At 41.8% G+C, this 288,358-nt stretch overlaps 1 protein-coding gene and 1 long non-coding RNA gene across 2 annotated transcripts; both read right to left on the reverse strand.

Moving 5' to 3' along the window:
• Positions 1–37,785: 37,785 nt before the first annotated feature.
• Positions 37,786–174,499, reverse strand: PREP (prolyl endopeptidase). The gene is made up of 15 exons (XM_022553380.3): positions 174,354–174,499; positions 169,180–169,254; positions 148,418–148,551; positions 147,158–147,288; positions 144,465–144,674; positions 140,376–140,497; positions 122,710–122,815; positions 108,097–108,288; positions 103,733–103,930; positions 98,187–98,290; positions 57,957–58,093; positions 56,702–56,796; positions 53,236–53,367; positions 42,047–42,203; positions 37,786–38,523 (listed from the first exon to the last, which is right to left on the reverse strand). The coding sequence occupies exons 1-15, from the start codon at positions 174,396–174,398 to the stop codon at positions 38,229–38,231; spliced, it is 2,133 nt and encodes a 710-aa protein (XP_022409088.1). The 5' UTR covers positions 174,399–174,499; the 3' UTR covers positions 37,786–38,228.
• Positions 174,500–199,823: 25,324 nt separating this feature from the next.
• Positions 199,824–207,648, reverse strand: LOC149747869 (uncharacterized). Its single transcript, XR_016395156.1, has 3 exons — positions 207,399–207,648; positions 206,568–206,621; positions 199,824–206,317 (listed from the first exon to the last, which is right to left on the reverse strand). It is a non-coding gene; the product is annotated as an uncharacterized LOC149747869 (long non-coding RNA).
• Between the last annotated feature and the right edge of the window lie 80,710 nt (positions 207,649–288,358).

A 288,358-nucleotide genomic window follows, 5' to 3' on the forward strand; every position in this document is an offset into this window, starting at 1 on the left:
GTAATGTTTCCTTAATCTCCTCTGGCATGTGACAGTTTCTTAGTCATTCTTTGCGTTTCATGACCTTGATAATTTTAAAGAGTACTGATCAGGTATTATTTGTAGATCGTCCCTCAATTTTTTGTTCGTCTGATACTTTTTCATCACTAGACTGGGGTTAGGGGTTTGGGGGACAAATACTACAGAAGCAAAGTGCCATTCTCATCACATCACATCAAGGAGTGTATATGATGAACTTGACTTATATCTGGTGATGTTAACCTTGATCATCTTGAGGCAGGAGATAGATGGGCTCCAGGCTAGACATTTACAACTGGCCTCCTGTTCACACTTCCTGGGGTAAGAAGAAGATGGACTCCAGGCTGGACAGTCATTACCAGCCCCCTGTTTACATTTCCTGAGGCAAGAGACAAACAGGCTCTGGACTACGTATTTATGACTGGACTCCTGTCTATATTTTGAGATCTGTACTTCGATATAAGAAACAACAACAGGAATAGGGTAGATAACCAGACACTGGACACATTTATGGCAGGGACAGAGAGGGGCTAAACCCTGTTAAAAGGTCAAGAGGTCATACATTTCCCATCCTTGGGGCAAGGGAAACATTGCACATGTGCAGAAAGGTTCCTTGGGGGTCAAAAAGGAGGGGGGCACCCCCCCATAATATGTGATGCTAAGGCCATACCACAGGCCTCTGGGCTGTAATCCATCTTGGAAAAAAAGTTGTGCACATATGCTGGGGAGGGCCCTAGGGCAGGGCAGGTGTGGAAAAGGAAACCAGATAATTGGCCAAAGGTAAACAAAGACCCGGAAGAACTGCCCTATATAAAGGACTTCACCGCTTCTTTACTGCACTCCTCCTCATTAGGGGGGATGCCCACACCCTTTCTCTCCGTGTGCATCTCTGCCTTGCTTCTGTCGTAACTAAACAAACTGTTTCTCTGTGTGCTCTCCCACTTGTTGTTGTGCTATGTCTCTAATAATAAACTTTGTACCTCTTTTTACAGTTCTTGCCTCCCTGAGAAATGCATTTTTCACTGGGGGCCAGAGCCAGGGGGTGTGGTGGTTAGGATTCCTGGTTTTCATCCAGGCTACCCAGGTTCAATGCCTGGGCAGAGAATTAAGATCTCGCTGTAAAGTAACTCTCCCCACCTTGCCCTAGTCTATCCTTTGGAAGCAGGCTGCTAAATCAGGGAGGAAAGAACACCTGCTTGAGGATGGAATATCTACATAAATTATTTGTAATTATTTGTAAGGGGGATTTGTCTCTTCTCCCACATTTATTCCTTCAATCATTTATTTATACCAGTAGGGACTTGTGGATTATAATCCACAATGCTGTATCATTTCTTTCATTGCTCAAATTGTTCCAGCTTTGTCCATTGGGAGCTGTCAGGTTTACTCTTGAATCCCTTTGACATTCCCTGTCTTTTTTACTTTTATTTATTTATTTTTTTTGAGCAACTCCATCTTTTCTGGCACTAAAAGAATCATCCCAGCTTATCTTGTATTTTCACATGCCCTACAACCAGCCATTTATTCAAGAAGCTCTGCTGTCTTTTACTGGAGGATCATATCTTGCATTTAATACTAGTCTGGAAGTTTTAGCAGTGTTCTCTGTGCAGAAAACTTTGGCACAAAGTGGACCGACCTTGGGCCCAGACTGAAAATTAAAGTACAGTATTATCGGGACTTCTCTGGTGGTCCAGTGGTTAAGAATCCACCTTCCAATGCAGGGGACGCAGGTTCGATCCCTGGTCGGGGAACTAAGATCCCATATGCTGCGGTGTAACTAAGCCCGCGTGCTCCAACTACTGAGCTCGCGTGCCTCAATGAGAGAGAGAAAACCTGCAAGCCACAACTAGAGAGAAGCCTGCACGCAGCAAAGAAAGATCCTGCATGCCTCAACGAAGATCCTGTGTGCTGCAACTAAGGCCCGATGCAGCCAAAAAATAAACAAAATAACTAAATAATAAATAAATCTTTAAAATAAAGAAAAAATAAAGTACAGTACTATCAAGTGGCCCTACAAGGGACTTCTGAACATGGATCCAGAAGATTGGATATCATGGGTGAGGTGACAGGGATACCTGTTCTTGGCCTTTCAGATTTAATGCAGAGAAAATTGAATCCTTTTGCCCAGTCTCTCAACAGGAATTGGGATGCCTAAGTCAAATATATCTATATGCCTTTGTCGTTGTGATCTATGATTGTTAGTCTTCCAGAATTCATCTTAATGCCTCTATTGCCAACAGTTGTTTCACTTAGAAATCTCTTTGCTCAGTCGTAAATAGTTGTTGGAAGTTGTTGTCTATGGATGTTATAAACAAAAAATAGACTGGAGATGTCCTTTGCAGATTGTGTATTAGAGAAAAGTTGAGTAATAGTGAATTGTCTTTTAGTAGCAGAGAGATGATACTGAAGAAAAATTGCTGACTGGTATTAATAAGTAAAAGACTTTGGTCAGAATATTCCTTAAAAAAAGCCAAACTTACCACTTTTGTAGCAGGATAACCTACTGATATACTATTTTTATGCTTTATTCATACTGTTGTAGAAGATTCAAAGAATAAGAGACTAATTCCCACTCACCCTCCCCTGATATTGTGATATGACAAGAAATATACATTAGGTCTTTGTGCTCAGTCCCAGGCACAGAGCTCCTAAAACCCTTGGAATTTCCTGAGTGATACGGTGAGAAGAGTGTCTTTTGTTATTTATAATAAGCCCCTTTCAACCACACCAGAGTTTATGCTAATGAGGTGACTCCTGGAGGGTGACAGCTGGTCGTCAGAGATGCCAAGCAGGCTGTTAGAGAGATAGAACTTTCCGTCCCATCCCCTGACCGCTCAGGAGGGGAGAGGAGCCAGAGACTGACTGAATCACCAATGGCCAAGGATTTAATCAATCATGCCTATGTGATGAGACTCCCACTGAAAACCTAAAGGACGGGGTTTGGAGAGCGTGCAGCTCAATGAACACATCCATGTGCTGAGAGGTTGACACAACGCACCTTCACAAGGATGGAGGCTCCTGAGCTCAGGACCCCTTCTGGAGCTCACCTTGTGTACCTCTTATTTTAGCTGTTCATCCATATATCCTTTATAATAAACTAGTAATAGTAAGCAGAGTGTGAGTTCTGTGAGCCATTATATTAAATTATTGAGCCTGAGGAGGAGGCTGTGGGAACCCCTGACTTGTAGCCAAGGTGATCAGAAGTACCAGAGGACTAAGACTGGTGATTGGCATCTGAACTGGGGCCACTCTTGTGGGACTGAGCCCCCGACATGTAGGGTCTGATGCTAACTCCAGACGGTTGGTGTCAGAATTTAGTTACACTGTAGGACATCCAGTTGGTGTCCAGAGAGTTGGAGAATTGGTTGGTGTGGGTAAGACAAAACAAAAACAAAACTCACACATTCGGTATCAGAGTGTTGTGAGTAAAGAAACAGTTTTTCTTTAATCCCCCATTCTTCTCTCTACTTATTTAACACATACACATGCACATGTACACACACACACACACACACACACACACACACACATTCTCACCCCCATTTATTAGATATTAGATCTTTGCTCTTGTTCTCTGGCATCCGTAGCCCCTGGAAGGGATGAACGGTTATTAGGGACTCAGGACCAAACTCTGAGGAGCAAGGATTTCATCTAATTGTCTGAAATGGGGAGGGAGGGTATTCCCTTCAAGAAAGAAGAGGCTGGGATGGAATCTCTAGAAACGATATTTTTCTGGAGTTGTCTGAACTTTGGCACAGGGAGTGGGAGGGAGGGAGTGGAATGTCCATCTCTCATCTTGTGGACGGCAGGAAGCACCAGTGAGAGGGACACCACCGAAAAGTGCCTGGGCCACAGGACAAGAAGCAGTAGTGAAATCGCAGCCGCCACAGAATGAGAGCTTCTTTCAGGGCTCTTTCATAATTCTAGGGAGAGCAAGGAAGCTCAAAAATGACAACATATATCAGCCTTGGTGAATGATGGATGTGGACCAGAATTGCTTTGATAAGAAAAGTAAGGAAAAATTATGTCATCTGAACTGTCAGAATGGCTATCATGACTCACAGGGTTCAGCCCATAGTTGTGCTCACGACTGTGATTTGCTACAGCAAAAGGATATCAAGCACAATCCGCAAAGTGAAAAAGCGCATGAGGCAAATCCTGGGAGACCAGGTGCGAGCTTCCAAGGGTCCTCTCCGGTGGCGCCAAATAGCATGTGCTTAATTCTCCCAGGAGTGAGTTGAGACAGCACATGGGAAATGCTGCAAACCAGGGAAGCTCACTAGAGACTCGGTGTCCAGGGTTTTTAATGGGGACACTCTCTGCCTGGCAGATACTCAAATCCAGACTCCCAGAAGGAAAGTGTGTGTGCATCATAGACCACATTGTTTGTACAAATAGTTTAGACACAGTGAGACACTCACTGTTATTAACTGATAAAGTTAATGGTGGGAACCCTCCTGAAATCTAACTTCCCAAACAGCAGCCAAGGGTCAGCTTTGTAAGCAGACCTTTCAAAAGATATCATCAGGTCTGCTACATGAACTCTTTTCTGCACAGCATACTTTTAGATTCTGTTTAGGTAGGACAAGTTGACAGAAGACCCTTCCTTCAAAATGTATGGATACCACTGGTGGTTTTGACTGGCCCTTTGTCTCACTTGTACCCACAGGATTTTTAATTTATGGAGGTCACTGAGTGACAACACAGAGAGGCTAATGCCATTGAAAGAAGAATTTTTAGGGAATTCTCTGGTGGTCCAGCGGTTAGGACTCAGTGCTTTCACTGCCTTGGGCCCGGGGTCTATCCCTGGTCGGGGAACTAAGATTCTGCAAGCCACGTGGTGCAGCCTAAATAAATAAATAAATTTAAAAAAAGAAAGAAGGAAGAACTTTTACAGTTCCCAAGAGAAGGGGGCAGAGGGGCATGCCATTCCATGCAGGGCCACATGGAGAAGTACCAGGTCTGGTCAGGAGGCAGGAAGAGTGAAAAGAAAGCATGGCCCAGAGCTTTTTTTGTGTTTCCTACAGGAAAGGCATGGCAGGGTGGGCAAAACAGCTTAGGATTAGCTAGTTTGGGTAATGTCAGTGGGCTCTGGGCTCTGGGTTGGTCTCCGGTTTTCTGGTACCTGGTCCTGGATTGATTTAAAGAAGGGGAAATCTTGGCTTGGTGTATCAGTTAGATAAAGGTGGTTGTTGGGGATATGGACTTGGGATTGGTTGGTTTGTATATGAAAGGCATGTTTGCAGGTGAGTTATTCATTATCTCTAGGAATTAGCTAACCCTAGGAGGGAATATTCTCTCCCCAGCCAGCAAGCCCCCTAAGATGTCAAAACATCATAAAATTAAAAAAAAAAAACATGATTAACTACACCCTTATTCCAAGTTCTTACTCACACAACAACCATGAGATCATTTACAGTTAGCCCCATCTATCTCTATTGATCAAGTTTCCACAAATAGGCAGACCAAAAGCATTGTTGGTACAGTTTGTGACAACTGGGACTTGTCACAGACTCTTAAGGAAAATGATTTATGAACATTCAAGGAAATGTTTTAGGAACATTTGAGAAGATTGTTGGCAAGAGAGAAACAGAGGCATTCTAACTGGGTAGAAGATCTATTTTATGAGAATGGGAAAGTCATATGTGAATACTGGTTAACTGTTTGGTGTGCATGAACCAGAGTATAGATTGAGATAAATCCAGATGAGTTGGGGCTGGGGGGAGGGGGTTGTCACTGGTTGTTCTTAGATGTGTGAATTGAGAAGCAACTGGAAATTACCTTTTGAGTTGGAAGATGAAGTGTTCAAAATCGTATGTGAGAAAGAGGAGTCTGAAGGTGAGGTATTGAGAATGATTAAAGAAGCCTAGGGGTAGCTTGTAGGTGGGAAGGTCAGTAACGAGGCTTATGGGGAAACAAGCCAGGAACAAATAGGGGCTGGATGTTAAGAATAAAGAAAAGGTAGACAAATCCTCCAGTCTTGGCAATGTAAAGGATGGATGACAAAAAGATGGAAACAACCCAAGTGTCCATCAGCAGATGAATGAATAAACAAAATGTGGTATATACATACAGTGGAATATTATTCAGCCATAAAAAGAAAGAAAGTCTGATAAATACTACAACATGAATAAAACTTGAAGACATCATGCTAAGAAATAAACCAGACACACAAAGGACAATTGGTGTATGATACCACTTCCATGAGGTAACTAGAATAGGCAAATTCCTAGAGACAGAAAGCAGAATAGTGGTTACCATGGGGCTGGTGGAGCGGAGGGAAAGGGGAGTTATTTTTAATGGATACAGAGTTTCTGTTGGGATGATTAAAAAGTTCTGGAGAGAGATAGTGGTAATGGTTATACAACATGTGAATATACTTAATGACACTGAATTGTACACTTAAAAATGCTTAAAATGGTAAATTTTAGGTTATGTATATTTTACCACGATTAAAAAAAAGAAAAGAAAAAAAAGAAGCACAATGGAATGAATGGCATTTGAAGAGTGACTCTTGAGATGAGAAGCACAGGGAACAAAATGGGTCATGGTAACTCTGAGAGACTTGGGAATTTGATGGTTGGTAGAGCTGATACCCAGGTCATAGACTCTGTATCCATATGGATCTATCAGCTTTCTCTAGTGCCTGGGCACTGAATGCCCCATTACGCCTGTGTGAATGAGTACTGTGTGAATGAGTGGTTTGGGTCCAACGAAGATGGGAGGGAGTACTGATAGAACAATGTAACTTTATCAGAGCTACTGAAAAATAAAATAAATGCCTTATGACGGTGAATCAGGAGATTGGTCTGTGTGTGTGTGTGTGTGTGTGTGTGTGTGTGTGTGTGTGTGCGTGTGTCTAACATAGAAATACTACCATTTATGGTAGTAATAAAACCACAGGGTGTCACTCGAAGAACAATAAATCAAAGGACTGGCTGTTTTTTTGGAAAGAGCTCTAGATCAGCCATCCAGATCTGTGAGTGCTAGTTTCTCTCTCTGTCTTAACTGCTTGACCTTGGACAAGTCACTTGCCCTCTCTGAATCTCAGTTTCCTAAATTGTCCTTCATTTCCATCCAAAATAAGGAAGTTATTCACTTTATTTATATTTTTTAGTAGTTATTATTAAAATTTTTCATTTATACTGTTAATTCTGTCTAAAACTAATCAGAATCTCCACCTTTGGGGTTGGCACTGTTGATAGCCAACCCAAAGGCTTATTTTCATATCTTACTTGTCATACAGTTTGGCTCCCACTAAGCTGTTGAAAATACTAGATGCTTACTCTGCCAGCCTACCTCCCATCAAGAACATGAGCACGTGACCGAATTCTTGCCATGGGACTGAAGGGAATCCTGATGTGTGGGAAAGGTTTCCTACCTGGAAACAAGAGACATGTGAAGAGCAATGTTGCTATCCCTCATCCATGCCACTCTTCTTCAGTCAGATGCTGTTACCTCTGCAGCAGCCATCCTACAATCCTGAAGAGACAAGTTGAAGCAAGTCAATACCCTGAGGACTGCAAATGGAAATTTGGAAAGAGTCTGGATCCTTGGAGTCACCCTTGAGCTACTGAAAATAACCTGGGACTGTCTTCCTTGGAACTTCTTGTAATGATCCCCTTTATTTAAGCCACTTTTGGTTGGATATTATGCTTTTTCCAGAAAGTATTCTACATGATACAATCTACTTCCTGAAAAATATAAGAACCTTATAAAATGGAAGCTGTTCAAATAACGACTTCAGTACAGCCCCATTAAGTCTACCAATCTGCTCCTCTGTGTGCCCACTCCCTGCTTCCCATCTGTTACAGTGGATGAGCTGTCCTTGCTCCTGTAGAAAGACTACCCCTTCATCTGTATATGGATCCCATCCTCTTCTGCTTACTCAAGGACATCAGTCTCTTTCCTCATTGTCAATTTTTTCCTCTCTTCTAGGTTATTCCTGTCGACATACAAATATCTCCCATTCAAAACAAAACAGAACAAAAACGAAACAAAACACAACCACAACCTGCTTGACTCTGTCTCCCAGGACAGTCACTACTCCATTTCCTTACTTACCATTACGCCAACATTCTTTGAAATATTTCTCTATACTACACATTCTCCACTTACGCTCCTCTCTTGAGACCACTCCATTCAGACTTTTGTCTCTGCCACTCTTCAGAGGGACTTACCAAAGTCACCAAAGACCTCTGTGTTACCAAATCCAATGGCCAATTTCTCAGTTCACATGTTTTTTCACCCAGCAGGAGCATTTGATACAATTGTCTCTCTTTGAAAGATTTTATTCACTTTTGGCTTTCATGGTTTTCTTCTCTTTTGTTTGTCTTCCTACATCCTGGGACTCCTCCTCAATCTCCTTTGAGGGTTCTTTTCAACTTCACGACCACTAAATGTTGGAGGGCTCAGGGCTCAGTCTTCAAAACTCTTCTGCTTCTATCTATATCCCCCAAGCGATTTTATTTAATTACACATATACTACAACTACATATCTCAACTCAGAAAGACAGCTCAGTATACCCAACTGTCTAGTAGACATTTAGGTTTGGTTGTCTAAAGGTCATTTCAAATTTAACATTGTTTAATACTATACTCTTTATTTTCCTCTTAAAAATGCTTTTTTCCATTCCTTTTCCATTTCAGTAAATGGTCTGGCCGAAATCTGAGAGTCATCCTTGACGCTTTTTAAATTATTTATTTATTTATTTATTTATTTGTGGTATGCGGGCCTCTCACTGTTGTGGCCTCTCCTGTTGCAGAACACAGGCTCCGGATGTGCAGGCTCAGCGGCCATGGCTCACGGGCCCAGCGGCTCCGCGGCGTGTGGGATCTTCCCGGACCGGGGCACGAACCCGTGCCCCCTGCATCGGCAGGCGGACTCTCAACCACTGCACCACCAGGGAATCCCTTGACGCTTTTTTTAAAAAAAAAAGCAATATCCAATCAATCAGCAAATGCCTCTTGGTTCCACTTCTTCTGCTACCATCTTTGTCCAATCTACTATCAATTCTCACCCATATTATTGCAACAGATTCTAAGTCAGTTAAGATTGAATCTGACTGTGAGCAAGTTGTTCACAAAAGTACTCTTTTCTTGGACTAGGGTTGTTCAGGTAGTAAAGGGTACTTAATGCCGAATCAGCTGGATGTAAGATCTCTTTCCCAGCATAATCACAATAAGGATTTTTTTTAAGCCTGTCACTAGGAAAGTTTTCTTTTTCTTTTCTTTTGTTATTGAAGTGCAGTTGACCTACAGTGTTGTGTTAGACAACAAGGATTTTTTTTTGGCGGGGGCGGCCGCGCTGTGAGGCTTGTGGGTTCTTACTTCCCCAACCAGGGATTGAACCCAGGCCAAGGCGGTGAAAGCGTGGAGTCCGAACCGCTGGACCGCCAGGGAATTCCCCAACAAGGATTTTTGATTGCTTCTCTTTCCTAACTCTATTCTTCTTTCTCACCTTTGTGAAATAAGGGAAAGAAATGCTAGGCCTACTCCTCATTTTTCCTGAAGGACTGTGCCTAATTCTTAACCTTGCTTCACCAGGACAGGACTGTGACCTCCCATTTTTCTTTCCACGTATACAGTGCTACAAAGGGTGCTGCTGAAAAAGGTCTTGGTTTGACCCTGCTATTTCCTACCTTTAATAAACCCTAGGGGAGCTGAAATTGCAGGGAGCAGCAGGCAGTCATAGCCTGACCCTTGCTTGTCCCCTCTCAGAGCTGAATACTGTGGCACTCATTAAATATTCAGCAATCTATTCCCAGTTTAAAACAAAAAGAGGTGATGTTTTCAAACCATCTAGTGGGTCTGCATTACAATTGACGAATGACTTTCCTGCTCATTAAACATTTAGGCTCTTCCTTGGCTTGGTGCGTCTGCCTGTAATCCTGACAGCAGATAGAGTACAGCCATGTAGACTCCTTCTTAATGCAGGAAAACTCCTGTCATATTCTTATTGATGATTTTTGGCAAAGATGACAGGAAGGAGGATGGAAACATCAGGAAGATAAATAAGTCCTCTAGGGCTTCCCTGGTGGTGCAGTGGTTGAGAGTCCGCCTGCCGATGCAGGGGACATGGGTTCCTGCCCCGGTCCGGGAAGATCCCACATGCCACGGAGCGGCTGGGCCCGTGAGCCATGGCCGCTGAGCCTGCGCGTCCGGAGCCTGTGCTCCGCAACGGGAGAGGCCACAACAGTGAGAGGCCCGCGTACCGCAAGAAAAAAAGAAAAAAATGTCCTCTAAATCCCAGAAAGTTGGCACGTGTTCTCAAGAAACAGGTGTTAGAGCTATTTAATATGTAGGTCATTTGATAATCGCATTATTACCATTTATTTCACTTTTAAAAGGCATCTTCTCTCTCTGTAATCTTGATGAAAGCATGAGGGATTTCTAAGAGCTTCGATAAAACCATTCATATACTTACGCTAATACTCATAATGATGACCTAAAAGACACTGAAAATTTAAGCTCTTCTGGTACCTTCAACTTGCTCCTTTGCATTTGGAGCTGTTTGGCCCTCCTAAATTTTACCATCATTCTTTGAAGATTATTATTTTGTCGTATAATTATTTTAAGAGCCCATCTGTGATATTAGTTGTAAACTGTTGCTTTTGTAGCATGTATTCAACGTCCCCAAAGAAATGCTAGGTGCGCTGGGATTTCAAAGAGCCTGTATTCCCTCTGAACTAGTTATATAATAATGAAAATAGTAACTGCTGTATATTTGTGAATTGCTTTAAAATTGTGCTCACAACTCTTTTTTTTAATTTATGAGACAACTTTGCATTTCTTCTTCCACCCCTAAAACCAATGAAAATTTAAAAGATGTTAAGTATGAAGGAACTCATGTTAAATGTAAGGTCTCAAATTATTTTGTTTCTTTTTCACTTTCTTTCCCTTCCATCAACTTTTTCTTGCACTATAGCCTCTTCCTCACGATCCCATAGAGCCAGCTTCAAAAAGGCTTTGTGCGTAGATCAAACTCAAATGGAGTTTGAGCTCCATTGTTTGCTCAAACTCTACCTTGGAGAGGGGGTTTCTTTATTGGTTTAATGCAGTTTGTTATAGAAGGCATTTCATGGGATAACTCAGCTTTGGCCTAATTTTTCTGCTTTCTGCTGATTCTTTTTTTTTTTTTTTTTTTTTTGCGGTACGCGGGCCTCTCACTGTTGTGGCCTCTCCCGTTGCGGAGCACAGGCTCCGGACGCGCAGGCTCAGCGGCCACGGCTCACGGGCCCAGCTGCTCCGCGGCATGTGGGATCTTCCCAGACCGGGGCACGAACCCGTGTCCCCTGCATCGGCAGGCGGACTCTCAACCACTGCACCACCAGGGAAGCCCTCTGCTGATTCTTAAATATCATTTAGTAATGACATTTTCAGGCTGAACCTGATCTCAGAGGTTTTCTAATCTAACTTCCCTATTTTATAGATGTGCATCTGAGGTCTAAATAGGCGACATGCACTGCCTGAGGATTGTTTCAAGTACTTCTTAATTTTCTCAATCTATTCTCTGTCCCATGGGATAAGAGTTTCTTATTTGTCCTCAGCTCCCTGGCCTTTATGAAGCTCCGCTTTACTCCACTTACCATGACCTTTTCAAGGGCATGCCTTTCTGCGTTGTACATATCTTTCTCCCCTTCCATGCTTTCTCTCCACCTCCATCCCTTTGTGTCTGGTGTGGGCCGGTGGGGGATGGAAGTTTGACCCTTGACAACCAGATCTTGTCATCTGCCTTAAACAAATTTATTAAACCGAGAAGAAATCATGTATAAACAATTCCCCACTTCCTCTGATGGTAGAGTAAAGAAATGTTTTCTGAGTCTCTGTCCTTATTTCGCTGAGCTGGTGACGATTTTCCATCCATCAAATCTCCATACCTTGTTCCAGTGAGCCACATATAACTAACACACAGAAATTTGACGCTAAGAAATTGCCTAGTTTGTTTTGTTCTGCTTCCTTCAGTTAATGTCCAAAGTCACCATTTAGATGCTATCCTTTCTACTTCAGTTTTATGCCACAGATTTTATTTTTCATGTTCTTTCTATTTAAAGCCTGTGGCAAGAATTTTCACTGGCCCAGCTCCCATGCATACATCTTCAATGAAGTTCCATTTCTCCACTTTCTTTCATGGTCTTTTATTCTGCTTTGTTGACTCTTGCTTTACATTCTCTGGGTTATAGGATCCGAATGGCAAACAAGAACACCAAAGTATTCTTTTGCATGGAGACATAAAACACCCAGAATCAGCATCCTCTTCCCTGGACAGGGCTGGCTAACCCTCTTGGCGTGCCTTTTCTAGACTTTGGGCCGAACAACAGTTTCCTAAGCACGGTACTCCTCACTGTCAGATTATGGTTCAGTGGAGTAAAGTACATTGGCCACATTCCAGGCCCAGAATTGTGCCCTGGTCACTGTGATAGGGCATTGCCAGCTCCCAGCACATGATGTGAAACAAGAGACCCTTAGGTATTTGTTTAAGTGGATCTATTTTAATTTCCAAGGACTCAGAAAAAAATTTCCCAATGATATTAGGGTTGCTTATTCTATCTTTTGCTTGATTTCTCCTATTTTTTTTTATTAGCTTCCCTCTGAAGGGGCCTTTTCTGGTCCTTGACTCCCTCGTCTCCTTCTTTAAAGAATTTACCCCAAGCTTATCAAATACAACAGCGATTTCTGGATCTAATATTTACGAATGTCAGTGGTCTTTGGTGCTTAATATCCTCCTTATTTACTTTTACAGCTAACTCTTGCCAGCTCTCCTCGCTCCATTGTGCTCGTCTTTTGGTCACTGCTTTGTGGGGACCCCTCTCTGCCTTCCATCTGGATGACTTCTGGGGAGAAGGAGTGTGGTCTCAAGTTTCACAGCATAACAGTAACCCTACCTGCCGCTCATCTGGTTTCCAAAGCACGTGTCCTCTCTCAGTCAGCAACGTAGAATAACACAGAGAACGTCAGCAGATTCCAATGCTAGCCATTGCCGTCTCTTCCTGGCCCCTGTCCACCATCCAGCTTCTAACAGAGCTTGGCGTAGAGAAGGGCCGTTTAGTCTGAGGGCCTTGCTAGCACTTTAGCCTCCTCCACTTGATCAGAAGCCAGTGGACTTGAACCATGATGGTTTGGTTCGAGGTGGTTTTATTAGTGGTCATAAGGAGAACTCAGTTTCATGGAGGCCACTTCTGCCTTGGCTGTAAGACTTTAAGGGCTTTTTCCAGCACATGACTCACTGTCACCTAGATGAGGTCCATGTGAGGAGTATCCTTTAGGATCCACTATTAGCACTTCCATGGCATTTAGTTTTCCATTGTTTCACAGCTAGTTATGTAGTTGCTCAGCTCCCCTCTCTGCTCCCTCACTAGACTGTAAATTCCTGGCATGCGCCCCTGAATTACTCATCTCTACATTGCCTACAGCCTTGTGCCTAGAAGGAGTTGAATAAAGTATCTGTATAGGGCGTTTCACAAAATATTTCCTAGAGCTGTGATTGAGAATGTGCAGAATCTTTTAGGGGTGGTGATGAATTGTTAGGGTAGCAAAAGACCTTCCTGCAGCTGTCAGAGGTTTGAAAATCTGTTCTGAAGTTCTTACAGCAAGGGATGCATCATCATTTGAAATAGTATTTAAAGGAAAGGAGCCTATGTGCTTTGATCCAGTTGTCTTGGGGTGTACACATGACCAAAGAGCAGGGGTTGATGTGGTAAAACAAAAAGCCACATGGCTTTCTTTACCCTCGACTCACCCTTTTCCCTCTGTGTTTTCCCCCAAGTTCCCAGTTTAAGCTAGTCTTCTTAGGGAGGCTTTTCAGCCCTGTTTAATCAGGAGAAAGGAAATGTGAAATGGAGAGAGAAACTGTCACAGGGAGAGGTGTGGCTTTCTGAGGAAAGTGTATGTTCTCTGAAAAAATTAAAGTGCAGATTTGCATTTTCTGACCAGAAATATCTGGTTTGCCTTGAGGGAGGATTAGGAGTGCACAGCAGGGATACAAAGAGGAAGATTCAATACCCAGCCTTTGACATCTAGAACAGGACTTCTGGGTCTGCAGAATAACATTTGTTTTGAAAGGCAATCTTTGTGGTGAATTTCTTTAGCACCTACCAAGAGCCGTCTTGTGGACTAGATCATAAGAAAAGGCAGGGGTGGAGAGAAGTCAATGTGTGACATAGGGTAGGAGGCACGAGTAAAAGAGGAAGGGGAGGGCTTCCCTGGTGGCGCAGTGGTTGGGAGTCCGCCTGCCGATGCAGGGGTTCGTCTGGGACGATCCCACGTGCCGCGGAGCGGCTGGGCCCGTGAGCCATGGCCGCTGAGCCTGCGCGTCCGGAGCCTGTGCTCCGCAACGGGAGAGGCCACAATAGTGAGAGGCCCGCGTACTGCAAAAAAAAAAAAAAGAGGAAGGGGAAGATAGAGGGAGAGGAAGCAGGCAGTGAGACACATGCGTCCCAACCACCCCCTCTTCGAGCTGATGTCCAGGAGCCACGGTAAATAGGTGGACACAAAAGCAAAGACAAAACAAAGGGCTTTGTGCTCTGCACCCCTCTGGGTCCCCAGGAGGCTGGCAAGATCCCCTGGTTGGCACTTCCTCCACGGTGCAGCCCTGAAGGAGAAGTTGGCTTGATGGATGGGCCCAGGGCAGCTCCCAGCTCTTCATGGCCTGCAAGAGGTGTGCAGGGAGCCTGAGGTCCTAAGTGGCCCACTGAAGAAATTCAGAGATTCTGGGAGGACAGAGCCTAGGGTCAGGATGAAGAAGCTGCAGAGTAAGGGGAAGTGGCCAGCATGCTGAAGCCAGGGGGTGGGTGACATAATGCTGTCCCCAGTTGTCCTGCTGAGCCTCAGCTGTCACCAGTGGAGGGCACGAGCGGGACATTACTGTGTCACAGAGGCCCAGACCCCAGGAGGAGGCTGGAGAGAGACCAGCTAGAGGAAGACCGTCATTAGTCAGGGAAGGCATTCGCCTGTTGAATCCATGTGTATATTGAGCTAAACAGTATTTTTATTTTATGGCTGAAGAAGCCGTAGCTCCTGAAGTTTAGGGTCATTTCCCCCAGTTCATCCAGGGCCCGGCAGGCTCAGGACTAAACTCAGGGCTCAGCTCCCGCAGTTCATGCAGGTGCTCAACATCGCTTTCTCTGCTCCTTGGAAGTGTTTTATGTTTTCTGGTTTCTCCTCTTAGATGCCTTATTTAATTTTGAAAGATGCCCAGAGTTCTTCCAAGATCCACACTCCAAACAAATAAAATGCAGTGTGGTTTGGTGCTGTGGTAATGACTCAGTCCATTACCTTTTCATAAAAATGCTGTCATCATCCCAAGTGAAAAATTCCACACAGGATAAAAGTGGCTATTGGAGAAACTTCTGATTAATTCTCCCAGTTGATTTTATGACTTGCCCATTTGAAGCTTATTGGGTTTACATTTTAGACTGCAAACTCAAAAGGAGATAGTTAAACATAGCAGAATACTGAATTTTCAAGGCATCACACTTCATGCATTTTCCATTTTTCTGTGTTTCGCGTACGGCCAGAGTCTGATAAAGCTGTATCTCAGTACCTATATTTTCCTCATTAACCAAAAGAGAAAATATTACCCAAAGATACTCCATTCCTTAATCAAGGTTTTGTCATAGTTTACATCAAGTTTTTCTTGCACGTTAAAAGATGTATACTTTTGTCACAAGAAAAAACTAACAAAGGAAGAGTTGGTGAAGGAATTAGCACTCTGCCTGGAAGGAGGCACATTCTGTGTGGTTCTGACTCAACTTAGGGAACTGGGAGGTTACAGCCCATCACAGGCCGATACAGACCACCTCTTGGCTTCCTGTCTCCTCTCTCTCTGCCAGCATTTCCCCCCCCCCACCAAGTTCAACTGCAAAACCCTTCCAGAAGTGGAGGGAGGTACATGTAGACTATAAAAACAGTCCAACTAAATGCCACTCCTCTTATTTTGTTATGAGATAAAATATGTGCTCACATTATATATTTAATCGGACTTTGTCCCATTGGTATAATATGTATTTTGCTTAAAAATGAGGTTAGGGATTACTGTTGGGAATGATGCTGGGGCTTACATAAGTCTGATATAGGGTTTTGGAATGTCTCAATCCGTTTAAAATATAGTAAACTTGATATAAATAATTACTTGCTTGGGTTTTTGAAATTGCTCAATTTTTATTTAAATTAGAAAATCTTTGGAATGACTAAAAAGACATTATTTAGTACTGGAACTGACCGTATTTGTCTTTCAAACCTCAGGTGCCAACATGACACATAGTTGGCACCTAGGGTGCCACAGCCAGGCACTCTGCCCAGCCAAAGTTTTAAAATATGGGGACCAAAGCTTGGTACATGCCTTTGCTGGACACTAGCAGTGGTTGGGATCTTTAAAATAGGACAATAAGACTTCATATCATGACCTCAAAAGGGTTATATCTATACCGCTAGGGAGTTCAATTTAATGAGTCTTAGGAAATAAATTGATCACCTTTTAAAGTAAGAATTACAACATCCTTGTAATATGTGCAAATTTGACAGAAGTTGGACTACGCCAGAACTTCTTATTTGGCAGACTTTTAAATTTAGAGTTATTTAAAATAAATTTAGGTGCATTTAATAATTACAGCAGGATTGCAAGAGCCTTACAGAAATTTAGAAATTAGAGAAAATTTTTCTTGTAGCTCCCCCTAAGAACGAATGTCATTTTGGTCCTCAGCTGACCTCCTATCTGGATCACCTGGGAAGTTTGTTACAGTGCAAATCCCAGGTTCCTCCTCTGAGTCAGAATCTCTGTGGGTAGGAGCCTGTGGATTTGTATTTTTAACAAGCTCCCCACTGGATTCTGATCTGCAGCTAGGAGATTAACTTGTTCAGCTACCCAGGGGATCATTTTATCTGCAGTTCATCCAGAGGACCCATTCCAGGCTTTGCTACTCAGATCATCTCTGCTTTAGGGCAGTGGGAAGCCACTAAAGGCCCAAAGCAGGAGGTGACCTGATCTTATTTGCTTTTGAAAGCTCACTCTGGAGTTAGTGAGTAGATAGAATTTGAGAGGATCAAGACTTGGAGTCAGGGAGACAAATTAGGAAACATGGTGAGAATGGAGAGAAGCAGACACAGCTGAGGCCGTATTTAGAAGATAGAATTGGTAGAACCTGGAGATGACTGGATTTATGAAGGTAATATCAAGACCTCTTGCAGGTTTAGGAAACAGAAAAGAGCTGTTCTTTGAGATAGGACACGCAAGAATCTTATTTGTATATATCTTTTATTATAATTTGTCTCAAATACTTTTCTGAAAGGTGGCATTTAAATATGTATTTTAATTTAGGTAAAATATAACTGTCATTAAATTATAAGGTAATCTTCAAGATGGAGAAGTGGTTAACTTTACAATGGAGAAACCAGGTAGACACCATCTTAACCAAGCCATCCAAATGAATGTCACCAGGAATAAGACATATCCACACCATGTACCCCCGATATCATGCACTGAGAAGTTACAGCATCATATCTGGGGCATTCTTGCCAAAAATGCATAACTTCACTCTATGAGAAAAGATCAGACAAACTAAAAATGAGGGACATTCTACAAATAACTGGCCAGTCCTTTTCCAAGGTGTCAAGGTGATTGAAAGGCAAGGAAAAACTGAGGCACTCTCAGGCCAAAGGAGACTAAGGGACATGACAACTAAATACAATGTGAGACTGGGGCGGAAAAAAAGACATTTAGTGGAAACACTGACGAAATTTAAATAGGGTGTGTAGGTTGGTTAATAGTACTATAATAGTGATTGTTTCCAGGTTTTCATAATTGTACTGATTATGGAAGATGATACATTAGGAAAATCTGGAGGAAGGGCATATGGGTTCTCCCTGTACCATTTTAGCAATTTTTCTGTGCATCTAAATTACAAACAGAAAAAAATTACAGGCAACATTTATTTTTGCAATAATTTAAAAATATTAGTAAAATATACTTTTTCTCAAAGTTATACAGCTTCTGGGATAAAAGGCACTGGTGCTTGAGACTGTATATAAGGTGGCCAGTATCTATGTGAATTAATTCTGGTTCCTGTGTGTCTAATAATTTTCCTTCACCAGTTTGGACCGGTTCAGGCTGCAAAACCTCTGTACAGTTGACCCTTGAACAACGTTGGGGTGAAGGGCATCGACAATCCGCCCAGTTGAAAATCCATGTATAACTTGTAGTTGCCCTGCCGGATACATTGTTCCTTGGTTTCCAAGGTGCCACACCTGTGGATTCAACAGGTTGTTGTAGTACTGTAGTATTTATTGAAAAAATATCTGGGTACAAGTGGACCCATGCACTTCAAACCTATTTTGTTCAAGGATCAATTGTATTTTTACCTCCTTGATCATTGCTCTCAGCTGGGCCTCTACACCTCGTGGGAATGGGGCGGGGATAAACTCCATGACAGGTGAGGCTGAGTAGCAGCACTCCTGGGCTGAGACCCAGGAGCAAGAGTGAGAGGTAGGCAAACTCTGCAATATCTGTTCCCTAATTTCCCTTCTGGAATCGTCCCTTCCCAGAACCTACCACCGTATTCTGACCATTCTCTCCCTTGCCAAGTAAACCTGAAACCCACTTCCACCCACATGCAGGCACAGCCTTGCTGTTCACTAGGAAATAGCAAAATCAACTCAGAAGTTCAGGTGTTAACAACTGACGAAGCCCCTCCCACTCACCTTCCCTCCCCAAGACATCCCCATTTAACAGTTCTCTCGGAGGAGTTAGACGGAATTTTACACTGAGGCAAAACCAGAGCGGTGGCAGAGCTGGGGAGTTCCCGGTGTCCCTGGAGTTATCAGGTATGTGCGACTTCTGGGGATTGAGGTTGAGGGTAAACCCAGCGCTCTGGAAAACACCATTTGCGGGCGTAGCACCTGAATGTCCTGGGAGAGGTAACATGGTGTTACTTGTGTAAACTTCCATCATTTCCCCCAGAATTTTGGGTTATGTTTTGACGCTGATCTTGCTTTCAGGTTAACCTCAGTTTGACTCCCTCTTCAAAGTGACTGTAAGCTCTTGCCGTTGATACTTATCAAACCCTTTAATACTTTGGAACCAGAGAACAGTAATGTATTTTCATTGTCCACTAAATGTAAATCACTTTCTAAATCACATATGACCACCTAGGTGGTTTGTTTACAATTCGTAAGGTTGGTTGGCATTATTAACTCCCATAAATGGCCACCAAGACACTTTCTCTTAAACAGTAGAGAAAACGATAGCTTTCTCAGGCGTTCACCCAGCATTAAACAGGGCCTGCGTGCCTTTGTGTCTGTCTGTCTTCAGCTGCTGCAGAAATGAGTCTGCAGGAGGCCCTGAGTTCCTGAGGGAAGTGGATTCAGGGCATGATTCGCAAGACATGGTGTCAGCAGTCTGATCTACAGAACCAGACTCAGTAGAGGGGAGAGGGCAGCTCTGCCTTGGGGGGTGAACTCTGCCATAAGGACCCTGCTCAAAACAGTCTTCATCCTCCTCGGCCAAACCTGATGAACAAGCTTTAATTTCAATTGCTCCCATCACCTGCCTTTCCTACGTGACCTTGCAGTCCTCCAGGTGGCTATCCCTGATAGTGCTCATCCAGAGGTTGATTTGTTCCTTTTTTTTTTTTTTTTTGCGTTACGCGGGCCTCTCACTGTTGCGGCCTCTCCCGTTGCGGAGTACAGGCTCCGGACGCGCATGCTCAGCGGCCATGGCTCACGGGCCCAGCCGCTCCGCGGCATGTGGGATCTTCCCGGACCGGGGCACGAACCCGTGTCCCCTGCATCGGCAGGCGGATTCTCAACCACTGCGCCACCAGGGAAGCCCTCATTTGTTCCTTTTTATTTCATTATCACAGTCTATTTTGACAACTTCATTCAAGTATTACGCACATACCATGAAATTCATCCATTTCAAGTGTGCAATTCAATGACATCTTTGTACGTTTACTGGGTTGTGCAACCATTACTGTAATACAGTTTTAGAACATTTTCATCACCCCAATAAGATCCTTCATGCCCAATTAGTTATGCCCCATTTCCACTCCCAACTAGAGGCAACCTCTTACCTATGTTCTCCTGTCTTTATAGTTTTGCCTAGTCTGGACACACCATGCAGGACGTGGTCGTCTATGTCTGGCTTCTTTCACTTAGCATAATGTTTCTGAGGTTCATCCATGAGGTCGCAGGTCAGAGTTATTTTTGTGATGGTGGGTTCCCGCTGCCCCAACCCCCAAATTCCTTAAAGATGCTAAGACCACCTGTCCTTCTATGGTCCTCCTGCTTCTGTTCACGCCCCCTGCAGTCAGCATTCCACGTGGTTGTTGGATCTGACCCTGTTCTTTCCCTGCTCAGCACCTCGGATGGCCTCACCTGCGCTGAACCATCTAGTCTACTCCAGTCAGTCCTGCCAGGTTCAGGCCTTTGTTCAAATGCTAATTCCCTTAAGTCCTTGCTGAACTCCTTGACTAAAATGGCATCCTTTGTCATGGCCTGTTCACTTGCCCCGCTCTGTTTCTTCAGTTTATTCTTGAAATATATTTTCTGCTTGGTATCTTTATTTTAATTAAAACATTATTTTATGTTGGAGTATACTTGATTTACAGTGTTGTGTTAGTTTCAGGTGTACAGCAAAGTGATTCAGTTATATATATATCCATTCTTTTTCAGATTCTTTTTCCACATAAGTTATTACAGAGTATTGAGTAGGTCCTTGTTGATTATCTATTTTATATATAACAGTGTGTACATGTTACTTCCAACTCCTAACTTATCCACCCTGCACGTTTCTGTTTTGGTAACCATAAGTTTGTTTTGTAAGTGCGAATCAGTTTCTGTTTTGTAAATAAGTTTGTTTGTATCATTCTTTCAGATTCCACATAGACGTGATATCATATGATGTTTGTCTTTCTCTGACTTACTGCACTTAATATGATAATCTCCATGTTGTTGCAAATGGCATTATTTCATTCTTTTTTATGGCTGAGTAATATTCCATTGTATATATGTACCACTTCTTTATCCATTCATCTGTCGATGGACACTTAGGTTGCTTCTATGTCTTGGCTATTGTAAACAGTGCTGCAGTGAATATTGGAGTGCATGTATCTTTTTGAATTATGGTTTTTTTCTGGGTATATGCGCAGGAGTGCGATTGCTGGTCCATACAGTAGTTCTGTTTTTAGTTTTCTAAGGAGCCTCCATACTGTTCTGCATAATGGTTGTACCAGTTTACATTCCCACCAACAGTACAGGAGGGATCCCTTTCTCCACACCCTCTCCAGCATTTATTTGTAGACTTTTTTTTCTAACATCTTTATTGGAGTATAATTGCTTTACAATGGTGTGTGAGTTTCTGCTTCATAACAAAGTGAATCAGCTATACATATACATATATCCCCATATCTCCTCCCTCTTGCGTCTCCCTCCCACCCTCCCTATCCCACCCCTCTAGGGGGGTCACAAAGCACTGAGCTTATCTCCCTATGTTATGCACCTGCATCCCACTAGCTGTCTATTTCACATTTGGTTGTGTATGTATATGCATGCCACTCTCTCACTTCGTCCCAGCTTATCCTTCCCCCTCCCAGTATCCTCAAGTCCATTCTCTACGTCTGTGTCTTTATTCCTGTCCTGCCCCCAGGTTCTTCAGAACAATTTTTTTTTTAGATTCCATATATATGTGTTAGCATACGGTATTTGTTTTTCTCTTTCTGACTACACTCTGTATGACAGACTCTATGTCCATCCACCTCACTACAAATAACTCAATTTCATTTCTTTTTATGGCTGAATAATATTCCATTGTATATATGTGCCACATCTTCTTTATCCATTCATCTGTCAATGTACACTTAGGTTGCTTCCATGTCCTGGCTATTGTAAATAGAGCTGCAGTGAACATTGTGGTACATGACTCTTTTTGAATTATGGTTTTCTCAGGGTATATGCCCAGTAGTGGGATTGCTGGGTTGTATGGTAGTTCTATTTTTAGTTTATTAATGAACCTCCATACTGTTCTCCATAGTGGCTGTATCAATTTACATTCCCACCAACAGTGCAAGAGGGTTCCCTTTTCTCCACACCCTCTCCAGCATTTATTGTTTCTAGGTTTTTTGAAGATGGCCATTCTGATTGGTGTGAGATGATATATCATTGTAGTTTTGATTTGCATTTCTCTAATGATTAGTGATGTTGAGCATCCTTGTATGTGTTTGTTGGCAGTCTGTATATCTTCTTTGGAGAAATGTCTGTTTAGGTCTTCTGCCCATTTTTGGATTGGGTTGTTTGTTTTTTTGATATTGAGTTGCATGAGCTGCTTGTAACTTTCGGATATTAATCCTGTCAGTTGCGTCATTTGCAAATATTTTCTCCCATTCTGAGGGTTGTCTTTTCATCTTGTTTATGGTTTCCTTTGCTTTGCAAAAGCTTTTAAGTTTCATTAGGTCCCATTTATTTGTTTTTATTTCCATTTCTCTAGGAGGTGGGTCAAAAAGGATCTTGCTGTAATTTATATCATAGGGTGTTCTGCCTATGTTTTCCTCTGAGAGTTTGATAGTGTCTGGCCTTACATTTAGGTTTTTAATCCATTTTGAGTTTATTTTCGTGTTTGCTGTTAGGGAGTGTTCTAATTTCATTCTTTTACATGTAGCTGTCCAGTTTTCCCAGCACCACTTATTGAAGAGGCTGTTTTTTCTCCATTGTATATTCTAGCCTCCATTATCAAAAATAAGGTGATCAAAAATAATATATGTGTGTGGGTTTATCTCTGGGCTTTCTATCCTGTTCCATTGATCTATCTTTCTGTTTTTGTGCCAGTACCATACTGTCTTGATTACTGTAGCTTTGTAGTAACCAGGAGCCTGCTTACTCCAGCTCCGTTTTTCTTTCTCAAGATTGCTTTGGCTATTCAGGGTCTTTTGTGTTTCCATACAAATTGTGAAATTTTTTTTCTAGTTCTGGGAAAAATGCCATTGGTGGTTTGATAGGGGTGGCATTGAATGTGTAGATTGCTTTGGGTAGTATAGTCATTTTCACAGTGTTGATTCTTCCAATCCAAGAACATGGTATATCTCTACATGTGTTTGTATCATGTTTAATTTCTTTCATCAGCGTCTTACAGTTTTCTGCATACAGGTCTTTTGTCTCCTTAGGTAGGTTTATTCCTAGGTATTTTATTCTTTTTGTTGCAATGGTAAATGGGAGTGTTTCCTTAATTTCTCTTTCAGATTTTTCATCATTAGTGTATAGGAATGCAAGAGATTTCTGTGCATTAATTTTATATCCTGCTACTTTACCAAATTCATTGATTAGCTCTAGTAGTTTTCTGGTAGCATCTTTGGGTTCTCTAGGTATAGTATTATGTCATCTGCAAACAGTGACAGCTGTACTTCTTCTTTTCCAATTTGGATTCCTTTTATTTCTTTTTCTTCTCTGATTGCTGTGACTAAAACTTCCAAAACGATGTTGAATAATAGTGTTGAGAGTGGACACCGTTGTTTTTTTTCCTGATCTGAGTGGAAATGGTTTCAGAGTTTCACCATTGAGAACGATGTTGTCTGTGGGTTTCTCATATATGGCCTTTGTTATGTTGAGGTAATTTCCCTCTATGCCTGCTTTCTGGAGGGTTTTTATTATAAATAGGTGTTGAATTTTGTCAAAAGCTTTTTCTGCATCTTTTGAGATGATTATATGGTTTTTCTTCTTTAATTATTTAATGTGGTGTATCACATTGATTGATTTGCATATGTTGAAGAATCCTTGCATTCCTGGGATAAACCCCACTTGATCATGGTGTATGATCCTTTTAGTGTGCTGTTGGATTCTGTTTGCTAGTATTCTGTTGAGGATTTTTGCATCTATGTTCATCAGTGATATTGGCCTGTAGTTTTCTTTCTTTGTGACATCCTTGTCTGGTTTTGCTATCAGGGTGATGGTGGCCTTGTAGAATGAGTTTGGGAGTGTTCCTCCCTCTGCTATATTTTGGAAGAGTTTGAGAAGGATAGGTGTTAGCTCTTCTCTAAATGTTTGATAGAATTCGCCTGTGAAGCCATATGGTCCTGGGCTCTTTTTTTGGTGGAAGATTTTTAATCACAGTCTCAATTTCAGTGCTTGTGATTGGTCTGTTTATATTTTCTATTTATTCTTGGTGCAGTTTCAGAAGACTGTGCTTTTCTAAGAATTTGTCCATTTCTTCCAGGTTGTCCATTTTATTGGCATAGAGTTGCTTGTAGTAATCTCTCATGATCCTTTGTACTTCTGCAGTGTCAGTTGTTACTTCTCCTTTTTCATTTCTAATTCTATTGATTTGAGTCTTCTCCCTTTTTTTCTTGATGAGTCTGGCTAATGGTTTATTAATTTTGTTTATTTTTTCAAAGAACCAGTGTTTAGTTTTATTGATCTTTGCTATTGTTTCCTTCATTTCTTTTTCATTTACTTCTGATCTGGTCTTTATGATTTCTTTCCTTCTGCTAACTTTGGGGTTTTTTTGTTCTTTTTTGTCTAATTGCTTTAGGTGTAAGGTTAGGTTGTTTATTTGAGATGTTTCTTGTTTCCTGAGGTAGGATTGTATTGCTATAAACTTCCCACTTAGAACCGCTGTTGCTGCATCCCATAGGTTTTGGGTCCTCGTGTTTTCATTGTCATTTGTTTCTAGGTATTTGATTTCCTCTTTGATTTCTTCAGTGATCTCTTGGTTATTTAGTAGTGTATTGTTTAGCCTCCATGTGTTTGTATTTTTTACAGATTTTTTTCCGTAATTGATACCTAGGCTAGTATTGTAGTGGTTGGAAAAGATACTTGATACGATTTCAGTTTTCTTAAGTTTACCAAGGCTTGATTTGTAACTCAAGATATGATCTATCCTGGAGGATGTTCCATGAGCACTTGAAAAAAAGTGTATTCTGTTGTTTTTGGATGGAATGTCCTATAGATATCAGTTAAGTTCATCTTGTTTAGTGTGTCATTCAAAGCTTGTGTTTCCTTATTTATTTTCATTTTGGATGATCTGTCCATTGGTGAAAGTGGGGTATTAAAGTCCCCTACTATGATTGTGTTACTGTCCATTTCCCCTTTTATGGCTGTTAGCATTTGCCTTATGTATTGAGGTGCTGCTATGTTGGGTGCATAAATATTTACAATTGTTGTATCTTCTTGGATTCACCTTTGATCATTAGGTAGTGTCCTTCTTTGTCTCTTGGAATAGTCTTTATTTTAAAGTCTATTTTGTGTGATATGAGAATTGCTACTCCAGCTTTCTTTTGATTTCCATTTTCATGGAATATCTTTTTCCATCCCCTCACTTTCAGTCTGTATGTGTCCCTAGGTCTGAAGTGGGTCTCTTGTAGACAGCATATATATGGGTCTTGTTTTTATATCCATTCAGCCAGTCTATGTCTTTTGGTTGGAGCAATTAATCCATTTACATTTAAGGTAATTATTGATATGTATGTCCCTATTACCATTTTCTTAATTCTTTTGGGTTTGTTATCATAGGTCTTTTCCTTTTCTTGTGTATCCTGCCTAGAGATTTCCTTTAGCATTTGTTGTAAAGCTGTTTTGGTGGTGCTGATTTCTCTTAGCTTTTGCTTGTCTGTAAAGCTTTTCATTTCTCCATCAAATCTGAATGAGATCCTTGCTGGGTAGAGTAATCTTGGTTGTAGGTTCTGCCCTTTCATCCCTTTAAATATGTCCTGCTACACCCTTCTGGCTTGCAGAGTTTCTGCTGAAAGATCAGCTCTTACCTTATGGGGATTCCCTTGTATGTTATTTGTTGCTTTTCCCTTGCTGCTTTTAATATTTTTTTCTTTGTGTTTAATTTTTGATAGTTTGATTAATATATGTCTTGGCATGTTTCTCCTTGGATTTCTCCTGTATGGGACTCTCTGCACTTCCTGGACTTGATTGACTATTTCCTTTCCCATGTTAGGGAAGTTTTCAACTATAATCTCTTCAAATATTTTCTCAGTCCCTTTCTTTTTCTCTTCTTCTTCTGGGACCCCTACAATTCGAATGTTGGTGCATTTAATGTTGTCCCAGAGGTCTCTGAGACTGTCCTTAATTCTTTTCATTCTTTTTTCTTTATTCTGCTCCTTAGTAATTATTTCCACTGTTTTATCTTCCAGGTCACTTGTCTGTTCTTCTGCCTCAGTTATTCTGCTATTGATTCCTAGAGAACTTTTAATTTCATTTATTGTGTTGTTCATCATTGTTTGTTTGCTCTTCAGTTCTTCTAGGTCCTTGTTAAATGTTTCTTGTAGTTTCTCCGTTCTATTTCCAAGATTTTGGATCATCTTTACTATCATTACTCTGAATTCTTTTTCAGGTAGACTGCCTATTTCCTCTTCATTTGTTTGGTCTGCTGGGTTTTTATCTTGCTCCTTCATCTGCTGTGTTTCTCTGTCTTCTCATTTTGCTTATCTTACTGTGTTTGGGGTCTCCTTTTCGCAGGTTGCAGGTTCATAATTCCTGTTGTTTTTGGTGTCTGCCCCCAGTGGCTAAAGTTGGTTCAGTGGGTTTTGTAGGTGGAGGGGACCGGTGCCTGTGTTCTGGAGGATGAGGCTGGATCTTGTCTTTCTGGTGGGCAGGACCATGTCCGGTGGTGTGTTTTGGGGTGTCTGCAACCTTATTATGATTTTAGGCAGTCTCTCTGCTAATGGGTGGGGCTGTGTTCCTGACTTGCTAGTTGTTTGGCATAGGGTGTCCAGCATGTAGCTTGCTGGTCATTGAGTGGAGCTTGTTCTTAGCACTGAGATGGAGATCTCTTGGAGAGCTTACACTGTTTGATACTACGTGGAGCCGGGAGGTCTCTGGTGGACCAATTTCTTGAACTCGGCTCTCCCACCTCTGAGGCACAGGCCTGACACCTGGCCGGAGCACCAAGACCCTGTCAGCCACACGGTTCAGAAGAAAAGGGAGAAAAAAAAAAAAAAAAGAAAGAAAAAGTTATTAAAATAAAAAAAATTATTAAAAATAAAAAGATTAAAACGTAATAAAAAAGAAAAAGAAAGAAATAAGAGAGCAACCAAATCAAAAAACAAATCCACCAACAATAGCAAGCACTAAAAACTATACAGAAAACAAATAAACAAACATAAAATGGACAGACAGAACCCTAGGAGAAATGGTAAAGCAGTGCTATACAGACAAAAATCATACAAAGAAGCGTACACATACACACTCAAAAAAAGAGAAAAAAATATATCTATACATAAAAAAAAAGAAAAAGGAAGAGAGCAACCAAATTAATAAAGAAATCTACCAATGATAATAAACTCTAAATACTAAACTAAGATAAATATAAGACCAGAAACAAATTAGATGCAGAAAGCAGACCCCAAGTCTACAGTTGCTCCCAAAGTCCACTGCCTCAATTTTGGGATGATTTGTTGTCTATTCAGGTATTCCACAGATGCAGGGCACATCAAGTTGATTGTGGAGCTTTAATCCGCTGCTCCTGAGGCTGCTGGGTGGGTTTTCCCTTTCTCTTCTTTGTTCGCACAGCTCCTGGGGTTCAGCTTTGGATTGGCCCCACCTCTATGTGTAGGTTGCCTGAGGGCGTCTGTTCTTCGCTCAGACAGGACGGGATTAAAGGAGCAGCTGATTCGGGGGCTCTGGCTCACTCAGGCCGAGGGGCGGGAGGGGTACGGAATGCGGGGTGAGCCTGCAGCGGCAGAGGCCGGCGTGACGTTGCACCAGCGTGAGGCACGCCGTGTGTTCTCCCGGGGAAGTTTTCCCTGGATCACGGGACCCTGGCAGTGGTGGGCTGCACAGGCTCCCGGGAGGGGATGTGTGGATAGTGACCTGTGCTTGCACACAGGCTTCTTGGGGGCTGCAGCAGCAGCCTTAGTGTTTCATGCCCGTCTCTGGGGCCTGAGCTCATAGCTGCGGTTCGCGCCTGTCTCTGGAGCTTGTTTAGGCAGTGCTCTGAATCCTCTCATGCACCCCGAAACAATGTTGTCTTGCCTCTTAGGCAGGTCCAGATTTTTTCCCTGACTCCCTCCCGGCTAGCTGTGGTGGACTAGCCCCCTTCAGGCTGTGTTCACGCAGCCAACCCCAGTCCTCTTCCTGGGCTCTGACCTCCCAAGCCTGAGCCTCAGCTCCCAGCCCCCACCCACCGCAGCGGGTGAGCAGACAGGCCTCTCGGGCTGGTGAGTGCTGGTCGGCACCGATCCTCTGTGCAGGAATCTCTCTGCTTTGCCCTCTGCACCCCTATTGCTGTGCTCTCCTCTGTGGCTCTGAAGCTTCTCGCCCGCCCCGTCTCCTCCAGTGAAGGGGCTTCCTAGTGTGTGGAAACTTTTCCTCCTTCACAGCTCCCTCTCAGAGGTGCAGGTCCTGTCCCTATTTTTTTGTCTCTGTCTTTTCTTTTTTCTTTAGCCCTACCCAGCTACATGGGGAGTTTCTTGCCTTTTGGGAAGTCTGAGGTCTTCTGCCAGCATTCAGTAGGTGTTCTGTAGGAGTTGTTACACATGTAGATGTATTTCTGATGTATTTGTGGGGAGGAAGGTGATCTCCACGTCTTACTCCTCCGCCATCTTGAAGGTCTCCCTGTTTGTACACTTTTTGATGATGGCCATTCTGACCGGTGTGAGGTGATAACCTCATTGTAGTTTTGATTTACATTTCTGATAATTAGTGATGTTGAGCAATTTTCATATGCTTTTTGGCCATCTGTATGTCTTCTTTGGAGAAGTGTCTATTTAGATCTTCCGCCCATTTTTTGATTGAGTTGTTTGGTTTTTTGATATTGAATTGCATGAGTTGTTTGTACATTTTGGAAATCAGGCCGTTGTCAGTTGCATCATTTGCAAATATTGTCTCCCATTCTGTAGGTTGACTTTTCGTTTTGTTTATGGTTTCCTTTGATGTGCAAAAGCTTTTAAGTTTCATTAGGTCCCATTTATTTATTTTTGTTTTTATTTTCATTAGGAGGTGGCTCCAAAGAGATAATGCTGCTATTTATGTCAGAGAGTGTTCTGCCTATGTTTTCCTCTAACAGTTTTATAATATTCAGTCTTACATTTAGATCTTTAATCTTTTTTGAGTTTATTTTTGTGTATGGTGTTAGGTAGTGTTCTAATTTCATTCTTTTACATGCAGCTGTCCAGTTTTCCCAGCACCACTTATTGAAGAGACTGTCTTTTCTCCACTGTATATTCTTGCCTTCTTTGTCATAGATCAGTTGACCATAGGTGCGTGAGTTTATCTCTGGAGTTTCTATCCTGTTCCATTGATCTATATTTCTGTTTTTGTGCCACTACCATACTGTTTTGATTACTGTAGATTTGTAATATAGTGTGAAGTCAGGGAGCCTGATTACTCCAGCTGCATTTTTCTTTCTCAAGATTGGTTGACTATTCGGGGTCTTTTGTGTTCCCATATAAATGGTAAAATTTTTTTGTTCTAGTGTGTGAAAAATGCCATTGGTAGTTTGATAGGGATTGCATTGAACCTATATATTGCTTTGGGTAGTATAGTTATTTTCACAATATTGAGTATTCTGATCCAAGAACATGGTATATCTCTCCATCTGTTTGTGTCATCTTCCATTTCTTTCATCAGGGTCTTATAGTTTTCTGAGTCCAGGTCTTTTGCTTCCTTAGGTATGTTTATTCCTAGGTATTTTATTCTCTTTGATGCAATGGTAAATGGGATTGTTTCCTTAATTTCTCTTTCTGATCTTTCATTTTTATGGTATAGGAATGCAAGAGATTTTCTGTGTATTAATTTTGTATATTGCAACTTTACTGAATTCATTGATGAGCTCTAGTAGTTTTCTGGTAGCATCTTGAGGATTTTGTATGTATAGTATCATATCATCTGTAAAAGGTGATAGTTTTACTTCTTCCTTTCCAATTTGGATTCCTTTTATTTCTTTTTCTTCCCTGATTACTGTGGCTAGGACTTCCAAAACTATGTTGAATGAAAGTGGTGATGGGACTTCCCTGGTGGGTCAGTGGTTAAGAACCCACCTGCCAATACAGGGATCACGGGTTTGCGCCCTGGTCCAGGAAGATTCCACATGCCATGGAGCAGCTAAGCCCATGAACCACAACTACTGAACCTGTGCTCTAGCGCCTGTGAGCCACAACTACTGAGCCTGCACCACAACTACTGAAGCCCGCATGCCTAGAGCCTGTGCTGTGCAACAAGAGAAACCGCCACAATGAGCCTGCGCACCACAACAAAGAGTAGTCCCCGCTTGCCACAACTGGAGAAAGTCTGCGTGCAGTAACAAAGACCCAACGCAGCCAAAAAAAAAAAAAGAAAAAAGATGGTGAGAGTGGACACCCTTGTCTTGTTCCTGATCTTTAGAGGAAATACTTTCAGCTTTTCACCATTGAGAATGATGTTTGCTGTGGGTTTGTCGTATATGGCCTTTATTATGTTGAGGTATGTTCCCTCTATGCCCACTTTCTGGAGAGTTTTTATCATAAATTGGTGTTGAACTTTGTCAAAAGCTTTTCCTGCATCTATTGAGATGATCATATGGTTTTTATTCTTCAATTTGCTAATGTGTATCACACTGATTGGTTTACGGATATTGAAAAATCCTTGCATCCCTGGGGTAAATCTCACTTGATCATGGTGTATGGTCCTTTTAATGTATTGTTGGATTTGGTTTGCTAGTAGTTTTTGAGGATTTTTGCATCTATGTTCCTCAGTGATATTGGCCTGTAATTTTCTTTTTTTTGTGGTATCTTTGTCTACTTTTGGTATCAGGGTGATGGTGGCCTCATAGAATGAGTTTGGGAGTGTTCCTTCCTCTGCAGTTGTTTTTTTTTTTTAATAAATTTATTTATTTACTTATTTTTGGCTGCATTGGGTCTTCGTTGCTACGTGCAGGCTTTCTCTAGTTGCGGCGAGCACGGGCTACTCTTTGTTGCAGTGCACAGGCTTCTCACTGTGGTGGCTTCTCTTGTTGCAGAGCATGGGCTCTAGTTGTGCAGGCTTCAGTAATGTAGACTCGGTAGTTGTGGCTCATGGGCTCTAGAGTGCAGGCTCAGATATTTGTGGCACACGGGCTTAGTTGCTTCGCAGCGTGTGGGATCTTCCTGGACAAGGGCTTGAACCCGTGTACCCTGAATTGGCCGGTGGATTGTTAACCACTGCACCACCAGGGAAGTCCCTGTTGGAAGTTTTTAAATCACAGTTTCAATTTCAGTACTTGTGATTGGTCTCTTCATGTTTTCTATTTCTTCCTGGTTTAGTCTTGGAAGGATGTATGTTTCTAAGAATTTGTCCAGGGTTGCTTGTAGTAGTCTCTTATGATCCTTTTTATTTCTGTGGTGTCAGTTGTAACTTCTCCTTTTTCATCTCTGACTTTATTGATTTGAGCCCTCTCCCTTTTTTTCTTGATGAGCCTGGATAAAGGTTTGTGAATTTTGTTTATCTTTTCAAAGAACCAGCTTTTAGTTTCACTTATCTTTTCTATTGTTTTCTGCATCTCTATTTCATTTATTTCCACTCTGATCTTTATGATTTCTTTCCTTCTACTAACTTTGGGTTTTGTTTGCTCTTCTTTCTCTAGTTTCTTTAGGTATAAGGTTAGCTTGTTTCTTTGAGATTTTTCTTGTTTCCTGAGATAATATTGTATTGCTATAAACTTCCTTACTAGAACTGCTTTTGCTGTGTCCCGTAGATTTTGGATCATCATGTTTCATTTTCATTTGTCTCTAGGTATTTTTTGATTTTCTCTTTGATTTTTTTGGTGATCCGTTGGTTGTTTAGTAATATTATTGTTTTAGTCTCCACGTGTTTGTGTTTTTTACATTCTTTTTCCTGTAATTTATTTCTAATCTCATAGTGTTTTGGTCCGAAAAGATCCTTGATATGATTTCAGTTTTCTTAAATTTACTGAGGCTTGATTTGTGACCCAATATTTGATTTGTCCTGGAGAATGTTCCGTGTCCACTTAAGAAGAATATGTATTCTGCTGCTTTTGGAATGTATGCTCTATAAATATCAATTAAGTCCATCTGGCTTAATATGTCATTTAAGGCCTGTGTTTCCTTATTGGTTTTTCTGTCTGATGTGTCCATTGGTGAAAGCAGGTTGTTAAAGTGCCCCACTATCATTGTGTTACTGTCAGTTTCCCCTTTTATGGCTGTTAGGAGCACCTCAATACATAAGGCAAACACTATGTTGGGTGCATATATATTTGGTGAGCATCTTTATGATTGTATCTTTGAACTCTTTACTAGGTAAATTTTCACTTATCTCTGTTTCATTAAGGGTTTTTCTGAGGTTTTATCTTGTTCTTTTGTTTGGAACATATTCCTTTTGTTTATTCATTTTCCTTGACAGTCTGTGTTATTTTTCTATGCATTAGCTGAAACAGTCACCTCTCCCAGTCTTAAAGAAGCAGCCTTGTGTAGGAGGTGAACCTTACTGTTCCACCCTGCTCTAGCTCTTGGTTGTCTCAAATCTTTGTGATTGTTCAAGCAGCCTGCTTTATTCTTAGTGGCTTCTGGTAGCTGAGGGTGTGCAAAGACCTGTTGGTGTCCCAAAAAGGGTGGATCTCAGTCAGCACCTAGGTGCAGGCTAATTGAAAGCTAGGCCCTCAGGCAGCAGCTTTTCAAATGTGCAAATATAGCTCTTTCAGGGGCAGATGGGCATTTCTGTCTGCTCTCTTTGCACTGAGCCCTGAGGTAACAGCTAGTTAAGTTTCTTTGTTTGCAGCTGTCCCATTAACACAAGAACACAAGCCCCATGAACACAGGCCTTGCTGGCCACCAGACTCAGGCTATCAAGGGATGTAGCACAGCCACAAAAGTTGGGGCACCACACGTATACACAAGCTCTTTTCCTGGAGATGCTGGTGATGTCGGGCAGGACAGAGGGAGAGTGTGAGGATGACACCCACTGGCCTCCGTGATCTCTGGAGAGGGTTATAAACAGCCCTTAGATGTGTTTAGTTAGGAGTCTGCTTCTCAGGCCACAGCTATGAAGATAAGCTAATAGGTCTCTTTCACAGGAAGCCTGGGGGTGCATTTCAGTCTGCTGTCTCTGTGCTGTGCCCTGGGGTGGTTAACCAGTTAAGAACTGTTTGTCCATTTGCTACAGCCCTACAGGACCCACTGGCCACTAGAGCCACGTGATCAGTGGGTGTCACAGAAACCAGGGCACTAGGTGTGTGCACTAGGTGTGTGAGGTGGAGGGAGAGTGCGAATATGGCCCCACCAGCCTCTGTGGACTTTGGAGGGTGTTTCCGTAGGCTTCTAGATGTGTGTTCAGTTAGAATCTTGCCCCTCGGGCCAAAGCTTTAAGATGAGCAGGTAGGTGTCTTTCACAGAAAGACTGGGCACTTTTCAGGCAGAGGACTCTCTGCTGGACCCTGGGGGGTAGCCAGATGAGTCTGCGTGAGCCCTTTTAAGAACTGTTTTTTGGGTGGTTAAATTGACTGAAGGTGGTCAAAGGTACAGACTTCCAGTTATAAATAAGTTCTGGGGGTGTAATGTACAGTATGGTGACTATAGTTAATAATACTGTATTGTATATTTGAAACTTACTAAGTAGATCTTTTTTATTTTTTAAATTTTAAAAAATATTTATTTTATTTTTTTGGCTGAGTTGGGTCTTTGTTGAGGCACGCAGGCTTCACTCTAGTTGTGGCATGCAGGTTTTCTCTCTAGTTGTGGTGTGTGGGCTCCAGGGAGCGTGGGCTCTGTAGTTTGTGGCACATGGGCTCTCTCGTTGAGGCGCAAGAGCTCAGTAGTTGTGGCCCCAGGGCTTAGTTGCCCCGCGGCATGTGGGATCTTAGTTCCCCGACCAGGGATTGAACCTGTGTCCCCTAAATTGGAAGGTGGATTCTTTACCACTAGACCACCAGGGAAGTCCCTATGTAGATCTCTAAAATTTTTTTTAATTATTTAATTGAAGTATCGTTGATTTACAATGTCATGTTAGTTTCAGGTGTACAGAACAGTGATTCAGTTATACATACATACATACATATACATGTTCCTTTTCAGATTCTTTTCCCTTATAGCTTATTGAAAAATATTGAGTAGAGTTCCCTGTGCTATACAGTAGGTCCTTGTTGTTTATCTATTTTATATATAGTAGTGTGCATATGTTAATCCCAACCTCCTAATTTATCCCTCTCTCCCCTCCCCTCCTTCCCCTTTGATAACAGTAAGTTTGTTTTCCATGTCTGGAAATCTCTTTCTGTTTTGTAAATAAGTTCATCTGTATCTTTTTTTCCTTTCTAAGTTTCCATGTTTAAGTGATATTATGTGGTATTTATCTCTGTCTGGCTTACTTCACTGTCTGGCTTATGGTAATCTCTAGGTCAATCCATGTTGCTGCAAATGGCATTCTTTATGGTTTAGTAACATTCCTGTGTGTGTGTGTATACACAACACATCTTTATCCATTCATCTGTCAGACATTTAGGTTGCTTCCATGTCTTGGCTATTGTAAATAGTGCTTCTATGAACATTGGGGTGCATGTGTCTTTTCAAATTAGAGTTTTTGTCTTTTCTGGATATATGCCCAGGAGTGGGATTGTAGGATCATATGGTAGCTCTGTTTTTGGTTTAAGGAACCTCCATACTGTTTTCCATAGTAGCTGCACCAATTTACATTCCCACCAACAGTGTAGGAGGGTTCCCTTTTCTCCACACCCTCTCCAGCATTTATTATTTGTAGACTTTTTGATGATGGCCATTCTGACTGGTGTGAGGTATTTTATAATGTATTAAACTTTTCTTTAAATTAAAAATGTGACTAGAGAGAAAAAAACAAAACAAATTAAAAAAAATGTTTCTTTGCTATATCTTGGTGGGTCTCATGGATGCAAGCTAAATATTTTGGAGGCTTGTCTCTTAGATGCAAGTCTTAAAAGCTGGGGTGCCAGATGTGAAGTCCAAACCCTTTGCTCCTCATGGAGAAGCTCGGAGTTGTGGGTTCCCGCCTGACTGTGGGTGGCTGTGTCAGGGGTGGGGTGTATCGTGAGATTGTGTCTCAGCCTCTTCTACCCGGTTCCATGTGGGTTTCTTCTCTTTCACCTCATGTGTAGGAGTTGCTCATCTAGTTTTTGGGTTTCTTTCAAAGTGCATTGCTCTGTATGCAGCTGTCAATTAGCTGTGTCCATGAGAGGAGGTAAGTTCAGGACCCTCCTAGTCGCCATCTTGAATGGGAAGCCACTTGCTTTTTTGTCTTACTAGACTAGTGGGTAAGAGTGCCGTCTCCAGGGTCCTGCTGCCAGGGTTAACTGCCCTGCCTGCTTACTTCCCAGCTGGTGAACTTGGGCCTTTGCCAAATGGGGATAAGGGTAGCACATGGTTTATAAGGTTGCTTGAGGACAAACATATCCACACACACAGAAAGCTTAGAGCACAGGGGACCAAGGACATAGTTTATCGCCTGTTTCCTCCCCCTGGAGTCTCAACTTCATCAGGGCAGGACTTTTTCTCTTTGCACTCCCAGCCCCTAGAATATGAATGGATGCAAAATACAGCTAAATGGTCCTTATTCATTGGCCTCAGCCCTCATCCCACTGGCCTTCCTGACTACCCCCTTATAGTCTGACCTTCTCTTTTTTTTACAGCCCCCCTTACACCTTTCTAGTCTGGCCTTAACTCATCTTTGAGGCTCTGTAAGCCTTCTGGGCACTGGCTATGCAACCTGCCCAGGGAAATCCCTGAGGCTGGTAAAATTATCTGATAAATATGGAGAATTTGGTGACAGACTTTCTTAGCTGAAATGTAACCTTTCATACTGGCGGCACCATTTGGGTGTAACTGCCTAAGCTTTAGTGGGAGTATTAGGAAACATGACTAATTGCAAAGTTTTACAATATTCCAGGTGTGTACATATTAAACATCATAAATGTGACTTTATCTTACTAAGGTAGCAAATGCTCTGTGGCGTGTTTGCAAGGCCCTGTGACAAGGCAGACCACCTGGCCACCATATGCAGCTTTTTTCCTCAGAACACCAGAGAGCAACGTGAGACAGAGCACAGAGGGGCAGAGCACAGGATACAGACGAGGGTGGCATCTAGTAAGAAAGACACTCTGAGATCTGGGGAGGAGCCCAACCTCTAAGTCATCCAATGATTAAGGTGTAAAAAAGCTACCTTCAGTCTGTGCGCTCAGTTGTCCAGCTAAAATCTCGATATGAAAATTAGCTTGGGAAAGAAAACTCCCAATTGGAGTCCAATTATATGCTAGGTGCGTGTAAGTATATTAGCTTGTTTATTCCTCATAATCACCAGTTACTAATTGACAGTTGGGATTTGAACCTGGTCCTGATTTCTGTTGTAGCTGAGACTCTACACACTATACTTCCACTTTCTGCTGCTAAGTAGAAAACCTCAGTGGGAAAGTGTAGCCGGATTCTGTGCAAACTTGCAAATGCTCTGGACTGAATGGGTACAACTCAGCTGTCTGCACCTCAAATGACCCAGCTGGTCTAGGATAAAGGCTGCCTTTGCCTTATCTATACAAATACATTTTTTTCTTCCTGTCATGCTGGTCAGCAGTTACATGGCAGTTAGCTAGTGTTAGCGTCTCTCCAGGTAGATGGTGATGATGTCAACCCCTGCATGCACTGCTAGCTAGTGGCATACTTTTTCTCCAGGGATTGGGTGGAGGGGCTCATAATGAATCCTACGTTCAATGACAGCTGCATTATATACAGTGCTTATTTAAACAGTGATAGAAAACATAACTGTAGAAGAGAAAAGCCAAACCATGTATCCACCTTTCAACTAAGCTTGTATGTAGTGATGAGCTGGACAGAAAATAGTGTGTCTAACTTTAGACCACAATTTGAGAGGTAGAGATCTCAAGAGAAGCACAAATATGTATGATTTGGAAAATAGCACTTACCTGGAAAAGAACAAGCTATTAGATTAATGAAGTAACCTTTTAATTTTTTTTTTTTTTTTTTTTTTTGCGGTACGCGGGCCTCTCACTGTTGTGGCCTCTCCCGTTGTGGAGCACAGGCTCTGGATGCGCAGGCTCAGCGGCCATGGCTCACGGGCCCAGCCGCTCTGCGGCATGTGGGATCTTTCCTGACTGCTGTGCCACCAGGGAAGCCCTTAAACTAATTTTTTAAGGTTAAAATACTTTATACAGAATAGTAATTTTTGTGATATCTTATGAAGCAAGACAAAGAAGCAGCTGTTTTTTTCTCATAAATTAGATCACCACCTCCCAAACTGATACCCAAAGGAATAGTATTTCATGAAATGTTAAACCAAATGCCTTAATTTTTTTTTTTTCTTATGGACAAGTTTGAGGAATGATATATTTTCCTCTTAAAGATTTCAGGCTGGGGAGACACACTTTTTAAAGTATGACTATTTTTATTTCCAGGAAGTGGTCTATGGGGGGGAAGAACTGCTTGGCAAATGCTGAAATTTCTAATTGTAAGATAAATTTGGAGAGTTCACTCATGTGGTCTCTTAGTTTTAGAATCCCAGGTACTCTGATTTCCACAAACACTTTGTAACCAAATGGACAGACAGACAAATAGGTGAATAATCTGAAGCTTCCGGTCCACTGATTTTTAGGAGGCATCCAAACCGAAAGAGCCCCGGACGATATGACCAGCTGGCTGAGTGGCTAGTATGTAAGACAGTAAGCCACCCCTAATAGCTTCCTCACCACAAACAAGGGAGCTAGATGGACGCACTCCGCCTCCGTGCAGCGCTTTCAGTCTATGACTTCATTGCTTATTCCCACAGACAAGTGCCAGGACGCAGTGCAGAATGCGCTTCTGGGGTTGCTCCTCAACACAAAGGAACCAGAAATAGAGCCTCTCATTCTTAAATAACATTTATTATTGTGGCAAAGAAGTCTCTTTCAGGAGAACAAGTCTCACATTTATGTAAAGGTGTATTGGTTATAGTTATAGAAGCAAATTTCACTGAGGTGCTCTATATGAAGTATGCCTGACCATGACTCTGAATTCAGCAATCTAATATTCACAATGTGTTGGCTGCCATGAGCTATTTATCTGAACATGCCTTTTGTTCCCTTTAAAATGTGTGTCTGCGCAGGGTGGGAAAAAGAAACGCCAAGGGCCTGCTAAAAAGGAGAAGCCTAGAAAAGATAAAATTCCCACGGCAGTTCTGTTCAGCTGCAGTCCGCGAGTGCAGGAACAGTGTTCGTGTGGGGAGGCATTACGCCCAGTGGTTTCTCGGTTTTAATGGTGTGGGAGCCCTTGAGGTTTTCCGCAGCGGTCGGAGGCAGTGGGAAATGCCATTTACTGAATCCAGTCGATGTTCAGGCAGCGCGCTATGAATGCAAACATGTCTGACACTTCTTCTATTACTTTGGCCGTGGGCTTCCCAGCCCCGTGGCCCGCCTTGGTGTCCACGTGGATAAGCAGGGGATTGTTCTGCTTCCGACTGCGGCCCACCAGGTACTGAAGGGTGGCAATGAACTTCAGGGAATGAAGCGGGACCACGCGGTCGTCATGGTCCGCAGTGAGGAGAAGCATGGACGGGTACTGGATGTCGTCTGCCTCTGGCAGCTTCACGTTGTGCAGTGGAGAATATCTGAAAGGCAAAGGCACTTTCATGAGGCCGGATATCAAAATGAGAGTGTGTGTCCACTAGGATAATCACGGGGACCGGTGGGCATAGTGACTTGCGTCGTCTACCCGCCTACCGTCACCAGCAGTGAGGACTGCAGCCAACTGGTCCATGGGTGACCACTGCAGACTAAGTTACATCACCTCACCGTTTGGGCTGTGACTGGCCAGGGCTATTGGAAGCTGGGGAGCTGTGTCGTTTATTTCGCTCCCACTTTGGAAGCCTGTGTAAGAAAGAAACAGGGCTGTTGAAACAACCCAAAGTATGTGCCTACTGACTGTCTTGAGGTGAATATTTTCATATTCTTCAGACTGACTTTTTCACTGCTACAAAGTGGACTGATTGTCCCTTTGTATTCTACATGAAAAGATTTTGAGGTATAGTTGATTTACAATATTAGTTTCAGGTGATTCAATATTTTTATAGATTATACTCCATTTAAAATTATTATAAAATATTGGCTATATTCCCTGTGCTGTACAATATATCCTTGTAGCTTCTTTTTTTTTTTTTTTTTTTTTTTTGCGGTACGCGGGCCTCTCACTGCTGTGGCTTCTCCCATTGCGGCGCACAGGCTCCGGACGCGCAGGCTCAGTGGCCATGGCTCACGGGCCCAGCCACTCCGCGGCATGTGGGATCTTCCCGGACCGGGGCACGAACCCGTGTCCCCTGCATCGGCAGGCGGACTCTCAACCACTGCACCACCAGGGAAGTCCTGATTGTTCTTTTAAATCACTGATTGTGAATAGAATGGGTGCAAGCCTTTCTTTTGTTGAAGAACTTGAAATCCAGTGTACAGCAGCTTTTTGCCTGTTTAGTATCTATAAAACCTTTATTCTGAGCTCAGCTTGGCAGTCTTAGGAAGACCACGGGTCCCCTCTGGGCCTAGCTTCCTGTGTGAAACCAGGGAACCTAAGCCGCTGACCCCCTGCTGGCTCACAGTCCAGCAGAAAGAAACTGACTTTGGCCAATGGTGAGAAAGTTAGTGGAGGAGACACCTTCTGAAGCACAAGATAAGTTTCCAGTTAACAAAAAGGTTTTTAAGAACATAAGGACAATCAAATTAAACAGCGATTGATAATAGTTAAGTGAAGGACATCTCTGGATACTTTTTCTTTACGTTTTAGTCCATATGGGTGTCATGTTTTCCAAAGTGTTCAGTATTAATGAATTAAACTATTTTAGTAGAGTTTTATTTTGGAGGGTAAATAGGCAAAAATAGTAAAATTTCTACTCAGTTAACCAAGCTAAGACTAAAACCTTCTGGGGTTTAGTCTCCTAATAGATAAGATGGGGGTACCAATGGGTCTGTTTTCTGCTCTCATTGCAGAGTATTTCTGGATCAACCCCAGTCCTCCAGATAAGGGTTAGTTCTATGGGAAAACATGTCTGGAAACTCTCCCTACTAATAATGCCTCTCCCCACCTCAAGATTCACGTGCCGCATTTATACATTCAAGACTGAGAAGTTCTGTAGAAAAAAAGTCTGTTAGGCTTTATTTTTCCCAGCCATTCACAAACTTGGAAATTTAAATTTTGGGGGGCGTGGGGGGACCCCTTCAATATATTGGATTGAGCTCTCAGTTCATTGGGAGTAGCAAGTAAGAGGAAAATACAGCTCTGTGGGTGCTAGGTTAAAAAATTAAAGTCTGAAATAGGAATATCACAGACATCTTGAGAGAAAAAATATTTAGAACTCTTTTTTTGCTTTCAAATTAATTTTAGAAGTATCAGGTTCCAGCAAATATTTTGTTGCCTTCAATATACAATTAACTCAGTATTTTCAACTGAGTTTAAATGGGACTTATCCCCCCCTAAGTGCATATTTTCTTAAAGGTAATTGGAACTATGGCTTCTTCAAATATTCAGCTTTCACCAGGATGTGTCAGTGAGGCTACCTGTGCATTTTAAAAGCTAAACTTTCCCCCTCCTACAGAACAGAATTGAGTAGTTTAAAAGTATTCAATTAAAAAAATTCAAGTCATTTTAGCTGAATTTCTAAGTGGAGAGCTAACCATACAAAGCACATCAAATGAAGGAAAAAACCTGACTTGAGAAATTACTGTATCAAAATTTATAACTGACTGAGGAGACTGGGGAGAGGGGACATAGGCTGCTGGTGCTATTCCAAGAGTAATTCCTAAATACTGCTGGTAAAAATCCAAAAACCCCTACATGTGGGAAGCAAAGAGAGTGAAGAGCCAAAAAAGAACGTAGCTTGCAGTCTGGAGAATCTAAATGTTTGCCATTTTCTCACTGTTTTCGCCGAAGTGTTGAGGGATACGAATATTTCAGTAATGCAACTTGTAGTTTCAAATATATGTGGTAATACTGAGAGCACAAAAAAAGTTTAACTGTTCTTGCATATATTCCTTTTCATTTCCTTATTTTTCTTTTTTTTTTTTGTGGTACGCGAGCCTCTCACTGTTATGGTCTCTCCCGTTGTGGAGCACAGGCTCTGGACGCGCAGGCTCAGCGGCCATGGCTCACGGGCCCAGCCGCTCCGCGGCATGTGGGAGCTTCCCGGACCGGGGCACGAACCCGTGTCCCCTGCATCGGCAGGCGGACTCTCAACCACTGTGCCACCAGGGAAGCCCTTTATTTCTTAATTTAGAAAAAGAAATCCCATATATATGTAAGTTATAATGACTTTTTTAAAAAAATTATTTTTTAATTGCTGCATTAACAAATTACCACAAATTTAGCAGCTTTTAAAAACAACATGGATTTCTTATCTCACAGTTCTATAAGTCAGAAGTCTAGCTTGGCTCAACTGGGTTCTCTGGCTCTCTCAAGGCTGAAATCAAAGTGTTGGCTAACTGGGTACTTATCAAGAAGTTCTAGAAAAAAATCTACTTCCAGACTCATTCCAGCTGTTGGCAGAATGCATTCAGTTCCATGTGGCTGTAGGACTGAGGTCCTTGTTTCTTTGATGGCTGTTGGTTGGCGTTGATCTCAGGTCGAACAGCCCCCCTTCCTTCAGTTTCAAAGCCAGCAATGGTGGCTTTAGTCCTCCTGTCCTCCTCATGCGTCCAATCTCTCTCATCTCCCTTTCTGTTGCATCCCCAACTCCCACCAGAGAAAACGCTCTGCCTTTCAGGGTTTGTCATTAGATTGGGCCCACTCGATAATCCAGGATAATCTCCTTATCCTGGTCAGCTGATCAGTAACCTTAATTTAATCCGCAAAGTCCCTTCACAGAAGTACCTTGATTAGTGGTTGACTGAAGAACCAGGGGACAGGAATCCTGGAGGACCACCTTTAAAATTTTGCCCATCCCATCTTTGTAGTTTGTTGTTTTTGTTAAAGACCAGATCAAAACCAGGAAGACAGGTATTCCCACCACTTGCCCTACTTTTGCAGTAAATTACACGCAAATATGAGATATTGAAGGGCATGGAGTCAAACGTTTATCCTTTTGACTATGTTCAGTATTCTGGTATCAAATTGTTAGCAACACAAATATGTCATATGAATTAAAACCTTACTTGATGAGCCATTCAAAGTGTTGTTTGTTGTCTGAGCACCCATAATCAGTGGTCCAGGCGTGACCAATAGTGTATTTATGGAACTTCAGCATGTCCATTACTCCAACTTGGGCAATAACACAACCAAAGAGGTCAGGACGCTGATTTGCACATGCAGCTAAAAATCAAGATAGAAAAGGGAGGTGGTCCATCATTAAACATCTATGTAATAAGCAAAACCAAAACAGAACAAAACAACACTTAAATGCTTTCAGAACCCTGGTTGTCTTTTTTCCAAGAGCACAGAAAGAAACCATCAGAAATCACTTGCCCAACAGCCCACAAGCTTTTCCCCCTCCTTCCAACATATCAGAGGGGTGGGTATTGTCATCAGTAGTAGAGATTTACTCCTCAAACTGAATCTCAATGGGAGAACATATGAAAACCTCTAGGGCTTTCTGTAAAACCTGTGTCCCCTCCTCCCATCCCCAGCTGCTTTCACAGGTAATGCAGGAGGTTAACGAACTTGTTCAGGATCTGAAAACTAGCCTGTGATATCGTGACACAATAAGAAATACCTGTTTATTCTTTGTCCCCAGTTCCTAGAACAGAGCTCCTAAAACTCTTGGAATTTCCTGAGTGACAGGGTGAGAGGAGTGTCTCTCATAATTCATAACAAACCCCTTTCAACCATCTCTGAGTCCATGCTAATGAGATGGGTCTTGGTGGGTCCCCAGATAGCTTCAGGATGGGGGCTGGCTGCCCAAGGAACCAACCATGTGATTAGAGGATTGGATCTTCTGGTCCCACCCCTGACCTCTGGGCAGAGGAGAGGGGGTGGAGATCAAGTTAGTGATTAACGGCTACTGATTTAATCAATCTTGCCTGCATAATAGAACTTCCATAAAATCCACCAAACAATGAAATTTGAAGCTTCTAGGGTGGTGAACACAGGGAGGTGCTGGGATGGTGGTGCGCTAACAGGGAGTATGGAGGCTCTGCATGCACCGCCCATACCTTATCCTATACATCTCTTCCATCTGACTGTTGCCGAGTTCTATCCCTTATAACAAACTGGTAAACGTAAGGAAAGAGGAGGGGGACATGGGAACCCCCAATTTATAGCTGTGAGTCAGAAGTACGGGAGGTCCAGAACTTGTGATCGGTGTCTGCAGTGAGGGACTGAGCCCTCACCCTTTTGGGTCTGTGCTAACACTGGGTAGTGTCAGAACTGAACTGAATTGTAAGACACCCAGTTGGTGTATGGAGAGTTGGAGAATTGGTTGGCGTGGTATGACCCCCTTCCCACATTTGGCATCAGAAATGTTGTGAGCAGAAATGGCTCATACAGCCCAAAGCAGAATAGCGCCTAAAACCCAGCTCAGAGCTCTGATGTTGACACACCTCCTTGTCCTGTTTTAAGAATACTCTTCTCTGTACACTTAAAAACTTATTTTTTAGAAAATTCAATAAATGTTTATTGAACACCTGCCATGTGCCTGGCACTACGCCTGGGGACATGTCAGTGAATAATTTAGTGGGAAAGATAAAGAAGTGAACAGGCAATTATAATGTGGCAATCACTACTGCTGAGAAAATACGGGTGCTATGGAAGTAGGGCGTAGGCCAGAGTACGGAAGTTGGGGAGGCTTTGGGAGGAAGTAAGATCAAAGCTGGCACGACTAGGAGTTAGTCAAGGGATGTGAACTTTTGCTGCCTCTGACAAAAAACTGTTCCCACCCCAGTTCTGATTTCAGTGCTTATTCATGATACTGAAACCTGAGTCCTACCCCTGCAGATCCTTTTCTCCCACTCAGAGGTGGGAGGCGCAGGAATCTGGAAACTGTTCTTTTTAATAAGCATCTCAGCATCCTGATGGAGGAACTCCATCTCTGAAGGTCCCTTAAAGGACCTAGTTTGTTAAAAGGCATAAATGAATTCCTGAAGATAAAACTCCAAAAATAAAATGGAGTTTTATTGGATGAACCAGTAAGTTACAACACAATTCTCCCACTACTGAAATCAGATGGTATTTTCAACGTCCCTTCCCATTAAAAATTTTAGATCCACCCTTAGTTCTTCTTTTCTTAACACTTCATATTTAATTCATATGCAAATTCAGTTGGCTCAAATTCAAAATATGCCCAGAATCAGACTTCTCACTACTTCCATCGCCACACCCAGGTCCAAGCCACCATTTTCTCTCCCTGGGACAGAAGCCACCTACCTGGGCTCCTGCTTTTCTGCCCTTGCCTCCCCTTCTGTCTACCCTAACACAGTAACGGGATCAACGCGTGATTCCGATTTAAAAAAAACATGTCAAATCATGACACTCCTCTGCTCAAAACTCCCCCAAAGACTTATTTCACAGAGTAAACCATGCTCTCTGCATGGGCCACGAGGACCTGCCTGCTCTGGCCTCCCGCCACCCCTAACCTCTGCCATCTCTCTCCGCTGCTCTCTGTGCCCAGCCACAGACATGGGCCTCCGGGGCCCATTGCTGGCCCCGGGCATATCGTCTGCCTCCTCTGACTGGAACAAAAGCTCCAAGAAGGCAGAGCTGTTGTCTCTTTCGTTTGCTGACATATGCCCAGTATCTGGAAAAACGCCCAGCACTTCTTGGTGCTCTATAAATATGTGTCAAGTGAACAAATCAAATTTGTAGTTATTCGGCATTTAAGAATATTATCCATCTCCTTTCTCAATTTCTTTCCACAAGCCACACGACTTGTGGGATCTTAGTTCCCCGACCAGAGCAGGGATGGAACCCAGGCCCCTGGCAGTGGAAGTGCAGAGTCCTAACCACTGGACCGCCAGGTTAGTCCCTCCATTTCTTTCTTCTTTTTTTAAATTGAAGTATACCTGACTTAAAACATATTAGTCTCAGGTGCAAATCAGTGATTCGGTATTTTTATACATCACAAAGTGATCACCATGATAAGTCTATTTACCATCTGTCATCACACAAAATTATTAAATATTATTGACTATATTCCCTATGTTATCTGTACATTATATCTCTGTGATATATATATATATATTATATATATATATATATTTTTCTTTTGTGTGTGTGTGTGGTACGCAGGCCTCTCACTGCTGTGGCCTCTCCCGTTGCAGAGCACAGGCTCTGGACACACAGGCTCAGTGGCCATGGCTCAAGGGCCTAGCAGCTCCGTGGCATGTGGGATCTTCCCAGACCGGGGCACGAACCCGTGTCCCCTGCATCGGCAGGCGGACTCTCAACCACTGCGCCACCAGGGAAGCCCTGTGATATTTTTATAACAAAGTTTGGACCTCTCAATCACCCTCATCTGTTTCACTCATCTCCCCACCCCACTCCCCTCTGGCAACCACTAGTTTGTTTTCTGTATCTATGAGTCTGTTTATTTTATGTTTGTTCAATTGTTTTGTTTCTTAGATTCCTCATATAAGTGAAATCATATGGTATCTGTCTTTCTCTGTCTGACTTACTTCACTTAGCAAAACACCCTCTAGGTCCATTCGTGTTCTTGCAAATGGCAAGATTTCATTCTTTTTTTATATGGCTGAGTAATATTCTACTGTATGTATTATTATACACCTCCTTTATCCATTAATTTATCAATGGACACTTAGGTTGCTTTCATATCTTAGCAACTGTGAATAATGCTGCAGTGAACATAGGGGTACATACCTTTTTGAATTAGTGGTTTTGATTTCTTTGGGAAAAAACTCAGAAGTTGAATTGATGAATAATACAGTAGTTCTATTTTTAACTTTTAAGGAAACTTCATACTGCTTTCCATAGTGGCTGTAACCAATTTATATTCCCACCAGTGCATGAGGGTTCCCTTTCATCTGCATCCTTGTCAACACTTGTTATTTGATGTCCTTTTGATACTAGTCATACTGACAGGTGTGAGGTGGTACCATTGTGGTTTTGATTTGCATTTCCTTGATGATTAGTGATGTTCAGCATATTTTCATGTGTCTATTGGCCTATGTGTATGTCCCCTCTGGAAAAATGTCTATTCAGGTCCTCTGCTCATTTTTCTTTTTTGGGGGGGGTATGTGGGCCTCTCACTGTTGTGGCCTCTCCCGTTGCAGAGCACAGGCTCTGGAGGCACAGGCTCAGCGGCCATGGCTCACGGGCCCAGCCGCTCCGTGGCATGTGGGATCCTCCCGGACCAGGGCACGAACCCGTGTCCCCTGCAATGGCAGGCGGACTCTCAACCACTGCGCCACCAGCGAAGCCCTCATTTTTTAATTGAGTTTGTTTTTGATGTTGAGTTGTATGGGTTCTTTGGATACTTTGGACATTAACCTCTTATCAGATAGATTGTTTGTAAATACCTTCTCACATTCAGTAGGTTGTCTTTTTAATTTTGTTGATAGTTTTCTTCACTGTGCAGAAGCTTTTTAGGTTGTTATAGTCCCATTTGTTTTTTGCTTTTGTTTCCCTTGCCTGAGGAGACATACCCAAAAGAAGTTTGTGAAGACCAATGTCAAAGAGTGTACTGTGTTTTCTCAGGGTTTTATGGTTTCAGTTCTTACAGTTAAATATTTTTTTGAGTTTATTTTCACATATGATGTGAGAAAGCAGTACAGTTTGACTCTTTTACATGGAGCTGTCCAGGTTTCCCAACACCATTTACTGAAGAGGCTGTCTTTTCCCCACTGTATATTCTTCCTTCCTCTGTTTTAGACTGACCATGTATGTGTGGGTTTATTTTTGGGTTCTCTATTCTGTTGCATTGATCTATATGTCTGTTTTTGTGCCAGTACCATACTATTTCGGTCACTAGAGTTTGTAGTATAGTTTGAAATCAATGAGCATGATACCTCCAGCTTTGTTCTTCTTTCTCAAGACCGTTTTGGCTATTTGGGGTCTTTTGTGTTTCCAAATAAATTTTAGAATTATTTGTTCTAGTTCTGTGAAAAATGCCATTGGTATTTTGATAGGGACTGCACTGAATCTTGTACATTGCCTTGGGTAGTAGGGTGATTTTAACAATATTAATTCTTCAAATCCATGAGCATGGCACATCTTTTAATTTGTGTCATCTTCAATTTCATCAGTGTCTTACAGTTTCCAGTGTACAGGTCTTCCACCTCCTTGGTGAGATTTATTCCTAGGTTATTTTATTCTTTTTGATACAATTTTAAATGGGATTGTTTTCTTAATTTTTCCTTCTGATAGTTTAAGGTACAGAAATCCAGATTTCTGTATATTAATTTTGTATGCTGCAACTTTACTGAATTCATTTATTCGTTCTTTGGTGGCATCTTTAGGATTTTCTATACATAGTATGTCATCTGCAAACAGTGGCAGTTTTACTTCTTTTCCAATTTGAATTCCTTTTATTTCTTTTTCTTGTCTGATTGCTGGGGCTAAGACTCCCAATACAATGTTAATAGAAGTGGTGACAGTGAGCATCCTTGTCTTGTTCCTCACCTTAGAGGAAATGCTTTTGGCTTTTCACTGTTGAGTATGATGTTAGTGGTGGGCTTGTCATACATGGCCTTTATTATGTTGAGGTATGTCCCTCTATACCCACTTTGCTAGGAGTTTTTAATCACAAATGGATGTTGAATTTTGTCAAAAGCTTTTTCCACATCTATTGATATGACCATATGGTTTTTATTCTTCAATTTGTTAATGTGGCTTATCACACTGATTGATTTACAGATATTGAACCATCCTTATATCCCTGGGATAAATCCTACTTGATTGTAGTGTATGATCCTTTTAATGTGTTGTTGAATTTGGTTTGCTAATACTTTGAAGATTTTTACATCTGTGTTCACCAGTGATAATGGCCTGTAATTTCCTTTTTTTGTGATGTCTTTGTCTGGTTTTTGTATCAGGGTGATGCTGCTGGCCTTGTAAAGTGAGTTCAAATGTGCTCCTTTCTCTTCAGTTTTCCAGAAGAGTTTGAGAAGATATGTGTTAGCTCTTCTCTAAATGTTCCGTAGAATTCATCTGTGAAGACATCTGGTCCTGGACTTTTCGTTTGCTGGGAGTTTTTTTTTTTTTTTTTTTTTTTTTTTAATATTACTGATTCAACTTCATTACTGGTAATTGGTCTGTTCATACATTCTATTTCTGCCTGATTCAGTCTTGGGAGATTGTAAGTTTCTAGGAATTTATCCATTTCTTCTAGATTGTCCACTTTATTGTGTATAATTAGTCACAGTAATCTCGTATGATCCTTTGCATTTTTGTGGTGTTTGATGTAACTTCTTCTTTTTCATTTCTGATTTTCTTTGGGCCCTCTCTCTGTTTTTCTTGATGAGTCTGGTAAAAGGTTTATCTTTTTATCTTCTCAAACAACCAGCTCTTAGTTTTATCGATCTTTTCTATTGTTTTTTAGTCTCTATTATTGCTCTGATCTTTATTATTTTAATTACTTTAGGTGTTAGGTTAGATTGAGATTTTTCTTGTTTCCTGAGGCAGGCTTATAATGCTATAAACTTCCCTCTTAGAACTCGTTTGGCTGCATCCCATTGATTTTGGATCATTTTTTCCATTTTCATTTGTCTCCAGGTATTTTTAAATTTCCTCTTTAACAGTGACCCCCCCCACCCCGTTGTTTAGTAGCATATTGTTTAGCCTCCATGTGTTTGTTTTTTGCAGTTTTTTTCTTGTAGTTGCTGTCTAATCTCATATTGTTGTGGTTGGAAAAGATGCTTGATGTGATTTTAATCTTCTTAAATTTAGTCAGACGTGTTTTGTGGCTTAGCATGATCCTGGAGAATGTTCCATGTGCACCTGAAAAGGATGTGTATTCTGCTGCTTTTGGGTGGAATGTTCTTAAAGTCCATCTGATCTAATGTGTCATTTAAAGCCAGTATCTCCTTAATGATTTTCTGTCTGGAATATCTATCCACTAATGTAAGTAGAGTATTAAAGTTCCCTGTTATTGTTTTACTCTCGACTTCTCCCTTATGTCTGTCAATATTTGCCGTGTACATTTAGGTGCTCCTATGTTGGGTGCATAAATAACTTTAAAAATTTTATTTTATATGATAGTTGATTTACAGTGTTAGTCCCAGGTGTACAGCAAAGTGATTCATTTATACATATACATATATCCATTCTTTTTCAGATTCTTTTCCCATATAAGTTATTACAGAATATGAGGAGAGTTTCCTGTGCTATACATTAGGTCCTTGTTGATTATCTATTTTATATATAGTAGTGTGTATTTGTTAATCCCAAACTTCTAATTTATCCCTGCCACCACACACCTTTCCCCTCTGGTAACCATAAGTTTGATTTTGAGATCTGTGAATCTGCTTCTGTTTTGTAAACAAGTTCATTTGTATCATTTTTTGGGGGTTCCACATATGAGTGATATCATATTGATATTTGTCTGTCTGACTTACTGCACTGACAATCTGTAGGTCCATCCATGTTGCTGCAAATGGCATTATTTCATTCTTTTTTATGGATGAGTAATATTCCATTGTATATATGTACCACATCGTCTTTATCCATTCCTCTGTGGATGGACAACTAGGTTGCTTCTGTGTTTTGGCTATTGTAAGTAGTGCCACAGTGAACACTGGGGTGCATGTATCTCTTCGAATTATGGTTCTCTCCAGACATATGCCCAGGAGTGTAATTGCTGGATCATATCATAGTTCTATTTTAGTTTTTTAAGGAACCTCCATACTGATCTCCATGGTGGTTGTACAATTTATATTCCCACCAACAGTGTAGGAGGGTTCCCTTTTCTCCTGGGTGCATAAATATTTATGAATGTTATATCCTCTTCTTGTATTGACCCCTTTATCATATGTAATGCTCTTCTTTGTCTTTTGTTACAAACTTTGTCTAAATCTATTTTGTCTGAGTATTGCTACCCCAGCTTCCTTTTTGTTTCCATTTGCATAGAATATCTTTTTCCATCCCCTTACTTTCAGTCTGTGTCTGTCTTTGGATCTGAAGTGAGTCTCTTGTAGGCAGCATATAGTTGGGTCTTATTTTATTATCCATTTCAGCCATTCTATCTTTTGATTGGACCATTTGGTCCATTTACGTTTAAATTAATTGTTGATAGGTATGTACTTACTGCCATTTAAAAAACTGTTTTATGTAGTTTTTGTAGTTCTTTTTTGCTCTCTTCCCTTGTGATGTAATGACTATACTTAGTGTTATGTTTGGATTACTTTCTCATTTTTGCTTGTGTATCTACTATTGATTTTTGGTTTTGGTTATCAGGAGGCTCATACATAACCACCTATATATCTTTGCGATTAAGATGATGATCTCTTAAGTTTGAACGCTTTCTAATAATCTTGCATTTATATTCCCCCTGCCATATTTAATGTTTTGATGTCACATCTTAAAACTTTTTGTTTTGTGTATCAACTTAACTACTGTTGTGAATATAGATGATTTTACTACTTTGTCTTTTAAACTTCTTACTGACTTTGTAAGTAGCTGATCTACTATCTTTAGGTTTACCTTTACTAATGAGTTTTTTTTCCTTTCGTAATTTTCATATTTCTAGTTGTGGTCTTTTTTTTTCCACTTAGAGAAGGCCTTTTAACATTGCTTCTGGAGCCAGGGAAGTTCCCTTATAAGTAACTAGTTGCTTTTCTCTTGCTCCTTCTAAGAGTCTCTGTGTCTGGGTGTGGACCTCTTTGGGTTCATCTTATTTGGGACTCTCTGTGTTTCCTCAACCTAGATGTTTGTTTCCTTTCCCAGGTTAGGGAAGTTTTCAGCTGTTTATTCAGATAAGTTCTCTGCCCCTCTCTCTGTTCTCCTTCTTGGTCCCCTAAAATGTGAATATTAGTTTGCTTGATGTTGTCTCAGAGGTCTCTTAAGCTATCCTCATTTTTTAGAATTGTTTTTTCTGTTCAGCTTGGATGATTTTCACTATTCTGTTTTCCAGGTCTCTGATCCATTCCTCTGTATCATCTAATCTATTGTTGATTCCTACTAGTACATTTCTTATTTCAGTTATTGTATTCTTCACCTCTTTTTGGCTCTTCTTTATATTTTCTAACTTTCTGTTAAATGTCTCATTGTCTTCATCTATTCTTCTCCTGAGTTTGTTGAGCATCTTTGTAATCATTACCTGAACTCTTTATTGGATAAGATTACTTATCTCCACTTTGCTTAGTTCTTTTTCTGGGGTTTTATCTTGCTCCTTAGTTTAAGAACATAGTTCTGTCTTCTAATTTTGCCTAATTCTCTGTGTTTATTTCTGTGTATTAGGTAGGTTGGTTATGTTTTCTGAGCTTGGATAAGTATCCTTAATATAGGTGATATCCTGTAGGGCCCAGCAGCAGACTTCCCTCTGGTGACAAGAGTTACATGCTCTAGGGGTGCCTCCTATGTAGGCTGCACGGGCCCTTCTGTTGTGGCAGGGCCAACTACTTTGGGCATGCTGATAGGCAAGGTCTGATCTCTGCATGACCAGAGCTGGTGCCAGTCTGCTGGTGGTGGAGTACTAACAGCCAGAGAGAGGATCCAGAATGGTGCTTGTCAGCACCAGTGTCCCTGTGGTAGAAAGAGTTCCCCAAAATGTCTGCCACCAGCACCTGTGTCCCCAGTAGGAGTCCCAGTTGCCTCCTGCCCCTCTGGGAGGCTCTTCAAGGTTAGCAAGGGAATCTGACCAGGCTCCTTTCAAATGACTGCCTCTGTGCCAGGACTCAGAGCATGTGAGATTTTGTGTGCACCCTTTGAGAGTGGAGTCTCTGTTTCCCACAGCCCTCTGGCTCTCATCAAAGTAAGCCCCGCTGGCCTTCAGAGCCAGAATGTTCTAGGGGCTCATTTTCCTGGTGTAGGACCTCTGGACTGGGGAGCCTGATGTGGGTCTCAAACCCCTCTCTCCTTGGGAAGGAACTCAGCAATTGTGATTATCCTCCCATTTGTGGTTTGCTTGCCCGAGGTTGTGGGTCTTGACTATACTGTGCATCTGTCCCTCCTTACCCATCTCATTGTGGTTCCTTCTTTATATCTTTGGTTGTGGAAAATCTTTTCTATTAGTCTTCAGGTTGTTCTCATACATAGCTGTTCTGTAAATAGTTGTAATTTGGGTGTGCCCGTGGAAGGAAGTGAGCTCAGGGTTTTTCCTACTTTGCCATCTCGGCCACATCTCTACCCTTTCCAAATTTAAACAAATTATTTGGACATATATATATTTTACCTCCCTGGGAAAATGTTTTTTCCAAGACTATATTCCATTGGGGTAAAGAAGTAATAAGGACAGGAATTCAGGTTTTGACACAAGTCAGTAAATTTCAAAGACAAGGAAACGGAGTGAATGTGACAAGATCCCCTGACAACAGTGGACTGAAAGCTAAAAATGGTCACATGTGCTTTTTAGGTTGAGTCTATTTGTGCTCTTCTCCATTTGTACAATGGCCCCTCGTATCCTAATGACACTGGATGGTAGGACCCAGCAAGCAAAGTTCAGGACCACTATAAATGTTCATTACAATGTTAAGTACTGTTGAGAGACGAAAAGAAAAGTAAAAATTCATTAACTACCAAAAATGAGGAAAATCCACTTAGAGGCAGTGCCACATAGAGATTAAAAGAGCAGAATCTAAAGCCACGGTGCTAAGCATCAACCCCAGCACTACCATCGCACTAGCAAGCTACTCAACCTCTCAGTGCCCCAGTGTCCTCCTCTGTAAAATGGGGATAATACCTGCCCCCAACTCCCAGGCCATGTGCATGTCAAGGGCTCAGCGCTGAGCCTGGCAAGGTGCTCAGCAAGGGTGAACTATTTCATGACTATGAAGCTGTGGATCCATCTTTGCATGTACCTCATTTTCCTTCATGACTTATTTCTCTGAACCCACAGCATCTAGCATCCCATGGCATAGGTATTCAACAAATGTTTAGTGGTGATCACAGCTTACAAGTTCTGGGTAACACAGTCAGAGGTGTGTTATTAGGCTCAGTCATGTGCTGACTGAACCCTAGAGACCTGTGGGTCCAGTCTGTGGGGAGCGGGAGAGGGAAGGGTAAGAATTGCGGTCCAGTCCGGTAGAGCTCAGAACAGGGAGGAGGAAGGGCTTTTCAGGCTATGATGAGTTGAGTCAGTAGTTGTGTCTTCAAATGTCATTAATTAGATGCCCAAATACAAATGGGTTTTGCTTTTTCTGTACCACTGCTCCTATCCATGAGCCAAAGTAAATCAGAGTATCTGAAAACTCCAAGAGTTAACTAGTAAAGTACAATGAATAAAAAACCCAGTTCTCACCTACTAAGAGGCCCCCATTTGAACCTCCATTAATAGTCAGCCTCTTGGGAGATGTGTACCCTTCCTTGATAAGATATTCAGCAGCACACTGGAAGTCATCAAAGCAGTTTTGTTTGTTGGCCAAGATACCACCTACAATGTGCCAAAGTGAAAGATAGTTAATTAAGAAAACAGAAAAAAAAAAAATCACATTTTAACCTAAGGGGAATTTCAAATGATGATAGGGCATTGTTTCAACTACTGATCAACTTAAACACAATGGACTACCACTACATTTAGAAAAATGCCTCAATTTAAATTTTGTTACGCATTGTGGAGATCCATCATCAGTGCCACAACTGCTAATCCATATGGTGCCTTTGTATTTTTCTAAAAAGGCAAGTGCCCCAAAGGGAAGAGATGATCTGTTATGATGTCAGACAACCATGAGAATGAAAATGTGAAAGCATGTCAACAAAAAGAACCTGTGTCTTGGGAGGAGCTGGACTCAAAACTGACCCAAGACCCAGAGCAGAGTCCAGTCCTCGAGTTCCACACAGCACGTTCCAATGGGGATGAGTGCACTGCCCCCTCCCTGGGAAGATGAAAGTGCTCTGCGCGGACTTCCCTGGTGGTGCAGTGGTTAAGAATCTGCCTGCCAGTTCAGGGGACACGGGTTCGATCCCTGGCCCAGGAAGATCCCACATGCCGCAGAGCAACTAAGCCCGTGCGCCACAGCTACTGAGCTTGCGCTCTAGAGCCCAAGCCACAACTACTGAAGTCTGCACTCCGCAACAAGAGAAGCCACCGCAATGAGCAGCCTGCACACCGCAATGAGCAGCCTGCACACCGCAATGAAGGGTAGCCCCTGCTCACCAGAACTAGAGAAAAGCCCGTGCGCAGCAACGAAGACTCAACGCAGCCAAAAATAAAATTAATTAATTAATTAAAAAAAAAAAAAGAAAGTGCTCTGTGCAGAGAGGTGCACTTCTCACCCCTCCTCTCTGCCGGAGTCTGAGGTGGGGACGTGATTACGAGAAGGGAGCTCTCTGACTTTGCCCACGGGCACTTAAAGAACTTAGGTAAATTAGGTGGGGACGTGGTGCTGCACAGAGCAGCCCATTAGTTTCTCTAAGCTTGAATGAAGAGGATCTCAAGCATCTCCTCAGAGAATCTGGGCTTTCTCATCTAGAAGCCATTCCAGTGTAGAGCCAAACAAAGAAACTACTTAAAGAGGGGAACATTTGTAAGGCCTTGTAATATCCAAAAGTAAAGGCCAAAAGTCAAAGTCATGCCCGCAAAGGAACGGATGTCTGAAATAACTGCCGATGAAATGAACAAAAAGCAGACATAGATCTAATTAGATATTTGAGATTAACCATTTTTGCAGAAATTCAATTAAAGATGAAGCAGCGCTACTGAAGAAATTTTTTCAGAAGAAATTTTTTCATATCAAAACATATTATTAAGATTTTAATAAGAAAGTATTGGTGAATTAAGATGGCTAGGATTACTTCGTTTCCAGGAATAATAATATTTTGAAGAGCATTAAATTCTAAACTCAATTAACAGAATGAAATCTAGATTTATCGAGGTTCAGTATGCTAGGGTCTAACTAGAAAAGTTCCATTTCAGGCCCTTTCACTGCCTAAATTAGGAGAAAGTTTAATGATCAGTCTAAACAGAGGTAATCAACTTTTAGCTTCAGTAAAGCTACAAATTCCCCCACCCCCCAAGACTTCTGGATAATAACTTGGTTATAATTAATACAGAGATGAGAGAGTTGACCAAGACCAAGGGCACTCTTCCCTACCAAAGCATGGTGGACACCTGAGGACCAGAGGAATTCTATGGCGAAGAACTTGGGTTCTTTGAAGAGAAGGCCGCTGGGTCAGGAGTCCGTGCAGGTGGGTGTTTAAGTGTGTACATTAAACATTTTTAACCAGGAAATTGGGTGAGTCAAGGGGTCCAGACTTAGCATATGGATTTGGGATGTACATCCAACATAAGGTGTGTAGAGAGTTTACTTTTATTCCCCCTTTCTTAGTCATCTCTTACTATCACAGTAAGATATCACTATGATTTTAGTGTAATTAAACTCTAATATCAGGTCCAAGTCAAAATTATACAATGAATTCTATGCTGTTTCAAATACAGTGACAATCAATAAAGCCTTCAAGGATGACACCTGGCAGCAGCTGGCCCAACGACGGCTGGCAGGCTGGGGGCCCATGTGTTCATTAGGGACACTCACTCTTGCTAAGATGCTCAAATAGTTTGCTGTCTGACATCAGTCCTTGGGGTCCATGCTGAAGACCGAGGATTTAGGCTTGGGCCTTTCCTGCCTCCCGACATCTAACAGGTACTTATGAAAAAAGCTCTTTACAGATCTACCCTCATCTTTGCTGATCTGATCGATGCAGAAAACCAGAGCCTTGGCCTTAGGAGGTAGAGAAGAACAAGTGGGTGTACGGATCCAAAGGGTGGTCTCGGATGCTCCTGCTGCGGGAGAAGAGCCTCCTCGCCATGTGCTGCTGGCCAAGCCTGAGCCCTGGGGGCTGCCCTCGTGCCTGCAGACTGTCTTACACAGGACGCCTGATGTTGAGAGGGGAGAAGCAGGGAGCCGGTGGGAGTGAAGGGGCTTCCCACACCCTCCTCCCACAAACACAGGAATAAGGTAAGGGAAGAATATCTTCTTCAAGTTATTGGTTATGCATTCCAGATACACAAACGCCTGGGAGACGGGGTGTGCTCCGTATAGAGAGAAAAGGAAGAGATGGGGCTTTAAAAATAAAGATTGCCGTAATTTTTTTTTTAAAGAATGATAATCTGGGGAATAAAGTTGAATATAGGAGCAGTTTCCTCAATCAACTAGAATACATGCTTCAGGAGGCCAGAGAACAGGGACTGAACCGTTAAAACCAGAAAAGAAAAATGACTGTGTTCTTGTGTTTATCTAGCACGTGCAGGTTTTATTAGAGTCCCAGCAGCAACACTAGGAGGATGCTATTTCTTAGCAACGTTGGGAAGATCAGAGAAAACAAGCAAAAGATGCCCGAACTGGGACTAGGAAAGCTCTGTTTTAGAGTGCTCTTTTCTTTTAAGAGAAAATGGCCTGTTTTTGCAGTCTGTTTTGAGATAGCCAATAATGCTAAACAGTAAAAGCCAGGCTAACAGGAGGAGACACAATAAATACCAAAAGTATCCCCCAGACTCACTTCTGACAGTGATAGATAAAAATGTACCCTATACATTGCTAAAAAAACAAAACAAAAAAACAAACTGATTATGGTATGTAGGAGATGCTTCTGAAAAAGGTGTCCTTCATTAAAATAGACTGCAAAGGAAAATAAACTGAAAAGACTGAGCTGTTTAAATTGAAAGGGGGAATGGTGTCTGCAATGTGTTTGGAAGCATCCTTTTCTGCCCCTAATCCCCTCGGCTTGGGCTATGCCATATTTGCGTTTCTGCAGAGAAAATACTTCACCTTTATGCCACGTCTCTCCGTACTCCCCACCTCCTCTGATGTTGGCCACTGCAAGGACACCACCCATGTGTCTCACAAAGATGAGCCTGGACACACTGAGAAATGGTAAAAACAGTTAACCTGCCACTACCTGTGCCCAGTGAGGGCTGCTGTCCTCCTCCACCACACCTGCACCTGCACCCGCCCACATAGCCCTGAAGATGCTCCGCACGTGCTGTCATCTACATGGAAGCCCAGTACTTTTACATTGCTCGGTTTAAGTGAAATGTTATAACTTCTGACTAGTGATTAACTGCAAAGCTCATACATTTTCAGGAGCATTCAGTATACCTCATTTTAAACAACTGTCTTGGCAACCAAAATACTGCCACCCACGTGACACAGCCCTGGTATGAATGGTGCTGTGCTTGTTACACACCCGGTAAAAGCCCCTGCTACCATCTCTCCCAGTATCTCTCTCCAAATTGTTCAAGTTGGAAAAAAGAAAGTTCCTTCTGAAATATGAATTTTAAACAGATTTTACAGAAATTTAGACGTCAAAACTACGTGTGAGAGAGGCAGAGGAGATCAGGCACACGGACCAGAAAATAAGAACGGAGTGCCCAGGGCTAGAGAATGTTTTCTAGAAATAAACAGAAGAAACTATAGCACAAAGCTTCTTTAGAGAGTTTGGATTTTATGTTTCTTCCTTCTCGTTCCACTCTGACCCTAACAGTACTGAGTGAGGTTATTTTTCTGTTTGCTGTTAACTAAAATTAATTTTGCTTTGAGAACTATGTCTGAAATTTATTCACTCTTCCTTTTAGTAACTGGGGAAGCTGTGGGCTTCTGCAACCTGAGGCTCAAGATGGTCTGGCTGCTAATTTCCTGGATGTTGAAGGTCAGAGGAAAGGAGAGTTTGAGGTAGGTAATCAGACCATACACCCATGTGGTCCTCTCGTCAACATTTTTCCTATACCTCGGATGGTCTCTACTGAAACTACCAGCATATCCTCTGGTTCAGGGAAGAAAATGGTGTAAGGACACTTCCTTACTCGTCTCACTTCTCAACACAGAGCAAGGCTTAACGAATACTCGTTGCACAAATGAACAAAGGTAAGATCTGCTCAGGAATCAGTGTTGTTTTGATCCAGGTTCCCCCGTGGGGACCAAGGGGATGGGGCTCCGGTGCAGAGGCAGTAGACCAGTCTCTGGTTTCTCCTCACTGTCCGGAGAAGATCAGATGCACGCTGAAGTTCCGAGGTGCCACGCTTACCTGTAGTTGGGTGTGATAGATATGTTGAAGCCGCCGTAGCCGTATAGGAAAGCGGGATGAGAGGCATCCAGTTTTATGCCCTTTTTATGCACGATGAACATTGGAATCTTTGTACCATCCTTGCTAGGGTAGAAAATCTAGAACAAAAGAAAGCAGAACAGCTAGATGTAGCATTCCTGAGTAAACACTTGCATGCTTCTACATGGGGAACGGTCAGGTAGTAAATGCTTCAAGCTGTTGAGCAGCACAGTGAAAACCCAGCACCACTAAGGGGCTAGTTGATGGTGAAGCATATTTCAGTTTTTATGGAGACAGTGTGGAGTAGTGAATACAGGGAGACTTGACTTTGAATACTTCTTCCACTCTCAGAAGCTAGGTGACCCCTGGCAAGTCTGTCCTCACTCAGCTTTAGTTGTTTTTTTTTTTTGCGGTACACGGGCCTCTCACTGCTGTGGCCTCTCCCGTTGGGGAGCACAGGCTCCGGACGTGCAGGCCCAGCGGCCATGGCTCACGGGCCCAGCCGCTCCGCGGCATGTGGTATCTTCCCGGACCGGGGCACGAACCCGTGTCCCCTGCATCGGCAGGCGGACTCTCAACCACTGCGCCACCAGGGGAAGCCCCTCAGCTTTAGTTCTTTATCCCTAAAATGTGGCCACCGTGCCCACCTCTTAGGGTCTCCACGAGGCCCATATAAGAGAACAGGCATTCAGCTCTCTGCTCCCGAGCACCCCTCCCAGCAGCGGAAACTCAGATTTGGCTCTTCTGCCAAACAATCCAATCTAGGAAGACTGTTTTTCTAGGAAAGACATTTCATATTCAACTTCCTCTCTAAATGTTAAGACACTCAACCCCTCTTCATTTTCCTAGGTTCAACTATTAATTAAATGTTAGCAACAGCAAAACGTATGTTAGCTTTAGAGAGTAGATAAGGAGCAACATAGAAATCCTATTGTTTCTGATTAAACAAAGACATTTTCTCCAGGATTGATAATTAAGGCTCATCAAACCTTCCTGAATCTGGTAAGTTCAGTTCACATTTCTAGATTCAGTACTTTTTGGATAAAAGGAATAAGAGAAAAAGGATTAGAAAGAGAACATGAAATGTTATTCAAACGGTAAGCCACAGAATAAGCACCAAGTCACCCAAACCTGATAATGGCTTCTTCCAGACAGACAATCTGTAAATAGCTTTCTCTGGTCAAATGTGGTATCTTTATCCCAAATGACACCTGGAAAGTGCCCCAGCTTAGAAATGTCTTGCTGACCTCACACGTCACAGCCAGGGACATAAACCTCTACAGGTAGTGTGACTCGGAGCCATATTCTATCCAAAGCTTTTTAAGGTAGCAGTTCTATCGTGGAAAGTGTCCACAAAGTCCTTGGGAATAAACAGTGGGGGGCGGGCAGGGGAGAGGGGGGGAGGCGAGGCAGATTTGGAGAAAGGCACTACATGGCCATCATTAATGCCTGCGAGTCTGGTCGTTTTTTGAAACCTACCAAGGAACAGTATAACAAGCATTGGCTTCTGACTCTGGAGAGAAACACTGAGATATATGTAAAGTTGACTGTTTAGGAATTATGAGAATACATGGCAGAGTTCAAAGTTATCAGAGGAGACAGGGTTTTAGTTAGAGTTATTTAGTGCCGGTTAGGAGCCACTAATAGAGAGTTTACTGTGCGGGCGGTACAAGCAAATGCAGAGTAAGGGGTACAGGCGACGGCTGGGGCTAATGAGCTAAAACCCAGGCCCTCAGGTAGGCGCGTTCTAACCACAGAGGAGACTGTGGGGGCGGCTGGGCAGGGGAGCAAACTGTCTCACACGATTCTGCCCTAACTGAATCATCTGCTTAAAAAATAGCGTCGTCGTCCCCCCCCCCCCGCCCCCGCTACCTCCCGACTTCCCACCTATCCTCAAATCCCAGCCCCGGCACCTAATCCCTCTCCAGCCTGGCTGAGCCCTCCTCAGGCAACTCCCCTTCTGCGTCCTACTCTTCACCCGGTCAGCTGGACTGGTGCACTTCTGTCCCTACTAAGCTGACCCTCAGAGCCTCCTGTTTGCAAAGTGCTCTGTCTTCTTGCTTCGGGGCAACGTGGCTTCCTCCTCTGGCACTGCTTTGCTTGCTACCACCACCTGTAGGATTTCCAGTGCCTGCACCTTGGTCTGCAATGCTCCCATCTGGCTCCAGGACAGAGAGGTATCCTTGTGGAATACAGTCAAAAGCACAAAGGCCCCCTTATGCCCATAGCTGCAAAAATACACCCAAGTTTTAAGTTGGTATAGTTGAGGTGTTAAAATAACACCACCGTGAACGCTGTCCAGAAGTGAAAGGGCACTGTGAGCGTGACTACAATAGAATCATCTTCAGGACAACTCCTTAAAAGAAGGCTATTGCAGACTTGAAATAAACATACACACTTAACATATATAAAGACTTTATCAAATCTCCATATATACGCACAGAGCAATGTTTACGCCACTTCCACTGATCGAGTGGCAACTGATGGCAATAAACCTTAACCTGCCCGCAACAGACGGGCAGACTGGCTCCTGGGTCTTTTGATACCTATGGAAGGAATCCATGTGGACAGTTTGGAAACAGACATTAAAAATAGCCCAGCTAGTTCCCATTATGCTCTTTCCATTCCTTTGACTTTACTGAAACTTGATTTCCTCTTGAAGCCACTTCTTCAAGACTTTTCTTTGAGAGGCTTTGTGGGTAAGTAAGTTTCTTTCTAGATTTGCCTGGTAAGGAAGAAAAGTCAGCACACTCCTTGTTTCCACTTGCTTCCCAAACGTGGCCAAACCAAAAAGCTCCACTTCATAATCTACACTAGTGGTTCTTGAACCTTATGGGTTGGGCCTAAGCATCTGTGATAAACATGTTAACGATGCAGTTTCCTAGGCTTCATTCCCAGAAATTCTGATCCCACAAGTATGAGGTGGATGACCAAACCTTCAGATTTAGCACATCTCCTAGCTGTTTCCATTGTTTTCTATTTTCTTCCATTCCCAACACCACCCATTTGCATCCCCTACTTTTTGTATCTGGCCTTTCCTATCTGCATGGGGGCCACCTGCTTGGAGTTCTGGAAAAACCTTCTGCCAACTTCACTCAACCCTCTGAACCCCAGAGAAAGAAGGAGCATTCATTGCTTACTAAGTCCACTACTACCACACTCTTCTGATTACCACAACGTTTTCTTTTTGTATTGTCTCCCTTTCCTTGGCGTACAAACAGACTCAAATTTCTCCTATCCTACATAACAACAACAACAACGCCCCCAATCTCTTGTACCGCCATGCCTGTCCCTCAAACTAAATTTCCACCTCCTGCTTCCTTCCCGATCAAACATATCGACAGTAACCTACACCCACAGCTCACACTTGCCTGCCTCGTTCAGTCCTATCCTCACCACTGCCCTTTCAAAGGGCAGTGATGAATTTTCTTGTCTTTGCCCCTCCATCCCTACCTCTACCCTGGTGGTATAGATCCTTCCAAACTTTTCCGCATGCTTATAGAGACACATCTGTTTACACGTATTCACATACACAGGTTATTATTAAAAGGCAATACACAGAATCAGGCCAGTATTGGGATAAAACTTAGTCGGCTTCTCCCCACTCAGCTACCTAATGTGGAATTCCTTCCAGGTAAAGATACCCAGATTTACCTCATTTAACAAAGTGGCTGCCTCGTACTTCATCGTATGAAAGTACACAAACTTTTTTTTTTTTTTTTTCTTTTTTGCGGTACGCCGGCCTCTCACTGTTGTGGCCTCTCCCGCCGTGGAGCACAGGCTCCGGATGCGCAGGCCCAGCGGCCATGGCTCACGGGCCCAGCCGCTCCGCGGCACGTGGGATCCTTCTGGACCGGGGCACGAACCCATGTCCCCTGCATCGGCAGGCGGACTCTCAACCACTGCGCCACCAAGGAAGCCTGAAAGTACACAAACTTATTTAACTATTTGCTCACCAAAGGCTATTCAGACTACTCTTTTTCTGTTATCAACAATGATTGATGGAATAAATCCCTTTTACACAAATCTTATATACTCATGCCATGATTTCTATAGGGTATGTTCTTAGACATGAGATTGCTAAATCAAAGTGTATGTGCATTTAAAAATTCAACAGAGGCGTTAGAGCCAAGATGGCAAATAGGAGGATGTGGAGTTCACCTCTCCCCACAAGTACATCAAGAACACATCTACAAATGAAACGATTCTCACAGAGCACCTGCTGAACACTAGCAGAGGACCTCAGACACCTAAAAGGACAAGAAAAATCCCCACACAACTGGGTAGGATGAAAGAAAGAGAAAAAAGAGGAAACGGGATGTGACCTGCACCCCTGGCGGGGGGCAGCTATAGGAGAGGAAAGGTTCCTGCACTCAGGGAAGCCCCCTCACCGGTGGCAGGGGGATCAGCTGGGACAGAGAGGGAGCTTCTGGGATTCGGAGGAGTGCAGGAAGCAGTCTGTGGCAGGCAAGACAGAGTAAGACCCACGTGGATGGTCCGTACTGTACAGATGGCCAAAAAGCACATGAAAAGATGCTCAACATCACTAATTATTAGAGAACTGCAAATCAGAACTACAATGAGGTATCCACCTCATTGGTAGGAATGTAAATTGGTACAACCATCATGGAGAACAGTATGGAGGTTCCTTAAAAAACTAAAAACAGAGCTACCATATGACCCAGTAATCGCACTCCTGGGCATATTATCTGGAGAAAACCATAATTCGAAAAGATACGTGCACCCCAAAGTTCACTGCAACACTATTTACAATAGCTAGGACATGGAAGCAACTTAAGTGCCCATCGACAGAGGAATGGATAAAGAAGATGTGCCACATATATACAATGAAATATTACTCAGCCATAAAAACGAATGAAATAATGCCATCTGCAGCAACACGGATGGACCAAGAGATTGTCACACTGAGTGAAAGCAGAGAGAGAAGGACAAATATACTATGGCTTGTATGTGAAATCTAAAGAAATGGTACAAATGAACTTATTTATAAATAAAAATAGAGTTACAGATGTAGAAAACAATCTTATGGTTACGGGGGGAAACAGGGAGGAGGGATCAATGGGGAGATTGGGAATGACGTATGCACACTACGATATATAAAATAGATAATGAATAAGGACCTACTGTCTAGCACAGGGAACTACTCAATACTATGTAATGACATATGGGAAAATCTAAAAAAGGGTGGTTATGTGTATAACTGATTGACTGTGCTACACAGCAGAAAGTAACATTGTAAATCAACTCCACTCCAATAAAAACACTCAGTAGATTCTGACAAATAATTCTCTAAGAATGGTGTATCAACTTAAGCTCCTAATGACAATATTACCCAAGTGTCAATTTCTTATTAGCAGTGGGCATTAAGATGGATTTTAATTTCTGCTAGTGTAATAGGCAAACATTACCATCTCACCAGTTTTAAGACTCAGTTTTTAAATTAGCAAAGATTTTCATCTGTTAATTGGTCATTTTGTATCTCTTCCTCAGAAAACAAAGTGTGCCCACGCTTTCAGTGTGTTTTACCTTTCTGATTAGTTAACAGAAACTCTTCTTACATTAAGGACATTTACCTTTCTTTCTGTCATATATTTTGTTTGTATTTCCTCCCAGCCTGTTTTTAAACTTTCTTTGTGGTATCTTGAATATATTTACATAGCACATATACAGATAGGACTCCCTCACCCCAAGTTGTAAAAATATTTGTCTATATTTTCCTTTTGAATTTTTACATTTATGGTTATCCAAATGAAGTTTCTTTTTACATATGATCTGGTATCTAACTACTTTTCCCCAAATAGCCAACTATTATACACCATTTACTAAAGAATCATTCTTTTTCCCATTTTTCAGAAATGCCATTTTTGAATTGGTTTCTTCCCAGGCCTCATCTGTTTCGATCCCTATCTCGCAGCTGCTTCTTTGGCTTCCTGGGTGCAGTATTTCTCTAATTCTCTTTCAACCTTCCTAACTGATCCCATTACTAGCTCTTCTTCCTGCTGCCAAATGCTACTGTTTTGCAGTTTTCTATACTTGGTCTTCTCTTTTCTCTCTGCAAATGCCCCATTTGCCATCTCAGAGAGTTCCAATAAACTACTCCTTGCTAAGGACCTTCACGCCCACATTTGCAGGTCCCTGTTGAGGGGCTGGTTAGAAAGGCCCTCAGGTTGCTCCACTCTGAGGGCTGTGATGTCACACGGTGGGTGGCCCGTCTACATCTGCAAGCCAACGTGCTCTAGGTGTACCTTGTACAGGCTCCCTTACTTCACTCTCTCCTCAGCCACCCAACTGCCAACTCTCAGAATCACATCTTGTGCCAAGGACCCCACGCCCAGGCATCACTCGGCCACTTCAATTCTCAGGCCTCTCCTCACGCATGTGTGCTGGTGACCCTGCTCAGGACTCTCTGCCACACTAGCCTCAAACCCACCTGGTCTCCCTGACTCCTCTCACTGGCTAAAGTGAAGCGGTGGTAGGAGCAGTGGCGCCTCAAACTATTATTAGTAACACACAACAACCATAATATATTTTATCTATTTATATGATACAGAAGCCGTTACTGCTTGATGAGGAGGTGACTGCTGAAGCTTGAACCCATGGGCTGTTTTCAATAGTTTATTGCTACACCGCCACCCAGGTTCAAGCTAAAAAGCAAAAAGACTTTTCGCCCTCGTAATTGTGACCAATTGAGAGCGAGCTGACAATACACATCCGTTCATTTTGAGTGTCCACTGTGGGCACAGACCTTTGATGGGATGCCAAAGCCTTTATTGGGACCCTTAACGGACAGGACAACAAAGTGCTCCCACGGGATCCAGCAGGCACCCACTTGAGTAACAGAAAAAGTCTGTCCGTCATCTAGGTCCAACAGCTCATCATGTGAGGCTGACGGGCCCCGTCTACCCCATTCCTGTCAGCAGCAGAGCAAACGGTCCGTGCGATAGGTCCAGTCCAACCAGGAGCCTGTGACACCAGTGTCAGCACCAGGTCTTTCCCCCGGCACGCCCGTCCACCTTCACCGACACAAGCACCACCGAAGAATTTAAGACAGCGCGTCTTTGGAAGCACCCGTGAGACCACATGAGAGGGACTATTTTATCGTGTTTTGATATGCAACCTTCATCAGGGACACCACAGATGAAAAATAAACATCACGACGGCGATTCAAAGCCTCAGTTAGTTCTAGACATTAGTAAGCCAACCAGATTGATCAAACACTGACTTTAGAATGTTTCCTGCCTTAATTCCGTGTTCCTCCCCTTTAAAACTTAGGTACTTCATTTTGTAGACTCTCACAGCAGCATAACAATGTTAGTCCACATTCAGCACAACAAGGCGATCAGGAAGCACACCCTCTGGGAAGCCCACGCTGTATCTCCATAGAGGACAGAGATGGGTATTTTCAAGTAGTTGTGTGACTGTTCCACCTGGGAAAGAAAGCTGGTGTCAGCTCTTCCTCAGCCCTGGGGAATCAAGATGATCATCCCAAATTCTGGGTATTTAAAATGTTTCAGGGATTTCCCTGGTGGCCCAGTGGTTAAGAATCTGCCTGCCAATGCAGGGGACATGGGTTCGAGTCCTGGTCTGGGAAGAACCCACATGCCGTGGAGCAACTAAGCCCGTGTGCCACAACTACTGAGCATGTGCTCTAGAGCCTGCAAGCCACGACTACAGAGCCCACATGCCACAAATACTGAAGCCCACGCACCTAGAGACCATGCTCTGCAAGAAGACAAGCCACTGCAATGAGAAGCCTGCGAACCGCAACAGAATAGCCCCCGCTCGCTGCAACTAGAGAAAGCCCGTGTGCAGCAATGAAGACCCAATGCACAAAAAATAAAAATAAAGATACAAGGAGAGAATGTCACTCTGGGACAGATACAAGGAGAGAATGTCACTCTGGGACCTCACCTAGCTGGTCACCCTCTCTTATTTTAGAAACGAGAAACCCAAGATCCATAAAGGTAACTGCCAGGTAACACTGCTAGCTTACATAAAATTAACACCAAGCCCCTGGTCCAGAGTTTTTTCTACCCTATTAGAAAGTAATTCACTTCAAGCTATTACTTCCTTGTAAGCATCTTTACTGGGTGTAATTATGCAAAATTTTGCAAACGTTAGAAACTTTGACATAGAGTTAATATATTCTCCCCACCCCCACCCCAAGACAATGATCACTGGCCTCTAGGGCATCCAGGGGACAAGTATTCTGGCCAAGATACTACGCTTTCTTCGCTTTTTTGTTTTCGTTACCCTCTTGAAAAGGAGACTCATTCAAGCATGTCAAAAGCCATATTCCGGATACAGGAGTTATTACTTATCGTTATTTCTTAAAGCAGAATGGGTCTGCTTAGAAAGACGATCCTTCTCTAAACAGTCATCAGTGTTTCCACCTCGAGGACAGAGTATTAAAAGAATAATAAAAATCCCACTATATCCTGCCATGCCATTCTACTAAAAAAATTCAGTTTCAATAGTATTCTTAAAAGGCACCATTCACTTCAGAAATGAAACAAAAAATGCTTGAGAGAATCATAAGAAAAACTAACCCCAACTTGATAAGTAATCAGTTTAAAGCATCTTCTAATTTTGCACATTTAAAACCATTATCCTAACGAATGACTGACCGATCCCTGATCTGCATCCTTTAAATTAAAACTCTTGAGGAAAAGAGAGAAAAGGTTTATATAAGTCCAAAATGTCAGAAATGACCATCCCTATTGTCCGCATGACTGTGCCGAGGCATCACCAAATATCAAGTGGTCTTTCTCTGGATATGCATGTATATCTGTATGCATGTCCAGCTGATCTGTATGCATGTCCAGCTGTCATGTGAATCTGGCTTCATACAGATGAAATAAAAACATCTTCCTTTATGGGCTTCCCTGGTGGCGCAGTGGTTGAGAGTCCGCCTGCCGATGCAGGGGACACGGGTTCGTGCCCCGGTCCGGGAAGATCCCACATGCCGCGGAGCGGCTGGGCCCGTGAGCCATGGCCACTGAGACTGCGCGTCCGGAGCCTGTGCTCCGCAACGGGAGAGGCCACAACAGTGAGAGGCCCGTGTACCGCTAAAAAAAAAAAAATCTTCCTTTAAAGGAAAAAGAGGAGCAAGTGAACATAACAAACCAAGGGAACATTACTGTCCTTCGAGAGAATGACATCAGTTATGAAAAGATCAGCTCTCTCTGCTGAAATGATTACTTTTCTGGAGATAATAATACATTTAGTAATAAAATCAGTTTTGCTAACACATTTGAACATGTGAGACCATTTAAGTTCCCCAAACAATCTTCAGCCCCACAGTTAATCTGATTCAGACTTGGTCCTCTCTGAGGCAAATGCCAGGACTCTCGTTATCACGGGTAACAGGATGTGCTCGTCCACGCAAGGTGAAGGAAAACGGTAAAGGGCAAGCCCTTTGCAGAGAGGAATGTCTGGTGAGGGCGACTCCTGCCTAATTTTAGAGCCTGACGGGTTGAAAGGAGAATGTTCATAAAGGGCGCTGAGCTTCCCTTCCCATCAGACTTGACAGAGCCCCTTGTGTGGCCTGTGCTAAGGATGGCAGACACATGTGATGAGGAGCAGAGCTGCTCAGAAATTCCGTGCTCAATGCAAACAGGGAACAGGACATTCCATCACCCACAGAACTGGGCAGAAGGCAACCTCTGTGCCCCCATTAGCTCGTAAAACAAGTATACGAAGAACTTCGGGAGGCGCTGCACATTTCTGAGCTGTGCTTACGTTAAAAATACTAGCCTGTTTCAGATACAAGGAAGGTTGTAACCCTATCTCTTTTCTAGACTTTTAACTTTGGAGGAGTGGGGGAGAGTTTAAGGGTCACCTTTGGGCAGAAAATATAAAGGGAAGTGTTTATTTCAGATTGTTTTAGTCTGCTTTCCAAAGGATGGCTGGACATTTTTGTAACACTGGAGATTTAAAAAAACTCCTGTGGGGCACCTCAATGACAGCGAAGTCGGTCTATTTAAAAAATCTGTTTTAATTTTTGGGACATTTCTTGAGCACCAACGATGTGCTAAGTGCTATATGCATAGTCTCTGCAGAAATGCACCGGCTCTCAAAGGCTCAGCCATCTGTTCTTTGGAATAATAAACCTATTCCCAGTCTCAAACTGTGCAGCAAGAAGTGAAATAGAAAGTGGAAGGTTCTGAACATGAGGAAAGAAAGCCAGTGGTACAGACACAAGTGGAACATGGCACTTTCATGAGTTTTTAGAGTTTAGAGGTATTCATGTATTTTAAGGTAGAAAGACATAAGGGGCTATGATGAATAAATATGACTTGATTGTGAAACATAAAAGCCACCGTCAGTTCCACTGCCCCGATTTCCTTGTGGTCAAGGCAAACACACAATCAGACATTTTCATAAAAGTGAAGGACCTACTTACTATATGCAGAGGTTCAGAGAAAGCAGCTTTTGTTTATTAACAGGCACTGTTTCTGAGGTGCTCTCTAAGAATGCATACATTGCCCTGTAATGAGGCTCACCACAGTGGGCTTTTAGGCTGCACGTGGAATGCACGTGTGTCTGTTTTGTTCTTCATGAAAACAGCATGATGAGTCCAACCTCAGGTCGCTATGAGCCCTGCACTGTGTGCATTCAGTAAACATTTGTTTATGAATTTTTGTTGACTGAATAAATGAGTTAGAATTACATATTAAACACTCTCTTTCCGATCCCACAAATTCCTATACACCACCCAGCCTCAGTTCCTGAGGCTCAGAGTCATCTTGGATGCCTCTCACATGTCATCTTATCTAGCCCTGCCTATCCACATGGTGGCCTTGTCTCCTAACAGGACTCTTGCTTCCAATCTTTGGATACTTGTTACCAGATTAATCTCCCCGCAATCAAAAAAAATCTTCCTTTTAATCTAGGTCATTCCCCTACTGAAAACATGCAATGCCTCCCCATTTTCTACAAAATGAAGTCCACGTTTGAGACCAGCAATGGAGACTCTACTCTCCGCCTTCAACATCTGTGAATCCTTCCCAACTACCTTCTCCAGTGAAACTGCCATTTCACATCTCCAGACCCTGGTTCCCACGTCACATGCCTGAATAAAGTATGACTGAAAAGAAACAAATCATCGGCCCTTAGGAATGCACTTATTTGACTCCCATCTACTCCTACCCAATGCAGGCATCCCCAGAGCTACATCTCAGGCAGGTTCAACCTTTGCTTGGATATTTCTAGTAATGAGAAAGAAATTTACAACAAGACAAATGGCAGGTCATTTCATTTTGGAACTTCCTTAATTGTTACAAAGTTCTTCTCTACCTGAAAAAGTCAAAGTAACTGAAAATACAGGGAACAAAAGTTATCCAAGGCTCTGGAGACAGAACCTAGTAATAGTAAATTCCTATATAAGTTAACTATCGACTAAAGTTTCCATACATTTAAAAACAAATATTAAAATGCCTGCCACTTAGTTTCTATATTTTTCACAATAGAGTTTTCCTCAGTCCTTACTTTGGTCACAATATACAGTATTTATTTTACTTGATTTGTTTAAAACACTTACATAGTTTTTCCCATGTACCAAATACTACTCTAAGAGCGTTATAAATATTCCCTCATTTTAATTCACACTTTATACCATGAATACTGCCATTTTTTAGGGAAGTCACTTTGACACAGAAAAGTAACTAGTCCAAAACATATATCTCATAAGTGATAGAGTCAGGATTTGAACCTGGGCTGTCTGACTCCAGACTCCATGCTGTTAGCCCCTGTAAACAAGGGATCAGCAAATCCTCTGGCCCCTCCCCCAGGGGATCCTCTTGAACCCTCAATGGCACAACTATTGCACCATCATGCATCCCCCTCTTGGGGCCGTGCATCAATTTACATCTATACCTAATACAGTGCCCAGAGGACAGTAGGCACTTAGAAAATGAATGCTGGACAAATGCGTTAGTGAATGCTCAAACTGGACCCCATGCTTCAATCAAACATAAGAAAAAGTATTTTAAGTGGCAGTTCATTAAAAGAAATCCTCAACAAAATATTACCAAACCAAATCCAACAATATATTGAATTGGAATTTATTCTAGGGATGCAAGGATGGTTCAACACCCACAAATCAGTCAATGCGATATACCACATTAACAAAATGAAGGGTTAAAAATCTTATGCAGAAAAAGCACTTGACAAAATTCAACATGTATTTATGATAAAAACTCTCAACAAAGCAGGTATAGAGGGAACATACCTCAACATAATAAAGGCTATATACGATAAGCCTAGAGCTAACAACATACTCAATGGGGAAAAGCTGAAAGCCCTTCTCTAAGGTCAGGAACAAGACAAGGATATCCTCTCTTGCCACTAATTACTCACCACAGTATTGCAAGTCCTAGCCTGAGCAACTAGGCAAGAAAAAGGAGTAAGTATCCATATTGGAAAGGAAGAAGTAAAACTGTCACTATTTGCAGAAGACACGATATCATATATATAAAAACCCTAAAGACTCCACCAAAACATTGTTAGAACTAATCCACAAGTTCAGTAAAGTGGCAGGATACAAAATCAGTATGCAAAAATCTGTTGCATTTCTTTACACTAATAATGAACTATGAGAAAGAGAAATTAAAATAGTCCCATTTATAATTGCATCAAAAAGAATACAAGACATAGGAATAAATTTAACCAAGGAGATGAAAGACCTATATATTGAAAACTACAGGACATTAATGAAAGAAACTGAAGAAGACACAAATAAATGGAAAGACATCCCATGCTCATGGATTGGAAGAATTAATATTGTTAAAATATCCATATTTCCCAAAGCAATATCGAGATTCAATGCAATCCTTATCAAAATTGCAATGGTATTTTTCACAGAAATAGAAAAAGAAATCCTAAAATTTGTATGGATCCACAAAAGACCCTGAACAGCCAAAGCAACCTTGTGAAAGAACAAAGCTGGAGGCAATCATGTGTCCAGATTTCAAACTATATTATAAACCAAGAGTAATCAAAACACTATGGTACTGGCACGAAAACAGACACATAGATCAGTGTAACAGGATAGGGAACCCGGAAATAAACTCATGCTCATATGGTCAACTAATTTACAACAAAGGAACCAAGAATATACAATAGGGAAAGGACAGTCTCTTCAATAAATGGTGTTGGGAGAACTGGACAGCCACATGCAGAAAAATGAAAATGGACCACTATCTTCCACTATACACCAGAATTAACTCAAAATAGATTAAAGACTTGACCATAACACCTGAAACCATAAGACTCCTAGAAGAAAACATAGATGGTAAGTTTCTTGACATGGGTCTTGATGATTTTTTGAATCTGACACCAAGAGCAAAAGGAACAAAAGCAAAAATAAATAAGTGGGACTACATCAAACCAAAAAACTTCTGCAGAGCAAAGGAAACCTTCAATAAAGTGAAAAGGCAACCTACTGAATAGGGGAAAATAATCGCAAATCATGCATCTGGTAAGGGGCTACTCTCCAAAATATATAAAGAACTCATACAACTCAATAGCAAGGACCAAATAATCCAATTAAAAAATGGGCAAAAGACCTGGATAGATATTTTTTCAGAGAAGACATACAGATGGCCAACAGGTACATGAAAAGATGCTCAACACCATTAATCACCAGGGAAATGAAAATCAAAACAATGAGACAGGGCTTCCCTGGTGGTGCAGTGGCTGAGAATCTGCCTGCCAATGCAGGGGACACGGGTTCGAGCCCTAGTCTGGGAAGATCCCACATGCCGCGGAGCAACTAGGCCCGTGAGCCACAACTACTGAGCCTGCGCGTCTGGAGCCTGTGCTCCGCAACAAGAGAGGCCGCAACAGTGAGAGGCCCGCGCACTGCGATGAAGAGTAGCCCCCGCTCGCCGCAACTAGAGAAAGCCCTCGCACAGAAACGAAGACCCAACACACCCAAAAATAAATAAATAAATTTATAAAACAAAAAACAATGAGATATCACTTTACCTGTTAAAATGGCTATTATCAAAAAGACATGAAGTAACAAGTGTTGGCAAGAATGTGGAGAAAAGGGAACTCTTGTGCACTGTTGGTGGGAGTGTAAATTGGTGCAGCCACTATGGAAAATGGTGATGGAGGTTCCTCAAAAGATATTAAAAATAGAACTACCACATGATCTAGCAATTCCACTTCTGGGTATTTATCTGAAGAAAGTGAAAACACTAATTTAAAAAGATGTATGTACCCCTATGTTTACTGCAGCATTATTTAAAATAGCCAAGATATGGAAACAACTAAGTGTCCATCAATAGACAAATGGATCAAGAAAATTGTGATACACACACACACACACACACACACACACACACAGGAATATTACTCAGCAATAAAAAGGAATGAATCCTGCCATTTGCCACAACGTGGATGGACCTGGAGGGCATTATGCTGAGTGAAATTAAGTCAGACAGAGAAAGGCACATACCATATGCTCTCTCTTATATGCGGAATCTAAGAAAACGAAACAAAAACTAAGCTCATAGATTCAGAGGACAGAGTGGTGGTTGCCAGAGGTGGGGGGTGGGAGAAATGGGTGAACTATTTTGTTTTTAGTTTAAATAAACTGAATAAAATTTTTTTAAAATCCATACAAACACAGCCATCTAGAGTCTGGCAACACAGTGCTTGTAAGCTGAAAAGTAAAAAAAATATAAATTAACTCTGGTTGAGGTACTTAAGAGGCTGTATAAGCATGGATAAGGGATCCCAAACTTCCAACTTATTACTAATGAAAAATATTTAACATCTGACATTTTCCTGTGTGTAGCTGTTAATCTATTAATTTAGCAGTGCCACGGTGGATGAGCTTTATGGCTCTTGCACTGTTTGGTTCTGGTAATTGACTCATGAGATTGCAACTGCATCATAAACACCCAATAAGAATGCTTGAAGGGCTTCCCTGGTGGCACAGTGGTTGAGAGTCCGCCTGCCGATGCAGGGGACACGGGTTCGTGCCCTAGGCCAGGAGGATCCCACGTGCCGCGGAGCGGCTAGGCCCATGAGCCCTGGCCGCTGGGCCTGCGCATCCGGAGCCTGTGCTCCGCAGCGGGAGAGGCCACAGCAGTGAGAGGCCCGCGTACCGCAAAAAAATAAAAAGAATGCTTGAAATCCATTTCAAATCCTCATTAACTCACACCTACATCAGACCACTTATTTATTTTATTGCACTAGAAAAATAAAATAACCAATGTTGAAAAAACAAACTCTAGCCAGACTGTTCAGTAACAGAACAGAAGAGAACTTTGCAGCTTAACCATTTGTGGCTGGCCGTTGTGCATTCTTAAGAGTGTGAACTATTAAAGAGAGACAGATGTTAAAAGAGGAGAAAGGGGAGCGGTGTTTCTGCAGTCAAGCAGTTTGCAGCCGTGGGGTGGGGGATGGAATAACCTGCACAAAGCCAAGGGTGGCCCCGAATCAAGGACAGCATTGGCAAAAGCCCCCGAACCAGGAAGCTGGCACAACTGTCCAAGTACCACTTTTCATTTGTACCTCCAAGGGGAAACTGAGATGCAGCAAAACACTGCGAGAAGCAAATGCACACAAAATAATTTTGCTATAGAAAAATGAATGCCTGGAATACCGAAAAGGTGAATTTGCAAGTAAAATTCACAGGCACAAAGACATTCATGTGGGTTTCTGTTGGACACATCCAACGCTGCCTATTACCCTCTGATCTACTTCTACCTAGAGTCTCTCAGACAATACAAATGCAAACCATCAAAATAGACCCCTCAGGTGAGTAAGAGGCAAAACAAGAAACCCACCATAGATGATTTCATGTTGCTTAAAAAACAATCATCAGGAAGCTCATGAGCACACAGTGCATTTCACTCCCCCACTGGGACGCATGGGGCCAGAAGTAGACTCCTGCTGGCGAGGGCAGGCTGCAAAGAGATAGTCCGTTAGAAGGGACAGAACAGAGGCTTAGAGGAGCATCCCAAACAGCTACTGGGAGGCAACTCACCGCGGGGCGGAAAAGAGAGCGGGGAGGGGGGGGGATGAAGGCAAATCACAAAGTTCAGAAATCCTACCGTGATTCTTCTTTGCTTCCTGTTCTAAGCTTGGCTGTGTGAATGTTTTGTGTTTGTGCAGTAGAATAACAGTAGCAAAAATCTCATCAATGAAACCATATATAATTTTTTTTGATGGCTACGAAATGCCTCCCACTACCTTGTCTACCCCAGCACTATCATGGACGGACGATCTTGTCTATTCATTTAAAAATGTTTTAAAATGTGGAAATAATATACTTTTGATTACACACACACACACCTTTTTATTAGCACCTGTAATCAAGACAGCGTTAAGGCAGGGAAGATCAAAGTCTAAGAAAAATGAAAGCTTAAGATGAATAATCGCATCATGTTCATGGAAGATCTAGAGAAGAACATGTGCTGTAGTGATGATAGACGGCATTCAGGATGGTGGACGGAGAACAGCTGATGCTTATGAAGCCTCAAGGCTGTGTGTGCAGAAAAGCTGGCTACAAAGCCAGCATGCTGAGTTCCAAAGGTTTTATTTAGCGAGTTTTGTGTAATACCTCTACTGCCTAGGAATTAACACACAAAGCCCAGGACTGTAAGGAGACCCCCCACCTCACTCCATTAAAGCGGCCAGGCTCACAGGCTCCACTCACAGCCTTTTCAGTCCACTGCTGCCAGACTTTGGCTGGCTGCTCTCACCACCAAATGCTCACGGGCAATCCCAACACTGCCCAACCCACAGCCACTGTGACTTCCCTGCAAGACCATGGAATTTCTTGGAACAAGAGGTTCCAAGTCCTTGGAACTTCTCCCCCGCTGATGCAAGCTTTCCTGGTTCCTCTTCCCCACCTCTTCAACCCTCCTGTCCCTTAAACCTTGAAGCTCCCTTGAGGCTTTGTTCCTCTTGCCCCTTCTATGCACACCACTGAGGTGCTCAAGCTGTGCCCGTGGGTTCATTCACCACCGCCCCTGCCACTCCTCATGACTCTGCCTGACTCCTGACCCTAATTCTCTGAGTACCTGGCAGATGCCCCATGTATATCTGGCACAGGTCCTTTCAAGGGCTCCCCACTGTATACAGGATAAAAACCTCACCCCGTTTGGGTGCACACCAGAACCTTAGGGTTTGGACCCATCTCCCTTTCCAGGCCCATCTCTTGCCACTAGGCTCCGGCTGTGGTGCTGAGGACACCTTTGCTGTATAGGAGCTCTCCTCCCTCCAGCGCCCTTCCCCGTCTGCCCAGAGCTCCTTTCCAGGAAGCCCTTCTTCCCAGGAACAGTCTTAGATGCTCCTCTTCCTCTGGGGTCCCATAAGACCTGTGATCAACTGAAAGCAAACTGCTAAAAATCTTTGATTATATCCCCGTTTCCCTAGTAAACTCTATCCTCCCTTATATTCCCAGCACTGCCAGATACAAGGTAGTTGCTTAATCAATGTTTGTGAAACAATTATTTTTATTTACTTAAGCAATCTTTTCACCCAGTCATTCCTAGATACTCACTGGAATTCCTCACTTGAAAATTCCATTTTATTTAAATCAGTATTAATTAGTAAAACTGTCTTAGGCATCCTTTGGCTTCTCTCTTAGGCACAGGGTCTTCTGGGGCCTCACATAGACTAACACAGTGTGGAAAGACCTTATAAAAACCATATACACAAATCAATAAAGATGTTGAAAAGTGAAGAAGGAAACTGAAACTGAATGCATGAAATAAGAGGCTGCTTTAGAAAACAAGTTAGATTTCCAAAATCTGGGAAAAGTAATAAAAAAAATCCAAAGTAATGGTCACAGACTCTCATAACACACAACAAGGAATGAATGGGTCAATTGAATTTACATGTCAGTGGAACTGCTTTTTTCATTGCTCAACTTGTCTAAAAGATTTGCAAACATTTGTAAGCAGGTAACAACAACAATAAATGTGTGCAAGGAAAATATAAAGAAAAATTTACTTTGATGCTCTAAAAGGGAGAAGTAGTGCTATTTCCTACTTTTGTCAGACTACGACCCAAAATAGTCTTAAAGATTAGATCACGCAGAAAATTTCACAGCAGTTCAAGTGGTGGTAAACATTCATTTTCTGACATTATTTGTTGGTTTTGAATGGACAGAACCAATTACCAGAACAGAGGGAGATGGTCTGACACAGAAATTTTACAGAAAGGAAACGTTCCACTTGTATAGGTTTCTGGCAATGATAACTAGACAATGTAACACTGCTTCATCTATTGTGGCCTCTCTCATTCATTTGTTAAGTATTTATATGTATCTACTCTGGGCTCTGGGGACATAGCGGTGGGCAAAAACCACTCTCTAAAGGGAAGAGGAATGAACACATAAACAGATGAGAAGATAATGTCAGCTAGGGATAAGTGCAGTGGGGAAGCAATAAAGCTGGATGTGGGACTGGGATGCAGAGGGCTGCTCTCACACAGGATGGAGAGAGACAGGGTCTCTCATCCGTGCAGTGACAGTGAGTGAAGGGGTGGGCGAGGGGGGGCAGACATTCCAGGCAGAGTGGGGAGAGGAGGGCGTGCTGGGGGGCGGCAGACATTCCAGGCAGAGTGGGGAGAGGAGGGCGTGCTGGGGGGCGGCAGACATTCCAGGCAGAGTGGGGAGAGGAGGGCGTGCTGGGGGGCGGCAACGACATTCCAGGCAGAGTGGGGAGAGGAGGGCGTGCTGGGGGGCGGGGAGTGTTGAGTGCGTACATGCAAACAAAGTGGGGCGGCCGCTCTGCAGCTGAGTGGACCCTCGAGGGGGAGAGGGCAGGGGCCAGACCATGCGGGTCCGTGGGCATTTCTCAAGGCTGGTCAAATAAGGGATGTGCTATTTAATAAGAAGCCACACTAGCCTATGAAACAACGGCAAATAGTCACTGCCTTTTGACCACCCATCTCAGAACTGGCTGCCCTGCCTGCTCACACTGACCCCAGCCAGGAGCCTGCCCGCCACTGTATCAATAACAACATCAATCGTTCACCCAAGCTGACATCACCCCAAACCCTCAATACTGTGGGGTACAGAGGACTGTAACTCACCAACATCACCCCAAGGCAAGACTCTGGCTAGATCACACGTGTATTCTCCCATTGATGAAAGAGTGCCACATTAGGGGCAGTCGAGCAGAGCGTGCCAGTTTCATCTCCCAGAGACTCACCCTGCTGTTGGCCAGCCCTGTGGCCGTGGAGGACAGAGCAGCCACGGAGGGGATCCAGCTCTTGGAGGGGTTGGGGAGAGAGGGAGGAGGCCTGAGGGGTAAGACAAAAAGCAGGGGGCAAGGAGGGGCTGGAGCGGACGGATGGAAAAATTAAGGAGAATGCGGACAGGCCAGCGGCCGGCTAGGCTGCGATGCAGCTGAGGGGGTCACGAGTGGCTGCAAGCCCCTGGTCTGCTTCCCTGCCTCTAGCATCATCCTGCCCTCCTCTCGCAGACCCGTGGCATCCGAGAACCGTGGGCCCAATCCCAGCTCCTGGATCCAGATGGGTCCACAGAGGAGTAATGGAGGTCCGAGAGCTATGGGCAGAATTTGGAGAAGCCCAATGGGAAGCAGACCTGTAAGACGAGGCTGCACAGATCAGACTGCAGTTATCAGCAACTCGGGCTGTGCAGCTGCTCGGCAGTTCTATGTGTTCTTTATTAAGTAAAGTAGGAAAATAAACATTACTTTAAAAACACTGCGTTCAGGATACAAACTCTCCTACAGCTTCGAGTTCACCAGAGAAAATAATAAAGGTCCTTGATGAAAAAAGAAACGTTGACTATTCACTAGGTTTTCCAGAGCGGTTTGTATTTCTGAAGAAAATACTTGGAAAAATGAAAGCTTAGAACTAACAGAATGGATTTGTAGTGACAGAATTTTAGATGCTGTGGTCAAAGGATGAGGCTGGGTGCAGAGGCAACCCTACACTCCACGGAGGCCCTCTCTGGGGAGGGATGTGCGGTCGTCTGCAGGGCGAGCCCCCCAGCGCTGTTCTCTCTCCTCCCGGCACATGGAGGGCTGCCCACTCCAAGGCTGGTCTGTCCCCAGGACATGGTGTTGGCCAACGACGTGTGGCTGGGTTGGGAGGTGACACTTGTACAGAAAAGGGATTCATCACAGCAAGTGTGTGATACACTTTCCCTCTGCAGCACAGGGACAGGCCATGCTTGGGTGGAGGGGCTCCTTGGGCAGGGCCTGGAGGGAGCCCAGGCTGATGGCCCACAGACAGCATGAGATACAAGCTTTCCTGAGATTTTAGAGGTGCCTGTTAACTGCAATGGCCTAGCCTATCCTGACTGATAGAAAAGAGCAATTAGGAAGGAACCCATTCGTAGTGAGTAGAAAATCCTAACACTCGATATTTGAGTCTTCCCACTCCTAAACTGAGTACATAACAAAATGTATGTATTTCAAAATTTCAAAACTACGTGTTTTTTTAACGTTTTTATTGGAGTATAACTGCTTTACAATGGTGTGCTAGTTTCTGCTTTATAACAAAGTGAATCAGTTATACATATACATATGTTCCCATATCTCTTCCCTCTTGCGTCTCCCTCCCTCTCACCCTCCCTATCCCTCCCTTCTAGGTGGTCACAAAGCACCGAGCTGATCTCCCTGTGCTACGCGGCTGCTTCCCACTAGCTATCTATTTTACATTTGGTGGTGTATATATGTCCATGCCACTCTCTCACTTCATCCCAGGTTACCCTTCCCCCTCCCCATATCCTCAAGTCCATTCTCTAGTAGGTCTGTGTCTTTATTCCCATCTTGCCCCTAGGTTCTTCATGACCTTTTTTTTTTTTTTTTTTTCCAAACTACTTTTTGATTTTGAGTTGAAACTCAAAAATTGTTTGGGAAAAAAAAAAAAAAGGTGAGAAGACAGAGAATTCAGGGCCTAGGGAGTTTCACAGAAGGAAAGTGGGGAGCCGGTACTTGGAGATGCCACTCTGAGGCCCCCAGGCGCTCTCGCACACACATTCTCTTCCTTCCCTCCTGGTGGAGTGGAGGAGACGTCCCTCCTTATCTGAAGGCCAGTCCCTCCACCGGGGCTTGAGATCCCCTCACCTTCTCGAGAACTCGGCTACTATGTGGTTCCCTTCCTTCTGGAACCAACCCATCGACACACCAAAACAATCTGGTTTCTCCCACCTTAGTAACATGCCACTGGACTTCTCAAAAGCCTGTGTACACATGGTTCTCCATTTCCTCTTCTCTCAGACCTTCTCCCTGAACTCACGGCCATGAAAGCTATGGAAGGCTCCATTTGTAAATGTCTTATAAAATTAAAACCTATTTTTTGGGATTGATTTGCTTTTTTAGCACAGCTATACAAGTTATTCTACAGGAAGAAAATGACAAATTTGAAAAGGAGTCTGGAGAAGGAGGAAGAGAGTGTGAAGTATAAACCACAGCTGTTAAAAGTCAGAGATGTTCAGTTAACCTATGGGGGATTATTTTTTCTAAAAAAACTTTTCAAACAATGAAAATGTAAGCCTTTCAGATTACAGCATTAATAGAAGATTGTTGCAATTAGGAAAATAAGGCAATACAAAATAATATGAGAGCAAAGCTAATCCCCCAATCCCTCAATAACACCCACCCATAAGAAAACAATACTTAAGTCTTTTTCCACTTACAATGGGGCTACATCCTGATAAACCCATCATAAGTTGAAAATATCTAAGTCGAAATGCATTTAATACACCTAACCCACCGAACATCATAGCTTAGCCTGACCTACCTTAAATGTGCTCAGAGCACTTACATTAGCCTACACTTGGGCAAAATCGTCCAACACAAAGCCTATTTTATAATAAAGTATTGAATAGCTCATGTAATTTATTGAATACTGTACTGAAAGTGGAAAACAGAATGGTTGTATGGGAAGAGAATGGTTGTAAGTGTATCAGTCGTTTACCCCCTTGATCACACGGCTGCCTGGGAGCTGAGGCTCAATGCCACTGCCCAGCATCACGAGAAAGTATCTTACTGCATGTTGCTAGCCCCAGGAAAAGCTCAAAATTCAAAATTCGAAGTACAGTTTTTACGGAATGTGTATCTCTTTCACATCATCATATAGTTGAACCATCACAAGTCAAACCTTCGTAAGCCGGGAACCGTCTATATATGAACCCCATCTACACCCTCCCTCCTCTTTCTCAGTATACCCTGTTCAGCCACCACTCTGCCCCCACTGCTCACTGCAAGTGTCCTTGTCAAGATCATCAATGACCCCACCTTGTCAAATCCAAGAACTCCTCTTTCTTCCTTATTGACCAACCAAACACGGAGTGTCATCTGCCACTCCCTCCTTTTCATACACCGTTCTTGGCTTCCTGGTCTACCCGGCCTCCGGTTTGCTGGTTTTCCTTGCATCTCTCTGGCTGCTTCTTCTCCAGCTCTTTGCTGACTCTTCCTCTTCCAACTAACCCCTAGATGTGGGGCTCCTCAGAGCTCAGGCTTGAGCCTTCTCCACTCTTACGTGTTCCTCCATGTGACTCTGTTCCTGCCCCTGGATGTAAATAGCACACTAATGCTGAAGGTGCCCACATTTATCACTCCAACCCTTAGACCATAAGACCCAAATGTCTAACTCCATACTTGACATCATTGCCTGGATGAAAATGTAACAGGCACCACAAACTTGACAGGTCCAAAACATTTTTCCTCTCAAACCCATCCTCCCCAACCCACTGCTGACAACTTGATACATGCTGACAACTTGATACATGATTACCAGCTACTCAGATTCAAAATCTCCGAGTCATCCTTGATGTGTCCCTTCCCCTGTCCCCTGCACGTTCAATCCCTTACTCTATCCTGCTTACTCTACCTCCCAGGTGTATTCCAAACACACTTTTCCCCAGGTCCAAAGGCTACACTTTAGTCCAGGCCACCCTATCTCTTATCTGGTCTGTTGTTACAGATGTATATCAGCTCTCTCCACGTCCATACCTGCCCTTTAAATCTATTCTCCACAAAACGGACGATGGTTTTCTTAAATCAGAACATGTCACTTTCCAGTAAAGACCCTGTATGGACTCCCACCACACTTGGGATCCTGAACAAACTCCTAACATGGCCACAAAACCCTGCCATCCCCCCCACCCAGCCCCCACTCTCCTCCACTCACCATTTCCCTGTCTTCTCTCCGATCCTCTCTGAAGCCAAGCACTTTATACTCGGGGCCTTTGCTCTAACATGCTGGGCTCTTCTTCCCTCATTTTCACGTGGTTCGTTCCCTCTTAGCTTTTAAGTTTCCGCTTAAATGAAATCTCAAGGGAACTTTTGTTGACGACTGGCCCAGTTCACACTGGGCCCCTCTGTCATTCCCAGCAACAGTCATTGTTTTCTTCATTCACAGCCCTTGTTCCAACTTGCAATGTTCACATTTATTTTCTGTTCACTTGCTTTTGCCCATATTCCTCATAAGAGCAAAGACCACGTCTCTCTAGGTCACTGCTACATTCCCAGTGTTTAGCCCAACGCTTGGCACAAAGTACATTTTTAATACGTACAGGGACTGCATAAATGCAGTGGTTCTTCCCCATCCCACCTCCACCAATCAATGCAGACCAGGAATTTCTGATGCAAGGTGAGGAGGAGAAGGGGACCAGCTGGCAGTCATAAATGAACTTGAACAAGGTGTCAAAGTCTAGATGGGTGAGTGGAGGCAGCTCTGGCAATGCCCCGTAACACTCGCCTGTCCTTCCTATCTCCGAAGATTCTGAGCAACGTATCAAAGTCAGTGCTTCCGACACAGCCAGACCTGCACATTCTCAAACACACCAGCCACAGTTTAGAGCATTTATACTTTTCTCTAATCTCTTCCAAATATTTACATTAGCTATATTCACATTGAATTTTAGAGTTGAACTAGACATATCCTTTGCAAAACACAGAGAAGCGGACGGTCCAGATGTAGGCAGCATAAAATGATTTTTATATAATGATTTTTACTTGCACCCTCGACGGTTTTCTGTTCGAGATTCAGTTTCAGAATTACCCACTACTTTAACTGGGATCAAAGAGTATACTCTGTTAAAAACATGTCTGTATGCATATTAATACTTATGTTTATATACATATGTATACAAACGAAGGCAGCTGGAGGCAAGGAGGACACAAGGCATCATCCATTACTTAGCAGACTTGACTAGTAGATGATTTTAAATGCACAAGAATCTGGGCTGCATTTATCAATACAGCCTGAGTAGAATGACTTACAGTTCTTTCTTTTGAGACACTGACCAAGGTCAATGGTGAAGCTTTCTCTACAGTCTTAATAAAACCACAATGTCTTATGTTGATTTCTACACGGAGACCTAGAACTACCGACCTCAGGGCACTTACTTGACCGCTGAGTTGTGGCAGCCCGATCAGGGAGGTGGGCACAGCTGCTCAGCTGCTCAAGCGCACTGCAGAATCAGAGATCTGGCTTACGCACCGGTTATGCCACGGTGTGACTTGGGGCAACTCATCTAACTTCCCTACACCGCAGGCTCCTCATCCAGAAAACTGAGATCACAAGAGTATAGATCTCCAGGGATGGTTCTTCTCTAAAGCAATGAGATAATGCAGAGAACCCTGGCATGGAGGCTGGCATATTATGTGTACACACCCATGCTATGTTTTCAAGCACCAGCTGAATATCCCCTCTCCCTGTGTTTTGCTTTTGACTGAGTTCCCAAGGGCAGGAACAAGAAGAGGCATCTATGCAGGAGCTGGGACTTGGCTGAATACTGAAAGACGTGCGGCGTTTCAGAGAACGAAGTAAAGAAGACAAGCAGTGCCAGCACGGAGCACAGAGGAAGGAGAGCCAGGCAGAGGCGAGTCTGGGCATGGTGGTCAAGGGCCGTTTAGGAGCTGAGCCTGGGTCGTGTGCAGTGTTTGGGGTGGGGACTCAGGGTGGTGAGGCGGTACCTCTGTGAGGTGGATGAAGCATGGCACCAAGAGTTGGTAGAGGAGCTCACACTTGACACTGACAGTGACCAGGAGCCTGCGTGTGTCCCTGCTTAATACCCTCGTGATGCCTTCCACTTCGCGATACTGTACCATCACGCTTATCATTGTTACAACATTTCTAATCTACTCTGTACATTGAGTCAGCAATGGGAGTGCACAGAGAAGGATCAAGTCGGCTTCGCTAAACCCATGTCAGGGCACACCTGATCCACATCAAAAGATTATACTTAGGGAAAGAATTTCCTCCCTTCTTCACAGACCAGTGACAGGCCAGAAATGGCTTTTCCTCCAGGGAGGTAACGGACTACCCACAGGGCTTGGTATTCCTGCCATCATCCACTGACCATACGTGCAGCTCCAGGCAAAGGCAGAAGGCAGGGAGGAAACTGTGTGGCAAGTAAAGAGCCCACACTATGGTCTCTTCTCTCCTCTTGCCCTAAAGGTCGAGCAGAGCAGGAAGCCAGAGAACACTTGTCTAGCTGGCAACCTACATAAAATGTACCCTGGGGCTAGGAGTGATATTGTCACAGAAAAGCCGGAGAAAGATAAGCCCCAACTCTCTCCTGCTGAGCCTTCTCAATGCAGAGGAAATCTGAACAATTATCAGATTTCTAGACACCCTCCCAGTTCTATTAATTCTTTGTCTAACTTCACCGATGGAGAAGGCAGAAATCTGCAGACAGACACTGGAATGGATGCCCCTCTCTAAGGAAAAGCCATAAAGAAGGTCTCCTGCTCCGGCCATTGAAGTTGCTTTCCAGGCTCACTGCATAAGAAGCAAACATCTCAGGCTAGAGTTTCCAAAATAAATCTGTGAATATTCTTCTGATTTTGAATCAGAGGCAACCGAGTGCCAGAATTAGCATTACTGCCAACCTTCCCCCAATAATAGCTTGGGGGAAGTCCAGCAAAGGTGACAAAAGCAAAAACATAAATACTTACAAGTTTTTTACTTCTGAACATACTTTACAACGGAGTTTCAAGTTGCCACGTGGTGACCAACATTTAAGACTTAAAGCCCCTCTGTATATTTTAATACATTAAAACATAAATGTATAAATGTTTATGTGTATAATATATATGACATAAATAAATGGATAATGCAATGAGGACCTCCATTAAAATGCAACAAGGAGACTGGAAGTGAATATTTAAATAAATCATAACAGTATTTATAAGTCATTAAAAAATGAACTTATGGGCCCTTCTTGCCTCTCCTTTCACACAGGGAGTATTTTTTATTATTTAATAGGTCCCATAAAATTCTACAAAGTACTCACTAGATCTTTACATGATGCAGAAACATACTTGTAGAGGTAAGTAAGGAAGCTTAGGGATTTAGAGGCTTTTAGGCTAATTTGTTTATTTTAAAGGTGGACAAAACAAAAACGAAAACCAAATCCCCACCGAGTATAGAGAGAGCAAATAACTTGTCCTCATAACAAAACGCCCAGGGTTAGCACAGCTCTGGAGCCCTGTGTTCTAGTCTTGGCTATGTCAATTACTGATGGTGTGACCTTTGTTAAAAACACTGAGCAGATTGAGCCTTAGTTTCCTCATCTTTAAAATGAGAGGGTTCAAACAGACGAACCCTAATGTCTGTGCAATTTGTCCAGAGCCCCAAACCATTAGTGGAAAAACATACCATCTGGAAAAAAGCAGGAGGCGGCTATGAAATTCGGGACCTAACACCTGCCCGAAGGCTGATTCGTGCCATGCTTCCATTCCAAGGAGCAGGCTCTTGAGGATGGCCTGTGTCCACATCCTCTGCAGGGGCAGGGCAGGGGGTGTGGTTGGGAGTTGCTACCCCAGGCAGGAAGATGACGCTAGCACAGAACAAAACACCTGCACAGCCATCGGGACACTGCTTACCTGGCCTCCTCATCATGTCAGAGATAGCCTCTCAGTTCATCTTGATTTTAACGCTCAAATAGTCTCATATACTCTTGCATCACTCCTGCTAAAGTCAGGACAAGTGTTCGGGAAGAGCGAATACTCATGTCCTAGAGGAAATATTAAATGCCTTTCTTCTTGGGACAGGAGAGCCTCTTTAAAGGGTGCTTCTGTCTTTGTAGTGTGTGACTTCTACTGTTCACAATGATAATATTTGAAAATTCAGCTCTTTCGGAGTCTTAGTTTTTCCAGTGGGAAACCGAGATTTAGAAACCTGGCCACCAGGTGGCGTCTGGATTCCTTGGTTTCAGGGTCCCCACCAAGTTTTTGCTGAAGGCCTGTTTTGCTTTCTGCGGCCGATTGCTAGCTGTCCGCCGATATCCATTCCCATTTCCTTGATAATAAGGCCCTAATTTTTAGCTGGTACATTTTTTCTGGGAATAAAACTACATCTAATTTGTAGTTGCTAGTATACGGGTTGTGCCATTCAGAGGACATGTTCTCAGAACATTAATTCGTGTTTTGATACTCATTAACTTCTGTGCTGAGCGCATGGCATCAGCACTACATCTCTAAACCTCCTTCTGCCAAGCGTGGCCACGTGAGTACGTTTTTGCCAATAAGGTGAAAGCAGACATAATACATGTCACCTCTGGCAAACAGGGCAAACACCTGCCCTTCCCTCTTCTTCCCTATTGCTGCCTTCATGCTGGCTGGAAGGTGGATATAAAATGGCTGGAACCCCTGCAGCCTTCTAGGACCGTGAAGTGATGGCGGGAATGGAAGCCACGTATGGATAAAGCAGCAAGAGAGAAGAAGCTTGGATTCCTTACACCTTAGACACCAAGTTGTTCCTGGACTGATGTCCCCTGCACTTCTTTTATGTGAGAGGGAAAAATAAACATCTCTTTCCTTTAAGCCATGGTTATTTTTGACTTTTTCTTCTGTTGCTCACAGGAGAAATCTAATCTAATCTGAATAACACACCTTGAGATTCAGGCTCATTTCTAAAACCAGAAATAATTATTAAAATGGCAAAAGATAAGCACCATTAGCACATACTATTCATAGATGACAACTACACTACTGATTCAGTACTAATAAGAGGGAAGTGAGTTTCTACTTTGTTTTTATAGGATAATGAAATAGAACTTTCTTTTTCCCAGGATAGTTTTCTAGCAAGGAGCTAGAGCTAGTTGTTAGCTGTGAGTAATCTGAAATCTACTGACCTCAGTATCAGCAAAGCTCAGCAACCCGCAGCTTTTATGGATTTCAACAGCCATGACTCTTGGAAAAATTTAAACAAAAACTGAATATACTTAAGTGGGCACTATTTAAGTGCCTCAAGCTGTTTTCCACCTTCCAACAAGGAAACCCACAGGAGACTCAAGGAATCTCCCCAGGCCTATCATTCCGGGGACTTGGTTGCTCAATTCTCAAGGCAACCTTGTGATTTTTACTCTAAGTGGGTTACTTATTCTCAGGTTGCTGCAAAGCAATGTCCTTTTTCAAAACATGGAAGAGGATTTCTTTATGGTATGGAAACTGCACCAACCACGCACTTGGGCCCCATAACCTATTTCTCTGTTATAAGATAGCAAGAAAACCAAGACTCTTTCTTATCATCTTTTTTTTTTTTTTTTTTTTTTTTTGCAGTACGTGGGCCTCTCACTGTTGTGGCCTCTCCCGTTGCGGAGCACAGGCTCCGGATGCGCAGGCTCAGCGGCCATGGCTCACGGGCCCAGCCGCTCCGCGGCATGTGGGATGTTCCCGGACCGGGGCACGAACCCATGTCCCCTGCATCGGCAGGCGGACTCTCAACCACTGCGCCACCAGGGAAGCCCTCTTATCATCTTTTACAGTCAAATTATTTTAACACAGTTGTTATCTGAAGAGGAAACAGCTACAAACATATGCCCTCTGAGTATGAATATTATGCTGTCAATCTAGAATGGCTGGGCGACAAGGAGAATTCTAAAGAAAGGCAGGAATCTGCTTATGCAAGAATATGTCACTGCGACGCGTACTATAAAAAATAACATGAACGCTTAGGCACAAATCGTCAAGAACAACTGATTCAGTTTAAGGCCATTTCCTAATCATATGTAAGCACTGTATCCTCTCAAAACGTTCTTTTTGAAAACATTCCCCCATTCACTCTTCACTAACATTTTCTGAAGATTTCTGACCTATTCCTAACTGTGAGGACACAGCGCTACAGAAAAACATTATCGTTAGTTCAATAGTCAGCTCACAAAGGATGTGGATGAGTCAAAAATTGCATATGCCATGCACTCAGCACAGAAGTTATTGAGTATCAAAACACTAATTAGTGTTCTGAGAGCACGTCCTCTGAATGGCAAAACCCGTATGCTAGCAACTACAAATTAGATATCGCCAAGGTTAGAAAAAAATCTAAAGAAAGAAAATGCCACTCTGTCTATGCCAAGGCATCTTGGTAAACCCAAAGAATCATCTAATTTTAGCATTTCTGGTCGGCTACAGTGCAAACTGCCTTTGGGATGTTCTTGATGTCTCACATGCATTACTGCAGGTAAACCTCAGAAGGTAACATTCCTCAGTTCAAGGGGACAGGAATCAAGATACTATAATCTGTGTTAAATACATATAATTCTTACTATTTCTATACTCTATTGCCTTAGGTTTGCTATCGCCCCATAAAACTGAATCTTCCTTCTAATGTATTCTTTTATAAAATGTGGAAACTGTTGTTAAGGGAGTTGATTCAGAGTACACTGTTCTTTTTCAGGTCTATAAATTTTGTCTTTCATTTTGGGAGGAGAAAATCCAATCTCTCAGCTGGCTGAACAAAAATGAGACAATGAGAAACCAAAAACTGCATTTCTGCTACACTACATCCTTTGTCATGCCACGTTCAACCACAGTGCAAACACTATTCCATCCGCAAAAGACAGCTGCCCAAGGCAACCCTACCTGCTTCGGATGTTGAGGGCATGATTCCTTTCTTCTCGAACTTCCTGTGAAATTATGAAAATCCTGCTACAAAAAGGCAGAGGCAGTCTCTGAATGAAGGGTTGTGGTAAAATTCTTCAGGAGTCCCAGTAAGGACCTGGGAATTATGGAAGCAGCCATCCCTCAAAGCCCTGCCCAGTTTCCACCTCTCCTGGGAAGACTCCCTCCACGACCCTGACCAGGACATGGCCTTGCTGATGGAAGCTTTCCCCTTTCCCTTGATCACTGGGATAACATCCTTGGGGGTGTCTGACCTTTCAGATCTCTGTGTCTCAACTTTCCAGACCGACTATAAATTTCCCAGGGACAGTGCCTCTGTCTGGAGCTCCTCTGTCTTCAAACAGTACCACCTGGCATTGCATGTCACATCATAAATATTTGTTGACAGACTACATTTCTCTATTCCTTCGCTTCTGTTTAAAATGAAACATATTACTGATTATAAATGTAGACAGATCTTTCAGGTAAATCACTCATCACCAAACCTGTGTTATTAATGTAATTTCTAATGCTCAGTATTTCAACTTCTCTTTAAAGACACGGGCACAGATGTTCTAACCAATATTACGTGGTCATGTCATTCACAATAAAAGGAAAAAAACGATCAGTCAATTGCAGATTTGATAAACCTATCCAAAACGAAATTCTTATGTGTACCCCAGATCGGAAGAGAAACAGTTTTTCCAGGATCAGATTTTCAAAATTGTATTTCCGATACAGATCAATTTTCTACCCACAGCTGTAGTCAGGATTGGATAAAGATTACACAGACAGTAGCTCTGCTCTGTGTCCAACAGCAATCTAGAACACTCCCACCCCCTATCCCACCACCATTCAAGATGCTCTGGGTCCTAAATGAAAGAACAGCCCTCTGTGGCTTCTTTAGCCATGTGTTTCTTCGAGCCTCCTCTTTTTCTCTCCTTGGCTTGGTCCACCTGACCAGCTATACCCCCAGGTAGATGTGCATGGCTGTGACCACCATTAATTGTACTGTCTAACCATGCAGGGTAATCTGTTCTGCAGTATTTGCTTCAAAACGATAATGTGCCTCACAGAATGTAAGAAGGAATGACGACTAGCCCAGGGGATTTTATTTTAAAATCACTTACAGAATAAATATAAACACCAGAGTCGAGCGGAATCAAAAGCATCATTACCCTGAAGTAACTGAAAACAAAAAGAGTATCTTTTTTCCCCCCCAAAAAATGCTGTGGTTTCTATTACATACTATAAGGAATTTTTTCCATTCATGCACAGATTCCTCTCTAGGGTCTGCTTTTACAGTTTGGTCATTGTTGGCAACACCACTGACAGCCTGATCAAATTGTGAGCACATCTGTCACGCTCCCATTTCCTGTCAAAGCTCTGCTGTGTACACCTGAGCTAAACCACTGCAAAGTGGATTTTAAGTCGACGGTGTTGTGACATCACGGTACATTCCAAAGGCACCTTTACACAAAGAAAGAATTCTATTTAAATAACTCAGTGCAATATGTGTGCTGTATATAACCAACCGATTAAAATCTTCTATTGACATTATACTAGAGAGGCTATGCTCTGCCCCAGGCATACCTCCTTAAGATCTATAAAACCAGTGTGTTCTGTCCAGTTACTCAGTTACTATCTCCTTAAATATTTACCATGAATCTTTTAATCTTTTTGTCCTCCTATTGCAGCAGTACAAATAAAAGGTTGTAAGCATTTCAGTAGCTCAACGTCAGAGAAGTAGAGAGCCAGACACAGAGGAGTTCAGTGAGTTTTCCAACGGCATAGCAATTGGCATCACCCAAGCACGCCTCCTCCCCAGTTTAATCTGGAAATTTCAGGCTGCTATGCACACGGCTGAGGGGTTTCTACTCCATACAAGCACGTGCTCAGCTGTAAAGTTTTATCTTTTCATTTATAAATGAAAACAATACATATTAGGTTGTAAGTAGTTTCTTGGTGTATCATCTGTGAAGAACAGAAAAAAACAGCTACCTGATAGGAAAAACAACTCCACCATCCTCCCTGAGAAATAAAGGTCACTTCCCTAGAAGAGGCTGCCTCGCTGGAAGCTGTCATGATTACAGGTCCCCCTCCCTGCCCCAAACTCCAAAGGTAATTGCTCACTTTGGCAGGAATTGTGGGAAGCAGAAAAAAATGAGAATAATGTTTTTTGAAAATATACACCAGAGGGGCTGCACAGTAGAGATGAGAAGAAGACGGGGGTTGGGATGGGGGGTGTCTCTCATGGGCAACTCTGCCCAATCCTAGGGCAGCCAAGGCTGTACCCTTGAGGGCAGAAGGCAGGGACAGTCACTGGTTGCTGGGCGTCCTTTGCATTACTGATGGGAGAGGCAGTGGCATGCATCACACGCACACACGCGTGCGCGCACGCCTGAGGATGCCCAGGCAAGGACTAGAAGTAGTTCCTGAGAAGGTCAAATGTTACAGTTGATAGGGACATATTTTTTACACATGGAGAAAACGGAAAACAGCAAAGAATGACAGCCTACAAGTGATTTTAAAAGTCTAATGCAGGACTATGGTGAATTAACGAACCATATAAGCACCAGACAGGGGCTACTGCCCCTGTAGATACCTCTACAGGCAATGGCTCACCCTGAAAATGAAAGAAGCCAAAATAGCTATGGAAAACTAAAAGTCTGCTGAATTTATTTCTAACACTGATTATATTCTATGTGCCAGACACTTAATATTGGGCATACCTTGGAGGTATTGCAGGTTCAGTTCCAGACCACCACAATAAACCAAGTATCAGAAAAAAGCCAGTCACATGAATTTTCTGGTTTCCCAGTGCAAAGAAAAGTTACATTTGCGCTATACTGTAGTCTATTCAGTGTGCAATAGCATGAAGTCTAAAAAACAATGTACATATCTTTTTTTTTTTTTTTTTTTTTGCGGTACGCGGGCCTCTCACTGTTGTGGCCTCGCCCGTGGCGGAGCACAGGCTCCAGACGCGCAGGCTCAGCGGCCATGGCTCATGGGCCTAGCCGCTCCGCAGCATGTGGGATCTTCCCGGACCGGGGCACGAACCCGTGTCCCCTGCATCGGCAGGCGGACTCTCAACCACTGCGCCACCAGGGAAGCCCAACAATGTACATATCTTAAAGAAAACTTTATTGCTGGAAAATGCTAACCATCACCTGAGCCTTCAGTGAGTCATAATCTTTTTTGCAATAGTAACATCAAAGATCACTGATCACAGATCACAACAAATATAATAATAAAAATGAAAAAGTTTGAAATTCTGCAAGAATTACCAAAATACGACACAGAGACACGAAGTGGACAAACGCTGTCGGAAAAATGGCACCAACACAGATTTGCTCGACACACGGTTGCCACAAACCTTCAATCTGTAAAAAAATACAGTATCTGCAAAGTGCAATAAAGCGAAGCACAATAAAACGAGGTATGCCTGTATATATCATCTCATAGAATCCTGCAGGAATGCTGCAAAATACGCACTAACTCTGTTTTACAGCTGAAAAAACTGTGGCAGGAAAGTTAAATGATTCACCCCAATGTCACCCAAGAAGTACATGTAGATTTCAGGCCTGACAGAGCTTCAAGACAAAGGCTCTGTATGTCTACTGAGAACACTCTGATTTTATAAATACTATTTCTACAGACTAAGGATCAGAAAACTTTGTCTTAGAGGGCCAAATACTAAGTGCTTTAGCCTTTGTGGGCCAGGCAGTCTCTGTTGCACAGTTAAAGCACTAAGGCAGCCACAGACACTGTGTGAACGAACAGGTGTGGTTGCTCTCCAATAAAACCGGAGGCCAGTATGTTCACCTCTGATATAGAAGAGGGGTTGGCAAACTGCAGCCCGCGGCCAGATCCAGTCCGCCATTGGTTTTGTAAACAGTTTTATTTACCGGGAAAAAGCCTGGATCTGCCTAAGAGGCAAGAGACCATTGTTTTGGGGTGCGTGAGGAGAGGGGATTCAGAGCACCGCCTAAACAAACTCCAGACACCGGCGCGAGCCGCGGCTATCACTGTGGACCCAGAGATGGGCATGAGATGCTAAGGCTGCTGCTGCAGCCACCAAGAAGCCTGTGTGCAAGCACAGGTCACTCTCCACACCTCCCCTCCCGGGAGCTTCTGCAGCCCGCCACTGCCAGGGTCCCGGGATCCAGGGACAACTTCCCCCGGAGAACGCACGGCGCGCCTCAGGCTGTTGCAATGTCATGCTGGCCTCTGCCGCGCAGGCTCACCACGCATCCATACCCCTCCCTCCCCCCGGCCTGAGTGAGCCAGAGCCCCCGAATCAGCTGCTCCTTTAACCCCATCCTAGCTGAGCGAAGAACAGACGCCCTCAGGCGACCTACATGCAGAGGCAGGGCCAATCCAAAGCTGAACCCCAGGAGCTGTGGGAACAGAGAAGAGAAAGGGAAATCTCTCCCAGCAGCCTCAGGAGCAGCGGATTAAATCTCCACAATCAACCTGATGTAGCCTGCATCTGTGGAATACCTGAATAGACAACGAGTCATCCCAAACCGAGAAGGTGGATATTGGGAGCAATGATATATATATATTTTTCCCTTTTCTCGTTTTGTGAGTGCATATGTATATGCTTCTGTGTGTGATTTTGTCTCTATAGCTTGGCTTTTACCATTTGTCCTAGGGTTCTGTTTTGTTTTTTTTAGTATAGTTTTTAGCGCTTGTTATCATTGGTGGATTTGTTTTTTGGTTTGGTTCCTCTCTTCTTTCTTTCTTTTTTTATTTAAAATTTTTTTATTTTTAATAATTACTTTTTATTGTTTATTTTAATAACATTATTTTATTTTTTTCTATATTCCTTTCTTTTTTCTCCCTTTTCTTCTGAGCTGTGTGGCTGCCAGGGTCTTGGTGCTCTGGCTGAGTCTCAGGCCTGAGCCTCTGAGGTGGGAGAGCCGAGTTCAAGACATTGGTCCACCAGAGACCTCCTGGCTCCACGTAATACCAAACGGCAAAAGCTCTCCCAGGGATCACCATCTCAACCCTAAGACCCAGCTCCACTCAATGACCAGCAAGCTACAGTGCAGGACACCCTATGCCCAACAACTACCAAGACAGGAACACAACGCCACCCATTAGCAGAGAGGCTGCCTAAAATCATAAGGTCACAGACACCCCAAAACATACCACTGGACACGGTCCTGCCCACCAGAAAGATGAAATCCAGCCTCATCCACCAGAACACAGGCACCAGTCCCCTCCATCAGGAAGCCTACACAACCCACTGAACCAACCTTACCCACTGGGGGCAGACACCAAAAACAACGGGAAATGAGAACCTGCAGCCTGCAAAAACGAGACCCCAAACACAGTAAGTTAAGCAAAAGGAGAAGACAGAGAAACACACAGCAGATGAAGGAGCAAGGTAAAAACCCAGCAGACCAAACAAATGAAGAAGAAATAGGCAGTCTACCTGCAAAAGAATTCAGAGTAATGATAGTAAAGATGATCCAAAATCTTGGAAATAGAATGCAGAAAATATAAGAAACGTTTAACAAGGAACTAGAAGAACTAAAGAACAAACAAACAATGAGGAACAACACAATAAATGAAATTAAAAATTCTCTAGAAGGGATCAATCTAAGAAGAAGATATAACAACTGTAAATATTTATGCACCCAACATAGGAGCACCTCAATACATAAGGCGAATGCTAACAGCCATAAAAAGGGAAATTGACAGTAACACAATCAGAGTAGGGGACTTTAACACCCCACTTTCACCAATGGACAGATCATCCAAAATGAAAATAAATAAGGAAACACAAGCTTTAAATGACACATTAAAAAAGATGGACTTAATTGATATTTATAGGACATTCCATCCAAAAACAATAGAATACACTTTTTTCTCAAGTGCTCATGGAACATTCTCCAGGATAGATCATATCTTGGGTCACAAATCAAGCCTTGGTAAATTTACGAAAACTGAAATCACATCAAGTATCGTTTCTGACCACAACACGATGAGACTAGATATCAATTACAGGAATAAATCTGTAAGAAATACAAACACATGGAGACTAAACAATACACTACTAAATAACCAAGAGATCACTGAAGAAATCAAAGAGGAAATCAAAAAATACCTAGAAACAAATGACAATGAAAACACAATGACCCAAAACCTATGGGATGCAGCAAGAGCAGTTCTAAGAGGGAAGTTTATAGCAATACAATCCTACCGCAAGAAACAAGAAATATCTCAAATAAACAACCGGAACTTACACCTAAAGCAATTAGAGAAAGAAGAACAAAGAAAACCCCAAAGTTAGCAGAAGGAAAGAAATCATAAAGATCAGATCAGAAACAAGTGAAAAAGAAATGAAGGAAACAATAGCAAAGATCAATAAAACTAAAAGCTGGTTCTTTGAGAAAATAAACAAAATTGATAAATCATTAGCCAGACTCATCAAGAAAAAAGGGAGAAGACGCAAATCAATAGAATTAGAAATGAAAAAGGAGAAGTAACAACTGACACTACAGAAATACAAAGGATCATGAGAGATTACTACAAGCAACTCTATGCCAATAAAATGGACAACCTGGAAGAAATGGACAAATTCTTAGAAAAGCACAGTCTTCTGAAACTGCACCAAGAATAAATAGAAAATATAAACAGACCAATCACAAGCAGTGATATTGAAACTGTGATGAAAAATCTTCCAACAAACAAAAGCCCAGGACCAAATGGATTCTCAGGTGAATTCTATCAAACATTTAGAGAAGAGCTAACACCTACCCTTCTCAAACTCTTCCAAAATATAGCAGAGGGAGGAACACTCCCAAACTCATTCTATGAGGCCACCATCACCCTGATGCCAAAACCAGACAAAGATGTCACAAAGAAAGAAAACTACAGGCCATTACCACTGATGAACATAGATGCAAAAATCCTCAACAAAATACTGGGAAACAGTATCCAACAACACATTAAAAGGACCATACATCAAGATCAAGTAGGGTTTATCCCAGTAATGCAAGGATTCTTCAATATACGCAAATCAAACAATGTGATACACCATATTAACAAATTCAAGGAGAAAATCCATATGATCATCTCAATAGATGCAGAAAAAGCTTTTGACAAAATTCAACACGCATTTATGATAAAAACCCTCCAGAAAGTAGGCATAGAGGGAAATTTCCTCAACATAATAAAGGCCATAGAAGACAAACCCACAGACAACATCGTTCTCAATGGTGAAACTCTGAAACCATTTCCACTAAGATCAGGAACAAGACATGGTCAGCATTATTATTCAACAAAGTTTTGGAAGTTTTAGTCACAGCAATCAGAGAAGAAAAAGAAATAAAAGGAATCCAAATGAGAAAAGAAGAAGTAAAGCTGTCACTGTTTGCAGATGACATGATAGTATACATAGAGAATCTTAAAGATGCTACCAGAAAACTACTAGAGCTAATCAATGAATTTGGTAAAGTAGCAGGATACAAAATTAATGCACAGAAATCTCTTGCATTCCTATATAATAATGATGAAAAATCTGAAAGAGAAATTAAGGAAACACTCCCATTTACCAGTGCGAGAAAAAGAATAAAATACCTAGGAATAAACCTACCTAAGGAGACAAAAGACGTGTATGCAGAAAACTATAAGACACTGATGAAAGAAATCAAAGATGATACAAACAGATGGATTGGATTGGATTGCCATGTTCTTGGATTGGAAGAATCAACATTGTGAAAATGACTATAGTACCCAAAGCAGTCTACAGATTCAATGCAATCCCTATCAAACTACCACTGGCATTTTTCACAGAACTATATCAAAAAATTGCACAATTTGTATGGAAACACAAAAGACCCCGAATAGCCAAAGGAATCTTAAAAAGAAAAACGGAGCTGGAGGAATCAGGCTCCCTGACTTCAGACTATACTACAAAGCTACAGTAATCAAGACAGTATGGTACTGGCACAGAAACAGAAATATAGATCAATGGAACAGGATAGAAAGCCCAGAGATAAACCCATGCACATATGTCACCTTATTTTTGATAACAGAGGCAAGAATATACAATGGAGAAAAGACAGCATCTTCAGTAAGTGGTGCTGGGAAAACTGGACAGCTACTTGTAAAAGAATGAAATTAGAACACTCCCTAACACCATACACAAAAATAAACTCAAAATGGATTAAAGACCTAAACGTAAAGCCAGACAATACCAAATTCTTAGAGGAAAACAGAGGCAGAACACTCTATGACATAAATCACAGCAAGATCCTTTTTGACCCACCTCCTAGAGAAATGGAAATAAAACCAAAAATAAACAAATGGGACCTAATGAAACTTAAAAGCTTTTGCACAGCAAAGGAAACCATAAAGAAGACCAAAAGACAACCCTCAGAATGGGAGAAAATATTTGCAAATGAAGCAACTGACAAAGGATTAATCTCCAAAATTTACAAGCAGCTCATGCAGCTCATCAAAAAAACAAACAGCCCAATCCAAAAATGGGCAGACGTAAACAGACATTTCTCCAAAGAATATATACAGATTGAGAACAAACACATGAAAGAATGCTCAACATCACTCATCATTACAGAAATACAAATCAAAACTACAGTGAGGTATCACCTCACACCAGTCAGAATGGCCATCATCAAAAAATCTACAAACAATAAATGCTGGAGAGGGTGTTGAGGAAAGGGAACCCTCTTGCACTGTTGGTGGGAATGCAAATTGATACAGCCACTATGGAGGCTCATTAATAAACGAAAAATAGAACTACCATACGACCCAGCAGTCCCACTACTGGGCATATACCCCGAGAAAACCATAATTCAAAAAGAGTCATGGACCATAATGTTCATTGCAGTTCTATTTACAATAGCCAGGACATGGAAGCAACCTAGGTGTCCATCGGCAGATGAATGGATAAAGAAGACGTGGCACATATATACAATGGAATATTACTCAGCCGTAAAAAGAAACAAAACTGAGTTATTTGTAGTGAGGTGGATGGACCTAGAGTCTGTCATACAGAGTGAAATAAGTCAGAAAGAGAAAAACAAACAACGTGTGCTAACACATATATACGGAATCAAAAAAAAGAAAAAAAAAGGTTCTGAAGAACCTCGGGGTAGGACAGGAATAAAGACACAGACGTAGAGAATGAACTTGAGGACATGGGGAGGGGGAAAGGTAAGCTGGGATGAAGTGAGAGAGTGGCACGGACTTACATATACTACCAAATGTAAAATAGACAGCTAGTGGGAAGCAGCTGCACTACACAGGGAGATCAGCTTGGTGCTTTGTCACCACCTAGAGGGGTGGGATAGGGAGGGTGGGAGGGAGATGCAAGAGGGAGGAGATATGGGGATATATGTATATGTATAGCTGATTCACTATGTTATAAAGCAGAAACTAACACACCATTGTAAAGCAATTATGCTCCAATAAGGATGTTAAAAAAATAAACAAAAATGAATAAATAAAAAGCATAATTCATAAAAAGAAAAAAAAAGGTTTTGTTTATTTTTGAACTAGATCTAGCCCATCATCTAGACTACTCCTAGACAGGTGAAGCGCAATTCGCTGAGGCAAAATGATGCCCTAGTTTCACAGAAACATCTCGGGGGCATCAGTGCTCTTTTTTCTAACTTTCCTTCACAAACAACAGTCTGATTCTTAATCTGTGGTCTCTGTGGTCCAGCCCCCTAGTGGGAGAGCCCTGACAAACACCTGGTACCTGACAGGTGACCTCTCACTGCAAAGGAACAGAGTCATCCTGCATCATCGATTAGTAAGTGATTCCGTTTCTGGGAAACTCAGTACAGTTGGGGCGCTAAGAAAACAAAACTGGAGATTCTTAACCTGAAAGGATGGTGACCAGAGACTGAACTGGTGGTGCCATGACAATTAAACAGTTAATTCATCCATTCTAATATTTTATGGCGTGCTCACCCTGTGCCAGCCAGACATACAGACGAATTTCAGACTGAAAAGGCTGGATCTTAGCACTTGAGTATTTTATGTAGAGCAGATCTATGTTGTTATTTATGACACCACGAGACCTGAGCCAGAAAACAACCCACTTTCAAGCAAGCAGACCAACTGTGTTGCCTTGAGCACCCAGACAAGGGGCTCTGGCTTTGTGTCAAGAGTAGCAGTGCCGGGAGCAGAACCTTTAAACTCTAGGAGGACAGGGACCACGCCTGGTTCAATGCCCAGAAACAGCAGGAGTTCCCCCAATATCTGTTGCCCGTATTGTTGTGGATTACCTCCACGGTTCCTGACAAAGTGGGGTGTGCAGGGCCCGAAAGTCAGATTTTTCTGACTCACATTGTCAGGATCAAATGCTCCATACCTGGACTGTCTGGTAATCGGAAGCATCGATTCCTTTCACAGTCACCTCTCGGAAGACTCTGGGCTCCAGTTCCTCTTTGGTCAGATCACAGTGATAAATGATACCTAGAAGGAAGTGGAAGTCTTAAGTTCAGTCCACAAACTCACTAGATACAAGGGGGGCAAAGATCACAAAGCACAGTCAGCAGTGCCACGTAAGGTCACTGTAGCAAGAGAGCCCACAACGGTCAGGCGTGTGGAGTGCCTGGCTTCTTCATCACCATGTCATCATCACCAGTTCACACTTCATCATCACCATCGTGTTCGGCCTTCCTTTTTACAACAGTTACCTGGGTATTCATTTTAGAAGATTCTAATGCATTCTGTGACCGTGAGAATAGTTAAACCTAACTGCAGAAACTTAACAGGTCTTCCCCACGCCAGGTCACTTAGGAGGACAGGTCAAAGAAGATGGGAAACTTCATGTAGGGCCGTTTTACCTGAGAAGTGATTAAGATGGAAAACTCAAATGACTTGCCCAAAGTCAACAGCCATTCAGGGGTCTCTTGATGGGAACTCTGGGGCGCCTGTTACCTGCTACCCACTCATCTGTGGACACACATGTGGATAGCAATCAAGGACCAAAGATAGCCTTTTAGGGTAGCCTTTTGGAGTTGCCTTTAAAATTCTGATTATCCCAGTAATTGTGCACAACACAGATTGATGAACACACACCACAACATTTTAGCTTATTTTAACCACTAATGAAAATTCCATTTCCTTAATTTAACGCTACTACACTCTAACATTCAAGAACTAAACCAAAGAAACAGTAACTAAGACGAATCGTTACTGTTTGAAAACAACAACATTGCCATAGTTTAGGAAACAGAATTAGTCATCTGGAGTGGCTGGTGTGGAAACAGCCCTCCCACAGAATACTTTAAACATATGCTGTCAAGTATATGAAAAATCAATTTAGAGATCCTGATACTTGCTGGAAAACCAGAAACTAAGCGGTACTCCCACAGGGCACATTCAAATTGATAGATCATGTGTTAAAATGGCAGCTTGCTTTCTTTTCAACTCCTCTGTGTACGTATGAACTTCACCAGCAGCTGAGAAACAGCACTCTGCCCCCCACTGGCAAAGAGTAATACATTCAGATTCCTTAACAGCAGGACTGCTAATCCCTATGAATGTTATCTCACTTCTCATGCTTACAAATTATTTTAAGGTTTATAATAGGGAATATGATTAACACTGACAGTGGGGAGATGTGTAACATGACCGAAGTCCTGGCTTTCTTAGTTTAAGTTATAGTTGGATGTTTGTTGGAATATGACTTTATATACAAAATACTTCCAGACTACACTCTGGGCATACATTCTAAATTACCAGATACACTGAATACTGTACTTGCCCAGATAAATGTAATCTTGAGGGCAAACTGCTATCTTCACGGCAAACTGCTATCTTCACATGTATGTTAATTTTTGAAGAGCTTCTTCATTAGTACCTGCCCCACTCCATCCAAACACAAAAAGCATCTGAATCCTTGGAAAAAAAACTCCAGACCAAACAACGACGACAACAAGAGATTGCAGAACAAGCATGTGCCATTCGAGCATCGGACTCACCCCGGCATCACTGTTACCTGTACTACAGTGAACGACGAAGGACCCTGGAGCCAGGATTCCCAGCTCTGACCAGTTACTGGGGCAGTGACCCCAGTGAAAGACAGTGAGTGGGAAACACACTCTAAATGCCTGTTTATCTAGAATAATTGAGACATCAAAGCCTCCAACAGCAGAATGAAATAAGTATAGGACACGGGCTGGCTACTGTTGGGAGAAAGGGTGCCGAGTGCCTGACTTTAACTCTTCTGTTTGGGGCAGAAGTGGCACCTTGGGGGAGGTTGGGTTAAACCTAAAGGTACTGGTACTTAATATATTTGATGGATACTTTCTATTTATAGATCCATCGGGGTCAGTCCAGGTTAGCCCACTGCATATTCACACTGTAACATGAATTCCTATAGTCTAATGATGCTTTGTGTCCTGTCTGAATTGGTTTGCTTAAGTACAAGGAGCGGGGAAGGGATTGGAGAAACCATCCTAGAGTCATGAATCAGAGAGGACTGGTCAGATGATCTCTGGGGAATAATTTCAAAGTTTAAGGGCAAAAGAGAACTGAATTATGGAACTCCCTTAAGACCACACGAGGTGTCTGCACTTGAGATGGGTCTCCTGATGAAACAGTGTTTTAACAAGGCTATTCTAGCAATAGGAAAGAGGCAGGGACGATCAGCTCGAATATTCCTGCTATATATAATCTGAATAAATGTAAGGAGGCGAAAGAAATGGGAGTTAGGAGGAAGGGGCAACCCTAGAGGTTGCTAAAGAATCATCAGAGGAATCTGGAAAATCGGATATGCAAAAAGAAGGCAAAAGAAATTTGTGAAGATGACCCATGTAGATACTGTTTCATCCGATTATAGGTTGGGTTTTAAGGTTATTAAAAGAAAAAAACCCCACAAACTAAAACAAGTCTCTCAAAAATTGTTTGCACTCCTTGGTTATTTACCCAATGGAGTCGAAAACATGTCCACACAAGAACCTGTACACAGATGTTTATAGCAGCTTTATTAATGATTGCCAAAAGTTGGAAGCAACCAAGATGTCCTTCAGTAGGTGAATGGGTAAATAAACTGTGGGACATCCAAGCAATGGAATATTACTCAGTGCTAAAAAGAAATAAGCCATCAAGCCATGGAACAACCTTAAACTCATATTACTAAGTGAAGGAGCCAACCTGAAAAGGCTGCATAATCTATGAGTCCACTACATGACATTCTGGAAAAGGCAAAGCTATGGAGATAGTGAAAAGATCAGTGGTTGTTAGGGGCTTGGCGGGGGGAAGGGATGAAAAGGGCCGAGCACAGAGGCTTTTAAGGGCACTGAAAATACTCTGCATGGTATCATAATGATGGATACACGTGATCATACATTTCTCCAAACTTAGAATGTACAGCACCAAGAGTGACTCCTAAGGTAAGTCATGGACTTCAGGCAACTATGATGTGTGTCCATGCAGGTTCATCAGCTGTCACAGGGGATGTACCCTGTAGCAGGGATGCTGATGACGGCAAAGGTAGTGCATGTGTGGGGCAGAGAGTGCATAGGAAATCTCTGTACCAGCCCTTCAGGTTTGCTGTGGACCTAAAACTGCTCTAAAAAAATAAAGCCTTGAAACATTTTTATGCCTTTCCCAAAGGGCCTGGGAAAGGTTCTTTGGTTTCTTCTCCCTGTCTCTCAGAGCCATGCAACTGGGACGCGTATACTGGATTATTACAACACACGCAAGTCTGGAGTGAGCCTTAGAAAACCCTCCAAGGTTCCATGAGTACAGAATCAGTCGGCTCGACCACTAAGTGGTTTGAGCCACAGGGAATAAGTGTATCGTGCTCCAAACTGCCCTGGCTGCCTCTTTTCTTCCAAGTGCGACTCAAGGTACAAATGGCTTGGCTCAAGACGTGTCTTCACTATGTACCTCCATGGGAAACAGTCAGCTGGTGTTCACCTGCCAGACGTACCACGTGTCCACAGCAGCTGGCATTGCAGGTATTTTTGGCCCCAGGGCTTTATTTATAATTCAGTGTCTCTGCTGTTTACTGCAGTAGTGGACAGCCAATCTTCAGAGATCAGCGCCAGACAGCCTTTGAGCGGACATGCATGTATGTGGGAGTGTATATGTACACACTGCCATTCCTGCTTTCAAGGAATCTAGTTTAATTGTCTGATGGCCATTTTTACATTTGGATAAGAAGGCCTGAGTCTGGAAGCCCCGTTCTCTGGTTTTAGATATCAAATTACATGAAGGAGAGAAAAGAAAAAGCAGGAGGCAAAATGAATAAGAAAAGACAAAGGAGAAGAACAAAGCACTGCAGCAGAAAATTAAAGCTTGCTCAGGAGCTGCCTGTCCATACAGCACGAACACACTTCTCTTCCCAAACTGCACAGCCACGGTCACGGATAGTATTTCACTGCTTGGTACAGAACTCATCATTTTATGCTGGGACAGTGAGCCCTTTCATCCCTGGGTAATGATGAACTTGTTCCTGAAATAAATGGCCACATGGGGTCACTGAAGGTGGTTTACAGGCCTTTGGGGACTCTGGCTTTTATGAAGAGCAGGTGAGTCAGCGCTGCTCTGTTCTCCTCATTGCCCTTTATCCACTATCACCGTTTAAAGGCTATGAGGTTTTCCAAAGTAAAATTTCTGGAACCAGTGTAAGTTGAGGAAATAAAGTGTGGATCCCACGTCAGTGGTTGAGAATGGCTCTCTGGAGGAAAGCTACTTCTCTTGGTTCCTGTCCACTGGCTGCCACTGTCCCCCAAGTCCCAGGGGAGGAGGGGTGAGGCTCGAGACACCCTGATGTGAGGTTCTTGACCTGTCAGTTCCAGACTCCTGGCCCTGGGCATGGTTTCCACATCTCTTTGAGATCCTCTGAAAGGCACATGGGCAAGTAAAGCTTGCTAGGTGTTCCAGATGTACCATCAGCCCTACGTACAGAGCATCATTCTTTTGGTTTTAATAACCCTGACGGCAACCTGTCACGACGATAAGATTCCTTAAAGACTGCCTGCTCTGTGACTCAGAGGCACGAAAAGAAAAAGTGGATCAGGCATCACTGTCATCTGCCAAACCCCAGGAGGAGGACAAGGCCACTTCTGCACCTGCTGGGCTCTCCCCTACGTCTGCTTTATTTGCTGAGGACCAAACTATTGCAACAAAACTGGGGAGGACAAAAAGGACGATGAAGGAGCTCAAAAAACAAACAAGGAAAGTGCAGACATCTTTTCAGCCAGATTGCTTTCAGGATAGGGTCTACCCAGTCAACTGTACACTGCCAACTGAGCCAGGCTCCTGGGATAAATCAGGGTACGTGTTATGGCTTCAGCTGTAACAGAAACACTGCAGCCAAGTGGAGAAACGGGAAAAAACCAAAACAAGCAAAATGAGTGTGACCAACTTGAAAAAAACAACTTATACAGAAAGCTATGTTTAGTTTGGGGAAAATTAACTGATACCGTAAAATTGCAATTTACAAGCGTTTCCTTTTCTACTAGAACCAAGTAACAAATTCCGCCCCCCCATATGATGTAAGACTAAACTTTCACAATTATATTTTAATCCAGTTTAACAAGAGCAGAATTTCTTCTCAGTTTTAAAACTATTTATTAATGTCAGATGTGACTACAGATTTTTATATAACACTTTTAGTTATTTGCACTGTGTGTGTTTTGTAGACCAAAGGCTGACTCTAAGGTTATACTTGTTCATACTAATTTTTCACATCAGCCTAGAACAACAGATGGTCCTGTCCCTGGAAGAGAGAATCAGGATATACGATTAATGAGAGTGCGGTTTTAGGTGTTCGTGTTTCCCTTTGTTCTGAGCATCTGTTTTACTGTTTTATTCCCACTAAGTACTTTTGGCTGTAATACAGCATATGTGATTTTCAATAACACAGCATTGTAGTTCGATTTCTCAAAAGCAACCCACCTGGAGATAAAAAGGAAGTAAACTGATAGAAGATTTCGGTGTCCTTCTTCTGACCGCTGTACCCCACGACGCTGCCGACCTCAAGCGGGAAGGTCTTGAGGAGAGCACCGGTGGCTAGGTCGTGAAGCTGCAGACTGTTCTTCACGTTATGGAGGTAGCATAACACCAAAAAGTTGGACCTGACGCAAGCTACCCACTCTGAAAAGATAACAACAGATAAAGCATAATGTGGTTTTGAAAATTAGCCCAAAACCTACTCATTTCACCGAACAACAGTTCTTGAGTTCCACTCCGTGCTCTGCGGCAGTGAGACTCGCAAGTGATTTTATAAGTGGTGTTAATCATGCATCATGTTTTCAGCGTATCCCTTTAATAAATCACTGCCACTGTCATCTCCAGAGGTAACAAGATAGTCCCCACCTGGGGCCAGGAGCTTTTGATGATCTAGATAACGTGTGTAATACAAATAACCCTGCTTACCTATTTTGTGTCCAATATCATGCTACAGGAGGTATAAGAAGGAAAACAACAAAGCCCGAATCACGATCCACATCTGTCAGGATCGTTTATTCAACAAACTGTATTAAATGTAAATGTATGTGCCAGATACCCTACAGGGTGCTGGACGGACCAGCAAGAAGATGAGGTCATTTCTGTCCTTGAGACACAATCGCGTAAAAATACAAGTAGTAACTTGTAAACAAGGGTGAGTGAGTGGTTGGTTGGGACCCCAAATAAGAGAGCGCCCTTGAGCAAATGCTGAATTATGTCTGGAGGGCAGGGGTGTGAAGGCGGGGGGCCTGGTGGTGTCGGGAACAGGACAGCTCTCTGGGGGACGAGAAGGTGGGAAAACATGACTCAAGGAATGAAGGCCAGAGCTGGGGATGAGGAGAGAGAAAAGGAACATGAATGAACCAACAGCAGGAAGGAAGGGAGCGAGGGAAGGAGACTGGGAGAAAGAACGAGGTAGAGATCCATTTTCAAGAAGAAGAAAACCGGGCTTCCCTGGTGGCGCAGTGGTTGGGAGTCCGCCTGCAGATGCAGGGGACACGGGTTCGTGCCCCGATCGGGGAAGATCCCACTCCGCGGCTGGGCCCGTGAGCCATGGCCGCTGAGCCTGCACGTCCGAAGCCTGTGCTCCGCAACGGGAGAGGCCACAGCAGTGAGAGGCCCACACACTGCAAAAAAAGAAGAAGAAGAAAACCCGCTGTTCCATTCGGGGGTGGGCAGGGGCAGTAGTGGTGGTTTGATGGGGGACTGGGTGAGCCAGGTAGGAGCGAGTTTAGGCCTTTCTGACTCAGCCGTTACTGAGGAGCTACTGTTGGAGAGAAGGGTGACACACATAAAGATGGCATCAGATGTATGCATCCGACGACTGACCAGAGAACAACAGAGGTGCACAGAGGGTGGAGGGGAGGCCCGAACACACAAGTGTAAGAAGCCGGGCAGAACACCATATCAAGCTGGGGATAAAGTCTGGAGGAGGGGGCAAAGAAACAAAAGGCATCTCCCAGGAAGACTCACCAGGACGTGGCAAGTGTGGGGACAGGAAAGTGAGGCAGAGACAGGAGGCCCCTCGGTGTCCAGGGCTGCAGCTTCAGTGATGCTACCGTCCGAGACGGAGCTGGGAGAGCGGAGGTGAGTGAGCAGAGGAGGAAAGGAGAAAGCAGGGGGGCAGGCACCAAGCACAATCCGTCGTGCTCTGGATGAGACGGGCCAGCGCTAAGGACAGGCCATCCAGAGGGAGAGACGCTTTAGTAAATGGAAGCAAGGACAGGGCTGCAGGGAACAGCTCTAGCGCGTGGAAAAGAAAAGCCTTTCTTGGGTCTCATGGTGGGATGCAGGGCAAGGGGCTCTTGACACTGCTTATTTTTAAACCCAAGAAACTAGCAGTTCACGCATATAACGTTATGAATGATCAACAAGACACAGGCCAGAGGGAGCTCCGAGGATTCCCAGGGGCCTCAGTCTCGTCGGGTGGTTTAGATTACTACCGCAAACCTTTCCTCAAGTCGGGATATAAGGAAGAACTCTTACACCTGAAAGTAATTTGCTCATCCAATACGACTTTTTAAGTGCTTCAATCAAGCAATATATTTCATGTGGCTTTAATGTTTTAAGGAAAGTAAGGGGAAAAAACTGAAGTAAATTATTTCTGTCCAAAAATAATCAATCTGTGTTAACTACGAGTACATCAGAATTCTAAAACAGACAAAGTGAATAAGAAAAGGACAAGGTGATTTGTAGACTGTCGTTAATAAAAGCTCTGACTTTACAGCTGTACATTATGACTCATCTCTAGTTTTTATTCTCAATAGGGCATTCTGTGCTAATGACACACTGCAAATTCAACTGTGCTTCTCTTTGAATTGATGAGTTCTGTGAATATTCAAGGTTTCCCCTTTCCAGTCTAAAGAACTTATAACCTTTTAGAGGAAAGGCTATAAAAATATAACCTTGATTTGCATTTCATTAGTTCTGCAAGTGAGATAGGATGTCACCTTAAGGTACAGTTAAAACTGCTTTAGGGGGGCTTTAAAAGGCAGAAAATTCACACGCCTTGGGAAATATTTGTATCTCTGATGCTTCCCTACATGAGAATCGCTGTTCCAACCTGACTCGAACCTGAAAAACACCCAGGGCACTCACTCTTCAGGAAGACGTGTGCCACCAAGTCTCCCTTGGACCCACCAAGGCCTGAGGGCCCCTCCTGTGGCACTGAGGAAGCACTCACTAAATGCTGGCTCTTACCACCCTTGAGGGGGGACATTCTGTCTCAGTTTGGACAGAAGTCATCAGGTTACCAAAGTCGCATGAAGGTGTTCATGGAAAAGGCAGAAAACCTGTTCTAGGATTCGTGGGTCCCTCAACCAAATATACGAGGGTCAGAGACTGAATGGAAGGTTTTGAGGACACAGGTGAAGCGATTTCCTTGGAAAGAGCCCCTGTCATGCTGTAAGTCCCCCTCCCCGCTGGGGAAAACCCCAGCCTGAGAGAGACAGAGCACCGGTGCCTAATCCAAAGCTGAGAAGCGCGTACGGACGGTGGGCGTACGGACGGTGGACCGTGGAGGAGCCCGGGATGGGCTGCTGCCCTGGGGCTGCAAATGGGGGTTGTGTAGGAAAGAGCATGGGTGGGGCTGCCTTGGGTCCTGCCTGACAGAACTGCCTGAGGTGTTGCAGACCTCTTTACAGAAGCAGGCGGAGGGATGAGCCAGAAGCCCAGGGGTGAAGGGGATCCCAGGCAAACACCCGGAGCAGCGCTTCCTCCAGGGCCAAGGGAACTGCCCAAGCAGGGCCCGGCGGGAGCGCCCTCGGGAAGCGATCAGAGACTCAGCTGTAATTATCTGGCCGCCTTCCGCTCTACCCGCTAAGCAAGGCCAGGCTGAAATAACTGCAGGCACAGAGCACACTGCCTTGAGCCAGTGCGGAAGACGTCCTTACTTTTCCAGGATGTGCACCTGGATCTGACTCCAATACCTGTGCCTTAATTCACTGAAAAACCCACGTCAGGACTGCTTTATGTGACAATGGGCCACTCTGCAGCTCTCAAAAGGAATTATTTTCCTAATTATACGCACCTTATACCTTCCCATTTGGGGATGGCCCTAGATTTTTATCCCCATTCAACCCATCAGCAGAAGTTCACCTCCACAAGCAAACTCTTCACTGGCTTGAACGTACTCGACTCTCCTTTTGTGTCAAAAAGTGTAACAAAATTAGAGTCTCATTTTAAATCCAGCTTTCAGGCAAGAAGTAACTTATAAAGCAGTATATTATTTTTGGAAAATCACTGAGAAAATCAGTAATGGGAACTTGAAGGAACTCTGAAACATGACAGATAAAGAATTGAGGCTCTCAAGAGGTTACTGTAGCGCAGTGCACACAGCATCAAGTGCAATGTATCTCAATTAACTCTGACAAAAGTCTCTTCTCTTTTCCGGTAAGAGGACTGTAAATCCACCCTAAGATCTACAATAGGTGTACTATGAACAGCCAAAGGTTATTCAGAAGCTAAAAGCTAAGGATTCTGAATCCAACTGATTTAAAAAAAACTAAACATTAGTGATTATCAGACAATAACTACACAAAGACAGCCGATATTTTTTTTTTAATAAAAGAAAAGCACTACCTTTGAAGGTCTGGATTCACACCTTCACAATTTTTTGAAGACCCCACACAGTATTGTACTAACTACAAAGATGTCACACAGTAAACACCTAGTTGCGCTATTGAGACATTTCACAATTAGAGGTTGAAGGTTCTTCACCTTGTAACCGGTCACCGGAGAATGAGAGATGCACCAACTTCCTGACGTTCTTACCAGAAACAAAAGCACAACTTCCAAGCGGCACGTACTCTTACCTAAGACGTCTTTCTCGTGCTCGGGAACAAGCACCTTCCACCTGGACTCCTCGGGATCTGTGAAGTCAATGTTGATCAGGCGGTAGTTGGGAGAATGGCGATTTGTCTTGAACGTGAACACTGTGCCCTCGTTGGTTACATAGTCATATTCCCCTTCGAAGTTGTCGATCAGTTTCACCCACTTCAGGATTCCTGGTGAGAGACCAAGCACCTCTGTCACCTCTCAGGGTTTGAAATGGTGTGGTTTGTATGTAGGGGGGGGGGATGGATCTTTTCTGTCTACAGAACACAAAGCAGACACAATATTTGGAAGACCTAAGGCATGAGAAAGAGCAAGAGCGAATGTGGGTGAATTTTAAGGTTTCCAAATAACGCAAAGGAAGTTTTTCCAGAAAAACCTGGCAATGAAGGAGAGTGGAGAATTCTCTCAGCCCATTACCCCACATAATCCGGCACATCCCCTTCTACCTGAGAGGGTCTCAAATCCGAGCACGTCTTTCTACCTCTACTGCCATCACTCCACCCCAAGTCTTTATTTCCCTCTGGTTATGAGCAGTGGCTCACAATTGGGGATGATCTCACCCCCACCAGCGGACTTCTGGAAATGTCTGCAGACCTTTTGGTTGTTACAACTTGGCAAGTGAGAGGAGGGCTACTACGAGCATCTAGTGGGAAGACGCCAGAGATGCTGCTTCAAGGCACAGGATACCCCTCTGACAAAGAGTCAGCTAGCCCCAGATGTCAGTACGTGGCTGGGAAACCCTGGTGTGCAGCATCAGCTTCCCACCTGCTCTGCCCACTGCCACTCTTGTTCTTCTCGGTAGCAGCCACCACCATGTCTTAATATCCTAAACTGGTCCCTGTTGGTCCCCTTCCTAGAAATTTCCCCACTGCTCTTTGAATCAAATCCAAATTCCTTCTTTCGGTCTCCATGGTCCTGCATGTTACAGTCCTTGCCCACTTAGCTAACCTCAGATGTTCCAACTTTTGCCTCACTCCCTGTCCTCTGGCAACAGTGGCCTTTGTTAGGTTCCTTAAGACATGCTTCACTTCAGGGCCTTGTCACAAGCTGTTTCCCTTGCCTACCCCACTCTCAAATGGCTAGGTACCTCTCACCTGCACCCAGATCATTTCTTCACAGCACTTCTCTCAAGATATATACACCTGAGCCTTGAACAACATGGGTTTGAATTGCGTGGGTTCCCTTATAGGGGGTTATTTTCAATAGTAAATACCGCAGTACTACCTGATCTGCAGTTGGTTGAATCCATGGATGCAGAGGGACCATGTATCCAGGGGGCCAACTGTAACCTCCAAGTGGTTCAAGGGTCAACTGTACCTAATTTGCTTGTTTATAATTTGTCTTTTTTATTCACTATTTAATACTCAGCACCCAGACAGAGTGGCACCTTCAAAGGTGCAAAATAAAATTGGTGTTGAATGCAAGGACGAACACTTTCCAGTCCTTCTGTTCTAAGAACTATTCTGGAGAAGGTCAACACTACAAAGAGATCTTAAATGTGTCCCCCATCATCATCATTTAAACGGCTCACTAAATGTCACTGTTAATATTAAAAAAAAAAAAATCCACTGGGAAGACATCTGGTTCATAACGAATCAGACATAAATGTTTAGAGGACATCTCAAAAATCTTATAAACGAAAAAGCTCTATGACTTCTAAACTGCTCAAAGGCAATGCCAGATCTCAGCTATTCTCCAATTAATCTCCTACCTTCGATTTCACAATGAAATTGCTACATTAATTTAGATCGTTCATTTATATTCCTGGCGAGTTTACATTCATTGTCTCATTCATCTCTATAACATAATATCTTTATATAATTTGTTGTTGAATTAATCAGGGAAAATATAATCCCATGGTAGAGAGTTTTTCAGTTAGATATAACTAAATTAAAACCCCAGCTCCAACGACAATTTAGCTGTGTGACCTTGAACAATCTCTTTATACCCTGCTGAGCCTCATTTTCTCAACTGTAGATGAGAAACAGCAAGTAAATGTGAAAATTATAAAGTGACTAATACCTACCCTACAACAAAAACCTCAACAAATATTATTTTAAAATAAACGGCTGGAATTAAAACTAATAATAAGATAGGCAGTTAAAAAAATCTACAGCTTTTCCACATGTTAGCAATACCAGTTGGAAAACATGGTGGGGACAGGGGACCTCATTTATATTAGCAGTAAAATTAATGAATACTTAAGAATGTGCTTAACAAGAAATGTGGACTCTATGAGAAAAGCTCTAAAATTTTTCTAAGGAATCTTAAAAAACAACAACAAACAAAACCTGGATAACTGGAAACACATACCATATCCCTAGATAGGAAGACTCAGTATTTCAAAGGTGCAAGTAATTCCAGAAGAAATCTACAAATTTAACACAATTCCAATTCCAAAATCCAAATGAGCTTTTTAGGGAATCTGACAACATCATTCTGAAGTTCATCTGGAAGAATAAGCACTTAAGGACATTTGATATATTTTTGATGACAGAACAAGAAGGAACTTCTTGTGCTGTGATGCTCTGAACAAGCCCCCTCCCTCCTGAAGGAAATTATCACCCTTTTATGATAATCATTTTCTTATTTTTCTTTGTTCGTTTTCTGCCTTAACATGCAGCCACACACACTATAGTCTAATTTTGCCTCATTTTTGAACTTCTAATAGAATAAAACCATACCACATTATTCTTTTGTGTCTGATTTCTTTCTGTTCTTGATATCTGACCTTACATTATGTTTGTGAGATTATTCATCCTCTGGTTATTGTTACTGACTTCTGGTTAAATCTTACTGTATACAAAGAGCATACTCTGTATGATTTCAATCTTTTAAAATCTGTTGAGAAAAGCTTTGTGGCCTAATTTTTTTTTTCTTAAATGCTTTTAAAATGTTCCTGTATGTGACCAAAAAGAACATGTATTTTGCAGACCTTCCCTGTGATATGCTAAGAATGTCTACTAAGTAATTTGTTAATCTTTTGTTCAAATCTATATATTTACTGATTAAGAGGGCCATTTTTTCTATCAGTCAAAGAAAAGGTCTGTTAAAATGTTTCTCTATGATTGTAGATTTGTCCATTATTATTTGTATTTCTGTTAACTTTTACTCTCTGTATTTTGAAATCATGCTCTTAGATACATACAGTTAGAATTATTATATCTAAATAAAACTGAATTGAACCTTTTATGATTATAGAGTTTTACCTCTAGTAATGCATTTTGCTCTGAAGTCTACTTGGATATTAAGACAGCTACATCATTTTCATTTTTACATCTTTGGCCAGTTGTCTTCTGCAGACTGGATGGCCCCAATTTGCTCTTCTCTGTGTCTCTTAACCACTCATATGCTTTCCACCATAGAATGGGCTGCATTCTATGTAATTTCTTTTAATATTCATTTCACTAATTCTCTCTTCAGCTATGTCTAATCTCTTCTTTAATCTAATAACTTAATTTTTAATGTTAATCATTTTTCTATTTTTAGAAGTTCTACTTCATCCTCTTCCAAATAGGTTTGGTCATTATTGACAATATCTTGTTTCTTGCTTATGTTTCCAAGCTTCTCATTTATTTTTTTTAAAAAGCAGCATCACTATTTTAAAAAGTGTATTTACACACTTATTTTACATTAGAAATCTGATAATTCCACTCTGGTGTGACTCTGCTGGCTCTTCTTCTCATGCTGGTGAATTTCTTCATCTGATCTGTGATTTCTGATTGTGAGCTGACTTCCCTTGGAACACTATCTGTGAGAATTCTTGAAGGCCTGGGTTGAAGTGACACTATTTCAGACAAGATTTGTATATGGCTTCTGTTTGCGTCTTGGGAGGCAACCAACCTGGGAGAACTTTAAATTCTTGGCATGAGGATTTTTGGACCTCATCGAGACAATCAATTCAACTTGCACCCACGTGAAGGTCAGCCCTTCTCATGTTTTAGGAGAATTCACATCCTGCCTCCAAGGTAGAGACAAACCTCCAAGGCAGGTTTCCTTACTATACCCTGCCTCCCCCCTCCTCCCTGGCTCCAACACTGGCAGGTTTATTTCTCAATAATCCTCACACCACCACCAAAGGGAAGCTCAGCCTCAAGGCCCAGCAGAAACATTCTGGGACAATCCAGCTTACATCCCAGGACTCCTGCTTTCATTTTGTCTTTGGTCTTTACGATTTCTCTTCCTTTGTGCCAACTAGCAATATACTTAGTAAGATGCTTTATTAACTTTTTACAACATTTCAGTTGTTTCAATTGGGAGATTATTCAGAGTGTATCATCTGCTACACTCCTACAAACAGAAATCCTTACAATTAATTTCCATAAACAATTAAGTTCTGCATCTGAGCCAAACATTTTCTTTTCCAGTGACAAACTGCTAACCTCAAAAGCAGGTGATCCATTCAAAGAAAACTGCATCTTAGTTTACATAAAACAATACTTTAAAAGGAAAAGAAACCCAAAGACTATTCCTTATAAGAATAAGCTAAAAAATTAGTTGGTAATGCAAAATTTGCAGATAGAGAGCTACATTTGTTTATAATAAGAATGATGAAACGCAATTTTCTGGACTGTGACATTTGTAGACACAGAGTCTTGGTTCAGGGAAATGTCAGATTCTTTAAGTGTTCCCCTGACAATAAAACACCTTCTGATGTGAAACCTTTATTCCTCAAAGTAACCATCTTATGGCTTCTGCCGAAAAGGTCTTTCAGCCATTGCAGTGGTATTTATTATGACCCTACCTCCCCCTGCCTGCAAAAAAGTCACTGAAACATGCACCAAAGGCAAAACACAGCAGAAATTTCCTTCAGTACCTCTGTATAGTCAGGTGAGCCTGAAGATGTGGTGCACTTGTTTTAAATAACCCAGCTCCAAAGAGCACCAAAACAATAAAAAAGTTTGTGGCCATTACCTGCCACCAATTTCTGAAGCATTAGCTTTAGTCATAAATACACACAAGTCATATATTCATGCAGACTTAGGAATGTGGCTGGATTTTTACAAATCCATTAAAATCTGAAAAGCTGTTCAAAGTACAGGCTCACAGGGCAGCGTGTTTAAAATGAGGACTCATGAAATCCTTTGGCTCTCCGGAAACTCTTGCTCCTCAGGCTTTGGCCACAAGATAATTTAAGAGAAAAGGTATTCCAGTTGAACAATGGGGCTCATTCAGTTTTGCTATCCACACATTAAAATACTGTTGATTTAATGGGAAACAGGAAAGGTACTTAAAAAAAAGAGATGTGGCTAGACTCTCCAACCATCTCACTTTTTGCCCACTTTTTCAGAGGTCTTTTTGTCTGTAAGTGGTATTCTTCCCTCTGAAGCCAACAGAATTCGATTCCCAAACTTCTCCACATTCAAGTTAAGTTAAAATTACTTTTTCTTTGGCGGTACGCGGGCCTCTCACTGTTGTGGCCTCTCCCGCTGCGGAGCACAGGCTCCGGACGCGCAGGCTCAGCGGCCATGGCTCACGGACGCAGCCGCTCCGCGGCATGTGGGATCTTCCGGGACCGGGGCACGAACCCGTGTTCCCTGCATCGGCAGGACTCTCAACCACTGCGCCACCAGGGAAGCCCTAAAATTACTTTTTATAAACCTGCTTCTTGGTGGGGGAATGATTTGTTTACTGAGTGAAGGTGAGCTTAAAATAAGTAATCTAAAGCTTTCCATAGAGCAAAGTCGTTACTTGTATTGCTTTCTTTGAAAATCAATGGTATTAACTACATCGCTTAGAAAACGTTTTGTAAGCTCTCTTGTGATAGGAGCTAAAAAGTGCGCTTACATTTGACAAAACAGAGGGTCTGGCCTCTAACAACAGTAATTGATGCAGAGCATGCACAGCTCATGCTCTAGGGCTGAGGAGAGCAGAAGTCTGCTGTCCTCTCTGGCCTGATGCCTTCATTCTGCCACAACGGCCACATGGTGATGGTTAGAGCACGGGCATGGAATTCAACTGACCTGGGTCTGAATCTTACAATGGCATCAGGAAAGCTAACTGGCCCCACCAGCCTCAGTTTCCTTGGGATAACAACATGTGCTCCTCAGAGGTTGTTAAGAAGACAGTGAAATATCTACACGCATAGCTCAGAACACACAGGAAATGCTAAATAAACAATACTTACTACCATCCCAAATAACCCCAGCATTCTTCAAGTGACAAAAATAAGCTGAACGTGGCTTCTGATCAGCACTGTTTGCTAACGGCGGACTAATAAAATCTAGCTTCCATCTCTCAGGGCACATAGCCATTTTCCTAGAAAAAGCCTTTATAATCACTAACTTAAAAATTAGTAAAATTATTACTTTTATCACTAGTACTTCATATTTTACTTCAAAATTCATGTTTTGCTTCTTATTTTTATACTGTCTTTCGACGTTCCAATTCTTTTGGGTTGTTGGCATTCCCACTCTGAAACACAGACTTATTTTCTGATAATTCCCTGCCTTTCACAGAAGCCCTCCTCCCCTGTTGGTCTGACTTTTAACACCCCGATGACTTTGCTAAACTTTAGACAACTCATCTGTTTCAAGCTTCTGAAATGTTTATCTCCTCCTTTCCTCTCCATCTCCAAAAGATGTCCAGCCCCACCAGGCATGAACATGGGAGTCACAATTGTCCCAGCTACCTAGAAACAAGAGGTCATCTGCCTCGTAATGCCAGAGATGGCTGAGTGAACAATTTAAGTGTCTGATAAACCCTGAGCTTCCTTTTGTAGTTCTATGTTAGCATGTAAGGTAGATCGATTTCTCATGCAGGAGAAAGCCAGTTTTCTTTAAAGACATGAAAGCATTAAAATGAACACATGGTGAGTGCTGAAAATGATCAAACTTTCAGCAAAAAAGGAAAAAGCTGAGAGACAGGTTAGTGAAAGTCTGGGTGAAGTATAGGATAAACTGCTATTTCCTTACAAAAATCAGTATGTCAGCATCACCCATCTTTTCCCCCTAAACCCTTCATAAATGCTGTGACATGAGCAAAGACCATTTCAGGTCCATTTTAAGGATAGCTACACTGGAAAAGAAGGGTGTTAAATTACCAACAACAAGGATTTTAGACATTTATAGTTCTTTGCACATAACAATTACTTCCTACGGATTCTATTTAAAAACCTCTGATATAGTTGTACGTTAATTCAGAATAGGGCCAAATGGTCAGTGTCTCTTGCTGCTGACTATCCTATAAAATAGAGAATAAAGCATCTGACCTTCTACAGAAAAATGAAAGAACCCAAAAGAAAAGAGAATGAACAAGAGACAACAGAGGGACTTTCACGGTGGTCCAGTGGTTAAGAATCCGCCTACCAATGCAGGGGAGGCAGGTTCAATCCCTGGTCAGGGAACTAAGATCCCACATGCTGCGGGGCAACTGAGCCTGCATGCCGCAACTACTGAGCCTGTGCGCCACAACTAGAGAGAAGCCCGTGTACTGAAACAAAAGATCCCGCATGCCGCAACAAAAATCCCATGTGCCTCAACTAAGACCTGATGCAGCCAAATAAATAAATAAATATTAAAAAGAAAAAAAGACAACAGAGAGAAGTGAGTCTAGAGTTTCCAAACTCCAGAGAGGTCCTAACTCTGAGCCTGGGCATGTATGCTTGATGACAGCACAACTGATAAGACCTGATGCTGTGCACTGGCCGTCTCATGGCCTCCGTCCAGCCGACGGGGAGCACACACCCGGCAGGGATGGCTGTCATCACTGCCATCACCCAACACAGCGCCTGGCACAAAGTGGGCACCAATTAATGTCTGCTTCATGACTAAATATAACATTCACACAATCCTACATTTCAGACTGAACCTTACATACACTTCTTGATAATGTAAAGACAACAGAAGTAACCAAATTTAAAAGAAGTTAGTAGTGTCTTCCACTTTTTCAATAACAATAGTTAGAAATTAATACACTAAGTTAAATATGTGTAAGTGTTGAAAACCATCTTTTATATTTTTAGGGTATAAATTAACTTTTCTTTTCATTTTTTTAAAAATGAAACTTTATTAGGTACATTGATTTGGAACTCAGAAACTTTTAAACTGTAGCTCTTCCTCAAAGTATTTATTTATTTATTTAATATATATATTTGTGGGCTGCACTGTGTAGCATGTGGGATCTCAGTTCCTTGACCCACGCCCCCTGCATTAGAAGTATGGAGTGTTAACCACTGGACCGCCAGGAAGTCCCTAAATTAAGTTTTCATTAAAAATTTTAGAAGCCCACATATTGGAGTGAAAACAGACAACTCTGAGGCCTGATATTTAACTGTAATGTAAAAAATACGTGAAAATTTATTCTAAATTTAGTCTACATGAAGCAACTCTATGTATTCAAAATATTTATAAGAAATTTAGGAAACAAAGTGTGTATGTATGTGTATGTGTGTGTGTGTGTGTATATATGTGTGTATATATATATATCTCAAAAGAAATAGTAGTCTTGATTTAGAAAGGTACAGAAAATATAACTAAGAAAATCCAGACAAAATCATTTTCTTGCAAGGTTCAGGATGATTAATTTCAACTAATCTGCATGCGTGAATCACATTAAGAATCACAGGAGTCAAGACACAGCTGCCTTTTCCATTGCAGAACTAATAAAATGTCATGCCTCCCCGGTGTCCTAAGTGATACCTTGATACCTTTTTACTTTCAATTTTAAATAAGAGAAGCAGAAATCTTCTGCTCATATAATACACAGGACTGGAGAAACATGGTCTGTACTTTTTGATTGTTCTCAGGGTTAAATAAAGGACAAAAGTTTAATTTAAAACAGCGTGGAGGCCAGAAGGGTAAAGATTCAAAATACAAGTAAATTAACAGTTACAGATGGAGGATGGCTTCTCAAGCAGGGCCACCTGAGCACGGGATCCTCATGGGGTGAGGGAAGTTGCTGGAGACAAGCTGGTGCCCACTTACTATGAGTCTGTGTTAAAGAAAAGTTACTCTGACGCTTGTAAAAAGGTAAAGAAGACTTTATTCAGGACTATTGTGATAGGTGTCAAGACCACTGCAATTAGGGACAGAGGTCAGGCTGAACTCAAATACAGAAAAGACAGCTGGAGATTATAGCCAATGTGCAGAATGAGGGGATTGGTGATCAAAATTTACTAAGAGAAGATATCAGGGTAGGGGGATTCTTGTTGAAGGCAGGTCAAGCATGTGGGGAATGGACAGGGGAACGAGGAATTTGATCAGATATCAGGGGTAAGGGACTGTCTTTAAACTGATTTAGCAGGATTCTCACAACAACTGGGCTATGTAGGCCAAGCAAGGAGGGTGGGGGGCAAGGAACTAAGGCTGAGACCTAACTGAGAAGAGGCTCAGAGGAGCCTGACTAAAGTCTGGTCAAGGAGAGAATCTTTGTTGTCATCAGGCACTGTTCTAGGTGCTGGGGACTCCAAGAAGCCAAGACAGACAAGATCCCTGATCTCATGCAGCTCAAAAATACTCACACGGTGTTTTTATATGGAGAGAAAAAGAAATCAGAATAGGGGAAAGGGGAAGAAGGGCCAACTACAGAGGGAAAAGTATCAACCAAAAGCACGAGGAAGCATGGTAACTTCTAGGGCAGAAGTCCCTCTTCTCCCAGAGAAAGCTGATGGTGACTTGGAACACGTCTCTGGCAGCCAGCGCAAAAGAGGGTGCGATATTCTTTGGAGGAGGCCTGCTTAGCCGTTTTGAACACGTGGAAAATTATGCAGATTTCTAATGCCCAGATGATGGGCCTAGTGCCATTTCCATACAGTGGCGAGTGAAGTGAGTCAGGGGAGTTACCTGTTCAGACAGGTAAGGACAGGAGCAGCTACAGGAACTGCAGTTCCTGTGGAAAGGCTACGGCCCATTGTTTGCAAGAAATGTGTTCGTATTACTACTAAGTAAAAATACTGCAAATGTAAATGGCAGAAATGAGGTTCTCCGAAGAGAGGCAAAGGGTAACAGGAGAGAGATTAAGCTCACAGAGCAGCACGTAGTAAGAAGGTCAGTCCTTGAACAGAAAATCAAATTGACATGATGAATGTAAATCATAATCAGAGAGAACACTTTTAATTCTCAACATTCTAAGATTTTTTTTCCATTCTGAATTTGTGTATTTTGTTTTCCTTTTATCTTTTTCTATGATATTAAGTAGCCATTGGCCACTTTTTTGCGCTTCTTATTTTAAACTGCACACAGGCAGAAAGGTTTCCTGGGAGACAAAGATGATGGAAATGTTATAAAAGAGCTTAAGTGAAATTATTTAGTTCTCCAGACAGGCAATTTAGCGGTCTCCTAATAAATAAAAAATTAATGTACAGTAAAATACTGATAAATCTCCCTGACTTTAAGGTAAAAATGATTAAAATTATAACAGAAAGACCTGAGGTTATCAAAAGGGATATCAATTTCAGCAATATAACATTAACGATTTTGTAACACTGGATTTAGTTTTCAGTCGCCAGCTATTCAGGTTTAACTCACCTACTATTTCAGTTAACTAGTGTCTTTAGCATTTAACTTGAATGTTAATTATTCTTCTCCTTAGTTTAAACAGGGAAACAAAAATGGGGGAGCAGTAAGGAAACAGCAAGAAAAAGATCCTAGGTGGCAGTCACAGTCACCAACTGAGCATATGCCCCCTGGAATTTTCAGTCATCAACCTGCAAAATTAAACACATCTCCCGTGAGAGGCACACCTCTTCATGTTTTCTTTGATGTAAGGCCTCTTTTCTGATTATGAATCGGGTTTTACAGAAAACAAGTCAAAATCAAGATCTGTGTTTGGAGCAACTTCGATACTGAAGATAAATTATTTTTAGGGCATCTTCAATCTATTTTAATCCACTACCTAAAACCATTGTGTAGTGATTCCAAATATTCCCCTTTCAGTCAAAAAACAAAAGGATAAAGAAGGCATACTTGAGAGCCCACCATATGCCAGGAACCCTGCTAGGCCCTTTTCTATGCATTTTCATTATTCCTCACAATTCCTCATGAAGTAGGTATCACTGCCTCATTTGTAGTTGTGGAAATATTAAGAGAAAAGGATAACTTTCCCAAGGTCACCAATTATTTAGAGGTAGAGCTGAGATTAAAATTCACATCTGATTTGAAAGTCTTAAGGTTACTGTCTCAATGTACTCAACTGTAATTAATAAGAACTATTTAAAAAATTTTAATGATTATGATATCCATCTGCTATGTCTCCCGTTATAAACCAAATATACTTAGTGTCTTCAACAGTTAAACTCACACACAGTACTTGTTTTTTTAATCAGTTATAATCATATTATTAACTCATAATGAAGCAGCAATCAATTAAAAAAACAAAAAGACCCAAGATCTCTCTAATCTTGACCTACACAATTGACTTTTGAACCCATGGATGGAAACTGATTTCCAGTTCATCTTCCTAGTACTGGTCAGTCATTGCAACTGTTGAGAGCTTTCAGAATCCCACGACCACCATTCAAAAGAAGAACTCCTCTGAGGTTTATGTTACCCACGAGTTTAATACTAATAAAGCAATAATTTAAAAAAGATTACAGGCCCAGCGTTACACCCAGAATTTAGCAGCTATCACTGGGAACACTCTCCAAACTGATCCTAACCCATCTGTGTGCAACTCAACAGCTTAAATTCACCTACCTTACTCACTTAAATTCTGCTTTCTTGTCAACAGTATATTATGTATTTTTCTGAATGACACAATGAACTCCACATACTGGTCAGTTTAGTAACCTTCTTATAAAATGACATCAGGTTAGTATCATAAGACTTATTTGCTCTATTGTCTTCCATGTGGTTTTCCACGAGCTCACTGGGATGGTCTTTTTGTTACTTCAACTTGTCTAGGCTGATGTCCTGAGTTAATCGATCAAACTTTAATCTAGGTGTTACCGCGAAGGTATTTTATGGATAGGATTAAAGACCATAATCAGTTGACTTTAACTAAAGGAGATTATCCTAGATAATCTAGGTAGGCCTGAGCCTTCCAGCAGAGCTGAGGCTTCCATGAATAAGAAGGAATTCCACTTGTGGACGGCAGCCTGCCCTTCCTAATGGCCTGCCCTACTGGTTTCGGACTTACTTAGCCAGCCCCATAATCATGTAAGCCAATTCCTTGCAATAAATCTCTTAATATGTATATCCTACAGGTTCTGCTTCTCTGGTTAAACCTTGAAGATACTTTCACAAACCATCAATATTTCACAAACGTAAACCACCCAGAAATACCTTTAGTAAGAAAGATGTAGTTCCTATGCAACTCAGAGATACAGTCCCAAATAAATTTATAGATTTACACATAGCTCTAGTCAAACATAGCTGGATTTTGTTCAGATCATGGCAAAATAATCTTAAAGTTCCTCTGTAAGAATTTTTAAAGAAAGAGAGAAAAGGAGAACAATTTGGACAAGAAGAACTGCTAACGTTTACTGAGTGCTTACTCTGTGCTGGGCTCTTCATCTAAGCTACACAAAACCATCTAAGAAACAGAAAAGACAATGGTCACATAAGCTAAGGAAAGACCAAGTCAGGAAGGGAGGCCAGGACCTGGCTTATGTGGTAAATAATGCCTTCCAATTTGAATGCGTCATAGCCAGTGGGTTTCCTGATGTACTTGGGAGGAGCAGCGGATTCTGCGTCCTCTTATCCCACCATCTGGACTCCTTCCCGGCCACTAGGACTTCTTAGATGCTTCCCTGTTTTTCTCTCATGCACCTCTAGTGCACCTGTGCACCTCTGTACTGCCTTCCTTCTGGAATCCCAATCTCTGGGTATCACACCCTCTTCTCTAATTCCTCACGAGTGCTGAAAAAGTGGTGGGCGGGAGAGGTAGTGAAAAAAAAAAAAGGTAAGGACCAAGAGGTGAGGGAGAAAACAGAGGCGCCAGCACTTGCTAAGTCTCATTCAAAGTAATACCATCTATTATTAAAGTGGACGGAGCAATAGCAGTTCAGTATATGAATACGTGGATGAAACTGTTTAATTTCCTCCAGCTGCAGAGAAGACAATTTGTGCACCTTTTAAAAACTAGCTTACCTAATAATTTAAAGATATAATGAAGTAATAAAGACAAAATGAAAGCGGCACTCTCTGGAGGACGAACACTGTAACTGAAATTTTTAATAAACTGGAGAAAGGCCAAGTCCCTTCCACCATCCCAGACCCACAGAGGAACACTGGGCAGGACAGCAGCACAGTAACTGCTGTTCGCTTTTTCGGATTTGACCTTCCACGCTCAGCTCTATGCAGACCTAGACTTGCAACTCAAGTGAGCGATTCTCGGGCGGTGGTGTGCTCCTCTCAGAGAATGTGAAAACTGATGCGGTGGATCCAATTTTCTTGAGATCAAAATGGGTGTATCTTTTTTTTTTTTCCAAACAGAAAAAAAAAAATGTAGCTTTATTCAATGGATATATATTTAATATTAGAAGAGAGATGCCTTCATCCTGCTGTATGTGTGAATGGTGCTCTGTAACAGCTAAGAATGTTAGGATACAGACCTTGCTCAGAGAAGTTTAAAAATGATGCAGTGTCCAATCAATAATAAAAAAAAGGTAGGGCTTCCCTGGTGGCACAGTGGTTGAGAGTCCGCCTGCCGATGCAGGGGACACGGGTTTGTGCCCCGGTCCGGGAGGATCCCACATGCCGTGGAGCGGCTGGGCCCGTGAGCCATGGCCGCTGAGCCTGCGCGTCCGGAGCCTGTGCTCCGCAACAGGAGAGGCCACAACAGTGAGAGGCCCGCGTACCGCAAAAAAAAAAAAAAAAAAAAAAAAAAAAAAGGTATATATTTTCTGATCATAATGTAATATAGATTAGATACTAATAATGAGGTAATCTAATCAACAATTAGAAATTTGCTCAATATTGTATATTTTGAAAATTTGTGTCAACTATCTCTAAAATATATTTATTTTACATTAAGCAGACCATGGGGTAATTGTATCCTTGTCTGAGTGTTAGTGTATCCCTGAGAGAGTTTTGGCGTCTGAGAATTTTCAGCATAGTAAATAGTGCAGCTGAAAAGCTTTAATGCTTGATGATGGTGCTAGTATGATAATAAATGTTGGAAGAAAACAACATTTAAGATGAGCCACGTCTAGAACTTGTAACTGGCTGGCCCTATGCTTACTATCTTGATACATAGGGTTTCAGGAAGCAAAATCAGGCTGACATTGTACGTGTGTTCAGTACTGAGCAGTTGTCCTGTGATCGTCTTTTAACCCAATAAATTGTCACTGGTGTCCTCTTTCCTGTGACAGTTTGCACCATTACATCTAGACAGTCATAATGCTTTACAGACCAAAGGGTCAGTTTCTCCCAAACACTCTTCATGTGCAATGTGGACAGGAAACTTTCACACTCATAAGCATGCAAAAAATATGGTTAGCCTCAATCTACAGAGAAAATGCTAAAGCCAACGAAGAGCTTCATTCAATTTCTTTTCATTTTAAGGAATAATATCGAAAGAAAAAATCATACGAACTGAGATGACGTGGTTAAATGGAAGAAGGTTTCTTGGGAAATCAATTAGAAGACCAACATAATTGCTTTTTAATGGAGCTTCCTGGAGTAAGCATCCATGTTTGAAAGACAGCCTACCGGTGATGCCACTGGGTTCCCGCTGGAGGTCACAATACCAGAGTCGGTTTACGGGATCACACCCCTCCCTTATCGACAATAAGACGTAGCGACCGTCGTCAGATAACTATGAAGGGAACAAAAACAGCACACGGGGCTGATTAGAATATATTTTTTTGTGAGAACACTGTCAAATATTAAGTAAAAAAGAAAGGTTCACCGCAAATGCAGTATCTTTACCCCAAACAGTTGGATTGGATAAGAAAGTTATTGGAAGAAAAGGTGAACATCAATTTTTTAACTTATTTCACTGTTAATCACAGTTTAACAAAACACAGTGAAATATTTAAGTTGAAAATATTTATATATAACTGAATGTCATGACTCAGTGTGACTTTTACTTAAAGTCTATTCTTTATAGTCAATAATATTGTAATAATTTTGTATGGTGACAGATGGTTACTGGACTTGTCACGGTGATCGTTTGTAACGTATTTGTTGGATCGCTATGTTGTACACCTGAAACTAACACAATATTCTATGTCAATTACACTTAAATTTTTTTAAAGTTAAAAAAAATAAAGTCTTTTCTTTAACTGAAAAATACACGCAATCTGTCATTTTGAATATAAATGTCCCTGAATTTGAAATTTTGTCACAGGTTACACATTTTAAAAGCTGTTCTAAATGAGTAAGAATTAGCAAAATGGGCACAGATGCACAAACGTTCAGTTGTGGTTCATACTGGTCACATTAGCAAGTTTCTACTGAACAACTAAACAATTTTTGATGCGTATCTTTAGTCCCCTATATATCACAAGGCAGCAGAGATAAAAGACCTGTGCTTCAGTGGATTTCTTTTAAAATATTAAACAGGAGAACCTTAGGTAGTAAAAAGAATCTTGATAAAAAACGAATGCAACAAATAATACATTATGGTTTTGAGTTGTCAAAATTGATATAAGTAGTATCAGACTATATATATCCTTTTGCAACTTTTTTCATTCAATTTAAAAAATTAATCCATGTTGATACATGTATATTTGCTTCACTTATTTTAACTGCTGTAAAATATTCCAATCTAGGAATACATCACAACTAATTGATCCATTTTCCTACCACATAATTAGATTATTTCCATTTTCTTCCTTTGTGGTTTTTGTCCTTATTACAAGCAATACTTTAAAAGATTTCTGAACATGTTCATCGTGGCCTCGTATACATGTTTCCCAGGGTACATAACTACAAGTAAAATTGCTCAGTGGTATGATACGCACATACTCAACTTTACTAGATGTTGCCAAATTATTTTCCTAACTGGTTGTATTGACTTACACTCACATATCAGCTGTCCTGTTTTCCACATCCTACACTGAAGGTGAATTTTATGTGTCATCTTGGCTAGGCCACAGGACCTATATATTTGGTTTATTCTAGATGTTTCTGTGAAGGTGTTTTTTTTGGATGAGGTTAACGTTTAAATTGGTGGACTCTGAGTAAAGCTGACTACTCTCCATAATGTGGGTCAATCTCAACCAATCAGTTGAAGGCCTTCATAGAAAAAGACTGACCTCCCCTGGCCAGAAGGAATTCTGCCAGCAGATGGCCCTCGGACTCAAGCTGAAACTCCTCCCTGGGTTTCCAGCCTGTCAGCCTACCCTGTAGATTTTGGAAGTGTCAAGCCCCTACAATCATGTTAGCCAATTCCTTTAAACAAGTTTCTCTCTCTATATATATATTATATATACATATATTCCATTGGTTCTGTTTCTCTGGAGAACCCTGACGAATGCACTTACCAACAACCGCTATTCCTTCATTTATTCATTCAATAAATAGCTGCTAAGCAGCTAATATGTGCAAGACATTTTCCTAGATGCTAAAGATAAATCAGTGAATAAATCAAGGGGGAAAAGTTACACCCTAGTGGAGGAGACATGTCCATAAATATGGAGTAACGTAGTCTATTATAAAATGCTAAATGCCGTACAGAACAGGAACAGGTCTGGGTAAGGGAGGCAGGATGTGTGGGGAGGGACTGCAGTTTTAAATATGGCAGTCAAGGAAGGCTTCATAAGAAGGTGTCTTGCCAACTGATGGGAACATGCTGTGCAGCACAGGGAACTCTACCTAAATGGGAGGGAAGTCCAAAAGGGAGGGGATATCTGTATGTGTATGGCTGATTCATTTTGTTGCGCAGTGGAGGCCAATACAACATTGTAAAGCAACCATACTCCAATAAAAACTTTAAAAAAAAAAAAGGTGTCTTTCCACTGTCTTCTGACTTGCATTGTTTCCGATGAGAAGTCATTCATGTTTTTCTCCCTATGTACAATGTAATGTGTTTTCCTACCCGGCTGCTTTTAAATTTTTCTTATTATCTTTGGTCTTCTATGAATTGATTATAATGGGCTTTGCTGTAGTAGCCTCTCTCAGATTTGTTGAGCTTCTTGAATCTGTAGGTTTGTCTATTTTACCGAATTCATCACATTTTTGGCTGTTTTTTTCCTCGTATGATTTTTGTGTCCCCTCACCCCTACCCTAAGACTTCAAATACATAATGTTAGATCACTTAGTATTGTTCTACAGTTCGGTGAGACTGTGTTCATTTTTGTTTCAGTTTTTTTCTGTGACTTAGTTTCAACTTGCTGTCTTCAAATTCAGGTATTTTCTTTTATAGTATCTAAACTGCTATTAAACACATGCAGAGAATTTTTCGATTCAGATAGTTTATTTTTCATCTCCAGAAGAATATTTGGTTATTTTTATGTTTCCTGTTTCTTTGTTCATTTATAATTCATTAACATTTCCTAAAATCCTTTAAAAATTATTTTCATAATTGCTTTCAAAAAGTCTATGTCTGCTAATTGTACTTACCTGTAATTTCTAGATCTGTTTTATTGACTAGTTTTTCTCCTGGTTATAAGTCATATTTTCCTGCTTCTTTACATATTGAGGACTTTTTTAAATTGGATTTTGAACATTTTTAATGCTATTTGGGTTTGCTATTTTTTTTTTTTTTGGTCTTTCTTTAAAATGTTTGAGGCAGTTAATTTGGTGGATCAGCATGATCCATCTAAGATTTATTTTCAAACTTTGCTGGGGAAGGTCTACAGCGCTCCTGCAAAGGCATGGATGGCCTTTCTGGGGTCTCTGCTGAATACCCTGGGTGTTCACAAGGCCTTTCTACTTTAATGGTTAGAATGTGAAGGTCTCCCAGACTTGTTAAACCTCTGGTAGTTAACAGCTTGCAAGTCGCTGGTGGTTGTTCTCAGCTTGAATCATGGGGCCTCATCCTATGCATGCACCACCGCTCAATAGTCAGCCTAAGATGCAGGGGAATGCCAAGAAGATTTCTGGGACCCTTAGGGGATGGTCCCCCCTTCGGGCACTGTGCCTGCAAATTCCAGTGGCTTCAGTCTTCCTGAATTCCAATCTTTGGAGCCTTAGTTCAGTGAGACTGTAATATTCTGGGGGCTCCTCCTTCTTGTGCCAGAGTTCAGAAAACTCCTCCAGGCAGAAAGCTGGGGCAATCATATGACATCTCTTTCACACACCACAGTCGTATGACATCTGCAGGCCAATATCGGCAAATGGATGCTCTGTCTACTTTGGATAGTTTTCTAGCTGTTTACGGCAGCAGGGTTAGTCCAGGATCAGTTACACATCATGGCCAGAAGCAAAAACTTGTCGTTATACTTTTATTTGTTTAACTCATTTTTAATTCTTTATTGGATAATTACAATTTTAGGGTATAGTATTATGTGTGTTTAAAATACAGAGATGTAAGAATTAAGAATGTAATATAAAACTAATTAAAAAGATAATATTTATGGTTAATAAAAAACGTAACAACGATATAGTTTCTTTTGTCATATTACATAGTAGGCTATTTTTAGGGTTTTACTTACTAGCAGCATCGAGTTTTTAGGCTTGGAGGAATTAGATTCCAGCTCTTCAGAAATGCCCATCCACTTTCTATCAGCAGATTTGTTTTGGTAAACCAGCTGTCTGTCAATCGGGCTCTCTGCATTTGTAAATTCGTCACAATAGCTGTGTGTGTCTACGACATCCAGTATGTTTAAGAACTTGGCAGCACACTGGATGTGAAACATCTCTTTCTCAGAACAATTATTTGAAAGCACAGAGGTAATCTGTATTTGTGAAATAGAAGTGGGATTCCAACTAAGTACAGTTTTATAAAAGATTCTAGAAAAGTCCCGTTTAATTTGGCTGTTCTTTCTTTCATTTTTTTTTTTTTTTTGCGGTATGCGGGGCTCTCACTGTTGTGGCCTCTCCCGTTGCGGAGCACAGGCTCCGGACGCGCAGGCTCAGCGGCCATGGCTCACGGGCCCAGCCGCTCTGCGGCATGTGGGATCTTCACGGACCGGGGCACGAACCCGTGTCCCCTGCATTGGCAGGTGGACTCTCAACCACTGCACCACCAGGGAAGCCCTGGCTGTTCTTTCTTGGTGACATTTTTTCTGAGTTCTGAAGTTGTCTCCTTTCCAAAAAATGAATATTTTGCTGTATGAGTTCTGGTCACAAACTACACGTGACACTGAACTACTCAGGTGTACTCTCTTCATCTCTTTCCAGGCTTCTAGTCTTTTCAAAGACTGTCAAATGGTTTTGGAGAAACTGCATATACATTTATGATTTCCACGTATTATTTTCTCCATTCTCATCCTCAATGTATTTCCGAAGATTACCTATCATTACATTTTAAGTGGGTTTCTTAAAAATGAACATCTGGCTTGACGGAGTTTAAAAATTCAGTCTAAGAATCCATATTTCGTCTTTATTAACTGTTACTGCTTCCACATCTTAATTTTGAACATTCTAGTCACCTTGCTTTTCCCTTCTCCTTTTCTCTTTACACTGTATTAATATAAATTTCCTTATAAACTTTTTCCCTTCATTGACTGCACTGGGAGTTATATACTCTATTTCTAGTCTTTTATACATTTTCCTTAAGCTTTTCATATACATAGCTAATAAACCAGTGTCCAGAAATTCAGTTCCACCTCATTTTTAAACCATCCTATACTAAGAATATCATTAGCAACCTCACAATTATAACTTTATTAAATGTAATGGAAAGCAGCCTCATTAGTAATACTTCATACTTTTGTCCTTTAAATAAAGACAGACTCTTTATAGCTTAGTGCTTAGAGTCATGCTACATCAATCATAAATGATGGCTAATTCAGTTGCAGTGATTCAGCCAACAGGATAGGGCAGTAAAACACTGCAAGAACCACACCAAACCTTCGACGACAGCTGTCTCGAGCACATCTAATGAGTTTTTCTCAGTATTTCTGCCTGCACCAAATGGCTGCAGTTTATATTTAATCTAAGGCAGGAAGTCCCAAGGGAATTGCTGTTGGCATGCCAATTAAGTCAGTCTTTTTCTCTGTAACTCTCTTCATCACAGCCCAGAGATATTCCATAGCCACTGTACAAATCTGCTAACCTGCAAACAACTCTGAATTTCAAATGCTCAAGGTCTCAAATTTCAAAATCATTTATAAGTCACTGTTGCCCTAAAATACATAGTTCAGAAATATACCTTTGTCCACTAAAATGTAATCAGTAACAATGTATATTCAACCACGGCCTCACATTCAGACTATTTCAAGACAATTTAAAAAACGAATTTTGGGAATCACTGGGGGGGGGGGAGACAAAAATGATGATGGGGAGACTTAAATCTTAACAAAAGAAAGTGACTTTCCTGAAATCCAGATAAAAGGAAGATAGAAAAGCAGGAGAGCCAAGGGTCCCTTCAGGCCTTCATGAACAGTATAAATTCCAGTTCACAAAACATTGTTCTTCTTTAAACAATAAGACATGGGCTAGAAAAACCGTGTTCTCTAGAAGCAATCTCATTCAAAAGCACTGACTTTTCACAGCAGGGTTGCAATAATGCTAGACTGACCAATTATGAAATTTGTAATTCTTAAATCACAGCTTCCTTTTACTTTATGTCTGTATTAAACAGATCTTCCTTAAGTCAAAATGATTTTATTTCATGAAATCTCCCTTTTATGTAAATAAATATTAACAAAAACAAAATTCTAAGAACTACTGTAAATAGAATATTGACACTTGCTGATATTAAGTCCATTGATTGCATTTCAAACAATACCAACAGGATGAAAGTTAAAACTCTACCATTCTTACTACTGACATTTTTTTTAAAAAGTATTTCCCTTTAGACACAAGTTACTTTGACAATCTAATTGTGTGAAGTCATTTGCTGAATTACATTTAGAGTACTGCTTAAATATCTTTAGAAAATGTTAATTAAGGGAGACAGGAATAACATCTGTATTGATAAAAGTATCTGGAAAGAGAAAAAATTCAAATGTACGAAGAATGTGGTATTCACTGATAGGCTACATAACATTTGGAAATCTGCTGGTACTTAGCTATTCATTATCCATAACCAGATAAAAAACAAAGCCAAAAGCCATCCTCCCTTGCTCCTGGGGTAGATGAAGTTGGAGATAAAACTGTCACAAAAGGTGGCTGATTTTATACAGGAGAATCTGCCGCCAGCCAACTTTCCATCTCCTTTACCAGAGACACAATTTAACATGTGCCACCAAACACAGCCGTCCACTATCTGGGGGAGTCAGAGCTGAGGCTGTTTATTCGACCAACATTTACTGAGAATCTGCTGCAGCTGAACCAGGTTCTGGAACACACAGATCAACAGGACAGGGCATTCAAGACCTTATGCTGAGGTGGGAGAGTTAGACACTCAGACACACACACGAAGTTATACTGTAAACATTCATAGTGAGAAATACAAAGAATTGACGCGAGTGCCAGAGAGGAGCATCTAACAGGGAAGCGAGTTGGGAGGAAGAGTGAGATCTGAGAAGGCTCTTCCCTGGCGGTTCAGAGGTTCACACTCCGCGCTTCCACTGCAGGGGGCGTGGGTTGGATCCCTGGTTGGGGGACTAGGATCCTGCGTGCTGTCCTGCACAGCCAAAATAAATAACTAAATTTAAAAAATTCATTTGAGAAGGCTCTTGGGAATGGATGGTCCCTAACTGATTTTTAAAAGGGAAGCAGAATTCCTCTGAAAGTGATTGCTTGACTCTTTCCATTCTTATAGCTGCTATGCTGGCGTAGGTATCTGGTTCAGAGGGCTATGTCTAACACACACTCAAGCTACACAGACACTCATTCTCAAGTATACATCTCACCGACAAGACAGCGCGAGTAGCGGACACTGGGGTCTGCTGAAGCGCGCGCTCCCCCAGCTGCCGGGCACCGGGAGCAGGCAGCTCTCAGCTGAGCACCTTGGGGCCTTGTCCTCCCCGGTAAAGAGAGCCACCCCTCCCAAGGTCACACATTCTTTTTGGTTCATCCCACGTGCAATGACTGATTAATGCATAAAGGTATAAAGGCCCAGGCCCCTCACCCCTAGTTAGGAAAAGGTTGAAGGGCTAACCCAGCTCAAGAGCTCCCTGGAGGACCGGCTGAGGCCCTTGTCATGATTTCATTCAACTTGTCCCCCTTCTGCCTTCTCTCCCCAGCACAGGCGAAGGTTTTGAAAGCGCCCCCGTTGAACTTCTGGAGGCTGCTCCCCAGGGAACCTGACCTGTGCCGGCATGCAAGGCATCATGCCACCTGGTTTCTCATCTTGGCGTATTTTACGCTAACTGAAGGAAACCTTTTTAAGTGGTGGTTTCTAGTTTTGAAGAGGGGCACCCAAAAACGGCTGCCATGTGCATTTACAGTTATCAAAAGGTAGGGCATAAGGTATGGGGTTATCAGACTTTATACTTTCATTAAAGAAGCCACATTAGTTCACTGAGAAATTTTACCTGTGCGTATTGTGGTATTAAGCCTCCCTGGGACAGTAATGTTTACCAGGGAAAACTTTGACAGACATGCAAACTATTCGACTTCGACAGTGTATATATTTTATACTTTATTCTGTTAAGATTCACACGTGCTGCTCCAACACACACATGACTCAGCACGTTCAGGAATATAACCCTCACAAACCCAGAAACCATCAAACACGAAATTTAGAGATAAGAAGCAACCAGAGCAAATCTCTGGGGAATCTACTCCCAAATAATATGCTTTTATGAAATTTCTTCTGTTAATGCCTCATGTAGGTGTGACCATGATCCATTCAGACCAGAGTCTGGGTCCAGCTGCACCGTGTTCACAAGAGGTCACTGGCTCCACCATCAGCTCATTGGAGGCTTTTTAAAAAAATATGAATTGACAAATAAGTGTGAAATAGAACATACGTTCTATGTTGATAGAACATAAATAATAAATATGTTGATAACAGTAATTTCTCTAGAGAATGGGATCTTTGTATGTGATTCTGTTTATTTATTTTTTTTAATTTAATTTATTTATTTATTATTATGATTATTATTTTTTGGCTGCGTTGGGTCTTTGTTGCTGCACTCGGGCTTTCTCTAGTTGCGGTGAGCAGGGGCTACTCTTCATTGCAGTGTGCAGGCTTCTCATTGCGGTGGCTTCTCTTGTGGAGCACAGGCTCTAGGCTCACGGGCTTCAGTAGTTGTGGCACATGGGCTCAGTAGTTGTGGCTCACGGGCTCTAGAGCACACGCTCAGTAGTTGTGGCGCACAGGCTTAGTTGCCCTGCGGCATGTGGGATCTTCCCGGACTAGGGCTTGAACCCATGTCCCCTGCATTGGCAGGTGGATTCTTAACCACTGCGCCACCAGGGAAGTCCCTTGTATGTTATTTTAAACAATAAATGTATTTATTATTACTAGCATAAAAATTTTAAAGTAGATGAATCTGGCTATTTTTAGTCTCAACGCTATGTAGTAAAAACAGGTGGGCTTTCCAGCTGACCTGAATAAGCTAGCTTTTCTTCATGCATCTCATATTGAGAAAATTAACAGAAGATCACTTTATTAAAGTTTTAAATTCTCAACCATTTAACTATCTAAAAAGTTGTCTTTCAAAACGCTGCGACCCATAACTAATATTTACATATACATAGAATACGTGGACTTTCATCAAACTTATCCTTTTCAAAAGAAAAGCTCATAAGCTGTTTTATGCTAGAGCTACTAGACTCCATGGTTACATGGTCTTGTGTTAACAACCAAAGCTTCACGAACATGAAATTTCTTTAATATATATAATTTTTTCCACTTAGAATCCAACAAGAAGAGGGTGGATAAAGTCTTTTCGTAATTTGAAAGTACATGCACTTCTTCAAATCGAGGAAACTACTTTCTTTTATATATTATGACAAAATAATTCATTGTGTGTATAAAATAGTATACTAAAAAGCAGTGAGACTTAAAGTTGCCTGGGAAATTAACAAAAGGTGTGAAAATGGATTTTAATAGCTTTGAGAGTTAATCATTTTCCTCTCAGAGCAGGAAACTCTCATCAGTTTTATCTCACAGGCTCTTGTGGATTCCTTTCATAATAGTTGTGAATCATGACAACATCTCTTTATTAAGTATGTTTCCAAAACATAATCTAGGAAAACTTTTAAATGTCAAACTAATCACCTACAGTGATGGCTTTTCATTTATGGGGCTCATTATGGATTTGCAATAAAAACAGGAGACTGTCAGCAGCAGAAGCACGGGATGGTCTAAGCAATACGATGTGCACTGACATAAACATTTCTAATAGGTAGTCCTTAAATCAGCTTTCCCAATACTGTGTGCTACTACAGCAATGCGAGAGAAAGGACATCAACCCCAGTACTCTATGATGTGTTGCTTGGTATGCCAGAAACAGATATACCAGAAAATTCTAGGAAAAGAAAACCCATTCAAAGTAAAAGTAGTAACGGCGGTCTCGACATGCTATAGCCACTCTTGTTTCTCATCTACCTGATTGTTTCTCTGGCACATAGGCTCGGTTATTTCAGAATCGACTGTTTGTTTTCTTTTTTCCCCCACTGAGCAGTTAAGAGGGGTAGCTGAGAAAAGTGACTGACCAGCAAATCCAACTTCTACCACAAAACCAACCCTCTCCTATCAGGAGCTGTTTTATGAATTCAGAGCAGCGCTACCCGCAGCCTTGCTCACATCCAGGTCTTTAGTTTGGCTTCCTGACTTTTGCCTTCCCCACCAGGCTCTGAGATGTCCCTGCGTGCCCATCAGCCTGATGGAGATTATCACTTCATGCAGTGCTGGTGAAAGAGAGGATGTGGGCCGTTAGCCTCGGACACACACAGTCCAGGGAGGAGTCCCCCTGGGACTGATATAAGGACTGCCACTCCTGTGATGAACAGAAGGAATCAGCCTCCAGGAGCCAGTGAAAGTGCAGGACCCCCTGGGACAGCACGGTGAAGGGTCACCAATCAGAACACATGCTGGCAGCCTCAGGTTCAAGTACCGAAGTTAAGGTCAAGAGGACAACGGTGTCTTTAGAATGAAACACAAACTGAACGTGGTGGGAATTCTGTCATGGGCCCCCAAGCCTCTATGTATGACTTAAAAATGTTTATATAGGGCTTCCCTGGTGGCGCGGTGGTTGAGAGTCCGCCTGCTGATGCAGGGGACCCGGGTTCGTGCCCCGAGCTTGTGCTCCGCAACGGGAGAGGCCACAACAGTGACAGGCCCGCGTACCACACACACACACAAAAATGTTTATATAAAATAGTTTACTACAGCCAAAACATCAGGGCCAGAGCCTGCCCATCTCTGCTCCTGAGTACCACCTGGCCCCGGCACAGTGGTGGACCCAAGGTAATAAGGGCTTCCAGGTATTTGGGGAGTAAACGCATGAACTGTGCTGACCAGGAAGAGGGCTGCCGAACAGTACTGCTCAAGCGGAAACCATCCAACAAGAAAGGGGCAGGTGAGGCAGAGTTTCCTGAGGAACATCTGACTTTACTATGTATGCTCTGTAAGGCAACGCTGGGTGCGCCAGCGTCTGTCTACAGGGTCTTTGTGTGTGTGACCTCAGCAGGGGAAGGGGGAGTACAGATATTTACATTCTGAGTGCCCACCATGAGTCAAGCATTAGGTAATGTTCATATATATGAAATACACATAAATGTGTACAAGTTCATATATATATGTAATATACGTAAATGTGTACACACAGTTGACCCTTGAACAACTTGGGTCCACTTACACACAGATTTTTTTTCAGTAGGAAATGCTACAGGTCCAGAATTGGTTGAACCTGTGGATGTGGAATAGTGGACACGGAGGAACCGCATATATAAAGGGATGATAAGTTATAAGCACCCCTAACCCCTGCATTGTTCAAGAGTCAGCTGTATATACATATTTTAATTACTAGGGAACACAGTGAACATATAAAGATGGTTTATGGGGATATGCGATACCTGTTAAGATCAAGATTACCTTTGTACAATAAAATTAGGTTCTCAATGTAGGATTCAGCTAGATAATCACAAAGAGGCCGGGCATTTTCTTCTTAAGCCTTTCTCAAGGGACTTGATACATTTTCAGAATCTACACTCTAGAGCACCCTCTGCTGGGAAAAGTGCCTCAACATGCTTGCTTTGTGGGGGTTTTTTTCCTCCAAATGCTCTACAAGTCACCCGTGTCCCCTGCATCGGCAGGCGGACTATTAACCACTGCGCCAACCAGGGAAGCCCTACGAGTCACTTTAAAATAGACTGTTTTTTGTCCAAAAGAACCTTCTAAAACATGATTATTTCTATCCTCCCACAATCCTGCCCTCCATCTGAAACCTCACAGTCTATCTTACATAATAAGTGACATCACTGTGCCTCCAAGCCAAATGCCAGGTATGTGTTTCATGTTACCCCCAGGGGCACAGCAGCTGGAGGTGCAGGAGGGACCAAGGGCAGGAGGCCCTGGGCTGGCAGGTGAGGAGGGCAGTGGTGAACACTGCCTGCACGTCCAGGATGGAGCGACCCATGGACGTGGCTTCCCCTGGAACAAGAGGCACCAGGAAGGTAGCTGGACTCCAGTCATCTGGAAAGGAGCCTGCTGAAAAAGGATGGAAAAGGGGGTGCCAGAGAGGCATGAACCTCAAGGGAATCCTGCTGGGAGCAGAAGCTGTGAGCGGAAGGGAGGACGATGCAAAAGGTCAGCCAGAGAGTTTACTGTCCACACGAGGGAACGACAAAGTACACAGGTTCCCAGAATCGAGGGGATCTCACTGCAAAAGGATCACAAAGAGCTGGTACCTAGAAACCCCTCATGACCGCAAGCTGCCAGGAGACATATGGACAAACAGCTCCGGATGAGCAAAAACCCTGTTCCCCTTCTCCAACTCCTCCCCCTGCACGGCCACTGTAGAAACTAAAACACGATGAATGGCTGAGGGGAGGGAACAGGCAATCTTGTCATTGCTCAGAATGGCCACTCCCCTGCTCCCACCCCCCCGCCCCCCCACCCCGTAAAACTTAAATTCTGACGTTTCAGTCTGACCATCCGCCAGTTGCCTCCTGCCCCTTTATATTCCCTCCTTCCTGTTCCCATCCCCCAATTCTCAAGCAACCACTGATCTGCTTTGTGCCATTATAGACTACTTTGCATTTTCTAGAGTGTTATATAAATGGAATCAAATACTGTGTACTCTTTCCTTTCTAGCTTCTTTCACAGAGCATAATTACTCTGAGATTCATCCCTCTTGTTCAGTGTATCAATAGTTCATTCCCATAGTGGTGCAGCCACTATGGAAAACAGTATGAAAGTTCCTCAAAAAAACTAAAAACAGAATTGCCTTATGATCCAGCAATCACACTCCTGGCCATACAGTCAGACAAAACTAGAATTTGAAAAGATACACACACCCCAATGTTCACAGCAGCACTATTTACAATAGCCAAGACATGGAAGCAACCTAAATGTCTGACAGATGAATGGATAAAGATGTGGTGTATATATACAATGTAATATTATTCAACCATAACAAAGAATGAAATAATGCCATTTGCAGCTACATGGATGGACCTAGTGATTATCCTACTAAGTGAAGTCAAAAAGAGAAAGACAAATACCATATGATATCACTTATATGTGGAATCTAAAACACGACACAAATGAAATTTTCTACAAAACAGAAACAGATTATAGACCTAGAGAACAGACTTGTGGCTGCCAAGGGGAAGGGAGGGTAGGGGAGGAATGGATTGGGAGTTTGGGATTAGCATATGCAAACTATTATATATGTACATATAACTGAATCATTTTTGCTGTACACCAGAAACTAACACAACATTGTAAATCAACTATACTTCAATAAAATAAACTTAAAAAAAAAATAGTTCATTCCTTTTTATTGCTGACTAGTATTCCATCATAGGGATGCACCACAGTTTATTCACTCATGCACTTGTTAATGGATACTTGGGGTGTGTCCAGTTTGGGGCTATCATGAACAAAGCCACTATGGCTACTCATGTCCAAGTCTAGGGAACAAACATTACCTACCCCACCTGCTAGTCCCCCACGTGCTCACGAAACCTGAGCTGGGGAGAGGGAAGAAGCAAGTAAATTGGAGAGTTGATATTTTGTTTTGAGCTGCAATGGACCTTTAGTAACAGTTCAAATACTCTAAAGTGTCCAGAAAGCTATGGGTTCTGCCGGGTGGATGCTGTCCTAGGCCACAGTGGGGAAACTAAAGCTGCTTCGTGATAGTAACTTGACGGGCGGCTCAAGGCAAGAAGGACCTGTCCATGTAGGAAGGCAGAGGAGGTATCTGTGAAGGAAGGAGATGAGTCACGAGGAGATAGCATCTAGGATATAAAGCGAAGTCCTCGGTGAACCTGGACTGCAGCAGCCAAAAGGGAGGAGGAGGGCAGCGCACCAAAGAAATTCAGAGACATCCACTCACTCAGCCACACCTACAAAGCCCAACCCTCCAGGGTCTATGAAATGCTGTGATAAATCCTCCATCCACAGACTGAAAAAGGCGCTGAAGGAAACTTAGGTAAACAGACTTGGAGAGATGATGTGACTTGCCCAAGGTCACACAGACAGGACTAGAATTAAAATCTCCTGATTCGTGCTCCAGTACATCCCCATCATGATGGTGCTGGCCCTCCATTCAGAGACACTGTTGAGTGAGTGTATTCACGAAATACCAGATTCAAAATGACGATCCTAAAAGCAACCACTTGAAAAATAAAAGCAACAACCGCAGCACGTGCATTTGCTGTGCGGTTATGATCAGGACTACTGCTTTTCTCTAAGGTGTGGGTCACTAAATAAAGCCTGTTAGGAAACCGTCTGCTTCACTTCCAGTGAATGCCCTGAGCGCTCATTCGTACACCAGGCATGGGCGCTTCTGGTCCAGCCAGCTGACAGCCCACCAGCTTCTTGGACCCCCATGGGCTTTATCACACTTCCTTGACAGGTACAAGAAACTCGTACATCACGACTTTTTGCATGACCTAGGTTTTTCTGACTTGGAAGTGAATCAATTTCAGGGCATACCTGAGGCTTCTGAAGGCTCAGAACTATAGCACCCGTGTTTAAGTGACAAAGTTGCTCTTCCACATAGCAAGAAGGTCCTCTCAACAGAACCTGCCCAACTAACCCTGGGCACTGGAAGGGTGACGTCTAACAAGACCCCCTAAGCAGCTGGAATACAGCTTAATGAAATCTATACCCAGTTTGTGTCTACTAAGCCTACTGGTTTGCTTAGACTTCTTCTGCATAATTTGCTCATCAGGGCCCTGATCTAGTATAAAGTTCCTTAGGACTCACTGTACACATCCCATTAGCTTTTTTTTTTTTTAACAACTTCATTTGTTGCTTCTGTGCAATACAGATGCATCTCTTCATTTACTGCCATTCCTTAAACGGTCATTCCTGCTGTTTTTGTACAACTTCTTACCTTTTGACAAGGGAGGCAGAGTGCTGGAGGTTAAGAAGATACAGGCTGTGGGTCTAACATACCCAGCAGGCAGTTCCAGCCATGGACCTGCAAGTTAATCACCCTCACAGGTACTTTACTTTGTCCATGCAATGGAATGATCACCGCCCTCCCATGGTTATGGTAAAGATATTAGACAAGTCACATAGAGTGAATATCTACTGAGTGAATGGTAAAAGGATCATCCAAGCTATTTAAATTTGCTTTTCTTTTCAGTTGCCTAGTAGCAGAATTGAGTATACATATATATATATATATATATATATATATATATATATTTTTTTTTTTTTTTTTTTTTTTTTTTGCGGTACGCGGGCCTCTCGCTGTTGGGGCCTCTCCCGTAGCGGAGCACAGGCTCCGGATGCGCAGGCTCAGCGGCCATGGCTCACGGGCCCAGCCGCTCCGCAGCACGTGGGATCTTCCCGGACCGGGGCACGAACCCGTGTCCCCTGCATCAGCAGGCGGACTCTCAACCACTGCGCCACCAGGGAAGCCCAGAATATACATATATTTTAAATGCATATAACGTATGTTTCCACTGTATTTTAAAAAACTGGCGGCTCATAGCAGCATTATTCACAATAATGCTGTGGAAACACCCCAAGTGTCCATTGACGGATGACTGGATAAACAAAATGTATATGCACACAATGGAATATTATTCAATTTTTAAAAGGAAGGGAATTCTGACACATGGTACAACGTGGAAATAAACCTTGAAGATGTTATGCTAAGTGAAATAGTCACAAAAGGACAAATACTATATAATGACATTTACATGAGGTACCTAGAACAGTCAAATACATAGAGACAGAAAGTAGAATGTGGTTACCAGGAACTGGGTGGAAGAGGAGATGCAGAGTTATCACTTAATGGGTTCAGAGCTTCAGTTTCTCAAGATGAAAAAAGTTCTGGAGACAGATGGGGGTGATGCTCGTACAATAATGTGAACGTGCTTAATGCCACTGAACTCTATAAATGATTAAACTCATAAACTTTATGTTGACGATTAAAGGGATAAGTTTTATGTTAGCTATATTTTACCATGATTTTAAGAAGTAAAAAGAGAAAAAAGAAACTAGCTGTTTCAACCAAATGCTAATGAAGAGATGTGAGCAACTAGTTACGTGTGTATTCTACTGTGAAGCTTGCTTCCTTCTGGGCTAATATGCTAAAATACATCAGTTATTCTAGCACTTATTTTCAGTTGTATTTCATTTTAGCAACCATATAATTTTACCTTGATTAAAACAGGTCTGCTGTAATGTTTCCCCATCAACATCTCTCCCCCCAAAAAGGTGAAAAGAAACACATGACCTAACATTACAAAATGTTTTTGGTAGCATATTTACCTCCCTAATTGCTTCACTCAGATGAAGGTAAAAATGTGTATTATTTCATAAATAAATACCTACTATCTACAGAATGCAGAAGCCTCAGGTATGAGAAGTTGGACCAAGAAGAAAACTTAGTAGAAACAATCTACAGATAAAGTCAGAAAAGCCATTAAAAACAAATGTGAGAAAATTGGCAACAGTAACTACACAAGAAATGCTTGTAGGGTGGGGAAGAAGTATGAAAAAAGGGCACAGTTTCAAACAGGCAATAATATGCAAGTCTTATAAATTCACTTTTAACATACTGCATTAAAGTCTGGCAAACCTCTTCTATTAAGGGCCAGAAAGTAAATATTTTCAGCTTTCAGGGCCTCCTTCTGTGGCAACTAGTCAAGTCTGCTCTGGCAACTTGAAAGCGGCCACAGACAAGTAAACAAATGGGCGTGACTGTGCTCCAGCAAAACCCAATCTACAAAAGCAGGCAGCTGGCCAGATTTCGGCTGAGGGCAGTAGGCTGCCAACTATGGTTCCAGAGAATCAAAATAAATAAAAGGACAATTTGGAATAAGGTGTATTAACGCACGTGAACTGAAAAACCGTGGATTCATATTCTATCCCCCAATGAATCAGACCCGTGCACAGAAGTTCAAATCTAAAGTACCCCTTTCTTACCAAAGTTCTAATTGTATCCCCGAGAAGGGGTAAGAGGCTCAATGGGCTACAAAGTTTCTAGTGGATTCCTCATTCCCACTAAAATGGGATGAGAGCCCACCTATATGAAAACATTCAGAATGCTTTTCTTTCTTAAAAAAAAAAAAATATATATATATATATATATCTTTGTACCCAGAAATGAGCTAACAAGCGTCCAATTCTTTCTCTAAGCACCTCTAAGTTATTTCACAGGCGATTCGCAAGATACAGAATAAAATCTGGGACAGTAACTACAAAGACTTATCACTTCAACAGAGGTTGGTTATTATCAAGACCCCTAAGGAATGTATGAACCACCTATGAGATGCATAAATATCCAAAGGATACATATTTTAACGTAAAAACAAGAGAACAAGAGGCATGAAGAGCACAGTTGTGTAAAAAAGAAACACACACACACTCTCTCTCCCCCTACATTCTCACCTGTGTATACAAAGAAAAGTTTGGGAAGGAAACTCTCCTCACCTCTGAGAATCAGGATTCCAAGTTCTGAGATGTTCATGCTTTACTTTATGTTATTTTGTACTTTTACAATTTTACCATAAGCATGTATTACTTTTAGTATTAAGATTTTTATGTTGAGATTACAGTTAAAAAGATTTTTCACCTTCATTATTAAGAGTCCATTTGAGTACTAATATTTTTAACAAAAGAATATTCACTCAAAGGACTTCCACCATCTGTAAAGATCGCCACATAAGAAGAATATTTATATACACAATCCAAGAGAGATGGTGTTTGGGGGTAAAATCTCACGGGAGAACAATACCTCAGCTCCACCCATCCACTTAGGCTCATCAGGAAACTCAGCACACAAGATATCTTCTGACTGATCAGTCCCCAAGACGTGGTAGCAGAGCTTTTGGTGGAGATTGGTGGATGTTTCTGTGCCTAAAGGAATTAAAAACGTACACTGAAATGCAGCTGACAATTTTAAGAAAATCTATTCCTCCCATACTGTACAATGCTAGAAATATTTAAAAAGCTAAGTATCTGGTTGCGGGACTGTAGGATACAAGGTTCATATACAAAAGTTAATCACTTTCCTATATACTAACAAGGAACAAGTGGAATTTGAAATTAAAAACACAGTACCATTTACGTTAGCAGCCCCCAAAATGAAATACTTAGGTATAAATCTAATAAAATATGTATAAGGTCTATAGGAGAACTACAAAACTGATGAAAGAAATCAAAGAATAACTAAATAAATGGAAAGATATACTCAATATATTATGGACAGAAATACTCAATATTGTCAGGATGACAGTTCTTTTCAACTTAGTCTACAGATGCAACGCAATCCCAATCAAAATCCCAGCAAGTTATTTTGTGGATATGGACAAACTGACCCTAAAGTTTATGTGGAGAGGCAAAAAACCCAGAAGAGCCAACACGATACTGAAGGAAGAAAACAAAGGTGGACAACTGATACTACCTGACTTGAAGATTTATTATAAATAATCAAGACAGTGTGGTATTAGCAAAATAGACAAATAGATCAAGGGAACAGAGCAGAGAGCCCAGAAACAGACCCACATAAATACAGTCAACTGATCTTTGATAAAGGAACAAAGGCAATACGACGTAGAAAAGACAGTCTTTTCAACAAGTGGTTCTGGAACAACCGGGCAACCCCATGCAAAAGATGAATCAAGACACAGACCTTATACACTTCACAAAAATTAACCCAAAATGGATCACAGACCTAAAAATGTAAATGCAATTATAAGATAACACAGGAGAAAATCTAGATGACCTTGGATTTGGTGATGACTTTTTAGATACAACACCGAAAGCATAATCCATGAAAGAAATAACGGATAAGCCAAACTTCATTACAATTAAACCCTTCGGCTCCACGAAAAGACACTGTCAAGAGAATGAAAAGACAAGCAAATATTTGATAAAGGACTGTTATCCAAAATATACAAAGAACTTTTAAAACTCAACAATAAGAAAATGAAGAACCCAATTAAAAACATGGGCCAGAGACCTTAACAGATCTTAACCTCACCGAAGAAGAAATACGAATGGAAAATAAGCAGGTGAAAAGATGCCCCTCAGCATATGTCATCAAGGAACTGCAAATTAAAACAATGAGATACCACTACACATTTATTAGAATGGCCGAAACCCAGAACACTCAAAACACCAAATGCTGGCCAAGATGTGGAACAACAGGAACTCTCATTCATTGCTGGTGGGAGTGCAAATGGTACAGCCACTCTGGAAGACAGTTTGGCAGGTTCTTACAAAACTAAACATACCGTTATGATATAGGAACTGTGCTCCTTGGTAGTATTTACCCAAATGAGTTGAAAACTGACATCCACACAAAAACCTGTACACGGATGTTAACAGCAGCTTTATTCATAATTGCCAAAACTTGGAAGCAACCAAGATGTCCTTCAGAGGTGAATGGACAAACAAACTATAGTACATCTAGACAATGGATTATTATTTAATGCTGAAATAATGCTTTTTAGTGTTTTTATCAAGCCATAAAAACACATGGAAAAAACTTAAATGCACATCACTAAGTGAAAGAAGCCAATCTGAAAGGCTATATACCGTATGATTCCAACTAACATGCCATTCTGGAAAAGGCAAAACTATAGAGACAGTAAAAAAGATCAGTGGTTGCCAGGGGCTGGCGGGGGGGGAAGGATGTATAGGTGGAACACAGGATTATTAAGGCAGTGAAAACACTCTTTGATACTACAATGGTAGATATATATCATTATATGTTTGCCCAAACCCACAGAATGTACACCACCACGAGTGAACTCTAACGTAAACTGTGGATTTGGGGTGATTATGATGTGTCCGTGCAGGCTCATCTACTGTACCCTCTGATGGGGATGCTGATAATGGGGGAGGCCATGCATGTGTGAGGGGCAGAGGGTAGATGGGAAATCTTGGTACCTTATGCTCAGTTTTGCTGTGAACCTGAAACTGCTCTAAAAGATTAAATCTATTAAAAAGAAAAAAGAGAGTTAAGTATCAGTTGGGTATCACCCTGGAAATAATCACATATATTTGCTGATTTTGGAGGCTGATTTTCTTCAGGACAACGAAGAAAAAAAAGGAAGGTAATACCATAACATTAAAAAAAAAAAAAAAAGCTTAACTTGGTGATTTTCCATGGGTTTTCCAGGAACACTGGTAACAAGCACATAGCCAGAATTGCTTAGCCTCATTCGTAAGTCCCCCACCACACAACCTGAAAGGCTGTTGAGGTCTTCCGAACAAAAGGACAGCAAAATTACAGCTGGGAGAAGATGCTGGCTCTCTTAAATCAACCACAATTACTAATTATTACTATTTCTGCCAATGGAAATTAAGGCTAAATAATAATTTCCATGTTTTTCACAAGTTAACTTAATAACACTGTTCTCTAACAAGAAATGGCCAGTTATATACTTTTTTGGTCTCCTAGAACTTGGAAACAGCCAACACTTTCTAACTCAGCAGCACTCTTCATACAGGCAGCTAATTCAGTGTACAGAGCACAGAGGTCTTTCTTTAGCCAACATCCCTGAATAAAAAGCCTACTCTTAGCTCCTCTTGTAGCTCATTGGTGAACGAAGAAAAAGGTACTACAGTAACCTAATCAAAGGCAGCAAAAGCTATTGATAAATGCAGCTGAAAGAGATGAAAAGTATTATAGCCTTATTCCCAATTCAACTGGGGGGAAAAGAGAATAGAAAGCCTATCTAAAGATGACAAAGATACAGCAATTCATGATAAGGGGACGGCATGTGCAGGAGAAAGCACTGGACTAGCCGTGCTTCCTGCCAGCTCTAGGCCCGGCAACAAGTAACTGAGACTCTGCACCCCAGCTCCAAAACTCCAGCAAAGGGATGGTAACCCACCTGTAAAGATCAACCAAGACAGCATGAAAATGCTGTACACCACATGGAAATATGGAGTAGCGTAAAGAAGGTGATGTCGACAGCTTGTACCAGCAAGGTACAAGCTACAGGGCCCTTCCTGCCTGGGAAGGTGAGAGGTGAAGGAAGAAAGAGGGACCACTTGCACACAATAGGATCTTTGTGCAATTGAAGCGGAGAACAAAGGTGTGTCCTGGTAGTTAACGAGGACAAAAGTGTCAAGACAAGTGCGACCGACAGGTGACCTGTAACTTCTGAGCAGAGAAAGAGATGTGATTCCTGCAAAATTTTATCATCACTCAACATCATTAAATAAGTTGGTTTCGTTAAAAAAAAAAAAAATCCATCTTCTCCATGATCCCCTTGGGAGAAAGAATGCATATGTGAAGAACGCACGGCAGCAAAAGTGGCCCCAATTTTTCACAGTTCCCTGTATCTCTCTCCCAACCCCTTGAATAGCAGTTGGTCCTGTGACTTGCTTTGCCCCAAGGAATGCAGTGAAGTGATGTTCCAGTAGCAAGCCCAGGCATCAAAGAGGTCGTGCCTTTCAGCTCTCCCCCTTGGAATCCTGCTGAGCTGCCTTGTGAACAAGCCTGGACTGGCCGGCTAGAGAATGAGAGACCACATGGAGCAGAAGTGACGCCCCAGACATGTGAAAACATCACGCTAAGATCAGTCAACTGACCAGCAGCTCATCTCACATACATGATAGAATTCAGCTAAGCCCAGAAGAACTACCTGGCCAAGCTGCAGGCTCACGGCGCAAATGAATGGTCGTTATTCTGAACCACAAAGTTTTGGCAGGAACTGTTACACAACTATGCTAACAGATACAACGTCCTTCGAGGAAACATGATTCTAGACCAAGCAACCTCTATGTGGGGTTTAGCTTCTTTCTTTAAGTCATGTGAAGTCACACTTCATTTCATGAAAAAGGTGCTTCATCCGAAGTCTCAACCTACCATCACTTTTCCCATCCTGTTGTGGGTATGCGTTGTAGAACATTCCCTTCCCATCGTGGGTCCAGGCCATACAGCTGAACTTGACTCTTTCGAGCACATCTGGAAGCTCTTTGGCACCATCGACTCTCATGAACTTGATCGTCACCCAATCTGAGCCACTGGCACTCAGACCATAGGCAAAATATTCACCATCTTCACTGAATGCGTAGCCTAAGGGACACATGAGAAATTGTCAAATGGTGAACATGCGGACACCACTCCCAGCCTTGCCCGCTGCCCACTGTGCTGTCTGACAAAGCTCTCTGTCACACATGGAAGCAGAATGTGGCAACAGGAGGAGCAGGCAACTGGTTGTGAGGAATTCTGGGGGCTCACCCCGGTCTCCCAGGAATTTGCCTTAGGACCTTGGACAAGTTTCTTAACCTTTCCAGGCCTTATTTTCTTCATCTGTAAAATGAAGTAATAGATTATATGACCACTAAGATGCTTCCATTTAAAAATTTTCTATAATTCAATAAGCAGTTCATTTAAAAGCAGAGCTCATCTGGGTTTATACTTGGAAGGAGGGGGGAAAGGAGTAAGGAAACTGCTTTTAGAGTAATGACTGAATGTAACAGAACTAAACCGGAGCCATTACATAATTTTTGGAATGGACTCTAAACTACTTGAAATCCCTCTTTACAACCTCGTTTTCTGAGCATTGCTGGCACTCCAGGATTAATGTCCACACCATCCGACAACTAAAAGCCCAGGTAAATGAAGCCTGAGGGTTTGCAATGAAGACTCATGCAGTGCACATTCCAAAAGTGACCGTGAAAAAATAAGGAAAGCAACACCACTGATGGACTAATGCACTGTCCCCCATTCTTTGGGGCCATCACAGACAGAATGTTCTAACCACTGTGGAATGTTTCTTGACAAATATTTATATGTTTCTATTAGCTTTATGATTATTAGGAATGTGTAGTGTTTGGTACCAGATACTGACACCAGAGATTTCCTCTTATCATGTCTGTTAAACTTCACTGGGGGTTAAAAATTATCCTAAGAAACACAACTATTTTCACGGGTTTCCTACTATTTTACATGAACTTCTACTAGTGAAAAATAAGGTTAAAATTTCATAAAACCTTCTTATTAATCACTTATAATTCCTATAAAATATCCAGGCTCAAACGTATATAAATGCAGAAAAGAGTCAAGAATGTGATGAGGGGTAAATATTCACTTTTTATTCTACATAAATTATATATAATTTAAAAATTTTCAGGAAAATAAAACACTTGGACTTGAAATATATGTTTAAAAAATCATACACTATCAAAAGAATCTGAATGTCTACCTATACTGTGACTTCCCTATAATATCATTTTCAGAAAACTCAAAGACTGAGACCAAGTCCCATGTCTAATTTACCTTGTCACCCATCAGGGTCCATACATGACAAGCATTACATAAAAATGTTACTGGAATGAATTATCAGAGTGAGAGGTGAGACCCTGTTATAATGAAGTCCTCTGGATGAGCTGCAAGATAGACCTTGGTTAAAATGAAATGAACTTCTATTTAGGGTATATTACCGCACAGAATCAGTGTATTAAATTCACTCACAACTGGTCTTCATTTCCAAGACCAAATTCATGGAAGAATACTGACAATGAGCTGGCTGGCATCTTATTTCCAATACTGATTACTCTCAATACTAATGAGATTAAAGATCATCGTGTACATAAACGGCCTATTGGGGGAGAGGAGGAGGGAAGTGCTAAATGACTCAATGCCTTTATAAAAGGGTCTTCTCACACAGATCTGCTGGAACAGGCCTCTTTAATTCCAACCTAATCAGTTACAGGACTTCAGCGTTCCAACTGCTCAATTCTGTAGGGCTGAACCTACACTTGTGCTTTTTCTACAAAAGAGAAGATGCTACGGAGGAAATGCTGAGCCAACTTACCTGAAAACATCTAGAATACTAGCCAGAGATGATTCTCAGAGTGTACAATTTTTAAACCACAGAACCAGAGTGTAGACAACTTCCTTACCCTAGAAGTGGTGCTTATGGCACAAACCTGGGGTAATCTCATGGCCCGTAGAGGAGGTTATCTCGGGGGAAGTTATTTAGGAGACATACGGCAAGTGCATACATATTTTTGCATACAGCAAAACATACTTATTCAGCTTTTAAACTTGCATCCTCTGGGGACAAGGTACCAAGTTGTCTAATTTCTACAAGACTGTGTTTTATACTTTTAATTCTAACACACTAACAATTAACTAAATCTGAAAACATCACTTTTTCCCCTCAAGGAAGCAGATTTCATAAATATTCTTTCCTGTTTTATATTTATAGTTAAAACATTCTTTGTACAACTTACATTTCTTACAGAAGAGAATTAATTTTTTTCCAAACATAGACAGGTCTCAGAGAAGCTACAGGAAGTGATGATGATACTTCAAGATCCCAGAAGCCCTAGAAGCTAATTTAGGTCCAGTGTGAATTATTCTCTGGTCCTGCTTCATGCCATCAGAAGGAGATGTGACTACCCAGGTGTTCTGAATTTACCGTGCATAAATCAGCTTTCCTGACACTGCCTGTGCGTCTGTTCTACAATACGGTCCACACTCTGTCTGGTCTTTCAGAGCTGCGAGCGAGGGCCCCGGGACTCCCGTGGGCCTGGCTGTGTAGCCCTCACCTCGGAGCGCCACCGTGCCGTCATCGGAGAGTATGTTGGGGTCAAGGAACACTCTGGCTTCACCCTCTAAGGAATCCTGTACATATAATACTCGTTGGTTCTGCAAACCTGTATTGTAAAAATAGAAATACCTGGGGGACAGAGATGGTCTTTATTCAGCTACGGAGTTTTCTATTTGCGGAGAAAAACCAAATACACACAAACAAATAGAAAAAGGAAAACAACATACAAAGGTACAACTGCAAACAGGCCGTGCCAGGGACATGGGGACTAGGGTGGAAGGTCCCACCATCTCCCTGTAGCTAGAGTTTGTTCCCTGAATTGCTTTAGGAATTCAAACAATATATTGTAATTCTACGCATTAGCTAAATAAAGCCTGCTTTATTTCCTAAAATGAAAACTGATATTCAAATAAAGCAGTAACTTTTTCTTTTCAACGGAGAAGACAGCAGGTTTGCTAAGATGAAGTGCTGGTTCCCATCCCTAGCCAGGGTGCTAGGGTAGGGGGTGGGCAAACCTTTTCTGTAACGGGCAAGACTGCAAATTAATTAAGCTTTGTGCACCATACAGACTCTGATGCTACTGCTCAATTCTGCAGTTGTTGTACAAAAGCAGCCGTGAATAACACACCAACAGTGGGCATGGCTGTGTGCCATTTAAACTTTATTTACAAAACAGGGGGTAGGCAGGGCTTGGCATGCAGATCATACTTTGCTGATCCCTATGTATGTGAAGTCTAACAAACTCTAAAGTAAATTTGTGGTCGTGGTTCCAAAGAGAGTTAAAAAGCAAACAAGAGACTTATGTTTTAAGTGGGTGTCAGAGGGCAAGGAACAAGAGAGGTGAATTAATGGGTGCTGCATCTTGGCCCATTTCCATTCCTGGATGGAAGAAATGCATATAATAAGGTCTTTTCAAGTAGTATAAGCTAAAGAGAATTAATTTCAGAGGCAAACAAATTCCATTGCTGTCTATGAATCCTGCTATCTCACCAATTACTAGCCACGAGACAACAATCATTTCCTACGATCTAGATTTCGTCCTAGGACACATCTCTGCTAAATTTCTTGGTCCTTCTTTTAAGAAAGTGGTCAACAGACCAAAAAATATTATTCTCATATTCCAGCATAGAAGTGAATTGATTTTATAATGAATTACGTTTATAAACTGATAAGTTATTCCGAATTTGTACTGTAAAATTTAAGAACGTATTAGATCAGAAAAGTAAAAAGAAAATTAAATGAAAGCAACTTCACATACCTTTTCCCTTTCTTGAAGTGGCAACTATACTTGGGATAGTCATACAATTCAGTCATTCTCTCTTTGTATAAACCTCTGATAGGACACTGCTCAAGAAATGGTACAGTAATCTTGTTCTGGGCCTCCACAAAAGCCTGGAGAGAAAATTTAAATGAACAAAGCAAGTCAGATATAAAGTTTTCCATGGGGAGTGTTATCCATTAATATGTATCAGCAAGATTCAGCAGTTTTACTCCTGGGAATATATCCTAAGGAAACAAAAACACTACGTCGAAGAGATATCTGCACCCCCATGCTCACGGCAGCATTATTTACAATAGTCATGACATGGAAACAACCGAAGTGTCCACTGGTGGATGAATGAGTAAAGAAAAGGTGTGGAATATATATAGACAATCAAATATTATCCAGTCATAAAAAAGTAGGAAATTCTGCCATTCGGGACAATATGGATGGACCTTGAGGACATTACGTTAAGTTGAACGGAGAAAGACGAATACTGTATGATCTCACTCGTATGTGGATTCTTAAAATACAAAACAAAACAAAAGCCCCAAACTCACAGAAAAATCCGATCTGTGGTTATCAGAGGCAGGGGATAAAGGGAGTAGAACTGGATGAAGGCGGTCAAAGGACACAAACTTCCAGTTATGAGATAAATAAGTACTAGAGACGCAATGCACAGCGTGATGACTACAATTAACACTGCGGTATGATATATGTGAAAGCTGTTAAAAGAGGATAAATCCTAAGAGTTCTAATCACAAGGAAAAAAATAGTTTTCTTCTTTCTTTTGATATCGGTAGGAGATGACGGATGTCGACTAAACTTGTCCTGGTAATCATTTCATGACACACGTAAGTCAAATCATTATGTTCAACACCTTAAACTTATACAGTGTTGTACCTCAATCATATCTCAATGAAACCTGGAAAAAAAAGGATTTAAAGAATGTATCAGTGAAAGCATATTTTCCCTCAATAAATAACAACAACTAATACTTCCATGGCACTAAGTATGCACCAAGCAGGTATTAACTCATTTGGGACTCATAATCCTATACAGAAGGTTCTGTTTTAGCCCAGCTTTCTGGATGGGGAGACTGAGTCTTAGAGTGGTCAAAAAGGTGCCGAACATCACGCGGCTGCGAGTGGCAGAGCTGGCTCCCAAATCCACGCTCTAACCAAACACAGTATCAGCTACTCAGATCACGCACTGTCAAGACACTACACTCACCCGGTGCAAGGCTCCACGCCCCTCAGCAGCTGGTGAGCCCCAAACATCAGAGTTAAAGAAACCAAGTTAGAGATACCTAGGTACTGCTTTATCAACTTTTGTTTTTGGCCGCGTTGGGTCTTTGTTGCTGTGCACGGGCTTTCTCTAGTTGCGGCGAGCAGGGGCTACTCTTCGTTGCGGTGCACGGGCTTCTTCTCATTGCGGTGGCTTCTCTTGTTGCGGAGCACGGGCCCTAGGCGCGTGGGCTTCAGTAGTTGTGGCACCCGGGCTCAGTGGTCGTGGCTCACGGGCTCTAGAGCGCAGGCTCAGTAGTTGTGGCACACGGGCCCAGTGGCTCCGCGGCATGTGGGATCTTCCTAGACTAGGGCTCGAACCCGGGTCCCCTGCATTGGCAGGCGGATTCCTAACCACTGCACTGCCAGGGAAGTCCCATATCAATTTTGTTTTTGACAATCTTTCTAAGACCTTCTACCCTTGTCAACTCCAGAGAACTTTGCTAAATGCTGAAACTAAAGAATATTTAAAACAAAATTGGAAAGTGAATTGAATAAGTATGTCAACAATAATGGTTTATAAGATGAGCAAGAGATGGCCTGCAGGCCATCAGGAGACCCTGGCAGCAAAAGCAGGGGAAGGAGCAGTTTTTACAACAGATCAGTTGTATCCAAGCCTAACCTATCTATAACTAAGCAGTTAGAAAATTTACAATACTATAATAATACTATAAAAACCTGGCTTCATAATGATTCACATCTGGCTATTAGAAATGAAACAAGAATAAATGTATCAGCTCTAAATTCAATCGAAGGTTTAATTAGATGTCTATACAAAGGTAAAACCCTTTTGATAGGAGAAAACTTCAGGAAATTAACAACTTGCTATATTTGGAATGGCGGGCAAAAATGCGTTATTATCAGAGTTCATCCAGACCTAAGGGCCGACCCCAGCTCCAAACGGTTTCTAAACGGGCTCTCCTACACAAACCACTGACCCCACCCTGGAGAACCACGATTGTATGCTGAGAGAAAGCTGTTCTAAAACTCGAAGTTTACAATGCACTTGAAAACAAGTGAGAAAGAGTGTGAGGTGTGAGTACAATGATGAATAACAGCTTTGCAAGAGGATAAGTTCAAGAGAAATGAAACTGTTATGGGTCACATTTCTTATTTCATTCAAACAGAAAATAACATTGACTGAGTCCCACAGAAATACAACTCCAACTGCTTATCGCGAGGGACTGGCAAACCTCGCCCTGGCCTGCTTTCCTATGGCACTCAGCTTAGAATAGTTTTTATATTTTTAACTGTTGGGCAGGTGGGGGTGGGGGGAGGGGCGGGCTGCAAACCCAGCAGTGGCCTAGGTGGCTCACATCTCCAATATTTCCTGTGTGGCCCTTCACAGGAAAAGTTTGCTGACCCCACTCTATCTCATTAAAAAGTGCCAACAAGGAGATTAACTCTTGTTTTTTAGTTACAAAGTCAATGCACAGCTGCGAAGCCACGCGGGGGCAGCGTTCTGGAGATCGCTCAGCGTGTGCAAGAGCATCACCTGATTTCATGGGCGAAGGAAATGCCAGGCCTCCTTTACAGACGTGGAAAGGGAGGCAGGTGGCACGGAAGGCACTCGGCCAGCACCACACAGCGAGGGACCGATACTGCTGCAGCGGAATCATGTTCTTCCAGTCACTGTAACAGTGACCGCGGCCGACTCCTTGCCTGATACTGGATGTGGAGACAAAGCAGACCCACTGGGGAGAAGGCAGGCAGCCTGGGCTTCCTCTGATCTCCTCCCGCTTGGGCTGGGCAGCCCCATCAGCGTGCTGGAGTGTCGACAAGGATTTAACGTGAACCTAGTGTGCGTCAGTACCGATCCCGCCATGGTGGGTGGAGGGGTGAGAAGTCCAAGACAAGATCCCTGCCATTGTGGAGCGAACGTTCTACCGGGGGAGACAAGACACAAGCCAAGGGTTGTAGAGAACAGTCAGTCCTAAGGACGCACGCAGGGTAGCCGTGGAGCGAAGCTGCTACACGAAGTAGCATCCACGAGGCGCGCAGCTCCTGAACCGCTACTGCCAGCCTCGGCGAGCGCAGGGACCGGGAGGGGGCGCCACAGCAATGTGACGCTGCTGGGACATCTCCGTTACATTTCACAAAAATATAAAGCTCCCACGGAAATTTGAAAACCATCTTTCACCACCAATCCTGGGCAACACTGGGATGGGGGTGTCCTTACTTCTAGCAGGATGGCCAGGGAGGCTCTTCTGAGGCTCTGAATTGAGATCTGATAGGCAAGAGGGAGCAGCTCTTTAAAACGGGAAGAGCATTCCAGGCCAAGGAAACTGCAGGTGCCGGGCCCTGGGCGGAGAAGCTTGGCAGGTGAGAAGAGTAGGGAGGTCTGGGAGGCTGGGGATGAGTGAGAGAGACTGAGACCCAGGCAGGAGCTAGATCCCGTGGGCCCTGGTGGGCAGATGTGAAGTTTGAGTCTTCGTTCCAAATGCAAACAAGCTATGACTGGGTGAGCAGACAGTTACATAGTCTGCTTTACCTTTTCAAAGGACTACTCTTGCTCTGGGTGGAAAACAGACTATAGGGGAGCAAAAGCAGAAATAGCGAAGCCGGTTAGGAAGCCGGGGCAGTGGTCCAGTGAGAGACAAGGCCAAGTGGAATGGCTGGTCTCTAAAGGAGCAGGAACGACCGCTGTAATGGGAGTAGGGACAGAGAAGATGGGCACAGCTCATGCTCACATCTAGATTTGATGGCTATTTCCCAGAAGGGCCTCGCCAGAACATTCTAGCTGCTTAGGGCTCCCACCCTGAGGCCCCAGCAGACTGAGGGTCTTGGCTGGCCCCTTCCCCTTCCACTGGGGGTCCTCTGAGGAGGGAGCCCTGCAGACTTCGTTTCCCTAATCCGTCTGATTTGTGTTTGTACGAGGCTGCATCTAGGCCTTATACCCCGGATCTTGGAGGACCACGGCGGGTGCATGAGTCATAGATCCTCAGTTCATTTTCCCTGGAAAGGCGGAACTGCACCCTCCCACGGTTTCTCTATCTTGCTTTGCTTCTCAGGTACAGTTACAACTGCTGCAACAGAACCCATCTCACCCCAAAGCAGGCACACTGGCTTTTCTCACTTAAAATGTTCAGAAAACCATTAAGCCAGCCGTCGGAATGCTACTAAATAACTAGGCTCATTATATACAATCTTGCTACCTCTCACCCACAAATGTTAGTCAATTACTTTAACTAGAGCAATATTTAAAGACTGCACCCTTCCCAGTCCAGTATCTAGATGCAAACAGTGTTCAAGTTCTTAAAAGTCTAAGTTCCGTCATAGTGTACATATTTATAATTTGGGCAAGTCCTTTTCATGAAGGTGGGTACAAATTTTCTGTAAAGGGGCTTTGTGAAATGCGGGGTTCCAAAGAATGCCAGTAATGCCTTCTTGGTCATTTATGGATTTAACAGTCTGGCTTCTGGGTCTGAAAATTAGAACAAATTTGGGGGAAAGGGAAAAGAGGTATAAGGATAAAGAAAAGAAAAACTGGAGGAATTGCAGAACGGTAAAGAAGCAGGGTGAGGGGAATGAAATTCTCCTTGTCCCTCACGAGTCTCAGCATCGAAAGTCACACTCCAGGATATTATTAAAATCACTGAAACCTGAAAGCCCATGAAATGACACCAGCAGCTGAGCCTTTAAAGGGGATCACCAGTTTAGAGTTCATAGCTACGGGTGAGTCTGAAAATATTGTTCTAAGAACGGCTGCTCAACGCTAAGAAATCCAATTCACATTTCATTTTGCCTTGACTATCAGAAATCTTCAAAGCAAAGTTCCAGTTACGCAAGACGATGAAATCTGAGAGCTCTGCTGTGTAACACTCTGCCTGTAGTTAACGATGTCATACCGCACACGTTAACGCCTTAAACGCTGTTCAGAGGGCAGATCTCACGTTGAACGTTCCTACCATAACCTACAAAAAACAACAACAAAACAAAGCTACCTGGCAAAGGGTGGCTCGGTTTGGGAGCTGGAGGTGCCTTTACCTTCACTGTCTTCAGAAAGAATTTTTTTCAAGTTGTCCTCATATGTACTATGCTTTAATCCACAAAATATCTCAAGTCCTTCTACAAGCACAATTCTTACATATAGGAATAAAAAGGATGCGTACAGCTCCTCATTAAATAGATATGTATACAGAACATCACGACGGGCAACACAGGACTAAACAGACGAATCACATGGATGAGATAAGAGCTACAGGAGAACAAATGAAGGGGAAACTACTGCTGGGATAGGGTGGTGTAGGCCTTGGGGAGTGGGGCAGGCAGGCAGTCCAATGCCCAGGAGGGACTTCCAGGTGGGAGACCCACTCCATCATGGGTACCACCCAGGTGAAACCAGGGATGGTGCTATCTACAACCCACAAACTTAGAGGAGTTTCTGTTGCAAATTATATGTAGGTGTGTGTAAATATATTACTTATTTAAATATATAGATACACACACACACACACAAAGACACGCACATATGAATGAGCTGGTTAAAGCAAGTGGTTGGTGCCACAGCACGGCCTGGCAGAAAACCCCGATCGTAGTCATGTGTGAAGGGCTGAGAGCATCCTGGAGGCCAGAGGAGGAAGCACACCTGGACCCCCTCTCCCTGCTGGGAGCGTAGCAGAATTCGGAAATGACTCTCCAAGTGCAGGGATATGCCCATAAATGAGAAGGCAAGAGGTGGCAAAGCTCATCCCGGAGGCTGCAGGAGGACCCAGGGCCAGGAGGGCTGGACGGTCACATGGAAAACCAGAGGCATGCCAAACAGAGAGTGAGAGGCAGCTGCAGGAGACAGCTTTAGAAACGGAGACTATGGAGGAATGGGGTAATGTACAGGACAGATTTAGGAACCTACACCCAAAAGAGAGAAGAGTGTCCCTTATTTTCCAGTGTGCTCCGAACTTTCAAACATTAGCAGTCCATCAGATGACAAAGAAAAGCTTGCTCGGGTCACGGTGGTAACTACAATGCCATTACCTCAACCCAGAGAGGGGCCTTTCTCTTCCTGGTCCCACAAACCCCTCTAAACCCCAAGGACGAGTCACGTCAAATCCAACGGGCGAGAGCCCAAAACCCACGGGGCTTGTCCTTGAACATTAAAAGCCCAGAGTGGGTCCCTCTCTTCTCTCTGGGACCATCTGCTCTCAGGTCAGGAAGGCTCCCACTAAGCTTCCCGCTGCATGTGGGTAACAGACCAGGTGGGGCCTTCCAGAAGCCCTGCCAGGACTCTTTCCACCTTCTCTGCCTGTCCCGCTGAAGGCAAATCAACTTGTTCCCTCACTGGGCTAGTTACTGTCAATCAAGGGGGAAGGAAACAGAAAGTCTCATTTTGACCTTAGATTCAAGCCTTGTTCTCAGATCTCGCCATCACCAGGGCACCCCTTCAAAGTCGGAACACTAACCCTTTTTGGCTCCGTTCTTCGGTGTACGCACTACTGACCAGAAGCCTGGCAAGGGCAGACGTGATCTGCACGTCAAATCCAAACCTAACTAAAAATCCAACCGGGAGGAAGTTAAACACGTACAAATCCTCTCTTGAATAATTCTTGGATCAATGAGGGAATCCAAACTATAACAAGAGTATTTGAAAAATAAGAAAAACTAAAACATTAAGAATTAAAGTTCTTAATGCAAATCACAACTACAATGAGGTATCACCTCACACCAGTCAGAATGACCATCACCAAAAAATCTCCAAACGATGAATGCTGGAGGGCTTCCCTGGTGGCGCAGTGGTTGAGAATCTGCCTGCTAATGCAGGGGCAACGCGTTCGAGCCCTGGTCTGGGAGGATCCCACATGCCGCGGAGCAACTAGGCCCGTGAGACACAACTACGGAGCCTGCGCGTCTGGAGACTGTGCTCCACAACAAGAGAGGCCGCGATAGTGAGAGGCCCGCGCACCGCGATGAAGAGTGGCCCCCGCTTGCCACAACTAGAGAAAGCCCTCGCACAGAAACGAAGACCCAACACAGCCAAAAATAAATAAATTAATTAATAAACTCCTACCCCCAACATCTTCTAAAATAAAGAAAGAAAGAAAGAAAGAAATGCTGGAGAGGGTGTGGAGAAAAGGGAACCCTCTTTCACTGTTGGTGGGAATGTAAACTGATATAGCCACTATGGAGAACAGTATGGAGGTTCCTTAAAAAAGCTAAAAATAAGAGTCACCATACGACTCAGCAATCCCACTACTGGGCATATACCCTGAGAAAACCATAATTCAAAAAGAGTCATGTACCATAATGTTCATTGCAGCTCTGTTTACAATAGCCAGGACGTGGAAGCAACCTAAGTGTCCATCGACAGATGAACGGATAAAGAAGATGTGGCACATATATACAATGGAATATTACTCAGCCATGAAATGAAACGAAATTGAGTAATTTGCAGTGAGGTGGATGGACCTAGAGTCTGTCATACAGAGTGAAGTAAGTCAGAAAGAGAAAAACAAATACCGTATGCTAACACATATATATGGAATCTAAAAAAAAAAATGGTTCTGAAGAATTTAGGGGCAGGACGGGAATAAAGACACAGACGTAGAGAATGGACTTGAGGACACGGTTAGGAGGAAGGGTAAGCTGGGATGAAGTGAGAGAGTGGCATGGGCATATGTACACTACCAAATGTAAAATAGATAGCTAGTGGGAAGCAGCCCCATAGCACAGGGAGATCAGCTCGGTGCTTTGTGACCCCCTAGAGGGGTGGGATATGGAGGGTGGGAGGGAGACGCAAGAGGGAGGAGATATGGGGATATATGTATACATATAGCTGATTCACTTTGTTATACTGCAGAAACTAACACACCACTGTAAAGCAATTATACTCCAAAAAAGATGTTAAAAAAAGAAAGAATTAAAGTTCTTAGAATGTGGTAAAAACACTTCGAGTTGAGATCTGTTTCTTTTCGGTACCTTTAGGAAGCCCCACTGATAGACTGGGGGTGGAGTGGCTGAGGTGTGACCTCTGCTAACCATCAGAGTACCTCTCCCCAAGATCCAGAGCCAGGCAGGACATCCATGCAGGATGAGGCTCGAGGCTGATCTAAGGGCTTTGTTTCATGAATCCCACACACACTGGGGCAGCTGACCTGATCTAGTCCACAGTACGGATTCAGGAGTGTACCTGGAACAGGCTCGGGGGATGGTGTTGGTGCCTGGGTGTGCCATATGCTGAAGGACAGCGCCCACACTGTGATTGATGAGGTACACCTGGCCCAGGGGAGGTGCTCTGTACCCAAATAAAAAGGCTGGGCCTGGAAAATGAGTTGCGACTTCGGGAAGCTTGGGGTTTACCCTCTCTCTTGATCAGATTTGATCATTTCTGGGTGCCGGCAGCTTACGCTGAATGTCATAGAAAATGTTAGCGATACCTCTGTGTTCTAACTATGCTAACTCCTTTCTACATTCTTCACATAAGTAAACCCTGTTCATTTTCATAAGCAGAGTCTTTCACCAATTCTTCTCCACATGTAACAGTCAATAACGTAGCCATGAACCCAGGCCAAGTAACCAGAATCCTTTTTCAGGGACTGGGGTGAACACTGGAAGGAGAAGTAATCTTATGAGATTTGGGGTTGTCAGGACTGTGTAAAGCCTGAAGGGGCAAGGCCCGTCTTTCCCTACCATGCGGGAGAGGCTGCTAGAAAACAAAACAACCAGAGAAAAGCAGATGACCTAAGAGACAAAGAGAGACAGGTTTCCAGAAATGTCATGTGCAGTCCCGGCTCAGGCTGTGCCTAAAGGCATGTACTGATCTTCAATTACGTGAGCCACTCAGCTCCTTTTTTTTTTTTATATGAGCTAGAGCGAGCTGGCTTTCAGGTGCTGCTCGTCAAGAGTCCTGACTGATACAGCTCTTCCAGGAGCCGCTCAGCTGGCCAAGCATGGGCAGGCTAGGAGGGGAGGAATCCACCAGAAGCTTGCCCAAGGGCTGGATAGGGAAGCCTGGAAAAGGTGATCCACCAATGAGAAAGAGTGAAATTTAACTAAACGTTCAAACCAAAAAGTTTTAAAGTAACAAAGCGAAATAAAAAGAAATTAATGAGCTAGAAAATTAAAGAGTACAACTTACAAGGCCTAGAACCATTTCTTTCTAAAAAGACAAACAGCAACCAAAAAACTCCCATGCATTCAACCAAAGTGCTGGCTAAACCGATCAAAAAAGGGAGAGAACTTACAGATGCTGGAAATTTGAAATAATAAAGAAAGAGAGACAGGGACTTCCCTGGTGGCGCAGTGGTTAAGAATCCGCCTGCCAATGCAGGGGACACGGGTTTGATCCCTGGTCCGGGAAGATCCCACATGCCGCGGAGCAACTAAGCCCGTGCGCCACAACTACTGAGCCTGCGCTCTAGAGCCCACGAGCCACAACTACCAAGCCTGCAGGCCACAACTACCGAAGCCCACGTGCCTAGAGCCCGTGCTCTGCAACAAGAGAAGCCACCTTCTCTGCAACAATGAGAACCCTGTGCACCGCTACGAAGAGTACCCCTGCTGGCTGGAACTAGAGAAGGCCTGCACGCATCAATAAAGACCCAGCACAGCCAAAAAAAACCCAAGAAACAAATAGAGACACAAACAAGGAGAGTAAAGTCATTATAAGAACTATTTCACATAATCCCCTGTTAGTAAATTTTAAAATCTCAATGACATGGACAATTTTCTAGGAAATACAGATGACTAAAATTGATCCAAAAAGAAAGGAGATCTAAACAGAGCCCAAGAAATAATTGCAGTAAAAGAATTTGTCCCAAATAGCTCTAAAGATGAGGCCTTTTAAATTATCAAGCAGCTGGTTCCTGTGCTATTTAAACTATTTAATAATAAATGCAATGGCAAGCATTTATTAAGCACTTACTTGTGTCGACCACTCTGCTCCACGGTTCAAAAACATTATCACTTAATTTTACCCACAACAACACACAGTAGTTTTCTCCAGATTATAAATCAGGAAATTGAAGCTTAGGGGCTTCCCTGGTGGCACAGTGGTTAGGAGTCTGCCTGCCAATGCAGGGGACGTGGGTTATAGCCCTGGTCTGGGAAGATCCCACATGCCGCGGAGCAACTAAGCCTGTGTGCCACAACTACTGAGCTTGCGCTCTAGAGCCCGAGAACCACAACTACTGAAGCCCGCGCACCTAGAGCCCACGCTCCACAACGGGAGAGGCCACCGCAATGAGAAGCCCACGCACCGCAACGAAGAGTAGCCCCTGCTCGACGCAACTAGAGAAAGGCCATGCACAGCAATGAAGACCCAATGCAGCCAAAAATAAATTAAAAAAAATTTTTTTTAAAAATTGAAGCTCAGAGAGGTTAATAAGCATGACCAATGTCACAACTCTGATAAAATTGTGGAGTTAAGATTCAAACCTGTCTTTCTACCTCTAAAGCTGTTCATTAAATGAATATAAACAGGTTCCAAGATTTTGAAGGGTTCTCATCAGCGCTGGGGAGAACAGGGCAGAAAAAAATTCTGGAAGAAGGGAGACAAGTTAGGAAGCTACTGAATGCCTAGCTCGGTGGCAATGCATGCCTGAACCAGGCAGTGCCAGCAGGGATAAAAACAAGAAGGGTATGAGATTTTACACAGGCAGAACTGGAGCTCCAGAGAATGCTGTGCATGATTAAATAGAGAGCTGACCCAAATGGCCAGAGTGCCATCCAATGTTATACAGGAGAGACCCAGAAGTCTTTATTGTGACACATGCCTTGTTTTCCCCCAGTGAGAAAATTAGAATCACAAACACTGTCCCTCTAATTTACAAAGACGCTATGAACAAGTGAGGCATCTATGAGAACCTTAACTCCTTGAAAGTGCGCTATATAAATCAAAGGTGTTATTACTGTTCTCTAATCATGTCTAAGCTTTCTCTAGGGCAGTTTTCCCAAGCCTTCTGGGTCTTAAGAATTACCTGGTGAGGTGATTGGGAAACAGATTTCTACCCAAATCAGATGCTACAGAAGTAGAGCTTGGGCATGTCTATTTTTAACAAATACCCAGGTGATTTTTATGACTGAATGCTTTCCCCCTGGACATGGCAGCATGGGCTGGTGAATGGATTCCAGATACCTAAGAGAAAAGAAAGAGGCTCAGAAAAGTCAGTTATCTTTGTTCTTTAGTTGTTAGTTCTTTAATAACTGTTTTCCCAAAGATACCATGTCTGATATCAGCATTTCTCATAGAGGACATGTAGATTATTGGAACCAAAGCCGAGGAGCTGCCTACGGGGAAAATATTAATGTTAAATGTACACAAGCACCTTAAGAATTTCATCAATGGTTTGGGGTCTGCTTTTCTAAAACGGAGCTTTCCCTGGTGGTGAACAAATGGGGCAAGACTCCCAGCCTCTACTCAAGATGTGGCTCAGCCTCCTTTCGGCACTGACCTCTAGCAGCTCAAAGGTTAAGTGGTTCGCCCAGCTCCAATCTCTGGTCTCCTAGGCTGATGTGTGAGTCCAGGCCAGCATGGGCCACATCTGTCTTGCTCATGACAACACATCCCTCTCCTCACCCCCATTTAACCCAATGCTTGGTGCAGTGGGCACACTGGTAAACCCAGGACAGGGGAAGAAGGGGAGGGCATGAGCACATATGGAGAAGGAAGGGGAATGAAACCAGTGGACCTATGGCATTAGGGCCAGCCAGCATCCATTCTCCTCCCCAGGGCTCTACCCTGCGTAGTGAGATACTAACTTCACATAGCTGTCCTGCCACTACAGAAGCCGAAGAGGGTCCCTAAGGCTTTTACCAAATCTTTTTTCATTGTCACAGTACAGCCAAGGAGTGAGCACACATCTGGAGCTTGGCCAATCAAAACTCCCTCTCCTGGGATGCAGTCACTTGAACAAGTGACAGAGGGCCAAATCACTGTAATCACTGATGCCATCAGCAGTGCTGGGTGAAAAGTGGAAATTCCCACCATGGAGTCCCACAACTGGCTGGTTCCTGCCTGCTCTAAGCCTGGCCCTCAGTGCATCCCAGGAGCTGGCCTCATATCCTTGCTATGAATTCCTTATTTGCCTAACATGGCCAGAATTCATTTCTACTGCTTGCCTCAAAAACCTCATTACAGAAAGCAAGAGAAAGAAGACAGAAAAAGACAAGAGAAAGCACTGCTTAGAAAAGAGGATGGCCCAGGACCAGCAAATTCTATCATACTTTTGACAATTACCCCATGCACAGATCAAAAGGATGTCATTCTCTAAATACATATTTCAACTGTGGATTTATCAGAAGTATGTTTGCGAACATACATAAGGCTAGACATTTCTGTAGGAGGTGGTGAGACCTTTAAGACCTGAGACGCCTTGCAGATTGAGATGATATGTGGTAACGGACTTACCTAGAGCATTTCCTGTTTCCCCTAGAGGAGGAACAACACAGTAGTAATTCTCAATCCAGGTCCTTACATGAAACATTAATGAATGGATGGCAGGGCGTTTCACAGGCCAGCTTTGCCAGTGGGTTCAGAAAACACCAATTAAAAGAGGCACTACCAAATAGCTTTAAGGTAATGTTTGGCCTAGTTCAGTCGTCGTCCTTTAGAACAACTAAGCCATACTTAGATGCCACAGTTCCGTTGGCGGAGGTGTGGGGAATTCAATGCTTAGAATTTAAGTATCTTTTTCTAAAAAACTAGAATTCAAAAGGAAAATCCTGCTTCGTTTTGTGGATGAAAATAAAAAGACAGAGGCGTCTTTAAAGTTCAACATTCTGAGTAAGCAAATAAGAGGACTAGAGGCTGAAGGTCTGCATCTCAAAACACTGAAGCAGCAGTGCCCAGGATGTATCATCTTTGTACAGAGCTCTGCTGTGTGGGGAAAATGAATTTTTACATGCATTTTCTCAGTTGGGTGTCATTAAAACCTTGGAGCTAGATGAATTGAGCGTGACTATATTCATTTTATAGATGAAGAAAAGGAATCCCAGGTAAGGTAGCTGGCTGTGCTCAAAGGCCAAGAAAATGAAAGACCAAGGGCTATGACTTCTATTCCCATCTGGCAAATATTGTTTCTCCACCCTGCCTCCCAACAGAGGTGGCATGGGAAACGCCTGGAAACTCACAGGATGAAGGAACTACTTAAAAAGAGGATATTCACAGTTTGTCCTGAAGTCTTCGAAAGAACACCATAAACCAAACCCAAAACCTAAAGTCTCCTATGCTGTTAATTATATGCAGTATTCCTCAGTTCCCAGTCAGCTTCATCTGCTGTCTGTTGGCTTAGAGACACTGAAATGGCCCTTCATGTTAGTGGAAGTCCTGGGAGCAAGCTTCCACGGTTGCCTCTGCGGCCTGACAGCCTGAGGGGGAAATGCAAGTGGACAAAAGGATCGTGGCTCACCCAGCTCCCCACCAGTTCTTGCCCACGCTGGCTCTGCCCCACTTTAGGAAAGCACACCGCCCAGGGAGATCTAGGCCAGACTGATACCAGCACAGAGCAGCAACTCCTCACGCTACCTGCTTTTAGGGTTAACCTCAAAGAACAAAAACAAAAGCAAGCAAGCAAAGAAGAAAACCACATATTAGGATAGGCAGAAAGGATCCCAGGGAAAGGTGTTGACTGCCCTCAACTTTGTTCTCCACCGACCTCTGTGACATTAAAATACCTACACAGAAATCCTAGGCTATTTAAATACCCTAGAGATGATCAGAAGTCCTTTGACATTTAAATCTTTCCTGCCAAGGAAGGGAACAGTGCGGGCAGAAAGGGGACGTTTCCAGCTTCTTTACCTGTAAGACTGAGGGACTGTTCTGTTCATTACCTTCACAGCCCCTTCTCAGCAGGTGTAATGGGCGACCCCCAACTACTCAGACAAATGGGGTGTGGGGGAAAAGACCTACATTCTGTATTCCTTTGATCCTCTCTGAAACAAATGGTGATGTAAGTTTTTAGAAGGACTGAACATAAAAACAATTTTTTTTCTTTTTTTTTTTGCTGGTTCTTATTAAGAGTTCTTCTCTCACGATCCACAGGGATGGAGCTGTTGTTACTGTCCTTTTGCCTGAGGCAGCTCTCAGAGAGGGAAAAATAAATTAGTCATTTGATATCTGCAGCCGGTATTCTACATTTGCTTACCTCCTGTACCAAAGCCCCAGGACAGAGCTTCTGTGGAAGCCGGACTTGACGACTAGTTACAATGACAGCAGCTATCCCGTGAAAGGTGTAAATTTTTCCTTTCTGTATCTCCCCCTTCACTAACTCAGTAACAAGTTCTGGAATATTCAACCAAGAGGCCTGAAGCCACAATACGATGGAGTAAAATGGGGAGACTCTTCAAAAGGCTACAAGGACATTGCTTCTATCTGGACTTTAGGGCTGCAAAACCAAGCCCAGGGATGCAGAGAATTTCTCACTATAAAAAAGGGGCGCAGATGGTGCCACGTGGACTGACTGCACCACGATGGACGGGGAGGCCAGGGGAAAGAAATACGCATTCGGTACTCTCACAGGGACCTGACAGCGAGACGGCTGCTTCCGTAAACTGCAAGGGATTGAGAGGCAATGCAAAGCTGAGGGGGCACAGCAGTCCCCTTGCTGGTGACATAAAAGTCTCTACTATTCCCCAGGGCGTGTGGTCCACCTGCACAGTGAAGAACACAGGACCATGGTAAGGTCACTGGATTTGGCAATGGGGCTGCTGCTGATCACGAAGAGAATGGTTTATATTGATGGGAGACAGGACAAAGGAAGAAGGGCTATCAGCTGCATGGAGGGGCATGCAGGGTGGCTTATCGACAGGAAAAGAGGAGATGGCCCGTGATAGTATCTGAAATGAGATCTGAACAGGGCACACCCAAAGGGGCCAGGACACCAACTGACAGGAAGAAAGAGGCTGCAAAGAGCTAAGGCCGAGTGTGGGGTTTGGGGTTCACTTGTTTGTGTCCCACAGGAAACTTAGGAAGTTAAAGATTAGGAAGTGAATCACATGCACATTACTGTCAGTGGGTGGGGGATGGGTGTCTTGCTATTAGTAGTCTGGAGGCTCAAGTTACCTCGGTGTCAAAATATCGGTGTGCATCAAGGCTGCTACACACTTCCTTCCATGACCTGCAAAGGACAAGCTTTTTTTTTTTTTTTTTTTTTTTTTTAAATAGATTGATTTATTTTTATTTTTGGCTGCGTTGGCTCTTCCTTGCTATGCGTGGGCTTTCTCTAGTTGCGGTGCGCGGGCTTCTCATTGTGATGGCTTCTCTTTGTTGCTGAGCACGGGGTCTAGGTGTGTAGGCTTCAGTAGTTGTGGCTCGTGGGCTCTAGAGCGCAGGCTCAGTAGTTGTGGCGCATGGTCTTAGTTGCTCCGCGGCATGTGGAATCTTCCCGGACCGGGGCTCAAACCCGTGTCCCCTGCACTGGCAGGCAGATTCTTAACCACTGCTCCACCAGGGAAGAGCCTGCTGAATGGGAAGTATGGACTGACCACCTGTTGGGACCTGCTTATCTGTCTTCAAATCCTTTTTAATGACTGCAAACCTCCCTCTCTGCCATCTCACACTGAAAACTTTCAAGGTTACCCTGGTGTCCCATTTACCCCAGTGAGATTTCACTATGGTTCAGACACCTCAAGAGTATATCACACTTACGAGATGTCTAAAGGGCTTTTAACCCAGAGCCTTCCCTTTATCTTATTACTGTTTAGGTTGTATTTCCATACAGATGCTCCTAGAATCACACACATACTTTATAAAGTTGTAATCAGTGGGAGCACTACAATCTTGCATCCTTCTCCCACTTCATATTCTACCTTAAGCACTTTTTCACTTAGAAAGCAATCTTTACAGCCCAACATTTTAATAGAGGCATGTACTATTTCGTTAAGCAGATCCACCAGATTTGACTTAAACACTAAACTATTGTTGGAAATGGCGATTTCCAATTTTTCACTATTAAAAATAATGCCCCAGGAGCTTCCCTGGTGGCGCATTGGTTGAGAGTCCGCCTGCCGATGCAGGGGACGCGGGTTCGTGCCCTGGTCCGGGAAGATCCCACATGGCGCGGAGCGGCTGGGCCCATGAGCCGTGGCCACTGAGCCTGCGCGTCCGGAGCTCTGCAACGGGAGAGGCAACAACAGTGAGAGGCCCGCGTACTGCAAAAAATAAAATAAAAAAAATAATGCCCCAAACTGGCCCTTTTCTAGATCTCCCTATTTCTGAAGTGACACTATTACTCTCCCAGTAGGCCTGAAAACTCTTCTTCCTTAGGTATTTGCTTTTTGCTATCAGATGGGTTGATTTCTCATCATTGCTATTGATTTTACGTTTATTTGGTACATACTCACGTCACTTGAACGCATGAATTCTAAAAAGTTTTCAGTTGTTTCCCTGAGGTTTTCTAGACACATAATCACAGAATCTATAATTAATGATAATTTTATTTTCGCCTGTACAAATTTCAGTTCATGTTTTATCGCACTGGTCAAAGCTTTGCAAACATACAAAAATAGTAGTGACAGAGATATTCCAGCCTAGCGCTTAGGTTGTTTTGAATATTTATCTTATTAAAGTTATTTCTATTTTTAGCTTTGGATTTTCTTTAATTCTTAAAATATTAACTAGGTTAATTATAGAATATAGGTTTACTTAATCTATGAATGTAATAATATTAAATTGTTCTTGAATTCCTGTGACAAATTCTGCCTTTTTTTTTTTTAACCTGCTAACATTATTTATAGTCTTTACATCTATATTCACAAGAAAGGTTGGTCCCTATCTTCACTGTCCAAAATGGTAGCCACTAGCCACATGTAGCAAATGAGCAACTGATCACGTGGCTGGTCTGAACTGATATATGCTATAAGTATAAAATATACACTGGATTTTGAAACCTTACTTTAAAAAAAAAGAATGTAAAATGTCTTAACAGTATTTTATATTCATTACATGTTGAGATGTTAATATTTTGAGTATACTAGATTAAATTATTACAATTAATTTCATCTGTTTCTTTTTACGTAATGTGGCTACTAGAAAACTTTGAATCACCTACGTGGCTTACATTATATCATCCACTGGGCAGTGCTGAAAACGCTGTTTCCTCTTTACAAAGGCTGAATTGACCTCAAAGAAACAACTGAGCTGTGTAGGATCTTCTACAAACTGGAACATTTGCTATAAAATAGGGTTACGTGGGCCTTCACAGCTTGAAAGAATTCACCCAGATTCAAGTCCCCACCACCACTGTCTTTGAGAATTTTCTAAGTTACGAGTCTGCTCTGAGATTCTTTTATAAAGGATAAAGCCTCAAATGCCAGGAACTCTCAGAGTTGGATAACCTATATTAAATACTAGATTAAATCAAAGACTTAACGACAGCATTTCAGATCTTAGTATAAATGAGCTATCAATGTTCCTCACTTCCGGGCTGGTTTTTTATTGAAAATGTAACAAGCAGTTTTTCTTTGATTTAGAGGTTACGTGAAGATTTTCCTTTACACCAAGGTATGGCTAATACACCTGTGTGTACGTGCCTCTCACTGTGAGTAGAAAATGTTCCTGCTGCTCTTCTGAGCGTTAGAAAAACACACTCTGTCCTTTCAGTCTGAGACCGAAATTTCACTCATCAGATCTCAGATGACAACTAGCTCGCGTCAATGACGAGGCTGTTTAGGGGGGACTGGGCAAGGTGTGTATGGAGAATGCAGGGGGAAGGCACGAGCTGCAAAGCCCTCTGACACCTGAGGTACACCGTCTGAAAAGGTCAGTGTGGGAGGGGGGTGGGGGGAAGCCAAGGGTACCTGCAGGAGGACATAGAGAGTCCCACAGCAAGCACAGACATGAATATATCCCTATAGCTTGCATTTCCAAAGCTATTACACCCAGAGTCTTTGATCTTTTATCATTTCTTTAATGTGGACTGCCTGGGTTCCACTGGACTGCTTGGGTTCCACTCTTACTAGCTACGTGAACTTGGACATGTTACTTAATCACTCTAACTCAATTTCTTCATCGGTGAAATGGGAAAAATAAAAAGGCCTATGTCAGAGTTTGAGAACTGAATGCGATAGGGTATGCAAAACTACCAGTGAAGTGCCCTGCACATAGTAAACAACCAATCAATGTATACCACAAAAATAACAGTGTATACGTCAGTGTCATTAGCGTCTATCCAGTATTGACTGCAAGATCATCAATTAGCAAAGTTTCATCTACTAGTAAGTGGCTCGTCAACCACAGGACCAGCCATCATCAATTAAGGAACAGCAAAGTATGCATCCATTAACACGTAAACAAAAACTGAGTCGTTCCAACACAGCTGCATCACTCAATCACCATCAAAGGCTGAAGGAATCCAGGTTGTACCCAATACCTCAGACAAAGTAATCGTCATAGAGACAGTCCTTGGGGACAGTTTTCCAGCGATGCACAGGAAGTTCGTCTCCTTCCCTCCATTACAGGCTGTGAAGCTGCCTGTGACTCTCCATTCCCAGGCTCAATCCCTGTCTCAGCTCAGCCCAAAGCTGGATGGTCAAGGTCATCTGTGGCAGAGTGGAGGCGAGGAGGCGGCCCACACCTGCTCCCTGCTCCGCTTAGCCTACCTGCGGAGCTGGAGCCTTTGCCTGCCCCTCAAGTGACCCATTTGTTTCTCACCTGGGGATGGCTACCCATCAACCTCTATAACCCACTGCTTCACCAAAGGAAAATGAAAACCCAAATACCAATCATTCTCACCCAGGAGACCTCTGTCTTTCTTGAAGGGAATCAGGAAAGGGTGAGAATGAGGGAGTATAGACAGAAGTAAAAACCATTAGAAAATCTCAAAATGGTGGTGTGCTTACTTCAAGGGAAAGGACAGGGAAGAAGTTTTAAGAGTTTCTGCAGTGGGCAGAGGAGGAGAAAAATGCTAGCCACGAAGAACAGCTGAGAGCGGCAGAAAGGAAAGCAGGCAGGCCAGTGCTTCGGAAATGAAGAAAGACTTGATTCCTGCCTCTACTTTCTCCTCTTCCATGTATCATCGTGCCTGGCTAAGCCCTTCCCTCCACTCCGTTCCTGGTGAAGCTTTTCCCTAAGGACATGAAGGAGGTGGAGTCTGCAACCCCACTGACCAGGGAGTGTGAAAGGGTTGGGGATGGGGGAATGGGCAAGGAGAGAATCCCGATTCCACTAGCCAGGTCCACATCAGAAGGGAATGCCTTCCTGGAAATTCTGAACTGCCTTGGAAATCTGAGTTCAGTTCTCCAGAGAACACTGGTATATACGGTGGCAAGGGACCACAAGATATAAGAGCAGCTAAGACATAGGCTTTTAGAAGCTGGCCTAGAGAACTACTCAGCATGCATTAACATTTTTTTTTTTAATGGGAAATGTACTCTGGGATTCTAAAGAAGCTCAAATAAACTTCTGGAATGCTGAGCACATTAGAAATTGTATACATATTTTTACATACTAAGTTAGCATGGCTATAAATAAAAGAGTCAAGGAACTCAGAGTGGACTAGAGAAACACTATTCCCTCAACCAAGCAAACTTAACCACATAGAGTATATGTAAATAATGAATCTCAAATGACAAGTCTTGGGCACTCCAAGGAGGAAAAAATATCCATGGGACATGGCACTTAGAGGTAAGCTTCATTAACGAAATGAGACTTCAGCTCAAAATACTACGTTTCTCCAAAAGAATAGGAAAGCTTCATACTTTTACACAGAGTAGAAAATTCTCCCCCCACCCCCTTATAAAATATAAGAAGATGCTTAGAATTTAGTTCTCTTATAATTTTATTGTTGTTGCATTAAAATCAATAAGTAATCTATATGACCAGCATTCAGTTTTCAGGACCTGGTACTTCTTAAATATATACGATTTTCTTTCCTTTGGAGAAGATGTATTAGGCAATTTTTTCCTTCACATAATTTTTCTGTAGGTTTTCATTTTCCTTTGGGAAAATTCTGTTTTCCTTCTTTCAAATATTTTCATTTCAAATAGTTGGTTCATTAGTGTCCCTATAAACCATGAACATTATTCAAAAGAGTTACGTGATCTTCTATGGGACTAAAAATGCTTTCACCTCTTTCCCATGAATCATTTCACAGAAAAGTGGTAGTATCAACATGTCTATTCACCCTCTCACTGCAGACAACACAGGGTGATAGCAGAAGGGAAACGCCACGGTTATTGATGTCTAGGGTTTGGTCTGAGCTACAAAGGCCGCCTTGTGTTTATTATTATTGTTTTTTACATCTTTATTGGAGTATAATTGCTTTACAGTGGTGTGTTAGTTTCTGCTTTATAACAAAGTGAATCAGTTATACATATACATATGTTCCCGTATCTCTTCCCTCTTGCGTCTCCCTCCCTCCCACCCTCCCTATCCCACCCCTCTAGGCGGTCACAAAGCACCCAGCTGATCTCCCTATGCTATGCGGCTGCTTCCCACTAGCTATCTACCTTACGTTTCGTAGTGTATATATGTCCATGCCTCTCTCTCGCTTTGTCACAGCTTACCCTTCCCCGCCTTATCTTTAATGATAAACCCTAATTTACCTTTGTCTGCTCGCTGTCTGGGTCTTCAAGCCAAGCGTAAGGGTCACAGATTTTATGCCCATGATAATCCTGTACCTGCAAAAGACAAAATATGGTATTAGATAACTAGTGTCTAATCCCAAGTAAGTTACTACTTTCCGAATGTGGTACAGAGATAGGAAAGGGGCAGTCAGAAACAGCCCAATTGGCTCACTGGCAACGTGTCTGCCCAAATTACCACATGAACCAAAGCTGGCAGGTTCTCAAAGGTGTCAAGCCACCCTTCATGAAAAGAACGTTTTAGCTAGAGAGGGAAGAAAGATGAAAGGTCAGAATAGGAACCGCTCCATCTGTACAACACAAAACAAAGGCCTGCCGCTGTGCTAAAGAAACTTGAAAACGTGTTGTCGTAGCAAAGCACAGAATTACACAATGCAGTGGGGATGCCGGAAGGGCACGCTTGGGAGGGAGCCACCACACACGAGTGCATTGCCCTGTTCTTGCTAAGCTGACTGATGATTAGAAAATCTCCCTACAATGTACAATATGACCCGTTGTGCCTTTAAGTCTGAACTGCCAAAAAGCAAGTTAACTAATGTGCAATGATACTAAGTGACGTCAGCTGAGAAAGCTGACTTACATGCCATAAAAGAACGTTTCTAAAACTGAAGCTTTTCTTCCGTTTAGTGCACTGTTATGAAATGCTTTCTTTCACTGTGTAGAAAAGGAGGCACAAAGGCCTCACGCATTGGGACTACCCTGATATTTGATGAATAAAATTGCCGAGTGCAAGAAGGGCCTGACTGAGGGGACACTTCCAGGAGCGCTCACAGGAGCTGATCTTCAGAACCACGTGGGAACTTCTGAAAAACCAAATTCCTGGGCCTGCCCTCAGAGATGGAACGAGACCAGAAGAATGACAGGGAGTCGCCACTCCCCAGGTGATGATGCCTAAAGAAACCATCCACAGGTAAATGTCACTGCAGAACCTCTCCATTTCACACTCACGTGATTAATCTAATCAAATGAAACCACATGGACAACGTCTTTCCAGTCAAGTCTCTCTCAACAACTCATTAACATTCCGGCTAAGGCTTCTTATATGAGGTTGTCCAGAAGACTACCAGTGCCTCCAATGAGTTTTGCATCTGTCTCCTTGTTTTGTTCTATAATACCAAAATGTAAGGGCTATTTCCGAAGGAAAGAGAACACTCTCCTGGAAAAGGAAAACCTGCTGTTTCTACTGCTGGTCAAAGTTTCAGCGTGACTGCTGGCCAACTGAGAAGAATCTCCCCCAAGCCTCAAACCTCAGGCTTTCTGCAAGGGGTCAGCATCTGTCCTCATCTGGTGCCAGAGGAGAGCGCCTGGGGAAATGCACACCTGGAAGAACGGGCAGTTCAGGTGGAACACAGGAACTGTTCTCAGCAAACAATGACTGACAAGTGCAACTGACAAAATCAGACGAAAGCCTTCCAGATGAGTCTTCCTAAAATTACCAATTTTCAATCCTTACCAAAAGCCTCTCTAAATTTTAGCTGATTATCATCGCTGAAGAAAAGCTTTGTCTTTTCTTCTCATCCGCAAGTGTCTTACATTTTACACACCTTGGAATGGTTACAAAATATGCTTACAGTAACAACCATCTTTTTCTCTGTCAATAAGGAATCAAAAAAATTTAAAGTTGTGAAAGATCTTCCAATCCAGTATTTTTAGGAGCGATGTCAGGCACAAGATGGCAACACGCCCAGGGCCATACCGAGTTCAGAATCAGCGCTGTGACTCCAAACAAGCTGCCAACAGCTTTTCCCCAAATATTCCTTGGAGGGGACAGACCGGACACTTAAAAAATGTTCCTCGATTATGATGCCGTTAGAACACAGACATATCCAAAGACTTAACTTTTCATAAAGAAGGGGAGAAGATGAACTGCAAGTCATCTTAGTATTATGGCTAACTGAAGGTGTTGCCAAGTGCTAGACCCAAAGCAATGAACATTTGCTGAATATCCATATTGTTGTACCTGATGCGTTAAAGCAACCCTGTAAGAGAGATGATGATATTCCTATTTTCCAGACTACAGAATGCAATTCACAGAGACTGGAAGGCCACAGATTTACCGTGAGCTAAACACTGCGCCATAGCCACGTTATCTGATTTGGTCCTCACTGGGAGGTTATTAACCAACTCATTTTTCCAGATGAGGAAACTGAAGCTGGAGAGAATTAAAGCAATTGACAAGGGTCAGACTGTTAATAAGTGGGAGGGAGGACTGTGACCCACCCTGAGCCGACCTCAAAGCCTGTGGACTCAACCTTTGGCTAATGAAGCAGGCCAGTCCTGAACTGGCAGGTGCACAGCTGGACCTTGACTCAGAACCCAGTGTATCCTACACTGGACTGCCTCCTGAATGGTGTTTACCTCTGAGCAAACAGCCCCATCGCCATCTAAAGCAGACTGAAGTTAGTTATCAAGCCGACATTTTTAACCAGGACAAGAAACTGATTCTCTCCAGGAGAATCCCAGGAGCCAAGTGCCCTCCCTCCATCCCGCCCACTCCCTACATTTTTCTTTTACAAGATGATACCCTACAAATGGGGTGATCTCATAGCTACATCCCCTGAACTCAAGTTGTGCAGTATCTGATTCTCCCATCTGATTTAAGTTTGCAAACCATGCCTTATTTTCCCGAGAGGCTTTAAAAATAGAGTCCTGATAAGACACTGTTACTGTTCAATATTTCACTTGTATTGTTCAACAGCTCACCTGCTGCCTTCAGGATGAAGTGCAGACTTGTACACACAGCACGCAGAGCCCATCAAACCTGGCCCCGTTTTCTTTTTTTTCCCTTTCCAGCCCCCTTCCAAGCTCATCCACCCACGGATATTCTGGCCTTCCTGCCATCCTAAAACAAATGCAATTCCATGACTGTACAGCCCTACATAACGATGACTTTAAGTCACACGCCAGAAATGTCCTTTCTACCTTAACCAAATTAATCTCATCCTCCTCTGTGTTCTCCACTCACCCTATACCTTCTTCTAAGTGCTGTAGCAGGCCCGAATTCCCTGAGGGCAACACTCTCGGGGGGGATGGGCAACGGCATTACAGTGGAATGGCAAGGTTTCCAAAACTCTGCTCACTAAAGCAGAAATCCACCACAAAGGGTTGCATGCTCCAACCCCACAGTTCAGCAGGAGACTGTGCAGTACGTAGCTGGAAGATGCTCAAGGGAGAGAGACAGAGAGCTACAGCAATCTCTAGCACCTGCTGGAGAGAAACGAACCCATCCTAGAAATCAAGACTACAATTTGAGCAAATGCATAAGTCAAGCCTAGGGTTAGTAATCAGGACTCTGTCACAGGAAAAAGATACTCCATGCAGGCTATCAGGGCTGGGATAAATACACTGGGATCCACAGAGCAGGGTCCAGGCTGGACCAGAACCACATTTCCTTGGCCTTGAGGTCGATCATGAGTGCTCTGATGAAAAGGAACCGGAGAGTATTAAAATCCACGGTATACTCTTTCAAGTTAATTCTTCATACGCTTTCTGATGTCTTCAAAAAATCCTCACTTAACCCTTTCCAGAACTGTAAAACACAGAGAAGTGAACTGTAGGATTTTGGTAACCCGAAAAGGGAAAAAACTAAGCAAGAAGCAACCCCACCTTTAAAAATAAAACAAAACAAATCTAAAACAGCACTTATCAAGCCACATAATAGTTCTTTATAATTTTAATCTCTCCTGAAAACTCAAGGATTCTCAAGAACCAAACTGAGATATTCATGTCTTCCCATTACTAAAGTCCGTTACACTGCAGGGCTGGACCATCATGTGAATGAATGAATGAATGATGATATTCTTACTACAGCAGCAAGTAAGCTCTGTGATTAGCCAAGCCGGCCCTAATAGTTCACATATGGGAGATAAGGCCTGTAACAGGTAAGTGATCTGCCAAAGAGCATCCAGCGAGTGAGTGACAGAACCAGAACTAGCGCTCAGTTCTTCTTACTTGGTCTTTCCTCTTTTCCATTCTGGCTGGATCACTTTACTCCCAGACACAAAGGAAACAACTCTCTGAACCACAGGGATAGAGCTTCTTGGGCGTCAGAGTAAATTTAATAAGCAAGCAGCTGAACCGGCTGAGAAAACATGGTTACCAGATGACCACAGGTCAAAGAAACCATGGATGCATCAGTGTCACTTGGGAATCTTAATTTAAAACAATACGTCCTTTACTCTAAAGCCCCAGTACCCTTTATCCCCAAATGAGACTGCTTTAAAGTACAGACTTTCTGGCATAAATCGGGTCAAAGCAAACAGAAAAAAACCTAGAACTGTATCATACAAAAATCTTTTTTATTTGGATTCCATTTTAAGTAATCTGAAGAATTTGGCTATTCCTACCAGAATCATGCCCACAACACTTGGATTTACTCCAGTTCTTAAAATGCCAAACTGATTTTTACACACACAAAAAGTGTTTGCCCAGAATTCCACCCTGGGGACCTCAACAGTGACCCTGAGGTCATCTACAGCTGAAGGAAACGGTGGCTAACCCCTGCACTAGGCAAAACTTCATTCTTTAAAAGGCCATCCTCTCCCCTTCGAAGACCTCGTCTCGCGCCCACCAACTCCTGTTCTAGTTTAGGAACACTCGGATCAACACTGCCACAGCTCGGGGCCCTGCTCCACCTTCCCCAGGACTCTACCTCGGCCCGGCCCTGCATCCCCAGCGCCCGTCGCCCAGCGCTCGGCCAAGAGCAGGGGAAGCGCTCGATACACGTTTTAAAATCGAATGAATGAACTTCAACTCTAAGTATTTTTAATTTGTGAGTTGAAAAAGTTTGCTTTTGTTTTATAATTGGACATCACCTACACGCATACACACTTTTTCCTACCACCATATTTAAGCCAGAGCCTCCTCCGGTCAAAAAGCAGTGACACGTTCTGTCTTCCCGCTCCCTTAAGATGCCCATTACCACCTGGGCGTCTGCCCTTGACCCCGCTGATCTCCTTAGGAAGCGGCCCAGCGGCGGCTGACCACCGACTCCGCCGCCAGCAGGCGGAGGGGGGCCGCCACCAGGGCCCCCTCGGCTAGGGAGGAGCCCGGCGCCCCCCGCCCGGCCTTGCAAACAAAGGCCGAGGGGGAGGGGAGGGCAGGAGGGGAGGGCAGGGGGCGGCGGGGGTACTCACGGCGGTCTCATCGCGGTACACGTCGGGGTACTGGAAGGACAGCATGGCCGGGGGCGCGGGGGCGGCGCGGGCTCCGGAGCGGTCGCGAGGTGGCCGGGCGGGCCGCGGGGAGAGGCGGGGGCGCGGGCCGGGCGGCGGCGGCGGCGGCGGCGGCGGCGGCGGCGGCGGCGGCGGCGTGCAGCTCTTAGCCGGGACTCACGACCGGACCTGCTGCGCGGCGGCGAGGACTTGCGGGAAGCAGGAAGGAGCTGTCGGCGAGGCCGGCAGCCCCTCCCCGGCGGGCGGGCCCAGCGGCAGCGGCGGCGACAAGAGGAAGGGGGCGGCGCCGTGCGTGAGCCAGGCCGGGCGCACAGCTCCCTCTGCTGGAGCGCCGGCCGCGCCCGCGCCGCCCGGGCCCAAGGACTAGTGTTCCCGGCGCGTGGCGCACCCACGCTGGGACCACCGCCCCAGGCATCCCCGCCACACCCACAATGCCACGGAGCCGGCCACACGCCCCACACGCTGGCCCCGGCCACCGCGCCGGGCACACGTGCGGTCACGCCGGCGGGGCCACCACGCCTCCTGCCCCCTCCCGCCCTCCCCGAAGTCCCCCCCGCTGGCCGCTTCGCCATTGCCGCGCTCGCGGGGCCTCCCTCGAGCAGAATGAACCAAAGGGTTTGCGTATTGATTCCCCCATCTTCCTGTTCCCGGACTGGGTAGGGGCGGCGAGGAGAGACCGGGCCTCTCCCCAGCCTTGAGAGCGAAGGGCTTGAGGTGACCTAATTTACACTGCCTGTGACCCTAGACTTGGGAAGGAAGGAATAATGGATCATGAGGACCATAAAGGAAACACACCTCTTTTCTCAACCCCCCTGGTGGACGCTGTGTGGCTGGGCAGCTGGATTATTTAGGTGCGATGAGGTGTGAGTAAGACAATGGATGAGCCCTTGAGATTTACCAGTTGAGAGGGGACCAAGGTGGGAGGACTGGAAATCATCTAGGGTCTTTTCTTCATCCTGCCGGTTCCTTTATTGGCATCTCTTTTCTGCCAGTGTGTTTGTTTATTGAGCATCTTTTATGGGGGGGGTGCGGGGGGGTATTAGATGCTTGACCTCAAACCCATGAAATTTTAATACTTATATTTATTCGTCCTCGGGCTAGTGATAACGTGTTCTGGCCTTGCTTTCCGGACCATCAGGAAGAAGCTTTATAGCCCCAGTTATCAGAGCTATGGTGTGTGCCCAATGTGTTTTGTACTCCTGGCTTCTTAAAAGTACTGGGTGGAGGGCATGGGTGTGACCAGAAAGTCCTTCACGTCCTGAATTCCAGGAGGGCACGGTAACTATTGTAAACTTGTGTCTTCTGTTTCATTTTTATTACCATCCCAATTCCGTGCCTCACCCACAGTTCAGCGTTTCTGTTAGTGGTGGGATGTTTGATAATCATGTTTTGCATCTGTTTCCAGACCCATCCTCCTTGGGCAACCTGAGGGCCCTCAGTTCTGGTAGAGCTCACGCTACTGATGCCAACTTTGTGCAAACAAACACAGAGGCTTAGCACTCTGCAGCCCAGTCATCACCTCCTGCCTTGCCTGCCTGTCACCTGGCCCAGGGGCCACCAGGCATTACCTTATGCTTCTGCCGCTTGTGGTTGTTTTTTGAGGGCAACCTAGGAACACCTGTCCCAGCAGATTCCCTAACAACAACAACAACAATAGTTAATGCTTATTAACTGCTTCTGATATGCCAGGAAATTACCTTATTTAAACTTTATGAGATAAGAACTAATAATATCCGAATTTTGCAATTGAGGAAAACGGGCTGTCTTTAGCCCGGGACTTCACAAATAATGGAAAAAAAAAAAAGATTCAAAATTCCCAGATTGCTCTGATGCCAACACTCATTCTTAACCACTCTGATGGTCTCCCTCTTCACAAATAAGTAGCATTCTGTGGTCTAACGCACACCTGTTAATAGGTGGAACTTCCCTAGGACTTCATTTTATCAGGACCTGAGGTAGAAATTATAGGAATTGTGGTACCCAAAGGACAAATCACAACTCAAGTAACATCCTCTGTTTCCCTCCAGGCAGTTATCCTGGTGCCCAGCTCCTCTGGTCCCTGAAAGCCAAAGGTTTGTACGTGGCCCAGGCAGTGCAGTGAGCTGCCAGCAATAGATAGTCTGCACCTGCAGTGAGGTGGCAAGGAGAGGAAGACTGGATAGCCCTATCCCGCCCCCTGCTGGCCTGGCTGATCGTACACTACCTACATTTGCCATGTACTTGATATGTGTTGTCTGCTTTCACCTCCTAACAAAGACATTTTGCAGATGAGGAAAAGGAATCTCAGTAGCTTTAAAGGAAATTGTCCGATGTCATCACACAGCTAAGACAGAGCCAAGATTCAAATTCAAATCCGTCACTTGACTGCAAAGTCCCTGCTCTACCTTGACCATAGAAAATGGAGAGAAGGGAAGTATTTGGGCCATCTCAGAAATGGAAGTGCTACCTCCAGAATAAACCTCAGAGTGCCGTTTGACACCCGTCACTGCACACCATTTGCAGGGGAATTACAGAATTCACACTGTGACAACTCATGCTCTAACCTAGAACTCATTCCCGCAGCACAAGGCCTTTTGGGGATGGGCACTAGCAGAGATACAGAAAGACCTCCAGGGAAGCCGGCAGCCCCTTTCCTAGTGCCTGACCTCAAACTTTGCAACCCACTCAGTTAACCAGAGTCACCCTCCTAGGGAGGCAGGCTAGTGATCATTTACTGCTGCTTGGCTATTTCAACCCCACTCCAAGTTCTTGTCAAAGTATTCCTCCCCACCAACCAGAGTTGATTTCTGGTAAATGCACAAGGATGCTTAGTCAATGGGGTAAGTGTAGGCTGAAATCCACCTCACCCTCCACTTGCCACTCTGCGTACACAGGCTGCATTCACCTGGAGGAAGGGCTGTCTTTATCATCTCATAAAGGTCCGCCAGCAAGGGGCTGCACCTGCCCCGGGGGAAGCCTATTTCTCTGATACACACTAAGAGTGCCGTCTTGTTAGCTAGCACCCCTTAAAGCCTGATACCTCGTGTGCTTGCCCCGATGAGCCATCCTTTAATTTGACTTCTGGTTTCCAGGTAAGTAGCTAATTACCCTGACTGATTGGTGGAGTGCAGTCATTTACGACTGCTTTCCCCCGAAGATTTATATTACGTTTTCCAGTGTGACTCAATGGAAGTTCGTGTATATTCCTAGATGCAAAGCATCATGCAGCGTGAAATAGCACCTGGAATAAGAGTGAGGTTCTCTTTTTGGCCCTGCCGCTGTTTCACTGGCTTTGAATGAGTCCTTACATCATCACTGTTTTTAATCTACAACAGGAGAGAATTGGATCAGGTGGTTTCAAAGAATTCTTTTTTTTTTTTTTTGCGGTACGCAGGCCTCTCACTGTTGTGGCCTCTCCCATCACGGAGCACAGGCTCCGGACGCGCAGGCTCAGCGGCCATGGCTCATGGGCCCAGCTGCTCCATGGCATGTGGGATCTTCCCAAACTGGGGCACGAACCCGTGTCCCCTGCATCGGCAGGTGGACTCTCAACCACTGCTGCCACCAGGGAAGCCCTCAAAGAATTCTAAGATTCTTTAGTTCTAATTAAGAACCCAAATGAAGATGTAGGAGCCTCACAACTAACTCAGGAATTAAGAATGAATTTGCCCTGGGGGAGTGCTGGCCATACCTTGTGGACAGATGAACGTAATTGTCTATCTACTGAAAGGGCTTTCTCTGTAGTTTTCTCCTGTTTTCAAACCATCCACAACTGCAGATTTGGCTCAGAGGCCATTGCTGGGCCTGTGGTTCTTACTAAATTCACAGATCTGATCTTTTTAGGAACTGTAGCTGTTCCCTTCGAATACTCTTCTCTCAATGTAGCCATGTGGTTAAAAGGTTATGTGAGGTGTCTGGAATTACAGCTGTGAAGTCTCCACTCCCTCCTCCCCTTCTCAACTTAATGCCTAACTGAATTAAATACCAGAATGAGAGGAGAGGGCTGAATTAAATCCAGATAAAATTGGATGGAGAACGTGGATCAAGAATGAATCTGGAGTATTTTTCCACTTCAGCTTATGGAACTTATTTATACCATTTCTAATGAGGTTCCCAAGTTAGGTGTGCTTCCAAATCGGGAGAGAGAAATCTTTTTTCCTATTCTGTTATTAGGAGAAAAATCAGGTGTGGCCCCTACATGTAAAATGAACTTGTTTCATTTAAGCAAAGAAAGATGATCTATTCATCTGTTTTAAATTTAGAACTTAATACCTTTCAGCAAATACAACATGCAATACAAAAATGTGCCTGTTCAAAATTCTTGGCTATAAAAGTAGAGATAGGGGATTAGGAAAGAACAGAGAGGAAAAGAAAATGAGATAGACAAAGCAAGATGGAGAGACAGCATCCCAGATATGATATGAAGGTAAAAATAAGCACAAAAAGATAATATGGAGACACAATAAACACAGGATAACACATGCAGAAAACCAGAGCTGGACACACAGAGAGCCTTTCACAGAACAACACCTCATTATATGACATTTAGAAAATTAACGTTAAAAATTTTAAGTTCTGTTGGAACTTTTACAACTCTGGATAGCAATGATGGAGCTGTTGGTGTTTTTCCTCATTAATCGACACTAAGCAGTGTATCTAACCTGTGCACTAGAGGTTCTCCTAGTGCAGTTCAGTACCTCTGAGTCTCTCTGGGCTTACTGAGTAGCAATCAGACTGTTTTCCCATATACTACTGCTTCTCTCATGCAGTTCTTACAGGTATCATCTTGAATTAGCTAATTCTGAAGAATTAAATCTACATTCAAGTTCACTGTGCATTGTATTATGGCCTCTAATATATAATTAGCACTGGGAAACATTGGTCTTCAGCCCATTACTCTCTGCACCTCTGGAGTTTCAGGGTCCTATAAAACCGGAAGAGTTTGGCACCCAGCTGGTTTAGAGGTTGCCTCCTTCCCTAGGGCACTCTAAGTTCTCGAAGCCCTGTCTTGCTGATAGCTCACGTTCCATGAAAAGGTAGCTGACAGATTTCCCGACTGTGTACTGGCCTTACCATTTCCCTCCTTATCTGTGGGGGAACGGGGAAAGAAAATCTCTTGTCTTTATAAAAGTACTACATGGAGACTTCTAGTTTGGGCGATAGGGTACACTAGATAGTTTCTGCTAAAGAAAGGATTGTTAATGTATCTCCAGGCTCCCAGGGACACCTTGCTCACTCCCTCCAAACAGACTGGCCATTAAAAAAATATGAGCAAAAACAGAAGAGTGTGAAGCAATAGAGTCACCAGGATAAAGAATTGCAAGGGGCATCATTTGCACTACATTCTATGTATACGTTACTCTCTGGAATTGTGCAATTTAGTTTCCATGTACAGACTCCAGAAAGATTGCCCTCAAAACAAATGACTATCTGAATTGTCTGTTAAAAGGGGTCATCTTTGAAGGAAAGCATGCTAATGTAGGCCCAGAGGTTTTCTACTCATTAACTCAACCACGATTTAACTCACAATCACAGATCATGCAAGGAAACGATATTGGCTTTAGTCTGTTAGCATTCAGCAACATTTTCACATTCCTTTAAAATCCTTTGCATTGTTAGAGGCTGTGAACCTGAAAACTGCATTTCCTACATGCCCTCGTCAGGTGGTTCCTGGCTAGGTTCTATCAATGGAAGAAAACAGAGATGAGAAGGGGTAGGAGGAGAGACACTACTTTTCTCTTTTCTCTTAGGTGCTGGTAATGGCAGGCACCTGCAGGTCACTGAAGGTTGCTGGAGCTGCAGCACAGTTGGATCTGTCGTAGGGAACCTTCAGCGCCTAAGGGGTCAGCAGCAAATTCATTAATATCAAAGGCACTGTGGACTCCCAGGCTCTTGCAGCATCCGTGGGAGTGCAGGCTGTGGCTTCCTATGGAGAAGTGGCAGTAACCAGTGACGGTGTGGTTGGTGTAGCACCACAGGGTCTGCATGACACCACTTCACCCTTTGCTCTCCCAACCTTAGGAGAAAGAGTGGCTTGTGACAGTTATTAATCTCCAGGTAACATCACCTTTCCTTTTTCAATTCTCCAGGCCTATCCTACTTGTATAACAAATTACTTGTATTAAATTCCCCATTGGAATTATCTAGCGTGATTATTTTTTTTCTATCTAGACATTTTTTAAACCATAAATAAGAGTAAGAACAAGTAACAAGCAACATGTTTAGACTCTCTGAGGGTTTTAGGTATTGGAAAGATCAAATACATAATGTAGAATGCCAAGATATGAAATGTTTCAAGAAAAAAATGTCATCCCCTGAATAGTAAGTTGTAAGAAAGTATTAAAATGACCACCTGGATTTGGAAAAAACAACATATAGCTTTTAGAAATGAAAAATAAGTTGGTGAAATAAAAAAGTCATGGATAGATTAAATATCAAATTAGAAAGTTAATTAGTGAACTGAAAGGTAGCTCTGAGGAAATGACACTAAATGCAATACAGAGAGACAAAGAGATGGAAAATATGAAAGAAAAGGACAAGTATTAAATATGATAGAAAGTAGAAAAACCATTTGATCATCTCTGTATGTTAAGAGAACAAAATTCCATACTCATTCATGAATAAAATCTCAAGGTAAAGTAGGAATAGAAGAGAATGGCCTTAACCTGATTTAGGTAACTATAAAAAACAAAAGTAAAGACCAAAAAACCTAACCCCTAAAACCACAATCATTTAAAATATGGAAACATTAGAAGTATTCCATGTATAATCTCAAAAGAAGAATAAGTATGCTGCAATACCCACTTCTACTCTACATTGCACTGAAGGATTAGAAAAGAGAAAATAAAACTGTCATTATCTTTATACGGTATAATTGTGTACTTAGAGAACAAAAATACTGCCAAAAAATTATTCAAGATAAGAGAGTGGCTCACTGTGGCTGAATATATGATCAATGTGCTAAAGTCAACTGTGTTTCTGGGTACATTAACAAACAAATAGAAAAATTAATTTTCAAAAGACCTACTTAGCAACAGAAAGTATAAAGGAGCCGCGAATAAATCTGAAAAAAGATGTGCAAGATCGGACCATAGAGAAACAGAATACCTTCTTAAAAGACATGAAAGAAAACCTAAATAAATGGAGAAATAGCCCATGTTCATGGCTTGCTATATTTAATATTGAAAAGGTGTCAATTGTCCACAAGTTGATTTGTAGATACAATGCAACTGTAGTTAAAATCTCAATACTTCTACTTTTTTTTTTTGGTGGAACTTGACAAGCTGATTCTATAATTTATACAGAAGAGTAAAAGTGTAAGAACTGTCAAAACACTTTTGAGGAAGGAATGGAAGCTTTTCCTATCAAGAATTAATATAAAGCTACATTAATTGAGATAGGATGCTATATGAACAGGGATAGAAAAATGGAATAGGCTAGAATAGCCACAAACAATCGCACAAATACAGGGAACTTTGATATGTGACCCTGGTGCTATTGTATATTAGTGGAGAATGGAGGAACCACAGATGATCCTTGAACAACATGGGTGTGAACTACACTAGTCCACTTATTATGTGAATATTTTTCAATAAATATATTGGAAAATATTTTTGAGATTTGTGCTAATTAAAAAAAACAGATGAACCAAGTAGCCTAAAAATATCAAAAAAATTAAGAAAAAGTATGTCATGAATGCATAAAATATATGTAGATAGTGGTCTATCCTTACATAGGCATAAGGTATGTAATATTTAATAAAACATTAATCATGTGTTAGCTTTCTTACTGTTTTATAACTTTGCTTTCAAAGAATCACATTACTGTAGGGTATACATCTCTCATAGTTGGACAAACTGCATATCAGTCTATTATCACAGGTAAGTGGTTTTAAAAAAAGGTAACAATGTTTCTAACTCATAATCATATGACTGCAATACTGTATGTCAAAAATTTTATAATGACTCACTCATTAATGAGTAGCCTGCTGTGAAGCAATCACACTGCTTACACTAGGCTATCACATTGAAGCTTTTTCATTATCAGTGCATGAATTGTGAACCTGTAAATAAATATGAATTTCTTTTCATATTATCTCTTCATTTTTGATGCCTAGTGTTTGTAATATGTATAACATCTACAGTATTTTGTGTCATATAAGACAATATTGATGTAGGTACTGACAAACAGATGATTCATCTTGCAAACAAATGATGTAAACTTATGGTATCGATAAATACACTACAGTACTGTAAAGGTATTTTCTCTTCCTTATGATTTTCTTAATAACATTTTCTTTTTCTCTAGCTAACTTTATTGTAAGAATACACTATATATAATACATATAACATACGAAATATGTGTTAATTGACTGTTTATGTTATTGGTAAGGCTTCCAGTCAACAGTAGGCTATTAGTAAACTTTTGGGGGAGTCAAAAGTTATACACGGATTTTTTTATTGCATGGGGGTCAGTGTCCCTAGCCCCTACGTTGTTCAAGGGTCAACTGTATTTAATAAACAGAGTCAGAATAAATGTTTATCTATGAGGAAAAAATAAAATTATTTTTCTACCTCATATCATACTGAAATAAACTCCAAAAATAAACCAAACAATAAAAATACCCCAAAATAAACTCCAAAAGGATTAAAGCCTAAATTTCAAAAACAAGATGTTAAGACTTTTAAACAAAAACACCGAGAAATTTCCTTCTTAACTGGGGCCAGAAAAAATTTTCTTAAATATGGCACACAAAAAGATCACCATAAAGGACATATTGATTGATTTGACTGCATTAAAATAAAGAACTTCTAGACATCAAAAGACGCTTTGAAGAGAGTGAAAAGGCAAGACACAAACAGAGAAAAGATATTTGCTACACATAAAAATAACTTCCTCTTGGATTGAAAAATGAACAAACAGTAGAAAAATGGATAAAAGATACAAATCAGATACAAATTCTGATACAAATCAGAAGGTTAGGGACAGAATGGTAACACATATGGTCAATAAACACTCAGAGCTGAACAATAGTATTAATAATCAGAGAAACAGAAATCATGATCACAACGAAGTCTCATTTTATACCCATTCAATTATCAAAATATAACAAATGTGACAGTACTAAATATAGAAGAGGATGTAGATTCTTAAACAATGCTGGTGGTATGAGCATACAGTAAAAACCTCATACCACCCTAAAATATAAAGCAAATATTAACAGAACAATAAACAGGAACAAATTCACAATCAAAACAGGAGTTTTAAAATATTTCTTAGTAATTAAAGAGCAAGTAGAGTCAGTAAAAACACAGAAGAATTGAACATAATGATTGACAAATCTGATGTACTGTTTTTTTTTCTTTTCCCCAGAATGTAAAATTTATACTCAGTGAAAATTAATCAGCAATGCTGAATTTTCTCTCCTTTGAGAGCCTATTAGCACTGGGGGATTACCTACCTGCCCAACCAGCCAGTCAGCACCAGTCCTGGGATGCCCAATGTTGAGCAGCCAGCTGTGTGGGGACCCAGCCCCACCCACCAGTGGGCCAGCACCAGCACTGGGCCTCCCCCCCCCCCCGCCCCATCCCCAAGCAATGCCCAAGGACTCAGCTCTGCCCACCAGCATGCTAGCAGACTTTGCATGAGGCAGAGCCTGGCAGCCAAGTGGCCAGGGGCCAGTCCCACCTTCCAGCACACCCACAGTAGTCAGCCCCAGCACAACAGAAGAGCCCATGCAGCCCATGTAGAGGAAACCCCTATAGCATGTAGCTCTGGTGGCCAGAGCAGGGTGAGCTGCTGGGCCCCATAGGACATCTCCTATGTGAGGCCACTTCTCCAAGATCAGGAAACATAACGAACCTACCTAATACACAGAAATAAAAACTCAGAGTTAGGCAAAATGAGGAGACAGAGGAATATATTCCAAATTAAGGAACAAGATAAAACCAGGTGAAGAACTAAGTGAAGTGGAGATTAGCAATCTACTCGATAAAGAGTTCAAGATAGTGATCATAAAGCTACTCAATGAACTTGGGAGAAGAATGGATGAATACAATGAGAAGTTTAACAAAGAGTTAGAAAATACAAAAAAGAACCAAAAAGAGCTGAAGAATATGAAATTAAAAATATACCAGAAGGAATCAACAGTAGACTATATGATATAGAGGAAAAGATAGGTGAACAGATTTCAAACTATACTACAAAGCTACAGTAATCAAAATAGTATAGTACTGGCCCAAAAACAGACACACAGATTAATGGAAGAGAACTGGGCTATTTGCTAACACCATACACAAAAATCAACTCAAAATGGATTAAAGACTCAAATGTAAAACCAGAAACCATAAAACTTCTAGAAAAAAACAGACACAGAATGTTCTTTGACACTGGTTTTAGCAATATTTTTTTGGATATGTCTCCTCAGGCAAGGGAAATAAAACCAAAAATGAACAAATGGGACTACATCAAACTACAAAGCTTTTGCACAGTGAAGGAAACAACTAACAAAATGAAGAGGCAGCCTACTGAATAGAAGATATTTGCAAGCAATATATCTGATAAGGGGTTAATATCCAAAATATACAAAGAATTCATATAACTCAACATCAAAACAAATAACATAAATAAAAACATCAAAACAAAATAACATCAAAACCAGCAGCAACCCAATTAAAAAGAAGGGCAGAGGATCTAAATAGACATTTCTCCAAAGAAGATATACAACTGGCAACAGACACATGAAAAGATGCTCAACATTATTAATCATCAGGGAAATGCAAATCAAAACCACAGTCAGATACCACCTCACACCTGTAAGAATGACTATTATCATAAAGGCAACAAATAACAAGAGTCGTCAAGGCTGTGGAGAAGGGAAACCTCGTGCACTGTTGGTGGGAATGTAAGTTGGTGCAGCCACCACAGAAAAAAGTATGGAGGTTCCTAAAAAAATTAAAAATATCAGTACTATACAATCCAGTAATTTCACTTCTGGGTATTTTTCCAAAGAAAACAAAAACGCTAATTTGAAAAGATATATGCTCCCCTATGTTCACTGCAGCATTATTTATAATAGCCATGAGATGGAAGCAACTTAAGTGTCCATACATATTACAATGTAATATTCTTCACTCATAAAAAAGAATAAAATCTTTCCATTTGCGACAACATGGATAAACCTAGAGGTTATTATGGTAAGTGAAATAAATAAGACAAATACCATATGATTTCACTTATATGTGGAATCTAAAAAACAAAACCAATGAACAAGCATAACAAAACAGAAACAGAGTCATAGATACAGAGAACAAACAGGTGGTTGCCAGAGGACAGGGGAATTTGGTGATAGTGAAATGGATGAGGGAGATTAAGAGGTACAAACTTCCAGTTACAAAATAGATAAGTCATGGAGATGAGATATATGGTGTGGGGAATATAGCTAATAATATTGTAATAACTTTGTATGATGACAGTTGGTAACTAGATTTATCATGGCGATCTTTTTGCAATGCATAAAAATGTAGAATCACTATTGTGTACCTGGAACTAATAGAATTTTTTTGGTCAATTATACTTCAATTAAAAAAATAAATAATTAAAATTAAAACCACTAAACTGTACACCCCCCAAAAAATTCAAAAAAGTCGCTTAATAAAATTTGCCACATTAGAATAACAAATAAGAAAAGTCATGTGATTATATTAAGTTTATAGAAACATATTTATTGAAATTCAACATCCATTCATGAGTTATAAATATAGTATGACTACATATATATAATTTTTAATAAATCTATGCATAAATTATTAGAATTGATAGAATTTAGGGAACTGCAGGTTACAAAATGGATATATAAAAACCAATTGTATTCTTAGAATACAATTGGTTTTTATATAATAAATGATGCTAAAACATGAAATATAATAAACGATGCTAAAACAATCATCTTAATATAGAAATTTTAAATTTGGACTTATAGCTCATATTATACATAAAAATAAATTCCAGGTAGATTAAAGACCTACCACGAAAGAAAGAGCAATAATCTTTTTAAGACAGAACAGGGAAAAAAATCCCCTTAGTTTTAGGATAGGGAAGGATTTCTTAAACAGAAGCGCTAACCGTAAAGGAAAAGAATGATAATTCTAATTACATTAAAATTAAGAACCTCATTCATCAAAATACACCATAAAGAGAGTGAAAGGAAATGTCTACATTAAAGACAATCATATCTATAGCATGCATAGCTATCAAAATCTAGTATGCAGAATATATTTTAAATGTTCTGAGAAATCAACAAGAAGGCATTTATCAGGTCAGTAGAAAACGGACAAAATGTTTAAACAGGCTCTTCATAAAGGAAGAAGTCCAAATCACCAATTAACACACAGAATGGTGCTTAACTTCACTAGTAATCGGGGAAATGCAGATTAAAACCACAGTGAGGTACCATGACAAACCCAATATATTAGAAAAATTAATTCTGAAAATATCAAGTGAAAGAGAGGATGCAGAGCAAGGGGAACTCTGCTCATGTACTACTTGAGGGGGTCAGAGGGGGCTGGTGGCAGGGGTGAAGCACAGATTTGTAAAACCATTTTGGAAAACAATTTGGCTTCACCTGGTAAGGTTGAACTTGCACATACACTACAACTGGCAATTCCATTAAAATTCCAGTAACGTTCTCCGTTCTTTAGAGAAATGTTTACATGCGCACCAGGATACATGTACAATCATGTTTATAGCTGTATTTGAGCATAATAGCACCAACCTATTAGAAACAAAACATGTCCATTAACAGTAGATTGAATAAACTTTGGTGTATGCACACAATAGATTATACAATACATATTGCTTTAAAATAAATTTTAAAAATTAATATTTGCTTGACTTTAACAGAAGCAAGAGAAATTGAAGTAAAACTGATGGTATTGCTGAAACGCAGGTAGACATTTCTTTAAAACTGGAGATAGTTCTCAAAAGAGCCCTTTGAAGTTAAGGGGGTAATATGAAAAAATGAACAGACCTGCATCTCCTCCCCCCCCCAACTTTTTGCAGAGGCAGCAGTTGAATAAATAATTCATTACAGTTTGAAAAATCAAGATGTCATAGTCTTTATGGAGTGTGCTTGTGTGTGTGTGTGTGTGTGTGTGTGTGTTCTTAACTACAAGAGTAAATCTCAGACAGTATTTACTGATTTCTTATTCTCCATCCATTCAGTTGAAGTCATTGTGGAAACTGATGGTTTTAAATTCATGTTTAACCGATCTTGAATTTCCCGGCATAACCCTGGTATCAAAGACACTAGTGGCCTAAGACTACTCTTTGGGCTTGTTTTGTCAACTTACTTGTCAGATTATGGAGGGAATCTCTTCACCAGATAGCCCGCGAAGCTGGTGCCAACTCACAGTTTCCTTTGTGAGCTTTGGGGACCAGAGACTGACCGGATTGTCACATAAGCACAGGGAAGGAGCGGAGCCCTCCTCTGGGCCAATGGGTGCCCCTCAGGTAGGATAAAGTGGTGGACAAACCGCAAAGCCACTCTATGGGATCAAGATCCAAGAATGGGGTTAAGAGTTTGAAGTCTGCCGAATCTGAGCCATCCAAAGGCAGACATCAAAGTGAAGGCATGAGACCCAGAGTTTGGGGCCAGGGAAATCAGAGCTTGTGTGAGTCTGAGCTGTTAGGATACAGAGAGGGGTGGGAGGGCCTTGGAGAAGGTCTTGCCTGATTGATTACTGCTCACAGTAGCCAGGGAACTCACTATGTGGTTTATTTAAGGGCCAGCAAGAAAGCAGGGCCTGGGTGTTTCCACAAGATGTAAAAGCCCAGGGGTGAAACACTAGTAAGCACACTGATCCCAGTGTAATGTCAGGAAGTCTCCATTTTTATAACCAGTATTCAATAAGCTGCCGGTAGGAAAGCTATGGAGCAGTGGCTCAGAGCCGCAGGATGTCTTTCTGCATGCATTTCTTCTTAAGAGCTCGTTGCTCTCCAGGGAGGCTTCTGGGTTTATACTGGAGTACCTGCGTCCCCTCTCAACCCTTTCTATCCACCGAGTCCAAGGACAGCAACTCTGGCTGCTCCTAGGACCTCTTTTCACATTTTAGACAGGGTACTGGGCTCAAAAATAAACTTTCATAGTAAATATATCTCACTTGTCCTCTCTTTCCAACCCACCTATGGGGGCTCAAACCAAACTGATCTCTGATAACACATGAACTTCTTTTTAAGGTAGAAGCCTAATGATTTGGAATCCAGTAGGTAAAGAAGGAAGCAGTATCTTCATACTCTTCGCACCTTGGGGCAAGGTAGGATATCCTCCCATCCAGGTGGCTGGCAGGAGATGGGGAGTAAGGGTTTTTTGAGGTCCGAGGTGCCACTGTGCAGGCCTCCTGCCTATCCTATGTCAAGAGGGAGTGTGCAAGAGAGAGCAGAGTGGCAGGATCTCCCCCGGGCCAGAAGGACCTGGGGTGCCAGTTGCAGATTCCTGGAAGAGTGTCTGGGGCACAGTTTGCTGTGGTCCTTTTCTCCTGTCTCTGGCGTTAGAAACAGGAGCCAACCGCTTACTGGTCCATATTCTTTGAAGTGAAGTAGAGACTAATTCGTAACTGCACACTTCTAAAGTCTACTCCTCAGAAGTCTGGGCTCAGTCCTTATGGTTTCTTTATGTTGCCAAGGCAGCCCCAATTCCACAGGCAATCCCCTACCCCTTATTCACTCTGAGGCTCCCGTTCACGCTCGCATCTGCCTAACTCTAAGCCCAGGTCACCGGGTTTCAAGGTTCACTGCTCTGCCCTCTGCTGGCCTGACTCAGAGTTGGCAGCTCTGCTTTTAATTCAAGCAGGGGCAGCTCTTGCAGTTAAGTATTAGACTTCTTATCTGGGGAAGTTTCCAATTTATAGAGAACTTGGAAATGCTTATGCTCTGGTACAGTTTCTGCGAATGTTGCATGAGGCTCTCGGGAGACTTCCCTTAAGTCTTCTCACCGGCTAATGGCTTAATGCTTCTGGGGAACGTTTTCTTCCAAGGCCAACTTCTGAGACTACTTTCTAAGCTACTGATCCTCTCTTAGTTCTCAAGTACATTGTCCAATACTTCACCTAGCTCCTTAGAGTTAGATATCCCTTCCCTGAGGTACTAAACCCAGGAGGTTTGCAGTGATACCGATTGCTTCCATCTATTCTGGTTAAGACCATTCCCATGAAAACACATGTGCATGTCACCTACAACTCCCAAGAACACTCAGCCTGTGTGTACAGCCCAGGACTGCCTGCCTTTAATCTGCTCTAGAAAGAATGTACAAATATTAAAAATATATTATCTACTATAGTGTACAAAAATTAAAAAGATATTATCTACTATAAGGCAATCTCTCATCACGATCAGAAGAAACACAAAGTGTGTTATTGAGAATTTACCTGGAAAATCAAAATTTGCCATAATAATTCAAAACTTTAACAAGGATAGGAAGCAAAAAAAAAAAAAATCCTATCCATTCTCTTAGAATACTTGAATGTGTGGGTGCATTCCATCATTGAAATCAGCTTCTCTTCAACAGACTTTCACAAGTCTAAGAGTTCCTGATTCGATTTTTATTTGTTGGCCTAGAGGATTTGACAAGCCACTAAAATCTTCTATCCTTCAGATTAACACCTTAGCCTCAATTCTAAACTTGACCTGACGTGTTGCTCTATTTACCTAAAGTATTTCTTTTGCATTTGTGTCAGTTATTAGGGACATCCATTCCTCACATATACTTCATTGTTTCAATTGTTATACTGATCCTTCCGGAATTTTTCCAGTTATCATTTAGGAAACATTTTACTTCTTATGCATACGGAAGTACAACTAGGAAAATGGATAAAAGTCATTTATAGGATAAAATGCAAATATTGGGTCAGGCACCAACATTTTGCCCAGTTTTCCCTTAAATAAAAAATACAGGTCTTCCTCCGAGAAGATAATCACTTAGGTATGTACAGGCAACATCCATGTACAAGGGATTGAATTAAGCAATGGAATTATAAAAAGATGTCATATATATTGTCTCATTCTCAAACATTATCTCAGATTATTATATCAGGATTTTGATGGCCACTTCAGGAGTAAGTTTTTCATTTAATAAATATTTATTGAGTGTGTACCACATTCCAGGCGCCATGCTAAGATCCGAAGGTTCAGTTATGAATATGACGCAGTTCATGTTCTCATGGAGCCTAGATTCTGGAAGGGAGATGAGTGCAGTGGGACCTATAGGATAGGGGGCTGTGAGAATGCAGAGGGCACCTAACTCAGTCTTGGAGGGAACAAGGAGGGTTCCCCAAGGTAGTAATGGTCAAGTTGCAATCGGAAGATTGAGTAGGAATTAACCAGGTACAGATCAGGAGGGAGGAGGTGGGGTGGGAGGGGTAGGTGAAGAGTGTTTCAGGGAGCATCCTGTGGAAATGCTGAGAGCTGAGGAACAGAGATGCATGTGAGGGAGCATGGGAGTTCAGTAAGGTTGGAGCACATATGACAATGTGGGGCATGAGGAGAGATGAAGCTGGAGAAGAAAACTGGTCAAACCAGGCAGGTCTCCTATATTCATGGTTCATAGGGAACTAGGAGAATCGTGCACTGGATTGATAGTAAATAATAGTGTGTGAGTCAGGTCATATCATGGATGTGATAAAAATGATAAGAGCCAGCTGCAGCAACAAAGAAGTCCTAAAAAATCAGTGGCTTAGAGAACGACTTAGTGTTTCTTTCTTTCTCACTTTACAGGACTGAGTAGTTTCAAGTTAGCGGGTAGAGGTAGGAAAGGGAGAAGGTGGGCTCTACTCCTGGCAGAGATCCAGGCTGATCGCAGAGATGCTGTTGTGAACGCATGGCTTCCAATGTCACCACCACAGGCAGCTAGAAGGGGAGAAGGGGACTGTGAGTAGGCGGGCCAGGCCTGACAGTAGCACATGGCGCTTCCTCTCACATTCCATTAGTCAGAGCCCAGTCACATGGCTACACCAACTGCAAGGAACCAGGAAGATGGAGCTCAGCTACATGCCGGGAAGAGGAGGATTCGTGGGGAACAGCTGGCGGTCTCTGCCACAGTGATGGGGGGAAGAGCTGGTGGACGGTGAATCGGAACTATGGCTCACGTCTTCCCTCAAAGCCCTTTGTCTGCTTGCCTCTGACCATCTCACAGTCCTTGTCTTCTTTCATTTCCTAATTCCCTCCTGCAGATGTACCTTGGTCCCCTTGGATTATTTATCTCAACTCTAACCACCAGTCTTTCCTCAACTACATCCCATACTTTGATCAATCCCCTCCGACTCTCAGCATGACAGGTCGTTTGCTTGCCCAGCTCACCCTGTTTGAAGGAAAGAGTCCAGCCCTGCTGGTCACTTGGAGTAACCAGAAATGCTGGTTGGTGAATCAGTAGGTGGCACTATGGGTCAGCAAGACACAAATTCCAAGGCAACACACACATAATGAGGGCAAGGATGTAGCCACGCTCAGGGGAGCACGACAACAGTGGCTCACTTGACCTACTTCCTCAAGACTCAACTTTCAAAAGGAGCGACCACACCCAGACTGACCAGTGGATTGTTACAAACAGGGATGTCAACACGCTCTGGACTGACAGCCAACAAAAATATTTCTTTTGTGTGGGTGCTTTCTTCCTCTTGCGCTCAGGAAGGGCAGAGAAGTTCGACCTGTCTGGGCTGGAGAGCGCTGTGAGCTGCTCTCCTCGAGGCTTCTTAGGAAGGCAGAGAAAGGGGCGTGTGTGTTGTTTTAAGGGGAGCTGCAGCAGCTGTTTTCATAGCCACCGATTCGTCCCATTTGCTATTAGGAAATCCTCAGGCTCCGCATCAAAGGCCTCACTGTTGGGTTATTTCTTTCTTTCACTTGTGTCACCCTGGTAGGTATCCTTTCACTCAGCAATGTCTTCTGGGTCATTTTTCATAACACTGTGAAGGTGTGGACAGAAGTGGTATAATAGAGATTTGGAGATACCTTTCCCCACTGAGAGTTTAAAATTGACATTCAGCAGAGATAAGCAGGGATGGAAATTTTGTTTGTGAAGAATTTGTTGTGATCTGTTTATGTCTCTTGGATCTGTCTCCTTTTCGTCCAGATTCAGATATTTAAAGATCATGTATCTGTGCTCCTATTCATAGAGACCGCCACTGGCATGATAGATAAAAAAGGTGCTACCTAGAAAAAAGACATCTGTGTGTCAGGCTTTTAATTTTTCTCTTCATTTAATAGACAAGCCTCAAAGAAATGCAGGCAAAGAATTAATTTTCCTTAAAGCCAGTTCAGGTATTATAGTGTATGAGCGATTAGTATTGGATACTGTCTGAAAACATCACAGTTATTATCGACCATCCGATTCTTAGCCATATTTCTAATTAAGCTAGCCATATGCACATAATTCTTTCATTAGTAATGCTTCTCTCTTATTCTGTTAGACTTTTTAAAAAAACCTCTCCCTAAAATATCTCTTCCAAGAAGCCCTCCTTCAGTCACCTCCACTTGACTCATACTGTTTCTTTATATTTTACATTTGTATCCCAGATATGGCATAGGCCCAGGGATCAGTCAGGATAGACCAGGTAGTGTTGAGGTAGTAATCCCCAAATCTCAGTGACTTAAATCAACAAAAGTTTCTTGCTCACACGCCATGTCCAGTATGGACCAGTAGGGGGCTTTGTTCATGTGTAGTACTCATGGACCCCAGCCAGACTGACAGAGGCTCCATCCTAATGGGTGTTCCATAATCATCATGTTAGGGTGACAAGAATATAGTGAAATACACACTGGCTTTTAAAGCTTCTGTCTGGAAGTGGTGGGTCACTTCAGTTTATATTTTATTGGCCAAAGGAAGTCACATGGTCACAGTTAATGCAAATCAATAAGAAGCAAGGATAGGTTAAATTAACAAACACTGCCTTCCATTTGAGTACGTCTTACAACTTTAAAGCACTTTCTCAGACATCTCAGGCAAGTAGAAAGGGTTGGTTAATAACTTTCTCATTTTACATACGAGGAAACCAAGGCTTAGAGAGATTAAATAATTTATTTTAGGGTCAAACGCCTTTCCTTTAGATTAGGTTAGCGTGACTGCTAGGGTTTTTTGTGTTTTTTTAAATTAACTCCCCACAACTTCATATTTATAACGTTTGAGTGAACAAGTGTCAGTGCTGTGGCACTAGCCTGGTGCTCAGAGTAAAATAAATCAAACAGCATCTCTCTAGCTATGCTGCCGATAGTAATCAAGAGAACTCCAAGTCCTTAAAAGTCTCCCCTCTCAACTAATTATAGGAGTTGCAGGGGATATTTACTCTGTGCTCATAAATCTGGTCAGACAGGGGCCATGTGGTCCTCTGCCCTTGCCCTGACTCTCCACGGTGACAGTTCCTGCAAGCACGGGATGCCTGTGTTGAAGAATGCACTCCCCTCCCCTAGAGATGATGGTGCCTGTGAAATGGGCTGAAGACCCAGAGGAGCCGTCTCCTTCCACGAGGAAGCCAGCGCCCACAGTGTGAAGAACTCTTTCAGGTTTTACTCTTTTGTTTCAGCTCTTTCTCTTTCAGACTCACACACGAGCCTTTAGCCACTTTGGGACACACCCAGGATCTCATGTCCTCTTGGGTCAGACTCTCAGCTCTCTTCTCTCAGAAAGAAGGACTCTTTCCCAGAAGGCCCTTCGGTCACTCCTGCAGACAGCTGGTGAGTCCACCTTACCACCCCATCCACACATGCCCATCCTGGGTTGAATGTCAGGTCCAGTGGACCTACTTGCTACAATATATATATTTTTAAATTTATTTATTTTATTTATTTACTTTTGGCTGCTTTGGTTCTTTGTTGTTGTGCACAGGCTTTCTCTAGTTGCGGCGAGCGGGGGCTACTCTTCGGTGCAGCGCACGGGCTTCTCATTGCGGTGGCTTCTCTCGTTGCAGAGCACGGGCTCTAGGTGCACGGGCTTCAGTAGTTGTCGCTTGCGGGCTCAGTAGTTGTGGCTCACGGGCTTAGTTGTACCGCGTCATGTGGGATCTTCCCAGACCAGGGCTCGAACCCGTGTCCCCTGCATTGGCAGGCAGATTCTTAACCACTGCGCCACCAGGGAAGCCCTTGCTACAATATTTTAAAGAGACATAGACTTGTTCCTCCATATGGCAAAAAATATTACTAGTTAATGTAACGGATTGAAGCACATCAGTATTTCAGGAAGCGTGCAGAGGACCATGCATTTCAGGTGCTCTGTTACCTCAACAAGTGAGAATAAATGGTACAGGAAAATCAACACGGAACTCCAAGGCCCAAACCTACAGTCTACTCTCAGGTCTGCCCCCTTGGAGTGACCTTGGGAAAATCACTTAACCCTTCTGAGCCCTTTCATTGTTCATAAAATGAAGTAGTGGAGATGGATTTCTAAGGACTTTTTCAACTATGGAATTTCGTGATTTGTGGAGACGAGATTTATTATTTGCAATTATCGTCAACAGGTGGCAGCAAAAATTCAATCTTTAGTGACTTGAAACGCAAGCTAGCTGCCTTTGACTTAGCCTCAGAATTTCACAGAACATTTACTTGATTTTTTTCATTTTCAACATGACGAGAAAATTAAAGCTCCACATTTTACGACTCTGGGATAGAAAGAAAATATGGACAATATCTGTCGTAAAATGAATGGAAAAGTAGGGCTTTAGAAATGAATATGTCTTGTAAACAACTGAATTTAGTAATTTCTTCCAGTCACTTTGAATGTGGCCGTGGCTAAAGGTTTTAGGATACTAAAACTGCCATATAAAGTAAAATTCAGACGGGTCTTTTATATCTTTATTTTTAACATAGATATAGAAGGATGGACTAACATCTGTAAGAGTTTCTTTTTGCATGTTGTATAAGTTTGGCATTTTTGTATTAGGTGTGTTGGAAAATTAATATATATGACAACATACAATGTCATTACATTTTACATTTTACCATAGCTCAGATCTCATCAAAATGAATCCCAAATAATTATTAAAAATGTAAAGCCTTTTTCATTTATTAAAATTTTGCCGATTTTAACAGCTTGAAGTGAATGGATCAGGGTAAACACTAGTCTAAGTCTAACAAAATAAACGTGAAGTTTGAAGAGTACGGGGCTTTGTGCCATCGTATCACCATTAAACTCTTCAGCTGTAAACTAGGAGCTTATGGCTCATCAGAGAAGGATGTACTTCAACAGAAGTTTGAGCATCTTTCAGAATTTTATATGAATCATGTATTCCTAATCCTAACAAGGATTATACTTTGCATTTTTTTTCGGTCTTCCTCTGTCTATTGGGTGCTCTGTAATCTTGATGGTCAACATGATGATGGCTGATTTAAACTAATGTGTTTTTTTAATACAAAGAATTTTATAAAGATTCAAACACTGCTGATACATAATGTCATCAAATCTCCCAATGAAGGTACCTGATTATCTAAGTCACTTGAAGTTACATGTTCACATTAAATTCTCTTTTGTCCATCCTCAGCCTAAGTAGAGATGTCAAGTGGGCAGCTGAATGTACAAGTCTACAATTCAGGAAGAGCTCAAGACTATAGTTTGTATACCCTCTCTTCAATTTTCAGAGTAACATACTATCGAAATATTCACATTATTAAAATTATAAATTCCTTTGAGAGACTGTCTACGAAAGAGCTCCTATTTTCAAGAGTTTTTTCCATAGCATTTTACCCAGTTCCATATATCATTGTTTTCTTAACAATATTAAATGAAATGGAATCAAGTGGCATAAATACATACATTCATAGGATTAGGAATACATGATTCATATAAAATTCTGAAAAATACTCAGACTTCTATTGAAGTTCATCCTTCTCTGTTGAGCCATAAGTTCCTATTTCACAGCTGAAGAGATTTAATGATGAAATGATGGGCACAAAGCCCCATATTCTCCAAACACGACTGTTTACCCTGATCCATCTGCCATAATACTTTTACTTCTTCCAGAGAGGATATAATGTAGTGTCTGTAGCTACACTGCCCAATGAGGTACGCACTAGGTACATGTGGCTACTTAATGTAAATTAAACACAATTAAAATTTAGTTCCTCAGTCACACCCGCCACATTTCAAGTACTCAGTATCCACATCTGGCTATTGGACAATATAGCACAAATAGAGAATATTTCCATCATTACAGAAAGTTCTGCTGGATCGCACTGGTCTAGGACGGGGAACACTGTGGTCCTTTACATGTGTAGGTGTCATTTTTCCTGCATATAATGCCCAACTTTTACAACTGGCAAAATACAAAATACACCTTGGAAGGAGATCACACACTTGCTTTGAAATTACTCTCCTCAAAAAATGATTTCTCTCTGTTTGGTGAAGTTGACGTTAATTATTGCTCGGCTGGAGTGTGTCACAAGAAATAAAATATCATAACATCTTTAAAAGTTAATGTCTCAATGAAATCCTCTTCTAAGGTAACTTTATATTATCTAATATAGGAGAATTTTTTCTTCTGTCTAGAAGGTCTTCTCTTTCGGACCTGATAAACTGTATCTTATCTAGCTGTTACTGGACAGTTGTGCCACCAAATAGAAAAGTTAGACAGTAGTTGAATAGGTTGCCCTTTGACCCAGTTCATCTGGGACTGTCTTGACTGTCTGCATTTCAGAAGTGCAGGCCCAGGACATTTAATTATAGCAGATGCTGTGATACCTCCTTCTCGATCTATGAGTGAATCTTATCAATGTGACAACTGATTCTACTTGAGAACAGTTGTGTTATAGAGAATAGACTTGTGGTTGCCAAGGGGAAGCAGGTGGGCGAGGGATGGATTGAGAGTTTGGGACTAGCAGATGCAAACTATTATATATAGGATGGGTAAACAACAAGGTCCTACTGTAGAGCACAGGGAACCATATTCAATATCCTGCGATAACCCATAATGGAAAAGAATGTGAAAAAGAATGTATACATATGTACAACTGAATCACTTTGCCGTACAGCAGAAATTAGCACAGCGTTGTAAATCAACTATACCTCAGTAAAATAAATGTAAAAAAAAGAATAGTTGTGTTGAATCAGGCAACTCAAACAGCTCCTTATTCTCCTCTGGGACCTGGAGTTGTGGAAACAGTTAAATTGAAGTGTTTTCTCCACTGGAAATATCTACCACATTATTTTGGGTTGGCATGATATTTTAGAATAATACTTCACAACACTATTGTCCCCGTTTCCCAGGTGAAAATAACTCCGAGAGAGGCTCTTAGTAAGGATGAATACATCTTTGCTGGATGGCAGAATAGTTCTACTATTTCAGATGTAGTGCATGGTGAACATATTCACAGAAAATCAGACTGGTCTCTAGCATGGATTCACTGGGCTCTTGAGCTGAGGTGCTATAAAATCTAGTAACCTTGCCTAAGCACCGGGATGTCTATGCCTCTTTGTCTGGGAGAGTAGGAGGGGTTTAAAAAGCTTTCTGGACATACAAAATTACGAAGGAATATCAGAGGCAACCTCCTGCATGTATTTTTTTTAAAAAAAATAATAAACTTATCAGAGCAATCACTATCTAACAGAGTGTTACCTGCATGTTGGAAAAGGTAGATAGCAAAGAGCTTTAGCGATCATAAGAGTTAAAGGAAATATAAACACCTGGGCCTCTTCTCATTTTAAACATCAACTCAGATTCACGACTGGCTTGGTGTCAATCCAAAGCAGGGCAGTTGTGTGTGGCTGTGCTCATTGTACAAGGGACAGTCTACACAATCATAACAGATGGCCTCGATGAATGCACTTTAGTTACATCCTCAGAGATCCTAGGCCACTCCAAGAGGTAATGGGAAAAGAAAGAAGAAGGTTCTTTCCCTGAAGCTAGTGTCTCACATCCCTTTGGGGTCACCGAGGTGGGACACACATGGCTGAAAGGTACGGTAAGCCCCTTCTCGCTCGGGGATGTTCCTGGATATAAGTTGAAAACTTGCTCAAACTTTGAGCAGTAGCAGTCTGAAAACACCGGCTGTGATACTCCAGGGCTATAGAGCAGCTTTAAAGCAAATCAAGAAATATCAGTGATTTTTAAAGTACTCTATTCAGCTATGCCACTATCTGGATCACTTTAAATTCTAAGTTACTGGGAAACATTGGGAAATTATACCAAATTTCAGCCTGCGAGACTGAAATTCCTAGTCTCTTCTTAGGAACTAACTGATCAACAGCAGGGGCAGATTGCGAGCTGACTGCTAGATACCCGAGAGATAGACTAATTGTGTTCAGTTGGCATTTTGTTGGGTTGGGGTTCTCCATAGTTTGGGGGCTTGGAGTTCGGGGACTTGCCCTCTGGCTCTGCCTCTCAGTCCTGTACTCGCTCACTCATAAAAGGGTTTGGGTGAGAATACTTCCAACGTCTCTTCCAACCTTCCGATATGACTCTTTTTTTGTTTTATTCAAATGCATTGAAAGGGTGAGTCATAAAAGAACATTTTTAGATTAACACTAACCCACAAAGACTGGCTTACATTTCTCAGACAATCAGAACGTTCATGCTTGAAGAAGTCTTTAATTTCTAACATGGGTATATTAAATTGCTTCTCCCTTTTCCCTACTTTATTTATTTTTTAAAATTAAAGCTTTTATTTTAGAATAGTTTTAGATTTACAGAAAAGTTGTAAAGATGGTACAGAGAGAGCCCATGTACTTTGCTCCCGGGTTCCCCTATCGTTACCATATTACATTACTATGGTTCACTTGTTATTGTTATTTAATACACAGACCTTCACTAAAACTCTTACTATATTCAGATTTCCTTAGTTTTTACCTAATATCTTTTTCTATTACAGGAAAGATCCCATCCAGGGTAATACATTACAGTTAGTTGTCATGTCTCCCTAGGCAACTCTTGGTTGTTTCTTAGAGTTTCCTTGCTTTTAATGACCTTGACAAATTTGTGGAATACTGGTGAAGTATTTTATGTTGATAGAATGTTCCTCAATTGGGATTTGTCTGATGTTTTTCTCATGATTATATTGGAATTAGGGGTTGGGGGAAGAGGGACCACAGAAGTAAAGTGCCCGCCTCATCACACTATCTCAAGGGTACATGCTATCAGCAAGACTTCTCATAGTTGCTGTTGATCTTGATCACCTGCGTGAGGTAATGGTTGCCAGACGTCTCCTCTATGAAGTTACTCTTCCTCCCCCTGTCTTTGGAAGAAAATCACTTTGCCCAGCCCACTCGTAAGGGGATTTAACTCAGTTTCAAGTTGCCATAAATTGAATATTAGAGTAAAATCTCCTCAGTGTTGAGCCACAGTTCTGAGACCATTAGGTAACTTTGGCAGCCAACAGTCTTGTAAGTTCTTACTAACCCTGAACAAAATTGCTGGGGGGAAGAGAAGGGCTGTGACTTGTCCTTTAATATTTTTTTCCTCCCTTCTCCTGAGGGGAGTTGCACTCACTCTCAAGAAGTGCAAAACAACATGGTTCCCTGCCCCTGTCCCCACCCAAGGTCTAGTGATAATAAACTACTACTTTATTTATTTAATTTATTTTTGGCTGCGTTGGGTCTTCGTTGCTGCGCGCGGGCTTTCTCTAGTTGTAGCGAGACGGGTCTACTCTTTGTTGTGGTGTGCAGGCTTCTCATTGCAGTGGCCTCTCTTATCGCAGAGCACAGGCTCTTGGTGCACAGCTTTCAGTAGCTGCAGCACGCGGGCCCAGTATTTGCGGCATGCGGGCCCTAGAGCACGCGGGCTTTGGTAGTTGTGGCGCATGGGCTCAGTAGTTGAGGTGTGTGGGCTCTAGGGCACACAACCTCCAGTAGTTGTGGCACGTGGGCTTCAGTAGTTGTGACACGTGGGCTCAGTGGTTGTGGCTCACGGGCTCTAGAGTGCAGGCTCAGTAGTTGTGGCACACGGGCTTAGTTGCCCCGCGGCATGTGGGATCTTCCCAGACCAGGGCTTGAACCCGTGTCCTCTGCATTGGCAGGCGGATTCTTAACCACTGAGCCACCAGGGAAGTCCCTAAACTATTACTTTAAAGGTGGAGGAAAATGTGCTTCTTTTTCATTGCTTTAGCAAAGGATTGGGGAGATCTGGGTCAGCAGCATTTTTCTAAGGTCTAGCTATGTGAATCTTAACATTTACATTAAACAGTTTCTGTGCTTCAGCACCCTTGACACTTCCTTTTGTTTCCACCCCTGCAGGAACAACAAATTCCTAAAGTGTGAATGTTCTTGCCCAAACCAAACATTTTCAGCCTACCATTTTATCCTATTTTTTTATGTTACAGAAGTAATATATGTTTTTAATAATAAAAAATTAAAACAATCCAGAAGTATACAACATATAAAAGTAGAAGTCTCTGGCTCTGCATATGGTAGAATTTACTCTATTAATAAACGATGAATTCTTTTTGGCTTTTAATCAAAGATGCTGGTGCTGTTTTATTAAACAGTATACAGACAATTAAAAGAGGAAAAAGATCTAAAATTTGGCTTGGCCTGTTCGTTCGTTACTTATTTAAGCAAGTTTTTTTTTTTTGCAGTACGCGGGCCTCTCACTGTTGTGGCCTCTCCCGTTGCGGAGCACGGGCTCCGGACGGGCAAGCTCAGCGGCCAAGGCTCACGGGCCCAGCCGCTCCGCGGCATGTGGGATCCTCCCGGACCGGGGCACAAACCCGTGTCCCCTGCATCGGCAGGCGGACTCTCAACCACTGCGCCACCAGGGCAGCCCCTAAGCAAGTATTTTTTGAACAGCAATCATGTGCTAGATGTGCTGGCACATCTGGGGGGGTATAAATGATGCGAAAGGAAATTATCTGTCCTTAAAGGAGCTTCCAACCAAGAGTGAGAGGCAGACTTCCGTAGCCGACAAGGAAGTCAATAAACATCTTCATGCAAGCACATCTGTCACCCAGAGAACTTTAAGAAACTAAGTTTTGCTTTGTTAATAAGATCATGCTCTATTCACAATATATTTATTAGTTTATTTAGTTTGGTGAATATGGAACACTATTAAAGGCTCTTGAGCTGATTTAAAAAATGAGTGAGAACTGATTCTGTTCAACTATATGAGGCACTTTCACTGTTTTTCTGAAACTGCATGGAGTAATTCTGTGTTGGGTTTTTATTTCAAGATGATGAAAAAAGATATTTTCCGCTGATCATGCCATGAAGGGAGGATGGTGAATCTAACATTTTAATCTTTTCAAGTATATCGAGTATACCACACTTAAAACCTTTGATGATGAAAGTATTTCTCTGGCATTCTAGGGTAACTAACCTCCTAACAGCCCTTTGTCTATAATGATATAAGAAAATGTACCCGTGGCAAGAGTGAAACTCACTAAACATGAATTAATCTTATTTTATTAAAATATTATATTAAAGTTTATTGTGATAAAAAATATTTTGCTGATTAAATCAGCTTTGAACTATTTTATCAAGAAATTCTATAAGATATAAAAAAGAATCCCATAGAAGTAATTTCCATTTATTTACAGACCCTTTCAATGTACATAAAAATTATTTCATGATTGTAGTCTTTCATACATAATTTTACATTAGTTTTTACTTTATGTTTCATAAGTATTGTTCCCTGTCTGCCCATGATACTTACTATTTTCATAGTTGCCTAATATTCACAGTATTGACATTTTATTATTTGATTAGCCTCTTTTGTCAGAAAGTTAAAGTCTTTCCAGTTTTGGGTAGTATAGGTAATGCTGCTCTAAGCATATTTCTTTATTTAGGGATACTTTCCAATAATATGCTTTTCTCCTCTTAGATGGTTTTCTTAACATATATTTCCAGAAATAGGATATTATATTGTCTGGTATTTGATATGCATTTGTCAAGTTGTTCTCCAAAAGAAACGTTACCTATTCACAAAGTCTAGAGCAATAAATGGACAAAATTATTTTTCTGTAGCCCTGGCAATACTATAACGATGAAATTCCATTAGTGCTATGCAACAAAACTCAGATTTATTTCTTATTTTACTGGTAAATCTTGGAGTTATTTGGAAATCACTCTTTGCTAATGTAAGACACGTGACATCAATGCATAGATCATGCTCCTACCTATAGGGCTGTCCACAGGGAGCAGGACCCACCGCAGGCCACCTGGGAACCTCCACTGAGACTAGCCCTAGTATCTCCTTCCCGCCCTACCCCCCACCTCTCTTGCTTTCTTCCTAAATTAGATTCTGAACTGCTGACAGGAGAACAGGACCAACACAAGTGAAATAGAATAGTGAGCACCAAAGTCACATGACCTCAAAGGGCCTCTGAGTCCCTGAGACTAGCCTGTAGTTTTTGGTTTTCTACAGGGAAGCGGAGAGGATGGCACCATCTTCCAACCCTGGAAACCTTGGCTAATGAGAAGAGTGAATGATCCTTTTCTGGGGGAAATCTTGTACGGTCATTTGTGTCTCTCATAAAGAGAATCAAACTAATACAAAGGGAAAAAGAGTTCCAGGATATATGGTGAGCAAAACAAATTGCTTAATAAAGTATCAGCAGTATCAGCTCAGATAGCCAGGGACATTCCATTGCTACTCAAATCCAAGAAGGCTTCCTTTTCAGATTTAGCTTTCCGAAGAGAGCTCCGAAGCGAGCACTAGGTCCCACAGTCTGAACTTTGACAATTATGTGAAATAAAGAACAAAGAAAGGGTTATCGATAATAATAATTTATCAATGGGAGTGTGTTCTCTACCTTTCAATGTGTCTTGAACCCTTCAAATGGCACCATTGTTTCCCTGGATGAAGTGAGCCAGGCAGCCCCCCCACCCCATCACCGGGGAGTCTTTGTTGCCTTCCTTGAAAAACATTTAAAACAAACAAGCCCCTTTCTCTTGCCATAGACAGTACAAGCAATATTAATGGTTATCTACCTGTGATAAGCACAACAGTCTCATTTTACCTGACTTGAAAGGGTCATCTGTACTGTCAAGCCCAATTAACTTGTCTTACTCTCACACAAAGAAGGAAGGTTACCGAAAGGCCACATCTTGCCCTGTATCTTGGCTGCTCTGGTACAATGGCCTGATCAAAGGCCATCAAAGCATCAGGTCAATAAAGGCAGACCCTGCTTTTTGAGGATACTGGCATAGTGCCACATGGAAGCCTGTGGGTTCTTACTGGAAGGCCCAGACACCAAGACAGGATTTTATACGTACAGGGCCTCCCAGAGGTTGAGAGAGGCCCTGGGCCACTACTCAATTTTATAACAGGATTATAAATAATTGTGGTACATTTTAAATGTTTATGGTTAATAAATTAATGTTTTTCATACAAAAGCAGTACAATACAATTTGGCTTTTCATAAGATGATTACAGGATTTATAAAAAATACTTAATTTTAAGTGTACTATAGGTGGCATACCTGTAATGGGACAGAAGCTTAAATTTGAATGATGAACATCTTCTGTAAATCAAAGACCTCCTTTAGGGAAAAAGAACCCAAAGTCCACATTTGAAGCCCTGGGTGAATGAAAAGTCTGAGTCAATTGCATGTCAAGGGCTCCCTTGGCTCCCCCGAGACCTGTGTGTGCATAATTCAAGCAGGTCCCAAGACTCACATTACTTGTCTGGTTGACAAAGCCTATGTCAGGTCTGAAAATCTATTGGACACTCAAATATCTGTTGGTATATGTGGTTCTGTTTCATAGATTTCTACTGCTAATAGGAAATAGATAAAAAACTCACTTATTTATTCTCTGCTTCTAGGAAAGCTTGGCTTTATGTCGTCCTAGCTGTTCAGCTACAGTGTGGTTCTTACTTCCTTTAATGGCTCTTTTCAGTGTTTATACATTTGAATTTCTGAAGAAAAATTAAATGGAACTGAGATTATTTGATCTGGAAAAAAGGGGAATTTGGTAGGGTTTCCAGATGTCCATATGACTGGAACAAACGCGCACACACACACACACACACACGCCCCCCCACACACGTGCCCACACACACACAGTCACTCACATGCACTTACACACACAATGTCTGAGTCCAGATTAGACAGTGCAGGATTAGCATAATTCTTGTCAAAATATGTACCACATTCTCCAACTTTAGATCTGGCAAAACTAGCGAGGATGAACATCGATAAGAGTCTTTAAGTATCTAAATATTTTCTGTATAAAATTGAAAACCAGATTTTTTTACACTTCAACTAAGAATATAAAAGAATAAGTTGATTTAAATTAGTCTGGACCAGGAACACATTCTGGATAGGAGAACTGTTAAACTTCAGAATATATTGACAAGAAAATTTGTGGAGTTGTGTCCTCCTCTGGTGGAATGAAGATCTTAAAAACACAACAAGATAATTTCCTTTGGTGTAAGTGGTTCGATCCTTACTCTGGTACAGAAGAGGAATGAATGAAGAGAAAGCATTCACAGTCTCTCAGAACTTTAAAAATATTTTAAGGTACAATTTAAAAATTAAATTTAATTGTCCTGAAATATCTCTAATACCTTCTTTTGGCTACTCCTTTCTGATGATCGCAACTCAGTTGGAGAGACTGAGTCATGACTTGAACTTTAAAAATATAACTGAATGTATGACTTTTAATCAGATCAGAGTTGGAGTTCTGTTGTCCTGAGGCATTTTGGAAATGAAGTTCAATACCTAGGAAGGATGGAAGGCCAACAAGAGATGAACCTGGGATTATTATGACCCACTTTTAGCTGAAGTTAGGAGATGGTAGGTGGGCACGGTAGAGCTTCAACAGAACTTTGTATAGAAGCTCCTGGTGTGTGACCCTTGGAGTGTGAGATGATGGTCCATTTGAGCAAGGGAGGCTCTCAGTGCGTGTAATAAAGACGAACAAAAGGTTGGGTGACAGGAACTGAGCTTAGGACATAGCGCCTTGACTCTCTTTGTCTTCCTTCCTTGTCTCTCTCCAAGTTAGCAGGCAGAGCGGCTGTTCCAGATAAGTGCCGACACCAAGGTGTCCACGTCTAGTAGGCTTAACAATTTTAGTAGATATTTTTGGACAAAAGAGAGGCTTATAACCTAACTACTCAGTGGATCTGTTGAACAAATCGTTTTGAGGATGTCTTTTGGCACCAGTGTCTACTCTGGTAGGCAGGTGGTTTATGGTTCCCCAAAGATGTCCATGTCCTAATCACTAAAACCTATGAATATGTTACCTTACATGGAAAAACGAAATGAAGGTTGCAGATGAAATTAAGGTTGCTAATCTACTGACCTTAAAAATAGAGATTATCCAGGTGGGCCCAATGTAATCACAAGGGTCCTTATAAATGGAAGAGAGAGGCAGTAGAATAGGTCAGAGTGATGTGGTATGAGACCAACTAAACCTACTTTTGCTGGCTTTGGGGAGAGAGACAGAGGACCGAAGCCAAGGAGTTTGGGCAGCCTTTAGACACTGAAAAGGCAAGGAACCGAGTTTTGCCCTTGAGCTTTCAGAAAGGGATGCAGCCCTGTCAACATCTTGATTTTAGCCCAATGAGACCCACGTTGGACTTCTGCTCTATACAACAGCAAAATAATTAAATCTGCATCGTTTCAAACCACTAAGTTAGTGGTAATTTGTTACTGGAGCCAGAGAAAACTAATACACCTATGCTGAAATTCCCAATGACATTCCCCCACCACACTAAGCAGTCCTTCGAGGAAGAAAAGCAGAACCATGATTATTGAGTGACCTGTACGCAGGTGCCACTCACTCAGCGCAATGAAGACGATTTGTGATGCTCCATTCTCCCACCCCAAAATAGAGACACTGATCAACCTCAGAGCAAGATATACTCACCTCTCCCATCTCTCCAACAAAAGTCCTCCTCACTGGCCCCTAAATCATGATTTCATTTTTCTTTTTGTCCAGAGCACACTTGATAGAAAGCTTTCACACACATTTTGCTGGGGACGCTCAAGGTTAAGATCAAGTCCTTGTGAGTATGTGGTGACTCCAGCCATACCCCTTACGCCTAATTCAGGAATGGGGACACAGTGAGAGCTGAGTTTGATAGAAACAGCCGTTCTAATCTAAACAAAATGCAAATCATGCACAACAAATACCCCAAACTTGCATTTTAAGATGGAAAGTAAATGGCAGTTGAGGCCAGTTAAGAAGTTGATATATTTTCCTCTCCTACTGTTTTTTTGTGTGTGTGTGTGTGTGTGGGCAGTTTAGGTTCCTTGAACTCACTAATATTCAACAGTGAGAATTAAAATTACCTCTGTGGAAGGGATAAGGGGTTTATCCACCAGATGGTTCCTCAGTTTCCTTTCCTGTAAAACGAGAGTGAAATTAGAATCATCTTGTGCTTTATCACAAGGAACTGGTGGCAAAGGCTAAGAACGCTTTTTGTTTGTTTGTTTTTTTCGGTACGCGGGCCTCTCACTGTTGCGGCCTCTCCCGTTGCGGAGCACAGGCTCCGGACGCGCGTGCTCAGCGGCCATGGCTCACGGACCCAGCCGCTCCGCGGCATGTGGGATCTTCCCGGACCGGGGCACGAACCCACGTCCCCTGCATCGGCAGGCGGACTCTCAACCACCGCGCCACCAGGGAAGCCCTAAGAATGCTTATGAATCATGTCCTTGGGAAATAGAAAACTGAGATATGAGTTAGGAATACCCCCATCCACTCTTTATTCTAACTAAAGGCATTTTTGGTGCTATGATAACTAATGTTTATGGTGTGTTTACATGAATAGTTACGTTTAATCCTCTCATGTTACAGATGAGAAAATGAAGCAAAAAGAGATGAAGGAAATTGCCCAGGAGGGTACAGTTAGTGCGTGGTGAATCCAGGATTTAAATCTAGACTTCAGGAACTTCATAGCCCTAGTTCTTAACCATGGAACTTCATCATGCCTCCAAGGATGGATGCCCTCTACCGTGAGAAGATACAGGCTTAACATGTGACGATTTTGCACAACATACATCCACATAGGCAGGTCCCCTCACACCAGGAATGTTTCTAACTTTCTTCTCCACCTGCCCAAACCCCACTTAACAATCAGAGCCCAAATCTTTCCATTTCCTCCCCAAGACCTTTCTCCTTACCGCGTAAGCAGGTCTTTGGGAGTGGAGTACCCATCCTAGTATCCTTTGCAACACTCGGCACAGGGCTTTGCATGTAGTAGGCAGCTGCTGGGGAGTGGAGGTGCCCCTGGTCTTTGTCTCAGAAGCGCCAGACTTGAATCTGCTTTCCCACTTATTGGTAGTGTGGCTGGAGATTGTGACCTCATCTGTAACGAAAAAAAGGAAAGAAAAGAAAAATAAGAAATATTTATCTCACAGGTTTGTGATCCAGATAAAATGAGCTCTTGTTCATAGAAGTATTTTGTAAATTAAAGGACCATTCCAGTAAGAGGGATAATAGGATTATCAAGTAGGATTGTCAAATAAATTTTGTGTTGCATTCCTTGCACTAGTCCTGAGACTGCAGAACTGTGACCAATTTTAAACATGAGCACATTGTCACGAATGCATTATACTGCCATTGAGGAAGGCTGTGAGATCAGGATTATTTACCCTGGGAAAGAGACGCAAGTTTTCAAAACAAACTCCAAGTGTTTGTCTATTCAATAGACAATTGTGAGCATCTCCACAGAGTCTCTGGCCTCAAGTTAGAGCAAAAAGGGATTTGGTCCAGACATAAGGAAATGCTTCATGAATATAGAGACTGTGAAACCTACTATTAAGGGAAATTGTGGAGACAAATAGCCACAAATAAGTGACTTCATGCTGCCAAATTGACCAAGGAGAAAAAGAAACATGTTTATTTTTCAAAATGTGCATGTTCTGAAGCAATTAAATCTCTTCCCTCACTAAATTGACATATTTTTGGTCTTAACGGCACTATAAAATTAAATCCTTTAAAAGAGATTTAAAATATAAGAGATGTCATCTCTTCTGGAGAAGAAGGGAAAACAAAATGAAGAAACTCTTAAAAACAAAATTTTTCAAGAATACATATCGCAGACTACCATAAAAACTTACTTAAAGATAATAAAGCCTCCAAGAAATGGTCTCAATGAAATTAAAACCATCCCACATAGATCCCGTCTCTTTCCCCCCTCAGATTGTCTCCCCTACCTCCTGCCACAATCACTCTTTCTACTTGAGCACCCACCACTATTATGCTCAGATTGGGGACCACAGCACCCTACTTGGCTTGGTAAGTGGTCAGTGTTGAGAAGGTAGAGTGGCTTTCAATACCTATACGGATGTTACACAAAACAGGTGAAAACCTAATGCCACTAAAGACGTGGTTCCTATCTAGTTCTACTTCGTATGTGTCTTTCAAAAGGATGGGACCATTTCTGTGACGACTGAACACTGACAGCAAATGTAATCTGAGTCCAGTTAAAGGTCACTGACCGTGCTCCATGCTCTGCAATAAGCTTATCAGGATATCTCTTGAAATAATAGTCACTTCCCGGTCTCCTTCATCTTCTTTGCTCTTTGCCTTCCTCCCTCCTCCCCCAGCAGTGCCCACCCTTCCCTTTCAGGCATGTATCCTTCAGCAAGGTTCTCTCTTTTCTTGGGCTTTTCCTGTTGCCATCACAAAGCCCTCAATGTCCTGTACGGGGTATCTTCATCTAACCTGGAGTCAAAGGCCATTCTTGCCTCAGGAAAAAAAAGAAAAAAGAAAATCCCATAATTTAAATGTCTTCCTTAAAAAAGAAGGGTATGTAGTTTTAAAATAAACACTAAATGAATATATACTGAAGAAAACTTCTACGCGAAGCAATGCCATTTCATAATTTTCTTAGAGAATCTGAGAGTGAAAAGTGTTTCTATCAACACGTGGAATCTGTCATGCAGGCAGCATTCCTTTGCATTTCCTGGGTCATTGACTCAAGACTCAATTTTCCTAAAACACAGAAGTAGATTATTTAACAAATGCTTCGAAGGAGTCTGCCAAAGTGATTACTAAAATAGACATGTGCCATCGCTGCACCAGGTCTCAGGACATTTCAGGCACTTATTATCTTGAGCGGTTGCCTGCCAAGTTCCAAGATCAGCGATTATGTGGAAATAAGAATGATTAGTCTTTTATTGTAGCAAATGTAAGTAGCTGATTGACAAAGATAAGCTCATTTGTGCAGAGAATTGCCCAAATCTCTAAGTAAACCTGACACAGGTATTTTGCATGGCTGGGGATACCTAATGTGCCTGTCTAGAGTTTATTCCAGGGTAGTTTATTCGCAGATATGAACCAGTTTCTTTGCATAGTGTCTACGGTGTGAAAGTGCCACAGGGGCCTTGGCGTGAGTGAGACCCAAGCCCTGGGCTCAGTGACCGGGAACTATTCTGAGAGCACTGAAACTGGGTCCTTCACTATAAAGTACAAAGCCATTGTCATCCAGTGCCCGACCCTGTCTCTGCCCACATCTCCACTGACTTTCCTCCTGCCTTGCTACACTCCCGCCACACCAGCTTCCTTTCTGTTCCTGAAACTTTCCAAGTAAGCCCCTGCTCAGTGCCAGGCAGGTGGAGCCTCAGTCCTAGATGCTCCGCCTGCCTGTCACTCCCAGATATATATCCACAGGGTTCCCTCCTCACTTCATTCAGGTTTCCTGTTCAGATATCCCCTCCTCAGAGAGCCTCCCTTATCATCCTACCTGAGAACACGCCTGTCACTCATCATCTCCTATCCTTGCTTTAATTTTCTTTTTTTTTTTTGAATGAATTCAACCATTTAAAGAAAATTTTATTTTAGTTTTTTTATACAGCAGTTTCTTATTAGTCATTTATTTTATACATATTAGTGTATACATGTCAATCCCAATCTCCCAATTCATCCCACCACCACCAGCAACCTGCCTTCCCCCCTTGGTGTCAATACATTTGTTCTCTACATCTGTGTCTCTCTTTCCGCCTTGCAAACTGGTTCATCTGCACCATTTTTCTAGATTCCACATATATGCGTTAATATACAATATTTGTTTTTCTCTTTCTGACTTACTTCACTCTATATGACAGTCTCTAGGTCTATCCACGTCTCTACAATGACCCAATTTCGTTCCTTTTTATGGCTGAGTAATGTTCCATTGTATATATGTGCCACATCTTCTTTATCCATTCATCTGTCAGTGGCCACTTAGGTTGCTTCCATGTCCTGGCTATTGTAAATAGTGCTGCAATGAACACTGGGGTCCATATGTCTTTTTGAATTACGGTTTTCTCTGGGTATATGTCTAGTAGTGGGATTGCTGGGTCATATGGTAATTCTATTTTTAGTTTTTTAGGGAACCTCCATACCGTTCTCCATAGTGGCTGTATCAATTTACATTCCCACTGACAGCGCAAGAGGGTTCCCTTTTCTCCACACCCTCTCTAGCATTTGTTGTTTGTAGATTTTCTGATGCTGCCCCTTCGAAACGGTGTGAGGTGATACCTCATTGTAGTTTTGATTTGCATTTCTCTAATGATTAATGATGTTGAGCATTCTTTCATGTGTTTGTTGGCAATCTGTATACCTTCTTTGGAGAAATGTCTATTTAGGTCTTCTGCCCATTTTTTGATTGAGTTGTTTGTTTTCTTAATATTGAGCTGCAGGAGCTACTTATATATTTTGGAGATTAATCCTTTGTCCATTGTTTCGTTTGCAAATATTTTCTCCCATTCTGAGGATTGTCTTTTCATCCTGTTTATGGTTTCCTTTGCTGTGCAAAAGCTTTTAAGTTTCATTAGGTCCCATTTGTTTATTTTTGTTTTTATTTCATTTACTCTAGGAGGTGGGTCAAAAAAGATCTTGCTGTGATTTATGTCAAAGAGTATTCTTCCTATGTTTTCCTCTAAGAGTTTTACAGTGTCTGGTCTTACATTTAAGTCTTTAATCCATTTTGAGTTTATTTTTGTGTATGGTGTTAGGGAGTGTTCTAATTTCATTCTTTTACATGTAGCTATCCAGTTTTCCCAGCACCACTTATTGAAGAGACTGTCTTTTCTCCATTGCATATCCTTGCCTCCTTTGTCATAGATTAGTTGACCATGGGTACGTGGGTTTATCTCTGGGCTTTCTATCCTGTTCCATTGATCTATATTTCTGTTTTTGTGCCAGTACCATATTGTCTTGATTATTGTAGCTTTGTAGTATAGTCTGAAGTCAGGGAGTCTGATTCCTCCAGCTCCATTTTTTATCCCTTAAGATTACTTTGGCTATTCAGGGTCTTTTGTGTCTCCAAACAAATTTTAAGATTTTTTGTTCTAGTTCTGTAAAAACTGCCATTGGTAGTTTGATAGGGATTGCATTGAATCTGTAGATTGTCTTGGGTAGTATAGTCATTTTCACAATATTGATTCTTCTAATCCAAGAACATGGTATCTCTCTCCATCTGTTTGTGTCATCTTTGATTTCTTTCATCAGTGTCTTATAGTTTTCTGAGTACAGGTCTTTGACCTCCTTAGGTAGGTTTATTCCTAGGTATTTTATTCTTTTTATTGCAATGGTGAATAGAATTTTTCCCTTAATTTCTCTTTCTGATCTTTTATTGTATAGGAATGCAAGAGATTTCTGTGCATTAATTTTGTATCCTGAAACTTTACCAAATTCATTGAATAGCTCTAATAGTTTTCTGGTGCCATCTTCAGGGTTATCTATGTATAGTAGCATGTCATCTGCAAACAGTGACAGCTTTACTTCTTTTCCAATTTGTATTCCTTTTACTTCTTTTTCTTTTCTGATTGCCATGGCTAGGACTTCCAAAACTATGTTGAATAATAGTGGTGAGAGTGGACGTCCTTGTCTTGTTCGTGATCTTAGAGGAAATGCTTTCAGTTTTTCACCATTGAGAACGATGTGGGCTGTGGGTTTGTCTTATCTGGCCTTCATTATGTTGAGGTAGGTTCCTTCTATGCCCACTTTCTGGAGAGTTTTTATCATAAACGGTATTGAATTTTGTCAAAAGCTTTTTCGGCATCTATTGAGATGATCATATGGTTTTTATTCTTCAATTTGTTAATATGGTGTATCACATTGATTTGCATATATTGAAGAATCCCTGCATTCTTGGGATAAATCCCACTTGATTATGGTTTATGATCCTTTTAATGTGTTGTTGGATTCTGTTTGCTAGTATTTTGTTGAGGATTTTTGCATCTATATTCATCAGTGATATTGGTCTATAATTTTCTTTTTTTGTAGTATCTCTGTCTGGTTTTGGCATCAGGGTGACGATGGCCTCATAGAATGAGTTTGGGAGTGTCCCTTCCTCTGCAAAGTTTGGAAGAGTTTGAGAAGGATGGGTGTTAGCTCTTCTCTAAATGTTTGATAGAATTCACCTGTGAAGACATCTGGTCCTGGACTTTTGTTTGTTGGAAGATTTTTAATCACAGTTTCAATTCCATTACTTGTGATTGGTCTGTTCATATTTTCTATTTCTTCCTGGTTCGGTCTTGGAAGCTTATACCTTTCTAAGAATTTGTCCATTTTTTCCAGGTTGTCCATTTTATTGGCATAGAGTTGTTTGTAGTAGTCTTTTATGATGCTTTCTATTTCTGTGGTGTCCGTTGTCACTTCTCCTTTTTCATTTCTAATTTTATTGATTTGAGTCCTCTCCCTCTTTTTCTTGATGAGTCTAGCTAAAGGTTTATCAATTATGTTTATCTTCTCAAAGAAACAGCTTTTAGTTTTATTGATCTTTGCTATTGTTTTCTTTGTTTCTATTTCATTTATTTCTGCTCTGATCTTTATGATTTCTTTCCTTCTACTAACTTTGGGTTTTCTTTGTTCTTCTTTCTCTAGTTCCTTTGGATTATTTGAGATTTTTTTTTTTCTTGAGGTAGGATTGTACTGCTATAAACTTCCCTCCTAGAAGTGCTTTTGCTGCATCCCATAGGTTTTGGATCATTGTATTTTCATTGCCATTTTTCTCTAGGTATTTTTTGATTTCCTCTTTGATTTCTTCAGTGATCTCTTGGTTATTTAGTAACATATTGTTTAGCCTCCATGTGTTTGTGTTTTTATGTTTTTTTCCCTGTAATTGATTTCTAATCTCATAACATTCTGGTCAGAAAGATGCTTGATACGATTTCAATTTTCTTAAACTTACTGAGGCTTGATTTGTGACCCAATATGTTATCTATCCTGGAGAATGTTCTGTGTGCTCTTGAGAAGAAAGTGTAATCTGCTGTTTTCGGACAGAATGTCCTATAAATATCAATTAAGTCCATTATGTTTAATGTATCATTTAAAGCTTGTGTTCCCTTATTAATTTTCTGTCTGGATGATCTGTCTGTTGGTGTAAGTGAGGTGTTAAAGCCCCCAACTATTATTGTGTTACTGTGGATTTCCTCTTTTAGAGCTGTTAGCATCTGCCTTATGTATTGAGGTGCTCCTATGTTGGGTGCATATGTATTTACAATTGCTCTATATTTCCTTGGATTGATCCCGTGATCTTTATGTAGTGTCCTTCCTTGTCTCTTGTAACATTCCTTATTTTAAAGTCTATTTTATCTGATATGAGTATTGCTACTCCAGCCTTTCTTTTGATTTGGATTTGCATGGAATATCTTTTTCCATCCCCTCACTTTCAGTCTGTATGTGTCCCTAGGTCTGAAGTGGATCTCTGGTAGACAGCATATATATGGGTCTTGTTTTTGTATCCATTCAGCAAGCCTGTACCTTTTGGTTGGAGCATTTAATCCATTCACATTTAAGGTAATTATCGATATGTATGTTCTGATTACCATATTCTTAAATGTTTTCGGTTTGTTTTTGTAGGTCCTTTTCTTCTCTTGTGTTTCCCACTGAGAGAAGTTCCTTTAGCATTTGTTGTAAAGCTGGTTTGGTGGGGCTGAATTCTCTTAGCTTTTGCTTGTCTGTAAAGCTTTTGATTTTTCAGTCGAATCTGAATGAGATCCTTGCTGGGTAGAGTAATCCTGGTTGTAGGTTCTTCCCTTTCATCACTTTAAGTATATCAGGCCACTCCCTTCTGGCCTGTAGAGTTTCTGCTGAGAAATCAGCTGTTAACCTTATGGGAGTTCCCTTGTATGTTATTTGTCATTTTTCCCTTGCTGCTTTTAATAATTTTTGTCTTTAATTTTTGTCAGTTTGATTATTATGTGTCTCTGTGTGTTTCTCCTTGGGTTTATCCTTCCTGGTACTCTCTGCACTTCCTGGACTTGGGTGGCTATTTTCTTTCCCATGTTAGGGAAATTTTTAACTATAATCTCTTCAAATATTTCCTCGGATCCTTTCTCTCTCTCTTCTCCTTCTGGGACCCCTATAATGTGAATATTGTTGTGTTTAATTGTTGTCCCAGAGGTCTCTTAGGCTGTCTTCATTTCTTTTCATTCTTTTTTCTTTATTTGTTACACAGTAGTGAATTCCACCATTCTGTCTTCCAGGTCACTTATCTGTTCTTCTGCCTCAGTTATTCTGCTATTGATTCCTTCTAGTGTATTTTTCATTTCAGTTATTGTATTGTTCATCTCTGTTTGTTTGTTCTTTAATTCTTCTAGGTGTTTGTTCTTTAATTCTTCTAGGTATTTGTTAAACGTTTCTTGTATCTTCTTGATCTTTGCCTCTATTCTTTTTCCGAGGTCCTGCATCATCTTCACTCTCATTATTCTGAATTCTTTTTCTGGAATGTTGCCTATCTCCAATCCATTTAATTGTTTTTCTGGGGTTTTATCTTGTTCCTTCACCTAGTACATAGTCCTCTGCCTTTTCATCTTGTCTATCTTTCTGTGAATGTGTTTTTCGTTCCACAGGCTGCAGGATTGTAGTTCTTCTTGCTTCTGCTATCTGCCCTCTGGTGGATGAGGCTATCTAAAAGGCTTGTGCAAGTTTCCTTATGGGAGCGGCTGGTGATGTGTAGAGATAGGTGTTGTCCTGGTGGGCAGAGCTCAGTAAAACTTTAATTTGCTTGTCTGCTGATGGGTGTGGCTGAGTTCCCTCCTGTTGGTTGTTTGGCCTAAGGTGACCCAGCACTGGAGGCTACAGGCTCTTTGGTGGGCTAATGGCAGACTCCAAGAGGGCTCATGCCAAGGAGTACTTCCCAGAACTTCTGCTGCCAGTGTCCTTGTCCCCGCATTGAGCCACAGCCACCCCCTGCCTCTGCAGGATGCCCTCCAACACTAGCAGGTAGGTCTGGTTCAGTCTCCCCTGGGGTCACTGCTCCTTCCCCCTGGGTCCTGGTGCGCACACTACTTTGTGTGTGCCCTCCAAGAGTGGAGTCTCTGTTTCCCTCAGTCCTGTCACAGTCCTGCAATCATACCCCGCTAGCCTTCAAAGTCTGATTCTCTAGGAATTCCTCCTCTGTTGCCGGACCCCCAGGTTGGGAAGCCTGACGTGGAGCTCAGAACCTTTACTCCAGTGGGTGGACTTCTGTGGTATAATTGTTCTCCAGTTTGTGAGTCACCCACTCAGTGGCTATGGGATTTGATTTTATTGTGATTGCGCCCCTTGTACCGTCTCATTGTGGCTTCTCCTCTGTCTTTGGATGTGGGGTATCTTTTTTGGTGAGTACCAGTGTCCTCCTGTCGATGATCGTTCAGCAGTTAGTTGTGATTCCAGTGCTCTCACAAGAGGGAGTGAACGCATGCCCTCCTGCTCTGCTATCTTGAACCAATCTCCCGCTTTAATTTTCTTTATACACCTTTTTTTGTTTCATTCACAGATATGTCTTCATTGCTTCCTACAGTATCTGGTAAATTGTTGGTGCTCAGTAAACGTCACTAATCTAATGAATGAATGGATGGATGTTCAACCTAATGAGGGGACTGGACAGATTCATAGATAATTACAGTACAGTCATTGCTTGAAGCCACATCTTCTGTCCTTTGCTAGTTCCTTTTTATTCCCACTCTCTTTAACCTCCAAACTCCCCACTCCCCCATTCGTGCAACATTATATGCTCCCTGTGATGTTGTGAAACCTCCTTTTGCCACTAGCTTTATCTAAGCAAGGTGGGGTTTTTTCTCCCCTATGGATGGAAAACTCAGCAGTTTTCTTGGCTAGGGTCCATTGAAAGATCGCAGAAAGATTTCTTTCCAAAAAGGATTCAAATGTAAACCAGGACCCCATCTTTGCAAGCATACCACCTAAACAAGTTATATATTTTGGGAATATGTACAGTATATAATTGAACATTACATAGATATGTATATATATATGTGTGTGTATATATATATATATATATATACACACACACACTCATATGGGGCAGGAGAGAAAGGGAGAGAGAGAGAGATGCAAGCGTAGTTCTCTGCTTTTACCTAAATTCTTATCTGAGTAAATTTAAGCTGGAACCTAGCTGTGACAACAATTTGGTAAATTTTCTTTGTGAGTATTTTTTAAAACATTCCCAAGGTCCACGTAAGGCCAATAATATTCCTTCAGGACACTCAGCTACCATGATTCCTGAGAAAGAAGGGTCAGAGAACTACCTAGCATTTATTAAGTGCTTACTATATTCCATGTACTGACCTGGAGTTTTACAACTTTGCTTAGGCCCACGGCAGGGTTCCTGTTTGTTATGCATTACTTGCTAAGGCAATCAGAACACCAGTAGCTTACGAGCCTACCTCTAGTACTTCAGGCATCTTAAGAGTTCCAGAAGCATATGTGATGTCTCTTGAATGACTAAGCTTATTAGATAGTGTGGCGCCTAAGCTGCTGTAACAGAAGGCCCATAAAATACATCACCTTAATAAGAGAAAAGTTATTTCTTTTCCATGTAACAGTCCAAAGGTGTTCTAATAGGGCTGAAAAGGCAGCACTGCCCTGCAAGTTCACCTAGGAACCACGCATGTGGGTTGGTTCTGACAACATCAACATATGCCTCTATATCTAGATTCAAAGTAGCTTGTCCAGTTGTTGCCATTTCTAAGCCAGAAGGAAGAAGAAAAGAGGAAGTGTAGACTGAGCACTTTCATCTTTAAGGAAAAGATGGAGGAGTTGCAAATGCTACCTCTTCCTTACATCCCATTGGTGAGAATCTAGTCACATGGTCATACTTGCAAAGGAGGCTGGGAAAGGTAGTCTTTAGCTGGGTGGCCATGTGCCCAGGTAGACTTGGAGAGAGTTATATTACTAAGAAGAAGGGGAGTGAATGGTCCTGGGGGATGGTTGACAGTCTTTTACCAAACTAGGTTATTAACTGGTTGAATTTTAGGCCTGAGGAATAAACCCTCTGGGTGATATAATGAACACTGGCATATTCTGCCTGACTAGAACCTTTGAACAACTTTCCTGAGTTTGGGGAATTTCCTGATGTCTCCCCATGAGCAAAGGCAATAGCTTATTCTTCCACCATCTCTGGCAGGTAGGGCCCAAGCATGTGCCCCAGGCTCTGCTGACCAGATACACTGTATGAGACTTCAGTTCAGAGGCAAGCAGCATAAGGAGACTTTCAGAATCCATTCTCTAGTGGGGGGTAGCAACAGAGACATTTGATTTGGGGACAGCAGTAGCACTGGTTCTGGTGTCAGTTATTTAAGCACAGATCACTCAGAAGAGGAAATTTGGCTGCTCTGGCCAATGAAACGAGTTTCCTTCCCAATTCTGGACTTGGTTTGGGTTTCCTTTGCTTTGGACCTTGCAGTTGGAACACATATAGAAACTGTTTGTGTGTTTATTATTCCTCTGAGGCTCTTCCTAGAGGTAAGAGTTCTAACTTGGGATAGAGATTTTGGTTAGCTTTTTAATCAGTTGTGTCCTGGTAATGGTTTTTGTGGGATAAAAGCTCTACTTGTATCTCAGTCATTATGGATAGTGAGTCAATTCAAGACTTTAAAGGCTTATTATCTTCAGAGATTAAGGCAGTAGTTTCTGAAGAAATTTTTAAAAAATTCTTGTTAATTAGAGAGCGTCACTGGATTGTGTTTGTCATCATCAGAGAGCCCTGCTGCTGGCTGCTATTTCCTGTGTCAAACTTCCTCTCATCCCTCAGGTTTGCACTTATGACAATTAGAAGGGCTGTGTCTCAGCCGCTGCCACCCACACCTCTTTCCCACCAGCACTGATTGGACGGAATGTCAAAGACAACTCAGAACACGTGACCTGGGTGGGAAGAACTAAGGGGTCTCGTTATGTTCTGTCTTGTTTCATTTATTTATGTCTCATCATAATCTATGCCAGCTATTCCCTTTGAATCTTCCATAGATTCCAGTCACAGGCCAGGCTCATAACTGGACCCAAATTAGTGGACATAAGAAGCATAAAAAGGCATTTAATAAATATCGGTTGAATTGAAGTAAATGAGATTGAAAAATGCCCCCACCGAGGTACAGGTCTCTTAGGGATTGTTTGGTTGAAAAAGCCAGGAACCCAGATGACCAGCTAAAGCCAAAAAGGGAAATTTATTGGAAGGATACATGGATTTCTTTATGAGAGAATGCACGAGAAGTGGAAACTCATCAGGGATGAAGGAGAATGCTCTTTAGGGTGGTGAGTTCCCTCATTTCTGAGAAATTGGTCTATTCTCTCTCTCTTATTTTCCCTTTTTCTCTGTCTCATTCTCTTTCTCTCTTTTTTCCAGACTGACTTAAAATTTTTTAAAAAATTTTATTGAAGTAGAATTGACCTACAACGCTATGTTACAGACTGACTTTTTTTTGACTTTTCAGAGTGTATGACAGAAAACTGCATCTCCAACCCCACATGAAGTCCACTTTGAAGTGCTCAGTATATGCCACTAGAGCCATTCTGTTCCCAACACGTGTAACACCTGGGCACTGGCTTTCTTTCATGTGTTGGACTGACATCATTGTCAAGCAGAATTCCTTCCCACTGACCTAGGATGTTACCTGACATTCTTTTTAATACAGAACTCCAGACAGCCATTACCAGTTGTTTGAAAATGCTCATCTCTGTTCTAATTCCTCTTTCACTGTACAATCCTCCAAACATTTTAAGGTAGCTATGGAGTCTTCAGTGAGTGTGTTGCTCTAAGACTGAGAACCATTAATTTCTTGAGTTATATGACATGGTTTTGAGCCTCCCTTACTCTCCTGGTAACAGCAGAGTTGCATCAAAAGCTCATTTAACATCCAGAGATTCAGTGATATCTGTGTTATACCAAACCACAACAACAAAAGCGTTGGCGGGAAATCCCTTTATGCTACTCTTCCTATTTCACTCACCATTCCCACAGGAGTCACAGTGAACCCAGGAAGGGGAGCCTTAGAAAACATACATAGGGAAAGAAAAGGAGATCATTCATGGCTTTTGACCTTTCTGTGACCCAGGTGCTGGCAATATAAAATCTACTTAAGGAATTTCCAAAGATAAAGTTGACTCCACATGATTTATAGTGTGGTGACTTTAGAACTTATACCCCAACTAGAATGTGACCTCCCTCTATTCTTTGCTGAAGGTGGTCCTCTTTGCCCTCCTTTCACTTTAGATTTGGAAGCAGGACTCTCCATGTGGTCTCAGCAGAAGAAGTCATCATCTTATCAGTTCTAGATGCCACAGTTCTACATATGCAGCACCTTAGCAGCACAGGGCTTACTGAAACCCAAAGTCCTGCATCTCCAAACGTGTACAATAAAACTCAAGGATGATGCGCCCACCCATAGTGTGAATGCAAATAGAATAGCCAGCTCCCACCCAGCCCCATTGTCATTTACCTTGCATTATCTTACCCCACTAGGTAAAATCATACTCCAAGTGTGTGATTTAACTATCATTTACAAGATGGCTCAAGCGAAAAGCACACTGAAGAGGATGCAGTACCAAGAAGATACTCGGTAAATGTTAGCCTCTTCTGACCTCAGCAGCTGCTCTATCCTGCACAGGTGCAGGCCTTTACCTGAATCGTTATTATTCTCACCTCATCACCTCATCAAGCCTGTCATGATGTTTCTAGTCCAGGGTCCCATTGCCCAGCGTATTTGCTGGTGTTCCCAAGTTTGCACGCTTCTGATTTGTCGACTGACTTTTGGACAGCATTTTCCTTTTTATGTGTTCAAACTGGGTGGGAGACAGTTGGCTCTGTATAACAGAGCGCCACCTGGTTAAAAATAATCTAAAACGTTATTTAATGATTTTCTAAAAATTACATATGTTGAAATAACTTTCTAGGCCCCAGATGGAGCTACTCCTGACTGGGGTGTCAGGTCAGCAAACCGAAAGTTAGGTGGCTTTCCTGCCCCTGTAAATGCTCCACTTGACTATAAACACAGCCTATCCAGTCAGCCAATCCCCAAATGCCAATCCCCAAGGCCCACCTCTGGGCCTTCTCACCCCAAACAAAGGTAACTATGTGGCCCTAGCAAATCCGATATTTTCTATTTTTCTCTTCCTTGTTCTTGGTGCTTCCTGCCTTCTGTGGTTGTCTGCTTCGTTTGTAACACCTAAATTGTCTTCTTTAATCATTTTTTTCTTACAATTTTATTTATTTATTATGATTCATTTAATTAATTTATTTATGGGAATATAATTGCTTTACAATGTTGTGTTAGTTTCTGCTGTACGACAAAGTGAATCAGCTATATGCATACGTATATCCCCTCCCTCTTGGACCTCCCTCCCATCCTCCCCCCCTACCCCCCCATCCCGCCCATCTAGGTCATCACAGAGCACTGAGCTGAGCTTCCTGTGCTATACAGCAGGTTCCAACTAGCTATCTCTTTTACACGTGGTAGTGTATATATGTCAATCCCAATCTCCCAACTCATCCCACCCTCCCCTTTCCCGCCCTGTGAAACACATGTAGCAAGTTGAAACAATAGAGGGCAATCCCCAAGGCTGGTCTCCTGTTACATAGTAAAGATTCTCAAGTAGCAGAAGAGAAATAAAGGAACAAGAGATTTAATATTTTGTTGTTGTTCATCCACTTTGTCTCAAGTTTAAGGTGCACTGAATTTAAGAATCTGCCCCCTCATGCTCCACCTTTGGCTCAGCTGCCAGCAGCTTTGGTTGTAGTCATGCCTGTACTAAGCCTGCAAATACAATAAAACAGGAAAGTACAAAAAATTCACCAAAGGCTGTCAGGAGATCCTCCAAATGATTAAGGATGATGATACTATACAGAAAATGAAGCCATGTGAGAGATTTGAGATATCCTGAAGGAAGAGAAAGTTTACCTGTATTATTTCAGGAAGGCCTCTGATACCGTGTGATACCAAAGAACAATGCCCAAGTGCAGGACAGACAAGAAATGAAAGAGAAGAAACCGGTTTCTCAAAGAGGAGAGAAAGCTATAAAGAGAACCACGAACCTCTACAAACATCAGGCTTAAAGGGGTTAGATTTACATATAGATCATCCAAAAAGAGAAAATAGGATTGGCATACGAAGCTCCAATATGCCCCTCCCTCCTTGCAATTTCTAAAGGTGAAGGTGAGTATCTAACAAAACCACAGAGGTTAATAAAACACACACACACACATGCAGATGCATAAATAATGTTTTATATATAAATAAAACATTATATACTTATAATGTTACAATTAATAATAACATTATAAATAAACATATATAAAACATTATAAAGGATCAAGATTAAAATATATCCTGATACTGTAAAAAAAAATTATAGTAAGAAATATGGCTGAAAAACTAAGGACCCTGTATGATTAGGGATGAGTTTTGTGTCACTTGCTATATATACATACACACACATACACACACACACACACACACACACATACATACATACATACATAATACAGCTTAAAATTCTTAGGCCTGATCTGTAATGTACAGGGGAGCAGTGTGCGATAGAAAACTGCTCTAGGATAGAGCATGGTGTCTGGAACTAGAATATCCCAGGTTTGAGTCCTGGCTTGGCCACTTGCTGTTTACTTTAACTAAAATTTTCTGATTCCCAGTTTTCTCATACTTAAAACTGACATAATAAGAGAGAAGTGACAACATGTTGTATTCTGTAACGTCTAGATGACATAATATCTTCTCCTTTCAAGTACTGAGTAGACAAGAAAATAAGCATAAAGAAAAATTCCATTTTATTGAGCCAAGACTTCCTGGTTGTGCTGTTTGTGTTTATTCCACTGATTTTTCAATAATTAGGAGAACAGGAATAATGGAAGCACCAATAAAAATAACTCAACTTAGAAAAAGTAATGCGGCCAGAAAAACCCATTCTATTGTGTATTTTTATACATCAGAAAAAAAATTCACTTTGTAATGCTATATTGGGACCATCCCTAGAGGTCATCTGTCCTTGACAAATTGTATTAATTATCAGTCCAAGTTCAGAGCTGGAAATAGAAATACCTCCAGGTATTTTATGAAGAAAGAGATTTAATACAGAGAAATAGCACTTCAAGGAAAACAAATACCGCATGCTAACACAAATATATGGAATCTAAAAAAAAAAAAAAAAAAAAAAAAAGAAAGAAAATGGTCAGAAGAACCTAGGGGCAAGACAGGAATACAGATGCAGATCTACTAGAGAATGGACTTGAGGATATGGGGAAGGGGAAGGGGAAGCTGGGACAAAGTGAGAGAGTGCCATGGACGTATATACACTACCAAACGTAAAATAGCTAGCTAGTGGGAAGCAGCCTCATAGCACAGGGAGATCAGCTCGGTGCTTTGTGACCACCTAGAGGGGTGGGATAGGGAGGGTGGGAGGGAGAAGACGGAAGAGGGAAGAGATATGGGAACATATGTATATGTATAACTGATTCACTTTGTTATAAAGCAGAAACTAACACACCATTGTAAAGCAATTATACTCCAATAAAGATGTTGAAAAAAAAAAAAGAAATAGCACTTCAAAAACTGCTTGAAGGGCTGGAGGTCACCACTGACATGGCTGAGCTCGAGAACAAACTGCTCCTACATCAGCAGCCTCTCTAACACCTCACCTCCTCTCGACAGCTTTGCTTGTCAGCAGGAAAGAAAACAATCACAGCTACAGATCATCTCTACTAACATTTGTAGAGAAAAAGATAGCCAATAAGAAATTTCAATGTGTTAGTTACTAAGAGCAAGTGTTCAGGGTCCACAGGGGCCATGCTTGTGATGGTTGGGTTTTCATTCCCAAGCCTGACAGTGGGATTTAGTGTTCTGGGTGGTCGGGAAGACACAGAGTCACTTTTTTCATTTATGAACTTTTTTTTTTTTTTTTTTGCGGTACGCGGGCCTCTCACTGCTGTGGCCTCTCCCGTTGCGGAGCACAGGCTCCGCGCGCACAGGCTCCGCGGCATGTGGGATTTTCCAGGCTGGGGCTCGAACCCGTGTCCCCTGCATCGGCAGGCAGACTCTCAACCACCGCGCCACCAGGGAAGACCCATTTATGAACCTTTTTCATGAGAGACACTCAAGTGTGATACAACCACTCTGCCTGTTTAGTGCCTAATTTTAAGAACAATAAAACCAATTTTAGAAACAGAGATAAAACAAAAATAATCTTTGCCGCTAGGAAGAGAAACAAAGAAAGAATTATTTAACTAGCATTTCTCCCTTACATTATAAATTTCCAAACTAGCAATTTTGGTGGTCTTTAAAGTGAAGCTGAGGGAACTTCAGCTTCAGGGAACATAATTACCCGCACCTGAGACTGGAAAGTACCCTTAAGTCCTGTTCTGGGTAACAGCTTATAGTGTCTGATGTGTGCAGCTTCAAGTAAGTTGAAATGGAAAGTTGGCTCTGAAATAACAAATTTTACAAAATGCAGAAGATTGAATCTTAAATGAAAGTAACAAAATTTTCTCTGCATTTTAAAAATTTAGGTGTCTTCTATGATTTTAATATCAAGGCATATGTACCAATACTGTTTTCTCACTGGTACCTTCTCCTCCAAAACTTGACCCTCTTGTACTCGATTTTCCTCCTGCAGTCCTAGGCAAATTGTAACTTTTTTTTTTTTCTTTTTCAGTTGACAGGCATTATTTGAACTGCCATCCTTATAGCAAGATTCAGGTGAGGGTAAGCTTGGGCAGGGAGGGAATCAGCGGGTATGTATAAATTCGCCATCCCCCCCTGTTCTTACTTCATACGCTCCTGAGACCTGGAAGGTCAGGCACACTCTCTCCATCTGCTGCATGGGTACCCGGTGTTCTCAGGGTGGTTTCTTTCTGACGGTTACAGCTGTCAGATCAACACTTATTTTTTTCTCAATGACTCAGATCTTTATGTTCTCTTGCTTTAGGGTAATACCTATGACAAATATTAGGACATGACTGTGCAGGACCAGAAAGAGTGGACGTGACAACTAGCATTCACTTTAGGAAGTAGCATCTGAAGGTTATAACTCTTCAAGTCTGATGACTCAGCCGCCCAAGTCCCAGGTACTTACGTGTCATATTCCTATAAATACCCAATACTTCCCTCCATAACATATTACTAGGTTAGAGACATAATAAAAGTCAAATTTGATGACAAAAGTCTTGGTGTCCAGAGACAGTGCTGGGACCAAGAGCAATAGCTGTGATCAATTCTAAGTATGGATGGCACAGTTATTAATTTCACAGCTCTGTTGAGACATTATATGCCAGGCACTTCCCCTCAGGTTTATGTGGGATGGCTCTGTGATTTAGGCACTATTATTATTCCCATTTTTACAACGGAAACTGACGCACAGAGGGGTTAAGTAATTTGTTCAAGGTCACACAACAGTGGTAGCCTCAGAATCTAAATCCTAGCCTTCTGGATGAAATTCCTCCCTGGGATCTCTGTTCATATTACTGTTATTATTCTGGTCACCCAGCCTCAAAATATCAGATCTGGGAGGGATCTTAGAAGTTATAGCAACCCATTCATTGTAGGGATGAGAAAAACAAAGCCATGAGAACTTTAAATGACTGTCTTGAGGATCCATATCTGGATGGTGGCAAAACCAAGAGTATAACCAATGTTGTTTTTCTCTATTACATCACACCTTGGCTTTTCTCTGCCATTGTTCTTTATTGCTAATGAATCACCAGGTCTTATCCACTTCCTTCCTAGCTTTTATGATCTCTGTCCCTTCATTCCTGTCCCCACTGCTGTCACCCAAATCCAGGCACTGGTTACCCTTTGCCTAGAAGAGTGTGGTTAACTCTGACCGGCCTCAGGACTGCCTGCCTCTCTTCCTTCAACTGGGTAGAAATGAGAACAGAATTAATTAGTAATTATACAATTGACCTTTCAAAAAATGTTGTGTCTATTCCATTCAGTCATTTTCTAAATGTTGCCAAATTTCTCCTTTGTGATTGCTAATTGTTATTTTTAAACATCTTTAAACATTATTAATGCTCAATTTCCCCTTGTCATTAGATGCAATTATTAATTTTTCAAAATTGAAGTATAGTTGATTTACAACATTGTATTAGTTTCTGGTGTACAGCAAAGTGATTGATATATATACATATACAGTAGGACCTTGTTGTTTATCTGTTTTATGTATAGTAGTTTGTATCTGCTAATCCCAAACTCCTCATTTATTCCCCTCCTTTCCCCTTTGGTAACCATAAGTTTGTTTTCTATGTTTGTGAGTCTGTTTCTGTTTCGTAAATAAGTTCATTTGTGAGATATTTTAGATTCCACATATAAGTGATATCATATGGTATTTGTCTTTCTCTTTCTGACTTACTTCACTTAGTATGATAATCTCTAGTTCCATCCATGTTGCTGCAAATGACATTATTTCATTCTTTTTTATGGCTGAGTAGTATTTCATTGTATGTATATGTGCGTATGTATGTATATATGTATACGTGTATATATATGTATATATGTGTATGTTTATATACCATATCTTCCTTTTATTTTTCTTGGCCATGCCATGCAACTTCTGGCATCTTAGGATCTTAGTTCCCCGACCAGGGATTGAACCTGGGCCCTTAGCAGTGACAGTGTGGAGTCCTAACTACTGGACCACCAGGAAATTCCCTATACCACATCTTCTTTATCCATCTGTCAATGGACATTTAGGTTGCTTCCATGTCTTAGCTATTGTAAATGGTGCTGCCGTGAACACTGGGGTGCATGTGTCTTTTCAAATTATTGTTTTCTCTGGTTATATGCCCAGGAGTGGGATTGCTGGATCATATGGCACCTCTATTTTTAGTTTTTTGAGGAAACTCCATACTGTTTTCCATAGTGGCTGCCCCAATTTACATTTCCACCAGCAGTGTAAGAGGGTTCCCTTTTCTTCACACCCTCTCCAGCATTTATTATTTGTAGACTTTTTAATGATGGCCATTCTGACTGGTGTGAGGTGATACCTCACTGTTGTTTTGAAATATACATTTGAGGTCAACAGCAGCATATAGATTTTTTTTTTAAAGCTTTAATCTCTCCTCTAAAGTCCAAACTCATATCTGCTTACTCAACAACAAGCATCTCAAACCTAACATGTCTAAAGTGAGCTCCTGTCCTTCTCCCGCATACCACAACCAATTTCTCTCTTTTTTCCTAGACTCAACTATGTACTTCCAATAACTCAGACCAGAAACCTTAGAGTCATCCTTAACTCTTTTCTTTCTCTCACATAACACAGTCAATCAGCAAACGTTGTTGACTTTACCTTTAAAGCATGTTCAGGGACTTCCCTGGTGGTTCAGTGGTTAAGAATCCACCTTCCAACGCAGGGGACGTGGGTTCAATCCCTGGTCAGGGAACTAAGATCCCACATGCCGCGGGGTAACTAAGTCTGTGCCCCGCAACTACTGAGGCTGCATGCCTCAACTAGAGAGTCTGTGTGCTGCAAACTACAGAGCCCACGCACTCTGGAGCCCGCATGCCACAACTAGAGATCCCACGTACCGCAACAAAGAGCTCACATGCCACAACGAAGATCCTGCAGGCTGCAACTAAGACCAGATGCAGAAAAAAAAAAAAAGTTCAGAACATGACCACTTGTCACTCCTCCACCACTCTCACTTTGTCCAAGTCATCTCTTTTTTAAAAAATTTTATTGACATATAGTTGATTTATAATGTGGTAATTTCTTCTATACAGTAAAGTGACTCAGTTATACATATATATTTTTTGCATATTCTTTTCCATTATGGTTTATCACAGGATATTGAATATAGTTCCCTGTGCTGTACAGTAGGACCTGTCGTTTATCTATTTTATATTTTGCATCTCAAGCCATCATCTCTTGATGAATTGTTGCAACAGCTTCCTAACTGGTCTCCTTACTTTCCTACCATCTTTTCTTAATACAGCTACCACAGTGACCCTGTTAAAATCCGAGTCAGACCATGTCACTCCATCACTCAAAGCCTCCAATGTCTTCCACCTCACCCAAAGTCAGAGCTCTTACCCGGCTCACAGGGACCTAACAATCTGCACCCCACCCTCCAGCCCCGCCTCTTTGACCTCATCTCTCACTCACTTCCCTTTCTTACTCCACTTCAGACACTCTGGGTTTCTCAGAATCTCCAAGCAGGTGTCAGGACTTTTGTACTTGCTTGAACGCCTTTCTCCTAAATATTTTGATGTCTGCTCTCTCATCTCCTTCTATACTCAGAAACATACGTTCAGTGAAGCTTTCCTAATTTTTTCTAAAGTTGTCCATACATCCCCTAATACCCATTTCCAGCTTTATCTTCCTCTATAGCAAGTATACCATCTGTGTGTAGAGTACTGTAGTAAGTTCTCACTTCCCACCTCTACTAAACGCAAGCTCCATGAGAGTAGGGATTTGTCTCTTTTTTTATTCATAGTTGTTCCATTGTCAAGAAGAGTGCCTAGCACACAGTAGATACTCAGCAGATATTTCTTGAATGAAGAGAGGTACTCTAGAGCTGGTAACACTTGACAACATGGATAACATCAAAAACATTATGCTCAGCTAAAGAAACCACACACAAAAACGTATATACTGTACGAATCCATTTATATAACGCTCTAGAAAAGACAAAGCTGATCTATAATGACAGAAAGCAAATTAGCGGATGCCCAAGTCTGTGAGTTGGGTGAGAAAACTGACTGGGAGAAAACTTTGTGTCAGAAAACTGACACAAAGAAACTTTTGGGGGGTGATGAAAATGTTCTTTATGTTGGTTGTGCTGGTAGTTGCACAGGTACATACTTTTGTCAAAACTCTTTGAATATTACATTTAAAAATGGACACATTTTATTGCAAATGATAAATGATACCTCATTTCACCAGGTTAAGTGAGAGAATGCCAGAAACAAAGAGTTAATTTATGTCTTCGGCATCATAAGATTCAAGGTGAATTTGAATGAAAAAAAAAAAAGGATAAATCTCACAAATTGTTACCTATAATAAGCACAGTGTTTAGAGAATGGAACATAAATTATCCTTCCCTCATTGCCTATGTAAGAAACGAGTTACGTCTTTAGGAAATGTTAACAAAATATGTCATGCCTCAGGTTTAGCTCTTCAAATTTTTTTTTTTCCTGGCAGGATTCATTCATTTCTCTTTCTTACCAAATAGAATGTTTAATTAAATTTCTATTAAAATTAAGCCAAAATAGGAGGAGGTGGACCAACGGGGATACAGTGCCCCCTATATCACTCCAGGTCCTATCAGGAAATTCAAAATGGAAACTTAATACAGGAAAACAGCGCAAGCCCCAAACTATAAGCATAGGAAACATAACTGCTTTGGAGTACTTGAGGAGATGGCACTTTTTCATCTAGAATATTTCCAATAAATTTTCAGTTAGGTAGGTCCAGCCTACATATATTTGTATACATTACATAAAAATAAATTTAACAAAAAATACACAGTAACTAAATAAAAATATTCCCATGGGACTTAAAAAGAGACTAATTGATGGATATACTATGATGTCTAAATGGGCCTATTCTCCCTAAATTAATCTATAAAGGAAAGAATTATTACAACATTATAGCAATGGCCTGACTAAATCTCCAGAGAATTAGGCTAAGTGAAAAAAGCCAATCCAGAAAGCTTACATACTATATGGTTGCATTTATATAACATTCTTGAAGTGACAGAATTATAGAAATTGAGAACAGACTAGTGGTTGCAAGGAGTTAAAAGTAGGCAGATGGGAGCAAGAGGGAAGTGGGTGTGGCCAAAAAAAGGCAACAGGAGGGATCCTTGTGGTCGTAGAAATGTTCTGTGTCTTGACTGTATCAATGTCAGTATCCTGGTTGAGACTGTACTATACTTTTACAAGATGTTACCCCTGGGGGAAACTGGATGAGGGGCACAGGGGATCTCTGTGTTATTTATTACAACTGCATATGCATCTACAGTTATCTCAAAATTAAAAGTTTAATTTTGAAAGACTGAATCAATTATTTAACCATTTGGGAAAAATTAAGTTATTCCTCTATTTGTTTCTTGACATCAAAACTAATTCCAGAATCAAGAGTTAAATGTAATAGCAGCTCATAGCTCCCATTCATTGAGTAATTACTATGTGCCAGGTATGTTTGCATATATTCTCATTTTCTCCTTCCAACAAACTTGTAAGAGAGGTATGACTATCTACACTTTACCAAAGAGGAAACTAAGGTGTTTCCCAAAATTCATACTTTAAAGAAAGAAAAAATCTGCAGATAGAAGAGAAACAGTATTCAGCAATGTGCGAGCCTCGATTTGGATGAATGTGATTCTAAGCATTTTAATTTCTTTTCTTCTGTAATTATATGTTCTGGGTTGTCTGTAATGAACATGTTTTATATCTTTAAAAGTTTTAAGGTTGGGCAAAGGGAACAAAGTAAGAGTTTTTGTCAAGGACAAGGAACAAATTAGCAGGTGTTGATGGCTCACACGGCACAACACAAAAACTCCAGCTGACTATAAACTGTGTTGGATGGCCACTGAAGATGAATACACACACACACACACACACACACACACACACACACACATATATATACAATGGAATATTACTCAGCCATTAAAAAGAATGAAATAATGCCATTGGCAGCAACATGGATGGACCTAGATGTTATTATACTAAGCGAAGCAGGTCAGAAAGAGAAAGATAAATACCGTATGATATCACTCATATGTGGAATCTAAAATACAAATGAACATATCTATGAAACAAAAACAGACTTTTACAAGATATAGACAACAGATATAGACAACAGACTTGTGGTTGCCAAGGGGACGAGGGGTTGGGGAAGGAAAGACTGGGAGTTTGGGATTAACAGATGCAAACTATTATACATAGGATGGATAAACAACAAGGTCCTACCATAAAGCACAGGGAACTATATTCAATATCCTGTTATAAACCATAATGGAAAAGAATATGAAGAAGAATATATATGTATAACTGAGTCACTTCACTGTACAGCAGAAATTAAACACAACATTGCAAATCAACTATACTTTAATAAAAAAAACAACAACAACAAAAAGGAGTGCCTACCACAATATGTACCAAGAATTATCCTAAATCTTTACTTACATTCCTTCACTTCATACTCACTGAAGTTTACGAGATACCTACTATTACCTCTTTTTCACAGATGAGGAAACTGAGGCTCAGAAAGTTTACCCAGCTCCACCTGACACCAAAACCATAATTTTAATCTTCTAATTTCTTTTTCCAAAAAATGTGTGGGTTTTGTGTAGAATAAAATGTACTAAAAAAGTTTAGAAATTTGTTTAATTTCTGCTTCTTAAGCAAGTGTTTATACATATTGATCACATATTATTTCTTCAGACAAAATTTGCTTAATGAGCAGCTGACATCACTTTTTCATTAGTTCAAACCTCATGGAGTTTTAATCCAATTAGGGATTCAAAGGGATTCTAGGAGTATTCACACAAAATACCCCCACATTCCATATACACACATAAAAGTTGTGCCCAATACTATACATAGAAAACCCTAAAGACTCCATCAAAAAACACCGTTAGAGCTAATAAGTGAATTTAGCAAAGTTGCAAGATACAAAGCCAAAATACAGAAATCTGTAGCACTTCTCTACACTTATAATGAACTATCAGAAAGAGAAATTAAGAAAACAATCCTGTTTACAATTACATCAAAAAGAATAAAATAATTAGGAATAAATTTAACCAGGTAGGTGAAAGACCTGTACACTGAAAACTATGAGACACTAATGAAAGAAATTGAAGAAGACATAAATAAATGGAAAGATATACCATGCTCACAGACTGGAAGAATTATTGTTAAAATGTTCATACTACCCAAAGCAATCTACAGATTCAATGCAATTCCTATCAAAATTCCAATGGCATATTTCACAGAACTAGAACAAATAATTCTAAAATCTATATAGAACTACAAAAGATCCTGAACAGCCAAAACAATCTTGAGAAAGAAGAACAAAGCTGGAGGTATCATGCTTCTTGATTTCAAACAATACTACAAAGTTATAGTAATCAAAATGGTATGATACTGGCAGAAAAACAAACAGGTCAATAGAAGAGAATCAAGAGCCCAGAAATAAAAACACACATATATGGACAATTAATTTATGACAAAAGTGCAAAGAACATACAATGGAGAAAGGACAGTCTTTTCAATAAATGGTGTTGGGAAAACTGTACAGCCACATGCAAAAGAATGAAGCCATTATCTTACATCATACACACAAAAATTAACTCAAAATGGATTAAAGACTGGAATGTAAGACCTGAAGCCATAAAATCCCCAGAAGAAAACATAGGTGATAACCTCACTGACATTGGTCTTAGCAATGTTTTTGTGGGTTTGACTACGAAGACAAGAAAAACAAAAGCAAAAATAAACAAATGGGACTAGATTAAACCAAAAAGCTTCTGCATAGCAAAGGAAACCATCATCAAAATAAAAAGGGCAACTTGCTGAATATATTTGCAAATCTTATGGCTGGTAAGGGGTTAATATCCAAAATAAATAAAGAACTCATACAGCTCAACAAAAACAACAACAAAACAACCTGATTTAAAAATGGACAGAGCATCTGAATAGACATTTTTCCAAAGAAGACCTACAGATGACCAACAGGCATATGAAAAGATGTTCAACATCACTAATTATTAGGGAGATGCAATCAAAAACACACTGAGCTATCACCTCACACCTGTTAGAATTACTATTATCAAAAGTACAAGAAATACATTTTGGCAAGGATGTGGAGAAAAGGGTACCCTCATACACAGCTTGTGGGATTGTAAATTGGTGCAGCTACAATGGAAAATAGTATGGAGATTCCTCAAAAAATTAAGAATAGAACTACCTTATGATCTAGCTATTCCACTTCTGGGTATTATCTGAAGAAAACAAAAACACTAATTTGAAAAGATATATGCACCTATGTGTTCATTGCAGAATTATTTACAACAGCCAAGATACGGAAACAACCTAAGTGTCCATTGGTGGATGAAAGTATAAAGAAATGTGGTGTATATACATAATGAAATACTACTTAGCCATAAAAGGAATGAAATTTTGTCATATGAGACAATATGGATGGACCTTGAGGGTGTTATGCTAAGTGAAATAAGTCAGAAGGAAATAGACAAACACCATAGGATTTTATCCATATGTGGAATTCAGATAAACAAAAACAAAACAAACAAATAAATCAAAACAACAAACTCATAGATACAGACAAAAGATTGTTGGTTACCAGAGGGAAGGGGGCTAGGGGCTGGGTGAGAGGGGTGAAGGGGGTCAATTGCATGATGATGGATGGTAACTAGACTTTTGGGTGTGATCATTTTGTAGTGTATACAGATGTCAAATTATAATATTGTATACCTGAAACTTATATATATATAAAAAAGACTTCACTGTATCAACAATAATAAATAACCCCGATGGAGCCAGGAGGAAAAGAAAAAATCTTGTGCCCAAGTGCTGTTAGAGGAAATCTGAAAAAAATATTTTGTACTTAGTACATATCTACCTTTTCAAAAAATTACTATTATTACAGAGATAAAATAAAAATACAACTTCTCCTTGTACTCTTCTAAACAACACTCTTGTTTGTATTTCCCTATGACAAGTGTTCTTTTTTATTTTTAAACAAGAGAAACATTTTATGATAAAAGAACTAATACATGCAGTGTACGGTAGCCATAGACCTTTCCATACCAATCAACAGTACAACCAAATACATAGAAGAATATCATTTTTTAAACATCTTTATAGGAGTATAATTGCTTTACAATGGTGTGTTAGTTTCTGCTGTATAACAAAGTGAATCAGTTATACATATACATATATCCCCATATCTCCTCCCTCTTGCGTCTCCCTCCCTCCCTCCCTATCCCACCCCTCTAGGTGGTCACAAAGCACCGAGCTGATCTCCCTGTGCTATGTGACTGCTTCCCACTAGCTATCTATTTTACATTGGGTAGTGTTTATATGTCCATGCCACTCTCTCACTTTGTCCCAGCTTACCCTTCCCCCTCCCTGTGTCCTCAAGTCCATTCTCTAAGTCTGCATCTTTATTCCTGTCCTGCCCCTAGGTTCTTCAGAACCTTTTTTTTTTCTTTTTAGATTCCATATATATGTGTTAGCATACAGTATTTTTTTTTCTCTTTCTGACTTACTTCACGCTGTATGACAGACTCTAGATCCATCCACCTCACTACAAATAACTCAATTTCGTTTCTTTCTATGGCTGAGTAATATTCCATTGTATATATCACATCTTCTTTATCCATTCATCTGTCAATGGACAGCAACTTAGGTTGCTTCCATGTGACAAGTGTTTTTATTTAATCTATGCAAGGTATTTTTAGAAAGTAAGGAACTGGAGAGAAATTTAGAACAGAAAATAAAAACCACATAAGTGCTTGGGCATGAATTCAATTTGCCTTGCATGGTCAAATAACTAATTCCATGGGGACTCTTGTCAAACACAACTCAAGATCGCCATGATAACATCTTCATTTAAAAGGACCAAGAACCTAAAGTTCTGACAGATAAGGAAGGACATTTCATTTTAAAAGAGTCTCTCTGGCAATCTATTTCATCAAACCTTGGCTCAGATTCTACTTCCCCCTAAGAAATTTCCCTGACACACCGTATCCCACCCTGGTCACTCCCTTATGTGGTACTGATTCATATTTATGGCAAAATTTTTTGTGACATCAATCCACCCCATAATTTATGTTTCTTTAACTGAACCACAAACTTCTTGAGGTCAAAGACCCTACTTTTCTGTTATTATTTCTTTTTTAACTTTCTTGCCTTGATGCTAGGTATAATACTAGGTCATAGTTGGTGCTTGACTAATAAATAAGCATTGAACGAACTAATGAATGACTAATACATGGGGGGCTTGGATATATTCCTAACCATTAGGAAGACAGCGTAGGAAGACCATTGATCTTCTTGTTCAAATAAAAATGTATCCAGTTTCTCAACATGTAAAACAGATAAAAGCAAGGCTTTTGTTTTTTCAGAGGGAATTCAGAATGGGGTGTGGCACCCCTGTTTTGCTCCCCTGCAATGCTTCTTTTAGGTGGCCACAGAGGAGGTTCCTCAGGATAGAACTGAACAGCCCTGGTGGAGTGGGAAGACTCTGCCCTGGGAGGCTGAAGAGTTGGGCTGAAGATCTGGCTCTGCTAGTAACTAGTTGTTCAACCTTGAACAAGACATTTAACCTCTATCTTTTTCCACTTACAAAATGGGGATAATAATACTGGTCCATTCCAGCTTTTGTGTGGGTTGTTAGGATCAAATGATCATGGAAACAAGTGCTTTACAAACAGTAAAAATCAGTATAAACATGAAAAATGCCTCATTGCACTTACAGATCAATAAATATTTATGTAGACAGAACTTTGTAATCCAGGATAACTAAAAGTGCTCATTTACAACCTTTTCTGTGGGCTTCCCTGGTGGCGCAGTGGTTGAGAGTCCGCCTGCCGATACAGGGGACACGGGTTCGTGCCCTGGTCCGCGAAGATCCCACATGCCGCGGAGCGGCTGGGCCCGGAGCCTGCGCTCCGCAGCGGGAGAGGCCACAGCAGTGAGAGGCACGCGTACCGCAAACAAAAAAAAAAAAAAAAAAAAAAAGAAACCTTTCTGTGGCTCTAGTAGTTTTGAAGTAGAATACGCATAAGAATAGTAAAATAGATGATGTTTTTATTATGCAGGACAATGTCAGTTTTACTAACCATCTAATGTTAGCAAGGGGATGTACCATTAGTTATGTGTTTGGCCTTAGAAATACCTTAAGGCAAATCTATGGAAGAAAAGAGGGGAAAAAGTCTAGAATATAAATGTAAACTGTGTACGCAGTAACAATAAATTCCACGAGCTCATGGGAAAAGATCACTCGAATTAATTGGCATCACCATCAATCACAGGCTGTTGATTGCTCTAGGAACAGGGTGTAAATCCTGTGAAATGAAAAGTGGGGCTGCAAAATATCGATCTGCTTTAACCTGCTGTTAAGGAAGGAAATGAGTAGCACTGTCCGAATGTTGTATTTCCACTCGCCAAATTCAACAATCAGACTCACACTTTCATGAATTAACCTGCGAATTGAATAAATCTTCTCTTCCACAGTTTCATGTCATTGGTTCAAACGGTGTAACGTTTCCTACTTAAGGAGGAAAAATCATTAGGGAAAGTGGGGGGAATTTATTATACTCCAAGGCTGTTTTTAAACAGACCTCAGCTGTACTAGAACAAAAAGTAGCCTTGTGTTTAAGGATCGTGGATTTCAGGTTTGCAGTAGGCATTGTAAGAAACCAACAAACTGTACGTGTATTTATTCCACCTCTCTTTACACTAAGAACTGTGCTACTTTGTGTTGGTATCTCACCTAATGCCTAGCAGTTTGTTCCCAGGAGAGGAGTGGAAAAAGACGTGTTCCCCCATTACAATTTAATTTTTTATTTTTCCAGTAAAATTTGTACTTTCTTAATTTCTACAACTGGGGTAAAAAAAAAAATCTGTAAGCTGACATACTATTTCTGTTGGCCACCTCAGAAAGTTCCTGAAAACACCTTTTGCAAGTTATATCATTTCCCTCCAATGTGCCAATTTTTTTCTCCTTTTTCACTCTAGGGGCTGAAAAGAAGACCACTCCACCTTTTCCATAAATATCAACATTTCAGTGGAAAGCTGTTTATTTTCTTCCTGAAGCACATTGATACTACCAACCAACAACAGCAGCTTTTCAAACTCAGAAAGCAAGACTGAAAGGGCCAGCATGACTCTCTGGCAGTGACAACCAACGCTTTTCCACCTCAGGCTGTTTGTGAGAAAGGATTTTCTATTTTTTCTTTTAGGGCCTCTTTTCCCATTCACTGATATTCTCCCCTAACCCTACTTCAGGGAGAGTAAAAAGGGCTCAGGAACACCTTAAAGTTGGTCTATTAGAAAATTTTTTAAATGTCAGATTGTAGAATAAGCATTGGATAGAGTGAGTTGAGGCTTTTCACATCAAAATAGATCAAGACATAGTTTCCCACAGCGCCCTTGATTGAGAGACTATTTTTTTAAAAGAAATTTAAATATATAAATTGAAATAAATTATTTTTTCTCATCAATGTTCTGTAATATGCAGGCTTTAGCTAGAAAACCTTGTGCCTCGTGCCTGAAAGTCCCAGCTTTTAGGCAGGAGTTAACTTTTATCTCTAGGGAGCAAGTGACGTCTTATGTTCTTTAGCTATCTCAACAATCAGGGGTGCTGAATTAATAAAGATTAAGTCTCACACTGTGGGCTATGGCAGCAGCCAAGCAAAGCCAAACCGGACGTATGCTGGTCATTCCAAAAAATGGAAGTCCTATCCTGGGCGGACGGGCAGTGCCTTCCACAGCAGCTCAATCTTTATGAATCCACCCTTCTTTACTACCCCAGTATCCGTAACAATTCCCATTGCCTTCCCTTACTTTTTAATTATTTTTGGGGATAATCTTCAATCCTTTTTTTAAATTTTCTTAATTTCTAGGGTGGTATTTTCCATCAGTTCCAGGATTGATGACAGTTTTTCATTAAGATTCTGAAAGGTATTCAGAAAACTCACAGACTCATAAAACCAGCACGTTGCTAAAACTCAGAGCAATCAGAGAAGTGACCTGATCTTCCCAAGGATACACAACTAATTTTTGCCAAGATATTGGAAAAGCCCAGATTTCTGGACCATGCCAGGCTGTAAGATAATTTGTGTATGTAAAACTATAGTCTTTATAAATACAGACTTTTCTCCTATATGTTACCTCTCTACTCTGGTCTCCTGTTCCATCAGGGTAGGGACCATAACTCATTCATCTTTTCATCCCAGCATCTGATATAGTATCTGACAGATATTGGGGGTTTGATAACGTTGGGTATCACTCCATTTACTATTTAATACTTGTCTAACTGGCTGACGAGTATGTCTCCCAACTTGATTAAAGCTCCTCAAGGGCATAAACTATGCCCTTTATTTTGAAGATAGTATAGTTCCTAGCAGTATTTAGCACATGTTGGCTTTTTTAAAAATTGCAAGCACAGAAGAATGTCACAGAATTACATCGACCCAATTTTCGGAAGAAGTACTATGGTAGGTTGAGGAATGGCACCACAAATATGTCCAAAAGGAACTTTATAGATGTGATTAAGTTAAGGATCTTGATTTGGGAGATAATCCTGAGTCATGCAGGTGGGACAACTGTAATCATAACAGTCCTTATAAGAGGGATCAGAGGCAGGAGAAGTCAGAGCCAGAAGAGAAGGGGATGTGATGACGGAAGCTGGGAGAAGAGTGATGTGCTTTACAGATGGAGGGAGGTGGCCCCAAGAAGCTGAAAAAGACAAGGAAACTGATTTATCCTTCAGAGCCTCCAGAAGGTATCAACATCTCCAACACCTTGAGTTTAACCTAGTAAAATGATTTTGAACTTCTGGCCTCCAGAACTCGGAGAGAATAAATCTGTGGTACTTTGTTACAGCAAAATCACAGGAGACTGGTACAAGTACCATGAAGGCAGTTTCTACAAACTGAAGAAAGTAAAACATACAACGGCACACTTGACATACACACTGAACGATAAAATTGGAAGAGATTTTGAAAAATTATCCTTTCTGGTCACCTGGCCTGAGGCAAAAGACAGTCTGCAGGATAGATGGTGTATGTTTGTCCATTGCGTTTTTTAAGATCTCTACGAACAATGGCTATATTTCATTTTATTTTGTTTTGTTTTTTCAGACTGGCAGAAAAAATTCTGCTTGCCTGTCATTCATGTGAAACACATATAACTTATTATTTGGTTTTTACCCAAAGAAGAAAAAAAGGTGAGCTGTGTGGCTGGTAGGCAGACAACTTTACCTCCGAAAAAATTCTGCTTGCCTTTCATTCATGTGAAACACATATAACTTATTATTTGGTTTTTACCCAAAGAAGAAAAAAGGTGAGCTGTGTGGCTGGTAGGCAGGGAACTTTACCTCCAAACTTTCTAATATAGATTTGAATCTGAAGATACAAGTAGTAGGAATCAAGCAAAACAATCCAATAAACAGATGGTTTTGGACACAAAATATCTAGTTTTCTTTAAGCCAATGCAATTCTGCTGTGGTCTAGCCCTGACCTCAATTCTACATTTTAATCCCACAATTTGTGGCTTGTGTGTGTGTGTGTGTGTGTGTGTGTGTGTGTGTGTTATTCATGTGAACTAAACTTACCCTTGGCTTATGAAACATGTGCATTGGAAAGCTGTTCTCAAAATGAGCTCCCTCCTGGAGGATTTCCCAAAGCTCAGCCTGCTTTAATTACTTAACCAAGAAGTTTTCAATGAACTGTTTTGAACCTGGCATTCACAATACACTTGCCTTGTGCTGAGCGATAGCTTAATGACAGGAAGCTTTCTTAGTTGGACCACCCGGGGAACGCTGCTTGAATGGAATATGGCTGCCTGTCGACTAAGAATGTGGGCTCCTCTGGACGTGCCGCACCTGTGTTCCCTTAGCTGCAGCCGCCCTCCTGCACCGCCCCGCTCCCCTTCATTTCCCATGTAATTCAAGGTGTTGAACTTAATCCATACAGCTTTGCATCAATAGTCTCATTTATGGGTCCTCCTCAGCCCCTGGCTATGTTAGAATCCTCTTCCCATGTAGTCCAAAGGTGCTGGAGGGCTTGTGCAGATTACGCATTCAAATGATGTCTGGGATATGACAGAACTGTGTTTATGCAACAGCTCCAAAATAGTTAGAGAGTATAATCTTTCGGATTCCCTAAATAGCCCACTTCAGTTTTGACTGATTTTTACCATCTTCACAATCAAAAGAAAATCAAAGTATTATCTAGGTCAAAAGAATCAACTAATTTGAACACGACTTCTTTCTGATGGGGATTCCTATAATCTCAACCCATTTGATTATTATTTCAAAGAAATCAATAGTCTCAGCTTACCTCACCACACTACATTTGTTCTGGCAATACATCGTTTTTTTGGTGTAGAATCCACTCCTCCACCAGTTCTGTGGTAGGGTCCTAAGGGTAGAGCACATTAGCCAGATTTAAATTTTATTCCTTTAGTCACCAATGACTATTGGTTCAGAGGCGAATAGATGCTCTAAGATGGACCAATCAGAGAAAATTTTGGAGTTTTGCTAGGAATGCTGGGACAAAGATGTTTGCTCCTTTAGATAGATTTACACCCAGAAGAATGTAGTCCTGGAAACTGCTGTCGGTCATTTGCAGCCATTTGTGACTTAAAGAATGGAGCCAGAACTGAGACAAGGAACCTAACAGTGGGAAATGAAAAACTGGTTCCTGGGGACATAGTTTGAGTCCTGATTTGAGTCTCTCCTGGATGGTTTAGTTACATAAGGCACTAAATTTCCTTTTTTTGCTTTAGTGTTTTTGAGTTGGGTTTCTGTCTCTTGCAGCTAAAGGAATAATAATTGTTATGATCATAGCATTATAATGATACTGAAAGTTTAGATATTATTCAAATCCAGTGATTTAATGGTGGCTGTGAAAGTGTAGTACTTGTATTGATTGAGTACCAAGTCCTTGAATTTAAACACTTTCTAGTACTCTCTCAGAAATCAGGGAGGTGGAACTTTTGCTACTGTTAGCATACCTAAAAATATAAAAGCCATTTATTTGTTCCTGAAAACCTTTTCTTTATTCATATGTAAACACATAGTTAGCCTCCGTGGGAAAATGATTATAATGTTTGTTTAAGCAGGTCCCATTTCTTTATCAGGTATATTGGATACAAAAGTACTGGAGACATTCCTGCTGGAAAATTCAAGTTGAGAAAAAGTAAAAATACATCGGTGTCTATCATGGGCACTCCTGTGAGGATTAACATATAATATTTACACAAATGGTGAGATGTTAGAATAAAGTTATACAAAATTTTAATCTATTTTCATAATTACTGTTTGTTACTGAATATTAGATTAGCTTTTAGCAACAGAGATATGACCTGAAAAATTTTTTATTTTCCTTGTAAGAATCTGAAATTCTGAACTTTTGAATTTATCCTTAATTGAAAGGTTTATTTTGCCTCCCTCCCAATGGTGGCTAACAAGGACTTTTTCAAACAAATCTGCAGTATTGTTGCAATACTGTTTGTTTTTTTTTAAAACAAATATGGTTTCATATATTTAAAACATTTTAGTAATATAGGATGACTTAAAAATCAAATGAGTAAGAACAAATGATAGCATCATTCTGTTGTGATAAAAATGACTTTAGATGTTGATCGATATATTATGTTAACAAATTCTAAAAATTAGAATAGTAATGTTAACAAGGAAAATGTCTTACTTAAAATTTTATTTCCTCTTTATGTCTAGCTCCTATACAGCTTCCTTCCCTATCTTTTATTTGTTCTCCAGCTTTTTTGATACTTCTTTATTCTCTTTTCATTCCACTAATTTATTAATTTGGAACATATGAATTTGACATTTTTATAGGTAAAAGCGGTTGAATTTTTCAGTAATTTCATATAGTTCAACCTAATACAATGTACGTTTTAAAGGAAATTTTATAGTTTTTAAATGTCAACTTCCGGATTCTTCTTCCCACCATAATCTTTATAAATGGATTCTATTTTTATCGGTATCGTGATGAAACTCTTCCTTTCTAGGACAAAAAACAAAAACCCAACAAGTTAGTTGTCTGAACTAAGATATGTCAGTTGTTAGGGGCTGAACTGTCCTCCCCACCCCTGCCAAAACAAGAGAGATGTTAACGTCCTAACCTCTAGTACCTCAGAATGTGAATTTGGAAAGCGTCTTCACAGAGATCATCAAATTAAAATGTGGTCATTAGCATGGGTCCTAATCCAATATGACTTGTGTCCTTATGAAAAGGGGAGATTTGGATGTGAGACAGCATGGAGGGAAGACTATGTGAAGACACATAGAGAGAAGATGGTCATGTGACTGGAGCGATGCATCTACAAGACAAGGAATGCCAAGGATTGTTGGCAAACACCAGAAGCTAGAAGAGGCAAGGAAAGATTCTGCCTTAGAGCAGTCAGAGAGAGCACGGCACAAATGACACCTCTATTTCAGCTTCCAGAACTGTTAAGAGTAGACATTTCTGTTGTTTTAGGCCACCTAGTTTTTGGTACTTTGTTATAGCAGCCCTAGGAAATGAATTAAAAAATATATATACTGGTACATGGGCTTGACAATGGTTTACTAGCTCTCAGATGAAAGATTGATATTATTAAGTATTGATAACAACTTTTTTTTCTGTCTCCAGAAATTGGAGGAGAAATAGATGAATAGAAAAGTCCCTCTTGCTCAGTCCCCACAGATATTTCTTTTCAATATTATTTGAAGGAATACGGAGTAGACTTCTAATGACTGTTCTTTTTTGGAAACTCTATTCACTGGCATAATATGTGGCCTGTAAAAAATATGAGACCGGTTTCATCAGACCAATTTTAGCCTAATACATATTTAAATGACTCTCAGTGTATAAGAAAGACTTCAGTAATAAAAAAAATTATTTTAAAGAATCCCTGGGAATTCCCTGGTGGCCCAGCAGTTAGGACTCTGCGCTCTCATGGCCGAGGGCCCAGGTTCAATGCCTGGTGGGGGAAACAAAATCCTGTAAGCCACGTGGTGTGGCCAGAAAAAAAAAAAAAAAAAGAGAGAGATGCTGCCTGGTGTATGAATCATTGAATAAATTCAATAAGATCTTAAAAAAAAAAGAGGCCCTCGCTCCCTCACATCACAATAGACATAGAGCCTAGTTCTATAGTTGCAGAAAAGTATCAAATTTTATAGGTTTTAAATTAAGAAATATTATAACTATACTAATGGCTGAAATTTTTATATTAGACAAATATATGTCCATAACTACTCAAATTACACTATGTAGTGTATCTAGTCCAAAAACCTCAAGTAAGAAGCAATTTTTGATGGCTTCAAAATAATACCATGAAATTCAAAATGGAGATTTGACATATTTTTGGAAATAAATATGACTAGATACACATATAAACCATTATTTTCTTTTTTCGCTTAGTGTAACTTTGCTTTAATGATGACAATAATGTGGCTACAGACGTGAAATCATTTCTCTTCCTTTCCTCTCATTCTTTCCTTTAAAGGATTCATACTATTTTTTATTGATACCTGTGTTAACATTTTGGTATTCTTCCCAAGGATATTGTAAAAAACTACATCATAAAAATTTAAATTGAAAAAATAAATGTAGTCTGTGGGCCAGAAAATAATGGCATATTCCTTTAAAACTAGGTATAAGGAGTACAGGACAGGTGGCCAACATTCTGGAGCTAGAAGCTTGACCTTAACTGATATCTCCGCCTGCTGTGGGCTTGACACAGAGACTTACAAAGCCCAAGATAAATGCATTTTTGGAGATGTAACTTGCCCTTCTATACTTGTACTTTTCTTGATAACTTGTTTAAACCAATCCTGTATTTTCTTTGTATGTTGGAATTGATTTGCTAAAAGATATCTACTAACAAAAAAGCCCAGCTAAAACTCAGAATTCTCAGGTCAAGGGACTTGTTCAGAGCCAACTTTTATTTTCTTTCAAGATTTTGTACAAGTTGCAAGAGAGGAGCTACAAATTATCTTATTAATTCTAATGAAGTATGGATATACATTTTAAAGAAGTCTCAAGGGCCAAGTATATTGAAAAGACGAATTAAGACAAACTGTACTACATGAAAAGGCAATTTCTTTAAAAATTGTCACCAACTCAACCCTGATTTGTAAGTAGGAAAAGTGATCAATTATTTTAAAAGGATATAGTAATACTCCCAAGTATATACTTCCGCCACAAAGAAATTAAGAATATTTTACTTAGCACATTCAATCACTGTGGCAATCCATGAGAAAAATAACAGTGGAAAGCTATTTGAAAATGCCTATAAGTTTAACCCGTCGTTAGGAAGGAACTAAGTAAGAGTAAAGAAGACAATAAAACGTTTGCATGGTCTCAACATCTTCGTACTGATCATGTGTTTGGTAAATATGCATGACTACCTTAAACGTCTCAGGCCACCTCTTCAGGCATTATCATTCAGCCCTCAGATTCTGCCAGAGTGTGCTAAAATAGTACTATGAGATTAATGCATGCCAGAAGGTATACCAATTTGAAATGCATTCCAGAATCAATTAGAAATTAACGTGGGTTATAAGTGGCGGTGGGAACATAATTACAGTCAACTGAGAACGGACTGTGTACGTACATGTGCTCAGACACCTTTGTACATGTTGATGCAATTCTGTGAGATGAAGGTAAACTCCTCAAATTATCTGGCTGCTTCTGCTTTATTTTCTGTTGGATATTCAATTGACACAAGTTATGATAGATGGGAGGTGATGTTATTTGATGAAGTCTAGGCCTGCTGGTATCAGTGCACCTTGGCCTTCATGCTAGCGGAATGGCTGACGTCCAAAACCTGTCTCATGAGCGGACCTTGTTATTTTTGCCTGCATATCTCAACCTCTGTTGGGCTTAAAAGGTGACTAGGGGGCTTCCCTGGTGGCACAGTGGTTAAGAATCCGCCTACCAATGCAGGGGACACGGGTTCGAGCCCTGGTCCAGGAAGATCCCACATGCCGCGGAGCAACTAAGTCCGTGCATCACAACTACTGAGCCTGCGCTCTACAGCGCATGAGCCACAACTACTGATGCCCGCGTGCCACAACTACTAAAGCCCGCGAGCCTAGAGCTCGTGCTCCGCAACAAGAGAAGCCACCGCAATGAGAAGTCCGCGCACCGCAACGAAGAGTAGCCTCTGCTCGCCGCAACTAGAGAAAGCCCGCGCCCAGCAACGAAGACCCAACGCAGCCAAAAATAAATAAATAAATTTATTAAAAAAAAAAAAAGTGACTCTCAACTGAAAGGAAATATAGATTTTTCTTTTTCCCTTTCTCTCCCCGCCCCCCACCACTTCTTTTCTTTTGTTTTCTGTGTGCATATAATTCTCTTTGGATTATCTAAGCTCCACACTGGACCTTGACAATACCTGAGGAAATCCTAAATGCTTAGAACACAGGGAATACAAGTGCCCTCCTTTTATTTCTGGGCTGCTTGCCTTCTGGAGAAAGCATGGAAAACTTCTTTATTTGCAGGCTTGCTCATCCTTCTTGAAACTGACTCGCAGATTTGCTTTTATCAAGGAAGCCATGAAGGTGTACGGGTATCTGACTCTTTGACACCACTAGATCAGATGAATGGCCTCATTTTCACTAACTTTCACTTTGGTATACCTATTTTTGCAAGCTTCCCCCCTTCTCTTCCATTTTAAAATGGGATGTGTCAAACATGCCCCGACTGCCTTAGCATTGCCTATCTGTCCCATGAAGCAGTGCTGGAAAATTTACATTTAAACAGCACCTCCAAGAGTTCTTAATGACTTGGTGCTGAAAGGCAGCTGGCTCAAGTCCAAGTCTGGGGTTTCACTGCTCTGGCAGGAAGGTCAGTTTAGTCCTGAGAGGAAGGAAAAGAAAAATACTATACTCTGTATATCCTGTGAGAGAAAAATTACAAATTCAGATGTAATATTGAAAATACTTCCTTTTTAATTTCAAAGTAACTGCTTGTAGTAGCCAGTGAACTCCCAATGGTTAAATTATTAGCTTCAGACATTTTGCTTTAGTTTAGACAAAAACCTCTAAGTGGCCTACTTTCATTTTCATCTGGTTGAACAGTTTGTGGTTATAATATTTAAAATAACCTTTTAAAGTGATCCTGGTAAGGGGGGTAAAGGAGTTAAAAAAAAAAAACAACAAACCACCAAACCTCAATTTTTGAAACTTTTTTCCTGAAGACCTCTGCCTAATTGTTCCAATAAGGACACAAAAATTTAAATCAATTATGCGAGTTTCTTAGAGTCTCAGAAGAAACAGAAAGCCAAAATAAATAAATTCAGGGAAGGTTTGCATTATTTCTTAGGTCAGCTATTCATCTTGCTTTTCATAAATCTTAGAAACACAGCCATGTCTACCTGAGGTGGAAAAAACAGGGGGTGTGACTTAACAGCTCAGTAGGAAAATCTGAGTGAAATAGAACCACATGCCAACTGACAGGAGGATTACTTGTAGATGATGTGTGTTCTCTAGTTATCCCTGAGACTCCCCTGGTGTGATTAACTGTCTGGTTGGGAGGTGAAGGCTAGGACAGACAGATTAATAGAACCACTTTTCTTCACAACTAAATCATTTGTTAAATAAAATCTATGGGAAAGCTGATGCCGTAAAAGAAGTTAGATAGCATCACCCTGGTGTTATCACTCTTGTTATCCTTGACCTCTAGAGACTTAATGATCTTCAAATAAGTCATATTTCAACAAATCCCTTTTCAAATGAAATCAAGGACTGGAGAGTTTATTTAATAACCACCACAAACATGAAGTGGTGTAAAAATTCTGCTTTCTTGACTTAACAATCAAATGTGCTGAGTAAGCCTCCAAGTCCTAAAGTGAAACACTTTTCCCCCTTACTTTCCACTACTTAATCTACTGAAAAAAATGATTGCTACTGCTTTTGGATTTTCAGGCATAAACCTTTTTGTTTAATGCAAACTGAAGAAAGCTGGTTAGCAGACGTCAAGCATCTCGGAAACTGCTCAAGGACAGCATACACGTCATGTTGAGGTTTGAGGAGTTACCCTCTGCCATCACTCCAGTGCAAAATGCAGTAGGAAACTTCTTGTAACTTTCTGTCAAAGAGTCACTGCATGAAAAACAAGAAGGCTGACATCTGTTCTGTGATGTACTGGAGTATTTTAATCTCTCTGCTTGGCCTCTCTTAAGAACAGATTTTATGAAGTCTGAGATCACTCTGAGGGGTATCCATTAAAATGTGACTGTTTTTTGTCGATGTGCAGATTCCTGTACGGTGATGTTCCTTATTCTTCTTTTGGGTTATGGACTCCTTTGAGAATCAGTAAGGGCTATAAAATCCAGAGAAAACACACACACACACACACACACACACAGAAGTTGCATATCTTGTTAGGGAGTTCCATGAAGTCCTTAAATCTTGTCCATGAACCCCTGTTGCACACAAACTATATTTTGTCTGATTGATGAATTCATCTTGCATTTTTATAACCTTTCTGGGCTGCCTGCATTTTATTAGTACGTTTTGGTAAGGGGAGCCAAGACTCCTTTAAATGTCGACACAAAAATAAGATTCCTTGAAATGGGGAGGTAACAAACAAAACTAAAGACCCAACAACCCCAAAGATTCAACTCCTTTAGGAAAATCTGTGTCATCACTTTTCCAGGTGTTGCTATTTTATTTTTTTATGGTAGTGAGGTTCTGGTCCTTTCCTTCCCTTTGTGCCTCCATTCTCTCTTTTCCCTTCCCACTCACCCACCCCAACGTGGACACATTCTTATCTGTTCTGTTCTGAACTAGTGTGACACAATTGTAACTCATTTTATTTGTGAAACAAGGTCTTTTTCCTCCAGTGTATGCAATTTTGTGTCACAGAGCATCTTCCCCTTTTGAAAAGACATCTTCAAGAAGAATAAGTTCTGAACCCAAGAAATATTTTCCTTTCTCAAATTAGCTGTAGATTCAGCGCATTGACTCATTTCAAACATTAAGAGATTATACATGTTTTCATCAGTTCCAGTTTGCCCTTTACCTCTTAAAAAACTAAGTCTAAGCTAGTTTCACACCTCTCTTTCCTCTTTGCACCTTATCCTTATCTCCACACTCCCAAAAGAGCAGCATTTGTAAGATCCTATGGACTCTTACCTGCAGGAAAACCAGTTCTTGTCTCCCATTTAATTTCTCTTTAAGTGCAATTTTCCAATTTTCCACTAGTTGGGGCTCTGTACAAAGGAAAGAAAACTAAGGGCCTCCTTTGGAATTATTTACTAACAAAACATTTTATATGGTTATCTCTAAACTATTTTCTGAGTCTCTGGAAAAACACTCACTAATTTTATTATTGTCCCCATATACCAATCATGAGGTGGTATATTGTTGGATCAGTTGTGCTTCCTTTGTTTACCTGGGTTAGAGAAGTCTAAACTCAGCTTACTGCTTTTGGTATGATTTGCAGGAATCCAGTTCACCCAATGCAAAATTATTATAAAATGTGAAATTATAAAGTGCATTAATGGAACATGTGGTCCATAAGTAGCAAGATCATCTTCTTTGTCAATTTTTTTCTAGGACAGGGAAGTAGCCACTCATCTTTTAACCCCCATGGCACAAAGTCCTGCACAAATTAGACCCTTAATAAATGTGGTCTGATTTCTGCCTCTGCCTAAGGACCAGAGTTTGCAGAACATTATCCGGTATCAGTTCTTTGGGAAGATCTTTGGGAAACTGTCTTGGTCTGTGCTAACTTCACATTTGCTTTCTCTCTCTCTCTCTCTCTCTCTCTCTGTTTTAATTACTTTGTGTCAGGTTGAAAGATTACCTTGGGTAGTCACATATAATAAAGGTCTCCCAGCACTTTGCTTACACTTTTGTTTTGTTTTAGCTTTGTTTATCCTGTCTCTCTCCACCTCCCCGGAGATCCTTTGGCAAATCTGATAAACAATGCTTTTTTCTTGCTCAAGGCAGAAAAGTCCAATCGAATACAATGGGAGGCCAGACTTGGCTGAAATGCAGGCTGCAGGTGTGCTCGGCATTGTGTTCATCTAAACCAGATGCTGGGAGTTGAAGCACCTGCTTCCCTTCTCTGTCTACACTCCGGAGACCACCGCTCCTGGGTAACAGAGGCCAGAGAACCAGGCTGAAGAGAAGCATGTACATACCACAGCATCCTCCTGACAGATCAAATGAGTTGCCCTAGAAATAGTTTAACAATGTTCCCCTGTAAGTCCTCAAACACATACAGTTTGATGCGTGTTCTCCTTCCCTTCCTCAATCTGACACCCCATCCTCTCAACGCACACACTTGACAACATCGACGACTAGAAACAGACACTCAGTGGCAACTTAGTTTTTCTCTGGATAATATTATCTAGAAAGACAAGGCTGGCCACAGACAAGAGGGTGATAATTTTTATGGTTCTGATAACTGGAGACGGATGCCAAAAGCCTTGCACAGCCTCAGATTTTATGAACATTTCTATAGGTGCCGTCAATTTCTGAACAGTCCGGAAAGAACTTAAAACTTCTATCTTGAATGTTGATCATCAAATAAGAGATCAGGGGAGAAACTGGTCCCTATGGGGAGGTGACTTTGCTCTAAGCACTGGCTGCCAGAGAGGCCAGCTCTGGTATTCTTATTAAGCTGATTCTAAGTTGTATTATTTCAGCTCTAAATATTAGTAATAAATTGACTTCAAGCATGTGTATTCAAATCCTTAGTGCGAAACCTGTATGAGTTAAGTTCTTTAAATTGTTAATATTTTTATTTCCAATTTCAGTGCTGCTTTTTGTCATGAATGAATGCCCTTCTAGGACAGGGTTCATACTTTTCATTTATGGGGTCTGTTTTCTCTGTATATCCTCGTGCTGTGTTCCTAAGAAGAGTCAAGCTTTTGCGCTGAAGAATGAAGCCCTGAACCCACTCCACTCTGGAGGTTTCCACGTAAATGCACACAATGAGGGGGCCAGGGCCTCGGCCTGGAGGAGAGGCATGTACTGGGCCTGTGTCCTTCTCAACACCACTAGCTCCTCCATCCAAGAGAAATCTGTCTCTTGTCTGTGAGCTCCTACTGATATCACAGCTTAAGGAAGCCCTTTACATTTGTTCTCTATAGCTCTGTGATAAACAGATATATTTTTGTTGCTGCATGCCCAGACCAAGTCTACGTGGGAAAGAATAATTCCTGAAATGAAAAATCAAGTTTGTGGGCATGAGAGGGGACAGAGGGCTGGAAGGGTAGAAGAGTGACAAATCAAAACAAACTAGTGGAGTCGATTTGAAAGGAGGGATGTGTGATATTTAGTGAGAATTTTTTGAAATCGCCCAAAGGGTTCACAACATGTTTCCAAAAAAAAGACTACTTCTCTTCATCTCATGGCCACATTCTTCTCTGTCAAAGCCTCATTAGAAGCGGCACCCAGACATAACACAACTAAGGAAAGAGAGAGGGTGGATCTGTAAGCAAGAAAGGGAACCCCAGACCCTAGAGTTACTCTGATCTGCAGATGTGCCTCTTGGAGTTTGGAATTCACTGGGGGGCAGCTAATGGGGCTGGAGGGGGCTGCTTAGATGGAGATGAATATGGAAATGGAGATTAGATAAAGATAAACAATGCATCTTTTCTTTAATATCACTGGAACTGTTTTCACTTATCTGCGTGACTCTTTCTTTTGTGCCTCTTAATTTGTCCTTGAAGTTCTGTATCTAATCATTAGCTGAGCAACCAATAATTCTCCCTCAGTCCCCCACCCCTTTTTACAACCAACTTTAATCTTTCCACTCAGTGAAAAACATGTTTCCCCTATCATAACTGGTTTAACAAAAATTCTCTTTCAAGTTTAGATTGCTCAGATACAATGGCTTTCCTGCAGCTTCATGCTAGGGAAAGGAATTTACATTAGAAAAGAGAGATTTATGATAGCACTGAATTTCCATTTGAATATGGATAGTTAATATCATGCATATGGTTTTTTTATTATTATTATTTTAAGGTTTAAGCCGTCCCATAGGCAAAAAGAAAGCTGGAAACTGCGGACCTGGCGGGGCTCAATGAATAATTTAATCTGGATTTCATTCACAAACAGCAGACCAGTCTTAGGGAAAGGACCGGTGCTTTTCCCCAGATCGGAACTGGAGTAAGTGCCAGGATTTCCTGATTTGTTTACATTTCTCAACAAACTTTTTTCTCCCTGACCAGGACAGAATTAGACTTCCTTTTCCACTTTTGGCTGCTTCCAAGCTATTCTTGCTCAAGGTAATTCTCTCCCCTTTCCCTGCATTCTCCTTTGTTGAATTCTCAGCTGGGTTCTTTGTCTCAGGAAAACAGGGCGGAAGAAGAATGGTCCTCATGACAACAATAAGCCCACAGTAGCTGGCTTTTCCCGGACAGAGCAGAGTCTGTCCAACCCTTACATTTAAAACTTGCTGGTCTGTCTCTCACTGAGGCTTAGAAAGGATTCTGAGAGGCCAGGGTGTTATACATTAAGTGACTTTACCCAATTCCTAAAGCTATAAAAGGAGACATTGAAATCACCTGCATTCACATCAACCCTGCTGGTGACAAGACTTGTCATTCTGATGGCAAAACTTCAGCCAGATCTACGCATGGGACACAAATGTTTTCTGTTTGGTGGCTAGGCTTCTAGGACCCGTGGCTAAGGGCCTCTGTTCTACCCTGTTATCTTCCCTGCCCTGTTTGGTTTCACTTTCAACATCTTGATCATCTGTAATTGTCACAATGGTTTGTTTTGAAAAGTTACTCTAAGTTTTTTGTTTATAAATGTTTGGCAATCGGGGATTAGTTCCTTTTCTTAACAAGGGAAATGTAGGCATTGGTCACTGGCCAATCTGCAAGGTTAAAAGGCTACCAGATCTTTTTGGGGACCCACTAACAAAGAATAAACCAGAGAAACACAGAAGCTGTTTGAGGGGATGGGGGCAGGTTCCTTAAAAGAGAGGTGTAACTCTCTGGTTTATTGACACTTCTATTTGTTTTTTCCTTCTCTCTTGTTTCTGAGGCTAAAGGCCCCTTTAAGTTTTATTAGTTAAGTCAACTCTGTTTTGAAACATGCCTGCCATTCTGACCCCAGGAATAATTGTGAAAACTACCTTGGAGCAACCCTACCCTCTCTGCTGGGACACCTTTCTCTTCACCTTGGGTTCCCTGGGGCAATCAGTGTCATCTGTCCTTTCTGCTTTCCTAGAAATCAAAGCCAACTCTTGGTCGAGAATCAGAAAACTTTACTTGCACTTGGGGTATGGCTTTAAATACATCCACCATCCCAGGATTATTTGTATCATAACAGAAGAAGAAATCTAAGGTAAAGGAATGAGTCCCTAATGGTGGAATTTATGATATCAGTGGAGGTCCTTGAAGCAAAATATCATCCAAGTGCTCCTGAAATCATGTCATACTGAGGGTAGATTATGTTTAAAATATGGGTCAAGTTGTTTGTATCCCTATGTATATATTGTAGAAGTCACAATATATATATGTATATCCCTACGTATATATATGTAGAAGTCACACGCAGAGAAACATAGTTTATTACAAAAATCCTGCTGTTGCTGCTGCTGAGGGCAGACAGATGAATGATCACGAGCCTTTCCTCAACCATATATTAATATAGACGAGTTGTGAAGCAAGACAATATTTAGTTATTCTGAAATGTCCTTTATAACAATCATTTACTCACTCAAGTCACTGTGGGAGTGCCTACCTCTTAAAAGGCCAAAATAGACTCTTCTATGACCTCCTGCAAAGTAAGGGTGGACAAATGGCCACATTCTCACCATAATCTAAACATGCATCAAGGTGCACTCAGTAGACTGATGTGCAAAAAGAGTTGCAATGAACACTAGCACATCAACACTAGGACACTAGCACACTAGCACAATAACACTAGCACGTTAGGGACATCAAAAGAATAAAATTTTTCTTTTTTCCCCTACTGGTTTCAGAGAGAGTACTGTAGGCATAACTGTCACAAAAGAAACTGAGGTTTAACCTTTTGATGATTTGAAGGACCAAATCTTGCTTTGGATTATCTTCTGTAACAGGTACTTGTGAAATGATCAGCTGACAAGTGTAAGTGAAGCACATGTTCTAGAATCACATGATATCCTCACTAGAGTATAGAGAAAGATATAAAATGAGTAATGACATGATGTCCAATGTGAAACATATCTTCTAAGGGGGGAAACCCCATAAACAAGCACGTGTGATGGGAAGGAAAAAGAACAGATTTAGAACGTTAATAGAAAACCTAAAAATCATTTAAATCACATGAACAAAAATGTAAATTAGATGGTAGAATACGTTACATTTTCTTTTATTACTTTTTAAACCACTTTATTGGGGTTCAACTGACACATAAAACGCTATACATATTTAATGTCTTCAACTCCCTGAGTGTGAAGGAGAATATGATACATTGTGTATTGCGTATGTAGGTACTGCAGATATCAGTATTTTCTAAAATACGTTTCATGCAATGTTCTTAATTCCAGGTCTTTATGTCAAGAGAAGACCAGAGGTAGGCAGCTTACTTGAGAGGGTTTTCCCTACATGTATGAATACAGTAAATATTCTGGAAGACTTTCAGGTTTCTCTAGTTGTAGCAAACAAGGTCAATTGGCTCATCGGAAGGGACCCTTAGGGGTCCAGCTAGCAGTGCTTGGAGGCTGACCCAGTGGTTCTTTTGGGCTTGTCCCCAGGGCGAACCTAGACTCCCGTAGAGAGGAAACACGAGTTAGCTCCGTGACAGCCCCAGTGTCCCAGGCACTGGGGGTGCTGAAGGTGGGATGGATTTCCCTGTAGCAAGTTCATATACTGGTTTGCCTTGTGATTGTCAGAGGCCGGAGCAGTAGAGAGTAGTCCGAGTCCTGGGAGACCGCATCACCGTTCTAGCCTGTTACTAAATGAGTTTTTCTCTCAGGCAAAAGGTGTGCTTGCCTTTCTCTGGGAGCTGGCAATGGAGAGGCTGCAAAGGCATTCTCTAGGCCTTGATTTCTGTCTTCTTACATACCATATTCTTAATTCAACAAGTACAAAGCTCTGTACATTGAATAAAAATATAGCAGTTTCCAATCCTAGAAACACATTTTTTAAAAATAATTGCCATGCTTGCGTGACTTCAAATGTGTACATGGTGGACGAGTGGGTGAGAGCGGATTCTTGTACATAAATGACTTCCTGTTCTTTTACGAGTCATTTTGTGCTTGGTCCCTGGAACGTCTCTAGTACCTTGAGAGTCTTCCCGGAATCATCAGCTGGGTCCTCCTTGGCCTTTAGGGAGGTGCTGTAGACAAGTCTGCTGCTTTCTAGACTCCCAAAGGGGGCTTAGAGGGAATGGTTGCTCGAAGCGGTGGTCTCTGGGTAGTTTTGGTGAGTAAGAGACCAGCAGGGTCTCTGGGAACATGGGCAGCAGTCAGGGTGAGGTGAGGTGAGGGCAACACAGAGGAAGTTAGCAGATCTAGGGAGCGTATGCCCCATAGGTCCTGGCTCAGTCTGCATTTGGCTTTTTGACTCTGAAGCCAGAGCCTGCTTGGGGCCAAATGCCAAGTCTTGGGGTCTGTGACCATGGGAGGTGGGCAGCGGGGTCCTTAGACCCACGGCCAAAAACTGGCAAACAGTCTTGGTTATGTCCAACATGGAGATTCGGCCTTCCTGGCAATCCCCCCACTCCACACATGGCAGATCATGTGAAGGTCTCTATTTCAGAGGAGAGAAAGCTGGGACACTTGGGGAAGGTGTGACCACTCAAGGCCACTTTACGATCCACTGACAGAACAAGATGAAATCACCCAGTTTCTGGTTGTGGGTCCCAGATAGACTCAGGCATGCTTTGAGTCAATGGCAGAACTCCCTTCCATACTTCCTTTGCCCAACCTCACCCCATGCAGCTCTGCTACCTCTTCTCAGCACTTAAGCTTAACACATTTAGCAGCCCCTGGAGAGAAAGGGACCTTGGCTGGGACAGAGTCCACACCCACCACGCCCACCCCCCCTTGGGCAGCCTTGTTATCTCTCCTTGGAGTGTGATTTAGTTTCCACATGACACTAAGATATGATAACCTGAACTCTATTACCTTGGGAAAGACTACTGAGCAAAAATGCTGGTTGGAATAGCTCCGTTGATGATAGCTAGGAGGTGTTATCTTGGAAGAAGATGGAAAATAACCCAGAGCCAAGAGTTGTTTTGGATGGCTAAAGGGAATTCAAAAATAGATGAAGATCTGCCCACACTTTAAGAAAATCCTCAAAGACATGACAACTGCCAAGGTTGCACTTCTTAGCAGTTATCACGTACTTTTTGTTTTCTGTTTCATCAGCTCTATAACCCTGAGAGTTTCATTATTAGGGTTTCCTGCTACACTTTTAATTTTCAGTTACAGATTGACTAGGGACTGCCAGTATGTCTGGCCTACTGATGTTTGCTGGTAGATTATCCTTGTAAAAGTTACTATTGTCGGGGTTCGTTTTGTAAAGGTAGTGAAGAATAGCAATTCACATAAATTCCACAGCCTCATTGCTTGTGATGGTCCAACAAATAAGGACAAAAGAGAAAGACGGCCTCATTTTAAACAAACCTTCTTGTTTTAAATAACAAACTAAACAGACAAATAAGCCAACAACAACAACAAAACAGCAACAACACGCCACAGTTGAATTTACCAAGCTGAAGAGTTCAGACTTTGCCTGAGTCAGGGACTGGTAATTGACACACAGTTCAGGGATTCATTTTCCCTTTTCTCAATATTGAATGGAATTCCCTTTTAAAAGGCTTATGATTTATTGTCTAAAACTGGAACTGGGACAAATTCAAAGCAGGATGAAAGGAAGTCTCCAAAACAATAGCACTGAAATTCTCCCAGGGCTGTTTCAATTGTGAGAATTTAGTGCACCTGAATTGCTACGTCGTGGTGAGACAGAGGACTTGAGAGGGTGGCAACGTGCCTAAATGTTGTATTTTTGAATCTCAGTCTAAAGAGGTAGCCTCCTTTGGTAGAATGAACATTGATAGGGTTTTTCTGTTTGTTTTCTATTTTGTTAAAAATACTCTACAATTTTCCAGGGATTAAGAGATACCCAGGCTAAGCAAGCTCTGATCATAAATGAAAATAAGAGCCCACGTTCCAGTCCTCAATACAAAACTTCAGGTATCCTTACTGAGCATTTACTGTGTACCAGGTTCTAGGCAACATGCATTACATGCATGAGTTAGTTCATTTGATCTTCACAACAATATTATGGGCATAGGCACTATTTTTATTCCTACCTTACAGATAAAGAAACAGAGAGGTTAAGTAACCTGCCTCAAGCCACATGGTAGTGAGTGGCCAAGTCAGAATTTGAAACTGGGCAGTCTTACTCCATGGCCATACCCTTAACTACTTAGCAGTATTGCCTCCTAAGAAAAGTAAATTGCCTAGATTAAAGGATGTTAGGGATTGAGGGTGAATAGGGATTGATATTGGGTCCAAAGAAGCCCAGCATGTTTAGTTTGAGATGAATCCTGGTAACATTCCGCTGCTGAATAATGAGGCCAGATGAGTTGGGTCCTGCTACGTTCCTGCTACACAGCTCACATTCCTAATTCTATTTAGTTTTATTCCCAATCTAACTCTTTCTGAAAATGATTGAAGTAGCTTACATGCACATGTATATCTTTATTCCAGGCTCTACAGAGCTCCAACCTTATTTCAACCACCTTCTAAATATCACTGCTAAATGCAGGCCTTCAGGCACTCAAATATCTACGCTGAACTTTCCAGCCCCGCCCTCAATGAACTCTTCAGTTGGACTTTTCTCTCTCTGTAATGGTGTAACCTTGTGGCTCAGACTCTGAAGCTCAGGGTAAGTTTTATTTCCCTCTTTCCTACACGGTCTGCTGCCTCGACACCCCCCCGCCCCGCCCCCGCCCCACAACAAAGTACACGATCAATTCAGATTTCTAAAACCAGATTTTGGAACAAATTTCCAACCAGTTTTCCCATGTTCAGGCTCCCTGCCTTCAATATAGCCACTAGATGAAAGTTGGGAATCAATTCCTTCGACAAGAGTTTTTTTGTACTCTATGCTGTGCCAGGCACTGCTCTAAACTAGAGACGCACCACCTCTCCGCTTTGCTCTTGTGGTCCCTTCTGCTTGAAATATCCATCTTCATTCTGCCCCTCGCCAATATTCCTGCTTTCAGCAGGCACTCAGTTCTCTGCCTCTGCCAGTGAGATCACAGGACACACATCCCTTAACCCCTGACCTGACGTAGGCTGGATTTAAGGAGCTCTAGCTTGGGACTTCCCTGATGGCGCAGTGGTTAAGAATCCGCCTGCCAATGCAGGGGATATGGGTTCGAGCCCTGGCCCGGGAAGATCCCACATGCCGCGGAACAACTGAGGCCGTGTGCCACAACTACTGAGCCTGCGCTCTAGAGCCTCCAAACCACAACTACTGAGCCTGTGTGCCACAACTATGGAAGCCCGCGCAGCTAGAGCCCGTGCTCTGCAACACAAGAGGCACCACAATGAGAAGCCCGCGCACCGCAAATGAAGAGCAGCCAAAGCCGGCGCACAGCAACAAAGACCCAACACAGCCATAAATAAATAAGAAAATAAATAAAGAGCTCTAGCCTGACACTGGGACTGTGGTAGAAAGTCTCTGTGTGGTCATTTAGTCTGTTCACTCTCCTCAGTTTCTGCTTCGATTTCAATACCCACCTTAGTCCTCAGTCCTGGCACCTGAATTTATGCCACATTATTGTTTTCCAAGCTCCTCTTGTTAACCTCCTAAATCACATCTAACTCACTGTCGCCTTAATATAATCCTGCCCCTAAATCCCACCCCTGTGAGACCCAACTTCCCCAAAGACTTTGCACTTCCTAATAGCCTACCTGCCTCTTTGGAAACTAGAATACTGTGGTTTATTTGTCCAAATCATTAAATGTTTACTGAAGCTCTTCTACGTGCTGACCACACAACGCATAACAAGAATGACAATTTGCTGTCCTCATGGTGCTTGCTCTCTCGTTGGGGCAAGTGGTTAAATAAAGAAGCAAGGTAATTTCACAGAGCAAGAAAGATGATAGATAAATAAATAAGTTAATTAATTAATTAATTTTTTAAAAAATGGGCTGAGTTGGAGGAAGGGGAGGGTGGAGGCCAGCCTAGATGGGATGTGCAGGGAAAGCAGTTCAGGCGAGACTTGAATGATGAGAAGTCAGCTGTGCGTGAACCTGGGGAACATGTTCCAAGCAGAGAAGACTGCAGATGAAAGATCCTACAGGGGACCCCAGACTAGTGTGCTCCAGAAACAGAACAGAGGCCAACAGAGCAGAACAAAGGAAAGGAAGGTGGTAAAAAAGGTGCTCAGCAGGGGCCGGACCACGGAGGCTTTGTTGCCGTTTTCTCAAGAAGTAGTTTTGCTGGATTTTTCCCAGTTGTTAGCTGCCTAGCCCTCCAGATCTTCTGCACTGTCAGACTGACCTTCCCCTTGGCCCCTTCAGTCTGATTTGTCCTCCTCCTGACCCCCAGACGAGCCCCACTTCGATGGCAGGGTATGGTTATGGACTCTCTGATTCCACTCACTGCCCATGGTCATTAAGTGGGCAACACGCAGTCAGCACATCGAAGGTGAGATGGTGCCCATCCAAGGTCTACCTGTCCTCCAAAGCCCCATTCCCATACCAGTGCCTTCAGGATGCTTTACTAAATGATCCTGGTTGGATAAAGGTCCTTTCCCAGTGGTCTACCTTAGTCTGAACCTTCACCCAGGTCTTCTCACATGCTAGTTTATACTGTGGTATTACCTTCCCTCCCGGATTTTATGCCAGACTACGTCTGGTACAATTTTGTTCCACTCAGATTAAATAGCATGGTGTCCTGCTCTCATTTGCCATGTGAGAATAACTGTGTTTTGGAGAGTAAACTCTTTGTGATACCATCTGGGTACTGTCATTAGGATTAAGAATATTTGTGAAGCACCCAGAATGGTACCTGGCACAAAGTAGGTTCTAAATAAATTGTAATACTATGATCATTATCAGAGTTGTGTGACTTTGGGCATAACACTTTATGTTTAAATGATGCTGCTGGAAAGAATTATTTCTAAAATGTTTTCTAGTTTTAAAACTTGATTATGACTCGGATAAATATGCTGAACAATCTCAGGAAGAGACAGGGTCTCTGGCTGTTGGTAACCCCAGTGGGAAGGCTTGTAGGCATTGGAGATCCTTCTATGGCATTGGTGGTACATTATTTTCAACAATGCAGCAACTGTGCATTTATTCTTGATAATATTTAAGTTATTTTGAGTGTAGAAGGAGTGATAATACTTTCTTCAAATGTGCACCAGCCATACCAAGCATTGTCAAGGATGTGGATACACAGAAATTCTCCTATACTTCTGGTAGGTATATACAGTACAGCATCTTTGGAGAATGATTAGAAAAAATCTAGGAAAGTAAAAATGCACATATTGTATAATCCAGAAATTCTGAACCTAAGGGAACTCTATGCACATATGCACAAAGAGGTTTGCTCAAGAATATTCATGGGAGCATTGCTTCTCATAACAAAATTTGAAGTAATCCAAGTGTGTATGAACAGAATGGATAAATAAATTGTAGTACATTCATATACATCCATTAAGATTAGTGAGCTACATATATACAAGTATCAACATGGACAAATCTTAAAAACATAATATTCAGTGAAAAAGCAAATTATCTTAAGATATTATTATCCAAAACTCCTAATTTACCCCTTTCCTCTCTGGTAACCGTACGTTTGTTTTCTATGTCTGTGAGTCTGTTTCTGTTTTGTAAATAAGTTCATTTGTATCATATTTTAGATTCCACATAAAAGTGATATATGGTATTTGTCTTTCTCGCTTCACTTAGTATGATAATCTTTTTATTTTTTAATTTTTAAATTTTTTTTTTTTTTTTTTTTTTTGCTGTATGCGGGCCTCTCACTGTTGTGGCCTCTCGCATTGTGGAGCACAGGCTCCAGACGCGCAGGCTCCGTGGCCATGACTCACAGGCCCAGCCGCTCCGTGGCATGTGGGATCTTCCCGGACCGGGGCATGAACCCGTGTCCCCTGCATCAGCAGGCGGACTCTCAACCACTGCGCCACCAGGGAAGCCCAGTGTGATAATCTTTGGGTCCATCCATGTTGCTGCAAATGGCATTATACCATTGTCTTTATAGCTGAGTAGTATTCCATTGTATATATGTACCATCTCTTATTTATCCATCCATCTGTTGATGGACACTTAGCTTGCTTCCATGTCTTGGCTATTGTAAGTAGTGCTGCTATGAACAAACGGGTGCATATATCTTTTCGAATTAGAGTTTTGTCCCAAAACCTAAGTCTTGATGCTTGTCTTTGTGTTCACATAAGAAAAATACCTGGGTTAGGATTTTGAGACTAAGTATCCATACTTATAATGAATAATAATGAAAATAATTAAGATGACAGCCTTCAAAAAGCGCTTCTTGGGCTTCCCTGGTGGCGCAGTGGTTGAGAGTCCGCCTGCCGATGCAGGGGACACGGGTTCGTGCCCCGGTCTGGGAAGATCCCACATGCTGCGCGGGGCTGCTGGGCCCATGAGCCGTGGCCGCTGGGCCTGCGCGTCCAGAGCCTGTGCTCCGCAACGGGAGAGGCCACAACAGTGAGAGGCCCGCGTACCGAAAAAAAAAAAAAAAAAAAAAAAAGCGTTTCTTAACTCTTACCTTACATCCTAGAAATGTAAAGTATTATTTCCCTTTATATAGATTTTATCTTACCAAATATCCATTAAGGTACTTAATTGTATATTGTTTTTAAATTTCATTTAAATGTTTTGCATGCCTATCTTCCTAACAGAACTAAACCAGAACCCTGATCATCCAATTTTCAGTCTGGAGTTTTTCCTGTCAACAGCATGCTGCTTTCCTACACAATAACTGCTCCTTGAGGTGATGAATACATAATCATAGCTTTAATGTATCAATTTCTCTTGTATAAGAAACCTAGGCACTCCTCGGAGCACAGCAGAATTATTTAGCTACTAAAGAATTGGATTTTTCTCTAGGGAGTAGGACATGACAGTATTCTTTCCCCAATACACTGGTGTCCCAGTTTGCAGAACCCTACAACAGAACAACCGATCAACCTGATCATTTATTCAAGAGTTTATAAAAATGCATATTTCCAGCTGCCTCCTAGTCACCCTGCTAGCGCAAGGTGAAATGGTCCCACCACGCTGTCTGGTATCACTGGCTCCCATCCAGGAAACAAACAACTTGCCCCTCCTCTGTTCTACTTTGATTGACACTTGTGTTTCTCAAAGGCAAAAGTCAAATTTTAATATTCAGATCAGAATACTCATTGAATTCTCAATGAGGGCAGGACAAATTAGAGGATACAGGCAAATTTTTCGGCAATGTGGATGAAAGCAATCTTTATTTTTCTCTAATACTGAGTCCAGCTTTGAGGTTCTCTATTTCCACCAGATATAAAGCCAAGCCTCTGTACTGTGTTTTCATTTTCTTTCTTTTACTCTTTTTTTTTTTTTTTTGATGTGAGCTGGCATCTCTCATGAAAAGATAAAGGCGTCAGTTAAGTATACTACCAAACCCCAAGGATAAAAGCTATTGTTGTGAACAGGAGTTAGGCACGCACATGGTATCAAGTAAGGGCCTGGAAACAGAGCTGCTGCCAAGGAAAACAGATGTCTGTCTCTTTTACGGAGGCCCAATTGTGTGTATATTAGCAATTGCTAATCTCCTGATTGACTTAACAATGATGGTATTGATGAACTAATTTGGGTTGAGTACAACCATTGCCATTTCCATAGTCACAATAAAATTTAAAAACCGATTCAACCAACTAGTAACAAGCGACAGCAACAGTAGAACAATAGCCAAGGAGCCATCCTAAAAGAGAAAAGGATGCATCGCATCTAGAAAAGATAAAGGGTCAGACAGGCTCTGCTTCCAGCCTTTGCTGTTACAGCAAAAGTCCAGATGTGGGTAGGAGAGGAATTCCCCCACATAACAATGAGTAATAGCGACTAACTCACAATCATAGGATGCATGAGACAATGATGAATTGTATATTTCAAGCCTATAGAAGACAATCAAAACGGTCACTTTCTTCCTAGTGGGATACACTAGCAAAATCGGGAGTGAGAGAAAACCCCGCTTGAGGTTTTGCACACTGTTTTTCTGACGTGGTTATAAATAAGAAGAAGTACAGATGCTCAGATCCTCTTCTCTGTCGCATGACTATGTTTCATCCTTTTATTAGGTTGCTCTTATTGCTCCTTTTATGTTGTTGTTTTTAAACTCCCCTGCACATGCTGTCCTCGGGACCTCTGGATCTCTCTTTCTCTCTTTCTCTCCCTCTCTCTCTCTCTCTTTCTCTCTTCCCTTCCTTCCTTCCTCTCCCTGCCCTAAATCCGCACCCCCGCCCCCTTCATCATTTTTCCCTGCATTTCTCAATTCTCACGATTATTGGGAAAAGAGGGAGAGGAGAGTTAGGCATAGACCAATGAGCCAGAGTCAAGAGGAGCAGGATGAAGTAGAGTGGCTGCTAGAAAAAAGAATGGACCGTGTCCTGGCAAAGCCCAGTTGACTCTCTCTGTCTCCTTAGCAGCCAGTTCTGTCCTTGCCAGTTCTGTCTCCTTGACATAGGTCAACTTGAAAGTTAAATAACTTCAGCATGACCAGGCTGGTCGTGCGAACAAAGAAGAAGTTCTGAAGTCAGTTTAGAAGTTCAGGTTCACTTCTGGGAAGCAGAGGGTCCGGTTTGATAAGTAATGCCTGATATCAATACAAGACTAACTCAAACATTGACTTGCTTCAGAGCTCAGCTCCCTGCGGCCGCTTCCCAAGGATTGGAGGCATGGTCATGTAACGAGGTCCACTGACTGGGAAATAGTCTGCAGAGTCACTTGAACTGCAGTGGGCCTTGTTGTGTTTGCCTTTTCGTTGCATCGATTTCTCTGGCAAAGCCCTATTAAAACGATGTGTTTGACTCAAGCCCTTTTCCCTTTTTAAACTGAATTGCCTTATTCTCACGGAGGTCTTATGAGATTCACAATTCTTACTAACAGGCCGAATAAATGATGCCCAAGTTTCTGGGCTTTATTTGCCCAGTAGTCCAAGGCCGTGTCTACAAGAAAGCGAACACCTAGATGTGTCCAGATTGTGGAGGTTGGTCTGCCTGATTCCAAACATCTGGATAGTCAAAAGCACCAGGATGTTTGGCATCAAGCAGACCAAACATCTAGATGACTGCTTGAGTTTCTCACTTTTTCATTGAAAGTCTGGTGTCATGTAGACACAAGCTGAAGCTCTGACTTCATTTTGTAACAGCTTCCAGGCTGCCAGGCTGGCTCCAGATTCCTTTTATTGCAACTGACGTTTTTTTTACAAGAAAACTTTGCATTCTGTGTGATGCCTGTTGCTCTTATGCTCAGAAATAGATTCATTATGCAGAAAATAAATGACCCCAACCAACCCCCAAAGGCCACATGCTTGAGGAATAGTTTGAAGAAGCTGAAGAATTTCAGAATTCTTTGTGAGCACTGTCTCTGTGAGCAAAACCATGATCTAACTTTAGTAAGAGGGGGTGGCTGGAGAGAGAGTGGTAAACATGCCAGATCCCTTCTAACAACCCTCAATTTGTTTCACTCTCATTTCAACCAAGAAATCTTGTTTCCTTGCTGGCAAAGGTGGTGCTTCCTCTATTGTCAGATGGAGGTTAATGACAAATGGCCAAACTTCTGTAAAACAGAGGTCCCCAACCCCTGGGCCGCGGACCGGCATGGGTACATGGCCTGTTAGGAACCGGGCCACACAGTAGGAGGTGAGCCGCGAACGAGCAAAGCTTCACCTGCTGCTCCCCGTTGCTCGCATGACTACCTGAACCACCCTCCCCCAACAACCCCCTTCCCACCACCGGTCTGTAGAAAAATTGTCTTTCATGAAACTGGTCCCTGGTGCCAAAAAGGTTGGGGACCACTGCTGTAAAATACAGCGGTGATTCCACAAATGAAACAGTGGGGATCCTTTAGAAAACACCATTTTCTCCAGAACTTTTGCAAATAAGATGCCCCACTTGGCCTAGTTTGAAAGAGTTTCACAACCAAAACAAGGGCTTATGCACTTCCCCACTTGGGAACAGTTGTGCTAAAGGTGAAAGTAAATGATCAGCAACTATTCAGTGACCACCTTCTGTACGCCTGGGTGTCGCGAACTGCCTGACTCCACACCCTCCGTCATCCCTGCTCTCGCCAAGTATACTTCTGAACTTCTCCAATGAGCTCTTACCTGCCCACTCACTGTGACCAGCCCTGCTCTAAAGCACAGAAGGATCCCTGGCCTTAGAAAGCTGCTGGGACTTGTTCAAGCCACACCCATTCTCTTCTCCCTCCACGCCTGATAGACAAGATCCCTTGCCTGGATCTTGCTCCTTGATCCCTCAATCTCTGGCCTGTGTGTTTAGTCTCCATTTGAGTCCCTGGTTGTTTAGTTTTTAGTCTCGGAGACTAGATTCATCATCTCTGGGCTCCAATCTCCAACTCTGGGTGAGGTTTGTTAGCTACTGGAACGACAGGATTTGCTTCTTCCTGTCTTAATGGCAAGCACTTGTTGAGTACAGGATCTAGCATTGAATTGACCTTTTTAATATACTCCTTTATTAAATCCTCACTTGAGACTGGTAGTATAAATTGCTATTTCACAGAGTAGAAACCGAGGTTCAGAGTAAGTTAACAACATGCCCAAGCTCACAAGGTAGAAACTAGCAGAGGCAGAGCCAGAATTCAAACCCAGGATCGACCCTGAAGCCCAGACACGTGACTGCTCTTCAGTATTGCCTCACTTGGCTTCTCAACTTGACCCCCTTGCTCGCCTAGCCCACAGTTCATCTCCACCTTCAGCACTTTGACTTTTCTTCACTTGGCTGACTTTACTTGACCCTCTGCCTGACATGAGTTCACTCTCTCCTTTATTAGACAACTCACTTTGTGGCAGGCATTGTGTTTTGTGCTAAGAATAAAATAATGAACAAGGTAAGAACCAGGCTCTATCCTCATGGGCAGACCAGCTTCGTGCCCAGTGTGGGAGACGAACAAGTGAAAAGGCAATTTCAACGCAGGGCGATCAGTGCAGTGACACAAGGAGCTGTTTACAATACCTGGTGGTTCAATTCACGGTCCAGAGTCCTTCCAATCTTCCCTGTTACTAGTCCCAGCTGGCCCCCTTTGTCTCTCCCCTATTCAGCTGACACTGGGTCTCTGAGCCCTTTACCAGCAGGCTCAATCCCACCCTTAATGAAGGCAGATGGAAGGATGGGAGGTTGACAGTCTCAGGCCACCATCTGCAGGAATTTAGGATTGAGTTCTGTTCTCCAGATCTGGAGCTCAGTGGCTCAAGTCATTACTGCTGGGCTCCTATGCTCCCTCAGGCCTCTTTTACAGCCTGGAAGGTATAAGTTCTAGAGTTCTGGGGTTCTGGTGTTTTAGGTGTGAGCTGGATTGTTGCCAGCATTTTTATCAGAAGTTCATAGAGCCTATGAGGGTTCAGCTAAAAGTCCCAAGTGTTGACCAAGTTACTCTCCTCAGTACATTCTAGGTGTTCTGTAGGATTTGGGCCACACTATTCCCTCACCCTAGGGCAGGGGTCCTAGAACCTATGGACCATGTGATTCCTGACCTGGACTGCTGTTTCTACCATGTTTCATCCCCATTGTGAGACCTCCTGATGCCAACGGTTCCCTGAATCTCATGTGAACAAGCACGTGGATCTACTCTGAGCTTGGGACCTCTTAGCTGCTCCATCCAGGATCGCTCATTGCAGCCTGGTCAGTTTGCCCTCGACCTTATGCAATATTGGTAATTTTCTTGGAAACACAGAGGTCTAGAAGGAAATATAATCTCTCTCAGAGCAGTAATCATATGTGTAAGCGGTTGCTCAACAAATATGTGTTGAAAGAATTAAAACGAGTAAAGTTAAAGGCAGAACTGGCGCCAGTATTAAGCAGCACGGATCCTTGCACACACTGATCATCCAATGACCATTTGCTGATTTGAAGTTGTTCGAATTGAACTACAGTGTATCTGGGGAGATAAGATTTATGGATACGAAACAATTAAAGAGCAATAAAAGACAACACACCTCGGTTTCTCTGTATCATATCGACTGCCCTGTGGATAAAGGAGATAGCACTAGGGATCAGAGCGGTAAGCAAAAAACTTACAGAAGATGAAGGACTTGAGATGGACTTTGGCCATTAATTCATTTCTTGCTTTTCCAAATGAATTTTTCAAATAATTCTACAGTAGATAGATCACCCTCATTTTACAAAAAAAAAAGAAAAAAGAAAAAAAAATGTTAAAAAGGATGAGAGGGCTTCCCTGGTGGCGCAGACACACATTGGTGTGTCTGTGTTATAAATAAGAAATTAAAAAACAATGCAATAAATTCTACAAAAGAATTATGTAACAAGTGCTATAGAAATCCAATGGATGGGTGTTATAATCTGCCTTTCTGCCCATGGCAGGAGTAGGAAGACATCTTTTAGGAATTATGAGAGCTGAGTCTTGAAGGATGACCTTTAGTTCCCTGTGCTGGGGAGGGAAAGTATCAGAGAGGAGATTGCAGGGGGAAGACTTGTACTGGGGAAGAACACAGGACACATCGATGCTGGACAGGAAGTTTAAGGACAGGCTGTGAAATGCCTCTAGCACCTTGCCAAGGGGGGATAAAGAGGGACTTCTGGGGCTTCCCTGGTGGCGCAGCGGTTGAGGGTCTGCCTGCCGATGCAGGGGACACGGGTTCGTGCCCCGGTCCGGGAAGATCCCACATGCCGCGGAGCGGCTGGGCCCGTGAGCCGTGGCCGCTGAGCACGCGCGTCCGGAGCCTGTGCTCCGCAACGGGAGAGGCCACAACAGTGAGAGGCCCGCGTACCGCAAAAAAAAAAAAAAAAAGAGGGACTTCTGAACTTGTGCTGGTTTACACGTCTAGACTATGGATTCTAGAAGTGTCTTCTCTCCACTTTTCTTCTTCTTTCCATGTTAGCATCCAGAGCTGCTCTGCCTCTGCTGGGTTCTTCCTTGTCTAAACTCATTTATGCACAGGAACCAGCACTTACAGAGTCCCAAAGGAGGCCTGTGGTCCCGGTCCCTGTCAGCTCTCTACAAGGATGCCTGTGACTTGGGCCATCTCCAGGAATCTCCCTGTAGTTGGATTCTGCCTCTGTTTTCTTGGGGAAATCTAAAAGAAGGATGACCACGATCCTCTCAGAGTCAGAATAATTGGCTTTGCACATTCCTAACCATGTCCAGACAAATTCAAACACTATACTGTGTAGAAGAGACAGAGCAGAAGACAGTTCTCTCCACCGTGGTATTTATTCTGGTCCCTGGCTCCAGAAACATTTATTTGTAAAGACGGCTGAGGATCAAAGCCAAGTGTGTCATTGTATCTCCTATTGTATAGATTTGCAAAGGTGATTCTTTCTCCCAAATATCAGACAATTCCACTTTCCATTTTGGCTGGCCGATGGCTTTTTGAATTCTTTCTTTTAGAAGTCAGTGTGGCCTGACACATACCATCTCAAAATTCACTAAACCACGGAGAGGATCATCCCTCCTTCTGGCCCCATGACAATGTACTCCAAGAATCCCAGGTGCTTCTTTCTATTCTGGGAATGGGCTCCAGTTTGGAGATTTGCACGGTCCACTAAATCATCTCTGTGTCCTGGTTAGCCTTCCTGCTATGAGCCCAGAGCCCTCCACATGAGCATGAAGCTGATGGAATTCTCTGCCAGGAAAAATAGAGCCTAGACTAAGCTCAACACATCAGGGTTTCACCTCTCCACAGCATTTTAAAGGAAATGGTACAGGTTGGGGACCACATCAGGACTTCTGCTTAACTCTCCGTGGGCCAGACTGTCTGTTGTGTGGTACATGAAGTCTTGTCCCAGTGCTGACTGAGTTTACAAAATGGCATTCTCCCGTTACGGATTTTTTTTTTGGCCACACCACGCAGCACATGGAACTTCCCTAACCAGGGATCGAACCCACGCCCCCTGCAGTGGAAGCGTGGAATCTTAACTACTGGACTGCCAGGGAAGTGCCCTTTGTGGATTTTTATTTAAGAGAAAAACAGTTTTCCCCTTTACATTAGATTTTTTTTCATCTTTCCTGAAATACTTATTTTTAACTTCACATCTTCCAAATTTCAGATGGCATAGGCAGATTTCTCACCTCACTTGGTGTCTTACCCAGTGCTTGTCAAACTTTAGTGCATATGAATCATTTGGTAAATTTTGTTAAAGAGCAACTTCTGATTCAGGAGATTGGGGTGGGCCTGAGATTCTGCATTTCTAACAAGTTCTCAGGTGATGACAATGCTGCAGGTCTGTGGATCGCACTAAGGGCAGCACAACTGCAGAATACTGAGCTCCTACTTTGGACCAGGCATTGGGAGAAGTGATAAGGATGCAGGGGAGGAGGACAGAGGTGTGCTTTATATCCTTGTAACCAGTGTACAATCCTAGTTAGTTAATTAGTAAAACTTGATTTTAGGGGTGGGATAGGGAGGGTCGGAGGCAGGGAGATGCAAGAGGAAAGAGATATGGGAACATATGTATATGTATAACTGATTCACTTTGTTATAAAGCAGAAACTAACACACCATTGTAAAGCAATTATACCCCAATAAAGATGTTAAAAAAAACCAACTTGATTTTATTCTTGATTGAGCTTGATCTAAAGTTGGACTCCATCTAATTTTATCTAAGTAAGATTACTAATTTACTTACAAGCAGACTCTTCTTTTAACTCTCCAGGAAGTATAAAGTGGTCATCATTAACTCTGATTTCCTAAGATTAGTTCCCCCTTTGGGGTAAGTGAAACACATAATGATTTATTCCTAGGGTTGAGTGCTTCTCAATCTTTTTCATTTCATGACATAATAGAAAAATATAATGCTGGTGTATCACCCCAGGGGAAGCTTCTTGCCTCTTGAGTGGTTACTGGCCATTGGAGAGCAACTGGCCCAGGGTCTTCCCAATGGAGATCCAAACCTTGACATGACAGTAACCCATACACTCAGCTCCCTGACTGGCAGGCTCTGATTCTGCTATAATTTCTCAGCTTCAGAAATTCATCATAAAATATAAATGCCAAAGATATTTATATTTGGGAGATTTGGAAAAGTACCACTAAAGTCACTGTCAGTTAAGAGTCAAGTGAAAATCAATTGAGGGCTGACTCAAATAAAGGAGGAATCTGGGAATGACGTAGAACATGGCAAGGAAGAAGAGGAGGCACAGAGGGTAGGACAGGAGAGAAGGGATGGTGGAAAGGCAAGGGTGGCTTCTGCTTCCTCAAATTTTGTCAAAGCCTGCCTGTTTCAGCATTGATCACACTTGCCCCAAATAATTCCCCTTTTCTCAGCAAATATTATGAATCTATATGAAGACCGAAATAAAAACTAAAATGGAAGAAAAAATGGGCAGGTATCTATCTTTGCATAGAATTTTTTTTTCCTCAGTGGGTTGAAAGGCAATGAATTTAAATTAAAAAATTCTTTTGAAATGTTTCTATGATATGGAATTAGCGCTCAAGCCCATGTAGTTGGATAATCCCTTCCAACAACATGTGTTTTATTCCTTGTAGACCAGAGTCAGCAAACATTTTCTATAAAGGGCCAGAGAGTAAATATTTTAAGCTTTGTGGTCCATGCAATATCTGTAGCATCTATTCAACTACTGTGGCATCCACAGACAGTGCATAAACAAATGGCCATGGATGTGGTCCAACAAAACCTTATTTATAGAGTCAGGTGGGAGGCTGGATTTGGCCCACCAGCTGTAGTCTGGGACCCCATTATGGACAAAACCTTATATGTTATTGAACCAAAAATAAAAGGTGAATGTGGAAAAGAACAGAGCATATATACTTAGAGGGCAAGGTGGACCACAGAGGTATGAGGATAGATCCTTCTTGAGCACCAGACGCTGAACATAGATACCCACCCAGGGCTTCTGAAAAGAGGTAGTAGGCCTGGCAGATTGCCCAGGAGTAGGATAGGATGTAAGTCGGAAAATGGAGACTTAATTAAGGCAAATGTTCCATGAAATGGTCTTTCTAGGTCAACATGGCAGATAGATTTGAAATGCCACCATTTTGCATAAGTTTTTGGGTTTTTTCCAGAAGTTTTTCACCAGCCCTTGGCCACATCAGTTGTACGCATGCGATGACACTGAGAAACAGCAGTCTGAAGAAATACTGCACAGCTGGCATAGGTTTTCATGTTTCATTAAAATTCATGTTTTATTAAAATTTTCATGTTTTATTAAAATTCTTCTTTGACCACATACTGATTTATCTCTGTGAGTCTATGAGATTATGCTAATTTGGATGTCTGTGGTTTATGAAGTGGGACTATCTAGCCTTTTAAACTGTACTCTTAGTTCCTTGAAAGAGGCCAGATTAAGACTCTAAATATTATGAACTCAAAATTCAGCAGATAGATAAGTGAACTTTTTAGGCTTGTAAAACATATGTGCACATTTATTGTACATATTATTCAAATATGTACATATTTAGAAGTCAATTTTTTCTCCCTGTGTGGCCTTACCTACTTTAACTATTAAACTTCATTTGAAATGTAAATTAAAAGTATCTAAATACAAGTGCTTTTATGTTAATTGCCCAAGTAACAATTTACTTCACTCATTTATGTTTCCATTTTTGTTTTGTTTTCACAGGAAGTGAAATGCCTGTCACCAGATAGAACAGTAGGTAAGACTGGGATTTCTTGTTTGTAATAAGTGTGTTGTTCACATTATGCCTTTTAACATTTATCCTAAATCAACCCTTTAATCTAGGAGTCTTTGATCCTAGTTTCTTTCTAGAGTCTTCAATACCAGGACTTCCCTCAAGTTATTCTTTTGTAAATTGATATCATGGCTGTTAGAAGGCAATAAATGAACAATGCCACATCTAGTATTTGTAACAACAGGGATTATTAACTTAATTACCTTATCCTTTTGAAATATCTGAAGAAGAATTATGACCGCTGGGACACCAGCAACAGTCACCTAATCTATTTCTTAAGTTATAGCAGCAAAGTCTTCAGCAGGCATCCTTTCATGGTCTGGCTTATTGCAACCCCAGTTGTGGCATTTAGCAGAGTGTTCTGTCATGGGAGTCTAAAGGCATGGTGCTGATTTCAGGAGTTTTGAATTTCCTTAAAAAGTAAAATTTCCAAATTAAATTTGGGGAGCAGTGTGGAAGGGTCAATTTTTCACTTTGTAAAGTGAGGACAATAAACAAAAACCTTCCATCTATTGTATCCATAACTTCAAAAAAGGAAGGGCATTTGAACACCAAAATAGGAAGTAGGAAATAATCTCAAACTAAAGAGCAGGTCTTTATGGAAAACCACCTCATTACATTGTTTTTATTTTTTCTATTTTAATAGAGATTGGGGAGCAAATGCATACATGATAAAAGAAGACAGGGAACTAGGAAATCTTAAATAGAATTAGAAGGGCTATTTTTCGTGTTTAGATTAAATGATTTGAAACTATTCCTTTATAGTAAGTGAAGTTAAAAGACTAACTGATAAGAGTTAAGAAAGGTTTTCCCTTCAAGCACTGTAATTCTATGGGACATAGTCCTTCAACAGGATAGGACTTTCCTTAGAATGTCATCCCTATAATTACAATGCAGGGAAATTTATCTCAATATTTTCTGAACTTTTCAGATGGTCAAATGAAAGCCATTTTTCAAGAGAGCTATTAATATGGTGATGTTAATTGGTAGTGATAATAATAACCATATACAAATATTAAAGAATGGCAGTCCTTCTATATAAAGCAACATTTCCTGTTAAATTTATTTTTTTAAAACATCTTAGATGGGAAAATTATCATACCCCACACAACAAAAAATTTATACACGTTTTCAGCTCCTTTCCTATCCAATTTTCATTTCCTGTCCATTGGCCTCAGGAATATGAGTCAAGCAAAATTTCAAAAGCTCCTGGAAAAATAGAAGCTGTGTGTGTGTGTGTGTGTGTGTGTGTGTGTGTGTGTGTGTGTGTGTGGAGGGGGGTAGAAGGACAGTAAAATGAAAACATTAAAACTATCCCTTTTTTATAATTTGCCTCTGTCTTCCAAAGGCTCTGACACACACATGCTCTGGCTTTGTGAATTTCCCTGTGATAGGAAGTGTTGTGGTGAGGGAATCCAGTGGAAGCATTTACTGAAGGAACATAAATGATTTGAGAGACACCAGAGCTATCTTATCCTCAGGGTTATCAATAATGCTGCTATAAATATCAACACTTAATCCATTACATGGTAAAAAAAAAAACAACAAACACAGAGGTTACTAAAACTGAGACCTGGACTGGGTATGAGCGAATGATTCCATACCTTTTGTAGTTGGAGGGTCAGGCTGAGCTAGTACCACAGGGCAGAGATGGAGAGTAGAGATGGGTGGCATCTGTGCTTGGAGTTATGAGTCAGTGTACTTTCATACACGACAGTGAGCATCCCTGTATGGATGGCCTTATGCACAGGGAAGGAGCCATTAAAAAGTGAAATCCCTGCATCGTGAGATTCTACAGCAATACAGGAAATCGACATTAGGATTTGTGGTTTCCTGCAAATGGGGAATCTAAGAGAATCCTAAAAAAAAGCCACATGTTTCAACTAACAGAGGAGATGTTACCCAAAGATTTCTCACTCTATAAGTGTCAGGGACAAACATGGGATAAAACAGAAGGTTGAGAACAGTAATTCTAGAAGCTAGGAATAGGGTGTGTATAAAATATTCGCTTAGAACATTGATGGCAACCTGTCAGGAAGAGTGGGGCTGGGTAATGAATTAATGAAAATAGAATAATGAAGAGCATAGCTCATACTTACTGAGGAATGATTCTGTTCTGGGCACTGTGCAAAGGGCTCTATTCAGTTACTAAATCTGTCCTTCTGAAAGAGGACAGGGGGTTACTAAGGAAATTATTAAAGATAGCTGCCTTTTGTTACCACCACTGGCAAATTTACTATCTTTATTTTACTTTCCAGGTGCCTAATAGCAATAGACTGTGCTCTGGTTATTAGAAAGAATAAAGTCTAAATACTGAAAAAGGATAAAAAAACATACAGATAAATATTTTGAAATGACCCAGATTTGGAAAGTCCTAATATGTTGCCAAACTTTCAACATGTTGCTCACCACAGAATGACTCCTCTGAGAACAAAGTAATTGCTTACTTCAGAGAGCTCTGAGGAAGTTCAGTGGATGGAAAGAATTTGGCCAGAAACTGGGTGAATCAAATCTAGAGTTTTTCTAACACTGGTTGTGTGTGTGTGTGTGTGTGTGTGTGTGTGTGTGTAAAGCACTTGAATATACCTACAAAATTTAGCCCCCTACCTGAAGTATTTCTCAAGGTCAAAAATTCACTGGAGAATGGTAATGCTGCCTCTGGGTTGTTCCACACTTGGGCTACTCCTGGGCAATGTTAATTATGGACACCAGAAGTTCCCAAACCTAGCTGAGCCTCGAATCCTGGAGAGCTTTAAAAGTATATATTCACAGACCTACTCAATCAGGCTCTCCAGGAGTGGAGCTGGCATAGATGTGTATGTATATTTTTACAAGCGATGCCAGTCCCAGTTTGGGTGCACTCATTTAATTCAGGCTGGCAGTGAACCTTGGGAACCACTCGTCTAAACAGCTGAAATGACACTCAGGTTGAGCGGCTGTTACCTGTTCCTACCGATTTGCTTAACAACAGCAGATCTGGGTGGACACCTCAAAGGCTTTAATTTTAATGGACTGACCTCACCTCTCTACACTGTCACAGGAGACTCTGCTTGGCATTTCTGCCTTTCAAAGAACGTGAAATCCTAAAAGAACCTGGACCACCTGGCTTTGGGATGGATGCCCCCTAAGAGATTTAGGGAACATGCCTTAATATCTGCCCTCAGCAAGATGCCAACATGGACTCCAAACAAGCAATTCAAACCTGGAAAATGTCTCAAGTGCCACATGAGATGTTATGAATAAGCTCTAGTTCCATTGATTCTTCCTCTTTCCGTTTTCTGTGCCTATACAGTCTCGTGGTTTCTCTCCCTACCTACAAACTCAGCTTATCAGGCTATTGGGCTCTCCACTGGACAGAATCGCCTGCAAGAGACAAGGGCACCAAGCTGACATCCCAGAGACCACGGCAGCTTGAATCTTTAAGGCCACTAGGTCTCACTGTAGGACAGCCTACTTTGATTACTGATTTTCCTTTTTTGAAAATTATTTTGGTAAATCAATCTCCACCAGCCTCGCACATGTGTGTGTAAGTTTGGCAGAATACAGCAAGGCATTTTCGAGATCTCAGCCCTCATTCCTTTCCTGGAGAGACAGGGAAATGCGCACTTGCTCTCATCCCTGGGGAAACGGCCCCTCCACGAGTCAAAAATGCGCCTTCAGAGACACTGCCTTTCCCCTTCCTGTTCCAACTCCCCCCTCTCCTTTTGGGTCTCCCCAGTTTTGGAAGTCGGGAACAATGAATACATTATTGAACTCATTCGCTAATCAATTTACCTCAACATGTATTTCTCATGGCCACTGCCAAGGGATACCAAATGAACCGTGGAGAGAATAATTTCTAATGCAAAGTCAAAAGTGATTAGCAGCATGAAAGAAGAACAAAAAATCGCTATAGGAGCTGGGTGGCCAGTGCTCCTGTGTCATATAATGGAAGAGAAGTTTGTGGGAAATGTTCCCTCTCTTTCCCTCCCTGTGGTCAGTCCCCAACTCCAAAGGGTGTGATAAGACATAAATCCTAAAGGATTTGCGGTCTTTTCTCTCAGGAGTGTCTGTGAAAATGTCAGCATTCATGGAGTTGAGGAGGACTGAGGCTAGCTTTTTGGGAGGATGCTTCAGATCACCCAGGAGCCTGTTGTGCATGAAGATTCCTGCTTGCACCTCAGAGACCCAGGTCCAAAGGACGGGCTCAGTCCTTCATGTCACCTCCAGGCACTTGTGCAAAATTCTCCTAGGACTTAGGCCAGTGTCTCCCCATCGAGACAGTCAACTCTCTGAGTCAGAACCCCGACTTAAACTGATTTTAAGATCCACAAGAAGCGAGGGAGAAAAGTAACATTTGTGCATGTAACAGTACACACTTAATGGACTTTAATGCTCACTGCCACTCATTTCACGGATGTGGAGACACACTGAGAAAAAGGTCAATGATGGATCTGAGGCCATGAGCGGTAAATGGTAGAACTTGGTTCTAGACTCAGACCTCCTGACTCCAAAGTCCGGTATCGCATCTGTGTTGTCTCACAGGGTACATGGTAGTTATTCAAACAGTATCTGCTGAATGGGATTGAATCAGAGACAAAGCAATGCTTCCAGAGTACCACTGAAGTCCCCAACTGTGAGAGCAGATTCATCTATTTCTCTTTGCAATTCTATTAGTTTTTGTCATGAGCATTGGTGAAGACAGCTGCACTTCCGGCACCTTTCCCAGGGGCAGGTGCCCAGAGCTCGGCACTGAGGTACACAAGCGACACAGACACAGCCAGATGGAGTCTGCAGCCCATGATGGGGACATTGGAGCCCCACCCAGCTTTTCATTGAATCTTTCCTCTTCTCAGTTCTGCAATTCTAGCAACGACTGAGGTGCAGTGTGCTATTGGCAAAACTTCTTTTTCTGGCTCTACTTTTCGACATAGAGAAAGGGAAAAGCCAAGCCACCTTGTAAGGTTCCACTGCTTTTTTCTCAAAGTTGCCTTTATCTGTAATGGCTGCATTAGCAGAGCTCGCACCCTGTCCAAACAGGTCACACCATCCAGAAAAGGCACAATCATTACATGAGTCATCAAGGAAGCTGAGAAGTTTGCATCTATAGCCACGGTAGAGTTTTCTGCAATATGTCTCTATAATGAAGTTTTCTTTCAATATATTAAAAAATCACTTTTACCGTTCATTTGATGTAACATTAAAGGGTGTTATTATAATAGTTTACAAAGCAACTGCAGTAGAAAGAATATGAATTGCATATCAGATGGCTAAGTTGACTAATGTCTACATGGAAAGTTGTGGTTTGAGGTATGCAGATGAGAAGTCTTTTATCAATTTAAATTTTTATTATTCTCATCACATATTTTCTGTAATCTGAGATTTTAAAAATGTTTATAAGCTTTATTTCCCCTTCAGTGTTCAAAGCCTTTATCTTGATTATTTGGACCTTTTGGCTTTCTTCCTCAATGCTGTGATTCACTGGTTTCCTGTCATTTCACCCCGCAGGGTCTGGTTTTCCAACTGGGACAGCCTGCCATATATTCTCAGCAACAAGAATTAGCTTGGAGTGATTTGGGGCTGAGATGGCGGCTCCCTGATTCATTTGGGTCTACAGGGAGATGGCCACAACCAAACAAAACAGCCGAAAGGAAAAGCTACCAGGTCCTCCTGTATCTGGACAGCCCAGATGTTATTTACAGCTTTGTTTATGAAGTAATTTCTTGACCCTCCTGGCTAGGATCCACACACTTTGTCATTTTAGAGCACACACGTCCTGTCACATGGTGACGATGTGCCCTGAACAAGTAAACAGGCTGCGAGACTGCTATGAGGGTAGAAAAATCTTTTAACATAACACTCTGCTCCTCCCTCCACTTCTAAAAAGGACAAAGGAAAGCAGAGAGGCATAGAGCTGATAACTGTTTTATTTTTAGATTTTCAAGCCGCCACAGCCCATGCAGCCATTTTGAACCTCATACTATGTGCAAAGTGCTATGACTAAAGGGGTTGGATAGCTCATGAGTCCAACTCTCAAAACCCTCCCATTCCAGTGAAAGACAGGTATTAATAAACACAGGGAACCACATACAATCTGAAGGTGAAGTTGGTGTAACACTTGGGATGGGGTACAAATACTCCTTCTAGTGTTATTATAAATAATACTGAAAAGGTAGGGGATAGCACATCCCTCAAATTAAGAGAAGGATTCACTAGATTAAAGTCTGTCCCTAAAATGGAAGGCTGTGCTACCTTGTTTACTTCCATCACCACCAGAAGTCTCCTTGGCCAAACCTCCTCCCCAGAGCCTTGTGCCTCACGGTGGTGTATGTTCTGATCCAGTCTCGCACGTTCCGACCCCTCTGCAAACCCCTTCACCATGCTGTTGTCAGCAGGATCCACTGCATCTTCAGCTTATGCTCTGAACATCCTTGTTCTGCCCGAAACCTGAATATTCTCTGAGGATGGTGCAGCCTGCTCTTAGAGGGCGGCTGATACGTTCTCATGCCCTAAATCCCACAGCACCTGGGGTGGGGGGGGTGTCTTCCTTGCTCCTCCCTCCAAATCACCAGTTCTTTTCATGCTTATATGCCGTGAGGTACCAGCTGCTATCTGTCCTCACTGAGGTAACTCACTGACAACCTGGTCGTTCTTCCTCGCACTAAGGATTGTAGCACATCACTTACTGCCTTTCCATCCTTGTGGACTTTACCACCCCCCTCCCCCATCAATGATTTAGCTAAATGTGCTGTCCTTGACCTTGTCCACAGTTCCTTGACCTCCTCAGTTGCGATGTCCTCTTCCTTTTTATAACACCTCCTCCAACCTCTTCCATGGTTATGCCCTAGAATTTGACATTATCCATTCATGCACTGCCTCCAGAATTTCAAGCTTCCCACTGTCTGTTCACCATCTGCTGCTTTTCCAACTCACTCACTGGAGTATCCGTACTGTACTACTTTGACAATATAGGGTCCACTGATCCACTGACTCTACCATTTTTCGGTGCTTATATTATCCACCCCACTACGTGTCCCAAGAGCACTTTCCCTACTAGAGTTTCTGCTTCATGGCTATAATCACTTCTTTGCATATGTCCTCAACCCCAGTAGTGAATTGAATAGTGTCTCCCCAACATTCATGTCCACTCAGAGCCTCAGAATATGACCTTATTTGGAAAAAGGTTCTTTGCAGATGAAATCAGTTAAGATGAGGACACAGTAGATTAGGCTGGGTCCTAAATCCAATGACTGGTGCCCTTATAGGAAGAGGAGAAGGACACACAGAGGCACAGACACAGGGAAGAAGGCCCAGTGAAGATGTAGGCAGGGAACTGGAAACCACCAGAAGGTAGGAGAGAAACGTGAGACGGTTTCTTCCTCAGAGCCTCAGGGAGGAACCGATCCTACTGACACCTTGATTTCAGACTTGTGGCCCCCCAAACTGCGAGAGAAGAAATTTTTGTTGTTTCAAACCACCAAGTTTGTGGTAACATTTTTACAGCAGCTACAGGAAACTAATATAACCCTCTCTCCCTCTGTTATACTCTTACAGCAAAAATCCGGACAATGATTAAATTCCATTCTCCACTTTCTCTGTGCCTGCACCTAACTGGCAGATTTTAGAAATCTCACAAATGTACTAACTGGTCTCCCTTTACAGTTTTGACCACAGATCTTATACAGTCTAATTCAGCTGCGTTTCGTAGTGTATTCCTCCTGTTCTCTGGGGGAATTATTTCACACTTTCTTTTCACTTCCAAACTGGTGACTGCCTCTCATGACCCTAAGAAAATAGAAGTAAGGAGGAGAGAAAGAATTCTTCTTCCTTCCACCAAATCTACGAACCTACTTGCATTTGTACACATATTTTTCTATTTTTCTTCCTGTTTCACTCATTTAATACACAAGTACTTATGAAGGGTACTCTATACCAGGCAGTGTTATGAATTCTGGAGACAAGCGAACAAAGTCCCTTCCTTTTTTGGTGATTATATTCTTGGGTAAAAGACAAACAATAAATTTATAAACAAATACATATTCAATATAATATTAGACATGAAAGGTATTATGAGGGAAAGCAAAGCTATGATCAGCAGGCAGGGTGCAATTTTGGGAGGAATGTTCAGGGAAGACTTCCCTGATTAGGTCTGAGCAGAGATCTGAATAAAGCAAGGGATGGATGAACTGTCTGTGCTTCCTTCCAAGGTTAACAACCTCTGCTCTGGATTCCATCCTCCTTGTCCCACTCGGAGACTTTTTTCTCTACAATTTTCACCCACATCTTCTTGCATTACTAATGTCTCCTTCTTTACTTGATCATGTCCATCAAAATACAAACATAGTAAGATATCTGCCATCTTGTAAAAACTGCTCCTGGAATCCACATCCCCATTATTTTTTTCTTCTTTGGTATAAAACTCCCCCAAAGAGCTTCAATATTAACTGTTTCACCTCAAGTCACCCCAAACATTTTTAAAATTTCTACCAACAATTTCTATCATGTCAATTGCAAAATCAATTTTTAACCCCAGCATTTGAAGCAGTTGATCACAAACCCTTTTTTAAAAAACATTTTCTTCCGATGACATCTCAGATGCCCCGATCTCCCTATCTTCCTGTACCCTCACCGAACTCTCATGCTCAGTGTCTAAATGTTGGAGCATCCTAGGGTTTAATCCTCAGAGCTATTTGCCTCTGTATCTATACTCAAGCGTTAGGCAACGTCATCCTGTCTCACTGCTTTAAAAACCACCCATATGCTACTGACCCAGATTTTATCTCCAGACCCTCAGAGCTCCAGACTCATGAGTATCCAATTTCCTATTCAACATTTCTGCTAATAGACATATCGAATTTAATGTGTACGAAACCAAACTTGATTTCCTTGCCTAACAAGTTTAATGCTTTCCCACTCTTCCCCATCTCACTTACCATAGTGGCTCAGCCCCAAATGTTAGATATCAATTACCCTGCACTCCTTTATGTCTTTCTATATCCAAATCTAGCACCAAAGCCCGTGAGCATTACGTTCAAGTCATGCCCTCCTTTCAGCATGTCTACCACTGTCAGCCTGGCCCAAACCTCCTTTGTCTCGCTGTAGATTGGCAATAGGCTTACTAACTGGCTTTCCATCAGCTTAACTTGCCCTATTTCCATTGTTTACTCCCCATACATTATGAACGGCCTTATTAAAATATGAATCAGACCATGTCATTCCCTTGTACAAAATACTCTAGTGACTTGCCATTACATCCAGAATAAAATCCAAAGTCCCTGTCATGACTCACAAGGCTCTATGTGATCTGGTCCCTTACCAATCTCTCCAACCTCAGTGCTCATCATTCTCTTCCAGTCATCCTCACTATCCCGAAGGTCCCCACCAGGACAAGCATGTTTCTAACTCAAAGTCCTGTACTTATACTTCTCTCTCTGCCCAGGAGGCTTTTCTCCTCTACATGGCTTATTGTCTTACTTCATTCAGGACTTAGTTCAACTTATTTTCTCCTCAGAGAGGCCTCATCTGACCATATTATTTAAAATAGCACTGCATCTGTATTCTACACAATCATTTTCTATCTCCTAACCTGCTTTATCTTTCTCTGTGGCCATTAGCACCTGATATTATATATTATATTTATTTACTTACCGGAATCTCTAGAATGTCTTTCCTACTAGAATATAAGTATCAAAGGGTAGGGAGTTTGTCTTATTCACTATTTGAACTCTAGAATCTAGAACATGGTAGCCATCAGATAAATATTTGTTTAATTAATTAAAATTATTTTATGAAAAATTTAAATGCATGGAGAAAATTTATAAAGTTAATAATCAAAATAGCTATTAATCACTGAATAGATCCCAGGCAGCTTGCTAAGTGCTTTACAAATACAATATCTTTAATTCTTTAATTAATACAATTAATTCTTTAATTAATACAATTCTTTAATACAAAATCTTTAATTCTTTTATTAACCTGAGAGCTGATTTTATTATAATCTCCATTTAATAGATGAGGGAAGTAGAGCTTAAAAAGTGTAAGAAATTTGCCTAACGTCAAAGTAGTAGGTCAAAGAGCTGGAATTCTAACCTAGATCTGTTTGGTTCCAAAGCTCCAGGATCCACAGTCTCAACCCAGCAAATGTTTATTCTTGTTTATGATAGAAAAAGGGCTGGTGGTATTTCCAGTAGCATGCTGGAGTAGGTATCCTCCATGACACTCCTGATCAAAACAAATTCTTGAATAGAAGAAAAATGTTTCACTGAGCTGGCACAAAAGAAAGGAATTCACCAAGCACATAAAAGAGAAACCAGAAATCCTGAAAGGTCAACAAATGCCAAAATGCATCCCTACGACAGTGTGAATAAGAAATAAACCTCACTGTACAGAAGAGGTAAAAAAAAATAACTTGCTCTCTAACTTTTGGTTCTAGAAAGGAGGAAAAAAAACATCTCACTGAGAATTCATAATCATGTTTTGGAAAGATCAGCTGTTAGAATTCATACTTTCAAGCTGAGGATTTAATTTAAATAGTTTCCAGTTTGTAGCACTTCCAGGTAATTGGCAGAAATAGATACAAATCTACTCTAGAGAACTGGATGTTCAATCCAAGCCTCAAAGGATTCTTATGGAAAAAGTTTTAAGGAAAGTGAGCAGCTCACAGTCACAAATCACAAAACACATTAAGAAGTAACATAAAAGAGAACTTCAAAGAGCAGATACTGGCAACAGACTTTGAAAGACTTAACCAGTTTGATTTGTCCGATGCTGAGTATGAACTATACTTAATATGTTTGAAGAAATAAAAGAGAAGTTGAAAATATGAATAAGGAAAAAGCAGAATTTAAAAAACAATAGAATGTCTAGAAATTTAAAAGGTAATACTTGAAAATAAATGTTGGTTGATTGTCTCATCTGCAGATGGAATACAACTGAATAGAGAATTACTGAGCTGGAAGATGGAACTATTGTCCAGAGGCCATGGGGTGAACTGCTGAGCCCGCAGACTCATTAGAGGAGGTGAGGAAGAAGTAGGGGCCAATCACCCAAAGCATTCTAGCAGGCTGTATGGAAGCTGAGAATGCCAGCTCTCAGTTGCCCCTGCAGCAGGCTAAGCATGGCAACCATCAGGACAAACAGTTTTCAGATGATAATAGGCAGCTCTGAAAAACAGTAGATCTCCCAGCATTCACCAAAGGACCCGCATGAGACCAGGATATCCTTTTGCCTTAATCCCACAAGGATACGTAAGTCACACATCGCCTTCTACCCACTTGGACATCCTCTTAAGGGGCATGGGCTCTCTGAAGGTTCAAGCATTTTTATGAAAATGAGATACTATTACCCAATGTTTTTTAATTACCAAAGTTTATTAATATGAAATTAGATTGAGATTTGAGTTAGTTTTTATCCACAAAGCATTTGGAGTTGTGAATAAAACTATGTTAATTATAGACAAAATTACAGAGCTACATTTTCTCAGCACATCTGAATATACGACATGACTACCTTTGTATAATCTTCTGTTTAAATTGGCTAAAGTCATATTTAATTATATTCAAATTTAGTCAGTTTTATTCCTTGTAAATTTATAATATTTATTAAAATATAAAACTAAAGATACAGGGCAAAATTGTTTTATTACAAGTTTTTTTGCTTCAATGCACATGACTCTAATGCAACTTTTATGCAGCTCTTAGATCATCTAAGTAGTAAGTTGTTTGATTCTTTGTGCCTGTTGCGGAGACCTGGCTTCAGTAAAGCTTTGAAGTAATTCTATAAGTTTGGTAGAGGGGGGAGGAGAAAGCCAGAACTAAAGAAGTTTTCTCATTTCTGCCTATGTGAAAAATTGCTGGCACCTAGACATCAGAGAGCAGAGGGCTTTTGGGGGCCCAGAGTAAGGGTTGAGATGCTAGGGCAACCTCAAGAACGCCCTGTTGGTCACTGCAGCCTCTGTCTCAGGGCAATGATTTTGCATGGATATAAAGGACAATCAACTGGGTAGTGGAAAGAAGAATCTTTGTACCTCCAATCCACAGCCATAGTGGGTGTTGGAAGGCCAGTGAGTGTCTAAAGACAGACACTGACATGGAGGTGCTAAATTATGATCCAGTGAGGGTGATGTCATTATCCATTTTGCTGCCTCATAGAGGTTACCCATCTTGCAGTCATGACTGGTTCAATGGCTGAGGACTGAAAGAGTTCCTAAAATTATTCCCAGCAGTAGAGGGATATGATGGGAGGAAAAAGAGTTTTCTTTCTGGCATGGATTCAATGGTTGTGCGCTGAGAAGGGAGGAGAGACCAGGTAAGAATGTATCATTTTAGCTCATATATTTTACATTGCTCTCATTCTTGAGTCAGGATGAACAGCTTACAGAAGAGCTCAGGATTAGCAGGTCAGATTCTCAAAGACTCAAACTTAGAGGCATGGGGGATATTGCTAAATTCAGCCTCTCTCTTGCAATAGAAAATTGTTTCTGGCTCCATGCCCTCTGCCTCTTATAGGACTTTCCCTCCACCAGCCCTGCCATGAATGGGAGCCCACTTCCTCAGGAAGGGACATGTCCCTTTCTGGACCAAGTACTGTCTTTGTTGCAAGGGAGGCTGACACTTGATTCATGTGGTTTGTGGCCAGTTTGACTACTGAGGTGGCCTGGAAGACATTTTTCCCCATTCAAAGAGTACTCTCGTCCTCACCTGTATTATTTTCTCTATGTTCAATTGTTATCTCTGTTGGCATTCGTTCATTCATGCACTCACTCATTTATGGCTGCACTGGGTCTTCGTTGCTGCGCACGGGCTTTCTCTAGTTGCAGCGAGTGGGGGCTACTCTTCGTTTCAGTGCGCGGGCTTCTCATCGCGCACTCTTCTATTTGTTGCAAATCATGGGCTCTAGGTGCACGGGATTCAGTAGTTGTGGCCCAAGGGCTCTAGAGCGCAGGCGGGCTTAGTTGCTCCACGACATGTGGGATTTTCCTGGACCAGGGCTCGAACCCGTGTTCCCTGAATTGGCAGGCGGATTCTTAACCAGTGCACCACCAGGGAAGTCCCTCTATGTTGAGTTTTAATATAACCTGTCCAAATTCTGGTAACATTCTAGTAGAATTATCTTTTCTGACTTGTTATTTTGTTGCTTTGAAATTCATCTGTACTCTGTTAAAGTTTGTCTTGAATCCCACTTCTTTTTTTTAAAGCTATCTCTAAAAATTATACTAAAACATTGAAAATGTGTCAAAAATATTCATAACTAAATTTAATGTGATTCAGTGCAAACTTAATGTTAGATTCACCACAAGTTATAAGAAATAAATGAACAATATAATTAAAATCCCAAATAACTGAAAGTTATATGATATAACTGAAGATAAGGAAGATGAGCTTTTCTTCCTTACTTTCTTTAGGAAGAAGTCTGTCAATCATTTTTTACCTATTTCAGTTAATGACTAAGTCTATTCAATTTCTTAAATAGTGCTAAACATTTATTTCTACCTCTGTATTCCCACATCTCTCTTGGTTCAGATTTTATTATCTCTTGCTTGCATTCTTATGAAATTGAAGAGAAGAAAGCAGAGGGAAAGAGATCATTTATTGGGGGATCACTATGTGCTAGGAAGTTTCTTATATGAGGATTTAGGAATGAATAATACACGGTTCTTTTCCTAAAGGGAAGACAGATATGGGAACAAGTAATTATATTAAATTGTGATTAGCACAATAGCAACAGTAGAAGACACAGCATTAGTGTTGAGGAAGGAGTGATTAACTTCCGTGCACCGGTGCTGGAGAAGGCTTTGCACAAGTCAATTCTGAGCTGGCAATGAAGGGAGTAGGTCAAGGCATCCCAGGAAGAAGGAACAGCAGATATCTGGGCAGCTGTGGATGGTCTGGCCCCTCCTACTTTCTCCATCCTCCACCTCACACTCATGGGCTCAGACACTATCAAAATGCTTGTTTCCCCTGTATATTCCACATGGCTTTATGCCTTTCTGTTTATGCATGTGTTGTTCTCTGTATTTCCTACCTTTATCCTGTAACTGATGATAGGTAGGGAAGATTTTTGAGCAAGGAAAAACATGATCAAACTTTATGTTAGAAACTTTATTGTTGTGGTTCTGTTGAGGCTGAACTGAGGGAGGAAAGGACGATAGAGAAACCAATTATGATACTATTGCAAGCGTTAACAAGGCCCTATACTAAGGCAGTTGCAGTGGAAAGAACAGGATGCATATGAGGGATGTTAAAAAAGGTGGATTCAATGGATAAAGAAGATGCTGTACATATATACAATGGAATACTACTCAGCCATAAAAAAGAACAAAATAATGCTATTTGCAGCAGCATGGATGCAACTAGAGATTATCATACTAAGTGAAGTAAGTCAGCAAGAGAAAGACAAACACCATATGCTATCACTTATATGTGGAATCTAAAATATGACACATGGGCTTCCCTGGTGGCGCAGTGGTTAAGAGTCCATCTGCCGATGCAGGGGACACGGGTTCGTGCCCCGGTCTGGGAAGATCCCACATGCCGTGGAGCGGCTGGGCCCGTGAGCCATGGCCGCTGAGCCTGCGGTGAGAGGCCCGCGTACCGCAAAAATAAATAAATAAATAAATAAATAAATAAATAAATAAATAAATAAATAAATAAATATGACACAAATGAACCTATCTACAAAATAGAATCAGACTCATGACATAGAGATCAGACTTGTGGTTGCCAAGGGGGAGGGGGGATGGAGAGGGATGGACTGGGAATTTGGGGTTGGTAGATGCAAACTATAACATTTAGAATGGATAAACAACAAGGTCCTACTGTATAGCACAGGGAACTATATCCAGTCTCCTGGGATACACCATAATAGAGAAGAATACTAAAAAAAGAATGTCTCTATGTGTGTCACTGAGTCACTGCTGTACAGCAGAGATTGGCAGTAGTGTATATTACCTATACTTCAATTTAAAAAAAGGTGGATTCAAAAGTGATGATGATGATTTATTGAGGGGGATAAACAGGGAGAAGAAGAAATAGAATGGAGTGAGGGGTATCTAAGATGCCCCTTAGATTTCTGCCTTGAGACATTGGGTGTTCTGCATTCCACCAGCCAAGGCAGGGAATATAGGAGGAAGAGCACCTTTGGGGGGAAGATTAATTCTATCTGGATGTGTTAAGTGAATCTTTGGGGTCAGAAATGACAGTAAGTAGCTGGATTTGAGGCTACGTTTCAGGAAAGAGGTCTGGGTTAGGGATTTATATTGAGAACCATCATCGAGTAGGGGATAGCTAAAATAAAGGAAATACATTTATAAAGTGGAGAAAATATGAGTGAAACTCATGGTTGACTTCTAAGAGGAGGGACACACTGGGGTAGAATCTAAGCTATGGTAGGATCTATTCTTGGAGTAGCCCAACTGGACAGAATGCTACAGTTTCCCAAATAAAATGCATTTCAATTTCTTCAACCTGATGTTACTGAGAACAACCCATCCAGGATAGGGGAGGTCCAGCCTCTCAAACTGAGGCCCCTACTTACTTGTCATCCTGAACATAGGAGTATCTGGGTGTAAGAAACCTTCCTGGATGTGCCGCCTGAGAAAATGACTTGCAATTTAATTAAGAAGATGCTTTCATCTCTAAGTAATAACAGTAAGACTTCCAAACTAAGGAAAGATAAGAAGTTATGAAATTATTTTGAAATGAGGAAAGGATGTTGTGTATATTAAATGCAAAAAAAAGTTTTCACAGTCTGGCAAAGGTGGTACAAAGGATGTTTGTAATTTCTCCAGTTGCTATCCTAAATACGGCTACACTTTCTTGCCAGCACAATGCATTGATGGTGTTGGCAGGTAGGGAATATCTTAGGATAGTAAAGAGACACATCCAGCAACTGTAGTAAAATAAAATTCTCTTAAAATCACTCAGTAACATTTATTCTGATGAGTCAATAGTAAAGACTTAACAAATTCGTGTTAAACTAATCAATGACTTCATTGTTTACCAAGAAATTTTTGAACTTTCATTTGCCTTTCCAAGTAAATTCTCCTTTTGGAAAGAGAAAATGTTGACCATTGGACTTGGATGTATAACTGGTATCAGGGATGTGCCTATGATGTATCTGGCACAAGTATGTGCTCAGTTAATATTGAGGATGGAAAGAAAGGATGGAGAAAGGGTGGGAAGGAAAGGTTAAGTTAATATCTTCATAAACATTTGCTCTCAAGACTTTGGGCAGGTTAAGTGGTATGTTCTAGGACAGTGATTCTTAACTTTGGCTGCGTCTGAAGCACTCAAAAGCTTAAAAATAGAGGGAGACTCAAAAAGGTTCTACCCTAGATCCACTGATACAGAATTTCAGGAGGTGACATCAGGCTATGTGTACATTTTTAAACCTCTGCTGATGATCGCTTCTGTTGCACAACCTGGGTTGAGAATTGCTATCTTCAGATCTGATAGATCCTAGGTACGTTAATTAGTGAAGTTCCAGGCCTGTAGAAGTGAGAGGTCAGATCTTGAACGCAGAGTATCCTTACTCACATCCTTAGGACACCATGGGGCTCCCCTAATTAATTTGCTAGGTCTTATTGTCCTGACTGTGGAAAATCATGGTTGTCTGTACCTGGCTCATGATACACAACCTCAAGCTACCTAGTAAATGGGGGTAGAAAGCTGGATTGATTCTCATCTAATTATTATGTTTGAGGAATTACTGATTGCACCATGCCTAACTATCCTTCCCCAGCAATGCGAATCTGGAAAGGGTTCTTAAGTTCTTGCTGCTTTCTCCCCCTCAAAAGAAACAGATTTCCAGCTCCCCTGCAACTGTTAGCACAAATGAAGTCACTAAACACATTTTCTATAAAACATAGGCACCTAATAATTGTTTATAAAGCCGTAAGTACTTGAATTTTTTGAGTTTGATGATCAAACTCAGTGTTTAGGTTCTATCCTCATTCTTACAGGAAAAGAAAATAGCAACAAATCAACCCTTCACCTGTCTCAGTTATCCAAAAATAATCCTTCAATAAACTCCTCACCCCCAGATTCAAAGCTACCCTTGCCCATGAGGCAGGGAGATGAGCAGGGATGCCTGAACCAGACAAGGTTGCGGCTGGGGAAGCAGACCTATTGTCACACTCCTTTTTGGACTATTTGCTCCAGTTAAAACATGGCTCTACCATCTTGGAAAGATTGATAAGGGGGGAAGAAGCAGGAAAAACTGTATTGACCTGTATCAATGCCCAGCTAATAGTGTTTTCTCTATCTTTGAGTATCACACATTCTCTAAATTGCTGAGAGTAGCTTGAAGCACAGATTTTTTTCTCTCCTGAAAAATTTCACTTTTACATTTCCATAGATTAATATAAATAGACTTGCCTAGAGTTTAAAAAAATAAAGTTTTACTGCCACAAATATCAGAAAATGTTTTTCTTTTCATAGGTGTGCTTTCTTTGTATGGTAATAGCTCTGTCTAGATACAAGAATGCAACCAATGCTTTTATGGTAGAAAGTCAGCCAACTGGAAATCCTTCCTTAATTCCAAAGATAAACATTGCATTTGTTTACTGCCATTGTTGATTTTTCCAAATTCAGGTTATCTTTTGGATGGAAAAAAGTAAGCTTTAGTTTGAACGGACTGTTCATAAATGTCACTCCATAAATGGAACTGGAAAGGGAGAGCCTCCTTAGACCATCATAAGAAGCATGAGCTGTGTCTGACAGGAAGGATGGGCTCAGGAATAACGAGCATTTGGAACAACCTCCTAGAGAAGGGTGGTTCATAACCCCAAGGGAAAGCACCCCTCACAACTCAAGAGACACACAGACTCAGATTCATACATACGTTGATGCTTGGTGAGATCCATGGGCAAATGTTGCCCTGTTCCGTGACAGAGTAATCTATATCTAAAATACACATTTTACCTATCAGGAAGATCTTATATCATTAAGTAATCTGGAAGGAAAAAAGGCAGTTTTCAGGAAATACTTGTAAAACGTCAAATTAAAACTTCCCAAGTATTTTCTACACATTCCTCTTTTATGATGACTTGATGCTTAGAAGTGATTACAGTTTCTGGGCACAGGTGATAAAGATCTATAAGAAAAATTCAGAAGAAAGATAGTCATTGCTATAGATTCATATTCATAAGTTCATTTCATTGTATACACATACTCCCTCACTAATAAGAGTGATGATCAAAATTTATTGATTTAGGACTTGTCCATTTAAGACTTTCTTTCACAATTTGAGGTGGTGATGGATTCATCAGGGTTTCAGTAAGGAATCAGATGGCATATTTTAAAATAGTTAACTGAAACTGGTTTGAAGAAAGGATTATTTATAGTGGTATGATCAAG

Source organism: Delphinapterus leucas, chromosome 12 (assembly GCF_059928025.1).
Source record: "Delphinapterus leucas isolate spDelLeu-1000000601 "Yukka" chromosome 12, BTC_Dleu_Yukka2, whole genome shotgun sequence".
Classification (NCBI taxonomy): Eukaryota; Metazoa; Chordata; class Mammalia; order Artiodactyla; family Monodontidae; genus Delphinapterus; species Delphinapterus leucas.

Bases quoted from the DNA above. Each gene is read 5' to 3' on its own strand.
- PREP (XM_022553380.3), bottom strand. From the start codon at position 174,398: ATGCTGTCCTTCCAGTACCCCGACGTGTACCGCGATGAGACCGCC. The intron at 144,675-147,157 runs GTGAGGGCTACA...TGTGTCCCTTAG, and splicing joins CGGCACGGTGGCGCTCCGAG to GCTACGCATTCAGTGAAGAT. The intron at 108,289-122,709 runs GTAGGCTGTCTT...GTCTCTCACCAG, and splicing joins GGAACCCAGTGGCATCACCG to GAATCCTGAAGTGGGTGAAA.